At 34.3% G+C, this 280803-nt stretch overlaps 16 protein-coding genes, 17 long non-coding RNA genes and 1 pseudogene across 45 annotated transcripts; 31 read left to right on the top strand and 3 right to left on the bottom strand.

Moving 5' to 3' along the window:
* Positions 1-265: 265 nt before the first annotated feature.
* On the top strand, positions 266-970 carry LOC124450460. Its single transcript, XM_047001157.1, has 2 exons — positions 266-526; positions 634-970. The coding sequence occupies exons 1-2, from the start codon at positions 305-307 to the stop codon at positions 868-870; spliced, it is 459 nt and encodes a 152-aa protein (XP_046857113.1). The 5' UTR covers positions 266-304; the 3' UTR covers positions 871-970.
* Positions 971-3824: 2854 nt separating this feature from the next.
* Positions 3825-7507, top strand: LOC124450495. Of its 2 annotated transcripts, XR_006950011.1 has the most exons (4): positions 3825-4113; positions 5147-5202; positions 6725-6989; positions 7473-7507. It is a non-coding gene; the product is annotated as an uncharacterized LOC124450495 (long non-coding RNA). The 2 variants fall into 2 exon arrangements; XR_006950012.1 differs by lacking the exon at positions 5147-5202.
* A 2302-nt stretch (positions 7508-9809) lies between these two features.
* Positions 9810-15542, top strand: LOC124452157. The gene is made up of 11 exons (XM_047002743.1): positions 9810-10038; positions 10244-10522; positions 11421-11717; positions 12437-12726; positions 13031-13169; positions 13394-13708; positions 13935-14225; positions 14294-14369; positions 14640-14919; positions 14999-15062; positions 15424-15542. The coding sequence occupies exons 1-11, from the start codon at positions 9810-9812 to the stop codon at positions 15540-15542; spliced, it is 2379 nt and encodes a 792-aa protein (XP_046858699.1).
* Positions 15543-19587: 4045 nt separating this feature from the next.
* LOC124452159 lies at positions 19588-21972 on the top strand. The gene is made up of 4 exons (XM_047002744.1): positions 19588-19636; positions 20283-20431; positions 20637-20942; positions 21662-21972. The coding sequence occupies exons 3-4, from the start codon at positions 20696-20698 to the stop codon at positions 21970-21972; spliced, it is 558 nt and encodes a 185-aa protein (XP_046858700.1). The 5' UTR covers positions 19588-19636; positions 20283-20431; positions 20637-20695.
* Positions 21973-24125: 2153 nt separating this feature from the next.
* LOC124450490 lies at positions 24126-32647 on the top strand. Its single transcript, XR_006950005.1, has 3 exons — positions 24126-24355; positions 24487-24606; positions 32398-32647. It is a non-coding gene; the product is annotated as an uncharacterized LOC124450490 (long non-coding RNA).
* A 5357-nt stretch (positions 32648-38004) lies between these two features.
* LOC124450496 lies at positions 38005-39212 on the top strand. The gene is made up of 3 exons (XR_006950013.1): positions 38005-38055; positions 38571-38731; positions 38982-39212. It is a non-coding gene; the product is annotated as an uncharacterized LOC124450496 (long non-coding RNA).
* A 993-nt stretch (positions 39213-40205) lies between these two features.
* On the top strand, positions 40206-92709 carry LOC124452160 (receptor-type tyrosine-protein phosphatase F-like). The gene is made up of 12 exons (XM_047002745.1): positions 40206-40209; positions 40359-40673; positions 41892-42023; positions 42086-42181; positions 42278-42353; positions 42817-43108; positions 43184-43250; positions 90143-90257; positions 90842-91035; positions 91447-91550; positions 92038-92125; positions 92639-92709. Exons 1-12 carry the CDS (start codon positions 40206-40208, stop codon positions 92707-92709), a joined length of 1554 nt encoding a protein of 517 aa, XP_046858701.1.
* Positions 54937-55686, top strand: LOC124450497. Its single transcript, XR_006950014.1, has 2 exons — positions 54937-55091; positions 55520-55686. It is a non-coding gene; the product is annotated as an uncharacterized LOC124450497 (long non-coding RNA).
* LOC124450447 (Down syndrome cell adhesion molecule-like protein 1 homolog) lies at positions 70077-78955 on the top strand. Of its 2 annotated transcripts, none has more exons than XM_047001137.1 (7): positions 70077-70345; positions 71056-71345; positions 71645-71783; positions 72006-72320; positions 72547-72837; positions 77919-78201; positions 78741-78955. In XM_047001137.1, the coding sequence occupies exons 1-6, from the start codon at positions 70216-70218 to the stop codon at positions 78023-78025; spliced, it is 1272 nt and encodes a 423-aa protein (XP_046857093.1). In that variant the 5' UTR covers positions 70077-70215; the 3' UTR covers positions 78026-78201; positions 78741-78955. The 2 variants fall into 2 exon arrangements, with proteins under 2 accessions (XP_046857093.1, XP_046857094.1); XM_047001138.1 differs by having other exon boundaries at positions 77919-78157; positions 78811-78955.
* A 381-nt stretch (positions 92710-93090) lies between the features above and the next one.
* LOC124452161 (receptor-type tyrosine-protein phosphatase U-like) lies at positions 93091-94906 on the top strand. Its single transcript, XM_047002746.1, has 5 exons — positions 93091-93112; positions 93215-93309; positions 93378-93494; positions 94273-94421; positions 94771-94906. Exons 1-5 carry the CDS (start codon positions 93091-93093, stop codon positions 94904-94906), a joined length of 519 nt encoding a protein of 172 aa, XP_046858702.1.
* Positions 94907-95113: 207 nt separating this feature from the next.
* Positions 95114-99562, top strand: LOC124450450 (receptor-type tyrosine-protein phosphatase epsilon-like). Its single transcript, XM_047001142.1, has 7 exons — positions 95114-95246; positions 95549-95648; positions 96022-96156; positions 96564-96692; positions 97790-97947; positions 98301-98437; positions 98984-99562. The coding sequence occupies exons 1-6, from the start codon at positions 95119-95121 to the stop codon at positions 98410-98412; spliced, it is 762 nt and encodes a 253-aa protein (XP_046857098.1). The 5' UTR covers positions 95114-95118; the 3' UTR covers positions 98413-98437; positions 98984-99562.
* A 12714-nt stretch (positions 99563-112276) lies between these two features.
* Positions 112277-125333, top strand: LOC124450446. The gene is made up of 6 exons (XM_047001136.1): positions 112277-112691; positions 120870-121352; positions 122593-122898; positions 123016-123306; positions 123372-123447; positions 125212-125333. The coding sequence occupies exons 1-6, from the start codon at positions 112619-112621 to the stop codon at positions 125285-125287; spliced, it is 1305 nt and encodes a 434-aa protein (XP_046857092.1). The 5' UTR covers positions 112277-112618; the 3' UTR covers positions 125288-125333.
* LOC124450502 lies at positions 113098-114021 on the top strand. Its single transcript, XR_006950018.1, has 2 exons — positions 113098-113671; positions 113810-114021. It is a non-coding gene; the product is annotated as an uncharacterized LOC124450502 (long non-coding RNA).
* Positions 114039-115491, bottom strand: LOC124450449. Of its 3 annotated transcripts, XM_047001140.1 has the most exons (3): positions 114853-115491; positions 114639-114729; positions 114039-114557 (listed from the first exon to the last, which is right to left on the bottom strand). In XM_047001140.1, the coding sequence occupies exons 1-3, from the start codon at positions 115452-115454 to the stop codon at positions 114279-114281; spliced, it is 972 nt and encodes a 323-aa protein (XP_046857096.1). In that variant the 5' UTR covers positions 115455-115491; the 3' UTR covers positions 114039-114278. The 3 variants fall into 3 exon arrangements, with proteins under 3 accessions (XP_046857096.1, XP_046857097.1, XP_046857095.1); XM_047001141.1 differs by lacking the exon at positions 114639-114729 and having other exon boundaries at positions 114039-114393; XM_047001139.1 differs by having other exon boundaries at positions 114039-114729.
* Positions 125334-125350: 17 nt separating the features above from the next.
* On the top strand, positions 125351-127164 carry LOC124450461. 2 transcript variants are annotated; one of them, XR_006949983.1, is made up of 3 exons: positions 125351-125503; positions 125593-125647; positions 126168-127164. XR_006949983.1 is itself a non-coding variant. In XM_047001158.1 (3 exons), coding segments are annotated over exons 1-3 (426 nt in total). In that variant the 5' UTR covers positions 125351-125515; the 3' UTR covers positions 126530-127164. The 2 variants fall into 2 exon arrangements, 1 of the variants encoding a protein (XP_046857114.1); XM_047001158.1 differs by having other exon boundaries at positions 125351-125517; positions 125586-125647.
* A 405-nt stretch (positions 127165-127569) lies between these two features.
* LOC124450498 lies at positions 127570-129480 on the bottom strand. Its single transcript, XR_006950015.1, has 2 exons — positions 128707-129480; positions 127570-127792 (listed from the first exon to the last, which is right to left on the bottom strand). It is a non-coding gene; the product is annotated as an uncharacterized LOC124450498 (long non-coding RNA).
* Positions 128280-128717, top strand: LOC124450494. Its single transcript, XR_006950010.1, has 2 exons — positions 128280-128322; positions 128391-128717. It is a non-coding gene; the product is annotated as an uncharacterized LOC124450494 (long non-coding RNA).
* A 435-nt stretch (positions 129481-129915) lies between the features above and the next one.
* On the top strand, positions 129916-135285 carry LOC124450455 (protein eva-1 homolog C-like). 3 transcript variants are annotated; one of them, XM_047001151.1, is made up of 5 exons: positions 129916-130160; positions 132653-133129; positions 133210-133618; positions 134753-135055; positions 135215-135285. In XM_047001151.1, the coding sequence occupies exons 3-5, from the start codon at positions 133576-133578 to the stop codon at positions 135283-135285; spliced, it is 417 nt and encodes a 138-aa protein (XP_046857107.1). In that variant the 5' UTR covers positions 129916-130160; positions 132653-133129; positions 133210-133575. The 3 variants fall into 3 exon arrangements, with proteins under 3 accessions (XP_046857107.1, XP_046857106.1, XP_046857105.1); XM_047001150.1 differs by having other exon boundaries at positions 132653-133618; XM_047001149.1 differs by lacking the exon at positions 133210-133618.
* A 34-nt stretch (positions 135286-135319) lies between these two features.
* LOC124450442 (receptor-type tyrosine-protein phosphatase F-like) lies at positions 135320-198644 on the top strand. 5 transcript variants are annotated; one of them, XR_006949978.1, is made up of 23 exons: positions 135320-135500; positions 137177-137466; positions 138728-138866; positions 139224-139538; positions 139778-140071; positions 140139-140214; positions 140460-140757; positions 140837-140900; positions 142152-142242; positions 142812-143023; positions 143595-143698; positions 143996-144083; positions 144308-144375; positions 145250-145283; positions 146261-146358; positions 146717-146833; positions 147332-147480; positions 148558-148699; positions 149674-149820; positions 150371-150470; positions 150725-150800; positions 150971-151105; positions 151273-151319. XR_006949978.1 is itself a non-coding variant. In XM_047001117.1 (23 exons), exons 1-23 carry the CDS (start codon positions 135398-135400, stop codon positions 198613-198615), a joined length of 3159 nt encoding a protein of 1052 aa, XP_046857073.1. In that variant the 5' UTR covers positions 135320-135397; the 3' UTR covers positions 198616-198644. The 5 variants fall into 5 exon arrangements, 3 of the variants coding, with proteins under 3 accessions (XP_046857073.1, XP_046857070.1, XP_046857071.1); XM_047001117.1 differs by lacking the exons at positions 150371-150470; positions 150725-150800; positions 150971-151105; positions 151273-151319 and adding exons at positions 197697-197796; positions 198051-198127; positions 198296-198430; positions 198598-198644; XM_047001114.1 differs by lacking the exons at positions 150371-150470; positions 150725-150800; positions 150971-151105; positions 151273-151319 and adding exons at positions 197697-197796; positions 198051-198127; positions 198296-198644.
* LOC124450503 lies at positions 154301-176702 on the bottom strand. Its single transcript, XR_006950019.1, has 3 exons — positions 176691-176702; positions 170793-170795; positions 154301-154387 (listed from the first exon to the last, which is right to left on the bottom strand). It is a non-coding gene; the product is annotated as an uncharacterized LOC124450503 (long non-coding RNA).
* LOC124450448 lies at positions 155759-163648 on the top strand (annotated as a pseudogene).
* LOC124450472 lies at positions 179612-180700 on the top strand. Its single transcript, XR_006949986.1, has 3 exons — positions 179612-179750; positions 179830-179893; positions 180255-180700. It is a non-coding gene; the product is annotated as an uncharacterized LOC124450472 (long non-coding RNA).
* Positions 189502-190915, top strand: LOC124450481. 2 transcript variants are annotated; one of them, XR_006949997.1, is made up of 3 exons: positions 189525-189588; positions 190101-190155; positions 190877-190915. It is a non-coding gene; the product is annotated as an uncharacterized LOC124450481 (long non-coding RNA). The 2 variants fall into 2 exon arrangements; XR_006949996.1 differs by lacking the exon at positions 190877-190915 and having other exon boundaries at positions 189502-189588; positions 190101-190159.
* LOC124450473 lies at positions 191590-194275 on the top strand. The gene is made up of 4 exons (XR_006949987.1): positions 191590-191654; positions 192509-192542; positions 193736-193833; positions 194178-194275. It is a non-coding gene; the product is annotated as an uncharacterized LOC124450473 (long non-coding RNA).
* A 110-nt stretch (positions 198645-198754) lies between the features above and the next one.
* LOC124452162 (receptor-type tyrosine-protein phosphatase epsilon-like) lies at positions 198755-200392 on the top strand. The gene is made up of 4 exons (XM_047002748.1): positions 198755-198766; positions 199105-199262; positions 199416-199551; positions 200315-200392. The coding sequence occupies exons 1-4, from the start codon at positions 198755-198757 to the stop codon at positions 200390-200392; spliced, it is 384 nt and encodes a 127-aa protein (XP_046858704.1).
* An 812-nt stretch (positions 200393-201204) lies between these two features.
* Positions 201205-201644, top strand: LOC124450499. Its single transcript, XR_006950016.1, has 3 exons — positions 201205-201251; positions 201332-201385; positions 201579-201644. It is a non-coding gene; the product is annotated as an uncharacterized LOC124450499 (long non-coding RNA).
* A 5-nt stretch (positions 201645-201649) lies between these two features.
* LOC124450491 lies at positions 201650-206990 on the top strand. Its single transcript, XR_006950006.1, has 3 exons — positions 201650-201737; positions 201976-202047; positions 206807-206990. It is a non-coding gene; the product is annotated as an uncharacterized LOC124450491 (long non-coding RNA).
* Positions 206991-209857: 2867 nt separating this feature from the next.
* On the top strand, positions 209858-213157 carry LOC124450489. The gene is made up of 4 exons (XR_006950004.1): positions 209858-210060; positions 210333-210356; positions 210546-210830; positions 212822-213157. It is a non-coding gene; the product is annotated as an uncharacterized LOC124450489 (long non-coding RNA).
* A 19119-nt stretch (positions 213158-232276) lies between these two features.
* Positions 232277-234876, top strand: LOC124452163. Its single transcript, XM_047002749.1, has 5 exons — positions 232277-232290; positions 233581-233792; positions 234117-234220; positions 234520-234607; positions 234831-234876. Exons 1-4 carry the CDS (start codon positions 232277-232279, stop codon positions 234580-234582), a joined length of 393 nt encoding a protein of 130 aa, XP_046858705.1. The 3' UTR covers positions 234583-234607; positions 234831-234876.
* Positions 234877-237951: 3075 nt separating this feature from the next.
* LOC124450467 (cold shock domain-containing protein E1-like) lies at positions 237952-241298 on the top strand. Its single transcript, XM_047001163.1, has 4 exons — positions 237952-237984; positions 238835-238945; positions 240263-240359; positions 241204-241298. The coding sequence occupies exons 1-4, from the start codon at positions 237964-237966 to the stop codon at positions 241278-241280; spliced, it is 306 nt and encodes a 101-aa protein (XP_046857119.1). The 5' UTR covers positions 237952-237963; the 3' UTR covers positions 241281-241298.
* Positions 241299-241915: 617 nt separating this feature from the next.
* Positions 241916-244630, top strand: LOC124450479. The gene is made up of 5 exons (XR_006949994.1): positions 241916-241926; positions 242601-242699; positions 243012-243138; positions 244211-244297; positions 244390-244630. It is a non-coding gene; the product is annotated as an uncharacterized LOC124450479 (long non-coding RNA).
* Positions 244631-251043: 6413 nt separating this feature from the next.
* LOC124450475 lies at positions 251044-252888 on the top strand. Its single transcript, XR_006949990.1, has 5 exons — positions 251044-251145; positions 251300-251435; positions 252185-252282; positions 252526-252597; positions 252802-252888. It is a non-coding gene; the product is annotated as an uncharacterized LOC124450475 (long non-coding RNA).
* A 4864-nt stretch (positions 252889-257752) lies between these two features.
* On the top strand, positions 257753-265147 carry LOC124450492. The gene is made up of 4 exons (XR_006950007.1): positions 257753-258019; positions 262734-263143; positions 263341-263646; positions 265113-265147. It is a non-coding gene; the product is annotated as an uncharacterized LOC124450492 (long non-coding RNA).
* On the top strand, positions 265148-267353 carry LOC124452164. Its single transcript, XM_047002750.1, has 5 exons — positions 265148-265403; positions 265613-265688; positions 266061-266355; positions 266448-266532; positions 266812-267353. The coding sequence occupies exons 1-5, from the start codon at positions 265148-265150 to the stop codon at positions 267129-267131; spliced, it is 1032 nt and encodes a 343-aa protein (XP_046858706.1). The 3' UTR covers positions 267132-267353.
* Positions 267354-280803: the final 13450 nt, after the last annotated feature.

The raw sequence follows: 280803 nt of genomic DNA on the forward strand, positions 1-280803 counted from the left end.
TGTTCCATCTACCATTGAACCATCCACCCAGAAGATCGCTTTATCCACTAGTCATTCCTTTGCCATAAATGACAATGTCAGCAATTCTTCAGCGTCAATTGAAGAAGCTCATTTGTCAACAGGCACACCGTCACCTACAACATCCAGTACACCTCGACATACCATAGCATCTCAAAAGAGTGATCAACCTTCACCAAGCTTTGTACTTGTGGAAGAAAGGAAACTGAACAAGAACTGGATAAAAGATTTTAAGCTTCCTATTTCTGTATGTTAAATAGTATACCTCGTAATAGGTCACATTCTGATGTTAAAATTTATCTTTTGTATTTTACAGTTTTCTCCAACAGTGCATGAAGCACTGCAAGCAGGAAAACTTAATGGAAACCTTAGGGATGAGTTTACTAGGGACATTTGTTCTTCTATTAAAGCTCATACAATGTTTCCATCCAGAGAAGAAAAACAAAGAGTGGCGTCCATGATTGTAGAAAAATATACTTTTCTTGTCGATTCACTTGGAGCTGGTACAGTAAGTCATATTCATATTATTTAATGCATAAGATAATCTTTAGAAGAAATCCTATAGCTTTTCTCGCTATCTCTTATAATGTACAGCATGAACTTTCTTCGTTATAGGGGTCATGGTTGAAAGCAATCACTAATCGATTCAAAAACATGCGTAGAAAGAAGACAAATTCAACAACAAGATCTGTCTGTGTGTCTCAAACTACACAAAAGCAGCCAGAAGCAAATATGAAAAGACGTAAGCTGTATGATGTTTATGATATGGATAATGGTGAGACTGCAGAAACGTGCGAAGAACATAAAAAAAGCCATGGTAACCGAGATGACGAAAACAAACAAAAGATATAGACTAATTAAAGAGCTCATGGAGTTGACCTACCCCTACCGGCGCCAACAATTTATAAATGAACCAAAAGTGTTGAATGAGCTACTGACTGAGTATCCAGCTCTTCAGCTTGTTTCAGAGGTAAGAATAAATATTTTTTGAACAGAACTATTGCATAGAACTATCCTCAAAATCATGGGGGCAGCTAATTTTACCAGTTGTAGTTGACATCTTTGCAGTAAACTGATAAAGTAAATAATAGTATGGCGCCTTATGGCTACAGATTTTTTGTCCATTGAAACATATTTGCAGGAATGTAGGATTTCGCTGCCATATAACGGTCACGATTCCCCAAGCACTAAAGAAATCATAGCTAAAAGTCCGTCGGCAACAACAATTTTAGAAGCATCAATCTGCTTACCATACGCCATATTGACATAAATCGCATCACACACTCGCATAAATTGACTTTGATTTATTACATTCATGCATACACTTTAGTTGTCCTTTACTTACGATTTTGGATGTGAATTTCTGCTGATAAAGCTCAAGACAATGTTGGCTTTCTTTTGAACATCAATGACTGAAATTAAATGAAGATATGATCTTATACGTCCGGCCACCCCTCTTATCAGTCGAGACCATTCCAGACTGTCCACTGATCTGGCCATTGACCAGTGAAATAAGCGTTTTTGGCGTTCATAGTCTCCTTTATCCGTCGAACCAGTCAAGCAACCCCGCTTATCAGTCGGTTATTCCAGGTCAATTGAAATTCAATTGATCTGGTTACCAACAAGATATTCATTAGATTAGTCATTGGTTTTCAATAATAAACAAAGCTGGATTTTTATCACGAAGTAAATGCGATAATAAAGTAAGAATAATTAATGACTTTTTAATTAATATGAATAGGTAATTTTTGAATTCATACATCAGTCGCGCGACGATTTGACATACTCTAGATCCGCCCCAGGGAACAATATCATTTTTTGTCATTTAGCACTTGAAGTCATTAACCTGTTTTGCCGTGTTCACAAACTTTAGATGCATTAATTTTGCCTCGGCGCTTTGTTTAAACAGAGTAAAATATAATAAACTTATCTTCTATAACATTGCTTCGTCAACCAATGTATGTATCTCAATTTTCTCTGTTTCCAAAATTTCTAACACATTTAAAGTATTATTGTTGATTCGTAAAGGGTAGGATTTGAGGTAAAACAAAATTCTATAAAATGTTAAATAATTGTGGCAGTCGGCATAAGTGCATGTTTATATATTCTCAATACACGCTACTCCACACTTGAGGAAACAGCTTTGTCCAGCACTTACAAGTAAAACTTTGCGAAAACCACAACTCTATTGTTTACCATACTTGTACGAATCTTCATTTTCTCTGTTTGTTTAAGGTGTATTTCTGCAGTTGCCTTATTGTGTGCGGTTTTCAAACAAAGACGTGAAGACAATAAAAGAACAAAAGGTAAGATGTAATAAATTTCGTTGGCTACAATTGATGGTAAAACGAATGTTTGTTTATCCTCGTTGCTTTGTTATCATTTAATATACAGCAAATTTTTTCTTTGACCGAGTTTAGCAATTTGCCCGGCTTGCCCTCTAAGTATTGTGGTTTCAAAGGCTAAAGACATCAACGTTTTCATAGAGCAGAATTGACAATGATTAAGCCGTGGATAAAATGAAGATGAAGCTTAAGCAAATTTTACATGACGAAATCAAAATTTGAAAACAATAAAAGGTGCATGGGCTGCATGTTTACATCACGGCCGCCATTTTGGTAGTCAAATACAAAAAAAAATTTTATCAAAGCCATTGTTTGCACAGGCCGATAACGCAGGTCAATTTTTTTCATAATTCCGTGGAAATTGTTTGCAATCCAGGAATAGGCGTATTGTTTCATTATTGATGAGGGTATTTAGTCTAAACGTCCCTATTGACTGTACTGATGGTGAATATTTAGTCTAAACGTCCCTAACGAATATTATGATGAGGAAATTGGTCAGTAAACGTCCCTGTGATAACAAGAGGCCACCATATTATTGCATTAGTTAAATGCTGTTAATGACTTAATATTGACAATGACCATATACAGTCTCTCAGATCTATAACAATTCAAACCGGCGTTTCATTACAGTAATTTTACAAATAAATGGAAACAAATTTCTGAAAGCAAATAACAAGAGGTTTGAAAACAAAAGGAAAACAGAAGTGAATGCCACTTTTCCAAAACAGCGACGACAAAAAAGTAAAGAAAGCTGTCTCAGTTTAAATAATGGTTTATAATAAGCCTTTTCTTAACTTTGCTTACCCGCTCTCCAGCCTGCGCGGTCTGTACATAAACAAATATCTAATCCGATATTTCTCTTTAAAGATTTCGCGATTGCTTAGTAAGGGACTTATTATATAACTAACTTTAATACGGTTTTTCAAAATTTATGTGTTTCTACATGCTTTTCCTTCCACCTGTTCACATCAAAACGTAGACTTAAGAACAAAACTTTACAGCTAATTAACATAGCTAAGTTACAAAGAAAATTGTGAAAATTGCGTAAATGGAAATGATCCTTGCTTGTTGTAGTATACTTTGATAATATCACACAAAGTGGCTGTCCAATGCATCAATTAGAAGTTTGTCATATACTAATATATAATGAATATCGAAATGTTAAATTATTGTTCTTAATTCTTTACCGCTAAACCCAATCACTTAAACATTCTTCATTCATATGTCAGTATTCTTGCATGCACTATTTTTTTACCCTTTTTTCAATGTATTTATGCAGCTGTCTTATTATCTCACTGGTTTGAACAGACACTACTAAACAATAAAAAAAAGCTGGTTTCATGTTGTAAATTTTACTGTATAGTTCGGTTCGACACAAATTGGTGTATTTGGGGTTACAATTTTTTACCAATGACTGTTAGCTAAAATTAAATGAAGTGTTGCCAAAGTTGTTAATTAAGAACTTAAAATACGCTATGGGAACAATATCATTTTTTGTCATTTAGCACTTGAAGCCATTAACCTGTTTTGCCGTGTTCACACACTTTAGATGCATTAATTTTACTTCGGTGCTTCGTATAAACAGAGGTAATTCTTTAAACTATCGAAAACTTTATGTTCTATAACATTGCTTCGTCAACCAATTTATGTATCTTAATTTTTCTCTGTTTTTTTTTAAGGCGTATTTCTGCAGTTGCCTAATTGTGTACGTTTTTCAAACAAAGACGTGAAGAAAATAAAAGAGCAAAAGGTAAGATTTAATAAATTTTGTTGGCTACAGTTGATGGTAAAACGAATGTTTGTTTATCCTCGTTGCTTTGTTAGCACTTAATATACAGCAAATTTTTTCTTTGACCGAGTTTAGCAGTTTACATGATGCCGGCTTGCCCTCTAAGTATTGTGGTTTCAAAGGCTAAAGACATCAACTATTAAACGTTTTCATAGAGCAGAATTGACAATGATTAAGCCGTGGATAAAATGAAGATGAAGCTTAAGCAAATTTTACATGACGAAATCAAAATTTGAAAACAATAAAAGGTGCATGGGCTGCATGTTTACATCACAGCCGCCATGTTGGTAGTCGAATACAAAAAATTGTTTTATCAAAGCCATTGTTTGCACAGGCCGATAAGGGCGGGTCAATTTTTTTTATAATTCCGTGGAAATTATTTGCAATCCAGGAATAGGCGTATTGTTTTATTGTTGCTGAGGAATATTTAGTCTAAACGTCCCTAATGAATATTATGATGAGGAAATTGGTCAGTAAACGTCCCTGTGATAGCAAGAGGCCATCATGTTATTACATAGTTAAATGCTGTTAATGACTTAATGTTGACAATGACCATATATAGTCTCTCGGATCTATAACAATTTAAATACAATGATTCTTGCTCGTTGTATTATATTTTGATAATATCCCACAAAGTGGCTGTCTTGAGGTCAAGAGCATTATGAGTTCAAGAGCATTAGGGAAAACTTCAGCAAACGTCTATGTGATAACAAAAGATCACGAGGCAACCATGTTATTACATATGCTGTTAATGACATAATGTGGGCAATGACCATATACAGTCTCTGATTAATAACAATTCATATCGGCGGTCGATTACATGTAATTTTACAAATAAACGTAAAAAAATTTCGAAAAGCAAACAGCAAAAGTTTTGAAAACAAAAGGAAAACAGAAGTTAATGCCAACTTTTACAAAACAGCGAGGACAAAAAAGTAAAGAAAACTTCGTTTCAGTTTAAATAATCTGTATAATACACCTTTGTTTGTTTAAGGTGTATTTCTTCAGTCGATTTATTGTGTCCGTTTTTCAATTAGTAAAAGAACAAAGGTAAGATGTCATGTAGTTCATAGTAAAATGGAAGTTTCTTTATCTTCGATGCTCTGTTAACATTTATTACTGCAAAATTTTTCTTTGACTTAGTTTGGCAAATAAGTGTTAGTACAAACACCGCACAACTTCCGCCCCTTAATGTTTAGATTCTTATAGTAAATAGAGCGATTTTTTCATTTACCACAATACCTCCATGCTTGACGTAGGATTGGGGACAGGTTTCACATTAATATTTTGATTCGTATTTTTATATAATATCGCATTATTCGCTCAAATCTCTCAACTATATCAAAAACAAACCCTATTCCACTGTTCTGTAAATGTCTTCGTTCTTCAGCGTAACCTGCGAAAAATTAAAAAGAAATCTGCTTGAGATTTTCAATTCTTATGGAGTATTCATTGTCAGTTAGTACTCCACGAATAACTGCAAACAAAAGAGTAACGACAAGCTTGGAAAAATGTAAAAAGTTGCAAAATATTTCCAAGATTTTCTGTGATATTTCTGTAAGTTTTTATAAAAGAATTTGAGTAATCTCGAGATAACGCTGAAACCCAAAACTACTTAGCTGCCCTTAATATCGACGTTGGTTTATTTTGCAAGCTCTTCCTCCCCAATAGAAAAAAAGCTACGCGGTGCATGCAATGTAAATATCTAACACCCTTTCAACATTATTTTTTGGTCATTATCTTTTGAAATTTTTAATTTATTTAGTTAATTTTTCAACTGCAACTTTTTGAATTTGTCAACTGAGCAATTTAGCTGTTTTATACCTGCTAATGTGTTGAATTTGATGAATTAAAAATTAGAATAAAAATTCAATACGGGTATATCTATAGAGACAATACAGGTATAGCTATACAGCTATAGAGGCTAGGTTACAAGAAATTGTAAAGTACTTTATGATTTCATAGGTTTTTTGCATGTATCATGACATAACAGGAAATTGCAATGAAATAGCTAATGGGAAGCTCTGCATGCACAACTGTTATTTTCATAATCAGATAAAGAATTTTAACATCGTTTGGGTTTTTAATCCATTGTATTTAAAATAAATGATTTGCTTTGATTTTAATTTGATCTCGCTTTCTTCGCTTCCTTAGCGCTATCCACTAAAATGCATTTTTTCATCGTTCAATAAATCTCTTGAAACACAAAAAGTTGAAATTTATATTGAACCGAGTAAGAAGAATAAAGCATAAATTAAAAGATAACCAATTTTCGTTGTTTTAAAAAAATTATAACCACGTACATATATAATAGCTACAGTGGCTACCATTAAGAGAGCCATCATGCGGCCATATGAGACTAACTCGATCTATATCTGAACAGTTTTTCTCGCTACACAATGTTGCTGGAATGAATTTTTTAGTTAATGCTCATATATTGCTCAAAAATACGTTTTGATCGTGATCTGCTAGCATCACAGATGTAATTGTGACGTAGTCATTGTCAATCTAAATATATATTTAAAGTCTTCTGTGATAACGTACATACATCCAACAATCAATTATAATTTAGAGCCATACTATATATCCTTGGATCTATTCAATGATGAGTTTAATGATATGGTGGTTATTGTGGCTGTTATTTGGTCAAAGATTCACAATGAAAATGGGTTGGAATGAAGAGCTTGAGTTTTGTGAACAAGAATGGAAGAAATTTGTGGCGGACAAAATTGAAATCGATTCGAAATGCGACAATGCTCGTACACGTTGTTGTGTTGAGGAGAAGAAATATCTTCTGGAGCGATTTAAAATGTTTAGTGAAATATGTCCACTAGAAGGTAAAGTAAACAACAGTTTAGTTTAGAGTAAGTACAGAACATCAACTGGCCATGTACTTGGCAAACGATCACAACACTTATAGTACTGAGGTACTGTTTAATTTAAATAACGGTAATTTAAAACCGTATTCTTAGAAATGGCATTAAAGTAGGGTACCTAAAGAAACAGTTTGAACCCGTAAGGAACCTGCTAAAGTACTCAACTGATTTGGATACACTAGCTTCACAGCATTGACGCAGCATAATCTCTCGTTCATTGTTCCTCTGTCTAGTTACAAAAGCCAAGTAGTATGACAGTAGAGTCAAAAATAGTAATATATGCAGTTATATGATAAAGTCTGTATAGTTATTGTCTATTTGGGTTTAAGGAAGACTTTCGATTCAATGTGAATAGTTTGTAACATTTTGTGGCCAAATGAGTGTCACTTTCTACTTGTTCTTTTTGTCTGGAGAACCAGTTAAAGATAACTTAATTGTTTTTAGGGACATGTGGATGCAGCCCGGTTATTTTGAACTATACATACGTCGATTATCGTTTTTATCGTAATTTTCCATTCGAAAAATTGAAAGAACCTGAAAACTTCACATGTTCACATAAGTACATAAATGAAATAATAAAAAAAGAGACTGGTGAACCTAGTTACCTTCATATCGGACAAATCAAAGTCCCTTATAAGTATATTCTATACGGTGGAAAAAATCACACCTGTTATGTTGTCATCAACGTGAACGAAAAAAGACAAGGTACATACAAGGCCAGTTGATTTTAGTTTCTCCTGTGTCAGTTTGATTTATTGTGCATTATTGGGATTATAGTGCTTCATATTCAACTTTGGTCAAATCCATACGACACTTTGACCTATATTTAATTCATCATATACATAAACTCTTATGTGAAATTTCTTTGCAATTGCAAAAGTATTAGAATACACTCCCGGAACAGCCGAACATGTTTAATTCGTAATGCATTTATTATAATGTAAACCTGTAAAAGAGTAAAAGCTCAATTCAAAAGCGTATCTTGGTTATTTTTGCGTTTATTGATTTTATTCAGTAACGATTACGTTGGAAGATTTTGATTGTTTGTTGAGGGGTGTGAGGGTTAGGGTTAAGATATTCATATATTGATCTGTGCTAGTTGAGCTTTATTATTATAATACAACGGTGATACAATCTCTATTGTGATTGTCTAAAAGCCTTCAAATAATTGTCAATACACTATCACCTTGAAAAACATTGAAAATTACCTGTAGGTGACGAATTTTCTTTATGAGACAACTGTATATACATGAAATATTTTGGTAGAATCTTCATCGAGACTTTCAAGTGTTTTACTCTGCTCAAATTGTCGAGAATAAAGACAAAAAAAACCCCGAAGTGTTAAACTGTCTGTCAAGAGATTTTTCATCGCGTATTTACAGGAAATAGACGAAAGCGAACCGCAAAAATTTTTTAATCAGACTGCAGTCAGCGCTATCCCACTCAGCTTTGGTTTGGTAGATATCCAATTGTCCTTGGTCTGAATATTGTTTAATATCATGCTCAACTTAATCCAAAATTTGTTAAATATTTTCACAGAATGTTTACATATCACTTCAATTGAAATAAACTTCCTTTTACATTAACCCTCTGTATAATATCCCTGTACATATTTGTATGCATCTCTCCTCTGCATGTATAAACCTGTACAAACCCGTAAAAAAGCCTCACGATTTTGTGTAAGCCCTGGGCATGATATTTATTTAAAGTGTTTGGAATTTTAAATTGTGCAGTTCTGGTATTCTTATTATCAAGAGCACTAATTCACAGCACAACTTAAATGAACTCCACCAGAAAAGAGTGTACAACTTACAGAGTTCACAATTCAGTTTTACATTGAATTATATAATCTTTGTCTTCAAGTTTGTATTATACTAATCTAAGTCATCAACTTTTTCTGGGCACAAATTTGTATAAGTGTTTAGATAAACTTCCTTTTCATCAAAAACGAAAGTCATGGGAGTTTATACAGTTGAAAAATCAGGTTCAGCCAACAATCTTAAAATATTTCAAAAGAAACAGATTCCATAGTTGGCCCGATAAATCACTAAAATTGCGTAAACAAACCATAACTCTCCCTTTTCCATCGTAACAGACCGTGCGCCGTGAAATTTTTGTTAATTGATTTTTTACATTTTTTAACTTGTTTGTAAATTTTTCTGTCTCCATGACATTGAACTAAAATATATGGAACGCTACATCATCAAACAAATAATTGAAGCCATATCTTACGCTACACACGCGAGATTTTACCCCAGACACGCGTGTTTAGTGTTTCGAGATTCTCTCGCGGAGTAATAATTGATTGACTACACACTCGTGTCTGGGGTAAAATCAAGGCTTAAAATTTAATAGGTTTTGTATTACAGGTAGCGTTCCGTGTATTTTAGTACAATGCTGCATGCTTAATGCCTTAAATTGTTTCATACGCCATTATTCTTAAAATGACCCTAAACAGCAATTGGCTTATTTAATTCTTTAGGAAAGTTGAGTTTCAAGATGGCTTTTTTTTGGAGTGTTGTTTCCTATATTGATAGAATTCAGTATACTAAATTCTTTTTGATAAATTCCTATTATTTTTATTTGAATATTTTGTAGAGTGTGGTATTTTCAATCATTTTTATCATGTATGATTGTCCTTTTTCAGATATAAATGGATTTTTCATCAAACATGTTCAGTCAGGAAAGTGTGTTAATGAATACTTAGGACGTTCATTCGAGCTTTCATGGAATTGTTTGGACGTGGGGTCTAATTTTAAATTTTTACAATCTGGCTCAATCATGAACCTGAATACAAAAAAATGTCCTGGGAGACGAGGCAACGGAATTCGTTTGATGTTACCTAATGGAAATTTTAATGGAGGATGCGGAGCCATCAATGCCATAACCCAAAATTTTTGGGGTGGTCTATTCTTTTCACGCTATAATAAATGTATAGTAGTTCGAGAAGTTCATTCCGACGTGAGACTGGCCAATTGTAAAAATGAAGAAAATCAGCGATTCAATTTCGGCAAGTGAGAATATTCATCCAGTTAGCGTATATATAATTAAACTCTAATTAAAAGCCACTGCAACGCAGCAGATATAGGAATGGCGCCAGTTAAGTCACTGCTATCACAAACTTCATTTTTATCAAATCAACTTCTACTTTACAGGAATTCACAAATAAGCTTGTATAGATTGGAATTTACTTATTTTTTGTGTGTCTTCTATAGGATCAGTGACATGTGCTGGACAAAATATAACAAACGTCAGATGTCCTAATGATCAATATATGGGGATAAAATTTGCAGAATATCGTGGATTGCAAAAAGGAAGCATTTGTGGCTCCAGTTATGACCACAATTGTAGTGTCGATGTGACATGTGACCTTAAAAATTACTGTGATGGTGAAAGAAAATGTACTATAACTGTTGATGACAATCACTTTCCTTCAAGAATTTGTCCTGGTTTGGAGAAATATCTTTACTTTGAATATCAATGTAACTACACAAGTATGCCATACAGAAAAATTTGCAATCGTAAGTATTATACAGGCACATTATATTTTGCTTATGATATAAGTGCTTCGGGACAAGTTTTGACCTTAATGCACAATGTTATGGTGTTATTTTTATACTATGTACGCTATCAATTGTGTACGCTATCAATGTACGCTAGTGTTTTTATATATTGTGACATTTAAATTTGTGTTCCCAATTATTTGTTAAGTTTAAAGGTTTGAGCAAGTTTGTCTTTTTAGTTTGTTAATGCAAATATTGTTCATAGAAACATCATTTATTGCAGTCAATTTGATTTATCAAATCTATTTTTTTTAAGTCTTTTGGCGATTCTATGCAAGCCAAATGTGACATTTACAATTGCATTTGTATTCATACTTTCATGAATTCACACTACAGAATTTTCATATATACTGCATACATATGCAATTCATATGAATTGGGAAGCTAAACGCAGTGCTCACCTGTAAAAAAACGGTATTTGTTCTGGTTTCATTAATGATTCACATGATCACTTAGACACATTTTGTTGCGATTCGTGTTTACAACACAAAAGTAAAGTTCTCAGTTCAACTTATTTGCCTTTAGTTCATTGTCAACTTAAAAATTAAAATCAAAACAGTGCTTTCCAACTTTAAGTGTAAATCTATAAGATACTGTGTCCATCAGAATGTGGAAAATATTTCTGGTTAAGTGCTTTCAAACCATAATTTTTTTTAAGTTATTGTCACCTTCTGTGTTCTTCTGATATTCAAACTCCGTGTATATATTTTATTCCCGAACGGGATTTGTCATATTTATGTTAATAGAACCATTTCTGAAAACACAGATTTTACTTTAAGATATGCGTTAAGATCATAATTAAACGAAAAACTAATTTTCATTTGTGTAGTTATGGATGTACTCCTGTCTAAGTCGAATCTTCCAAACGAAGGTGTCGTGAATGTTATTACCAAGCTTAGAAACTTCACCATTTGCAACAAAGGTCTTTTGCACAAAATAAAGACGATTATCTGTAAACAACTTGGTTATCCTATCGCAGCATCTGTGGAAGGCTCAATGTCACTATCATCTTTGATGCATCAATCGTTTATACCTGGAAATGTCAAATGTGATGCTCGAGTGAATGATTTATCCCAATGTGCTATCACTCAAAATAATGATTGCTCTCAATATTCGTACGTTACATGTAAGCATTCTCGTTCAATTTTTTGAATGTGTTAACGTATTGCAGGACACATTTTTATGACGTTAGAAAAAGTTTTGAGCGAAGAATTTAAGGAATGAATGTGTTACTTTTGTGTTCTAAACTTACATCTGTCTTTTGTCAAGCATCATGACTTACCTCTATCATCAAGACTTACATTTGTCATAGTGGTGTCACTGCATTTTACGCTGACTTGAAGAATTTAACAATTCTTATTATAAAAGTATCCAAAGAACTATAGAATCACAAAATATAAACAATTGCTACTCTTAAATAGTAAATAATTAAAACAGGATTGCTGCGAATACAGAGGATTAAATTATTTTTACTCTTGCTAGTTCATTTCGTGCTTTAAAAATTGTCCAATTGTCATTGCTCTGCACGATGATTGACGTTCACTCTTTAATGGAATGTAAATCGCTACGGTATTGTTGTTATTAGACACGATACTTACGGTTCCTTGTCATAGCTGGCTTGTTTCCAACTGGAATTTAACCTTATTTAATGAAAGCATTCAAAATCAGTCGTAATCCTCCAATACTTCTTGTGCTCTTTCTCTTTCCCTTTCTTCAGAAAACAATTTTTAATTTTTTCTATATTTGGTGAATGGAGAACAATATGGGATTGCATCATTGCTCTCTATCAAATCAAACCAATTCGAATGTTGTAGTGCATTTAAACAAAATCCTTTTCTATTTAAGGTCACGTTTGTGATAATCCTCTATTAAAAAACGGAGAAAAATTCCCAGATTCTTGGTTTACTGCCTTCCCAAAGAGTCGTAGTGCTTCTAAAGCAAGAATATCCAGTGGCAGTTCATGGTGTTCTCCTGATGCAGATGGCAATCATTATCTTCAACTGAATTTCCCGAGTCTATATACAGTTAACGTTATTGCAACCTTTGGAGACAGTTCAAGTTCAAGCTTTATAACTGAATATCACTTGCTAACAACCATGGATAGTGTCAACTGGAAGTCTAAAAAATCCCAGGAGGTAGCGGTAGAATTTCACTCCAATTTTTATATTGTAAATTTAATAAGGGAATGAACTCATAAATCAATTAAATTTTAAATTTGCTGTTTGTATCGATCTTTGTATAGAAGTTGTTTTTCTTGGTTATAGCATTCCTGCAAAGGACTCTTGAAATTCATTGTCTAGCTTAAATTTCAGCTATGTGGATATGAAGAGATGTTCATATGATGGATAAACTACTATCCTCTGGACTGCGCTAACTAAGCCAGCTTTTCTTAAAGGTTGTTCTTTAAAAAAAAGCAAATCTTTTTTTGTTTTATTCAAGATTTATCAAGGAAACAAAAATGGTTACAATGATGTCGCTATGAAAAAGTTCTCTGGTGGCATTAAATCGAAGGGTTTACGAATCATTCCAGTGAAGTTCGTTAGTAAACCGTGTTTACGAATTGAAGTTTGTGGTGGAGGTAAGAAGTGAAAAAATGCAAGGTTTAGTTTTCTCTCTAAAGACTTAATTACTCAATATATAAACTTGTTTCCTCTGAGAAATAATTATATGCGTCTCAATCGACAAATCTGAACAAATAATTTGCATTAAACTTGTAGTGTTACTAACTTTCTCTGTTAAAATAGCTTTATTTAAAAAAGACAATTTCAACAGTTATTTAAACACATTTCTTTTATCATACAGACTTGCTCCCAGACAAACCAACGCATCTTACTGCAGCCAAAGTCTCATCAAGATACTTCAAGATATCATGGAAAGATCCCAGAAACACTGGTGTGAAACTTGGCACAAATCTCCCGAACTTTCTAACTAAAGTGCGATTAATAGTGCTGAAGGATACTGTTGTTGTATTTGAGAAAACTTGGAAGGCGACTCTACTCAAACCTTACAAAGTGGAGAATCTTGTCCCTTATACAACGTATGTAGTAAATGTAACCGTTGGCAACTCTGAAGGCTTTGGTAGATCAACTACAGCTAGTTTTAGAACTGTTGAGGATGGTGAGTTAATGTTATTTTTAGTGCATTCATTACAGCTGTGATTACATCAAAGATAAATACGAAAGAAGCGACCTTTATCGTAGACGAATCTTGAAATCTTGGATATACTGTGTTTTAATTAAGTTAGCAATGATGGTGTACAGTGGTTATGACTTCTTTTTAAGTGTTTTTATAATTACTGTTTTACATAAAATTTTTAACAGTTTTTTTTCCTATTTTTGTTTAGTTCCCGAAGGTCCACCTTTAAATATTAAATTTGTTGCCATCAGCAGCACATCGTTATCAGTCACGTGGGAGCCACCAGATGTAGACAAAAGAAACGGAAAGATAGTCAGTTACACTGTTTCTATGACACAATTGGAAAATGAAACTTGTTCAATGAACTATACCACCAAGGAACAGCGTTTGGACATAAATAATGTTAAACAAGAGACAAAATTTTATGTTCGTGTTTTAGCTTCTACAATAGTGGGATCTGGAATTTACAGCAATGGTACATGGGTATTTACAAATGGATGTAAGTTGTCTATAGTTTATGTACACGTTTTATTAAGATGATAAATTTATTCAAGTTTATTTATTTAGTGGCACCTCAACTGTCCACCAAGCAGATTGGAAATACGTTTACTTACTTGTTGCAAAATCCAAATTTGGAATACCGGTAACTATGTATTTTACTAGAGCAAATTATTGTAAAAAAACTTATAGGAACTTAAAAGTATTTTTTGAGTTTTTCGGACTCATGGCTAAGTATGAGACAGTTGGTTTCATGTGACATCCAAGGTAGTCTAAATATCTCTTTGGGAAAAGGTTTGATGACTCGTCGCTTTTCTCTGGCAGTGCGGACACATGCATAACATATATTTTAACGATTAACAAAAGCAGAGGTTATATATGTACTTTTAAAAAAATTTTTGCCTTCAATTTGCAGATATTTCTATGTAGTCGTGATGAAAAATGATACAGAAGATAGTCGATTGCCTTCTAACTTTAAAAACACAGACTTGGTGACTTATTTTAAGGCCATATCTTCCGCACAACCAATGCCGTATATTGCTGCTGTAGTTTCTCGCAGAGACTTTAAGCCTGATTTTACACTTGGTGATGGTGAAAACACAACACGGCGTTCCATTGGTGAAAATTATTATAATGGCCCGCTGAAGCTTGGCACTAACTACAAAATATTTCAGCGCATTTTCATTAATGATCAGGTGCGATATTTTTTATACGTTTTCATCAGCATTGCATGATAAAATTTTTATTCAAATATAAATGTTCACTTCGTTTCAGGGTGATTATTATTCTACTGACTGGAGTCCAGTGGCAGCAATTGTCCAAAAGCAGGAGTCTTCAGGTTTGTGTTTGCTTTCAATAGCTTAAGGGAAGTGTATCGATGTCTAAAGTGTAATGATTCAAGATCTTTGCAAATTTCAGTATAGTGAAATGCCTGAAAATTTAAACGATTAATACAGATTTTGTTTGATGATACAGCCGATTTAATTCCAACAAATAACTGCCTTAGTGATTTTGTGTACCTCTTCTCTAATTTCTTTGCGTTCCAAACCTAATTTATACCATAAATATATCATGAATGGTTAACAGGTGTGAATACATGGGGCGTGAGAGCGGTTACACTCTCAGCTTTCGAAAAATGATCGCTGAAAGACAACATTTGTTGGTAATGTTATGATTTGTCATTCGTTTTTATCTTGTAGACGGTGGAAACATTGGAGCTATTGCTGGTACAGTTGTAGCTGCTGTTTTGCTCATTATTCTTGTCATATTGGTCATTCTTTTTGTTAGGATCAATTCAAACTCTGCTACCGTGGTGTGAACTGCGTATTGCAGTCATTCGACTGCTACTAAAATTTCTCAAAAATTGGGGAAGTTCAATTTTTTCTCGAAATTATTAGACGTTTTCTGAAATTTAGCGTACTATAAAAAAATATAATTAAACATAAGATTTTATTTCCTTTTTAACTATAATAGTGAACGAGAGTGAATGATTCTGAACAGTATTTGAAAACAATTTGGAACATAACATCAAATTTTTAGGTTAAGGATATAGTCAATATTTGATATAGGATAATAGTACAGCTATTATCTAATACATTTTATCTAAACACATTAAATAAGAAATAAAGTAAAATTACAAATAAACTGTGGCGAAGCAAGCTCAGTAATTTTTTTTTCTTGGGGGAAGAGACTTTTCAAACATTCAAATATTTTGGAATCAGTGAAGTATGTATGATTATGTGCGCACTGTCATCTCTTTAATTTGCCCGACATAGAAAACAGGGAGTTTTAGTGGATGGAGTTTACTCTGTTATCAACTGTATTAGTCTTAGTAAAATTTTGCTGTTATTGTCTTTTCCTGTTTTCGCTTATTATCCTCATTATAATATTCATTATAAAATCATCCAAAATTATCGAATTAATTGAATTTTCTGATGATTTGATTGCAAGAGTCCTAGGAGCATTGTGTTTGTCTGTAGACTAGAGATCAACGAAAAAGAACAAATGGGTTTGAAGCAACGACACACGACTTTACAAAACAAGAAAAATGCATATGATCGCCAAACACATCCTTCTCTCGTATAGTTTGTCGTTAACCCCTCTCTTCGTTTTGAACACTTGCCGGAACTTCCACCGAAAAACTGATCTCGGTAGTCGGTACCAAACTTCCGTAACATTAAATGCGTTTAAAATTTACATTTGCGTTTAAATATATGCTTGTATTACGGAAAATATCAATTTGTTACAAATACAGAAATACAGAATATCATTCAGAGACTCTAGACTCTAGATATGAAAAACATAGCCAATAACGAGTGTCTCCGATTTATTAGTTTTCATTAGTTGGAACACACACCAATGATTATGATGTATGAGCTTTCACTTCCTAAGAATATGAGCAGACGACCATCAAGTGAAACAGTTTCTTTTCGCCATGTAATATCAAGTAGTCTATTGATACCTGCAAATAATCACGTGTTATTTATAGTTGGGCTGCTTTTTTTGTCCACCTCCTGTTTACTTCATGTTTATTACGTTTGTTTTGTCATTCATTTTTATACTATAGGCGGTGGAAATAATGGAGCTTTTACTGGTGAAGTTGTAGCTCCTGGTTGGTTTCAATTTTTGTCGTATTGGCTTTTCGTTTGAATCAATCTAAACTCTTGTACTCGAACGTGCAGTAAAATGCGTATTGATGTTATTCGACAACTACTGACAACATTTAATGAGAGTGAATTCTTGACTTGCAATTCAGCCATGTTTGTAGTATGATAGAAAAGAATATTTTATCAGTGTTATTGTTGGCACCAGCCGACGTGGACGAGCAGCATTGTTTGGTAAATCTCAAGAGAATGGTTGCAAGTCCGGAATAGTTCTGAGTTTAAATTTAATATTGAATTAATTACTTCATCAAAGTAAACACAATGTCGCGACTGCTCACTTTTATGTCTCAATCTATAGGTTAGTTTAACAACCGTTTGCTTTGTTCATCAAAATTATTTAAGAATGATTGTAATTTGTATAGATGTTATAATGAGCTTAGCTTTTAGAAAGGAAAATCACAACTCAACTTCTTGCTACAATATGTTTACTCAATCTGTCCCATTGGTTATTACCAATGGGTATCACAATATTAGACTCCTGTGTAGGCACTGGATGTAAGATTTGGCATTGGGAAAGAGGTTTGTATTTTGGAATCATCAGAATATTCTAATCTACTATGAGAAAACTCAAGTACACGGTAGCTCTTACCAAGTGTCTGTTTAGTTAGCTAAAGTAGCTGATATAATAACTCAAATTTTCTACCTATCAAATCGTTCCATATGTATCGTACCATATCGTGCAAGATGTACAAATCATAAAGTGCAATTGCCAAACTGGTTTCAATTTTTGGCTTATGCTTTCATTCCAGTTATTTAAATATTGAGTTCACTGGTTAAATGATGTCATGCAATATGGCGGATCGTAAGAATTTGGTTGTCTTGTGGTTACGGACGAAATTTTGTCATCAAAAAGGTATTGAATTCCTTTTCAATATTAATTGTCAGTTCTTAAATATTTCATTACATTTTTTTTCACTTTGTACTCTGTTTGCGTTAAGTTGACCTTTTGAAATCGACAATAATTAGTCACCATGTTTTGAGACGAAGCCGAATAACAAAGACTCAGCAGACAGCAAAATATTCTCCATGCCTGTATTTGTGTGCTATTCGTATTCTTCCTTTTGTTTTTTGCTTTTGCGGAATCAAATTAAATTGGAATTATACGTTGTACTTTCTCCAAATTACAATTATATGAATAAATTCAAAAACCAAGAATCACAGGCAATTTGATATGTAGATCAAAGAGTTTTTCGTATGATCTGTGGTTTTATATTTGATGTCTTTAAGAAGTGAATCTTAGAATTGAATTTCAGATATCAAAATTATGAGTCGACTTTATCTGATATAATCAATGTAAAAAGTTTTAATATATTTTTGTCTGGTAATTAGTGTCCTTTAAAAAGTGATCTGATGTTGAAACTTAAGTCATTATGTGTTCAAGTTTTTGTGTAGAGTGATTTTTTGTATAGTTACAATGGTTGTATAGCTGTATATTAAAATTAAAATCACAAGTAATCCAGTTCAGTGTCTTCATTCCATACTATTTACTTTTATAAATGTGTGAGGATAGTATTTTTAGCAACTGGTCTTTTAATACTTCTTTGTTATGCTTTTACACCATTTGCTCATCATTAAAGAAGATTGAACTTTCAATTACAGGCTTCGACATACCTGCAATAAAACAATAAAATATTCATTATCTTTATAGAAAAACCAGAAACACATGTCTACAATCAATAGGTTTCTATAAGAGAAAAGTCAGAATCATTCGGATAAAAAGAAATTTTCATAAACATATGTAAATCTCTGCTTTTGCTAAATCTCTGCTTTTGTAAATCTCTGCTTTTGCTTCTGCTTATGCTTCTGCTTATGCTTCTGCTTCTGCTTTTGCATATGTAAATCTCTGCTTTTGCTTCTGCTTTTGCTCTCTTTCATACAAAGTTCATATGTATATGTTTATTCAATAGCGTAGCCAGGTCGAATTTACTCTCGCTATGCAAATATTTTTCGCATTTAATAAATACGACGAGTTTTTTTACAATAAATGTGTTTCAACATCTCATGATGGCATCCTCAGTATAATAAGAATATTATGTATATGCATGATAATTTTATATAAGAGTAATGTAATGCAGTTATACAATTATCATTAGATTGTAAATATTACAATGAAATACTGGTTGGAACTAATTTATGAGTGTATTTACAGGCTGAATATAGTGTTAAAACGAAAAACGTGAACGTTGAGATTAGGATTAGTTTTTAATGTGAAATGCTTCTTTAAAAAACTCGTCGTATTTATTAAATGGGCAATATAAAAGTGTTTTACGCAGTTGCGGCAAATATTTTGTGTTTACTGACCGTAAGAACAATGGATTTCTAAAGAATGTCTTTATGATGAAATGATTTGTTACATTTATTCGTAATGTATTATGCGTAATGTATTATTAAGTAATCTATTGATATCTTTAGGTAACCATGTATTGTTTATAGTTGGGTTACTTTTTTTGTTCACCACTTGTATACTTAATGTTTTATGTTCTTCTTCGTCATTCATTTTTATCTTATAGACGGTGAAAATGCTGGAGCTACTATTGGTGCAATGTTGGATGGTGTTTTTTTGGTTATTATTCTTTTTGTTAGGATCAATTCAAACTGCCACACGAGCGTGCAGTGAAATGCGTATTGGACTTATACGTCGACTACTGACAACATTTGACGAGAGTGAATAGTTCTGAATTCAAATTTGAATTTAGTTTAATCATAAGCTCAAAGCAAAAATTCTACGGCGGTTGCTCGCTTTCAATAGGTTGGTGAAATGACCGTTTGGTTTGTTCATAAAACTTATTTCAGATAAACTTCCTTTTCATCAAAAACGAAAGACATGGGAATTTATACAGTTTAAGCTTCAAAGAATGAGTTGGGAGTGTTGAAAAACCAGGCTTAGCCCCCAATGTTGAAAAATATAAAATAAATAGATTCCGAACAAAATAGCCATCTTGAAATACTATATTTGAATTTAAACATGAAACGTAAGATATAAAATAAGGCCAATGAAGTCTTTCAAATAAAGACAGCAATAAACACTCGTTTTTGTCTGTTGTTGTAATTCAAATATTGAATTTCAAGATGACTTTTTATGGAATTTTTTGTATATTGATAGAATTCAGTATGCTGAATTATTTTGAATGAAGTCCTATTTTTTTAATTTATATCGATGTCCTTTGTTTGGATACGAATGGATTTTTCATCAAACATATTCAGTCAGGGAAATGTGTTTATGACAGAGGTTTATATCGTACTTCTATTCTGAGGTTTACAGAGAATTTTTTTCACTCGGGAGCTCGATTTAAATTTCTATAATCTGGTTCAATCTTGAATCTAGACTTTTTTGGCTGTCTTGAAAAAGACGAAGACAAGCATAAATTATTGCGGATTTATCCAACCTTTGTTAGACCATGCAGAGCCATCAATGCCATAACCCAAACATTTTGGGGTGGTCTACTCTATTCACGCTATAATAAATGTATAGCAGCTTCAGGAGATCGATACTACGTGGAACTGGCCAATTGTAATGACGAAGAAGATGAACGATTTAATTTAGGCAAGTTAGAATTTTTATCTAGTTAGCATGTACATAATTAAACTATGATCAAAAGCCACTGCAAGGCTTTAGCTATAGATATGGCGCCAGTGAGGTCAGTGCTACCAGAAACTTCATTTTTATAAAATTCAACTTTTATTTAACAGCAATTAAAAGATAAGCTTGTATAGACTTGAATTTACGTATATTTGTGTGTCTTTAATAGGCTCGGTAACATGTGCTGGAAAAAATATATCGGACGTTAGTTGTTCTTATAATCAATATATGGTGATAAAAGTTGCGGAATATTGTGGATTAAGAAAAGGAAGCATTTGTGGTTCAAGTTTTGATTACAATTGCAGTGTCGATGTAACATGTGACCTTAAAAATTACCGTGATGGTGAAAGAAATTGTAATATAACTGTTGATGATAATCATTTCCCTTCAAATATTTGTCCTGGTTTGGATAAATATCTTTACTTTGAATATCAATGTAACGACACAAGTATGCCACACAGAGAAATTTGCAATCGTAAGTGTTATATAGGCAGATTTTTTTGCTTATGATTCACGTGCCTCGGCTCATGTGACATTTAAACTTATGTTCTTAATATTTCAATTAAATTTAAATGTCTGCTCAATTTTGCGTTGTTAGTTTGTTAATACAAATTTTGTTCATAGACATACATCTCTTATTGCACTCTTTTTGATTTATTTAATCTATTTCATTTTAAAAATATTAGTATCATCTTAAGTAAGCCAAAAATGGCATTTAAAATTGGATTTATATTTTTATATTCATTAATTCTTACTACAGAATTTTTCATAAATACAGCATGCACATACAAAGATATAATTTTTAACATAAAAAGCCAAACGCAGAACTCACCTGTAATAAATTGTATTTGTTTTGCTTTCATTAATGATTCACATAATCACTTGGACACAATTTTTTATGATTCGTGTTTACAACCCAAAGGTAGAGTTGAACTTATCTGCATGTACTCAATGTAATGTGTCCATTATTGATATAGAAATTGAAATCAAAATAATGCTTATCAAATTAAATATATTTCTCTAAAATATAGTTGACAGGAAATTGTAAAACATTTCTGATTTAGTGTTTTGTAGTACATTATATTAAATTTATATAATTTGCATTAAAAAACAGGGACTAAGAATACTGTGTTCATATTGAGAAATACACTAATTTTCATTTTATTTAAAAATAATTAATTTCTATTTGTGTAGTTCATGATGTACGCCTGTCTCCGAACAAAGGTATCGTAGATGTTATTACCAAGTTTAGAAACTTAACGATCTGCAAAAATGGAATTTTGCATAAAGAAAAGACAATTGTCTGTAAGCACTTTGGTTATACTACCGCAACATCTGTGGAAGGCTCGATGCCACTATCATCTTTGATGTATCCATCATTTAAACCTGGAAATATAAATTGCAAAGTTCAAGTGAATGATTTATCTCAATGCACCATCACTCAAAATAATGGTTGTTCTCAATACTCGTACATAACATGTAAGCAATCTTATTCATTCTTTTAAACATTTTAAGACATTTTAGGACACATAAATATAATGATGAAAAAACAGTAGAACTAAATGATTTTAAACAACAACATATTACCTTTATCTTTAAAAACGACTTATATCTATCATCATGACTTATCTTTATCATCATGAATTACTTCTATGATCATAACTCCGATACCGAGCCTAATCCGGAAGTAGTCGATACTGCGTGGTATCGAAAAAGGACTTCGATTACTTTTAAAATTTCATTATTATGTAAGTTTGTCTTCCTTTTCATTATTGATTTTCACAAACATTTTGTTTTTTTTCTGTTTTATTATTTTAATATTTTATTCACTTTTACTTATTAATACACTTCGAGATCTCGCCTTCAGAATAATAACATGTAACCATTTCGTCGTATTGTTAAAGTATATAAGGCCGCACTTTAGCAATTCTATTATAAGATTTTTATCAAGCCACTCAGTTGTTTATTTTTTGAAATTGGAGAAAGTAATCGCTTTAGTAATCGATACCTCGATACTTTTAAGAAAAAGTAATCGGTATCGTATCAAATCGATAATAGAGGTATCGCCCATCACCAGTAAAATCCTGTTGGTGTTGATGTTGACTTACGTTTTGACAACGTTGACTGTAAAGATGACTACCGCTAAGGTTGTCGAAACGTAAGTTAAATTCAACACCAACAGTCCTTCTCAGGACTCTACTAACGTAGACAATTTACATGTGCAAACATGTAGACTGTCCAGGTTGTTAGGAAACCTGATGAGAGTAAAAAATTCTGGTTAGGATTTAAAAACAATTTTTAACATAACATAAAATTCTTAGGTTTAGCAGTGACGTAGCGAGCCACCAAGTTTGGTCGTTCTATGTAAATTTTTTTGTGTTCACTTACTGTAAAAACAACAGATTTCTAAAGAAAGGAATAATGTTAATGATGAAGAATTTACATAGCACGACCAAATTTGAGGGCTGACTACGAATTTTGTCAACATTTTAAATAGTACAACATCAGTAATATTTTATATTTGAATATATTAAATTGAGTACTAAGAACAAAAGTAATAAACAAAAAGCAAATCGAAATTAAACCCGAGTTCGAAACAAACAATCCATGGCGGCCGTTGCTTCAAATTTCCCGCTTCTGAACGATAGTGTAAAAAATAAAACACTTCAAAGGACATTTCACAACAAAAATCCAAATTTTTAAATAAAAGGGAGATTTGATAACTACATGTCAGTATATTCCGTCTAAAGATGATATGAGATGACTTAAGGGGAAATACATGCTGTAACATATTCACACAGATTTCTTTTACCTCACAAGGAACTTTTGTCTTTTCCAACACTTCAATATACAAGTATTCCAGTTTACATCACAGTTTGGGAAATCCAGGATTATGGCAACCACAATTAAGCGAATCATGGTTGGATAAAACGGACCTTCAAACACTCGAAGATGTAAACGAGCATTACTCAAGCTTTGCTTCTTTTTCATGATTTGAATATTCGTTCTAAAGTGTCGTATGAAATGTTCGACTACCAAATTAACCGTCAAAACCAATCCATTCACGCTGACTTTATTTGTCTACCCGTTGCTCTGTTTTATAGTTAACCATTTATTTTTGGAAGTCGTAAAGAAAACACAAATTTCTTTAAAAAACGTTATTTCGTTTCTCCCGTAATGGTTAGTTTTTAGATTTTATTTATTGGGTTCGCATTGCTCTAGATAAAGACACTTTGAATTTTCGAGAAATACTTGCTGTAATAAGTTTCCTGTTTATCTTTAGAAAATATCAAATATTTGACCAATGTAAACAACTGAATGCAACAGGTTTGTTAAACAGGTCTATTGGATTCAGTCGTGACAAAAAATGACATCGTTATCATAAAATTCATTTTTTTGCTGTCTAGTTTATGCAGAGTAAAAATGTTGATGTAGAAAGCATGAAGTGGACGGGCTGACATAAATAGTAGATTTTTGTTCGTATTCGTATTTTGTTTGCATTCTATCGAGTGATATCACTCTATATGGATTATTTTAGGACTCAAGAATCTATATCATGACAGATTATTAAAACCTGATAATAAAATGTACAACGAGTGAAATAGTAATAAATGTTAATAATTAATAATACATATATGCTTATAACTTTTTAGGGACATCAATTAAAGTTGGATGATACGCGTAATCAACTACGCGTCACATAAAATTATGGCGCCCACCCGAAAAATAATCACGGTTTGGCAGAAATTTTAACTGAAGTGGAAGGTTTAAAAAGAACTGCTGAAGTCATATGAGCTGTCATTGTTGTGTGCAGGTCATGTATATGGAGTGCGCGTTCATTTAACGTCTCACATAATCGCACGGATATTGGAGCTCTCCTTTCTTCATGTACGTAGGAGGGGAGGGTGGGAACTGTGCAACAAACTTTAATCCTTATACTTTGATAGTCAATTTTAATTGAAACTGACGTATTCTTAATTCGATCTATGTTATTATGATGGAATTTATTTTTATTTCAGTGGTGTTTATATTTGATATCTCTAATCTTGCTGATCACGTCAATCTGTCCAAATGGTTTATGTATTTCTGTGCATATTTCTGTGTGTGTTTCTGTGCATATTTGCGTCTCTGGATCAGAGGTAAGTAATCTCGTTTATAGCAAAAGTATAAGCAACAATTTTTCTGCATGTTAGCAAGAATATGACTCTTTTCAATCACACGATTTTCCAAAATGTTGTACATAAAGATTGAAATTGTTAGTCTACGTATGTGAACTACATACAATCTTTCATCAATGAGATCTCCAATTCAGCAACCCGTTTTTCAAACTTTGTCAATTCGTTCAGATGCAACAAAATACATTGAAATATCGCAAGCTTAACTTCCGGTAAAACAGCGCACTTTGATTGGTTCAGAAACATTTTACCCTGTTCTTAACTTTTTCATAATTTGAATAGTAGTATGTATATTTTCAAATAAACGTAAACAAACTTCATGAAGCAAACAGCAAAACTCAAAAAAAAAAAACAAAACAAAAACCATGTACGAATGTTAGTCGAAGAAAGAACACTTGTAAAGTGAGTTTTATTATCTGGACGACACAATTTCAAACGATTTATTTTTTATGATGGTAGAGAGAGTCGTGCTGCAGCGTAAATCAAACTTAGGTGGTAAATTTGATAGTCAAAAACTTAAAATACGCTTTATATGGGAACAATATAATTTTTCGTCATTGAGCAATTAAAGTCATTAACCTGTTTTGCCGTGTTTGCCCACTTTAGATGCGTTATTTGTGCTTCGTTGCTTCGTATAAACAAAGGAATTTCTTTAAAATATCAAAAACTTTATCTTCTATAACATTGCTTCGTCAACCAATCCACGGCATCCAAATTTCCTAACACATTTAAATTATTATTGTTGATTCCTAAAGGATAGGAATTGACGCAAAACAAATTCTATAAAATGTTGAATAACTGGGAAGATGGTTGAGTGTTTGTATATACTCAATATGGCACTGCACATTTGAGGAAGCCGACAGCCTTGGCCAGCAGTTGAAGTAAAACCTTGCGAAAGCCACAACTCTTTTGTTCGTCTGACTTGTATGTATCTTAATTTTTCTCTGTTTGTTTAAGGTGTATTTCTGCAGCCGCCTTATTGTGTCAGTTTTTCAATTAATAAAAGAACAAAAGTAAGATGTGATGTAGTTCATAGTAAAACGAAAGGTTTCTTTGTCGTCGATGCTATGTTAATATTTAATACTGCATATTATTTCTTCGACTGAGTTTGGCAGATAAGTGTTAATACAAACACCGCACAACTTCCGCCAACAACGATTTGATTCTTATAGTAAATGGAGAGATTTTTTCATTTACTACAATACCTCCATGCTTGATGTAGGATTTGGGACAGGTTATTACATTCATATTATGATTCATATATTATCATATTTTTCGCTCAAATCTCTCAACTAGATCAAAAACAAATCCTATTCCAGTGTTCTGTAAATAATTTTGTCCTTCAGTAGCACCTGCGAAACATTAAAAATAAATCCGTTTGAGATTTTCAATTCTTATGGAGTATTCATTGTCATCAAGTACTCTACCATTAACTGCAAACAAAGGAGTAACGCCAAGCTTTAAAAATGTAAAAATTTGCAAAGTATTTCCACGATTTTCTGTAATATACCTGTATATTTTTATAAAAGAATTTAAGCAATCTGAAGATAACGTTGAAACCCAAAACTACTTAAATGCTCTTAATATCGATGTTCATTTATTTCATGAGCTCTTCCTCATCTAACACCCTTTTCAACATTATTTTTTTGGTCATTATCTTTTAAAATTTTTAATTTATTGAGTTAATTTTTCAACTGTTAATTTTTAATTTGTAACCTGCGCAATTTAACTGTTTTATAGCTGCTAATGTGTTTAATTCGATGAATTAAAAATTCGAATGAAAATCCAATACGGGTATAGCTATAGAGACAACATGAGTATAGCTATACAGCTATAGAGGCTGCGTTACAAGAAATTGTAAAGTACTTTATTATTTCATAGGTTTTTTACATGTATCATGACACAACGGGAAATTGAAATGAAATAGCTAATGGGAAGTTCTGCGTGCACAAATGTTATTTTTATATTCAGTTAAAGAATTTTAACATCGTCCTGGGTTTTTAATCTATTTATCTAAAATAAATGATTTGCTTTGACTTTAATTTGATCTCGCTTTCTTCGCTTCCTTAGCGCTATCCACAAAAAGCATTTTTTCATCTTTCAATAAATCTCTTAAAACACAAGTTGAAATTTAGAGTGAACCGAGTAAGAAGAATAGAGCATAAATTGAAAGAAAACCAAGTTTCATTATTTTAAAAAAACTAAAATCACGCATATATATAACAGCTACAGTCGCTACCTTCAATGATCGTTGAAATATATACTCACAAATTTTTCTACGGAATAAACAAGATGTCTTCGCCTTCGATATGTATATTTTACTGAAGTATGATTGACATGTTTTTTTTCTATTGTGCATTTATAACTATTACTGTAATCTTTCTTTCACTCCCAGGGTTAACATAATAAAATGCGGTCAAAAACAAAACAAAAAACAAAACTATGTTTAGCTAAGAATGTACAGTTATTTAGAACTTGTTTGTATTCTGCAATCTTCGCAACTGTCCTGTTATTCCCGCGCTGCGTTGTAGTCGATCAGTTGGACGAAGCACTTGTTCTTCTTCGCCGTACTTATCGCTCTCTACTCTTTCGTTACTGTCTTCTTCCTGATGAACCTCCATTGGAATAAGTTGCCTGATAGAACGTCGCAACAAGTGTGAATGACTAGAATCTCCACGAAGGACTCTGACTTGTGCAGCTCGTGTAATTCCATCGTCACCTTGTAACAGTTGTTCAACTTTCGCCACCTTCCAAAAGATACGTTTTGTTTGATCGTTGCGAATAATGACGATATCTGCAACTGCTATTTCGGGATTTTGATTACCTCTTGATTTTGAAGTGTATTGCTCTCGTAAGGCTAAAAGACACTCGTTTCTCCATTGAAGAGTAAAACGTTGCAGCAAATTTTTGTGATGTTTCGCCTTTCTCGTCAAAGATTGATAGATGCTCTGAATTTCAAAGTGCTCACTGTTTGGCATGGTCGTTATTCGTCTTCCATACACAAGTGCGACGGGCTTAGCGGAAGAGATACAGCTTCTTCATCGTCGTACACGTAGGTTAGGGTCGTGCATTTATTACGCCCTCGATTTCAACCACAATAGTATGGAACTCGTCGTAGGTTAGATTGGTTCTACCAACTACCTTTCGCAACGTACGTTTCTCGCTTCGAATCAAACGTTCCCAGAAGCCTCCCCACCAAGGGACCTTTTCGACGATAAATTGCCATGTAATCTGATGGTTTGCAAGATAGCATAACACTTCCTCAGAACGACATAACTTGCGAATTTCTAAGCATGCAGCTCGAAAAGTCTTAGCATTATCGGATATAAGAACAGCTGGCAGTGCTCGTCGACTAGTGTATCTGCGGAACGCGCGGAGAAAGGCTGGAACGATTAAGGAAGTAGTGAGCTCCAGATGAATGGCTCTAGTAGAGGCACACGTAAACAATACAATATACACCTTTGTTGGATTATCCGACAAATTATTCCTTTCGCAACTCTCTCGTACGAACAACGGTCCTGCAAAGTCCAAACTTACGTTTGTGAAAGGGGGATCATCCGACACTCTGCTAACAGGAAGATCTGGAGGAAGCGTTCCCCTATAAGGAAGATCTTCGGCTTTACGACAAACGACACATATCCTGACGATTTTCTTTACTGCTTCTCGACCACGGATTATCCAAAAATGCTCTCTAATGGTTGTTAGTGTATCACGAATCCCGCTGTGCTTCACATTGTGGTGAGCATCGCAAATTAATAACTCCACAAATCTTGATTCCTTTGGAAGAAATGCTGGATTTTGCTCTCCAGATTCAGCGATGAATTCTTCAGTCTCCCATGGCACCGCATCACGTGATCACCGTCGAGAAATTGCCCAAATTGCTTAACGTAAATAGGTATTGAAGAATTCGCATTCTTTGACAGAAGGAATAATATTTGTTTTTCAAAGGATAGTTGTTGAATAGACCTTATCCATAGCAGCTGCGCCTTCCTTATTTCGTCTGAGCTTAATTCTTCCGAGGTTGTGAGTTTGTTGTTTGCTCGCACCGTGGCATCATCTTTAACATGTTGATGAATCTCATTACATAAGCAGTTATTCGAAGAAGTTTCTTCATAGAGCTATAACGAGTAATGTAGAATGCTTTGTTAAGATCTGGCATGGCTCGTTGTTCGATTTCATTCGAAACTAGTGATCTCACGACATTCGGATTCTCTTCCACAATTTCCCTCAGAACTTCGTCACTTTGTGAGAGGTCGCCAACTGGACGTTTTGGCCACTCTTCTTCGCCCCTTGCCAAGAATTTGGGTCCATTGAACCATAAGGAAGAATTCGAAAGTAGTTGCCCAGAAATACCTCGTGAGGGTAAATCTGCAGGATTAAGTGATCCAGGATAAAAGTTCCAAGATTCCGTCAATGAAATACTTCGAGTCTTGTTCACTCGATGCTGCCCGAATGGTTTCCATGCTCGATCGTTTCGTATCTAGTGAAGTGCTGTCATCGAGTGAACCCAATAAAAAACTTCCAGACTCCACTTGAGTGCCTTTAACAAAGAATCTACTAACTTCGCTAGTACAGTCGCTGCCACCAGCTCTAATCGGGGAATCGTTTGCTTTTTCACTGGTGCGACCTTTGTCTTTGAAGCGATTAATTTCACGTCGATGGTACCATTCTCATAGACTGTTCCTACATAGACAACAGCACCAATTGCACTTTCAGATGCATCACTGAATCCATGAACTTGTGTAGTAAAGTATTTCGGTTGGGGTGGATAATAGCACCTCGGTACACGAACATCATTTAGAAACCTTTACTCTGACAATAAAACGTTTCACTGTTCACGTAGATTGCCATGCAGTTCACAGTCCTACCCCAGTATATCCAAGCACATGATTTGAAACAGAATCTTCAGCCTTATCGTAAAAGGAGACAAGAATCCAAGGGGATCGAAGATATTAGATGACCATTTCAACAACGATCGCTTTGTGACAGGTAACGAATTGGCGTACTCGATTATTTCAGTCAATTTGAATAGAAATGTGTCTTCCATCGTATCCCACACCATTTCTAGTACTTTGACTTGAGTGGGTTCCGTGAGCAGTTACTCTTTTGCAATTGTCGACTTTGTAAAGGACTGATCATCTTGTGTAACGCTTGACTTGTCACTAATCAAGCTCAAATTCTTGTTACCTTCTAACACTTCGACAGACTTCACTTTGTTACTGGAATTCGAGTTCCATTTTTTGCAAGTTGAATCCACCCTTGGCCAACAACTGCTTTGTTCCCTTGTATATTTGCAAAGCGGTTTCATCGGTTTCTGCACCGGACACAAAATCATCGATATACAGAGAATTTTTCAAGTGTTCAACAGTTTCTGGCTCCTGTTTCTCGTGTGTCTTCAAATGATGGTTGATAGTAGCTCCAAGAATTGCTGTCGAAGGTCGTAGACCAAAAACCAATCGACAAAACCTTAGCTTTAATACTTCTGAATGAGGATCCCTAGCATCCCTTAGCCACAAAAAACGAAGCATGTCTCTATCTTCTTTGTCAATTCCAATCATTAAGAATGCTTCCTCAATGTCAGCAACTAGCCCAATCTTGTTTTGTCGAAATTTGACGAGCAAATCAAAGAATTGTGGAATGAGGTTCCACCCGGTCAGTAAGCAATCGTTTAGTGAAAAGTTACGCAAGTTCGTCGTAGCAGATCCATCATATACAACGCGTAGCTTTGTAGTAACCTTATCCTTTCGTATAACACAATGATGTGGAAGATAGTGAATTTTACCACGATCCTTATCAGATGCCGGAACCTATTCGACTATTCCTGCTGCCAATTGTTCAGTAATACCATTATTATATTCTTCAAGATTTGGTGGATCCTTTAGCAGTTTTCTATGCAATGATCTCAATCCATTATGAAAGAGTTCGTAATCATCATCAATTTGCACATGATCATTCTTCCACGGCAGACCAACTTCGTAGCGTGTTCCAGTGAATCGAATATTACGCACAAAATCTTGTTCCTCGGGTGAGTTTGCTGAGTCAAAGGAGTCAATGCCAACGCTCTCAGTTTCCCCAAAACGCTTCATTGATATTGTTAACTCATCCCTATCGGTTACGACAGTAGAATTATCAAGGTAGTCGGCTGCTAAAATGAGGCTGTTCAGAGTATGTCCGTCTGATTTTTGTGATGACCATCCAGACAAAAGCCATCCCAATTTGCTGCTCATCGCTGTTTGACCATTTTTCCTCGTACGACATCACCTGTGACTACGTCCAATAATGATCAGCTCCTATCAAGATGTCGATTGAATCACAGCTACCATTGTTATCGGAAGAATCAAAGTCTGCAAGTTCTAAACCATGGAGATGTGGATATTCGTCTATATTTATCCTTGTAGGAAGTGGTGCCCATATTGTTGGAAATGCGATTGCTTTAATCTCTATTGCCTCACCTCCACTCTTGCTTGCAATGCACCTTGAACACTTCGCAGCTTTCTTGTTTACTCTTTCTTTGGCCAAAGGTATTTAATTGAAGTGTCTCCTACCAATTTAATTTAACCTTAACCGATGATCTTTCGAAATATATACTCACAAATCTTTGGACGGAATAAACAAGATGTCTTCGCCTTCGATATGTATATTTTACTGAAGTATGATTGACATGTTTTTCTTTTCTAATGTGGATTTATAATTATTAGTCTAATCTTTCTTACACTACCATTGAGAGAGCCAACATACAGCCATATGAGACTAACTCAATCAATTTCTGAACAGTTTTTCTAGCTACACAATTTTACTGAAATGAGTTTTTTAGATAATGCTCATATATTGCTCAAAATACGTTTTGATCGTGATCTGCTTGCGTCATAGATGTAATTGTGACGTAGTCATTGTCGATCTAAATATAAATTTAAAGTCTTCTGTGATAACATATGTACATCCAACAATCAATTATAATTTAGAACATTACTGTACAGAGCTTAACATACTTCAAGGATTTGACTGGACTTCGTCAAGTCTTTTGACATAACGGAAAATTGAAATGAAAGAATGGAAAACAGTGCACGATTGTTATTTTAAGACTCAGAGTGAGAATTATTATTACTGTAATATAGTCTAATGTCCCTAATCCATTATATCTAAAATAAATGATATTCATTTAATTTATCATGATATGTAGTAATATTTTATATTTTGCTTTAATGTAGAATATTTGATTATTTTTTAATGTATTGCTGAACAGTAAGAATGATAAAGCATTAATTGAATGATAACCAAGGTTCATTATTTAAAAAAATATTACCACGTTACCTTATAATAGCTACAGTGACTTTGAAAGAGCAACAATATCATTGACAGAGCCATCCATTAGCGGATCCAGCGTTACTTAAAATAAATTATAGCTGCTAAATTTTAATTTCACAGTTTTTTGAGAAAAATGCTATTAGATTCAAAATTCTAAAGAATATAATTTTAGGAACGGACTTGTCTATACTGAAGGTGCTTATAGAAATGTAAATATATTCCAAATTGTGCTGTGTAATTAATTTTGACTTACCCTACATCCGCCACTGGAGCCATCTGATACACACTTTCGCTAGACTGGATTTTTTAGATAATGTACATATGCTGCCCAAAAACATGTTTTTATCGCTGTCTGCTTGCATTACAGATGTAATTGTAATGTAGTCATTGTCGATCTAAATATAAATTCATTGTTTTCTGTAATACATTCAGTAATCGATTACAATTTAGATCTTTACTGTTTATCCTTGGATCTAAGCAATGATGAGTTTAATGATATTGTGGTTATTGTGGCTGTCATTTGGTCAAGGATTCACAATGAAAATGGGTTGGAATGAAGAACTTGAGTTTTGTGAGGAAGAATGGAAAAAATTTTTTGCGGACAAAATTGGAATCGATTTGAAATGCAACAATACTCGTACACGTTGTTGTGTCGAAGAGAAGAAATATCTTTTGGAGCGATTTAAAATGTTTAGTGAAATATGCCCACTTGAAGGTAAAATAACAACAGTTTTTCCATAAAGAACATTAACTTATGTACTTAGCAAACATGGACTTAGCAAATAATCACAACACTTATATTACAGAGGTACTGCTTCATTTAAAAAACGGTAATTGGCACCGTGTTCTTTGAAAGTGCATCAAAGTGAGGTATAATCCCCTGAAAATGTTAAAGTACTTAACTGATTTTCTTACACTAGCCTTACAGCATGAACGAAGCATAATCTCTCGCTCATTGTTGATATGTTTAGTTACAACAACAAAACAATATGACAGTACAGCCAAAATACATGCAGTTATATAATATCGTCTGTAGTTATTGTCTATTGAGTTTTACGGATGACTGTCGATTTAATGCGAATTGTTAACAATATTTTGTTGCGAAACGAGGCTCATTTTCTACTTGTTCTTTTTCTTTGGACAAAAGTTAAAGACAACTTAATTTTATTTAGGGACATGTGGATGCATTCCGATTGTTATGAACGTTACCACCATGGAACGACGATATTTTAATTATTATAATTCCGTAAATTGGAAAGAACCAGAAAGCTTCACATGTTCACATGAGTACATAAATGAAACAATAGAAAAGTCATATCTTAAACCTTCTGCTAGCTTTGGAATCGGACAACACAAAATCCCTTACAAGTATATTTTATACGGTGGAAAAAATCACACTTGTTATGTTGTCATCAACGCGAACGAAAGACAACGTTATCAAGGTACATGCAAGAGCAGTTCATTATAGTTTCTTCTGTGTCAGTTTAATTTATAGTGCATAATTGTGATTATAGTGTTTCGTATTTAACTTTGGTCAAATCCATACGGCACTTTGACCTTTATTTAATTCATCTTCTCATGGAAATTTTTTTTGCCATTGCAAAACTAATTGAATACACTCCCGGAACAGCCGAACATGTTTAATTCGTCATACATTTATTATAATAGATAGATAATTTTATTTTAACACGCTTACCATTGTCAACATACAAGTTGATTTCCACATGGGGCGTGTGCAAAAATGAAAATTACAATAGAATAGTAAACTACTTACATTTACGATACACAAGACACTAAATTGTATATTGAATGAAGTATAGCTAGGTTAGAAAGCTATTTACAATTAGTTGAGTACATATTTGTTTTGGGAAAGTGGGAAGCGATTTTTCTTTGAAAGGTCGCTAGAGAACTAATTTCTTTAAGTTCATTTGGCAATGAGTTCCAGACTTGAGGCTTTTTTTCATGCTATTGGTTCGTGGCTGAGGTAAGCATAGTGTTTTTTTAAAACCACGAAGTTGATAATCTGTTGATTCGCTTTTGAAACTAAATAAACTAGTAAGTGACTTTGGACCCGTGTTGTTAAGGAATTTGAACATGAGCTTTGCTTTACTTTTTTGCCTTTGAATATCAAGAGACTCCCAATCTAAAGCTCTCAAAGCAATTTCGTGATCAACAACATTACTCATGTTTGCGATGATTCTAGCAGCTCGATTTTGAAGTTTTTGTTAAATTTTTTTCCGGGGGGTGAAGTAAAACATGTCACTTACGTGATTTGCATACTGTGTAATGCTATTGATATTTTTTAAGTATGTACATGAAGAATTCATTGTGAGCATAGATATGTATAATAAAGCCAAAGTAATCAGGTGCCCATATTGTTATCACCCAATTACTAGGTCCCTTTTGAGGAACGAAAACAAACTTTAATTTAGGAGAGAGCTTTAATAACGACGTATTTCTGTTATTTTTTGGAACTTAAAGCCATGTGTAATGCATAAAATATGCTGAAAATATTTTTAACTTGGATAGAAGCGGTAGATTTTTGTCTTTCACGCTTATAAAGTCTATGATTTTTGCATTTTACTTACATTTTACTTAAGCTCATTTTATACACAAAACACGTTTTTGAAAATGCTGTTAGTTAAAAACTTCTAAAGAATATTTAAGACCAAAATTCTCGCAATAGGATGTGGTTAAAGTATTTTAAAATGGAAATATATTTTAGTGATGCATTCTGACCTACCCTAGATCCGCTACCTGTCCTCCGTCCATCTAGGATCGGAAGCTCCAGAAATTTTTTTGTAAGGGGGACTCAAAAATGTCACTTGCATTTTGTACGTACTGTGTAATGCTGCTGAAATTTTTGAAGTTATGTGCACAAAGAATTCATTTTGGGCGTTGGCGTCAATTCTGCGATAATTGGTATTCATATATTCTGTTATGCCAGGTTGATTTCTTTTGAAAGTGAAATTGTTTTGAAGAGAAATTACCCAGGCATAGCAAAATATATGAATATGGTCCCCCCTATTAACACAAGATTGACGCCAACGTCTCCCACAGATGTTGCGGAGACGACTCACCCCTTGTTTCCTCCTTGGTGCCCACACTATGTATAGGATATACCTGATGTCTATTTGTTGTTACTTGTTTGTACATGTCATTAGACAAAATAAAACGTCTATCTTCATATTTATGGAATGTCATAATTAATCAACGAATCCTGGCACGTACAAAAATGTTTGGTAATTTCTGTCTTATATACATCCAAGTGCATATAGCACTTTAATTTACATGCGTAAGATATTTATTTATTGACCGTTATTCTGGAATATTGTCAGAAGTAATTCACTTCGCTTTAAGAAGTCTCTATTTTCAAAAGTTAATCTCACATTTTTCATATATTGTACTGCATAAAGTATTGTCTTAAGTGACATATTGTCTCATTTTCATTTCTATCTTTTGATTTGGATTTGCGTACAAGGGCACTTCTATGTTTGTATAAATGTTGTAAAATGTCGCGTTTGGGTTAGTATTGCAGGCATGAAAGGTTCTATAACCTTTAAAATCTACAACTTTTGTATTGTATAGGCTCAGTGACGTGCTTTGGTGAAAAAATAACAAACGTTAGCTGTCCTAACAATCAATACATGGTCATAAAAAAGGCAAAATATCGTGGATTGAATGAAGGAAATGTTTGTGGCTCAAGTTACAATTACAGTTGTAGCTTCGATGTTACATGCCATTTAAAAAGACGCTGTGATGGTCAACGGGTGTGTAATATAAGTGTCGATGATAATCTCTTCCCTTCCAATATTTGTGTTGGCCTGAACAAGTATCTTTACTTTGAATATCAATGTAACGACACCATGACGTCATTGGATGATATCTGCTACGGTAAATACATTATGCGTAATCATGCGTGGACAGATGAAATGACACGCAAAAAATTAAAGCCTTGTTTTTTCTTTCTAGATACGACTGGATTTTTCTTGAAACATGTCGAAACTGGAAAGTGTATTTATGATACAGAAAAAATACAGTCATCACTAGGTGCAAGAACTCTTCGATTTTTGGAACTTTCCCACAACTGTCTTCATCCTTCATCTCAGTTTAAATTCTTAGATAACAGCGCCATATTGAAGTTGAACGTACCAGGTTGTCTTCAAGGAGTTAATAAATGGGTAAATGGTCATCGTCTTGATATGTTGTATATCCACACTGATACGCACAACATTAATGACGTTGCTTGTGTCAACAACAATGCTGTAAAACAAACCTCTTGGGGAGGTCTAAAAATACGGTACTACATAGCTGGAAAATCAATTTCGATGTTTAAGACCTTGGACTTCTAAAGAACTACAAGACAAAAAAGGAGTTGATCCTTATTTGAAAATGGCTAATTGTAAGTCTGCACCAAAAAAGCAATTTCATTTCGGTAAGGGTTATTTTGTTGTTAATTCATATTTCGGTCCACCAAAATTGAAAACTCATCAAAATATTTTAAATGATCACAAGTTATTCAAAAACATGGTAAGTCAGCTACGGAAAACATGAGAAATCAGCTCAGCACACAAGAAACACTCATATTGGTATTCAAAGAGAAGGAACTTCATTAAATAAAAATAATTTTTATTGGTACATCAACATGTCGACTATGATGTCAGGTGGCAATGTTCTATAGACTTGTTTTTTCTTGTGATTTAATTAATACAATAGAAGAATCCGATCTTCTATAGTCTTTCTAATGCAATTCCGATTTCGGTGTTTTGTATTTTTACTTGAAATCGCTGTGGGAATTTAGGGAGCTAGTGGCTTTCGCACAAACGTCCGTTATTTTCTCATTTTCTGCGCGTCAGTATCAATACGCTTACAGTGATAAACTTTAAAAAAACAAAAATTTTACATACGCAAGTGTTACTTATCTTTGTTGATTGAATTTCTCGAACATTTGTAGTTTTTTTCATTAATCAACAGCTTTTAGAAATAATGTCCCACGGTTATTTAAAATAGAATTTATTTTTCTTGCAGGTTCAATAGCGTGTTTTCGACAAAAGATGACGGACGTCAGTTGTCCCAAACGTCAATACATGACCATCAAAAGTGCATCATACCGCGGATTGACTGGAAGTAATATTTGTGGGTCAAGTTATGGCTACAGTTGTAGTGTCGATGTCACGTGTCATCTGAAGAGACACTGTGATGGCAAACGAGAGTGTATTGTCATTGTTAATGAAAATCTCTTTCCTTTAAACATTTGTCCTGGTTTGAATAAGTATCTTTATGTTGAATATCAATGCAGCACCACATCGTTTGTTGAAATTTGTTACCGTAAGTTTACTTACATTAATTTTCATTTTCAATTTGTTAAAAATTTGATGTTGATGAATACTTTAATTAATTTTATTATACAGTAATTTCTAGCTAAATTATGTTAGAATAAATCCTGTATTTCAGAAACAGCTTTCTCAAATACAATTTAATTCCAAAGCCAGCATCAGAGAATATATATAATATATTAATCCTAACATGGTTTAATATGCACATGAAAAACATGTGACTTGGACGACATTTGAACTCGCACCTTCGGGATACTAGTCCGCCGCTCTACCTGTTGAGCTACCAAGCCCACAGGGTGTGGAGACGAGTCGAATCTCTTTAAACTGCGTATGGAAAACAGCGTTCATTTGTTTGCAAAATTGAAAAAGATTGTCGTTACGCATAATCCTGTTTCTCCCTTCTCAAAAACATTGAAAAGACAACGTTTATAAAAGTGTTTGTTCTCTAATTTCTTTAGTTGAAACGGCATACCTGTCAAATTCCATTTTCCCAAGCCAAGGAGTTGTAAATGTTATCACGAAGTATGATGGTAACTTTGCAATCTGTAAAGACGGTTCCTTAGATAAAGTAAAACACGGTATTTGCAGTATGTAAGCTAGTAAAACACGGTATTTGGTTACCCTGCAGCTAACTCTATCAAAATATGGACATCAAGCAAAGGCGATCAAATTTTTTTATCTGGAAAGTTATCTTGTAACAACCAAGCAAAAAATCTTTCTCAATGCGTTGTCACAACGAAAGAGAAATGTTCCCATCATTCATTATTAAAATGTAAGTATCGACTTACTTTTATCATCATGACTTACATCTATCATCATGACTTACATCTATCATCAAGACTTACATCTATCATCAAGACTTACCTCTATCATCATGACTTACCTCTATCATCATGACTTACCTCTATCATCATGACTTACATCTATCATCATGACTTACATCTATCATCATGACTTACATCTATCATCAAGACTTACCTCTATCATCATGACTTACATCTATCATCATGACTTACATCTATCATCATGACTTACATCTATCATCATGACTTACATCTATCATCATGACTTACATCTATCATCATGACTTACCTCTATCATCATGACTTACCTCTATCATCAGGACTTACATCTATCATCATGACTTACCTCTATCATCATGACTTACCTCTATCATCAAGACTTACCTCTATCATCAAGACTTACATCTATCATCATGATTTAACTCTTTCATCATTACTTACGTGTATCATCATGGCTTATCTCTATGTGAATTTTTTTTCATAGGTCATATCTGTGCCAGGCCGTTGTTAAACGACACAAAAAAATTCCCTGACTCATTGTTTTCCGCTTCAAAGGCAATAAATTTGCACAATGCCGCCAATGCAAGAATATCCAGTGGCAGATCGTGGTGTGCTCCTACTGCTGATGGAAATCACTATCTTCAAGTAAGCTTTGAAAAACTTTATGCTAATAACTCCGTTGCAATTTTTGGAGACACAACAACCTTAATTTGGGTGACAAAATATCACATTAACACCACTTCTGATTTAATAAACTGGGAGTCAGTATCTAATCAGAATTCACAAAAAGTAAAGTGGAGTTAGAGTATTTTTGAAACTGAATTTTGCAATGTTATGATAAAATTTTTCACATGCTAGTGCGACTGCTGAATTGTAGGATTTAACGGTTTTTCAGGTTTTCAAAGGAAACAAAAACGCTTACAAAGAAGCTGCTATATCAAACATCAAAGGAGGTACAAGGACGAGAGCTTTACGACTTACTCCAGTGACCTACAACAATCGACCCTGCATAAGGGTAGAACTTTGTGGCGGAGTTAAGAACTTTATTAAAATTGAGAACAGTGGCGTGGCCCGGGAAAGGAACTGAAGGAGCTTGTCTTCCCCCAGTTATTTTGATGAACAATTTTGTAATTGAAGGATGAAATGAAATAGATTTCGAACAGCAATAAAAAGATTTGCTTCCTGTTAACAGGTACATAGCAAAGTATAGTAAACAGCAATCGTCAAGCATTGTTATTTGTAAGATGGACTTGAATACACTTGCTAACACATCTAACAAAATGCTGCCATTCTAAAAACGTGTGGCTTTTAGATTGTTATAAATCCTGCCTGTGAGAAATAGCGTTTTAGGCAACATAAAGTCAAACATTTCTTTAAGGGAGCATGCCTCTGAACCCCCATTGAAGTCTCACACATCTGACGTTTTCATTGGCCCTCCTAGTCTGAACAACCTGGCGGCGCCACTGATTAAGAACTATATTATACTGCAAAGCTAGTAGTGTAAGCTAAATTCTTTTGATCATCCACCAACAAATACAACTAAAATTATCCTTTAATTTTGAACTTTCTCCCATATTGTAAAGTTTTCATCTGCAAGTTATGATTCGTAACGTTTTAGAGCTTTTAAGCCGTTTTGGACTCTTGCAAAGTATTTTTTCCCCAATTTCTTTGCTTTTGATTAAACCAAAGTGCCGGCGCGTTAGAAATTTTTTTTTTAATTTCCTCCATCCTCCCATGTACTTCTTAGATATTTGTGAATGTTTATGTGTTTATTTGTTTATGAATATGTGTTTATTGCAAAAATTGAAAGTTACATAATTGTTCACAAAAGCAGAGGTGAAACCAGAACGTTCGTTTAGATCATGTTAACTCTCTTTTAAGATTCTACCTTTCTTTTAAGATTAGTACTGAAATAAATAATGGAATGGATTGTTAAAATCTTGAGAATGATAATTTTCATTGCAGCAGAACGTTATATAGTAAAATCATTGTTTACGCTTTATTTACATTTAATTAGTGCACTTGAAAAGCAAATATAAAAGGGTGTATCAAAAAAGAAGACCTTTTGAAATTAACGAATTGTAATAATTTCAATGCCTATCACGTAAATTGCAATACCATGGGTACATTCAAACAGCAAAACATGCACAAGTATGCACCAGTATGATTTGCATAGTCCTTAGGCACTGAAATCTTACAATAGGTTAATTTTAAAGATCTTCTTTTGTTATACATCCTGTATATCAAAATAGATCTTTCTTTCTTGTTGTAGAATTGCTTCCGAGCAGCCCAACAGGTCTCAATATCACTTACAGTGTGTCAAGATACGTTATAATATCGTGGATGGATCCCCAAAACATTGCAGTGACTCCCGGCGCAGATGTTGTAAATCCTTTGACAAAGTTTAGGTTCATATTGAGAAATCAAAGGAAGGTCATTTTAAACAAAACTGAGCCATCTAACGTTGCTAAGCCTTACATGTTGAGCAATGTTATTCCTAACACAATGTACACAGTAGTTGTATCTGCTGGAAATTCTGAAGGTTTTGGAGATGCAGCGAATGTTTCTTTTAAGACAAAAGAAGATGGTAAGATTATATTTCATCCTATTTTATTCTTCGTTTTTATGTGTGTGCATCATTTCAAACATAGCTAGGAGAGAAAGAAATCGTATGCTACTTAAATCTTAAATATAAAGTCGTTTTTACTCGTTAAAATTTCATTGTGTAAGTGAACGTGGAATATTTTCCCCGATTATTATTTGTGGATTCTGGCCATGACTAACTCGACGAAGCAAACTGCCCCATTCCATTTCTTATAATTCATAAGTTATAAAAAGAATGAAAACGTTCGTAGAAGGCAAGCCACGTATTGATATAGGTAATTACTCTAACGTGTCTTTGTATTTATTATTACCACCACGAGCAGCGAGCTACCAAACGACAAATCTTCCTTCTAACCATCATATGTTTTATGGCTATCAATGCCATTCCAATTTTCAAAGATGGCTGTTAGCTCTTAATTGGCTAGGATTATTTTCTGACATTTTCTTTCTTCTTCTTCAAAATGCTCGATAGGAAGTAAAATACTCTCGATAACAGTGTCTCTATAACAAATATTCTTCTTGTTGGGATCAGGTTGAAAATTTTTACCTGAAAAAAACATATCTGCTCAGTGCTTCAATGACCAGACACTTTGCTCGCAATACCTATCGTAACCAGTCCATGTGTTTGGAGTTACTTTTTTCTCTTGACATCTTTCAACTCTTGTTCTTCAGTATTTGATCATGATATGGGAATAATTATCGCTATTCTGGTCTTTTATAAGTTTTATCATATCTACCTTCCTCACTTTATTTGAAGTTTCCATGGCAGCACGCAGACGTTTCTTCTATTTCATTGCGATAACACGGTGTATCCTGTAGAACGCCTTCTGTGCTTCTTTCGAGTTTCGGTTCTTTTCCCTCTTACATTCTAACTTGTTTTACTCTGTCAGAATGTTTTCATTTACAAAACAAAACGACGCAGTAAAACAATGTATTTCACTTGTCGGACGTATGTGTAACTATTTGCACATATAGAAAATTTTTGACTTACAATTTAAATTTGTTCTTAAAACATGGAATGGTGAGAAAACCATGATGATCATCAAAATATCAGATACGACCTTACACGTTTACAGTACTGTATTTACCGTAAAACTGAAATGAACTTACTTCAGTTGTCAAAATAAACGTTTGACTCAATGTTTTTTCTTGAATACGACTATATAACATGATGCGAAATTTTAACTGTCTTTTTACTTAGTTCCTGAAGGGCCTCCTCTAAATATAACAATCTCTGTCATCAGTAGTTCATCGTTATCAGTCACGTGGAAACCACCTGATAAAAGCAAGAGAAACGGGAAAATTGTCAATTACACTGTTTGTATACCACCTAGTAAGAGCTTCAAATTTTCAGAAACCTTTACTACCGAATATCAAAGCTTTATCATAAATGAGTTGAAACCAGCGACGACGTACTATGTGTGGGTTTTGGCAAGTACAAAATTGGTTTTGGAAATTACAGTGAAAAGCAAATGGCCATAACAAATGGACGTACGTTTTCATTTAGAAATCTTCTCTTGCTTTGTGTAACTGTTACTACTTAATGGAGGGAGGTTGTGCACTTTAAAATAGGTTTTGTATTTTTAGTGCCTCCGACAGGGACGTTCAACCCGTCGGAAAAAACTTTGACATTTTCTTTAGAAATTCCTACGGTTAAATATGAGTAAGTTATAGTACGTAAGTTCTTAGATCATTTATTTTGAGCCTATAAACACTAGGTTCATCACATTTACTTACTTAATGGAAATAACACAAGAAGCAGTCAGATTTTATAACTCTTTGATGCATAAATATTTAAACTTAAAGGCTTATAATTGTACATGGTTAATCTTGACTCTCAGAAAAGACGAATAACGAAAATACCTGCTGCTAGGGATATTTTATTTTTTCTTATTCTGCAACCTGGATCGAGGGTGCAATATATAGCAATTCCTGGTTGTCCTCAGTACTTAGCCATATTAATCTTGGCTATTAGGATAGTCAGTCAACTTTGTTCATGATCTTTTTTTTAATTTAAAAAATAAATTTTAAACTCAAATGCTATCGTTGTTTGAACCATTGATCTTTTTGGTGTCTTTTTTTGCAATACGCTTCCCATGGAAAATATGTATATTTTTTTATTTCAGGTACTTATTCGTAATTGCCATGCAAGGTGACAGACATAATCTTCCATCGCCTTTTACATTAAATGTTGAAGACTTAGAAACATATTCGACTCCTTCACCACCAAACCTTTACGTTGCTGCGGTACTTAAGCCAAGTGGTGGTGGTATTTTCGTGTTTATACTTGGTGATGGCTCAAATTCAAGTATTTCGGGATTAGGAGGTCGTCGTTCTCCCGAAAGAGTTTATTATAACGCTCCTCTAAAACCCAATACTACTTATCGAATTTTCCAGCGTGTGGTGATAAATGATCAGGTAATTGCTTAAATTTTTTTTTAATAACTTCTTTTTGGGTTTTTTTTTATCAAAATTTAATGCACTTCTTATCAGGGTGATTTTTATTCCACTGAATGGAGTCCTTCAGCAAGAACTGCTTCAGAGCTACTTCCGCTTCCAGGTGAGTTTAAGAGTATGGCTTTATTAATAGTCGAAGCATAACTTTAAACGAAATCGCGGAGAAAAATTGCCAAATGGACAGTGGAAATTTTTTTTCAATTTTTTCCAATAAAATAACTGTTTTTATATAAATGAATTCGCTGGATTCAGAAGCATTCTTTCTATGATGTGCAAATTTGAAGTTCGATATGGAAAAATCTGAACACTGCTTATTTTCAATCGTGTGGTGATAGTGCATGCAATATTGAAAGGCATGTGTCTTTCTCTGTTTTTCTCTCTTAGGCGATAGTAAAGATGATGATAACAATGATAACAACGTAACTGCAATTGCTGCAGCTTCTGCAGCTGCTTTTGTTTTCACTATCGTCTTTGTGGTGCTAATAACTCTTTGGAGAAGGTAGGAGGAGTTTAAAATGAACAGTAAAGTCGACTGACAGCATTAGTGTGAGAGGTGAATGTTTGACACTTTCACATGCAATTTTTCACTTCTTGCAATTGATCTTACGTGTTTATATAACTAGCTTAGAAACACTGCAAATGCTTTTTTTATCTTACATATCAGACTCTTCTTCACAATTGCGCATCATATATTGTCCCATCTTTCTCAGAGTAACAAGAGAAATTATCAAATACAATTGAGCATTAAATATGTTTGCAAGATTTTACCAAACTTCCTTTTAAGGATTTAGAAACCTGCTGAATATATGCACAAACAAATGACAACTCTTAGTTTTGCACTATTTGACAATGTCTGAGGATATTGTTTTGGTTGTAATAAAGAGAACGCATGAAGCATTTTCTGTTTTAAAAAATGGCAAGCACTGTTTTGTAAGATAAAAAGGAGCATGATACGCTTAAGAAAATTTTGTACTAAGAAGTACAAGCAGGCCAAACTTTGCGTACAAAGAAGGACGAACAATCAACTCGTGGGTACTCTACTACTACTGTCTTCTGCTAATGATTGTATATTTTTCTAGAAGACGTGCTATTGTTCAAGAGCCTAAATCGCATTTGCAATCAGAACATGAGGATAGGAATGGACAAGAGCTGTCCGTTAGAAACGACGCGTTCATCGTTAATGACATTGCGGATCCTGTTGTACGACCAAATGAAGAAAATATTTATGTAAACAAGTCAATTTCCGAAAAACAAATGTATGGAAACAAAGAAAGTAAGTAATTTTGAAAAATATCGTTTTTTCTATAACGTTGGTAGTTTTTCTTGATTACATTGCTTATTATATGAGACATGTATTATTGAAACGCTCGGTCAGTCGACAAAAAGTAGAAGTTTTTTCCATGTATGTAGTTGATGACAATAATAATGTGGTTTGATTTGAATTTAATTGGAGTTCCAGGTAGCTCTGTGTAATAAATCTGATTTCAAGATAATTATATTTACAACATTGCCTACTATGAAAATGATTGACAATACGCTTGCCGTAACGTTATGCATGAAAAGCAAAACATCTTGATGATAAAGCTATCTTGACATAGTAAATTGTTGTTTGTTAGTACATAGCCATTGTGTGCTATGTCCTTTATCTGACAATATTTTTCACATTGTTATTTTTCAGCTATCGAGACCCGTAATCGGTTACCAATTCCACTCGCAAATTTTACTGAGCACGTAAAAAAACTGAGAACAAAAAACATGGAGGAATTGAGGCTCGAATTTGAGGTAATGTGTTTTATGTGTTCTCTTCTACAGATTTGAAATCCTTAGCGGACTAAAAATTCAGTCAAATTTCTCATAGTATATATGCTATTATGAGTAGTTTAGCATCTTCGGCTCAATCTAACATTAAAAATAAGCAAAAAATTCACGAAGGTTGGAAGCTGGAACGAGGTGATAAAAATGAAATTTGTTGTCATGAAATGAAAGTTTGAGTCTTGGCTTGCAAAGTGCGGAGATTTTAAAAAGTACGTCCGCCGCACTGATAGGTAAACTTAGGTGGTTTTCTTTTTAACTCGTGCACGGCTGTTTCATGCACAACCGAAAACAATTATATACGAGATTAGATTGTGTATTCATACCTATGCTTGAACATTAGATCCTTACTTGTTAAACTACGCAAACCAAATGTATGAGGATTCCCGTTTCAGTAGCTATGAGTTTAACACACTTGTTCAGTTTTGTATTTGCTTACTATTAAAATTTGCAGGACTTACCAAATGGTCAGAAATGCAACTGGGTTATTGCCAAAAAAAACCTATGAATTCTGCCAAAAAATCGATATGGTAACGCAGTCACGTGTAAGATTATATTGACTCGAAAACCATACAATACTGACAAAGTTGTTGTGGAAACACTGTCATGTGTCAGATTATTGACACAGAGTCCTTACAATACCCACAATAATGCTTTTAAAACACCATCACATGCAAAAATGTTTGGCCTAGATACCTTTCAAAATTAGGAAAGACAGCTAGCCGGCTATGTAAATTTCAGATCGTCATCATTATATTTATTTCTTTAGAATTTTGTTGTTTTCGAATTAAAGATGAACGTAAAAAATTTTACACAGCCGGACTAAATAATCGTGCTGGCTCACCCCTCCTTACAATCACTAAATGCAGTGGAATGATAGAGATTTTTCCGTGGAAAAATTTTAATGCTAACAAAACCTGATGGGGAAACAAAATCCCAATTTACGTTGCAAACCACTGAACATAATGATATCAATGAGAAAGTGATATGTGTGAATGTAATTGTTATGTAAAAGAAAGGAAAATGTCAAAAACGAAAATTGTGTGTTCGAAACGTTATTTTGTCTCTTCTAGTCGACCATTCTCGTGTGATACTCTCTGGTGATGAAAAATCTGACTTTATCAACGCTTCTTTTGTCGACGTAAGTTTCATTGAAAACAGTTTTTTGCTCGCAACATCGTCGACAGTTTACGTTAAAGATTCGCTCTTTTTTTCAATTTATACATCCTTGAACATGTTTTTGGATGTAGAGTGTCCAGTTTAGTAGAGTCCTGAGAACGACTTTTGTTGTTGATGTTGATTCGTTGACTATGAAGATGACTACCTCTAAGGTTGTCGAAACGTCATTCAACATCAACAATAACAGTCCTTTTCAGGACTCCACTAACCTAGAAGATCTGCATCCACAAACAGGTTACGATACTCCTGGGTTCAAACCATTTACTTTATAAATCCTTTATTAACTTTGTAGGGGAAATGTGAGAAGTACTACATTGCGACCCAAGGTATTTTATTAGTTTAAAATTTAATCAATATGTTGCCGTCGACGAATTTTCAACGTGTTTGGATTGATGGCGCGTGATACAACTCCCAGGGGCGGATCTAGAGTATGTCAAATCCGTCGCGCGACTGATGTTTGAAATTCAAAAATTACCTATTCATATTAATTAAAAAATCACTAATTATTCTTTATTATCGCATTTACTTCGTGATAAAAATCCAGCTTTATTTATTATTGAAAACTAATGACTAATCCAATGAATATCTCGTTGGTAACCAGATCAGTTGAATTTTAATTGACCTGGAATAACCGACTGATAAGCGGGGTGGCATGACTGGTTCGACGGATAAAGGAGTCAATGAACGCCAAAAACGCTTATTTTATTGGTCAATAGACAGATCAGTGGACAGTCTGGAATGGTCTGGACCGATAAGAGGGTGGCCGGACGTATAAGGAGTCCAATTGCTATCTTACAATTGGTTCATTTGAATTTTTGTTTTATTGTGATTGGTTTGACGGATTTCGACTGATAGCCAACTGAACAAACATAGTCAAGCTCACTGTCTGAATTGAATGTTTGTCGTTTCATAGTAATTTTTATAAGCATGATAGAAACTAAACTACAATCAGACGGATTTATGGAAATCTTTTACAAATTAATATATTGACATGAATGCTGCTGTCCAAACTGTGAATTTTTGAAGAGGGTGAAAATTTATGGATAAATTGCAAATGTTTTAGAAATTGTTCGCATTGTGTCATTTAGCAATACATCTAACTTATTGACGTGTTTAGAGCGAGACCAAATAGGAGAACAATATTCTGCAACACTGTATGATAGGGCAAGAGATGATGTCCTAAGTACCGTTGGAGTGGCGCCCCACGATGTTCCTGCCAGTTTGTTAATTATGCCATTTCGTTTTCACAGTTTTGTGGCAGTGTTTTCAATGTGCTGTTTGTATGTTAGCGGGCGATCAAAAGTCACACCCAGGTATTTTGGAGATGAGTCATATGATAATTTGGAGTTGCCTACACGTAATGCAAGTTGTAGATTTGCCTTGTAATTGTCCAAGTAGAAGAGGGTGCTTACAGTTTTTGTTGTGTTCATCTTTAGGTACCACTTGTTGAAAAATATTTTTAGTTTTGTTGTGTCATGTCTGAGGGCTTCTTTAATTTGTTTAATATCTCTAGATTGGTGTGATAGTACGAAGTCATTAGCGTAGCCAAGTTTGAGATAGGTGGTCTGTGGTAAGTCACTGATATAGATGTTGAACAAAGTTGATGCTAGAACTGAACCTTGGAGAACACCGTTTTTATAGTTCTCTTTTGCTTAATTTGTCACCCAGACATACATGATAAATTCTTGATCCAGACATTTTATTCAAAGCTTTAGTGTTTTCTTACAAGGGATACATTTGGCTAACTTATACATCAAACCGTTGTGCCATACCGTGTCGTAAGCCGCAGATAGATCAATAAATACAGCTCCAGTTTTCTGTTTTCTTTCATATCCCATTTCGATGTATGTCGTTAAGGCCAGAACTTGTTCATTATTCTCTCTAGAAGTTTAAAACAACAACACAACAGAGAAATTGGGCGATAACTTGATGGATCGTTTGAGGGTTTTCCAGGTTTGAAGATGGCAAGTATTTTAGCTTCTCTCCAAGTCAGTGCGTATTCTGATTTGTCAATAACATCCGAGAGAGATAATGCAAGCCAGTTGATCGTCTTGGGGCCTCAATCATTGATCATGTCTTGAAAGATACCGTCTATTCCGGCTGCCTTGCCATCTTTCATTTGTTTAATTGCAGTGTCAACTTCTTGCTTACTAACTGGCATTGATGAAAAGCTGTTATCCGGGCTTGATTTGTATAAGCGTTGGTATTCATGTCTTATTTCTTTTTCGAATTTATGGATTGGTTTATGGGTGCTACGTTGTTTTATTTGTTTTGCGATATCTTCAACAATAATCGGGGCCTCTTGTGTTGTTTGCGGGCGTTTATCTGGGTCAAATTTTTTCAAGAGGTTCCATGCCTTTCTGCTTGAGTGGCAGAAGACCGTGTTTTCTACTGTTTCCTGCTATTTCTTGCAACGTCTTTTTTGTAGAGATTTTAGGAGTTCTTCAGCTATGCTTTGGTTCTGTGTTTCTTCATATCTTTTAAGAAGAGTTTGACTTTCTTCTGTCCAGCAAGGGATGTAAGTAGATCGCTGGCAATCTATCTCTTGGAATAAATTTTCTTGCACTACGTAGAATGCGTTTGCTGAAGCGGGGGATATTTTCCTGTACGGGTTGTATTCTTGGGCATGTTCTCTCTATGGACTTAGTGAAATCACTCCAATTTGCTTTTTGGAAATTCCATCTAGGTTTAGGGAGAGATGGTGTGATGGAAATATTTAGACCTATTTTGATTAGAAGAGGTCTCTGTTGGCTTTTGGGGAATAAACCGAGGACTTGACGAGAGGCATAGAGTGGTATGTCATCGTTATCCTTGAATACGAATGTTAGGTCAGTAGAGCATTTTTTTGCCATCTTGCAGAGAAGAAATTGCCCTTTTCTCGCGGATCAAACAATAAATGCATATTATTTTGTGATGTCCATTTGGTGATGTCTTCACCAGCTGTATTGTTCGTTCTGTAACCCCAGTCTGAATGATGACTGTTGAAATACCTGTGATAACAGTAAGGTGACTGATGTGTGGTAGAGGTGGTGATGGCCTGTTCTCATTCGGTGTTTTATAGATGTTAATTAGAGTAGTTCCGCCATGGTGGACAATAGTACGATGGTCATAATTTTCAGTTAGAGTAGATTGTATCACTGAGGTTAATTGAGGATGTTTTAAAAAAACCATTGTGCCATATTTTTCATAGAAGATGGCGTCAACAAGCGAGTAATTTGTGATGGTGTATCTCGATGATGGACTATTCTTTACAACATGGGTCTCTTGTAGAAAGAGAATATCGACTTTGTTGTCATGAAGAAGTTTTGATAAGTACTCACATTTGGCCATAGACAATCCTTCGACATTTAAGGAGAGTAAGTTCACTGTTGGGCTAATGTTGAGATGGGAGCCAGCTGGCTTAATAAGCGGACCTTTTTATCCTGGGCGACGTCCAAGCCAGTATGGTTTTCTGTATTTCGACTGTTCATGAGTTTGGAGGTGTGGTTCAGAGAGTTCGATATCGAATTTTGGAGACCGGGTTTGGATCATTCTTAGTTTTCCTTCAGTGAAGTACTTAAGCCCCTGCACGACGGCAACGTGATGATCCAGGCGCAGGGAATGCTACTAGTGTTTGCTATATAGCACACCTTGCATATACTTACAGAAGTTAATAGTCTAGTTAAATGCTTAATAAACATTTATGGCATTAAGCTATCCTTAACTGCAAATTTTCACTATGATAATTTTGCTTAATCTTTGGAAGAAAAAAATTTTGAGTTTTTTCTCAAAAGGTGAATTTGCTGGCACTGATGTGGAGATGGGTATGGATAAAGGGTTGCAATAAACTTGCATGGTTTAAAGTCTGAGCATTTCTATATCTATGAACTGTCACTAGTACCAAATTTCTAACTTAAATCATTACATAGAGGTTTGAATGGTGGTCTCTAGGGGGGTCTATGCCCGACAACTTGGTAGAAATTTTTAAAGACTATATCTGTTTTTGAATAGCATTATTCTAAAATAAATTTTACGTTCCTAGACATGCTAATGAGCCATATATTTTGCATGATAATGAGCCTAAATATTTGGCATAACATTCAACTATTGTTCACTTCAGTTTTTTTTTGGAAAAAAAACGTAAGCAAAATTTGTTGTTTTTACGCAAAAATGATGCCCACAAAATATATTTTGTATTGCTCTAATACGCTGAAAATGGCATTTTCAAGGCTCTGAAATTCTAAATTTCTCAGGGAGAATGCCTCAGACCCCCCCTGGTACGGAGCGCCTCCGACGTTTTATGACTGATGTTTGAAAAATCCTAGATCCGCCCCTGATCTGATGTTGAAACTTAAGTCATTATGTGTTCCAGTCTTTGTGTAGAGTGATTTTTTGTGTAATTACAATGGTTGTATAGCTGTATATAAAAATTAAAGTCACAAGTAATCCAGTTCAGTGTCTTCATTCTATAAAATTTACTTTTATAAATGTGTGAGGGTAGTATTTTGTGCAATTGATCTCTCGATACTTCTTTGTTATGCTTTTACACCATTTGCTCATCATTAAAGAAGATGGAACATTCAATTACAGGCTCTGACTTAACTGCAATAAAACAATAAAATATTCATTATCGTAAAGGAAAAATTTGAAACACATGTCTACAATCAATAGCGTTTCCACAAGAGAAAAGTCAGAATCATTCGGATAAAAAGAAATTTGTATAAACATATGTAAATCTCTGCTTTAGATAATTTATTGCAAATAAATCACCACACTTCTCTTTCATACAAAGTTCATATGTATATGTTTATTCAGTAGCGTAGCCAGCCCGACTTTACTCTCGCTATGCAAATATTTTTCGCATTTAATAAATACGACGCGTTTTTTTAAAATAAATGTGTTTCAACATCTCATAATGGCATCTACAGTATAATAAGAATATTATGTATATGCATGATAATTTTATATAAGAGTAATATGATGCAGTGATACAATTATCAGTAGATTATAAATATTAAAATGAAATACTGGTTGGAACTAATTTATGAGTGTATTTACAGGCTGAATATAGTGTTAAAACGAAAAACGTGAACGTTGAGATTACAATTAATTTTGTTAATGTGAAATGCTTCTTTTAAAAAAACTCGTCGTGTTTATTAAATGCGCTATATGAATAGTGCTTTTACGAAGTTGCAGCAAATATTTTTGTGTTTGACCGTAAGAACAATAGATTTCTAAAGAAATACTTCTAGTGTATCAACTTTTAACTAGACAAATAATAATTTAATTTGTGATTACCAAATTTGTTATTGGTATTCGTTCAAAATTTACATAGCGGTGTAAACCTGCATGCTGGCTACGCTACTGCGTTTATTTAAATGTTTCCTTTATCTTAATTAATGTTCCTTCCTTATATTGCCAATTATTTTGCAGAAGAAATAAGTGGATTTCTGCTCTTGATTGTTCCTTCGTGTTTTTATGATTAAACAATTTGTTACATTTATTTATTTTTTGCTTCTTAGGATATTAAAAAAGTCGTTTGGACCATGATTCATGACATATCATAGCCGGTTCATGATGTTCCTAAAGATGTTCACAGTATGGTGGAAATCTTATCTGAAGTTGAAGATTCACAGATCTGCTGATGTAAATGGACCTGTCGTTGTTATGTGCAGGTAAACACGTGTCACTGAAATATTAGCAGTTGATTAACCCCGTCGCTCTCGTGGTTATAATTCGGCGGCTTAAGATCTGAGTGAAGTTCTCTACAAGAATTTTGCAACAAACACAAAAATATTTATTTTTTTAATCCAGTGACGAAGCAGGTCACTGTGGTACCTATATTGCTATCTCAAATCTTGTGGACCGAGTCAAAACTGTCCAAGCGATTATTGCGTTCCAATGCGTCAAGCTGATCCAGAATAGACGCCGCAGCTCGTTGAAACAGCGGTAAGCTTGTCTTTATTACTCTCTTAAAGCCCCAACTAGACAAACACCAAGCGTTATTTTCATTAATGGACTATGCAGCCTCTACAACATAGACCATAAAAAATTTTGTTGTTATTGACTTTGACACATTTATGATTAGGGTCGGGTGATTTATTGAACGATGCATTGCAGCTGCGTTCCGTTTACCGCAAATGTTCACTAGCCTCACGTGTGCATATGTCATCAATTCTTTGTTTTAGAATATCTTTTTCAAATCTTTGAAAGTTTTTTACAAATCTTTAAAACCTTTAGAATGTTTTACAAACTTTTCTTTTACCTTTGAAAATGTTTGTTTTACTCGAATCTACGAGATGGTTACTCATCAAAAACGGGTTTCCTTAACGCGTATTTGACCAAATAACACGTCGTTTCCTCGACAACACCTTTAACTCAAAACCTCCCGTCATGACTGCTCACAAAAAATCCATCTACTTCCGTCTTTTTTTCACAGGTATGCACTCTCTTCAAATACACATATAAATAAATCGCCTTAGTGCTGATGCTTTTCTGCATGTACTAATTAAATTTGTTTTCCACCTTTCTTAACGTATATTTTCTTTCTTCCCCTTTTAGGAAAAAACTCAAACCTCAGAAATTGGATGTTGTGTATTCATTAAAGTGTTATAGCTGTACGTATTGTATGTGGGTAAAATCACACGTCATTTACACATCGAATTTTCGTAGCATAGGAGAATGTCTCCATTTGAAGGTATCCAAACGTCACGCCTTGCGTTATGGAGCATTTTTGCGAACATAAACATATCTGGAGATATCCCCAACATGGACGACTTTGAAAGTATTTCCTCTTCTCACGATTCATACAAACTCTCCCTTAATGAGAGCCTCATAATCAATAGCTACAAGTTTTTCCTTGTCGAAAGTATAGTAAAAGTACAATAGAGCAAATCCATTGATTTTTTTGTGCTACGTATATCTCATTGCGCATATGATTACTACATTGGCATCTAGTAAAATGCTTTTTTTTAGTAATAGGAGTTCCGAACTGGCTAACGGCAGCCTGTTATCTAATTATATGTACAGCAGCCAGTTTCTAAGCAAAGTGGACCTTCGGTATGTTTCCTTTACTATGACTTAACATCTGTCCAAGGCAGTTCTATTCAACTTTTTTAATTTCACTATATTTTGCTTCCTAACTTCGTAATTTATATAATCTATTTGATACCGTCTCCTTTTGTATTCTAACATCTTATATAAATATGATTGTTTCTCATAACAACCTATTAAGGATGCAATGCTACCCGAACTTCCGATTCGTTAAATAAAGCCCTATAATGCAGCGGGTGTTGAGTTTCGTTTTATGTTTTTGTACATGTTTCTGTGCACCTGTTCACTTTAGAGTGGGTCACTTCAAAAGTTAATTAACATAATTTACAAACTATAGAAATTACCAGCCGAATGAATGAACTTAAAGTTTGTCTTACACCAAATTAAAAGTGATATGTCATAATAATGGACATAACAAGGTGATACAGTTAAAGCAGACAAAACAGAACATTGTGACTTTTGCGACCATTTTATTTTTAATTCTTTAAAAGACAATGCTGAGCTCAATTGCTTATTGCTTCAACTACCAAAACTGTTAAGTCGAGGCATTATTTTTCTCGCCATTTCTCGTTGTATTTGTGCTGCTGTCTTGTTGTATCCATGGTCTAAATAAACACTTGTATACAGTAAACGAACATCTGGTAATATGACGTAAATTTTTGTTGTTTTGACGAAAATTGGTATAATTTTTAAAGAAAATTTTGCTCATGACTGCATGCCAGCATAAACTGTTTTCTTGTATGTGTTAGTGTTATTTTAATTGTTTTGAGTTAATGACGTAATTTGTCAGTGCAAATTTTTCAATTACTTCAAGAATTTATTACACAAGTCAAGTGTACAATTTTCTATGCATCTCTCCTCTAGACATATAAACAACTCTGGTATTCTTTTCATCGAGATCATTATTTTCATAGACATAAGGCCTGTGAGGGCACAGGGGGGATGAGCCCCCAAAGCTTAGCCATTCGGGCGTTTAGGCTTAGCACAATTTTCGTTCGGGCAATTAATAAAAGGCTTAACAACGTTAATTGAATCAAGTTACATAGAATTTTCATTACAGGATTTTGAGTAGTTAAAAGCATCTTTTAGGTATTTAGCATCTTTTAACACAAACTATCATTTTCATTTATTTGTTTACATGTCTTTCCATGCTATAGAACTACTAAAAGTTTAATAATTTATTTGTATATTTGTTATTGTCTCTGATCTTTGAGAAATCATTGACATTTTTAAGAATCGGATAACCAAAGGTCATATTTTTTCTGAATTTCCTACATTCATGAGTATAAATGGCCACACTAACAAATCCGACTAGGAAACACGATTGAATACTTTATACATGCTTTGCTTGATTATAAGTTAAGCTACCAAATCTTACTTGTGCCAAAACAGCTGTATTCTAAGAAGATTTCATATTGCTCATGTACGCCGACTGGAAAGTTTGTAAACTGCGCACGTGAGATCAAATCTGAGTTTCGTTTATACTTGTTTTTGCGCGCCTGAAAAGCGAATATCGTAATGTATTACGCGTAATGTATTATTAAGTAATCTATTGATATCTTTAGGTAACCATGTATTGTTTATAGTTGGGTTACTTTTTTTGTTCACCACTTGTATACTTAATGTTTTTATGTTCTTCTTCGTCATTCATTTTTATCTTATAGGCTGTGGAAATTTGGAGCTACTATTGGTGCAATTGTGGCTGGTGTTTTGGTCATTACTCTTGTCGTGTTGGTCATTCTTTTTTTGTTAGAATCAATTCAAACTCTGCTACACGAGCGTGCAGTGAAATGCGTATTGGAGTTATACGTCGACTACTGACAACATTTGACGAGAGAATATAGTTCTGAATTCAAATTTAGATTTAGTTTAATCACAAGCTCAAAGCAAACATTCTACTGCGGTTGCTCGCTTTCAATAGGTTAGTGTAATGACCGTTTGGTTTTTTCATAAAACTTATTTCAGATAAACTTCCTTTTCATCAAAAACGAAAGACATGGGAATTTATACAGTTTAAGCTTCACAGATGAGTTGGCAGTTTTGAAAAACCAGGCTCAGTCCTCAATGTTGAAAAATATAAAAATAAATAGATTCCAAACAAAATGGCCATCTTGAAATTCTATATTTGAATTAAAACATAACACGTAAGATATAAAATAAGCCCAATGAAGTCTTTCAAATAAAGTCAGCAATAAACACTCGTTTTTTTGTCTGTTGTTATAATTCAAATATTGAATTTCAAGATGGCTTTTTTAATGGAATCTTTTCTTATATCGATAGAATTCAGTACGCTTAATTATTTTAAATGAAATCCCAGTTTTTTAAATTTATATTGATGTCCTTTTTTAGAAACGAATGGACTTTTCATCAAACATATTCAGTCAGGAAAATGTTTTTATGATAATGGTCATGATCCTGGATTTTTTACTAATTTGAGGTTTAAAGAGAATTGTTTTCACTCGGGAGCTCAATTTAAATTTGTACAATCTGGTTCAATATTAAATCTAAACAAACCAGGTTGTCTTGAAGAAAACAAAGACAAGCAGAAGTTATTTCGGACTCATCCAAACTTCTTTAGACCATCAATGCTATGACCCAAACCTTTTGGGGGTTTAATCTATTCACGCTATAATAAAAGTATAGCAGCTCTAAGAGGTCTTTTGACGTGAGGACTGGGCAATTGTAAAGATGAAGAAGACGAACGATTTTATTTTACCAAGTTTGAATTTTCATCCAGTTAGCATGTATATAATTAAACTATGATCAGAAGCCACTGCAAGGCCATGGCTATAGATATGGTGCCAGTGAGATCAGTGCCACCAGAAACTTCATTTTTTTAAATTCAACTTTTATTTTACAGGTAATTCAAGATAAGCTTGTATAGATTTGAATTTGCTTATTTTTTTGTTTGTCTTCTATACGCTTACACTGTTATTTTTGGGGTGTTGAACTAGCACTTTCTCTAGTGCTAAACTGACACCCTATCGGTGGTGTTAAATAAAAGTGTTATTATAACACCAATATTGTTGTTGATTTAACAACATATGACCTTAAACATATTGTAGCGTGTTAAATTTACACCTCAACACTTTAACACCCAATTAATGGTGCTGAACTAGCACCTTCTTCTGCCACAAAAGTGCTAAAGTAACACTGTTTTTTGGTGTTAAGTGGTTGGTGTTAAATTAACGCCATTAGCAAGAGTTACAATAATTTATAAAGGGCGGTATTTCTGCATCCACTCTCCTTGTAAAATCATGGGTGTCAAAATAACACTCATTTTAACTGTTTTTTTAACTTATTTTTATACTTATATCAAACTGCAGCTGTTTTCGTTCTGACACGGATAACTGAACAGTTGACTTATGCGTTCATTTAAACAGTTTAACAACTTCGTAAAAAAATAGCGGCAATACATATGTTATATTAACCAGAGGTGGATTAAGCATGGATTTTATAGGGGGAACCTTGGCTTTGTGAGTTCATTAAAACTTAAAAGTAACTCTTCTTCCTGTTCAGGGTCTGTATTATCAATCTCATGATTTTGATTAGCATCGTCGTTTCCCCTATCAGTATTCAACTCTGCGCTGTCCCTCGTATTGCGCACGATGTTATGTTTTCGAATAAGGTGATTTCTCAATGAGAAAATTTCTTAAACGTCCTGGCAGAGCCATCGATGCCACAAACAACATGAAAATTTGGCTCATCACGATGAACACGGCCAATATGTGTTATTAGTAATTGAAGAGAATCTGAAACGAATTCTAGGCAAATATTACATCGATATAGACGCTACATGACATAATTCACTTCAAGAATACAATTCACTTCTGAAGAGAGTGCCTGCTCAACTCTGTTGCCATATATGGTGTGAAATGTGATATTAGCAACTATATGCAAAAACGCGGTAACATGCTTATAGCCAACTGTCACTGTCACACTGATTATATTTCATTTCATGATTTTCATCGTGATTTCACCTGTTTGTGCAGCGTTGTCAAATTATATTTTATTGTGAACTAAACGTAAAAGTCAATATTACCAGGCTTAAAGAGCCATTGGATTTAAGTTATTTGCTTTCGACGATCTCCCTTCTTTTAAAAAGGTAAATACAAAGCTTTCTTGAATATATTTTCTTATGAAATTTCTTGTGACACATACTTCTCCTCGTGCTTATATTTCATGTAGAAATTTTTGTATTTGTGTTTTACAAATTTTTATACGTTTAAGGTCGGATGGATTCCACGTTGCTTGATAATCTTAAGAAGGCAGGGGTAAAGGAAAATGTAATTTTTATTCTTGAAGATGAAGAGGTATGTGTATAAAATTAAATTTAGCACGAGTGCATGAATTTTTGCGTGTTGACGTTGTGACTAGACGACTTTTTGTTGCTTTTGTTAACACTGCTTGGTAAATATGGACTCCATACCGAAAAAACAATACTTGAATTTAGTGGGCAAAATTATTGAGGGAAATAAAGTGTAAAGATAAAAAATGACTAAGTAATCTAAGACGTCAAGCATTATGAGTGAAAGTTCAACTGCTGTGGTTCCAAACTACATTAGACTATGAAGTAAAAATACCATATCATTATTATTGCAGCATGCTAAGTAGATGTTCGAATAAATTACTTCATTTTTTTTACTCCGGTCCGCGGAATCCTGGCAAATGCAGCCAATAAATTAAGCTGTTTTAGTAATTTAAAAAAGATATTTTGAAAACGTTTTTAACAATGGATTTGAATGATAGTTTGAAACTCGGAAAGCGAGTTTTACTATGCCGACGAGCTTGGAAATATCGTGGAAAATGTTAGCGAAAATATAGCAGAAAACGTAAACATGGATGAAAGGGACGAAAGTTTTACGCATGAAATTCAAGATTACATTATGGCACAACTGCCATAACCATTTGACAAAAAATAAATACGTTATTTACCGTTTATATTTCGGTCCGAATAGAAAAATAGTTCTTCTCGAAATAAAAAACGGCCTTTGGCCTCTGGCCGTTTGGGACCTCTGGAAAACATTTTTACATTTATTTCACGCGCGTTCTGATTGGTTAAAGCCCAATCCAAACATCAAATGGCTGTTCTTTTTTCGCTTGAATGGACCTCCTGTACGAGCCTCTCGCTCAGTCATTAACATATATATATATCTTTTTAATTTAATTTTGATTTTTTGTACTCGAATAGTTTGATTCAGCTGGTGTTTTAAACAATACATCTGATGAGCTATTGAAGGCATGTGGCATAAAAGGAGGGCAAGTTATACGAATCAAAAATGCATTGGCAACGATTAACTTGGACAATTTTTCTACCATTAAGAAATGTTCCATCTACCATTGAACCATCCACCCAGAAGATCGCTTTATCCACTAGTCATTCCTTTGCCATAAATGACAATGTCAGCAATTCTTCAGCGTCAATTGAAGAAGCTCATTTGTCAACAGGCACACCGTCACCTACAACATCCAGTACACCTCGACATACCATAGCATCTCAAAAGAGTGATCAACCTTCACCAAGCTTTGTACTTGTGGAAGAAAGGAAACTGAACAAGAACTGGATAAAAGATTTTAAGCTTCCTATTTCTGTATGTTAAATAGTATACCTCGTAATAGGTCACATTCTGATGTTAAAATTTATCTTTTGTATTTTACAGTTTTCTCCAACAGTGCATGAAGCACTGCAAGCAGGAAAACTTAATGGAAACCTTAGGGATGAGTTTACTAGGGACATTTGTTCTTCTATTAAAGCTCATACAATGTTTCCATCCAGAGAAGAAAACAAAGAGTGGCGTCCATGATTGTAGAAAAATATACTTTTCTTGTCGATTCACTTGGAGCTGGTACAGTAAGTCATATTCATATTATTTAATGCATAAGATAATCTTTAGAAGAAATCCTATAGCTTTTCTCGCTATCTCTTATAATGTACAGCATGAACTTTCTTCGTTATAGGGGTCATGGTTGAAAGCAATCACTAATCGATTCAAAAACATGCGTAGAAAGAAGACAAATTCAACAACAAGATCTGTCTGTGTGTCTCAAACTACACAAAAGCAGCCAGAAGCAAATATGAAAAGACGTAAGCTGTATGATGTTTATGATATGGATAATGGTGAGACTGCAGAAACGTGCGAAGAACATAAAAAAGCCATGGTAACCGAGATGACGAAAACAAACAAAAGATATAGACTAATTAAAGAGCTCATGGAGTTGACCTACCCCTACCGGCGCCAACAATTTATAAATGAACCAAAAGTGTTGAATGAGCTACTGACTGAGTATCCAGCTCTTCAGCTTGTTTCAGAGGTAAGAATAAATATTTTTTGAACAGAACTATTGCATAGAACTATCCTCAAAATCATGGGGGGCAGCTAATTTTACCAGTTGTAGTTGACATCTTTTGCAGTAAACTGATAAAGTAAATAATAGTATGGCGCCTTATGGCTACAGATTTTTTGTCCATTGAAACATATTTGCAGGAATGTAGGATTTCGCTGCCATATAACGGTCACGATTCCCCAAGCACTAAAGAAATCATAGCTAAAAGTCCGTCGGCAACAACAATTTTAGAAGCATCAATCTGCTTACCATACGCCATATTGACATAAATCGCATCACACACTCGCATAAATTGACTTTGATTTATTACATTCATGCATACACTTTAGTTGTCCTTTACTTACGATTTTGGATGTGAATTTCTGCTGATAAAGCTCAAGACAATGTTGGCTTTCTTTTGAACATCAATGACTGAAATTAAATGAAGATATGATCTTATACGTCCGGCCACCCCTCTTATCAGTCGAGACCATTCCAGACTGTCCACTGATCTGGCCATTGACCAGTGAAATAAGCGTTTTGGCGTTCATAGTCTCCTTTATCCGTCGAACCAGTCAAGCCACCCCGCTTATCAGTCGGTTATTCCAGGTCAATTGAAATTCAATTGATCTGGTTACCAACAAGATATTCATTAGATTAGTCATTGGTTTTCAATAATAAACAAAGCTGGATTTTATCACGAAGTAAATGCGATAATAAAGTAAGAATAATTAATGACTTTTAATTAATATGAATAGGTAATTTTGAATTCATACATCAGTCGACGGATTTGACATACTCTAGATCCGCCCAGGGAACAATATCATTTTTGTCATTTAGCATTTTAACCTGTTTTGCCGTGTTCACAAACTTTAGATGCATTAATAGGTAATTTTTGAATTCATACATCAGTCGCGCGACGGATTTGACATACTCTAGATCCGCCCCAGGGAACAATATCATTTTTTGTCATTTAGCACTTGAAGTCATTAACCTGTTTTGCCGTGTTCACAAACTTTAGATGCATTAATTTTGCCTCGGCGCTTTGTTTAAACAGAGTAAATTATAATAAACTTATCTTCTATAACATTGCTTCGTCAACCAATGTATGTATCTCAATTTTTCTCTGTTTCCAAAATTTCTAACAAATTTAAAGTATTATTGTTGATTCGTAAAGGGTAGGATTTGAGGTAAAACAAAATTCTATAAAATGTTAAATAATTGTGGCAGTCGGCATAAGTGCATGTTTATATATTCTCAATACACGCTACTCCACACTTGAGGAAACAGCTTTGTCCAGCACTTACAAGTAAAACTTTGCGAAAACCACAACTCTATTGTTTACCATACTTGTACGAATCTTCATTTTCTCTGTTTGTTTAAGGTGTATTTCTGCAGTTGCCTTATTGTGTGCGGTTTTCAAACAAAGACGTGAAGACAATAAAAGAACAAAAGGTAAGATGTAATAAATTTCGTTGGCTACAATTGATGGTAAAACGAATGTTTGTTTATCCTCGTTGCTTTGTTATCATTTAATATACAGCAAATTTTTTCTTTGACCGAATTTAGCAATTTGCCCGGCTTGCCCTCTAAGTATTGTGGTTTCAAAGGCTAAAGACATCAACTATTAAACGTTTTCATAGAGCAGAATTGACAATGATTAAGCCGTGGATAAAATGAAGATGAAGCTTAAGCAAATTTTACATGACGAAATCAAAATTTGAAAACAATAAAAGGTGCATGGGCTGCATGTTTACATGTGCATGCTGCATGTTTGTTGGTAGTCAAATACAAAAAAAATATTTTATCAAAGCCATTGTTTGCACTGGCCGATAACGCAGGTCAATTTTTTTCATAATTCCGTGGAAATTGTTTGCAATCCAGGAATAGGCGTATTGTTTCATTATTGATGAGGGTATTTAGTCTAAACGTCCCTATTGACTGTACTGATGATGAATATTTAGTCTAAACGTCCCTAATGAATATTATGATGAGGAAATAGGTCAGTAAACGTCCCTGTGATAACAAGAGGCCACCATATTATTGCATTAGTTAAATGCTGTTAATGACTTAATGTTGACAATGACCATATACAGTCTCTCAGATCTATAACAATTCAAACCGGCGTTTCATTACAGTAATTTTACAAATAAATGGAAACAAATTTCTGAAAGCAAATAACAAGAGGTTTGAAAACAAAAGGAAAACAGAAGTGAATGCCACTTTTCCAAAACAGCGACGACAAAAAAGTAAAGAAAGCTGTCTCAGTTTAAATAATGGTTTATAATAAGCCTTTTCTTAACTTTGCTTACCCTCTCCAGCCTGCGCGGTCTGTACATAAACAAATATCTAATCCGATATTTCTCTTTAAAGATTTCGCGATTGCTTAGTAAGGGACTTATTATACAACTAACTTTAAAACGGTTTTTCAAAATTTATGTGTTTCTACATGCTTTTCCTTCCACCTGTTCACATCAAAACGTAGACTTAAGAACAAAACTTTACAGCTAATTGACATAGCTAAGTTACGAAGAAAATTGTGAAAATTGCGTAAATGGAAATGATCCTTGCTTGTTGTAGTATACTTTGATAATATCCCACAAAGTGGCTGTCCAATGCATCAATTAGAAGTTTGTCATATACTAATATATAATGAATATCGAAATGTTAAATTATTGTTCTTAATTCTTTACCGCTGAACCCAATCACTTAAACATTCTTCATTCATATGTCATTATTCTTGCATGCACTATTTTTTTACCCTTTTTTCAATGTATTTGTGCAGCTGTCTTATTATCTCACTGGTTTGAACAGACACTACTAAACAATAAAAAGCTGGTTTCATGTTGTAAATTTTACTGTATAGTTCGGTTCGACACAAATTGGTGTATTTGGGGTTACAATTTTTTACCAATGACTGTTAGCTAAAATTAAATGAAGTGTTGCCAAAGTTGTTAATTAAGAACTTAAAATACGCTATGGGAACAATATCATTTTTTGTCATTTAGCACTTGAAGCCATTAACCTGTTTTGCCGTGTTCACACACTTTAGATGCATTAATTTTACTTCGGTGCTTCGTATAAACAGAGGTAATTCTTTAAACTATCGAAAACTTTATGTTCTATAACATTGCTTCGTAAACCAAGTTATGTATCTTAATTTTTCTCTTTTTTTTTTAAGGCGTATTTCTGCAGTTGCCTTATTGTGTACGTTTTTCAAACAAAGACGTGAAGAAAATAAAAGAGCAAAAGGTATGATGTAATAAATTTCGTTGGCTACAGTTGATGGTAAAACGAATGTTTCTTTATCCTCGTTGCTTTGTTAGCATTTAATATACAGCAAATTTTTTCTTTGACCGAGTTTAGCAGTTTACATGATGCCAGCTTGCCCTCGAAGTATTGTGGTTTCAAAGGCTGAAGACATCAACTATTAAACGTTTTCATAGAACAAAACTGACAATGATTAAGCCGTGGATAAAATGAAGACAAAGCTTAAGCAAATTTTACATTACGAAATCAAAATTTGAAAACAATAAAAGGTGCATGGGCTGCATGTTTACATCACGGCCGCCATGTTGGTAGTCGAATACAAAAAATTGTTTTATCAAAGCCATTGTTTGCACAGGCCGATAAGGGCGGGTCAATTTTTTTTATAATTCCGTGGAAATTGTTTGCAATCCAGGAATAGGCGTATTGTTTTATTGTTGCTGAGGAATATTTAGTCTAAACGTCCCTAATGAATATTATGATGAGGAAATACGTCAGTAAACGTCCCTGTGATAGCAAGAGGCCATCATGTTATTACATAGTTAAATGCTGTTAATGACTTAATGTTGACAATAACCATAAATAGTCTCTCAGATCTATAACAATTTAAATACAATGATTCTTGCTCGTTGTATTATATTTTGATAATATCCCACAAAGTGGCTGTCTTGAGGTCAAGAGCATTATGAATTCAAGAGCATTAGGGAAAACTTCAGCAAACGTCTATGTGATAACAAAAGATCACGAGGCAACCATGTTATTACATATGCTGTTAATGACATAATGTGGGCAATGACCATATACAGTCTCTGATTAATAACAATTCATATCGGCGGTCGATTACATGTAATTTTACAAATAAACGTAAAAAAATTTCGAAAAGCAAACAGCAAAAGTTTTGAAAACAAAAGGAAAACAGGAGTTAATGCCAACTTTTACAAAACAGCGAGGACAAAAAAGTAAAGAAAACTTCGTTTCAGTTTAAATAATCTGTATAATACACCTTTGTTTGTTTAAGGTGTATTTCTTCAGTCGATTTATTGTGTCCGTTTTTCAATTAGTAAAAGAACAAAGGTAAGATGTCATGTAGTTCATAGTAAAATGGAAGTTTCTTTATCTTCGATGTTCTGTTAACATTTATTACTGCAAATTTTTTCTTTGACTTAGTTTGGCAAATAAGTGTTAGTACAAACACCGCACAACTTCCGCCCCTTAATGTTTAGATTCTTATAGTAAATGGAGAGATTTTTTCATTTACCACAACACCTCCATGCTTGACGTAGGATTGGGGACAGGTTTCACATTAATATCTTGATTCGTATTTTTATATAATATCGCATTATTCGCTCAAATCTCTCAACTATATCAAAAACAAACCCTATTCCACTGTTCTGTAAATGTCTTCGTTCTTCAGCGTAACCTGCGAAAAATTAAAAAGAAATCCGCTTGAGATTTTCAATTCTTATGGAGTATTCATTGTCAGTTAGTACTTCACGAATAACTGCAAACAAAGAAGTAACGACAAGCTTGGAAAAATGTAAAAAGTTGCAAAATATTTCCAAGATTTTCTGTGATATTTCTTTAAGTTTTTATAAAAGAATTTGAGTAATCTCAAGATAACGCTGAAACCCAAAACTACTTAGCTGCCCTTAATATCGACGTTGGTTTATTTTGCAAGCTCTTCCTCCCCAATAGAAAAAAAGCTACGCGGTGCATGCAATGTAAATATCTAACACCCTTTCAACATTATTTTTTGGTCATTATCTTTTGAAATTTTTAATTTATTTAGTTAATTTTTCAACTGCAACTTTTTGAATTTGTCAACTGAGCAATTTAGCTGTTTTATACCTGCTAATGTGTTGAATTCGATGAATTAAAAATTAGAATGAAAATTCAATACGGATATATCTATAGAGACAATACAGGTATAGCTATACAGCTATAGAGGCTAGGTTACAAGAAATTGTAAAGTACTTTATGATTTCATAGGTTTTTTGCATGTATCATGACATAACAGGAAATTGCAATGAAATAGCTAATGGGAAGCTCAGCATGCACAATTGTTATTTTCATATTCAGATAAAGAATTTTAACATCGTCTTGGGTTTTTAATCCATTGTATTTAAAATAAATGATTTGCTTTGATTTTAATTTGATCTCGCTTTCTTCGCTTCCTTAGCGCTATCCACTAAAATGCATTTTTTCATCGTTCAATAAATCTCTTGAAACACAAAAAGTTGAAATTTATATTGAACCGAGTAAGAAGAATAAAGCATAAATTAAAAGATAACCAATTTTCGTTGTTTTAAAAAAATTATAACCACGTACATATATAATAGCTACAGTGGCTACCATTGAGAGCCATCATGCGGCCATATGAGACTAACTCGATCTATATCTGAACAGTTTTTCTCGCTACACAATGTTGCTGGAATGAATTTTTAGTTAATGCTCATATATTGCTCAAAATACGTTTTGATCGTGATCTGCTTGCATCACAGATGTAATTGTGACGTAGTCATTGTCAATCTAAATATATATTTAAAGTCTTCTGTGATAACGTACATACATCCAACAATCAATTATAATTTAGAGCTTTACTGTATATCCTTGGATCTATTCAATGATGAGTTTGATGATATGGTGGTTATTGTGGCTGTTATTTGGTCAAAGATTCACAATGAAAATGGGTTGGAATGAAGAGCTTGAGTTTTGTGAACAAGAATGGAAGAAATTTGTGGCGGACAAAATTGAAATCGATTCGAAATGCGACAATGCTCGTACACGTTGCTGTGTTGAGGAGAAGAAATATCTTCTGGAGCGATTTAAAATGTTTAGTGAAATATGTCCACTAGAAGGTAAAGTAAACAACAGTTTAGTTTAGAGTAAGTACAGAACATCAACTGGCCATGTACTTGGCAAACAATCACAACACTTATATTACTGAGGTACTGTTTAATTTAAATAACGGTAATTTAAAACCGTATTCTTAGAAATGGCATTAAAGTAGGGTACCTAAAGAAACAGTTTGAACCCGTAAGGTACCTGCTAAAGTACTCAACTGATTTGGATACACTAGCTTCACAGCATAGACGCAGCATAATCTCTCGTTCATTATTCCTCTGTCTAGTTACAAAAGCCAAGTAATATGACAGTAGAGTCAAAAATAGTAATATATGCAGTTATATGATAAAGTCTGTATAGTTATTGTCTATTTGGGTTTAAGGAAGACTTTCGATTCAATGTGAATAGTTTGTAACATTTTGTGGCCAAATCAGTGTCACTTTCTACTTGTTCTTTTTGTCTGGAGAACCAGTTAAAGATAACTTAATTTTTTTTAGGGACATGTAGATGCAGCCCGGTTATTTTGAACTATACATACGTCGATTATCGTTTTTATCGTAATTTTCCATTCGAAAAATTGAAAGAACCAGAAAACTTCACATGTTCACATAAGTACATAAATGAAATAATAAAAAAAGAGACTGGTGAACCTAGTTACCTTCATATCGGACAAATCAAAGTCCCTTATAAGTATATTCTATACGGTGGAAAAAATCACACCTGTTATGTTGTCATCAACGTGAACGAAAAAAGACAAGGTACATACAAGGCCAGTTGATTTTAGTTTCTCCCTTGTCAGTTTGATTTATTGTGCATTATTGGGATTATAGTGCTTCATATTCAACTTTGGTCAAATCCATACGACACTTTGACCTATATTTAATTCATCATATACATAAACTCTTATGTGAAATTTCTTTGCAATTGCAAAAGTATTAGAATACACTCCCGGAACAGCCGAACATGTTTAATTCGTAATGCATTTATTATAATGTAAACCTGTAAAAGAGTAAAAGCTCAATTCAAGAGCGTGTCTTGGTTATTTTTGCGTTTATTGATTTTATTCAGTAACGATTACGTTGGAAGATTTTGATTGTTTGATAAGGGGTGTGAGGATTAGGGTTAAGATATTCATATATTGATCTGTGCTAGTTGAGCTTTATTATTATAATACAACGGTGATACAATCTCTATTGTGATTGTCTAAAAGCCTTCAAATAATTGTCAATACACTATCACCTTGAAAAACATTGAAAATTACCTGTAGGTGACGAATTTTCTTTATGAGACAACTGTATATACATGAAATATTTTGGTTAAATCTTCATCAAGACTTTCAAGTGTTTTACTCTGCTCAAATTGTCGAGAATAAAGACAAAAAAAAACCCGAAATGTTAAACTGTCTGTCCAGAGATTTTTCATCGCGTATTTACAGGAAATAGACGAAAGCGAACCGCAAAAATTTTTTAATCAGACTGCAGTCAGCGCTATCCCACTCAGCTTTGGTTTGGTAGATATCCAATTGTCCTTGGTCTGAATATTGTTTAATATCATGCTCAACTTAATCCAAAATTTGTTAAATATTTTTCACGGGAGAATGTTTACATATCACTTCAATTGAAATAAACTTCCTTTTACATTAACCCTCTGTATAATATCCCTGTACATATTTGTATGCATCTCTCCTCTGCATGTATAAACCTGTACAAACCCGTAAAAAAGCCTCACGATTTTGTGTAAGCCCTGGGCATGATATTTATTTAAAGTGTTTGGAATTTTAAATTGTGCAGTTCTGGTATTCTTATTATCAAGAGCACTAATTCACAGCACAACTTAAATGAACTCCACCAGAAAAGAGTGTACAACTTACAGAGTTCACAATTCAGTTTTACATTGAATTATATAATCTTTGTCTTCAAGTTTGTATAATACTAATCTCAGTCATCAACTTTTTCTGGGCACAAATTTGTATAAGTGTTTAGATAAACTTCCTTTTCATCAAAAACGAAAGTCATGGGAGTTTATACAGTTGAAAAATCAGGTTCAGCCAACAATCTTAAAATATTTCAAAAGAAACAGATTCCATAGTTGGCCCGATAAATCACTAAAATTGCGTAAACAAACCATAACTCTCCCTTTTCCATCGTAACAGACCATGCGCCGTGAAATTTTTGTTAATTGATTTTTTACATTTTTTAACTTGTTTGTAAATTTTTCAGTCTCCATGCCGTTGAACTAAAATATATGGAACGCTACATCAAGCAAATAATTGAAGCCATATCTTACGCTACACACGCGAGATTTTACCCCGACACCCGTGTTTAGTGTTTCGAGATTCTCTCGCGGAGTAATGATTGATTGACTACACACTCGTGTCTGGGGTAAAATCAAGGCTTAAAATTTATTAGGGTTTTGTATTACAGGTAGCGTTCCATGTATTTTAGTACAATGCTGCATGCTTAATGCCTTAAATTGTTTCATACGCCATTATTCTTAAAATGACCCTAAACAGCAATTGGCTTATTTAATTCTTTAGGAAAGTTGAGTTTCAAGATGGCTTTTTTTTGGAGTGTTGTTTCCTATATTGATAGAATTCAGTATACTAAATTATTCATTATTTTTGATAAATTCCTATTATTTTTATTTGAATATTTTGTAGAGTGTGGTATTTTCAATCATTTTTATCATGTATGATTGTCCTTTTTCAGATATAAATGGATTTTTCATCAAACATGCTCAGTCAGGAAAGTGTGTTAATGAATACTTAGGACGTTCATTTGAGCTTTCATGGAATTGTTTGGACACGGGGTCTAATTTTAAATTTTTACAATCTGGCTCAATCATGAACCTGAATACAAAAAAATGTCCTGGGAGACGAGGCAACGGAATTCGTTTGATGTTACCTAATGGAAATTTTAATGGAGGATGCGGAGCCATCAATGCCATAACCCAAACTTTTTGGGGTGGTCTATTCTTTTCACGCTATAATAAATGTATAGTAGTTCGAGAAGTTCATTCCGACGTGAGACTGGCCAATTGTAAAAATGAAGAAAATCAGCGATTCAATTTCGGCAAGTGAGAATATTCATCCAGTTAGCGTATATATAATTAAACTCTAATTAAAAGCCACTGCAACGCAGCAGATATAGGAATGGCGCCAGTTAAGTCACTGCTATCACAAACTTCATTTTTATAAAATCAACTTTTACTTTACAGGAATTAACAAATAAGCTTGTATAGATTGGAATTTACTTATTTTTTGTGTGTCTTCTATAGGATCAGTGACATGTGCTGGACAAAATATAACAAACGTCAGATGTCCTAATGATCAATATATGGGATAAAATTTGCAGAATATCGTGGATTGCGAAAAGGAAGCATTTGTGGCTCCAGTTATGACCACAATTGTAGTGTCGATGTGACATGTGACCTTAAAACTTACTGTGATGGTGAAAGAAAATGTAGTATAACTGTTGATGACAATCACTTTCCTTCAAAATTTGTCCTGGTTTGGAGAAATATCTTTACTTTGAATATCAATGTAACTACACAAGTATGCCATACAGAAAAATTTGCAATCGTAAGTATAATATAGGCACATTATATTTTGCTTATGATATAAGTGCTTTGGGACAAGTTTTGACCTTAATGCACAATGTTACGGTGTTTATTTTTATACTATGTACGCTATCAATGTACGCTAGTGTCTTTATATATTGTGACATTTAAATTTGTGTTCCCAAATATTTGTTAAGTTTAAAGGTTTGAGCAAGTTTGTCTTTTTAGTTTGTTAAAGCAAATATTGTTCATAGAAACATCATTTATTGCAGTCAATTTGATTTATCAAATCTATTTTTTTTTTTTTTTAAATCTTTTGGCGATTCTATGTAAGCCAAATGTGACATTTACAATTGCATTTGTATTCATACTTTCATGAATTCACACTACAGAATTTTCATATATACTGCATACATATGCAATTCATATGAATTGGGAAGCTAAACGCAGTGCTCACCGTTAAAAAAACGGTATTTGTTCTGGTTTCATTAATGATTCACATAGTCACTTAGACACATTTTGTTGTGATTCGTGTTTACAACACAAAAGTAAAGTTCTCAGTTCAACTTATTTGCCTGTAGTTCATTGTCAACTTAAAAATTAAAATCAAAACAGTGCTTTCCAACTTTAAGTGTAAATCTATAAGATACTGTGTCCATCAGAATGTGGAAAATATTTCTGGTTAAGTGCTTTCAAACTATAATTTTTTTTAAATTATTGTCAACTTCTGTGTTCTTCTGATATTCAAACTCCGTGTATATATTTTATTCCCGAACGGGATTTGTCATATTTATGTTAATAAAACCATTTCTGAAAACACAGATTTTACTTTAAGATATGCGTTAAGATCATAATTAAACGAAAAACTAATTTTCATTTGTGTAGTTATGGATGTACTCCTGTCTAAGTCGAATCTTCCAAACGAAGGTGTCGTGAATGTTATTACCAAGCTTAGAAACTTCACCATTTGCAACAAAGGTCTTTTGCACAAAATAAAGACGATTATCTGTAAACAACTTGGTTATCCTATCGCAGCATCTGTGGAAGGCTCAATGTCACTATCATCTTTGATGCATCAATCGTTTATACCTGGAAATGTCAAATGTGATGCTCGAGTGAATGATTTATCCCAATGTGCTATCACTCAAAATAATGATTGCTCTCAATACTCGTACGTTACATGTAAGCATTCTCATTCAATTTTTTGAATGTATTAAAGCCTTGCAGGACACATTTGTATGACGTTAGAAAAAGTTTTGAGCGAAGAATGTAAGGAATGAATGTGTTACTTTTGTGTTCTCAACTTATATCTGTCTTTTGTTAAGCATCATGACTTACCTCTATCATCAAGACTTACGTCTGCCATCGTGGTGTCACTGTATTTTATGCTAACTTGGAGAATTTCACAATTCTTCTTTTACAAAAGTATCAAACAAACTATAGAATCACAAAATATAAACCATTGCTACTCTTAAATAATGAATAATTCAAACAGGATTGCTGTGAATACTGAGGATTAAATTATTTTTACTCTTGCTAGTTCATTTCGTGCTTTAAATGTCTATTGTCAATGCTCTGCACAATGATTGACGTTTACTCCTTAATGGATTTAAATCGCTACGGTATTGTTGTTATTTGACAAGATAAGTACGGTTTCTTGTCATAGCTGCTTGATTCCAGCTGGAATTAAACCTTATTTAATAAAAGCATAAAAAATCAGTCGTATTCCTCCAAAACTTCTTGTGCTCTTTCTCCCTTTCTTCAGAAAACAATTTTTAATTTTTCTATATTTGGTGAATGGAGAACAATATGGGATTGCATTATTGCTCTCTATCAAATCAAACCAATTTGAATATTGTAGTGCATTTAAACAAAATCCTTTTCTATTTAAGGTCACGTTTGTGATAATCCTCTATTAAAAAACGGAGAAAAATTCCCAGATTCTTGGTTTACTGCCTTCCCAAAGAGTCGTAGTGCTTCTAAAGCAAGAATATCCAGTGGCAGTTCATGGTGTTCTCCTGATGCAGATGGCAATCATTATCTTCAACTGAATTTCCCGAGTCTATATACAGTTAACGTTATTGCAACCTTTGGAGACAGTTCAAGTTCAAGCTTTATAACTGAATATCACTTGCTAACAACCATGGATAGTGTCAACTGGAAGTCTAAAAAATCCCAGGAGGTAGCGGTAGAATTTCACTCAAATTTTCATATTGTAAATTTAATAAGGAATGAACTCATAAATCAATTAAATTTTAAATTTGCTGTTTGTATCGATCTTTGTATAGAAGTTGTTTCTCTTGGTTATAGCATTCCTGCAAAGGACTCTTGAAATTCATTGTCTAGCTTAAATTTCAGCTATGTGGATATGAAGAGATGTTCATATGATGGATAAACTACTATCCTCTGGACTGCGCTAACTAAGCCAGCTTTTCTTATAGGTTGTTCTTTTAAAAAGCAAATCTTTTTGTTTTATTCAAGATTTATCAAGGAAACAAAAATGGTTACAATGATGTCGCTATGAAAAAGTTCTCTGGTGGCATTAAATCCAAGGGTTTACGAATCATTCCAGTGAAGTTCGTTGGTAAACCGTGTTTACGAATTGAAGTTTGTGGTGGAGGTAAGAAGTGAAAAAATGCAAGGTTTAGTTTTCTCTCTAAAGACTTAATTACTCAATATATAAACTTGTTTCCTCTGAGAAATAATTATATGCGTCTCAATCGACAAATCTGAACAAATAATTTGCATTAATGCTGTAGTGTTACTAACTTTCTCTGTTAAAATAGCTTTATTTAAAAGACAATTTCAACAGTTATTTAAACACATTTCTTTTATCATACAGACTTGCTCCCAGACAAACCAACACATCTTACTGCAGCCAAAATCTCATCAAGATACTTCAAGATATCATGGAAAGATCCCAGAAACACTGGTGTGAAACTTGGCACAAATCTCCCGAACTTTCTAACTAAAGTGCGATTAATAGTGCTGAAGGATACTGTTGTAATATTTGAGAAAACTTGGAAGGCGACTCTACTCAAACCTTACAAAGTGGAGAATCTTGTCCCTTATACAACGTATGTAGTAAATGTAACCGTTGGCAACTCTGAAGGCTTTGGTAGATCAACTACAGCTAGTTTTAGAACTGTTGAGGATGGTGAGTTAATGTTATTTTTAGTGCATTCATTACAGCTGTGATTACATCAAAGATAAATACGAAAGAAGCGACCTTTATCGTGGACGAATCTTGAAATCTTGGATATACTGTGTTTTAATTAAGTTAGCAATGATGGTGTACAGTGGTTATGACTTCTTTTTAAGTGTTTTTATAATTACAGTTTTACATAAAATTTTTAAAAGTTTTTTTTTTCTATTTTTTTTAGTTCCCGAAGGTCCACCTTTAAATATTAAATTTGTTGCCATCAGCAGCACATCGTTATCAGTCACGTGGGAGCCACCAGATGTAGACAAAAGAAACGGAAAGATAGTCAGTTACACTGTTTCTATGACACAATTGGAAAATGAAACGTGTTCAATGAACTATACCACCAAGGAACAGCGTTTGGACATAAATAATGTTAAACAAGAGACAAAATATTATGTTCGTGTTTTAGCTTCTACAACAGTGGGATCTGGAATTTACAGCAATGGTACATGGGTATTTACAAATGGATGTAAGTTGTCTATAGTTTATGTACACGTTTCATTAAGATGATAAATTTATTCAAGTTTATTTATTTAGTGGCACCTCAACTGTCCACCAAGCAGATTGGAAATACGTTGACTTATTTGTTGCAAAATCCAAATTTGGAATACCGGTAACTATGTATTTTACTAGAGCAAATTATTGTAAAAAAACTTATAGGAACTTAAAAGTATTTTTTGAGTTTTTCGGACTCATGGCTAAGTATGAGACAGTTGGTTTCATGTGACATCCAAGGTAGTCTAAATATCTCTCTGGGAAAAGGTTTGATGACTCGTCGCTTTTCTCTGGCAGTGCGGACACATGCATAACATATATTTTAACGATTAACAAAAGCAGAGGTTATATATGTACTTTCAAAAAAATATTTTTGCCTTCAATTTGCAGATATTTCTATGTAGTCGCGATGAAAAATGATACAGAAGATAGTCGATTGCCTTCTAACTTTAAAAACACAGACTTGGTGACTTATTTTAAGGCCATATCTTCCGCACAACCAATGCCGTATATTGCTGCTGTAGTTTCTCGCAGAGACTTTAAGCCTGATTTTACACTTGGTGATGGTGAAAACACAACACGGCGTTCCATTGGTGAAAATTATTATAATGGCCCGCTGAAGCTTGGCACTAACTACAAAATATTTCAGCGCATTTTCATTAATGATCAGGTGCGATATTTTTTATACGTTTTCATCAGCATTGCATGATGCAATTTTATTCAAATATAAATGTTCACTTCGTTTCAGGGTGATTATTATTCTACTGACTGGAGTCCAGTGGCAGCAATTGTCCAAAAGCAGGAGTCTTCAGGTTTGTGTTTGCTTTCAATAGCTTAAGGGAAGTGTATCGATGTCTAAAGTGTAATGATTCAAGATCTTTGCAAATTTCAGTATAGTGAAATGCCTGAAAATTTTAAACGATTAATACAGATTTTGTTTGATGATACAACCGATTTAATTCCAACAAATAACTGCCTTAGTGATTTTGTGTAAATTAGGTTTGCGTTCCAAACCTAATTTATACCATAAATATATCATGAATGGTTAACAGGTATGAATACATGGGGCGTGAGAGCGGTTACACTCTCAGCTTTCGAAAAATGATCGCTGAAAGACAAAATTTGTTGGTAATGTTATGATTTGTCATTCGTTTTATCTTGTAGACGGTGGAAACATTGGAGCTATTGCTGGTACAGTTGTAGCTGCTGTTTTGCTCATTATTCTTGTCATATTGGTCATTCTTTTTGTTAGGATCAATTCAAACTCTGCTACCGTGCAGTAAACTTCGTATTGAAGTCATTCGACTGCTACTAAAATTTCTCAAAAATTGGGGAAGTTCAATTTTTTCTCGAAATTATTAGACGTTTTCTGAAATTTAGCGTACTATAAAAAAATATAATTAAACATAAGATTTTATTTCCTTTTTAACTATAATAGTGAACGAGAGTGAATGTTTCTGAACAGTATTTGAAAGCAATTTAGAACATAACATCAACTTTTTAGACTAAGGATGTAGTCAATATTTGATATAGGATAATAGCTGTAATACATTTCATCTAAACACATTAAATAAGAAATAAATTAAAATTACAAATAAACTGTGGCGAAGCAAGCTCAGTAATTTTTTTCTTGGGGAAGAGACTTTTCAAACATTCAAATATTTTGGAATCAGTGAGGTATGTATGATTATGTGCGCACTGTCATCTCTTTAATTTGCCCGACATAGAAAACAGGGAGTTTTAGTGGATGGAGTTTACTCTGTTATCAACTATATTAGTCTTAGTAAAATGTTGCTGTTATTGTCTTTTCCTGTTTTCGCTTATTATCCCCATTATAATATTCATTATAAAATCATCCAAAATTATCGAATTAATTGAATTTTCTGATGATTTGATTGCAAGAGTGCTAGGAGCATTGTGTTTGTCTGTAGACTAGAGATCAACGAAAAAGAACAAATGGGTTTGAAGCAACGACACAAGACTTTACAAAACAAGAAAAATGCATATGATCGCCAAACACATCCTTCTCTCGTATAGTTTGTCGTTAACCCCTCTCTTTGTTTTGAACACTTGCCGGAACTTCCACCGAAAAACTGATCTCGGTAGTCGGCACCAAACTTCCGTAACATTAAATGCGTTTAAAATTTACATTTGCGTTTAAATATATGCTTGTATTACGGAAAATATCAATTTGTTACAAATACAGAAATACAGAATATCATTCAGAGACTCTAGACTCTACATATGAAAAACATAGCCAATCCTATCACGAGTGTCTCCGATTCATTAGTTTTCATTAGTTGGAACACACACCAACGATTATGATGTATGAGCTTTCACTTCCTAAGAATATGAGCAGACGACCATCAATTGAAACAGTTTCTTTTCGCCATGTAATATCAAGTAGTCTATTGATACCTTCAAATAATCACGTGTTATTTATAGTTGGGCTGCTTTTTTTGTCCACCTCCTGTTTACTTCATGTTTATTACGTTTGTTTTATCATTCATTTTTATACTATAGGCGGTGGAAATAATGGAGCTTTTACTGGTGAAGTTGTAGCTCCTGGTTGGTTTCAATTTTGTCGTATTGGCTTTTCGTTTGAATCAATCTAAACTCTTGTACTCGAACGTGCAGTAAAATGCGTATTGATGTTATTCGACAACTACTGACAACATTTAATGAGAGTGAATTCTTGACTTGCAATTCAGCCATGTTGGTAGTATGATAGAAAAGAATATTTTATCAGTGTTATTGTTGGCACCAGCCGACGTGGACGAGCAGCATTGTTTGGTAAATCTCAAGAGAATGGTTGCAAGTCAGGAATAGTTCTGAGTTTAAAATTAATATTGAATTAATTACTTCATCAAAGTAAACACAATGTCGCGACTGCTCACTTTTATGTCTCAATCTATAGGTTAGTTTAACCACCGTTTGCTTTGTTCATCAAAATTATTTAAGAATGATTGTAATTTGTATAGATGTTATAATGAGCTTAGCTTTTAGAAAGGAAAATCACAACTCAACCTCTTGCTACAATATGTTTACTCAATCAGTCCCATTGGTTATTACCAATGGGTATCACAATATTAGACTCCTGTGTAGGCACTGGATGTAAGATTTGGCATTGGGAAAGAGGTTTGTATTTTGGAATCATCAGAATATTCTAATCTACTATGAGAAAACTCAAGTACACGGTAGCTCTTACTAAGTGTCTGTTTAGTTAGCTAAAGTAGCTGATATAATAACTCAAATTTTCTACCTATCAAATCGTTTCATATGTATCGTACCATATCGTGCAAGATGTACAAATCATAAAGCGCAATTGCCAAACTGGTTTCAATTTTTGGCTTATGCTTTCATTCCAGTTATTTAAATATTGAGTTCACTGGTTAAATGATGTCATGCAATATGGCGGATCGTAATAATTTGGTTGTCTTGTGGTTACGGACGAAATTTTGTCATCAAAAAGGTATTGAATTCCTTTTCAATATTAATTGTCAGTTCTTAAATATTTCATTACATTTTTTTTCACTTTGTACTCTGTTTGCGTTAAGTTGACCTTTTGAAATCGACAATAATTAGTCACCATGTTTTGAGACGAAGCCGAATAACAAAGACTCAGCAGACGGCAAAATATTCTCCTTGCCTGTATTTGTGTGCTATTCGTATTCTTCCTTTTGTTTTTTTGCTTTTGCGGAATCAAATTAAATTGGAATTATACGTTGTACTTTCTCCAAATTACAATTATATGAATAAATTCAAAAACCAAGAATCACAGGCAATTTGATATGTAGATCAAAGAGTTTTTCGTATGATCTGTGGTTTTATATTTGATGTCTTTAAGAAGTGAATCTTAGAATTGAATTTCAGATATCAAAATTATGAGTCAACTTTATCTGATATAATCAATGTAAAAAGTTTTAATATATTTTTGTCTGGTAATTAGTGTCCTTTAAAAAAGTGATCTGATGTTGAAACTTAAGTCATTATGTGTTCAAGTTTTTGTGTAGAGTGATTTTTTGAATAGTTACAATGGTTGTATAGCTGTATATAAAAATTAAAGTCACAAGTAATCCAGTTCAGTGTCTTCATTCCATACTATTTACTTTTATAAATGTGTTAGGATAGTATTTTTAGCAACTGGTCTTTTAATACTTCTTTGTTATGCTTTTACACCATTTGCTCATCATTAAAGAAGATTGAACTTTTAATTACAGGCTTCGACATACCTGCAATAAAACAATAAAATATTCATTATCTTTATAGAAAAATCAGAAACACATGTCTACAATCAATAGGTATCTATAAGAGAAAAGTCAGAATCATTCGGATAAAAAGAAATTTGTATAAACATATGTAAATCTCTGCTTTTGCTAATTTGTTGCAAATAAACCACGACATTTCCCTTTCATACAAAGCTCATATGTATATGTTTATTCAGTAGCGTAGCTAGGTCGAATTTACTCTCGCTATGCAAATATTTTTCGCATTTAATAAATACGACGAGTTTTTTTACAATAAATGTGTTTCAACATCTCATGATGGCATCCTCAGTATAATAAGAATATTATGTATATGCATGATAATTTTATATAAGAGTAATGTAATGCAGTTATACAATTATCATTAGATTGTAAATATTACAATGAAATACTGGTTGGAACTAATTTATGAGTGTATTTACAGGCTGAATATAGTGTTAAAACGAAAAACGTGAACGTTGAGATTAGGATTAGTTTTTTTAATGTGAAATGCTTCTTTTAAAAAAACTCGTCGTATTTATTAAATGGGCAATATAAAAAGTGTTTTTACGCAGTTGCGGCAAATATTTTGTGTTTACTGACCGTAAGAACAATGGATTTCTAAAGAATGTCTTTATGATGAAATGATTTGTTACATTTATTCGTAATGTATTATGCGTAATGTATTATTAAGTAATCTATTGATATCTTTAGGTAACCATGTATTGTTTATAGTTGGGTTACTTTTTTTGTTCACCACTTGTATACTTAATGTTTTATGTTCTTCTTCGTCATTCATTTTATCTTATAGACGGTGAAAATGCTGGAGCTACTATTGGTGCAATGTTGGATGGTGTTTTTTTGGTTATTATTCTTTTTGTTAGGATCAATTCAAACTGCCACACGAGCGTGCAGTGAAATGCGTATTGGACTTATACGTCGACTACTGACAACATTTGACGAGAGTGAATAGTTCTGAATTCAAATTTGAATTTAGTTTAATCATAAGCTCAAAGCAAAAATTCTACGGCGGTTGCTCGCTTTCAATAGGTTGGTGAAATGACCGTTTGGTTTGTTCATAAAACTTATTTCAGGTAAACTTCCTTTTCATCAAAAACGAAAGACATGGGAATTTATACAGTTTAAGCTTCAAAGAATGAGTTGGGAGTGTTGAAAAAGCAGGCTTAGCCCCCAATGTTGAAAAATATAAAAATAAATAGATTCCGAACAAAATAGCCATCTTGAAATACTATATTTGAATTTAAACATGAAACGTAAGATATAAAATAAGGCCAATGAAGTCTTTCAAATAAAGACAGCAATAAACACTCGTTTTTTTGTCTGTTGTTGTAATTCAAATATTGAATTTCAAGATGACTTTTTTTATGGAATTTTTTTTGTATATTGATAGAATTCAGTATGCTGAATTATTTTGAATGAAGTCCTATTTTTTTAATTTATATCGATGTCCTTTGTTTGGATACGAATGGATTTTTCATCAAACATATTCAGTCAGGGAAATGTGTTTATGACAGAGGTTTATATCGTACTTCTATTCTGAGGTTTACAGAGAATTTTTTTCACTCGGGAGCTCGATTTAAATTTCTATAATCTGGTTCAATCTTGAATCTAGACTTTTTTGGCTGTCTTGAAAAAGACGAAGACAAGCATAAATTATTGCGGATTTATCCAACCTTTGTTAGACCATGCAGAGCCATCAATGCCATAACCCAAACATTTTGGGGTGGTCTACTCTATTCACGCTATAATAAATGTATAGCAGCTTCAGGAGATCGATACTACGTGGAACTGGCCAATTGTAATGACGAAGAAGATGAACGATTTAATTTAGGCAAGTTAGAATTTTTATCTAGTTAGCATGTACATAATTAAACTATGATCAAAGCCACTGCAAGGCTTTAGCTATAGATATGGCGCCAGTGAGGTCAGTGCTACCAGAAACTTCATTTTATAAAATTCAACTTTTATTTAACAGCAATTAAAAGATAAGCTTGTATAGACTTGAATTTACGTATATTTGTGTGTCTTTAATAGGCTCGGTAACATGTGCTGGAAAAAATATATCGGACGTTAGTTGTTCTTATAATCAATATATGGTGATAAAAGTTGCGGAATATTGTGGATTAAGAAAAGGAAGCATTTGTGGTTCAAGTTTTGATTACAATTGCAGTGTCGATGTAACATGTGACCTTAAAAATTACCGTGATGGTGAAAGAAATTGTAATATAACTGTTGATGATAATCATTTCCCTTCAAATATTTGTCCTGGTTTGGATAAATATCTTTACTTTGAATATCAATGTAACGACACAAGTATGCCACACAGAGAAATTTGCAATCGTAAGTGTTATATAGGCAGATTTTTTTGCTTATGATTCACGTGCCTCGGCTCATGTGACATTTAAACTTATGTTCTTAATATTTCAATTAAATTTAAATGTCTGCTCAATTTTGCGTTGTTAGTTTGTTAATACAAATTTTGTTCATAGACATACATCTCTTATTGCACTCTTTTTGATTTATTTAATCTATTTCATTTTAAAAATATTAGTATCATCTTAAGTAAGCCAAAATGGCATTTAAAATTGGATTTATATTTTTATATTCATTAATTCTTACTACAGAATTTTTCATAAATACAGCATGCACATACAAAGATATAATTTTTAACATAAAAAGCCAAACGCAGAACTCACCTGTAATAAATTGTATTTGTTTTGCTTTCATTAATGATTCACATAATCACTTGGACACAATTTTTTATGATTCGTGTTTACAACCCAAAGGTAGAGTTGAACTTATCTGCATGTACTCAATGTAATGTGTCCATTATTGATATAGAAATTGAAATCAAAATAATGCTTATCAAATTAAATATATTTCTCTAAAATATAGTTGACAGGAAATTGTAAAACATTTCTGATTTAGTGTTTTGTAGTACATTATATTAAATTTATATAATTTGCATTAAAAAACAGGGACTAAGAATACTGTGTTCATATTGAGAAATACACTAATTTTCATTTTATTTAAAAATAATTAATTTCTATTTGTGTAGTTCATGATGTACGCCTGTCTCCGAACAAAGGTATCGTAGATGTTATTACCAAGTTTAGAAACTTAACGATCTGCAAAAATGGAATTTTGCATAAAGAAAAGACAATTGTCTGTAAGCACTTTGGTTATACTACCGCAACATCTGTGGAAGGCTCGATGCCACTATCATCTTTGATGTATCCATCATTTAAACCTGGAAATATAAATTGCAAAGTTCAAGTGAATGATTTATCTCAATGCACCATCACTCAAAATAATGGTTGTTCTTAATACTCGTACATAACATGTAAGCAATCTTATTCATTCTTTTAAACATTTTAAGACATTTTAGGACACATAAATATAATGATGAAAAAACAGTAGAACTAAATGATTTTAAACAACAACATATTACCTTTATCTTTAAAAACGACTTATATCTATCATCATGACTTATCTTTATCATCATGAATTACTTCTATGATCATAACTCCGATACCGAGCCTAATCCGGAAGTAGTCGATACTGCGTGGTATCGAAAAAGGACTTCGATTACTTTTAAAATTTCATTATTATGTAAGTTTGTCTTCCTTTTCATTATTAATTTTCACAAACATTTTGTTTTTTTTCTGTTTTATTATTTTAATATTTTATTCACTTTTACTTATTAATACACTTCGAGATCTCGCCTTCAGAATAATAACATGTAACCATTTCGTCGTATTGTTAAAGTATATAAGGCCGCACTTTAGCAATTCTATTATAAGATTTTTATCAAGCCACTCAGTTGTTTATTTTTGAAATTGGAGAAAGTAATCGCTTTAGTAATCGATACCTCGATACTTTTAAGAAAAAGTAATCGGTATCGTATCAAATCGATAATAGAGGTATCGCCCATCACCAGTAAAATCCTGTTGGTGTTGATGTTGACTTACGTTTTGACAACGTTGACTGTAAAGATGACTACCGCTAAGGTTGTCGAAACGTAAGTTAAATTCAACACCAACAGTCCTTCTCAGGACTCTACTAACGTAGACAATTTACATGTGCAAACATGTAGACTGTCCAGGTTGTTAGGAAACCTGATGAGAGTAAAAAATTCTGGTTAGGATTTAAAAACAATTTTTAACATAACATAAAATTCTTAGGTTTAGCAGTGACGTAGCGAGCCACCAAGTTTGGTCGTTCTATGTAAATTTTTGTGTTCACTTACTGTAAAACAACAGATTTCTAAAGAAAGGAATAATGTTAATGATGAAGAATTTACATAGGACGACCAAATTTGAGGGCTGACTACGAATTTTGTCAATATTTTAAATAGTACAACATCAGTAATATTTTATATTTGAATATATTAAATTGAGTACTAAGAACAAAAGTAATAAACAAAAAGCAAATCAAAATTAAACCCGAGTTCGAAACAAACAATCCATGGCGGCCGTTGCTTCAAATTTCCCGCCTCTGAACGATAGTGTAAAAAATAAAACACTTCAAAGGACATTTCACAACAAAAATCCAAATTTTTAAATAAAAGGGAGATTTGATAACTACATGTCAGTATTTTCCGTCTAAAGATGATATTTGATGACTTAAGGGGGAAATACATGCTGTAACATATTCACACAGATTTCTTTTTACCTCACAAGGAACTTTTGTCTTTACCAACACTTCAATATACAAGTATTCCAGTTTACATCACAGTTTGGGAAATCCAGGATTATGGCAACCACAATTAAGCGAATCATAGTTGGATAAAACGGACCTTCAAACACTCGAAGATGTAAACGAGCATTACTCAAGCTTTGCTTCTTTTTCATGATTTGAATATTCGTTCTAAAGTGTCGTATGAAATGTTCGACTACCAAATTACCCGTCAAAAACCAATCCATTCACGCTGACTTTATTTGTCTACCCGTTGCTCTGTTTTATAGTTAACCATTTATTTTTGGAAGTCGTAAAGAAAACACAAATTTCTTTAAAAAACGTTATTTCGTTTCTCCCGTAATGGTTAGTTTTTAGATTTTATTTATTGGGTTCGCATTGCTCTAGATAAAGACACTTTGAATTTTCGAGAAATACTTGCTGTAATAAGTTTCCTGTTTATCTTTAGAAAATATCAAATATTTGACCAATGTAAACAACTGAATGCAACAGGTTTGTTAAACAGGTCTATTGGATTCAGTCGTGACAAAATGACATCGTTATCATAAAATTCATTTTTTTGCTGTCTAGTTTATGCAGAGTAAAAATGTTGATGTAGAAAGCATGAAGTGGACGGGCTGACATAAATAGTAGATTTTTGTTCGTATTCGTATTTTGTTTGCATTCTATCGAGTGATATCACTCTATATGGATTATTTTAGGACTCAAGAATCTATATCATGACAGATTATTAAAACCTGATAATAAAATGTACAACGAGTGAAATAGTAATAAATGTTAATAATTAATAATACATATATGCTTATAACTTTTTAGGGACATCAATTAAAGTTGGATGATACGCGTAATCAACTACGCGTCACATAAAATTATGGCGCCCACCCGAAAAATAATCACGGTTTGGCAGAAATTTTAACTGAAGTGGAAGGTTTAAAAAGAACTGCTGAAGTCATATGAGCTGTCATTGTTGTGTGCAGGTCATGTATATGGAGTGCGCGTTCATTTAACGTCTCACATAATCGCACGGATATTGGAGCTCTCCTTTCTTCATGTACGTAGGAGGGGAGGGTGGGAACTGTGCAACAAACTTTAATCCTTATACTTTGATAGTCAATTTTAATTGAAACTGACGTATTCTTAATTCGATCTATGTTATTATGATGGAATTTATTTTTTATTTCAGTGGTGTTTATATTTGATATCTCTAATCTTGCTGATCACGTCAATCTGTCCAAATGGTTTATGTATTTCTGTGCATATTTCTGTGTGTGTTTCTGTGCATATTTGCGTCTCTGGATCAGAGGTAAGTAATCTCGTTTATAGCAAAAGTATAAGCAACAATTTTTCTGCATGTTAGCAAGAATATGACTCTTTTCAATCACACGATTTTCCAAAATGTTGTACATAAAGATTGAAATTGTTAGTCTACGTATGTGAACTACATACAATCTTTCATCAATGAGATCTCAATTCAGCAACCCGTTTTTCAAACTTTGTCAATTCGTTCAGATGCAACAAAATACATTGAAATATCGCAAGCTTAACTTCCGGTAAAACAGCGCACTTTGATTGGTTCAGAAACATTTTACCCTGTTCTTAACTTTTTCATAATTTGAATAGTAGTATGTATATTTTCAAATAAACGTAAACAAACTTCATGAAGCAAACAGCAAAACTCAAAAAAAAAACAAAACAAAAACCATGTACGAATGTTAGTCGAAGAAAGAACACTTGTAAAGTGAGTTTTATTATCTGGACGACACAATTTCAAACGATTTATTTTTTATGATGGTAGAGAGAGTCGTGCTGCAGCGTAAATCAAACTTAGGTGGTAAATTTGATAGTCAAAAACTTAAAATACGCTTTATATGGGAACAATATAATTTTTCGTCATTGAGCAATTAAAGTCATTAACCTGTTTTGCCGTGTTTGCCCACTTTAGATGCGTTATTTGTGCTTCGTTGCTTCGTATAAACAAAGGAATTTCTTTAAAATATCAAAAACTTTATCTTCTATAACATTGCTTCGTCAACCAATCCACGGCATCCAAATTTCCTAACACATTTAAATTATTATTGTTGATTCCTAAAGGATAGGAATTGACGCAAAACAAATTCTATAAAATGTTGAATAACTGGGAAGATGGTTGAGTGTTTGTATATACTCAATATGGCACTGCACATTTGAGGAAGCCGACAGCCTTGGCCAGCAGTTGAAGTAAAACCTTGCGAAAGCCACAACTCTTTTGTTCGTCTGACTTGTATGTATCTTAATTTTTCTCTGTTTGTTTAAGGTGTATTTCTGCAGCCGCCTTATTGTGTCAGTTTTTCAATTAATAAAAGAACAAAAGTAAGATGTGATGTAGTTCATAGTAAAACGAAAGGTTTCTTTGTCGTCGATGCTATGTTAATATTTAATACTGCATATTATTTCTTCGACTGAGTTTGGCAGATAAGTGTTAATACAAACACCGCACAACTTCCGCCAACAACGATTTGATTCTTATAGTAAATGGAGAGATTTTTTCATTTACTACAATACCTCCATGCTTGATGTAGGATTTGGGACAGGTTATTACATTCATATTATGATTCATATATTATCATATTTTTCGCTCAAATCTCTCAACTAGATCAAAAACAAATCCTATTCCAGTGTTCTGTAAATAATTTTGTCCTTCAGTAGCACCTGCGAAACATTAAAAATAAATCCGTTTGAGATTTTCAATTCTTATGGAGTATTCATTGTCATCAAGTACTCTACCATTAACTGCAAACAAAGGAGTAACGCCAAGCTTTAAAATGTAAAATTTGCAAAGTATTTCCACGATTTTCTGTAATATACCTGTATATTTTATAAAAGAATTTAAGCAATCTGAAGATAACGTTGAAACCCAAAACTACTTAAATGCTCTTAATATCGATGTTCATTTATTTCATGAGCTCTTCCTCATCTAACACCCTTTTCAACATTATTTTTTTGGTCATTATCTTTTAAAATTTTTAATTTATTGAGTTAATTTTTCAACTGTTAATTTTTAATTTGTAACCTGCGCAATTTAACTGTTTTATAGCTGCTAATGTGTTTAATTCGATGAATTAAAAATTCGAATGAAAATCCAATACGGGTATAGCTATAGAGACAACATGAGTATAGCTATACAGCTATAGAGGCTGCGTTACAAGAAATTGTAAAGTACTTTATTATTTCATAGGTTTTTACATGTATCATGACACAACGGAAATTGAAATGAAATAGCTAATGGGAAGTTCTGCGTGCACAAATGTTATTTTTATATTCAGTTAAAGAATTTTAACATCGTCCTGGGTTTTTAATCTATTTATCTAAAATAAATGATTTGCTTTGACTTTAATTTGATCTCGCTTTCTTCGCTTCCTTAGCGCTATCCACAAAAAGCATTTTTTTCATCTTTCAATAAATCTCTTAAAACACAAGTTGAAATTTAGAGTGAACCGAGTAAGAAGAATAGAGCATAAATTGAAAGAAAACCAAGTTTCATTATTTTAAAAAAACTAAAATCACGCATATATATAACAGCTACAGTCGCTACCTTCAATGATCGTTGAAATATATACTCACAAATTTTTCTACGGAATAAACAAGATGTCTTCGCCTTCGATATGTATATTTTACTGAAGTATGATTGACATGTTTTTTTTCTATTGTGCATTTATAACTATTACTGTAATCTTTCTTTCACTCCCAGGGTTAACATAATAAAATGCGGTCAAAAACAAAACAAAAAAACAAAACTATGTTTAGCTAAGAATGTACAGTTATTTAGAACTTGTTTGTATTCTGCAATCTTCGCAACTGTCCTGTTATTCCCGCGCTGCGTTGTAGTCGATCAGTTGGACGAAGCACTTGTTCTTCTTCGCCGTACTTATCGCTCTCTACTCTTTCGTTACTGTCTTCTTCCTGATGAACCTCCATTGGAATAAGTTGCCTGATAGAACGTCGCAACAAGTGTGAATGACTAGAATCTCCACGAAGGACTCTGACTTGTGCAGCTCGTGTAATTCCATCGTCACCTTGTAACAGTTGTTCAACTTTCGCCACCTTCAAAAGATACGTTTTGTTTGATCGTTGCGAATAATGACGATATCTGCAACTGCTATTTCGGGATTTTGATTACCTCTTGATTTTGAAGTGTATTGCTCTCGTAAGGCTAAAAGACACTCGTTTCTCCATTGAAGAGTAAAACGTTGCAGCAAATTTTTGTGATGTTTCGCCTTTCTCGTCAAAGATTGATAGATGCTCTGAATTTCAAAGTGCTCACTGTTTGGCATGGTCGTTATTCGTCTTCCATACACAAGTGCGACGGGCTTAGCGGAAGAGATACAGCTTCTTCATCGTCGTACACGTAGGTTAGGGGTCGTGCATTTATTACGCCCTCGATTTCAACCACAATAGTATGGAACTCGTCGTAGGTTAGATTGGTTCTACCAACTACCTTTCGCAACGTACGTTTCTCGCTTCGAATCAAACGTTCCCAGAAGCCTCCCCACCAAGGGACCTTTTCGACGATAAATTGCCATGTAATCTGATGGTTTGCAAGATAGCATAACACTTCCTCAGAACGACATAACTTGCGAATTTCTAAGCATGCAGCTCGAAAAGTCTTAGCATTATCGGATATAAGAACAGCTGGCAGTGCTCGTCGACTAGTGTATCTGCGGAACGCGCGGAGAAAGGCTGGAACGATTAAGGAAGTAGTGAGCTCCAGATGAATGGCTCTAGTAGAGGCACACAATACAATATACACCTTTGTTGGATTATCCGACAAATTATTCCTTTCGCAACTCTCTCGTACGAACAACGGTCCTGCAAAGTCCAAACTTACGTTTGTGAAAGGGGGATCATCCGACACTCTGCTAACAGGAAGATCTGGAGGAAGCGTTCCCCTATAAGGAAGATCTTCGGCTTTACGACAAACGACACATATCCTGACGATTTTCTTTACTGCTTCTCGACCACGGATTATCCAAAAATGCTCTCTAATGGTTGTTAGTGTATCACGAATCCCGCTGTGCTTCACATTGTGGTGAGCATCGCAAATTAATAACTCCACAAATCTTGATTCCTTTGGAAGAAATGCTGGATTTTTGCTCTCCAGATTCAGCGATGAATTCTTCAGTCTCCCATGGCACCGCATCACGTGATCACCGTCGAGAAATTGCCCAAATTGCTTAACGTAAATAGGTATTGAAGAATTCGCATTCTTTGACAGAAGGAATAATATTTGTTTTTCAAAGGATAGTTGTTGAATAGACCTTATCCATAGCAGCTGCGCCTTCCTTATTTCGTCTGAGCTTAATTCTTCCGAGGTTGTGAGTTTGTTGTTTGCTCGCACCGTGGCATCATCTTTAACATGTTGATGAATCTCATTACATAAGCAGTTATTCGAAGAAGTTTCTTCATAGAGCTATAACGAGTAATGTAGAATGCTTTGTTAAGATCTGGCATGGCTCGTTGTTCGATTTCATTCGAAACTAGTGATCTCACGACATTCGGATTCTCTTCCACAATTTCCCTCAGAACTTCGTCACTTTGTGAGGGTCGCCAACTGGACGTTTGGCCACTCTTCTTCGCCCTTGCCAAGAATTTGGGTCCATTGAACCATAAGGAAGAATTCGAAAGTAGTTGCCCAGAAATACCTCGTGAGGGTAAATCTGCAGGATTAAGTGATCCAGGATAAAAGTTCCAAGATTCCGTCAATGAAATACTTCGAGTCTTGTTCACTCGATGCTGAATGGTTTCCATGCTCGATCGTTTCGTATCTAGTGAAGTGCTGTCATCGAGTGAACCCAATAAAAAACTTCCAGACTCCACTTGAGTGCCTTTAACAAAGAATCTACTAACTTCGCTAGTACAGTCGCTGCCACCAGCTCTAATCGGGGAATCGTTTGCTTTTCACTGGTGCGACCTTTGTCTTTGAAGCGATTAATTTCCGTCGATGGTACCATTCTCATAGACTGTTCCTACATGACAACAGCACCAATTGCACTTTCAGATGCATCACTGAATCCATGAACTTGTGTAGTAAAGTATTTCGGTTGGGGTGGATAATAGCACCTCGGTACACGAACATCATTTAGAAACCTTTACTCTGACAATAAAACGTTTCACTGTTCACGTAGATTGCCATGCAGTTCACAGTCCTACCCAGTATATCCAAGCACATGATTTGAAACAGAATCTTCAGCCTTATCGTAAAGGAGACAAGAATCAAAGGGATCGAAGATATTAGATGACCATTTCAACAACGATCGCTTTGTGACAGGTAACGAATTGGCGTACTCGATTATTTCAGTCAATTTGAATAGAGTGTCTTCCATCGTATCCCACACCATTTCTAGTACTTTGACTTGAGTGGGTTCCGTGAGCAGTTACTCTTTTGCAATTGTCGACTTTGTAAAGGACTGATCATCTTGTGTAACGCTTGACTTGTCACTAATCAAGCTCAAATTCTTGTTACCTTCTAACACTTCGACAGACTTCACTTTGTTACTGGAATTCGAGTTCCATTTTTGCAAGTTGAATCCACCCTTGGCCAACAACTGCTTTGTTCCCTTGTATATTTTTGTACGTTTGATTAAATGTTTTTTCTTGAATACAACTATACAGCATGATGCGACACTTTGACTGTCTTTTTATTTAGTTCCTGAAGGGCCTCCTCTAAATATAACAATCTCTGTCATCATCTCTTTTATCAGTCACGTGGGAGCCACCTGATAAAAGCAAGAGAAACGGGAGAATTGTCAATTACACTGTTTGTATAACACCTAGTGAGAGCTTTAAATGTTCAGAAACCTTCACTACCAAATACCAAAGCTTTTTGATAAATGAGTTGAAACCAGCGACGACGTACTATGTGTGGGTTTTGGCAAGTACAAAAATTGGTTTTGGAAATTACAGTGAAAAGCAAATGGCCATAACAAACGGACGTACGTTTTCATTTAGAAATCTTCTCATGCTTTGTTTAACTGTTACTAATTAATGTAGGGAGGTTGTGCACTTTAAAATAGGTTTTGTATTTTTGTGCCTCCGAAAGCAACGTTCAACTCGTCAGAAAAAACTTTGACAATTTCTTTAGAAATTCCTACGGTTAAATATGAGTAAGTTATAGTACGTAAGTTCTTAGATCATTTATTTTGAGCCTATAAACACTAGGTTCAGCACATTTGCTTACTTGATGGAAATAACACAAAAAGCAGTCAGATTTTATAACTCTTTGATTCATAAATATTTAAACTTAAAGGCTTATAATTGTGCATGGTTAATCATGACTCTTAGAAAAGACGAATAACGAAAATACCTGCTGCTAGGGATATTTTATTTTTTCTTATTCTGCAATCTGGATCGAGGGTGCAATATATAGCAATTCCTGGTTGGCCTCACTACTTAGCCATATTAATCTTGGCTATTAGGATAGTCAGTCAACTTTGTTCATGATCTTTTTTTAAATTTAAAAAATAAATTTTAAACTCAAATGCTATCGTTGTTTTGAACCATTGATCTTTTTGGTGTCTTTTTGCAATACGCTTCCCATGGAAAATATGTTTATTTTTTTATTACAGGTACTTATTCGTAATTGCCATGCAAGGTGACAGACAGAATCTTCCATCGCCTTTTACATTAAATGTTGAAGACTTAGAAACATATTCGACTCCTTCACCACCAAACCTTTACGTTGCTGCGGTACTTAAGCCAAGTGGTGATGGTATTTTCGTGTTTATACTTGGTGATGGCTCATATTCAAGTATTTCGGGAACACGAGGTCGTCGTTCTCCCGAAAGAGTTTATTATAACGCTCCTCTAAAACCCAATACTACTTATCGAATTTTTCAGCGTGTGGTGATAAATGATCATGTAATTGCTTAAATTTTTTTTAATGACTTCTTTTTGGGTTTTTTTTTATCAAAATTTAATGCACTTCTTATCAGGGAGATTATTATTCTACTGAATGGAGTCCTTCAGCAAGAACTGCTTCAGAGCTACTTCCGCTTCCAGGTGAGTTTAAGAGTACGGCTTTATTAACAGTCGAAGCATAACTTAACGAAATCGCGGAGAAAGATTGCCAAATGGACAGTGGAAATTTTTTTTCTTTTTTTTCCAATAAAATAACTGTTTTTATATAAATGAATTTGATGGATTCAGAAGCATTCTTTCTACGATGTGCAAATTTGAAGTTCGATAAGGAAAAATCTGAACACTGCTTCTTTTCAATCGTGTGGTGATATTGCATGCAATATTGAAGGGCATGTGTCTTTCTCTCTGTTTTTTCTCTCTTAGGCGATAGTAAAGATGATGATAACAATGATAACAACGTAACTGCAATTGCTGCAGCTTCTGCAGCTGCTGTTGTTTTCGCTATCGTCTTTGTGGTCCTAATAATTCTTTGGAGAAGGTAGGAGGAGTTTAAAATGAACAGTAAAGTCGACCGACAGCATTAGTGTGAGAGGTGAATGTTTGACATTTTCACATGCAACTTTTCACTTCTTGCAATTAATCTTACGTGTTTATATAACTAGCTTAGAAACACTGCAAATGCTTTTTTATCTTAAATATCAGACTCTTCTTCACAATTGCGCATCATGTATTGTCCCATCTTTCTCAGAGTTAACAAGAGAAATTATCAAATACAATTGAACATTAAATATGTTTGCAAGATTTTACCAAACTTCGTTATAAGGAATTTAGAAACATGCTGAATATATGCACAAACAAATGACAACTCTTAGTTTTTTACACTATTTGACAATGTCTGAGGATATTGTTTTGGTTGTAATTAAAGAGAACGTATGAAGCATTTTCTGTTTTAAAAAATGGCAAGCACTGTTTTGTAAGATAAAAAGGAGCATGATACGCTTAAGAAGATTTTGTACTAAGAAGTACAAGCAGGCCAAACTTTGCGTACAAAAAACGACGAACAATCAACTCGTGGGTACTCTACTACTACTGTCTTCTGCAAATGATGGTATATTTTTCTAGAAGACGTGCTGTTGTTAAAGAGCCTAAATTGCATTTGCAATCAGAACATGAGGATAGGAATGGACAAGAGCTGTCCGTTAGAAACTACGCGTTCATCGTTAATGACAATGCGGATCCTGTTGTACGACCAAATGAAGAAAATATTTATGTAAACAAGTCAATTTCCGAAGAAGAAATGTATGGAAACAAAGAAAGTAAGTAATTTTTGAAAAATATCGTTTTTTCTATAACGTTGGTAGTTTTTCTTGATTACATTGCTTATTATATGAGACATGTTTTATTGAAACGCTCGGTCAGTCGACAAAAAGTATAAGTTTTTTCCATGTATGTAGTTGGTGTCAATAATAATGTGGTTTGATTTGAATTTAATTGGAGTTCCAGGTAGCTCTGTGTAATAAATCTGATTTCAAGATAGTTAATTATATTTACAACATTTCCTACTATGAAAATGATTGACAATACGCTTGCCGTAACGTTATGCATGAAAAGCAAAACAGCTTGATGATAAAGCTATCTTGACATAGTAAATTGTTGTATATTAGTACATAGCCATTGTGTAGCTATGTCCTTTATCTGACAATATTTTTCACATTGTTATTTTTCAGCTATCGAGACCCATAATCGGTTACCAATTCCACTCGTAAATTTTACTGAGCACGTAAAAAAACTGAGAAGAAAAAACATGGAGGAGTTGAGGCTCGAATTTGAGGTAACGTGTTTTATGTGTTCTCTTCTACAGATTTGAAATCCTTAGCGGACTATAAATTCAGTCAAATTTCTCATAGTATATGTGCTATTATGAGTAGTTTAGCATCTTCCGCTCAATCCAACATTAAAAATAAGCAGAAAATTCACGAAGGGTGGAAGCTGGAACGAGGTGATAAAAATGAAATTTGTTGTCATGAAATGAAAGTTTGAGTCTTGGCTTGCAAAGTGCGGAGATTTTAAAAAAGAATACGTCCGCCGCACTGATAGGTAAACTTAGGTGGTTTTCTTTTTAACTCTAACACGGCTGTTTCATGCACAACCGAAAACAATTATATACGAGATTAGATTGTGTATTCATACCTATCCCGGAACATTAGATCATTACTGGGTAAACTACGCAAACCAAATGTATGAGGATTCACGTTTCAGTAGCTATGAGTTTAACACACTTGTTCAGTTTTGTATTTGCTTACTATTAAAATTTGCAGGACTTACCAAATGGTCAGAAATGCAACTGGGTTATTGCCAAAAGTCCTATGAATTCTGCCAAAAATCGATATGGAAACGCAGTCAAGTGTAAGATTATATTGACTCAAAAACCATGCAATACTGACAAAGTTGTTATGGGAACACTGTCATGTGTCAGATTATTGACACAGCTACCTTACAATACCCACAATAATGCTTTTAAAACACCGTCACTTGCAAAAATGTTTGGCCTAGATACCTTTCAAAAGTAGGAAAGACAGCTAGCCCGGCTATGTAAATTTCAGATCATCATCATCATATTTATTTCTTTAGAATTTTATTGTTTTCAAATTAAAGATGAACGTAAAAAATTTTACACAGCCGGACTAAATAATCGTACTGGCTCACCCCTCCTTACATTCACTAAATGCAGTGGCATGATAGAGATTTTTCCGTGGAAAAGTTTTAACACTAGCAAAACCTGATGGCGAAACAAAATCCCAATTTACGTTGCAAACCACTGAACATAATGATATCAATTAAAAAGTGATATGTGGGAGTGTAATTGTTATGTAAAAGAAAGAAAATTGTGTGTTCGAAACGTTATTTTGTCTCTTCTAGACGACCATTCTCGTGTGATACTCTCATGTGATGAAAAATCTGACTATATCAACGCTTCTTTGTCGACGTAAGTTTCATTGAAAAGCAGTTTTTGCTCGCAACATCGTCGACAGTTTACGTTAAAGATTCGCTCTTTTTTCAATTTATACATCCTTGAACATGATTTTGGATGTAGAGTGTCAGTTTAGTAGAGTCCTGAGAACGACTTGTGTTGTTGATGTTGATTCGTTGACTCTGAAGATGACTACCTCTAAGGTTGTCGAAACGTCAGTCAACATCAACAATAACAGTCCTTCTCAGGACTCCACTAAACTGGAAGATCCTAAACATGTTACGATACTCTGGGTTCAAACCATTTACTTTATAAATCCTTTATTAACTTTGTAGGGGAAATGTAGAAGTACTACATTGCGACCCAAGGTATTTTATTAGTTCAAAATTTCATCAATATGATGCCGTCGACGAATTTTCAACGTGATTGGATTGATGGCGCGTGATGCAACTTCCGATGTTTGAGTTGCAGCTTACTTTGTTAATTGAAACCTGCGGAAACACTTTTCTTTTTCTTTTTTGTAGGTCCCAAACCTAAAACTGTGAACGATTTCTGGGATGATTTTGAACAAAAGTGTCCAACAATTGTAATGTTGACGACTTTGAAAGAAATGGGAAAAGTATGAAAATGTTATTTTGGATGGTTTTACATCGGAGATCTTTTATCTTTTGCGCTTTCTTCTTAAAGGTGAAATGTAAAAAATATTGGCCAGATGAATCTAACGTATACGGTGAAATTACAGTGACCATCACTGAGACAAAAACATTCGCTGATTATGTCACTCGCATTATGGTTGTTGAAAAGGTAACTTTTTTGTTTCCAGTCTTTCTTTCTGTTGCTGCTTGTATGTTTATTTTCCCTTGAATAAGATATAAGGCAGACCTGAGCCAATTCTTTTTGCTAAACAAATTGGGTTTTTTTGTTGTTTTTTTAAACCTGACCCAGAATTGTCACATAATCATATAGTTTTTTTTTATGTTCATTTATGTCTGCGTTCATTTTACGAACGAAACAGGTTATTCCATGTATTTGTACATCTTCGAGGCTAGTCAAGCTCTTATCACAACTGTAGCTGTTGTTGGTGTTGACTAAAATGTTAGACATGTTTAGAGGTTGCCATTATCCGAGTGAAGTCTGCCGTATTTAAATACCAACACCAACAATTCCAGACACGACAAATACGACATACCGGATTTAACTTCTCACCTGACTGATAATCACCACCACTAAGCAAATGATGCCGAAATGCCAACATGAACAGAACTATCTCAGAACTGCACATAATGGGGAAGAGATGGGAGGGATAGTTATCAATATATATAACACTTCCATGAGAGGATGTCAAACTTCAATGAAAGGTTGAAGATTTATGTATAGAATGAAAAACGTCAGTGACGCTTCTGAGACGTAAGCGAGGAATCAAAGGCTTCGTGAAAAAGTGTTCATCAATTGTTCATCTCATGTTATCATTTTTTTGTGGGACAATAACAAATATAGCTAAAGTATACATTTTCTTCAGCTTCCTTTTTTTATTTTCAATTTTACCTCGGAAAAGGATGAGCAGTATCATTTACTTTTATAGAACGGCGAACATCATGAAGTCGAGCAGTTTCACTACAAATCATGGCCAGACTATGGAGTACCTCGTTATCCAACACAACTCTTGACATTCAGGAACCATTTCAAGCTATCGCACAAGACGAAATCCGGTCCTGTCGTCGTTCACTGTAGGTTAGTTGTTCTATCGCAACTGCGTTGTTACATTGTTTAGAAATATACCTGAAATACTCATCAATATTTTATGATAGATTCATTTTTAAGAACATTTTTATATGCAATTTTTTCATGGTAAAAGGACCTTCTTTCGAAACTTTTTCGTGACTTCATCCATTGTCATTATTAAAGAATTAGTAAACTGTTAAACAAAATCACATGCTTCCGATCGGGGCATCTCCCAACAAAATGTTTTGCAAATATTATCTTAGTTTTACGCATGATCTACAATAAATGGAATTGTTTGTTAACATATTCTAAGAAGGTAGCTAAACAAACATTAAACTGATCTTGCTTCTCTATTCAGTGCTGGTGTTGGTCGTACTGGAGTATTTATTGCCTTAGATAAGATCCTTGATAATCTTGATGATGAATATGAAACAAACATTGATGTATTTGGTTTTGTGGAAGAAATGAGATCGCGGCGCATAAACATGGTTTAGACAGCGGTAGGTCACTTAAGAACATCTGGACAAACAGCATTGATCGAGTATATTTAGTTTAATTGATTTGTGGGTAAACTGACTCAAATCTTAAAAGCATATTTGAAAGCACATCAGATCAAACTTTTTTCCAAAACAAGGATTCCAGGTTTGCGAGAAATCTTATACATTTATTATTTTCTTATCAACCAAGGATCAATACATGTTCATTCATGACGCCATTATCGATCACATCCAATATGGAGCGAATGAAGTTGATGCTGTTCAAATCAAGATCGAGATTGCACAGCTCTCTAAGAAAAGTAGGAACGGAAAAACTGGATTTGAAGAAAAATTTGAGGTTTGTACTATTTTTTTGTGATGATCATTTCTTATGCTGATGCCCATCTAATGTATGTGAAGACTTAAGTTTCAACTTAAAATCGTTCCCGATAAAAAAAAGTTACATAGGAGTACAGATGAACTCGTACTCAGGTCGTCGTCAGGTCATTAATAAAAAAGGCAAGAAGTATATTAACAAGATTCAACATTACATCACTCCTGATGAAGACACTAGACTAAACTAACTAAAGACTCAAGATTCAACGTTAGACTTCTCTAAATGAAGACAAAAGTTTGAAGGAATTAAATTTTTCTTGACAGCGTTTACAATCAATCACACCAGAACATCCTGAAGAACTTTGTGAAGCAGCACTTTTGGATGAGAACAAGAAGAAAAATCGTTATCCTAAAATATATCCAAGTACGTTATTTATACAAATTGAGATAGATATCTAGTTAGCCACTGACATTTATGCAAAGTGAAGTACCCGCCTTTGTTAATGGGGGGAATAGGTAATGTTTTGTGGCAGGAACACGAATAGGAAACTAATCGTCCTATTCTTCGGCGTGTTGAACACTTAGAAACTTCCGATTACATAAACGCATGTCTTGTTGATGTAAGTTTAGACATTTTCTGAATAATATAATTTGCACGTGATTATTAATTTCTTATGTAATATAAGCATTTCGGGTATTGAACACAATATCTGAAAATGACTACCGTTATACAAAAAGGTCTTAGTTTCCTGGTGATTGCAAAAAAATGCCTAAAGACTTTGTCAATGATTTTTTAGGGTTATCTTGGCAAGAATTACTTCATTGCAACGCAGATGCCTTTGAAGGGAACCATCAACGACTTTTGGAGGATGGTCACTCAATATAAATGTACGACCATCGTTTTGCTGGATCAGCTAACTGATGATAACAAGGTTTGCGACGTTTTCATAAGAGCGGGAACAATTTTTATACTTGATGTAAGCATGGTGGTGTTTAGTGTGGACTTCAAACAAAATCGGTTGAACAGGATGGGGAGAGATGGGATCAAAAGAAACAACTTGCACTCATTTTGCCTCATCTTTGCACTTAACTTTTTGTTGTTTATTTGTTTGTGTTTCGTCGAAATACTCTTTGGCGCAGTCGTAATAACATTGTTCTCATGATTTTTATTTACTCATTTAGTGTAAAATACGTATGGGACAGCGTTATGTTATTTCAATATTATAACCAACATCATAATTTTACAACCAGCATTCCTTTTTATCAATCATGCTTTTAATGTGTATAGTTTTTTGCACACGAATGAAAGGCTTCAGTTATTCACTTATGGTCTTATTAGGAATATCCAATGTTTTGGCCCACGAAGAGAGCAACAAGTCGACCTTATGGAACATGTACTGTTTTGTTTGATTCAGTCGTAAAGAAAGAAGACATTGTCGTCAGAAAGCTCATTGCCTCTCCAACTTTGGTTAGTAGTTTAGTATTCTTATGGTTGCGAAGTATTGGACATATCTTTTTTATCATTGATTTAAAATGAGCTTGCAGGATGATTTTATTGTGTCATAAACTGCAAACCTTCCATGACAATATTTTTACTTCTTATTTGTCGTTCGTCATTGTAATGTATCTGACACCAAAAGCAAAAACCTTATAATCTATCCTGTCATTGCGAGCTTGGGACTTTTCTTGAAAGTTAGCTTTTGGAAGCCGGAAACGTAAGCAATCGGGCTTTATATTACTTTACCATCATTTCCGATGTGACGTCTTGTGATCAACATAACATGTTTCCTTTGCCGCAGTAAAAGTTGCCTTTACCAATGTAAAACTAACTTTTCTAATTCGTTACGAAATGAACTAATATTTATTTTGGCATTGTTATATTTTATCCCATTTGTTGGTCGTGCTGTTTTAAACAAATATTGGGAAACTTTGAGTCGGTTTCTCATTTTGCAGCGTAAGCTTATTATCGTCAAGTGTTTAATAAACGAAGTTTTGTCATCCAGTTTTGTGATTGTTTTTTGGTTATTTGAAAGTATTTACTGACTTCATGAATAGATTTAATGTATATTTTTTGCAATAACATCACTTTGACATCACAGCTTATAATAACCATTATGTAATAAGCATCATAGTTTTGCATTGTGTAACATTTTATTTTCAATCAGCTACAATAGATTGATTAATATAATATTGGAAAGTAGATATTTTTATTTAATGACATGTCGACAAAAACTGCTTTTTTTCTATCTAATTTTGTGTTGTGATGCCACATTGATTTTGCAAGTTGAATTAACTTTAACATCTTTTGAAAGAAGTAAAATAACGAGAAAGTTATTAAGTAGTTTAAATGATTTTTATAGTGCAATCATAAAGCTATGTGGTAAAATTTAATTTCATTATCACTTTAAGCACAAGCTTTTAAATTATTGCATTTTATAAGAATATCTTGACGTATGACTGAAGTTGGTTCCATACATTAATATGTTAAGCTTATAGAAACTCAACATATCATGCGAAACTGCATTAAAGAAGGTTTATAAGAAGCACGAAAAATTTCTTCTGTAGGACATCAAAGAAGGTCATATGGTTCATATAATTCAGTATTTATCATGGCCAAATCATGGCGTACCTAAAGATGTTCGCAGTTTGTTGCATGTCCTTTCAGAAGTCGAAGAAGCCCAAAGATCCGTGGAGGTTAAAGGACCTGTTGTCGTAGTCTGCAGGTATTGCAGTAGAAGTTTGCTACTCAAAGACATGTTTCCTGTAATCAAATTCGTTGCAATGAATGATAATCTTAAAATAGTTTGAGGAATTTGAGTGTGATAATTTTTTTTGCGATTTCCTTTTGTCAACTACTTTTATGTGCGATCAAGCTTTTGAAATATCCCCCCGTCAAAATTAATGGATTGAATGTACTGCATTTAAATTTACTCGGACGTTTTTAAATATTTTTTCTTTTGTTCATTGAACTATTTACGTAGTTTTATGTTATAAATTCACCATTCTTATGTTACCGCGACTACAAGTGAGCCCTTAAAACGTTGACTCAATTTAGAAATATCAATTTTTCAATTAGTGATGGAGCAGGTAGATCAGGTACCTATATCACCATTTCTAATCTTGTGGATGGAGTTAAAATCGTCCAAGTCATCGATTATGTTTCAGTGCATAAAGTTGATCCGAAGTAGACGCCCACAGTTTGTTGATACAGCGGTACGTGGTGTGGACCATCTTTACAATAGTATCACGTAGAATTTCAATAGAGTGTTTGCATGTGACGTCAAAACAGCCATTTTGGGGGAGTACATCAAAGTGCCAAAGCATGAAATTTGCATAATTTCTTTTCACTATGTGCGATTTTCCCCAACATGGCGACTGATGAAAACACTCTATTATGTCACGTTTTTCATGTAATGATCGTTTTTATTCATCAAATGAAATATTTCATTTGTGAAATGTGACTTCCACAAGTGAAAGTGAATCTCATATACAAAGTTTTGGTTTGTTTTGATTTTGCATTGTTATTTCATTGGAACTGTTTGTCATTAATTATATTTGAGTTATTCATACTTACTTAAAGTTATTTACATATGCATTTTATGTTGCATTTTATTTTATATTACATCTTATATTACATACATTAAATTTTATATTAGGTATTATATTTTATATTAGATTTGATTATGTTTACGTAATTTATATGTCATTTTTTGTCTGTGTTTGGATATTTCTAATGATTTCCTCTTGATGTTTATGTAGGAGCAATTCAAATTTTGTTACAGTGCAGTGTCAGGCGTGTTGGAGTCCTTTGACGAGTATTCAAATTTCACAGAATTAGCAACGATTTGAGAACGTTAAACTTTAGTTTACACTCGTAGTTAAATGTCGGTATGTAATATCTATAGCGTTTACTATCGGATCAATGTAAAATACGCTTTAGATATTATAATAGAGGAATCAATTAGATTTCCTCAATGTTGCTTTGTTAACCTAGAGCGAAAACCATTCGTACAAATATGTATTAAGTAGTGATTGTTGCCTATTTAATTTTAAGTATTTTATAAGTTTTTAACTACAACGTATACGACGAGGCTTTATTGTATGCGGTGGAAGATCCACGAAAAAGAAATAATTGTATGTATTTTAAAAACAGCGGTATGATATCGTCTTAACGACAACGACTTCTTTACATTGTATTTATGTGATTATTTTGAACTTTTTTACGACCAACATGAATATTTTTTTTCAATATTTGCCGTCCATCTCAATGAAATATTCTAACTATAGCCTTTAGAAAATAATCATTTGTTCCTATAATAATAATACGTAAAAGAAAGATGGTTTGATTCCATTTAAATTTAATTCTAATCATAGATGAATACATCATTGAATACTTTTCAGTTATCGTCATTTAAAACGCCAATCTTACCCTTTCTTCAACTTCAGTATATTGTTTATTTGTCAGGCACGTAAAATTAATATAGTACCTGCCTGTACCAGGTACTATATCTATCTCAGGACTATACCAACCTGGACGATCTACATTTACAAACATGTAACGATACTCCCGGGTTCAAACCATTTACTTTATAGTACCTGCCTCTTTGGTATGTTTAAGCATGTCACGATTAGAAACATATGTTATTAATGTTGAACTGTAATTTTCAAAACAAACTGAAATGACCATACTGCTTGTCTCAAGAAAAAGGTCATCTTCAAAATCATCCAGCATTAAGAATATGCATGATTAAACTGTAATTTTCCCAAGAAGGTGTTTTTTTGGCAGAGTTTCTTCTCAGGGATTTAAAATGTGCTGAAATATTTACGTATGTATTAAGCCTGGTTCACACGAGTAAAATAAACACGAAGGTCGAGACTTTTTTCCTATTGATCTAGAGGTGTATAAAGGCAAAGACTTTGGGATTTTCTTTAAAGCTTCTTTTTGTTCTTCTTTTGTTCTTCTCTTAGCTTGAAATTTTTCCTATGCTTGCGCTTATGTCGATTATGTCACATGCTTTGTTGATTATCTTTGTTTTATCTTTTGTTTACGCTTGTTCTTGTCCTTAATTCAATTGTGTGAACTAGGCTTTATTGTATTCTATAGTGTTTACGGCTCCTTGGCTCATATAATCTGAATCATTCAAATTTTAGTGTCGGCTGATTGCAGGAGGAAAAATTCTTGATACACTTGAATTAAGCATCTTGTCAAATCATTCAAAAGTACGACGGCCAAACACTATTTGTTGCTGTCGTTTGTCAATAAATTGCTTAGAGCTACGCTTTTACTACGAGTCCTGAAGAATAGAATGAAATGTTGACGAAAGTAGACATTGACTGTCTAAACCATTGGTTACTTGTTTACGCAGAAGGATTATGTGAATAGAATGTAGGCATTTAACTAGAATACATTGCATGCACTTTGAAATTTTACTTTGAGTAAAAGATAAGGTTAATCACAAAGTTTGTGAGACGATATAAGAACGTTAACTGAATTCAAAGTTGTCAAATTTGGTACACGTGCAGTGAACTTATTGCAATCATCAATTATTCCACTTCATTTTGTTTGATTCCCAAGCCATGACCAGTGAAGAAATTGCGCAATAAAGTTGACAATTCACGCCAAAATGATTGTACATTTGAAACTTATTATCTGAATAAAGTGAATGGCTTGATCCCAGAACACAGGCGCAGTTGCTTTCGATAACCTTGACTCTGGAGATAACTAACAATACGAAACAGTAGCGGATCCGGCGCTGATTAAAAAAAATTTTAGGATTAGCTGTTCAATTTCAAATTAAAAAAATGCTTTCAGAAAAACACTGTTAGTTTAGAATTTATAAAGAGCGTAATTTTACCATTGGACTTGTCTCTGAGGAGTTTAGAAATATAAATATATGCCAAAATGTGCTGCAGTAATTTATTTCGACGTAACCTAGATTTGTCACTGCTAAGAAAGTGGAAAATTTAGTCTACGCCAACACCAAAGTCCTTCTCTGGACTGCACTAATCTGAACAATCTACTCATACCATCTTCTAATAGATCTTCGTTTTACACAAACAATATAATAAAATGTTTTCTCGTTTTTTATAGATTGTATATTACTGATGAAAGTCCCTTGGTCTCCTGTGCTATACATCACTTCAATAACTCTCTCAAGTTTCTTACCACTCATGTGTCATGGTGATTCATGACCAAGAATGTTTATATGTAGTTTGGATTCTTCGTGGATGTCCGTTGTTTGTGCATATAATGATGATGGGCCCCATTGTTATATGCGCCCACCTTTAGGTGGTCAGCAGACATTCATAGAAGATAAACTCCACACTAGACATTCTTTGAGTGATGATTTAACTGGGGTATTGAAGTGGTTCTCATTTCTACAAGCAAGTAAATGGAAACTGCCGTCTCGTCATTAGAATCAAGCGCTACAAACAGATTTCTTGAGGGAGTTTCACCCGTTGGTTAAAATTGTGAAGAGCGTTTTTGAGAATAAGCTTTGAACGTTGCTAATATTCTTTATCTACTTCATGCAATAGAAGGTTAGTTCATTGGTTCGTTTTTGAGAATATCTGTTGTAAGCCTGCTCTTTTTATTTCATAGAATAGTTATTTAGGCGTACATACAGAGATTTGTTTTAGTTGTATTTTAAAAATATGAAAAAGGCAAACAGCTCATTTCAAAATTCAACAATTTTCCCCTGCTTATTTTACAATCATTTTATTAATAATTTAGGTCTTTTTTCATTACAATGATGCAACGAAATTATTTTTAAGTATAAATTTATATGCTTCAAAATACGAATGTACACTGTTAAATAGTTTTGCTCAGGATTAACATTGTGTCAAGTGATGACACAATGGAATATTTTCATCTAAAGCAAGAATTTTCTTTTCATTCCACTTTGCATGAGAAACAAATGAAAAACACAAAATACTGTACTGTCGCATATGATTGTTTCACATTCGCAGTGCTCTCGAACTACTATTTTGAATCCATAAACTACAATTGCTGTCCTCTTCGTCCAAAATTTTCTGTATGAGCAAAATAAGCATATGCTAACCACTGAAGATTTCCTTGGTTTTTATCACTCCAGTTTGATATGAAATTTGATATGGCTTAACATGTCCATAGGCGATTTCTTACGTTAATGGTGATGCTATTGTGGTAACTTGATGTATGCTTTGAGCAATAACAACGTAGTCAAAAGTTTTGTAAAGACGCAAGGTTTTGCAAAGGAATATTGGACTGTGAAAAGAAACGTTATCCTACTGACGACGAAGGAATGCAGGAATCAAAATAACCAAGGTTTTTATGGTGCGTAAGTAAGTCTCGCGTTTTGAATGATCTTAAGGAAATACAGATCAGATGTGTGTAAGTTAGAGCAGTTCCTGATGGTTGACAATTTACGCCTGAATTCTAAAAGCTCACACTCACCCTCAAACTAACACAGACAGAGTGGAGCTTCTAAATGACATGATAACTCTAAAGAGGTTATTTTACTCCACCCATTGCTTGATTTGAAATACTTAAGCTAAAATTTTTCTATTGATGGGAAATGAGTTTACCATTGACTAGTGAGATCAAGATTTTCTTGTCACACTCAGTGAGAGTTAGTGAGTGAGCTTTTAGAAAAGTTCCTTAGACCTTAAGTGTAGGAAATAAGTGGCAATTTTCTTTTGCGAGGATTTTTTTTTGAATCCTGAAAAAGAAGGCGGTCACTTGCAAGTGAATAGCTGGCTTTCACTTATATCAGAAAATCTATTTATGGAAAAAATGCTTCGGACACTGCAATTTCAACAATCTTACGTTGCTACTCTTCCTCGAAAGAGCGCTATTTGCATATTAAACAAGCTAAAAACAGCTTTTTTCAAACAACAAGAAAGAGGCACGAAGTCACCCGAGTCTCCTAGGTGATGAAAATCAGGTAATGCATTTTTACTTATTCGTTATTTTAAATGTATTTATTTTGTTGATCTTTGTTCAGTACGATGATATAATCACATTAAATTTTTCATCAAATTTGACAGGAAAAAAACAGTATTCCAAGTTTCCTACTTGAACGACAACGCAAGAGAAGTTCAAAGAAAAGCTTGGAGAGAAGAAAAATTTATTACTAAAGAATGCATAGCGCAAGATTTTTTGACTTATCATGTGGACTGTTCAAACTGCCACTTAAAAATCCATTCAATAAAAATTTCGGCTAGATCTGCTTTTCAGCAAAAAAATCTTGAAATTACTCATAAGTGAAAGCCAGCTATAATAAATAAAAGCCAGCTTCAATAAGGGAGGGCTTCGAAAAAAATGTAATCGATTGGCGTCGAATATATTCTATGATTTCTAATTTAAGGCATGATTATTCTTTATGTGCATGCGCATCTCTAACATGCATGTAATTATTTTGGTATTTTTTATTCATGGAATTCTGTTAGTTTTGTTTTTATTCATCTATGCATGCGTTCTGTTTAAAATTCCTTGCTTATTGTTGACGTTTTCTATCTAAATATGCATGTTTTGTGCTGGTCCTGTTTTTCAATTTTTGTGTTTTCTGAAAATGAATTTTTACGACTCATGTAAAATCATTGATTTTCGAAAGTGTGGGGGGTCATTTCCTCTTGTCCCCAAAGGATTAATGCCTTTGATTCTGCAGTAGATTATAGGAAGTCATGAAAACAGACTAAAAGTGGAAAATTACACAAAATACGTTGCCTCTTAAAATTGGATGAAAATTAATACAAAATTTCGAAATTTTGCGCTTTTGTTGGAGGGTTTTACTGGATCCGCTGGTTTTCCCTCCGTTTCGATTGTTTCGTTTCGTTTCGTTCAAAAAAAAAACAGTGTCCGTACAAGAGGCCAAGCAGAGTCCATTTGCTTGTAGTTTTGCCATTTCTTATCTTTTGTGCTTTAGTTCTGGCCTTCGGGTATATCTCCCGAAACACTGAGTGAAATGCAATGGCTTTAATGCGATGTCGTGTCTCTTCACTTTGAAATTTCAGAAAGCTCTAAATGAAATCTTGTTGCAGAAGGTAAAATGTTCAAAAGCAAACTTTATTGAATTAGCAATCTATGCCTTATTAGAAAAAGTACTAGCAATCCATGCCTTTAACAAGTTTAATAGCGTAACGCTCATTGGCTCCATTGGTATCCGTCTCTCGGAAGCATCAACCGCATATTATGGTAGTTCCGTTTCAGATGTACTGTCGTTTTGTATTTATTTCGCATCTCTGAAAAACGGCGCCTGAGTTTGAACGATAAATAGCAATTAATTTTGTTCTGTCGTCTGTTCTGGTGATGGCTTTGACTGTGGAATTGTACCGTACTACCTAATTCATATAACATCCGATAAATAGTTTGATGTGTCCTGTTTGTTTGATATAAAGCATTTCATTAGCCATAAATTTAAAGCTTTCTTTTCGAAATATTAATTTTAGCTTTTGCATCACAATGTACATCATTGTGACCTTTAGAAAATATCTTTTGCCGTTTTAGCTAATAAGTGCTTTTTTTAATTATATTAGATTTCTTTGTTCTTTAAAAAGCGCACCGCTAAAGCTTTATTGCATGTTGATCGTCAGAACACTCTCAGTCTCTTGTGTCCTTTAAATCACCGTGCACAATGGTGTAGTTACTAAGAAAAACCCCTATTTATTTTGATTAGTTTTAATGCATCTGATTTTGGCTTTCGGATTATTTGGAAACGCATGTTGTAAGATGAAATGACATTGCGTATTATTTGCTGTTTATTATTGGCAGGAAGGTCCTGTACAATCAAAAATGTGAGATGAGGTGTTTCTCGCGAGTAAGTGATATTCATTCTCTACTTGATCAAATAAAAGGCTCTATAAACGGCGTTCACACCATAAATCGCGAGTTATACCAAGCGTGGATATTGAATGTCATAGTTATAGTTGTAGGCAGGTGGAATGCCAATATTTTTGTCACGAGACTTAGGCAAGATTCGGTTAAAACAGCGATGTCCGTAGCTAGAACGTTGTGTGATGGAGGTCAATATTGATATATTCAGTTGTGCCCGACTAAGTTCTGTTGAAAGTGAACTGGCTTTCAAAGAAATAGGTAGCGCACAAAGGAATATACATATAAATATTCATTCTTCTACCTAGCGCTATGCAGACGAGTTTGGACGAAGAACGGCCAGCCAACGTACATCGCAAATGACAAAATTAACCCATCCGGTTCGATATCGTAACGTCACATCTTGAAAAACGTCAGGTCGTCACGTCTTTCTTTCATAAAACAGATGTCTGTTGTATACACGATTCAAAGGGGCTACGAGTAATTCCTTTTTGAAGCAAGGGAATGCACTGTTGCTAGCTTTGCCTATTGCTTTGTAGTTCATAATTTTCTATGATCTCAAAAACAACTAATCATATTAATTTGAATATCTGGACACACCTGCAATAGGCCAATTTACTTCCAAAAGAACTTGGTCGGGCAAAACTGAGTACATGTAACATGAATATAAACCGCAAACGTTGAATGAGTTTTAGTCGCAAAATGTTGTCGGGCAACAAGGTGAAGCACGTATAGTATAAGATGCGTTACGTAGTGTGTATCAACAACAAAGGATTTCTTTATAAAAATCAAACTTGCCTAGTTCTTTCATCTTCCGAATGATTATATTCAACACGGAAGAGCCCACGCCCTTTAAGTACCACTTCATATCGAGAACAATTCATATTGTCTGCATAACTCCTAACTCTAAACACCTACGCCCGTAAGAACACAAATGACCATCCTCTAGGCTCTAGCTGTCACTTAGTACAGTCTAATTGACATTACTTTCCCTCTAATGACCGATTTCTGCACTTTGTCAGGCTGATTTCTGAGAGCGCCTACAAGCGTCGTATATATTTTAGTCGTGTGATGTTGCTGGGCAACAAAACGAAGCACGTAGCACTACACAGGACGTATTATAGAACGTGGGTCACAGTCAAGAATTTCTTTCAGAAATTGCAACTAGCCAAATTCTTTTCATTGACTTCACGATTGTAATCAATACGGAAAATTACACCTACTTTAATATCTGTAAAGATACGAAAACAACCTTATGGAAATTTTCTACCTATATTAGGTACCGCAAATCATTTAAGTGTAAGAGAAATGACTTATTATTTGCTTTGAGAATGTGCTCATTTTTCAGCAATGTTTGTCTAAATTGAGTTGTATTTTATCGACTTTTGCGTTAATCCCTCTCTGCTTAGGATGGAAGTAATGCAATCACACCTTCATGTATGTTAATGTACTCGGTAATGATGGGAAAAGTGGTGACTGCATGCTGTTTTTCTGTTCTACAATCAAAACGGCTATTTATTTCCTCTCCAAATAAAATCATCTAATAAAAAATTACTGTAACCTTGATTAGCAATATGTTGACTCTATATGTGCGGGGTGCAATTTGGCTATAGACGTCCTAATGCTTTGGTCAAATTTGCCTCTCAGGACATCCATTTTTGAACAGATGGATGTCAAAGACTATTGTCCTAACTGTCCCGGTAATGGCTTTAAAAACGTTTATTTTTACTTCTACCCCTATTAATGTAAGACTCAGTGTGATGATTCAGATACGTCCTATTTCATCGAATACAAATCGTTACACATAAATGATCATGAAATTTATTGAGTTCAGGTTTATATCAGGGGCGGATCTAGAGTATGTCAAATCCGTCGCGCGACTGATGTTTGAAACTCAAAAATTACCTATTCATATTAGTTAAAAATCATTAATTATTCTTACTTTATTATCGCATTTACTTCGTGATAAAAATCCAGCTTTATTTATTATTGAAAACTAATGACTAATCCAATGAATATCTCCTTGGTAACCAGATCAGTTGAATTTTAATTGACCTGGAATAACCGACTGATAAGCGGGGTGGCTTGACTGGTTCGACTTATAAAGGAGTCTATGAACGCCAGAAACGCTATTTTATTGGTCAATGGCCAGATCAGTGGACAGTCAATGGCCAGATCAGTGGACAGTCTGGAATAATCTCGACCGATAATAGGGTGGCCGGACCTATAAGGAGTCCACTTGCTATCGTGTAATTGGTTCGTTTAAATTTTTGTCTTACTGTGATTGGTTTGACCTATTTCGACTGATAGCCAACTGAACTAACATAGTCAAGCTCACTGTCTGAATTGAATGTTTGATCGTTTCATAATAATTGTCTAAAGCATGATAGAAACTAAACTACAATCAGATGGAATTTATGGAAATCTTTTACAAATTCATATGTTGACATGAATGCTGCTTTACCAAACTGGGAATTTTTTCAAGAGGGCGAAAAATTTATGGATGAATTGTAAATGCTTGGCAAAGACGATCTCGCGAGCGACATTTCAGTCATTGATGTTCAAAAGCAAGCCAACATTGTTTTGAGTTTTATCAGCAGAAATTTACATCCAAAATCGTAAGTAAAGGACAACTGAAGTTTATGCATGAATGTAATATATCAAAGTCAATTTATGCGAGTGTGTGATGCGATTTATGTTAATATGGCGTATGGTAAGCAGATAGATGCTTCTAAAATTGTTGTTGCCGAAGGACTTTTAGCTATGATTTCTTTAGTGCTTAGGGAATCGTGACCGTATATGGCAGCGAAATCCTACATTCCTGCAAATATATTTCAATGGACAAAAAATCTGTAGCCATAAGGCGCCATACTGTTATTTACTTTATCATAAACAAATGTTTGGGGCTTTTCAGTTTATGATCATTGATCATTCAATCATTGGACAGTTATACTACATATTGTTTAAGATTTGAAAAACTAACATTGATTACATGAGAAGCTGTTTACTATAACCTGTGATTTTGAGTCTTCTGATCCATGAAGCTTTTATTTTGACAATTTGACTGGAATGGTATTAAACCTTAGTATTTCAGATACATGAAATGTTGTCCCATGTCACATATTGTCCCCTTTTCTAACTGAACACCTCATGTAGAGATGTAAAGTTGTGTTAATCTACAGCTCATACCAGATTGTTTGCCATAAATTCAAAGGGCTATTGATGTATGAAAAGCATTTTCTATAAAGTAAAATGTCTTCCTATGTATGCAGATAAACCTTGAAATTTGGCAAAACAGCAAAGTATTTTCATGATCACTAGGTAATTTTTCTGATGATCATTGTAATTTCTAAACTAAATTATTTCAGATTTACATTTAAACGAGCTTTGATCATATGAAATGATATTTATCATAACCAGTAAGCATGACACATGAACCAATTTTAACATTCATGTAATTATATAATTAAAGACATGTTGGTTACATTCTGTTTGTAATTGATAATACAATGCTACTAGTGATTGCTATATAGCACACCTTGAAGAAGATAATAGTCAAGTGAAATGCCTAATAAACATTTATGGCATTCAGCTGTCCTTATCTGCAAATTTTCACTCTGATAATTTTTGCTTAAGCTTTGGCAGAAAAAATTTTGAGTTTTCCTCAAAGGTGAATTTGCTAATACTGATGTGGAGATGGGTAAAGGGTTACAATAAACTTGCATGGTTTGAAGTCTGAGCTTTTCTATATCTATGAACTGTCACTTGTAGTACCAAATTTCTAACTTAACTCATTACATAGAGGTTATCTAGGGGGGTCTATGCCTGACAACTTGGTAGAAATTTTTAAAGGCTATATCTGTTTTTGAATATAGCATTATTGTAAAATAAATTTTACGTTCCTAGACATGCTAATGAGCCATATATTTGGCATAATAATGAGCCTAAATATTTGGCAAAACATTCAAGTATTGTTCACTTCATTTTTTTTTTTGAAAAAAAACGTAACCAAAATGTGTTGTATTTATGCAAAAACGATGCCCACAAAATACATTTTGTAATGCTCTGAAACGCTGAAAATGGCATTTTTAAGGCTCTGAAATTCAAAATTTCTCAGGAGAGATAGCCTCAGACCCCCCCAGGTGCGGAGCGCCTCCGATGTTTTATGACTGATGTTTGAAAAATCCTAGATCCGCCCCTGGTTTATATTACATAGTTTTGTCATCGCCAGTGTCGTGCAACAAGGTAGGATCGTCAGTAATATGTCGATAAGTTTTTTTGCTTTCACGATTGAATTAGTCAGGCATCATAACATTATTATTTGTAGATCGCCATCTCTCTACACGCATTAAAGAACACACACATTCCGACAAAAACTCGCACATTTATAAACACCTTCACACTTCACCACACTGCAAATCAAAATACAGCCATTCATGTTTTCGCATCTTAGACACCGCCAACTCTCCTTTTTCTCTTAAACTAAAAGAAGCGCTCTACATTAAAAAGCTCAAACCAGACCTCAACAAACAAATATACCACATTAATACAATATTTAACCTGTAATATAATATCTAACACTAATTCCGTAATTGGCATAAGCATCCCGAAACATGTTTACGATAAAAAAAAACTCGTCGTTCATTTATTTGGAAATTCTGTTCTCACTGTTAACAATTTATTAACAACAGAATTACAAATGTGAGTTTTGCCTTGCTCAAAGATCGCGCGAAAGTCTTTGCAGATTTGAAAAATATTTTTGAAAAGTTTTACAAAATAAAACACAGTTTACACAGACTTCTATTACAAAAGGCTTATGTCATCACTTGTTATGTTCTTATTTTATGCCGTTTCATGTTATTAATTGTTTTGTTCTTTTTCTTATGTCATTCATGTCTTCATTTGTCTTGTTCTTATTCTTATGTCGTAAATTTTTGAGCATGCGCTATAAACTACGTCATGGCTTCTCTCGGACGCTGCGGACACTGGTGCACACGTTTTGAAAGTTGAAAGTTTTCGACATTCTTAGCGATGTTACGTGAACCAAGGTGCACGTGATTAAAATATACCAATCGCAACGAGTCACTATACTGTGGAAAACAAAATCATGGCAGACAAGTCATATGCTAGTACGCAATCTTTTGAACCAAATCAGGGCATTTGTGGCAACCACCTTCAGTAGAACAAATACAAATAACACATCCAACTCTAATGACGCTAGCAACACCAAATTTATCGTGCCACAACAGCATGATTTCGAAGAAAAGTATGACGATGATCAACTGGACGATATTGTGTGATATTCGCCTTTACTTTTTCCATCTAGATAGATTTGCCTCACCCAAAATCGTTTTCTGTATTTCCTTCTTTCTAATCGCCGTCTTAATAAATTCAGTATCAGCAGTCTTCTTAAAGCTGCTATCTTTGACTGGTTTTTAAATCAGCGCGTGCAAAAAAGTTTAATGGAGATTTGTTTTTGAACGCGAAAGTTTAATGGAGATTTGTTTTTGAACGCGCGAACGAATGATGAGAAGTGCCCGTTCCGTGCGCGCAGGCAAAGCGACCGTAATGGAAATTGGTCTTAAGTCAACTAGTTTGTCAATGACTTAAATTTGTCGAACATTTACGCGCTCATCAATTCATTTGTAGTTGTTGCCTATATTTTGATGTTTGGTCATCAGTTAAAAGAACGCGTAGCTACTGTTTCTTTAATTAGTTACATGTGAGCATCTAAGCTCACATTCAGCGCAAACGGTGAGTTTTTTGCCTTGCGTGGCCAAAAATATCAAACATGCTTGATATGCGAAAAAGGTTGCATTAAAAGATGCTTACTAAACTATGCTTGTATTTGCTCGGGCTGACAGGCTTGTGTAAACCGAGGAGACCTTTGGGAAAAGTCGAGAACAGATCAATTCAAGGCCGAGATTAAAGTTCGAGTTGTGTATAGATTTGCAGTGTATCTTTCATATATTCTGTTTGGATGGTATGTTGTAAAGTTTCTTCTGCCTAAAATTAACAAAATTTATAAAGTACGATATCAAAAAGATTAGGAACATGGTTTCTGAGAACTTGAATAAAGCAGATTAAGCTGAAACGTGCGTGTGACATTGCGGTGGCAAGATGTATTTAATATTGCATAAACAAGGTATTGGTCCATAGCGGAGCTATCAGAGCCCTCTATTCGTAAGAGTTAGGACAAACGGTCTGGGCGAGCGCGGAGCCGCCATTTTGGTTCCTATTTGCAAAGTGAAACTTTAATAATACTATTGGAAATTGGGTTTATATGCAAAGGAAGAAAGCAATTTAAGCTTATTCCATGGTAGTATCAAATATTTTAGGAATAATAACTAGCTCTTTGCGTTTTTTTAACGGTTTGCGGCAGACCTGATTTAATTTCATTGGTTTGAGCTTCGTTTGCGGTTTACTAGATCGTGCTGCAAATTGATCGTGACCCATTGTAAGAAGTATTTTTCACACGTGAACGTGTTTTCTCGGCTTATGTTCCGACTCTGTAACAAGTTTTCAAGATCTTTAATCTTGGTGGCAAGTCTAGAAGAGAAGTAATGTTCTACTTCGAGAAAGTAGAAATTTGTGTAATTCATTACCAAAAATATATTGTACTCAGCTGTTTCAGTGAATATCCTAATTATAATTACTTCATTTTTAAATGATGAACAAAAAATACAAAATACAACCTGGAAAATCATAGCAGTTTCTGTGATTTGGTGTAGTTGTTTGTTTTAGTGTGGAAGTGGCTGAGAATTGAGAGGTTTGTAGATTGACCAATTTCAGAACATAATGAGAAATCATCTTCGATTAAAAAACAAGCTTTGGAGTAAGAAAACTATTGAAACTGCATTGACACGAACTTTGCAATGTTATTTTGCCCAAAAATGGTTCTCTACTTGAGTCAGTTGATTGAACCTTATATCAAAAGCAGTTGAGCACAACAATCACCACACGCAATCAAATTTCGTAAGTTCGACGTAAAAGGCATTTCTTTCATTTTTTTCGTAATCATCGATTCTGGCGATATGTAATAACATTTAGTAGCCTTCAGCAATCAGTTATTACACACTTATCCATAAAAAAACGCAATATTATCTCAAAATACTGTATTACTAGCAGTAATTGCTATATAAATAATAGCTCAAAATTCAAAACTAGGAACCAAAATGGCGGAAATTGATCAGGTGATCAATATTGCCCAACCAACGTAAGCTAAACGGATAACAATAGATGTTCCAACTCTTACAAATAGAGGGCTCTGGTAGCTATACACTTCGTAAATATTGCTCACATCCGCATTTGAGTAAATAACGATATCAAAAAAGAGTAGGAGAGCGGTTTCTGTGAACTTGAATAAAGCAGATTAATGTAACAGCTGAAACGTGCGTGTGACATTGCGTGGGCAAGATATATTTAAAATTGCATAGACAAGGATATTGGTCTTTAGCGTAGCTATACACTTCGTTAATATTGCTCACATCCGCATTTGTGGTAGCTTTCGAATGAAAGGAGGAAGGTATTACACGCTTTCTCATAACATTGTTATTGAAACATTGTGAAAGCTGGAATACAATATGACCTTAATGACCATGAGATTCGATCTGTTAGCAGTACTAGTGGGAAGTATCTTTGCTTGTTTGATACAAGGTTAGTAGAACGTCTTGTTCGTCTCTTCTGATTATACATGTATTTAAATAAGACATTTAACGTAAACGACAACTTTTAAACAGACATTTACATCGATAAGTTTTGCTCACCCAATTTCAAAACATAATGAGAAATCATCTTCGATTAAAAAACAAGCTTTGGAGTAAGAAAACTATTGAAACTGCATTAGCACGAACTTTGCAATGTTATTTTGCCCAAAAATGGTTCACTACTTGAGTCAGTTGATTGAACCTTATATCAAAAGCAGTTGAGCACAACAATCACCATACGCAATCAAATTTCGTAAGTTCGACGTAAAGGCATTTCTTTCATTTTATTCGTAATCATCGATTTTGGCGATATGTAATGTCATTTAGTAGCCTTCAACAATCAGTTATTACACACTTATCCAAAAAAAACGCAATATTATCTCAAAATACTGTATTACTAGCAGTAATTGCTATATAAATACTAGCTCAAAATTCAAAACTAGGAACCAAAATGGCGGAAATTGATCAGGTGATCAATATTGCCCAATCAACGTAAGCTAAACGTATAACAATAGATGTTCCAACTCTTACAAATAGAGGGCTATGGTAGCTATACACTTCGTAAATATTGCTCACATCCGCATTTGAGTAAATAACGATATCAATAAAGAGTAGGAGAGCGGTTTCTGTGTACTTGAATAAAGCAGATTAATGTAACAGCTGAAACGTGCGTGTGACATTGCGTGGGCAAGATACATTAAAATTGCATAGACAAGGATATTGGTCTTTAGCGTAGCTACACACTTCGTTAAAATTGCTCACATCCGCATTTGTGGTAGCTTTCGAATGAAAGGAGGAAGGTATTACACGCTTTCTCATAACATTGTTATTGAAACATTGTGAAAGCTGGAATACAATATGACCTTAATGACCATGAGATTCGATCTGTAGCAGTACTAGTGGGAAGTATCTTTGCTTGTTTGATACAAGGTTAGTAGAACGTCTTGTTCGTCTCTTCTGATTATACATGTTTTAAATAAGATATTTAACGTAAATGACAACTTTTAAACAGACATTTACATCGATAAGTTTTGCTCACCATATTGTATTTTGATATGTTATGTTCAGTGGCGTAGCTAGCGAAAAACATTTGGTCGGGCTGACGAGGCGCCACCATGGTTGGCACCGAGCGAGAAAATTTTCCGAATTTAGACTCCCTTGAACGTCGGAAACGGCTATCTTAGAAAGCAAATGCGTGATATTTATGCAGGAAATAGAACCATTTTGGTTAATTTAAATTGCCGAAGGATCTTATAGTAAAGCAGAGAAATAGTTCAAAAATAGTTGCAGATATGTGATTTATTTTCTCAACACCACATACATAAATAGATACCTATGTACATCTTGTAAAGAAACTTTGACAAAAGAACAGAAAAAGGCTCAGATTTGTCATCAACAACTATTAAAAGTTGTGATGCCGTTCATTGTCGTGCTGAAATGACAATCATCATTGCTTGCATTAAAAAGTTCCCGGAAAAATTCTTACATGCCATGGACGAAAGACATCATCAGCTTGCTATCAGCCATATATGAATACCTATTTGTATAAGAAAGCAAGTCTTCGTGGTTTTTCAATGAACTTCTTTACTACCTCATCATGCAATGTGTTGGCGTCTTCTTTCTCTAACAGTATGTCTTTGTGAATGGAAATCCTGCAAAGAGAACTAAAACGTCCTTGGCTCATAGTATTTCTATGATAATTTTTTACCCTCTTCAAACAAGAAAATGACCTCTCAACTGAAGCACTTGTAATTGACAAAACCCCATTTATCTTTAACAGTGTTACAACTTCTGGAATACTAGATTGAAGATGGAACTGAAAAATATATTTCAATAGTTCATCGCATGAATCATGGTGAAAGTCGTTATCTCTGTAAATAAAACAAAGTTGGCTTACTAGCATTGGTATTTCAAACATATCACCATAAACCTCCTTTAGAAGATTTATCTTTTCTGAGGGCACTTCACCTTTCCACATCTTAAACACCCTAGGGTTAACAAGGTCTAAAAATCTAAAATGCTCCATATCCTGAAATCGCTCAGTCAGCATAGTCACAATTGTTTCAAGAATTTCAAAATACATTTGTTTGTAATTATGCCATTGGTCATACCTGGTTACTGGTGGTCCCACTTTCTCAACAGCCAGGTCGTACACCTGACAATATTCTGTATCATTTCTCAGAGAAGCAACAAAGGCCTTGAATCTCTCAAACCTACTCATTCCATAATGAAAGTCAGCGTCCTTGTCTTGCAAGATAGAATAAAGTATGGATGACTGCTCAAGAATTCTCTGGAAAACATGTACCAAGAAACAAAACAAGAAGCCATTAAGGTAGCCAAGTAAACCAGTAGTCTTACTTAACGTTTCATCATCCCAACCTATTGGATAATCAGTAAGATTTTCAAATATGTCAATCAGTTTCTCATAGTTAGAATGCAAGACATTGATGACATGAGCCCTATAATACCATCTTGTGTCACCAGGACTAGGAAACTCAAGCCTATGGGATGATAGTAAAGCTTTTCTTTTGGAGGAATTGCTAGTAAAGGTGCAGAAAGCACTAATATTAACAAAGAAAATCTTAACAGGTGAAATGGAGGATGCAGCTTGACATAATACTAGATTTAGTCTATGGGCAGCACAGTGAACAAATTGAGCATAAGGATAATCCTGCTGAACTTGAGCTTGAACACCATTGAGATGACCAGACATAACAGATGCACCATCATAAGTCTGTCCAATAAATTTCTCTTTCCATTATTATATTGACAACTTTAACCACTGATGATATAGCAGTTGCAGTCCTATCACAACTAACATCAACAAACCCAAGCTGTCTTTCAATGACACTTTCCCTTTGTCCATTCGAACAATTATACTCAATTGTTCTTTGGTAGAAATATCAGTTGCCTCATCAACCTGTGTACTTAAGAAAGTGCAGCAATCTATTTCCTTTAAGATCTCATCCTCTATTATCTTATCAAGACAATCAATTAAATCATTCTGAATATCAAGAGACTCCAGTAAACCGCCCTCCCCAGCAAGGTGGGTTTCAGCAAGCCTACCATGTAATTGCCTTTCAAAACAGAATCCATCTTGGCAAAACTTTCAAGTAGCTCTCTATAATATCCTCTATTCATGCTGCTACTAGATTCATCATGCCCCTAAATGCAAGCTCTTGCCTAGACAAGTATAAAACAGCTTCTGTTATGGTTTTCAACATTTCCCTGTTTTGCCTTACCTCCTCGTTATGACGCTGAATCTCTTCACGTCTAGCTTGTGACATGAGACAGTCGACACGAGGCTGAAAACCTTAGGTCTTCCAGGTCTTGTAAGCACCCATGTGCGATTTTGCCTTCTCATGCTTCTTACAATCGGATAGGAAATTCTTCATGTTTTTGAATCTCGTCTGCGTCCATGAAGATGACGATCCAGGGCAAAATAAAAAGACAAGGCCAACAGAACAATGCATTCTTTTCTGAGCTACCACAAAGCCAATCTTTCTTCGAGTACCAACTTTCCTGAAAGCTTCTATTGCCTGTAGTCGCTTGTAAATTTGGAATTGGCCGCTGCTTTACGAGTATATTTTGTTCGCCTGATTGTCGAACAGAAATGGTTTCTTTTGTAGTTCACCTATTATATCGATTTCATTAGCCGAAGCCATTGTAATGTAAGTTATCACGATTTCCGAACGTATACTTCGAAAGCTCAAAATCCAAGTCACGCTTTTTGAAAATGAGACCGACTAGATGCAGAGCCCTCTATTAGTAAGAGTTGGGACATCTATTGTTATCCGTTTAGCTTACGTTGATTGGGCAATATTGATCACCTGATCAATTTCCGCCATTTTGGTTCCTAGTTTTGAAATTTCAGGTAGTGTTTATATAGCAATTGTTGCTAGTAATACAGTATTTTGAGATAATATTGCGTTTTTTTATGGATAAGTTTGTAATAACTGATTGTTGACGGCTACTAAATGTCATTACATATCGCAAGAATCGAGGATTACGAAAAAAATGAAAGAAATGCCTTTACGTCGAACTTACGAAATTTGATTGCGTATGGTGATTGTTGTGCTGAACTGCTTTTGATAAAAGGTTCAATTAACTGAATCAAGTAGAGAAACATTTTTGGGCCAAATAACATTGCAAAGTTCGTGCTGATGCAGTTTCAATAGTTTCCTTACTCCAAAGCTTGTTTTTTAATCGAAGATGATTTCTTATTATGTTCTGAAATTGGTCAATCTACAAACCTCTCAATTCTCAGCCACTTCCACACTAAAACAACTACACCAAATCACAGAAACTCTTATGATTTTCCATGTTGTATTTTGTATTTTTAGTTCATAATTAAAAAATGAAGTAATTATAATTAGGATATTCACTTGAAACAGCTGAGTACAATATATTTTTGGTAATGAATTGTACAAATGTACCCTACTTCTGTAGCTCAAAGTAGAACATTACTTCTCTTCTAGACTTGTCGATGATATTTTAATTGTAGGTTTTGGTTTATAAGATGACAGAGGCATATCTCCATAATTTCAGCTATTTGGGCTTTTTAATGTATATTACAACTGTTGGTACCTTTCTCATATATATTAAAATATTGCTGGCTTTCTGATATATATTTAGGTGCTGCTAGCTTTTTGATATATATATTTCACTGGCAATACAAGGCATAGAATTTGAACAAACGGGGCTAAGCCCCCTCCAACACACCCCTGTTTGATCAATAAACACATACAGAAGTTTTGTCATTCCTCAACCAATAAATTTAACTCTTTGCTAAATTAAAGATTGGATCAGACTCATATGCTGTATAAAAGACTACAAACAGTAGCATTTATAGCAAACAGACTGTTCTTCAACAACAGAAATGTTTCATGTTATAGAAATAATATATTCATTTTAAAGAAATGCTTCACCAAATATTTCAGTAGAATCCTTAACAAACTTTATTAGAAATAAACTTTAATAATTTATAAAGTGCTAAAGGCGAAATAACTTCATATAAAGGAATAAAACGTTTAAGGCCAAATGCATCTTGGTCAAATCATTGCATAATCATTCAATAACTAAAAAGTAAAAAAGTCTGTCATTTTCTGCTGAGCAAGAAAATTTTGTGATCTTTCAGAATAAAAATCTCATGCTTGGATTAAATTGGGGCATAAACCACTCACTGCCATTAAATTGTTATAAATCTTGAACACAAATCTTTCCTGACCAAAACTGCATGATTACTATGATTCAAAGTTTCGAACAAAGTCTTGTCCAACTATTTGATAACACTGACGCCAGGATAGCATTGCCGCTTGCCACCAAGCTTAAAGATCTTGAAAACTTGTTACAGAGTCGGAACATAAGCCGAGAAAACACGTTCACGTACGAAAAATACTTCTTACAATGGGTCACGATCAATTTGAAGCACGAACTAGTAAACCGCAAACGAAGCTCAAACCAATGAAATTAAATCAGGTCTGCCGCAAATCGTTAAAAAAACGCAAAGAGCTTGCTATTATTCCTAATATATTTGATACTACCATGGAATAAGCTTAAATTGCCTTCTTCTTTTGCATATAAACCCAATTTCCAATAGTATTATTATAGTTTCACTTTGCAAGTAGGAACCAAAATGGCGGCTCCGCGCTCGCCCCAGACCGTTTGTCCCAACTCTTACTAATAGAGGCTCTGACTAGATGTTGTTAAACGTTTGAGAGTGTTCACAGCTACTCTCAACCAATCAGATTAGAGATATTCCCACTACAGATTTTACTACTTGGTCGGGCTGAATTTTCAGAGCCCGACTAGATGTTGCGAAACAGCGCATTTGAGTTTGCTCGGTTGTTGTCAACCAATCAGACTGCAGATAATTCCACTATAGATTTTACTACTTGGTGGGGGCTGAATTTTCAGAGCCGACTAAACTGCGTAATGCCTGGCACTAGAAATGCACTAGTCATTGTTGCTAAGTAACGCTTAAAAATATGATAATTTTGCTAATAACGACGCAATTTGACAAATATTACACTAATAGACTGTGGATTATTCCAAAAAGAGTCGCAGAATTTAAAATTTCCGCAAATCCAATTTTAAAGAAAACAAATTTTTCATTTATGGGAAAATATTTGGTCGGGCTAGGCCCGACCAGCCAGACCGCTAGCTACGCCACTGTTCCCATAAAAGTTAACTGAGTTGTATGTTAGAAATTATTGTTGGATTGTTTTGCGCAATTATCAGCATGGTGGTCAATTTCAAATGATTTTGAAGTGTTAACAAACGTTTTTAAATAGATTGCTCATTTTCCACCACCCCCCTCCTTTCCTTCACCCGGCATTGTGAAAAAAGAGGAGTCTGGTGTTAAAACCATTTCTCAATTGTAAACGAACAGTAAGCACTCCGTTCTCTTCAAACTTTGCACTTCGCATTTTCATACATGCATGCTGCGTCCGTACGTCAAACTCGATATCGAATTACACCCAATATGAGAGAGTTGAATACTCTGTTCAGGGTGCACCACAACGAAGTACATGATATTTTCGGATAATTCGGTAGTAAGGTCTGGTTGATTGCTGAAATTTTACAAGTGTATTATGTTTACCTCAAAAAAGTAGACTTGCGGTCTCCGCACGACTCATGCATCGATATGTTTGGACTGGATGAATCATAATAAACAATGTATTTCTTGATAAATGCAAAAATCATGTTGTTTGTGCTTATAATCCGAACTGTCGGTTTTGCCGAATTTTTATTATAAGTAAACGTATGCTTTCATGGATATGAGTGATTAAAAGTCCCTCAAACAGAGGGAAGTTTAATAAAAGTCCGTTGGCGCTGTCTGAGGGACTTTTAGCTACTAAATCTCTCATGGCGTAAGGGAACATTTAATCACTAATATTCCTTTAAAACAGTGGTTACTTTGTATCCACATGGTTGCTGAGGGAATAGTCAATGCATTAGACTGTTCAGTTTGACAATAGTTTCATCAAATTTTGAGCTAACTTATTTGAATATTGCAACCAATTAAATTGATGGTGTTTAAAGCGCACACTGTTCATGAATAAAGAAATCCCCATCTAGCTATTTGATTTTGAATTCCGTTTTTTAATTGGTTCGGGGAACCTGTGAATGAATTTGCTTTGCAAATACATATTGTATTTCATTGTTGAAGTTATTGATGGTTTATCACTGACTTTCCCAAGTAAGTGACAAGAAAGTTTCTGACGCGATGGAAAGATGATTTCTGTTAACGCTCAAAGACATAAATTTGAGGCACTAAGGCTTGTAATAACGCAAGTTTGGTGATTTTGAGCAATAGGGCAAAAGATTTTCTCGTGTCTTAATCTGAAAAATTAACAATGTAACAACAGTCGAGCAAGAGGAATTTTGACTTGGTAAACTTGCCCTCGAAGTATTGTGGTTTTAAAGGACTTGCAGAAGACATCAATTTCTGAAATTTTCTACATGACAAAAATAAAATGTGAAAACATGCGTATTTTTTTATTATTGATGAGGGATATTTAGTCTAAACGTCCCTAATGAATATATTGATGAGGGCATTTTGAATTAGCTTTGCATTTGGAGCTTGGTAGCCATTGCGAACATAAATCATTATTCGTTTGGCAAATAATGCAAGAAACTTGACATACCGTGCTTGTATTTAGTCCAGTTCATGACTTATACTAATTATATATCTCTGGACGATGTGAGGAAGGCAGTAAAAGCTCTTGACGAAATGCGAATGACGGTTAGGTTGTCAATTTATCAAATATATATATAATTTCATAAGCATATAAATGGATTATACTTTTGAACTATGATCACCGATCTACCTTATTTTGGTGGTTGATTTTGTAATGTTAGTTATCCTACTGAACTTCCTCAACCACTGCTCATCTGAACCTTTTAGATTTTTTCGTAGTTTTAACGGATGATAATGAAATGAAAACGAAACCTCATTTTCAAAAGAAAGTTGCAGGCTATACTTTGTACCCTATATCACTTGATCTAATTGAATACTCCTACCAATCTTACTTAATCACAATATTTGACTGACTATTTCGTTCGTTTGATTTTCTAACGAGCATTTTATTTTTTATCATATTGATATTTACGAGGATTTTTCTAGGTGCGACTGGATTTTTCATAAAACATGTTGATACAGGAAAGTGTATTTATGACGTTGGAAAAATTATGTTAACATATCAACATGGAAGTCAACTTTCTAGAGAAAGAAGCCAGCGTTTTGTGGAAATTTCAGACAATTGTTTTGATCAAGCATCTCAGTTGAACTTTCGAGACACTGGCGCAATATTGAAAATAAATATACCAGGTTGCCTTCAAGCCGTGGACAGATGGGTAAATATTGAGGGTACTCTTCATTTGTTAGTTATTCACTCTGATAAGCAAAACATTATTGGCGATCTTTGTTCTGACAACAACGCTGTAACCCAAACCTCTTGGGGAGGATTAACACTTAAGTTTTGGAGAACAAACCAATTGCTATGTTTAGTACCTGCTACATCTAATGAATTTAAAAACAAGTATGGAGTTGATCCGTATTTGAAAACAACAGATTGTAATGAAGGAACAGAAAAACGATTTCATTTTGGTAAGTTTTTTTATTTAAATTGATATGTAGAAGCATATCATAGTTATGATATTGTGTTTCTGCTTTATGTGTTATTAATACAGAAAGTGAAGTCAGGTGTAATTCATAATTTAAAAATTTTCGTAAAAATAGCTACTGAATGGTCAAATTAATGACATATAGTTCTTAAATGAACTGCTAAAACCAGAACACAAAAGTGAAAGTGATCTCTAAGAATTATGTGTTTTAGCTGACATGTTAGGAATTTCTAAGAGAGGAGGAGTTTCATTTATTCAGGCCTCGTTTACATTATACCGGATTGTATCGTTGCAGGTTGAATATTCTTTGTATTAAAAGGCAGTGAAATTGTTCAACGTCAGAAACACAATCAAATAGACTAAATCTATCAGCTTAATAAGCTTTTACTCCAAACAGTTAACCCTTTAAAGCAAATGAAGATATCGTGATGAGCGAATCCGGTATAGTGTAAACGCAGCATCATTTGATCTGTATATTAAATTTATTTAGTTTAACTTAACTATTTAATTCATCTAATTTAATTTAATTAGTTTAATTATTCTAAATTTATCCATTTTATTAATTTAATATAATTTATCCTTGTTTTGTATTTCATCTACTAATTTAGAGATGACGTTAACTTTTTCTTACCATTATATACATCGTGTTATTTTATATTCTCATTTAGCAAAGCTTGACACGTGATGATTTCAGCTTTAAAAACACTCCTCCTTGAATTGTTTGATTTGTGTTCTGGTTTTAAACAGTTCTTTTAAGAACTATTACGTTAGTATTTTGACCATTCACTGTGAAATTTTTATAGCACGACCAAACGTGCAAGCTGGGTACCATAATAACATGCTAGGAATATTTTTAACTGTGATAGAAGCGGTGGATTTTTGTTTTTCACGTTAGCTCTAATTAGAGAGTCATCGTGTATTACAATTAGCCAATACATTACTACGTTCAACCGAGGACATTGTATTTGAAACATTGTTTCACTTGTCGTAGCTTGTATTTCAATGGATATTTGAAACAGCGTTTGAACAACAAGAGTAACTAATACATGGAAATATAAGCTCTAGGTCTAGTTATATTTGATCATGGAAAAGAACATACTTGTTTGAGGACTGTTGCTATGGTATGTATAGTTAGACATGGAAAATGGAGATGGAGAATAATATTTTTCAGCTTTTACGGATTTTACAGATAAACGCGTGCCGATAGTTTTTTTTTACTATAGGGTCAGTGGCATGTACTGGACAAAAGATAGCGAACGCTAGTTGTTCTAAAAATCAATATATGGTAATAAAAGTGGCTGAATATCGTGGATTGAGTAACGGAAGCTCTTGTGGCTCAAGTTATGATTACAGTTGTAGTGTTAATGTCACATGCGACCTTAAAAATTATTGTGATGGTGAAACAGAATGTACGATAACTGTTGATGATAATCATTTTCCTTCTAATATTTGTCCTGGTTTGGAGAAATATCTTTACTTTGAATATCAATGTAACGACACAAGTATGCCATACAGAAAAATTGGTCATCGTAAGTATTATAAAAGCAGATGAAATTTTGCTTTCTAATTTCCTTTCATCGTATGGCAAATATTTTTACACTATGTACATAATCAACTTTGAAAATTTTATTATTATGATTTTGTAGTACCTGATGGTCCTCCTTTGAATGTCACAATCTACGCAATCGGCAATACATCATTGTTTGTCACGTGGAAGCCACCTGATGTAACCAAAAGGAACGGAAAGATAGTCAGTTACACTGTTTGTATTAAACAATGTGGGGGTGACACATGTTCAAAAACCTATACTACTGAGGAACAACATTTGGAAATAAATCATTTAAAACCAGCGACAAAATATTGTGTACGCGTTTTAGCGTCTACGAAAGTGGGTCCTGGAATTTACAGCAAATTGAAGTGGACGTTCTCAAACGGACGTGAGTTATCAAAATAAAATAAGCACTTATAAGGTAATATATTATTTTTTCATCTTTAATTTTAGTTGCACCGGAACAGCCCAGAATTCAGACAGCGTATTCACTGACTTATTTGTTGCGAATCCCCTCAATGAAATATCAGTAAGTACTTTCAAAAAATCTTCTCCCGGCCATAAACAAGAACAGTTACAAGATCCTTTGAGCATTGACGTGGTGTGAACAATTTTCTGTTGTGACGTGTGGCGGAAGGGGGAAGTCTATTTCGACTCAGAATGCGTCCCCGAGATCTAAAACTTTATAAACGAGGTGTTGATTAAGGCCCAAGCCAAAATTTTTTTAATGAAGCAGCTCTAAATTACCATTTCTTTACGGGATGAAGTAGTAAAACTGCAGTATTTCAAAAGCGTTTTTCCAACCTAAAATCAAACTTTAACACCCCATATTCACTTCTGCACCCCATATAAATAGAAGGGTCATTTATAGCCTATGCTGAAAATGCTTTAGAGTTTCAACGTACTTCACTTCAAAAATCACATCATGCGTAGAAACAAGACATTTTCTCGCATGTCAAAAAAAGTGTTCTGTTCTGGTGAATATATGAATTGAGATCTTATTAGAAATTGCTGTTGCTATTCATCACCATCTCATCTTGTAGTAATGTCGATCATTTGGTTTATACTCTTTTACTGTCCCGTGCGTATATATTTTTTTCTATAGCTTTAAGTGCAAAAACTCAGACTCTTTGAAGGCTTTCCTCAAGAACTCTAGGAGTGGTGCTGTATTGCTGGCTTACGTAACCCAGCCTTGTGAAATAGGTTCCGAAAAGCCTGCCACACATTCTTTGCCGGCATATTACGTCTGTTACTGGATTTGAAGATACAGCTATATGCAATAAGAGTTGCGATATACGTCAAACATTTAGGAAACCAATCAGATGTAATTTCTCACCAGGTGGTAGTTTTTTTAACTACCTCAGATCTTTCATAAAGTTAAATCATCAAATATGAACATCTGCTTTTACCTATCACGGTGTGAATAGCCACACATTGAGCAATTTGCTAAACCCTGTTGTTTGTAAATATCTGAGGCTATTGACTGCATTTGTAATAGCATTTTTATTTTATTAAGCTCAGAGTGTTCGCAAACTTGTTCAATCCTATTTTTCAAGTTTCAATTATGGGTTCAGTAACTCATAAAGACAATATTATGTCAAATTGTTGTAGTATGTGATGTTTTACAAAGTTGTGTTTTGTTTCTTTTTCTTACATGATTTTTATCAGACAAAACGTAAAATTAGTTTGTCAACAGCGAAGATACTTGGATACAGAGCATACAAGAATCATTTGAAAGTTTGTCGTCGTTAACTTGTTATAGACTAAATTGTTGCCAAACAAGTTAATGCAAATGCGATTTCAAGCAGAGAATTGGATGTACATTGTTGTGAAAAGAATTCCCTCTGGAAAAACTGTCAAATCAAATTACTACTAAAATACAGCTTTACTGCTAAAGTCAAAGTCATACTTCAAAATTTAATACACGATATATTTAAATGTTACTTCACTCTTGGCATTTACGTCAAAAATTATACTTCTCTGCGAAAGAAGCCCAACATTTTATTTCAGTTTTTTCACTTTAAATGAAAATAAGTCTGTGCATTGCACTTATAAAAATTCCTCATACTTCTCATAGTTTGGCATTCATATTTATACTCTAGTTTGACGTACATAATGGTGACTTGCCAAGCGTTCGCTTTTTAACGAAACATAGCTCCCATTTAATGTTTGTAATTATTACAAAACTTAAAGGTATCATCTGCAGTTTTGGCAAAGATTCGTACAACCAATTGTAATTTTGCGTTTTAAGATAAGCAATATATTATTTGCACATTCTTTTTTTCATTTACAGATATTTTTATGTGGTAGCAATGGAGCATGACAAAAAAGAAAGTCGGTTGCCTTCAGAATTCAAAATGATGACTTAGTGAGTTACTCTGAGGCCATATCATCCGCACAACCAAAGCCTTATATTGCTGCAGTAATTTTCCCATTAGAAAAACACGTCATTGTTCACACTCGGTGATGTTGCAAACACAGTTGTTATAAGAAGACGCCGCTCTGATGGTAGAAAACACCAAAATGGCCCTCTGAAGCCAGGCACTAGTTACAAAATTTTCCAGCGAGTTTTCGTAGATGATCAGGTAAGCAGTGAGATCAATCTTTGTCAAATTTTACGTGCAATGTTATCAGCACTTTTTTTAATTCATTATAAGTATTTACTTCGTTTCAGGTTTCTTTTTATTCTACTGACTGGAGTCCTCCAGCAAAAACACTAGAAAACGCAGGTATAGGGCTTTTTGTTAAACTCACTGTAACGGGCCATTCAATTGTCTATATACCTCTGCTCATGTGACATAAACGATTTTCACAATTACGCAATTCTTGTGGAATACTTATATGGCAACCATTTGTAAAGTAGATCACAGCTGTGTTTTGTGCATTGCTTTGTTTAATGTCTGTCAATTTGTTTTCACTTGTCTTACTTATGTGTCATTCATGTATTTACTTGTCTTGTACTTAATTTTATGTCATTCATGCCTTCAATTCTCTTGTTTTTAGTATTATATCAATTATGTCTTGGGAAGATAACATTGGTTTTGGTCTGAATAATTCTTGAAATCATGCTCTGTCTTGTTATTCTTATGTCATTTGTAATCACTTGTCTTATGTTATTTATTTCTTATTTGTTTTATAAAACTTTAAACTTTGAAATTGACTTTTTATTACGTTCCACTGGTGATAAGTCTTTTTGTCCTAAATTTTTTACTTTAATAACGGCGCCTCTATGTTTTTCCACTGTTTTAGACATCCCAGCCACGACAAAATGGTACATCATTTTGGTTGCCGTCATTTCAGGAATCATTCTCATCATTGTTTTCTGTTCAATTATTCTACTTTATCGTCGACGTTTTGTATTGAACAACAAAAATAAACAAAATGAACAACTTCAGTCCCCTGGAATAGAGAGCACAGACGTAAACAATGGAGCCTATGAAGAAATGAAGTTATCTGACATATCTAAAAGAAACGATAATGAGGCTTTGACAGATCGCGATGACTCAAATTATCAAGAATTAGACGTACCAAAAATGGACAGGGAAGAAAATTATCAGTCTTTAATGGATATGCCTTACGTCAATATCAAAGATAAAACGTATCAAGACTGAAGAAAGTTCACATATGTACCATTTCTCATGTAATGAATGAAAAATAATAAAAGTGAACTTTTATATGGCATGTAACTTATGTTAAGTGTCAAAGACATGTATCACCAGCTTTAAAATTAGCGAAGGTCTCATGTTTCCACTGTTCTAAAAAGCCTTCTTTTCGCTATGCTAACTGCACAAATTGCTCTCTTTTTTTTAATCTCTTCACTGTTTATAGAAGCGATAGAGTTAATGAACAATCAGCTTTGTCAAACATGAATTAAGAAATGATAATGAGTCATTAACAGTAACTGCTAATGCAAGGTATTAAGAAATGAATACAGAAGATGATTATCAATCTTTAATGGAGGATGATAACGATTTGTCTTATGTAAATGTGAAAAAATTGATGACAATAAATGGTGAAATGCATTAGATAGATACACTATCAACAATGAAATGAGATGAGGAAGGAAAGTGAAATGACAAAGAATGGATTAACATGAGAGAATTTTTTAGTTTATAGTGTATCAAAAACAATGATTTTTGCTAATTCGTTTACGATATTCATTCTATGGTGTGAAGCTCAACAGAATCTGAGGAATTTATTAATTACATATGTAATGAAGATGTATTAAAAGATGCTTTTAAAAGAACAAGAAAAAAACTTTCTAACTAAGGCTTGCTCATACACAAAGCATTAAAAAGGATGGTTGGACCCGGGAGTATCGTTATTCATTAGATGTCTGTTGATATAGATCGTCCAGATTAATAAAGTCATGAGAAGGACTGTTGGTGTTGATTTTGACTGACGTTTAAAACCTTAGCGATGAAGGCGACTACCGCTAAGGTTGTCAAAACGTCAGTCAACATCAACACCAACAGTTCTTCTCATGACTTTCCTTGCCTAGACGATCTACATCTAAAAACACAGCTACGTATACACTTTTCATATGCTGACCGGATTTTTCAATACTTCTACAAAACAATATGTTATTTGCGTATATTAAAATTAGCTAGAGTCTACTATATGCCATATTCAGCAGCGTAGCCTGCTTGACTTTTTTACTTTCGCTTTGTGAATATTTTATTGTTCATTGAACGTGAGAACAATGTAATTTATAGTTTAGTACAATTTATAACATGCATACCTACATAAATTAATATGAGTTCCCCAAATATCAATTCTGTTATAGCCTTGATTTCTAATCGAAGGAAATGAGACCTTTAGCAATTTAGGGGCTCCAGTCGTCTTTACAGAATCCAACACAACAACCCTCTGGCCTAAAAAATTATGACGAAGAAGGTTTTGAAGAAAACAGACATAACTGTATTGAAAGATTTCAGCATTCTAAAGTTTTTTGAATCTTATTACTGCATGAGAACTGTTTTGACTCAGAGCACAGTTTAAATTTGTACAGCCTAGCTCCATAATAAAACCTAATAGACCAGGCTGTCTTGTGGGAGAAGACACAGTAAGAGACTAATCGGGGATATACCAGAACAAAAAGGACCTTGCCACGCCAAACTGTTAATGGTGAACTATTAATTTCACGCTTTAATAAATGTGTAGTACCTCCTGGACTTATAAAACCTCATTCCTACGTGGGAATAGACGATTGTAAACATGAAGATAATCAGCAATTTAATTTTGGTTAGTACGAATTTTTACACAGTTCGCATATATTGTTAAAATACAACTAAACGCCTGTAATTAGCGTTCATGTAAACATATATATGCTTTTTGTTGGTGACATTTATTTATACATTTATTTTATAGTTTACCAGTTGATGTTTGCAAGCTCCCGTGAATGGTATGAAATTGTGTAGTTTTGCAGGTTCACTTAAAGTCACGGTAAACTTTTTCATTTCTTTTTTTCAGGTACCCTTTGAATTTATCTTAAAACATGCGAACTTACATGAAGTACATCATGTCATTGGGTCCATTAGTCACTGTGGATACGGTGGATACCAAATCATTCCAACTAACGTAGAAAAATTTTAAAAGCTTTACTTCCTGTTTTGTAGTTATGAATGTGGAATGCTCTGTAACACGCATTATTCATTTTTATGAATCATTATAATTCAAAAAGAGTCTGAATGTCACAATGTGTTTAATTGCTGAGAAATTCTTTAAAAAGTGCTTAAAAAATAGAGAGAATAAAATACAACTTTATTAATGTTTTTGTGATTTCAACCTTTTTGTCTACTTTTGTGTCCTCCTTTGTGTCTTTCTTTTTTTCTACGATTTGCCAACTTTTTTGTCTCTATTTGTGTCTCTCTTTTTGTCTGCCTTTGTGTCCATCATTTTCTTCATCTGTTTTTCTACCATATTGTCTGCTTTTGTGCGTGCTTTTAAGTATACCTTTATTTGTTTTCTGTTGAACTCTTTATTTACCTTTGTGTCTACTTTTGTGTCTGCCTTTGTGTCTTCCATTTTATCAACCTTTTTCTCCATCAATGTGTCAACATTTATGTTTATCTGTTTGTTCTTCCTTTGTGTCTTTATCATTTTCTCTTTGATCGAGGTGGTTTGTGAATTGCGATCTCATTAATTAATCATCGAGATGAGTACCTCATAATAATAATAATGAATGTCTGTATAATTTCGCACACCCATCATCTTTCCTTTGTTTTTGGAAGTCTTCTCTATGTATTCAGGTTCTTGTAAAACTGGTTGAGCTCATCAATGTTCAGTTGCCGTTCAAAACACGTATCGCTATTTCACAACAATTATCCAACACTTTTCCCAACACTTTTACACACATTTTGAGACAATTGTATTTATTTAGCTGCGCCTTCGATATGTTTAAAATTTTGTTGACATGATCAAGAGCCTCTCAAACAGGCTTTCACAGCTGTAAAATATCTTGTAAGAACATGTTCAAACAATTTGTCAAGCAGACTGAAGCAGTAAACATGAATGGTGGCAGCCTGAAGAACTCAGGCTTCTTAAACTTGCCCCCACTTTCGACACCCTTGTGTTAATATGAAATACGTTGATCAAAAGGATATTCAATTCACACAGACTGATGTTTACTAATTTGAACTAGCAACTGCAAGATGGATTAAGTTTCAAAATGAACACAATCGTCACAAAATGACTACACCCACGTGATTTTCCCTACACTATGCTTGACACTGCTAGAACATAGCACTTGTAGAACACTTCTAAACTGAGTGGATACTCGCTATAAATTATGGTAAAAGTAGAATACGATTTTAAATCTACTTTGTAAAGAGCAATGATATTTACTAATATTCATCTGTACCAATAATATTTAGAGGTTTGTGTTCGCGATACCAACAGTGCGGCCATGGTTATCGTCTCCAATAGCTGCTAATATGGTAATTTATTCTTTTATAGACGTCACACTGATCATTGACCGTTTGACCTCACTTTAAAACATCCGCTTTTACAAGATATATGCATGGCCAGGAAGCTTGTATTTTCATTTTTTTCATGATGACTTCGACATTCTTTACTTCCGCGTATGAGTCAGCGTTCTTGTAAATGCAGAACATCGTCTGACGGCCTATTTTGGTTGATACATGTCCTGAAAGCTGAAATACTACAAGGCCATGAAATTCAAAGGATTCTGGTTCTCGATGCTGGTATATAAGTAATATAACTTCGCTTTTCTCTTACAAGGTAAGAGCTTGCCATTGTTTGCTTTTGAAATCAAGGTATGCCCTTCGGGTTTTTAAATTTCATTGAAAATGAGATGGTTGTTTTTCTTGTATGTCGATAAATTTTCGAAAGACATTTCTTGCTGACCATGTTTTAATCTATAATTATCGAAATTTAATACGATGATGATAAAGAATGATAACATCGCTATGTGTTGATTTAATCTTTTATCGCTTTGTTTGGGTTTTTTGTTTACACTTTCATTACAATTGTGTTTACACAATGTGTGCATGTCTTGTAAGGAAGTCATACCTCCTGCCTTTTTCGTAAAACAAATCAGACACGCGCAGTCTGTGTAGGTATTGTATATTTTATAACTGGGTTTTGTGGGCTGCAATTTGTCGTAGTTAATGTATTCTTCTCAATTATACGACAATTACAATTTTACTGTGAAGTTTTGTATTAGAAAATTCGAAAAATTATTATAAATCTGTATATAAGTTTAAAGATTGGTAATCCAGGCATTACATTGTTTAAAAATAAAAGTTTCTCCGGATTTTATAAATAATTTTATTGAGCTTTGGACTTGGTGCTTCTAGCCTTCATCAGGTCAGCACCGAAGCACCTAGTCGAAAGCTCAATAAAATTATTTATAAAAATCTGGAGAAACTTTTATTTTTAAACAAATCTGTATATGTATAATTTCACAAATCCTTTAGAAATTTAAATTAAGTATCAATAGCTTCATGTATACAAGTTTCACTATGGTTTTTTTTGGCAAAGTTAGAACTTGTTTACAAGATGTGCTATACTAGTCTATGATACCATACTTCTTGTGTGGGTGTATGCATTATAGAAGAAAAATTTGCTCCAGATTATGTCACATCCTTTTGAACTGCTGCATAAATTATACTGCTTCATACAAAATCAGGGGCATCGGAAGGAACATAAAATGGGTGGGCGGGGGGTTGACATTTCAGAAATTATGAGTACCAATGTCTGCAACATGTTGTCAAGTAGTCGCCATTTTTAATTTTAGCAATGCCTGTCGTCTAATCACTAACATAATAAACTAATGAAAAAAAATTGCAAAAGACTCCTACATGATTCTTTAGTGTCCACTCACTGCTCTGTAGATATGTATGTTTTATAGTCAAAATAGACTATTAATAAACATTCTCTTTCATGGTAATTTTGCTATTTCAATACAAAGGGGGGGCACTGCCTCCCTTCTGAGAAAAGTGCAGGGGCTTTACCCCCCTGGTGCCCCTATACAAAATTTAATTCACTTTGTGATTCAATTCACAAATATCTCATTCGAAATGCTATTGCAAAATGAGTTGTATAACTACAGCTTAGTCGCCTCAGTAGTGTATCTTTTGCATATTTTGCTTGTATTTTGGTGAAGTTCCTTCTAGCAAAAAGATTATGAATTTTATAAAAGGTAATTTTAGAACAGAGTTCTTGTCAGGTCAAATAATCAATATTATCTTCACAGACTCATATTGCATAGACAAGTATTATGGTTTATATGACGTAGGCCATATAAGTACCCATTACATCAAAGAATTGCAGAATGAAGGACTCGACAAGTAAACATCTTATCTTGAAAGAAGTCAACCGTTGTGTATAAATATATATAATATATTAATCCTAACACAGTTTTAATAATCGTAAGACGGTTGTGTATAAATATGATTCAAATGTATCTGTACAGATTCCCTGACTTGTAGTGAGTATAATGGGCTGTAGAAAGTGTGGTAAAGGGCTTCAACCCCACCTCCAATAATTAGGATGGAGTGGCTTAGCCCCTACTCCAATGTTCATTGCTACTGAAGAGCTTTTCATTATTTTCCTTGAAATGAGTCACTGTTGAATTAAATTTTTCTAAAGGTCAGAAGGCCACGCCCTGGTTCAACCTTTCAACTTACGTGCTCAACCACCCACCCCCTGAATACAAAGCACATACTTATTTTAGATTTTTTGAATTTATAGTTTTACATGTGCTTTGTTGTTGGCAAAATTTATTTGTTTATCTCTTGTTCATCTATGGCTTATTAAAGCACCTTACAGACGAACAAACTTTCTATGACAAATAGTTGCTATCCCGTGTCTACGGGCAACGAACTTTTTACGTCAAATTTTTAGGTGGCGAATTTTCTTTGATCGTCTGTACGTATCAACATATCAGATTTGGTTGATTTGTCATATTATCTTTGTAGACCTTACAGAGGAAGAAAATCAGTTATATGGCAAATTTTTTACGGCAAATGCATTTATTCAAAAGCTGACACGCTAGCGTTTGAACAAATCCATTTGTCAAAGAAAACTTTGCTACAAAGTCCCATACAGACGGGAAAAAGACGTTTGCCACATATAAATTTGTGAAAAAAAGTTTTCTCGTCCGTAAGCGGCCGTTATTGATATTTGTAAACTATAACTTCTTGAAATAGTAGAATTTTTGAAAAAGTTTTGTTCAGTCATATTCTATGTGGGGACTTCTTTTTTCTCAGGTACTGCTGGATTTTTCTTGAAACATGTTGAAACAGGAAAGTGTATTTATGATACAAAGATAGTACAGTCAAGATATCCACCACCAACTGGGGGAGAAAGGACACTTCACTTCTTGGAGCTTTCCGACAACTGTCTTCATCCAGCATCTCAGTTCAAATTTCTAAATAATGATGCCTTATTGAAGTTGAACGTACCAGGTTGTCTTCAGGGAGTTTATAAGGCAGGAAATAGTTACTATCTTGATATGCTATATATCCACACTGATACACACAACATTAATGACGTTGCTTGTGTCAACAACAATGCTGTAACCCAAACCTCTTGGGGAGGTCTAGCAACGCGGTACGACCGCGCTGGATATCAATTTCGATGTTTAAGACCTCGTACTTCTAAAGAACTAAAAGACATTCAAGGAGTTGATCCTTATTTGAAAATGGCTAGTTGTAAATTTACACCTAAAAAGCAATTTCATTTCGGTAAGGGTTATTTAGTTCTTAATTCATATTTCGGTCCACCAAAATTTAAAACACATGAAAATATTTTAAATATTCACAAGTTATTAAAAAACATGGTAAATCAGCTACGGAAAACATGGTAAATCAGCTCAGCACACAAGAAACGTATTCAAAAAGAAGGAACTTCATTAAATAAAAATAATTTTTATTGGTACACCAACATGTCGGCCATGATGTCAGGTGACAATGTTCTATAGACTTGTTTTTCTTGTGATTTAATTAATACAATAGAAGATTACGATCTTCTATAGTGTTTCTAATGCAGTTTCGATTGACTGGCGAAAACCAGTTTACTACGGGTGCTTTAGCATTACGGTACGAAAGGGCTGGAAATAAATTGCGCTGTTTAAAACCTGCTAAACATAATTCACCGAGAATCCAACAAAGAATTGATCCATACCTTAAGAATGGCGTCTTGTCAAGATGAAAAAAACAAGAAAGTTCATTTTGGTAGGAAATATGTCAAAAATATTTCACTGTTTCTATTTTAAAATTTGAAGTGTTTGTGTACTGTTTATGGATTTAGGTTACTTTAACAGTTTGGACGATTTTAAACACTTTTGCAATATATTTTATAGTTAAAAAAATTCAGCTTTGCGGGTTTTCGGCACTCTTAGTTGGTGATTTTCAGTATTTTTAACGTTTGACCACAGTATGAGAAAACTGACATCAAATCGGGAACTCCATTGTGAAGGTTGCACTATATTTTATATAGGATCGTGTAGAAAACGGCCTATATAAGCAGATTTTTTTTGTAATATATTGTTTTATAATGTATAAGCAAATGAAAACAAAATACGATGTGAAATGACACAAGAAAGCTGTTATAGTGTTTTCTAAACGCGTGTTCCCGATTTGATGGCAGATCGGGACTTTCTTTCTTAGTTTTTTTAGTCACAGCCAAGCAAAAAATAATGAACTTTGAGCGAGAAAAAATCCTGGTACATGAAATTTTTGACAAATAAATTATGTTCCAAAAATGTTCAAAATCATCTGAACTATCTAAAAAGCCCGATATGAAAAACAGGACATTGGCACTTTAAGCTAAGTATGATGCAGCGCTTTATAAAGTTACTGTGATAAAGTGCACAGCTAGTTACCTTCTGACCACTCTTCTGAGAATTTTCGTGTGCCTGCCACTGTCCAATGGCACTGTCTAATTCAATTTGTACCATTATGCCACTGAGTGTAGCTATAAGTCCGTCTGTGTATGAGCCCACTTGCATGCAAGCCCATACACAAGCCCGAAGACCAGGGTCCTAACTAAAACTATTTTATTGTCGACATCAAGACTAGCACTGGGGGTGTGCACCCCAGTGCATGCTAAAGCGACTTATATGGAGTGATGGGTTTTATTATCACAACATTTATGACATGAAAACTACTGTGTAGATAACAACAGTATAATATAGTCCATACATCGCCCCCCATGTGTTTAACGCTCAGTGTATAAGCTCGTGAAAAGGGCTTACTGACTTATATAAGCCCTGTTTTTTTGACCATTTATGACTTGTTAATGTAGTGTTGTAGACATGCAACTATTAAATTAATTAGCATTTTGTACATATTTTGTGTTTTCAATAGGTTCCGTGACTTGCGCTCGACAAAAAATAATGTACGCCAGCTGTCGTAAAGGACAATATATGGTAGTAAAGACTGCAGAATATCGTGGATTGAACCAAGGAAATGTTTGTGGTTCAAGTTACTATTACAACTGTAGTGTTGATGTTACATGTCGTCTAAAAAGACTTTGTGATGGCAAACGAGAATGTAATGTAACTGTCGATGATAACCTTTTCTCTTCAAAAAGTTGTCCTGGTTTGGACAAATATCTTTGCTTTGAATATCAATGTAACTCTACCATGACGTCATTCAATGAAATTTGCAGTAAGTAATGTGGAGATGTAAACGTGCTTTTGATTGATTTGATGAACTGAATATGTAGTTATACTTCAATGTCTGCCGGACTAAGATCACTAAGGAGAATATTCATGTTCATCAACTTGTTATGTTCATCAACTAATTATCTTTTACGATTTTTTATAGTTGAAGATATGCAGTTATCACAGTCGACATTACCCAGCGAAGGTTTTGTGAAACTTTTTTACCAAAGATGATGGGGAATTCGCCGTCTGTAAAAGTTCCTTGGAAAATGTCAAAGATAATGTTTGTCGTTTTCTTGCCTACCCTAAAGCCGATCAAATAAGGGGGCAGACTTCCGGTAGTTCAATGTCTAAAGCTGGAGAAGTAAACTGCAGAGCTACTGTGGCACCTTCATTTCTATGTACGGTTACACCAAGTAGTGGCTGTTCCGAGTATTCAATTTTAAAATGTAAGTTTCGGGAAAAAAATAAAGCTTGATATTTCAATATTTTTTTAGGATAAAATATACTCATTTAATAAAAACGACAAGATTTTTTAAAATAAACATGTTTCAACATCTCATGATGCCATCTTCAGTATAATAAGGAGTATTATGTATGTGATAAATGTATATGAGAGTAATATGATACTGTGATACAATTTATACACTTATGAATAGATTATTATATTACAATGAAATAGTGGTTAGAATTAATGATGAAAGTATTTACAGGCTGAATATAGTGTTAAAACGAAAAACTTGAACGTTTAGATTATGGTTTGTGTTGTTAATGTGAAGGGCTTCTTTGATTTTGAGTGCGAATGCAGTATGTGCAGTGTCGATGATTTTAAAGCAAGAGGGTGAATAGTTAGTTTTGCATGAAGGTGATTTTAAAAGGTGTCGAAAGATATGTGAGTTTTTGTCAGTTGTGGTGTGATCCCTGATTCTGGAGGATAAATGACGGGAAGTTTCGCCAATATATCGGGAATTACATCCCACACAATCGAATTGGTACACCACCATAAATTTAATAGAATCAGGGATATGATCTTGGAATGAGAAGTAGTTTTTGATTTTGAAAGAAGTGAAAATTAGTCGGATTTTAATGTCAGTGCAGAAGCATTTGATGATGTTTGTAAGTCTGTGTTGTGTGAGTCGTGAATGATGTCCGATGTACGGTAGTTTAAAGTAAAGAGTTTTTATGGACTGTTCGATGTTGTTGGTCGTGATTGTTATGTCGGATGTTTTGGTGTTTGCTTTGCAGTTAGTATTAGTTTTTTCATGGAGATATCGTTTGATAGTTTTGTTGATGAAGTGTATTGGCAAAGAGTTGCGTAATAAAATAGATGTGATGTTCTTAAGGTCTTGTAGAAAGTCATTGTCGGTGTTGTTAATTTTGTATGCTCTGTCTACAAGTGTGCGTATTAATTCAGTCTTGTATGAAAGTTGTGTGAAACTGAAGTAGTTCGTCAATAGTCACGTGTAGGTTGGTTTATGATACGTCGACGTTGTATAGGTGTCATGTGATTTTGTTAATGAAATGTCTAGAAAATGTAGTAGGTTTTGTTATTCAGTTTCGAAAGAAAATTTAATGTTCGTTTGTTGTTTGTTGATATAACTAGTTACAGTAGTTACTAGTTACACCAGAATCAAGGAACACACCACAACTGACAAAAACTCACATATCTTTCGACACTTTTTAAAATCACCTTCATGCAAAACTAACTATTCACCCTCTTGCTTTAAAATCATCGACACTGCAGATACTACATTCGCACTCAAAATCAAAGAAGCACTTCACATTAACAAAACTAACCCTAATCTCAACGTTCAAGTTTTTCGTTTTAACACTATATTCAGCCTGTAAATACTTTCATCATTAAGTCTAACCATTATTTCATTGTAATATAATAATCTATTCATAAGTGTATAAATTGTGTCTCAGTATGGCATCACGAGATGTTGAAACATGTTTATTTTGATGAAGAGTCATTTTGACTCTGAAGATGACTACCGCTAAGGAAACGCCACTCAACAACAACAACTTTCTCAGGACTATACCAACCTGGACGATCTACATTACAAACATGTAACGATACTCCCGGGTTCAAACCATCTACTCAATAAATATTTTGTCGCCTCAGGTCATGTTTGTGATGATCCGCTCTTACAAAACACACAGAAGTTCCCGGACTCTTTGTTTGCTGCCTCGACCCAGGACCATAGTGCAAAAGCTGCAAGAATATCCAGTGGCAGTTCGTGGTGTGCTCCTGCTGCTGATGGCAATCATTATCTTCAACTGAATTTCCCAAGTCTTTATAGAGTTAACGCTATCGCAATCTTTGGAGACAGTTCAAGTTTAAGCTTTATAACTGAATATCATTTGCTTACAAACATTGACGGTGTTAATTGGAACTCTGAAAAATACCAAAAGGTAACAAAAAACTTTTCTAATTATATTTTGTTGAACCATACCAGTATTCTATAGCAAATGCTTTAATTTTACTGGCTAGTCTAGTCAAAAATAGTAAATATAGTAAAGCGATAGATAGTAAATTGCGAAAAACATAGCTGCCTACATTGCCATCTCGCGTTTTACTTAGGCTTCTGACAATAAAGGTGATTGTTTATTTCAGAAAGCAATTCTAGAGAGGACTAAAGTTTCCACTCGATACAACATCGAGATTTTGTAGCGTAAAAATTAACAAAATTTAATTGAAATAAATAAACGTGCATTCAGGAAGAGTCGTTTACTTTTCAATGCGAACATTGAAAACTACAGCAAACGCAATAAAACTTTAAAAAATTAAGGAAAACTATTACAACCTTTTTCTTTATGAATACTAGTATGAAGTAAGTGGTTTTAACTCGGGAGTATTTCGATGTAGATCGTCCAGGTTAGTAGAGTCAAGAGAAGGACTGTTGGTTTTGATGTTGACTGACGTTATGACGTCCTTAGCGGTAGTTATCTTCGATTTACTTTTATTCTTTTTTATAAGAATTCTGCTGTCTCCAAATTTCGTTTTGGTAACTTTACTAATTAATCATCGGCTGAAACAATATTGTAACTTTAACAATCAGTTTGTGGTTATATGAACTAACAGATTCTTTCCTCGCGATTTATCTTCAAGTTTAAATTGCAGTTTGTGGCTTTGAAAAGATATTCAGAAGATCCATAAGCCACTATTAAACAAACCCGACTTTTCTCTAACTTTCTAAATTATTTTCATATGTCATTATTTTCTGAAAGAATTTTTTATGCAGTGCGGTGTTTGAAATTAAATTTAGATATAATTTTCGCACTTTGTTGGACAATTAAGCAATTGTCTCATGAACATGAAAAATTCAGGTGACGCAACGGGATTCGAACCCATGATCTCTGCGGTGCCGGTGCAGTGCTCTGACCAACTGAGCTATGAAGTCACACAGTGGTGAGCAGGTCAATTTTGTTGGGCTCATGTTTTCTCGTGAAAGGAATGTCATATGAAGAATGTTTTATGCAGTCTAACAAACATGTTTCACTGTGTCACTTCATAGCTCAGTTGGTCAGAGCACTGCACCGGCACCGCTGAGGTTATGAGTTCGAATCCCGTTGAGTCACCTGAATTTTTCAGGTTCATGAGACAATTGCTTAAATTGTCCAACAAAGTGCGAAGATCATATCTAAATTTATTCATTATTTTCTCTTGTTTCAGATTATACAACGAAATTGGAATGGTTACAATGATGTAGCTATAGATAAATTCTCTCGTGGCATTAAAGCCAAAAGTTTACGAATAGTTCCGGCGAAGTCTATTGGTAAACCGTGTTTACGAATTGAAGTTTGTGGGGGAGGTAAGAAGTGAAAAGATGTCTGGTTTGCTTTGCTCTGTAAAGGAGGTATTAATATACTATATATAAACTTGCTCTTAAAATTAACTAAACACGTGGAATTTTCTTATTTGGGGCATTCTATGCATGTCTAATGGAAACAACGAATAAAGAAGGCAAATCTTAACATTGCGATCTCAGACTTCAGTGTTGCACTACATGTTTCGTTTTTCCACAATTTCCGAACTTTTTACTAAGTATAATGGTGTTCCACTTTTTTGAAATCAATGAAATTCCGACGAAATATTCTATTTTATCGCATGATTTTATCCATCTCAAAATGCAATGATACCAAGTTTACCGTTTTGCCATATCTTGCAGACATGCTACCACACAAACCGACACATCTTACTGTGACTGAAGTTGCATCAAGATACCTCAAGATAACCTGGAAAGATCCCGAAATCACTGGTATGAAACTTGGCACAAGTATCTTGAATCCTCTGACCAAAGTTCGATTAATAGTGCTGAAGGATACTGTCGTTATTTTTAAAAAAACTTTGGAAGCAACTCTAATTAAACCTTACAAATTAGAGAATCTCATTCCTTACACAACGTATGTAATAAATGTAACCGCTGGCAACTCTGAAGGTTTTGGTGGATCAAGCACAGCTAGTTTTATCACTGCTGAAGATGGTGAGTTCATATTATTTTTTTGTGCATTAATATCGGTTTTGTTTGCATTGATGGTTTTATTGTCGTGGACGAATTTTGAGAGCTCAAGTCGTTTGCTGGTAGACTTATGTGTCAATCATGTTTATCTTTTGTGTTTTATTTAAGTTAGTAATGACAGTACACTTGTTGGGATTTTTTTTTAAAGTGTTTTTACTGTTTTACATAAATCTTTGAAAAATATGTTTTTCATTTTTGTTCAGTTCCCGAAGGTCCATCTTTAAATGTTAACATTTTCGCCATCAGCAGTTTATCGTTATCAGTCACGTGGAAGCCACCAGATGTAACCAAAAGAAACGGAAAGATAGTCAGTTACACTGTTTGTATTACGCAATTAGAGAATGAAACGTGTTCAAAGAACTATACCACCAAGGAACAGCATTTTGAAATGATTAATAATGTGAAGCCAGAGACAAAATATTATGTTCGCGTTTCAGCGTCTACGATAGTGGGATCTGGAATTTACAGCAATAGTACATGGGCATTTTCAAATGGATGTAAGTTGCTTATCGTTAAAGTAAATGTTCGATTAGGATGATAAATTTATTCTACTTTCATATTTAGTGGCACCTAAACTGCCCATTACGCAGATTGGAAATTCATTGACTTATTTGTTGCAAAATCCAACTTTGGAATATCGGTTTGTAGCTACCTCAGGGTCAATTTTTACATGCTATAATTAACAAAGAACTATTTTTTTGAGTTTTTTTTAGCTCTTTGCTCAAGTACATATAGGACAATAGTTTTAATGAGAGGATTGGGGAGGTGTAAACAGCTGCTCAGTTTTTTTCGGGCAGTGCTGAGATGTACAACATGTATTTGAACAATTGACGAAAGCAGAGGGTATGCGTGTATTTTTAAAAATGTTTTGCCTTCAATTTGCAGATATTTCTTCGTAGTCGTGATGGAATATGGCGAAGAAGAGAATCGTTTGACTTCTAACTTCAAAAATACAGACTTAGTGACTTTTTCTGAGGCCATTGCCGCCACGCAACCAACGCCGTATATTGCCGCCGTAATGTCTCGCGGAACTTTTAAGTCTGAGTTCACACTTGGTGTTAGCGGAAACATAAGTCTTGCAAGGACAAGAAGACGGCGTTCTAATGGTAAAATTTATTATAATGGGCCGCTGAAGCCCGGCACTAACTACAGAATATTTCAACGCGTTTTCTTAAACGATCAGGTGCGATATTTTCAATACCTTTTTACCCGCATTGATAACAACATTTTTTATTCAGATATGAATGTTCACTTTGCTTCAGGGGGATTATTATTCTACGGACTGGAGTCCAGTGGTAGCAACTGCCCAAAAGCGGAAGTCATCAGGTTGGTGTTTGCTATCAATAGCTTATGTGAAATTTATGGATGTCTGAAGTGTAATGTTTCAAGATCGTTGCAAAGTTCGCTTTTACCAAGTGTCTGAAAATTCTTCATAATGGATAGTGATCTTGTTTGATGATGCAGCAAAAATTCAACAAGTAACTGACGCAAGGATTTTGTACATCTGTATTCCAATTGCATTGCGTTTAAAAATAAACTACCCTACATAAGATATGGATGGTTAAGCCAGTTACTGCATCAATTCATACTTTTTTGAAAGTTTCCAGGTCATTTGTATGAAATTTCAAGCTTTTTGGAGAAGGAGAAGGAATTTATGACAGACATATGTAATGTGTTAGAAATTGCCTGTTCTGTTTATAATCAATAGCATGTACACGCATTGTGCAAAAAACTGCAGGATGTGCAAAAAGTGCCCACCCTCACCCCCACCCATTGAAAAGCATCGTTTAAGACTTTTAACTTGTCAAATTTGAGACATGTGTAGAAATGGAAAAGATTAAAAGTAAAAATTAAAAAACTAAGATGTCAAGGATATATAACAGTAACTTTGACGAAGCAATTAAAAAAAATAATGTTGCGCGCATGTTTTTGGTATAGAACAACATGTCATGTTTTTTGACTGCCTTCGTTGGTCATTCATTTAATCCATTTTGCAGCATTTAAAAAGCTCGACATCATTTGTTGTTTTCACTTTTTTTATCGAACGATTTACTTCTGCTTGTAAATTCTCCATAATGTTTAAAAGTGGCAAATGGTTTGGACTTTGGCCGTTGCATCACATGTATCTAGTTAGTTGTAAGATATTTTAATACAACTCCACTTGCGCGTTTGTAATCATTGTGATGTTGGAACACACGCAAATGAATATAATGTACTGCAATATCAAGTTATCCATTCATACCTTTAGGTAGCTATGTTTTCTTTATAGTTGGGATCAGAGCCCTGTATTTGTAAGAGTTTGGGACATGTATTGCTCTCTGCATTTTGCATTATGATAAAGGTGATTGGGTAGAAGGGGTCACATGGGCATCTTGCCGCCATTTTTGTTCCAAAACCGCAAATTATAACCATTTCTTACTTAGGAGATAAATTATGAAAAAATGTTTACAATGATTTTATGATGCGTTACAATAGTGCCAATCAAAGCGATGTAGAATAGAAACATTTTTGTTCACCCCTTGTACACTTAATGTTTTTTTTGCGTTCTGTTTTTTATCATTCATTTTCATCTTATAGGCGGCGGAAATTCTGGAGCTATTGCAGGTGCAGTTGTGGCTGCTATTTTCGTCATTATTCTTGTCGTATTGGTCATTCTGTTTGTGAGAAGGTATGATTATTACTTTGGGATTTTTTAACGTGCCAGTTTTGCAACATTAAATAACTACGTACCAGTTTTCCAACATTAAATAATTACGTACCAGTTTTCCAACATCAAGTAGCTACGTACCAGTTTTCCAACATTAAGTAACTACGTATCAGTTTTCCAACATTGAATAATTACGTACCAGTTTTCCAACATTAAGTAACTACGTACCAGTTTTCCAACATTAAATAACTACGTACCAGTTTTCCAACATTAAATAATTACGTACCAGTTTTCCAACATTAAGTAACTACGTACCAGTTTTCCAACATTGAATAATTACGTACCAGTTTTCCAACATTAAATAATTACGTACCAGTTTTCCAACATTGAATAATTACGTACCAGTTTTCCAACATTAAATAATTACGTACCAGTTTTCCAACATTAAATAATTACGTACCAGTTTTCCATCATTAAATAATTACCTACCAGTTTTCCAACATTAAATAATTACGTACCAGTTTTCCATCTTCCAGAATTGAAATTCGGCTTCTGTTTGGTATCAACACCTTTTAAATTTCCCCTCTTAGACGGCGTAAGGGAAGGAAACGTTCTGGGTCCGTTAAAAAATCAAATGTAGAAAAGGTCAGACATCACGGACCATCTGTAATGAATCAAGTATTTGTTGGAAGCCATAACATTGAAAATATCAACACCCCTGATAACATCAATAGCCCGATGAACAGTCAGGATGAATCAGTTCTTGTCCTGAATGAAGAGAAAGTTTACGAGAACAATGCTGGTAATCTTTATAAAATCGATTGGCAACATCAGTTTGTGTGTTGTGTATTTTAACACGTTTTTGTGGCTGTTCGTGATGACAAGTTTTTTGTCTGCAATAGCTTAGAGCTTTACCCCGTGTTACTTAGTTTCGTGTGTGTTAGTTAATTTCATGTGTCAATTTCCACACGTGTTACTTAGTTTAATGCGTGTTAATTTCATGTGTGTTAATATTTTCATGTATTTTACTTAGTTTAATGCGTGTGAATTTCATGTGTGTTAATATTTTCATGTATGTTACTTACAGTTTTATGTCCGTTGCTTAGATTCATGTGTGTTTTTAGTTTCATGTGTGTTTTTAGTTCCATGTGTGTGACTAAGCTATTTTCATGTGTGTTTCTTTGTTTCCTTTGTGTTAACTTAGTTTCACATCCTTAACGTCTTATAAAAGCAAAATTATTTACATTTGTTACTGAAATGGAGTAAACCCTCTTCATTGCGCTTGTAAACTTTTCAAATGACGTTCTTTGTTTAAAGATAATTACATACTTATTTTCTCACCTGTTGATGTTTTCCTTTCTGTACTCTTTAAGCTATTACCGCCAAGGATCGTCAACCAATTCCCATAGCAATGTTTGAGAGACACGTGAGGAAACTGAAGCATAACAACATGAAGGAACTAAAGTTAGAGTTCGAGGTAATGTTGCACCAGCTATCATTGAGTTAAGCGCATGCGCATTTAATTGAAAGGTTTTACTTAGGTTTTCGTTGTAAGAAACGCGAGCTTATCATTAAAAGCTCGTAGTAATTGTACAAACTATCTACTTACGTATATAAAAAGTACGTAAAACTGCAAGTTGCTATCACAAAATATCAGGAAATTTTCCGTTGTCACAGTTAATCGTGTGTCCAATTAAACTACCCAAAATTTTACACGTTTTTTTGGCCCTGTCACACATTTGGTGTAACACTTAAATGATTTTGATTTTTACAGGATTTACCAAATGGTCAAATGTCCAATTGGGATGTCGCGAAGAAACCTCACAATACTTCAAAAAACCGATATGGAAACGCTGTCACATGTAAGATTATTAGCCAAGAAACTTTGAATATTCCGAAACTTGTGTGGAAGCACAGTCATTTATAAGATTATGAACGAAAAAACTATACCATAATGACGATAACTGATTGAAATGCAGTCAGATGTAAGATTATTGACTAGTAAATCTTACTACTAATAAAAACGGAGCAATATTGATTATTAGTCTAAGAACCATGCAATACTAACGAAGGCCGTTTCATTTAGACGACCATTCTCGTGTGATACTCTCCGGAGATGAAAAGACTGACTATATTAATGCTTCATTTGTCGACGTAAGTGTTCTACAAAGCTTTAGTTCATTAATTTAACCATATACAGGGTGTCCCCCGAAAAACGGAACCCACACAAACTAATTTTATATGTGCCGAAGTTACTATGCACAATACTATCACTATAGCATTCACATGGTGTTGGATGAACTTGACAGTTCTGCACCTCTGGGATTTTACGGTGTTTGTACACAGTATTACAAGCGGGTACAAACACGTACTTTCATCTCAATTTATAACCCACAATCTTTGTAAAATCAAAGCGACATTAACAATGTTAAAACGGCCACAAAAACGTAATCGTATTTTCCGTGATTTGCATTGGACATTGACAGACTAGCGTGTAAACAAATTAACCAGGCGGAACAAACAGCTGTTGCAGACTAAATTATTTTGTGCAGATTTCATTTTAATACATACATAATTATTTGTGTGGGCTCCGTTGTTTTCGCACATCTTGTATGTTGATTGTCGTTCGAATAATGTCAGTGAATGGTTGCTTACTGATATAGGGGCTGATTATATGAGCCCGGGTTTAGACGGGATTCAGTCAAGCAATAAATGATTTTGGCAAATGGAAAAGATTCAATACTCTTCATCAGATAAATCTTCTCTGGCAATTTCACAATATTCTGGTTTGATAACTACACAAAACATTTAAAATTACACAACCAATTTGGTTTAATTTGAGAACCACAACAGGAATGACTTCTGGTGCTTAATCAAACAGTTGTAATTTTTACGCTTGAAGTTTCTACTCCTTTCAATACCTCAAAATCATTTCACGCCTCGCTGAAACTCGGCTAGCCGGGATCATGTAAACAGCCCCATACACTCCATGCAATTGTTTTTTAACGTTTCTACGTTTGTATTTCAGGGCAAAACTGACAATTATTACATCGCGACTCAAGGTATGTAAAAAGGTACTATCGCACGTGCCTTTTCTAGTTCTAAAGGATGTTTTGAATACGAAATGGTTGTTTATTCGATAATTTCAATGTGTACCACATTAGTGTCAAAAGATATACAGTTACTTAACATTGCGTTGTTGTTAGAGATTATTTATAAGTAAAACTATGTTAGTGAGCTTACTTAGTTATCAAATGTATAAGTAAAACCATGTTAGTGAGCTTACTAAGTTATCAAATGTACACAAAAGCCAAGGGAGTTTGAGTAAAACTTGCATTGTAATACTATGATTGCCAAAATGCTTTAGCCAGTGTTTCACATACTGTCAAGTACTGTGTAAATTAAATGTTTTTGTGTTTTTGGGAATACTATGTTGTGATTTTTATTATTTCATGCCAACATTCGGGTTTGTCTATAATACCACAGAATGTGGGATGTACAGAAGGGTCACTCGTATCGGAGCCTTAGATGTTTTTGTCCTCGCGCATGTTGTGCCGTGCATATCGGCAGCCATTATTCCAGCAAGATATTTAGGGCTTTTCACTTGTTCCCAACCACTAAAATGACCGAACGTCAATTCTTCTATTGAAATATTTTCGATTTCATTGTGAAGAAATGACGTCATGTAAGTGCAGCGGTTGGAAAAAAAGTGAAAAACCGTAAGTACCTTGCTGGAATGATGGCGGCCGTAAGGATGCGGTGCACACCTGAGTGGCTCTTCTGTATAATTTTTATTCTGAGCTAATACTACCAGTACATGCGACTTGTAAGGTCGTATTAATTGTAATACAACATTTAAATTTGAATAGTGAATTCTAATTAGGTAAATACGTACATTATTAATTCGTTAAACGAGAACGAAAGAACTTGAGGCGACCATGCATCATACTTTTTTCGATTTTTATCAAACTGAATTGACTTACATTTTATCGTTCATATGCTATGACGAAATTCCTTCTCTTTGCTCTCCTTCTTTCAGGACCCAAACCCAAAACAGTCAACGACTTTTGGAGGATGATATTCGAACACAAGTGTCCAACTATTGTGATGTTGACGACATTAAAAGAAATGGGAAAGGTTTGAACAGTGTGGCCATACATATGCTTTTTTTCATTAGGTTTGTTCTGACGAGTTTAGACTTTTCCACCTGCTTTATTTAGCTTAAAAGTTTAGAACAGGGGGTTGTTTAAACTCATCCGTCCGAATCTGGATAAAAACTTGCATACATGGTTACAATTGGTTGGACCATTGTGTCGACATTAATTATTTAATTTACATCTTTAAAAGCGCCAACAGTTAGAGAATCAAACTGGCAAATAAAAACTACCGTTTTAGAGAACTTTTATTTAATGGAATAAATATTTTCGTGTCATTTTGAATCGTGATAACGAATTAAATTATTCAAATTGTACATACATCATGCTTTTCCTCTCAGGTGAAATGTGAAAAGTATTGGCCAGATGAATCCAAGATATACGGTACGATCCAGGTGACCATCACCAAGACAAAAGCTTTTGCTGACTACGTCTTGAGGTCTGCAGTAGTGAGCAAGGTAAGTCAGTCTTAAAGCAAACCTCCAGGAGGCTGCAGGTGTAAGAGGGAATTTTGGTAGGTCGTTTTTCTATATTATTGATTTACCTGTGCATGCACTAATTAATCAGAAATTTACAAAGACGTATTTCTTTATTCTACTGAAAGACTGCGAGATAAATCGTTATGAAAGAATTTTCCTCTATTTTTAACGGTTACCTTCATTTTGCCGTTGTCCACGTTATCTTTTACCTTGTTCTGCAACAGAAGTATGGTGTGTCGACCTCATTGCTGACAGACCCATATGTAATAAGCTTGGAGTGAACCCTTAGGAATGTATCAATCACAATCTGTGCCGTACTTTGTCCAAAAATCTATTCTTTGTTTTCACTTTGAAATTATTGTGAAGAGAATAATGTCGTCGGTCGTTCCACCCGACGAAGGGACAAAATGGACGCTGATGTTTTTTTATCTTTTACCTTTAAGTGTCAGTACCTAATGTTTGTTGTTATTGTCACAGGATGGTGAGCATCACAAAGTCCAGCAGTTTCATTACATTTCATGGCCGGACTATGGTGTGCCTCGTCATCCAACACAACTATTGACATTCAGGAAGCATTTCAAATCTTATCATAAGACAAAAGCCGGTTTTGCCGTCATCCATTGTAGGTTAGTGACAACATGTGCCAAAACTAGACGTTAAATGGGAGGGAGGGTAAATATTCATATATTCAGCTCTGTCCTGCTGATTTCTTCCGAAATTAAAATCGCTAACAAACAAAATCAGTGGGTCAGTGCTAAATATGAATATTCAGCCCCCTCAATTAACGTTCTAGTTTCGGCCCTGCATGTGTAGTAAATCCTAAAATAATCCTCCATCGTAGGTTAGTGATGACATGTGTAGTTTAAAGTACTAGCTTTTCTCCTCGCTGCAATAGTTTTTACTATGTTGCCAACAAGAATGAATGCAAGACGATTTTGTACCTGGGGATGCTCATGTTTGAATTGAATTTTGTTGCTGTTTACGGTTGTCTATTTGTCTTTGCCTTTTTTGTCAGGAATTTTATATACTTGACAACAAGTTTAGGATTTAGTTGAGGGAGGACGGTTTGAAATGGTGCAAACCTCTTCTCTCTCTGCACTATTTTAGTATATTGAAATGCATGCATTAAAAGCTTGCACTAATGACATGGATGAACATAGTTTTATTGTTTACGTATTTGCTGACGTGTGAAGTCATAGTAAGCTACTATTGATAGTACACGAGATCTATTTGTCTGGGAAGTTCAGTGTCATAGCAGTTCAGTGGTAGTTCAGTGTCGTAGCAGAAGTGGAAGTTCAGTGTCGTAGCAGAAGTGGAAGCTCAGTGTCGTAGCAGTTCAGTGGTAGTTCAGTGTCGTAGCAGTTCAGTGGAAGTTTAGTGTCGTAGCAGAAGTGGAAGTTCAATGTCGTAGCAGAAGTGGAAGCTCAGTGTCGTAGCAGTTCAGTGTAAGTTCAGTGTCGTAGCAGTTCAGTGAAAGTTCAGTGGAAGTTCAGTGTCGTAGCAGTTCAGTGGAAGTTCAGTGTTGTAGCAGAAGTGGAAATTGCCAAAACTGCCCACTTGATGTGCTTCACCCAGTTTTATAAACACTTGATTTTTGTGTGGGGACACGACCTCGTTTTAGTGGATGGATAATGCATATTTAGGTCATACAGGTTGTATGTTGTTAATATTAGTAAATTTTTCCGTTTGCTTTCTTCCTATAGCGCTGGTGTTGGTCGTACTGGAGTATTTATTGCCATAGATAAAATCCTCGATGATCTTGACGATGATTATGAGACAAATATTGATGTATTTGGCTTTGTAAAAGAGATGAGATCGCGGCGAATAAACATGGTTCAGACAGCGGTATGTCAATAAATGTGTAATAGGGACATCTCTACACATACAGTACTTTAGTGGGTAACATTGCGTGGGGGGTGGGGCGAGAGTGCTTATGTATAAAGGTGCTGCAGACAGCATGTCCTAATTGTCCATAATAGTGACATCTCTACTTGGGATGTATTCAAGAGGGTGTTTTTCCATAGGAGAGCAGTGGCAAAACCACAGGAGAGCATGTTTATTTATCCTACTTTGCCAAATTAAGTTGCTCTAAAATTTATTATTTTTAGAGATAATAATTTGCATGTATGAATATTATCTTCCCCTCCCTTCTCTCCTCACACACATAATTATCGAGGTGATGCAATGATTTTGAACGTGATCCTAGCTCTTTATGTCTATCTACTGAGTCAAGGTGAGGCAAGGACGCCATCTTAAAAGGTGGCAAAAAGCAAAACTCAAAATTAAAGATAAGTTAAAAAAAAGTTTAAAAACCCAATCCTATCAAAAAATTTAAAAATTGAATCCAGACCAGCAACTCTCCAACTGTATATCAACTCTCGAAATGCAGATTTTAATCGTCAGTAGCGTAAGTTTTCCAACTTTCAAGATGGCGGCTTGCCTTTCTCGTAAATATAGAATTTTTGCGAAGTCACATATCTAGTAGATTTGGTTCTATGTCATTGAGCTGTAGACGCCATTTTAAGGAAAGGGTGCTTTATTGTGATTGAAGAGTTAAAAGATATGCGCTTTAGTTTCCATGTCAATCTTGTAGGTATAATTTATTTCACGTAGAATTAACTTCCTCAAATTTACTGGTGCTGTGATCACTATCCTTATTTGCAAATCTTTTTGACACAAAGATAATGAAGTTCTTAAGATGGCATCTGTATTTTGAGAAACATCAATTTTTCACACGTTACTTTGTTTGTTTTTAACTATTGCTAGTACCTCATAGTTTATCATTTTGAGTAGAAAGCCATATGTTCTAACCAATCTAGGATCAGTACATGTTTATTTATGACGCCATTATGGATCATATCCAATGTGGAGTGAATGAAATTGAGGCTATGCAAATCAAGGCCGAGATCGAACATCTATCAAAAAAGCTTGGGAATGGAAGAACTGGATTTGAAGAAATATTTGAGGTAAATAAAATGGCGATGCATAGTTTAAGATTGTACATTAGGTTGTTACCTTGCATTATTTTACACTGCTGCATTTTTTTCGGACTTCTTGTTTCAAAATCACATTCCCTCTAATAAGGACGTTGGACTGGAGTTTATAAGTTTCTGAAGGAGTCAAGTTCAACTTAAATCACTCATGATGAAGACCCTTGACTTAAGTATGAATTAAGGACTTAAATTTTAGCATTAGATCACTCCTTATGAAGACACTACACCGGAGTATATAAAGACTCGAGTTTCAACATCAAATCACTCGTAATGAAGACACTAGACTGTAATATGTAATATAAGAACTCAAGTTTGATCTTCACATCACTCCTGATGAAGACACTAGACTGGAGTACATAAAAACTCACACTTCAACATCAGATCATTCCTAATGAAAACACTAGACTGGAGTATATAAGTACTCTGCTTTTGGCGCTGGGTTATTTTTTTGAGGAAGACGCTAGACTTTTGTATTTTGAGGAGTTATGCTTCATCATTTCAAAGTTGATGATTTTCTTAACAGCGTTTACAATCGGTCACAACAGAACTACCTGAAGAAGTTTGTGAAGCTGCACTTTTGAATGACAACAAGAAAAAAAATCGCAATCCTAAAATATATCCAAGTATGTTAATACTTACATAAAACGTCTGACAGAGACAAAGTTAAACTTTTACTTGTAGTCCGTATTGTATCTTCCTTGTTTTGTATCTTGTCGCTTAAAATGTATACGTCCACTTAAGGAACGGCGGTGGATTCATAAAATTGATGAAGAGGTGGCTTCTTTTAATAATATCCTTCCCCCCTTTTCCCCTAATTATCGATCTTTGATTGTCACTGTACCGTCAGCCAGTCCGTGATAGTTTGTTTTCTTTTTAGGTGAATCTAATCGTCCACCCTTAGCCACCTGGATCAAATCGAGAATTCCGACTACATTAACGCGTGTTTTGTTGACGTAAGTAGCTTTACGGAACATCTGAGTGAATATTTTACAGTTTATTATTGTTCCTGGGATATTTTAAAGCCAGTAAGCGAAACTACGACCACACTGCAGAAAACTATATTCGTATGGTGTTTAACCTATAAAAACTGATATCTTTATGAACATGTCGTGCGTTGATTTAGGGTTACCTTGGCAAGAATTATTTTATTGCCACCCAGACACCTTTAAAAGAAACCATTAACGACTTTTGGAGGATGGTTTGTCAATATAAGTCTTGCACCATCGTTATGCTGAATCAACTCAACGAAAACAACCAGGTCTGTGATGAATCGAAAGAAAGGAATTTTGCATTGATTATATTGTGATTCATTAGGGTCGTAGCTTTCTCGATGTACTCTCTCTAAATTTAATTTTTTTTGGATGACTTGATTTGCTTTGGTATTTATCAGCAATATCCAATGTTTTGGCCTATGCAACGAGCCAGAGCTCAATCGTTTGGTAAAAGTACCGTCTTGTTGGATTCAGTTGTAACAAAAGATGACATTACCGTGAGAAAGTTTATTGTTTCGCCTACGATGGTGAGTTTTTGAGTCAGCATTAAGTTGACAAGAATTTATTTTGGGTTGATTCTTTTAGTTAAAATGGTGTTACATGTATGCATAAGACATAAGTAGCTACATGATGATTGACTGTTTAAGCTTGTATTTCTGATAGAAAACAATATGGACTAGAGTATCTAAAGACCACACTAGTTTAAAAATAACATCACTCGTCGAGAAGACACCAGACTGGATTATTTAATGACACAGGTTTCAACATGAAATCACTACTAACGAAGGCATTAGAATGGAGTATATAAGAACTGAAGTTTTAACATCAGATCATTCTTGATTAAGACACTTGACTGGAGTGTAATAACTTTTAACATTTCCGATATTTTAAGACTAAATTATTTATTACATTTCCTATTGTTTGTTTCTTAGGACATTAAAAATGGTCGTATGGTCCGCATGATTCACTACGTATCCTGGCCGGATCATGACGTTCCTAAAGATGTTCACAGTATGGTGGAAATTTTATCTGAAGTTGAAGATTCACAAAGAGCTGCTGATGTAAAGGGACCTGTCATTGTTGTGTGCAGGTAAACACGTGTCACTGGAATATTAGCAATTGATTAGTCCGGTTTTTTTGCTCTGTTTCGTTAAAATTCAGCGGTTTAAGTTCTGTGTGAAGATCTCTACAAGAAATTTGCTACAAACTCAAAAGTACCTATAATTTTATTTTTTCGCATCCAGTGATGGAGCAGGTCGATCTGGAACCTATATTGCTATCTCAAATCTTGTCGACCGAGTCAAAATTGTCCAAGCGATGGATGCGTTCCAATGTATCAAGCTGATCCGGAATAGACGCCCGCAGTTCGTCGAAACGGCGGTAAGCTTGTCTTTCTAATTCTCATGAAGCCCCAATTGCACCAGCACCGAGCGCTATTCTCATTTATGAACTATGCAGCCTCTACTAAATAGACCATAAAAAATTCGTTGTTTTGACTTTATATAAATCAACACTTTGACACATTTACGATCATCATATGTTGTATGGATATTGTCGGATTTCAACTTTAGAGTTCGTGCTTGTATGCGAACTTTGCTCTCAGTATCATAGCCTAACTGCATGTTTGGTCCTGCTATGTAGGTCGTGCTTTGTAAATCATAAGCATTATTTCTTTCTTTAGAAATCTGTTGTGTAATAGTTAGTCAACATAATCTAGATATCAATACAAATTTGCCTGATGGCTACGCTAATGGCTGCTCGGCTGTTTTCGCTTCTGATTTTAGTTTGCTTTTTGAGAGTGGAAGCTTTTAGTTTGATAATAAATTTATGCCTGGATGGATAGGTGCTGACCTCCCTCCTGATATTTATTTTACTGAAGGTCTTTATATATGAGTTTTAATAGTTTTATCACTGCCGGCGTCACTGTCTGATAACCGTTAACGTGAACAATAATTTCTAAACAGAATGTTTCTGGAAACTTACACATTGAATTTTGTTTAGCTCGACCAACCTTGGTAATGTACTTAGTTTTTTGATTATTTCTATAACATTTTTACTCTTTAGGATCAATTCAAACTCTGCTACCGTGCAGTGAACTGTGTATTGGAGTTGTTCGACGACTACTCAAATTTCTCGGAAATAGGTGGAAGTTGAATTTTTATACTGTACAAATTTCTGGAAAATTTTTTAAATGGTTGCTGGAATGTTACATGTTCTGCAATTTTGTCTTCCATGAAAGAATAGAAATCAATTTAAAAAACATTTAAATATTTACTTTAGTTTTAACGAGGAGAGTCCAAGTCAAGTATCGTTATATGTTTGTAGATGTAGATCGTCCATGTTGGTAAATTCCTGAAAAAGACTGTTTGTGTTGATGTTGACTGACGTTTCGACAACGTTGACTCTAAAGATGACTACCGCTAAGGATGTCGAAACGTAAGTTAAAATCAACAACAGTCCTTCTCAGGACTCTACTAACCTGGACAATATACATGTGTAAACATCTAGATTGTCTAGGTTGTTAGGAAACCTGATGAGAGTGAATAATTCTGATTAGGATTTAAAAACAATTTGGAACATAACATAAAATTATTAAGTTTAGCAGTGACGTAGCAAGTTTGGTCGTGTTATATAAATTTTTTTGTGTTCACTTACTGTAAAAACAATAGATTTCTAAAGAAATGAATAATGATAATGATCTAAAATATACATAGCACGACCAAATTTGAGGGCTGACTACGAATTTTGTCAATATTTTAAATAGTACAGTATCAGTAATATTTTTCAATTGAATATATTAAATTGAGTACTAAGAACAAAAGTAATAAACAAAAGCAAATCGAAATTAATCGCGAGTTCGAAACAAACAATCCATGGCGGCCGTTGCCTCAAATTTCCGCCTCTGAACGATAGTGTAAAAAGTAAAACACTTCAAAGGACATTTCACAACAAAAATCCAAATTTTGAATTAAAAGGGAGATTTCATAACTACATGTCAGTATTTTCCGTCTAAAGATGATATGGGATGACTTAAGGGGGGAATACATGCTGTAACATATTCACACAGATTTTTTTTTTAATCTCACAAGGAACTTTTGTCTTTTCCAACACTTCAATCTACAAGTATTCCAGTTTACAACACAGTTTGGGGAATCCAGGATTATGGCAATAACAACTAAGTGAATCATAGTTGGATAAAACGGATCTTCAAACACTCGAAGATGTAAACGAGCAGTGCTCAAGCTTTTCTTCTTTTTCATGATTTGAATATTCTTTCTAAAGTGTCGTATGAAATGTTTGACTACGAAAATTACCCGTTAAAAACCAATCCATCCATGCTGATTGTATTTGTCCACCCGTTACTCGGTTTTATAATTAACCATTTATTTTTGGAAGTCGTAAAGAAAACACAAATTTCTTTGAAAAATGATATTTCGGTTCTCTTATAATGGTTAGTGTTTAGATTTTATTTATTGGGATTCGCATTGCTCCAGATATAGACACTTTGAATTATCGAGAAATACCTGCTGTAATAAGTTTTCTGTTATCTTTTGGAAATATCCAATATTTGAGTAATGTAAACAACCAAAAGCAACAGGTTTGTTAAACAGGTTTATTGGATTCAGTCGTGACAGAAAATTACATCGTTATCATGAAATTCATTGTTTTTGTGTCTAGTTTATGCAGATTAAAAACGTTGATTTAGGAAGCATGAAGTGGACTGGCTGACGAGTACAGTAGATTTTTGTTCGTATTACTTCGTATTTTGTTTGTATTCTATTGAGTGATATCACTCTATATGGATTATTTAAGGACTCAAGATTCTATATCAGACAGATAATAAAAACCTGATAATAAAATGTACAACGAGTGAAATAGTAATAAATATTAATAATTTAATAATACATTTATGTTTATAATTTTTAAAGGACATCAATTAAAGTCGGACGATGCGCGTAATCAACTACGCGTCACAGAAATTTATGGCGCCCACCCGAAAAATAATCACGGTTTGGCAGAAATTTTACCTGAAGTGGAAGGTTTAAAAAGAACTGCTGAAGTAAAATGAGCTGTCATTGTTGTCAGTGGCGTAGCTAGCGAAAAACATTTGGTCGGGCTCACGAGGCGCCACCATGGTTGGCGCCGAGCGAGAAAATTTTCCGAGTTTAGACTCCCTAGAACGTCGGAAACGGCTATCTTAGAAAGCAAATGCGTGATATTTATGCAGGAAATAGAACCATTTTGGTTATTTTAAATTGCCGAAGGATCTTATAGTAAAGCAGAGAAACAGTTCAAAAATAGTTGCAGTTGCAGATATGTGATTTATTATCTCAACACCACATACATAAATAGATACCTATGTACATCTTGTAAAGAAACTTTGACAAAAGAACCGAAAAAGGCTCAGATTTGTCATCAACAACTATCAAAAGTTGTGTTGAAATTGTCGTGCTGAAATGACAATCATCATTGACTGCATTAAAAAGTTCCCGGAAAAATTCTCACATGCCATGGACGTAAGACATCATCAGCTTGCTATCAGCCATATACGAATACCTATTTGTATAAGAAAGCAAGTCTTCGTGGTTTTTCAGTGAACTTCTTTACTACCTCATCATGTGTTGGCGTCTTCTTTCTCTGACAGTATGTCTTTGTGAATGAAAATCCTGCAAAGAGAACTAAAACGTCCTTGGCTCATAGTATTTCTAAGATAATTTTTTACCCTCTTCAAACAAGAAAATGACCTCTTAACTGAAGCACTTGTAATTGACAAAACCCCATTTATCTTTAACAGTTTTACAACTTCTGGAATACTAGATTGATAATGGAACTGAAAAATATATTTCAATAATTCATATCATGAATCACAGTGAAAGTCTTTATCTCTGTAAATAAAACAAAGTTGGCTAATTAGCATTGGTATGTCAAACATATCACCATAAACCTCCTTTAGAAGATTAATCTTTTCTGAGGGCACTTCACCTATCCACATCTTAAACACCCTAGGGTTAACAAGGTCAAAAATCTAAAACACTCCATATCCTGAAATCGCTCAGTCAGCATAGTCACAATTGTGTCAAGAATTTCAAAATACATTTGTTTTTAATTATGCCGTTGGTCATACCTGGTTACCGGTGGTCCCACTTTCTCAACAGCCAGGTCGTACACCTGACAATATTCTGTATCATTTCTCAGAGAAGCAACAAAGGCCTTGAATCTCTCAAACCTACTCATTCCATAATGAAAGTCAGTGTCCTTGTCTTGCAAGATAGAATAAAGTATGGATGACTGCTCAAGAATTCTCTGGAAAACATGTACCAAGAAACAAAACAAGAAGCCATTAAGGTAGCCAAGTAAACCAGTAACCTTACTTAACGTTTCATCATCCCAACCTATTGGATTATCAGTAAGATTTTCAAATATGTCTATCAGTTTCTCACAGTTAGAATGCAAGACATTGATGACATGAGCCCTATAATACCATCTTGTGTCACCAGGACTAGGAAACTAAAGCCTATGGGATGATAGTAAAGCTTTTCTTTTGGGGGGAATTGCTAGTAAAGGTGCAGAAAGCACTAATATTAACAAAGAAAATCTTAACAGGTGAGATGGAGGATGCAGCTTGACATAATACTAGATTTAGTCTATGGGCAGCACAGTGAACAACATGAGCATAAGGATAATCCTGCTGAACTTGAGCTTGAACACCATTGAGATGACCAGACATAACAGATGCACCATCATAAGTCTGTCCAATAAATTTCTCTTTCACATTATTATATTGACTTAACTTAACTTAACTGATGATATAGCAGTTGCAGTCCTATCACAACTAACATCAACAAACCCAAGCTGTCTTTCAATGACACTTTCCCTTTGTCCATTCGAACAATTACACTCAATTGTTCTTTGGTAGAAACATCAGTTGCCTCATCAACCTGTATAGTTAAGAAAGTGCAGAAATATATTTCCTTTAAAATCTCATCCTCTATTATCTTATCAAGACAATCAATCAAATCATTCTGAATATCAGGAGAGACTCCAGTAAAGCCCTCCCCAGAAGGTGGGTTTCAGCAAGCCTTCCATGTAATCGCCTTTCAAAACAGAATCCATCTTGGCAAAACTTTCAAGTAGCTCTCTATAATTTCCTCTATTCATGCTGCTACTAGATTCATCATGCCCCCTAAATGCAAGCTCTTGCCTAGACAAGTATAAAACAGCTTCTGTTATGGTTTTCAACATTTCCCTGTCTTGCCTTACCTCCTCGTTATGACGCTGAATCTCTTCACGTCCAGTTTGTGACATGAGACAGTCGATACGAGGCTGAAAACCGTAGGTCTTCCAGGTCTTGTAGGCTCCCATGTGCGATTTTGCCTTCTCATGCTTCTTACAATCGGATAAGAAATTCTTCATGTTTTTGAATCCCATCTGCGTCCATGAAGATGACGATCCAGGGCAAAATAAAAGACAAGGCCAACAGAAAAATGCATTCTTTTCTGAGCTACCACAAAGCCAATCTTTCTTCGAGTACCAACTTTCCTGAAAGCTTCTATTGCCTGTAGTCGCTTGTAAATTTGGAATTGGCCGCTGCTTTACGAGTATATTTCGCTCGCCTGATTGTCGAATAGAAAAGGGTTTCTTTTATAGTTCACTTATTATATCGATTTCATTAGCCGAAGCCATTGTAATGTAAGTTATCACGATTTCCGAACGTATATTTCGAAAGCTCAAAATTCCAGTCACGCTTTTGAAAATGAGCCCGAGTAGATGTTGTTAAACGTTTGAGTGTGGTTCACAGCTACTCTCAACCAATCAGATTACAGATATTCCCACTATAGATTTTATTACTTGGTCGGGCTGAATTTTCAGAGCCCGACTAGATGTTGCGAAATAGCGCATTTGAGTTTGCTCAGTTGCTGTCAACCAATCAGATTGCAGGTAATCCCACTATAGATTTTATTGTTTGGTCGGGCTGAATTTTCAGAGCCCGACTAAACTGCGTAATACCTGGCACTAGAAATGCACTAGTCATTGTTGCTAAGTAACGTTTAAAAATATGATAATTTTGCTAATAACGACGCAATTTGACAAATATTACACTAATAGACTGTGGATTATTCCAAAAAGAGTCGCAGAATTTAAAATTTTCGCAAATCCAATTTTAACGAAAACAAATTTTTCATTTTTGGGAAAATATTTGGTCGGGCTGGGCCCGACCAGCCAGACCGCTAGCTACGCCACTGATTGTTGTGAGCAGGTCATGTATGTATATGGAGTGCGCGTTCACTTAACGTCTCACATTATCGCACGGATATTGAAGCTCTCCTTTCTTCATTTACGTGGGAGGGGAGGGTGGGAACTGTGCAACAAACTTTAATCCTTATATTTTGAAAGTCAATTTTAATTGAAACTGGCGTATTCTTAATTCGATGTATGTTATTATGAAGGAAATCATTTTTTATTTCAGTGGTGGTTATTTGATATCTCTAATCTTGCAGATCGCGTTGATCTGTCCAAATGGTTTATGTATTTCAATGCAACTAAATGCTGTGTTGCTCTCTGGATCAGAGGTAAGTAAGCTCGTTTATAGCAAAAGTATAAGCGACAATTTTTCTGCATGCAAGCAAGAATATGACTCTTTACAATCACACGATTTTCCAAAATGTTGTAGATAAAGATTGAAATTGTTAGTCTACGTATGTAAACTACATACAATCTTTCATCAATGAGATCTCCAATTCAGCAACCCGTTTTTCAAACTTTGTCAGTTCTTTCAGATGCAACAAATCACATTAAAATATCGCAAGCGTAACTTCCGGTGAAACAGCGCACTTTTATTGGTTCAGAAACATTTTTCCATGTTCTTTACCCTTTCATAATGGACCAGTAGTCCATTACATGTATATTTTAAATAAACGTAAACAAACTTTGTGAAGCAAAAGGCAAAACGAAAAAAAAAAACAAAACAAAAACCATATACGAATGTGAGTCAAAGAAAGAACACTTGTAAATGGAGTTTTATTTTCTTGACGACACAATTTCAAACGATTTATTTTTTAAGATAGCAGAGAGAGTCGTGCTTGGCGTAAATCAAATTTGGGTGATAAAAATTAATGCCCAACAAAAGGCTTTAAATTGAGCCAAAAGTATAACAGTTTCAAAAATGGTATTTATTGTAGCGTTTTGTTTTTACCTCAGACATCTTTAGACAGTAACGTATATTATTGCATTCTTAATAGGATATGCTACTTATACGTAAATAATCATATTTACATAAGCTGTTAGAATATATCTAACAGCTTATGTAAATATGATTATTTAGCTCGATTACGTAGGGTGCGATAATGGTTACCTCTGTTTCCCAAATGCTTCAAAAATCTTGTGTCTAAATGACGTTTGCTTTGACACACATACGATGCGTTGCAGCTGCCACACTTGAATAAATACACAAATGTAAAACTCACCCCTTCCATTAGCCGCAAACCTATACCCTCACTGACCTCTTCACTAACTTCCACAGCTTCATTACACTTAGTTACAAACGTTCACTAGCTTTATGTGTATTTCATCAAATCTCTCTCGAAAATTTTTCCACATAGAACTCTAATTTACAAAAAAAAGTCTCGCAAAAAGCTGTTTTCTTTCCCGCATATATGACCAAATGACACGTCGCTTTCTCATTAACGCCTTTGATCCGAAACCTCAAGTCATAATTGTGCACCTGTTCGCTTCGTAATGGAGATATAAAGTCAACTTTTTAAAAATAGTTCGCATATTTTAGAAGTGTATAAATTACCAGCCAAATGGGTGAACATAAAGTTTGTCTTACATCAAAGTAAAGTGATGTCGAAATAAAGGACAACAAAAAGTGATACGGTTTTAACTTTGATAGCAGACAATACTATATAGAACACTTTTAACTTCAAGATCAGTAAATTTCAAAACCATTTTATTTTCAATTCTTTAAAATACAATGCTGGACTCAATTGTGTATCGCTTCAATTACCAAAACGGCCAAGGCGAAGCATTATTTTTCTCGTCATTTCTTGTTGTATTTGTGACGTGCGGCTGTCTTTGTGTCTATGGTGCAAACAAACACTTGAAGACAATAAACAAACAGCTTGTAATATGTCGTAAATTTTTGTTGTGTTGCCTAAAATTTGAATATTGGTGACAGAAAATTTTCCTCGTGACTACATGCCAGCATTATTTTATTCTAAGGGTTGGTGTTATTTTAATTGTTTTTCATGTACAATTAATCATTTTATCATTGCAAGTTTTTTAACTACTTCAATAATTTATTACACAAGTCAAGAAGCCTTTAAGTTCACAATTTTATCACATTATGATGCCTTAAAGTGGTTATATCACGAATTTTAGCCCCCCTTTTTTATTAGCTAAATCTAAAGACCTTGTTTCAGTGATTTTCAATCTGCAATCATAATTGAAATTGGATTGGTGAAAGTGATTTTACGGACGTTCAAAGTCACGATTTTCAGCATTTTTTTTTGCGAACTTTTTGATCGGTATGCGAATGAGTTGTGACGTAGATAGTTGAACACATATATCAACATGGCGTATTCTACTAGTAATCTTAATAAGAAACGCGGAGGAAAACGCTGTGTTGCTGGCGGACCTAATCAAATTAGTTGCGCCAATGATTCAAAAACAGAAGGAATGTCGATGCATCTGTTTCCTAAAAAAGAAACAGAGCCGCAAAGACATAGAAAATGGGTAAATTTTGTGCGTAAACATAGACCGGGTTTTGAGGCTTCCTCTACCTCGTGTCTGTGTTCTGCGCATTTGAAGATTCTTGTTTTGACCTTAATTTGAGCGTGCAAGTCAAGCTCAAAAGAAGGTTGAAGAAAGATGCTATCCCAACCATTGACGTGGCTGGGATTCCTGAACCATTACAGGACGAAATAACCGATCGAAAGCGCAGACAAGTAAGTTAACGCTTGTTTATGTTAATTTTTCTTTTGTCATATGTAAATTCGATATATGTTTTGTAGATTATTCCACATACTCTCCATAAGCCATCGCTGAAGGAAACATGTTCTCTCGATGAGGAAGTACCATCTACTAGTGATGGAGCTGAGCATGTTGAAGTATGCACTGGGGAAGCAAACGATTCGCCATTTGAAGAAGAACTACATGCAGTTGGTGAAGATATTTGTGAATCCCAGTCTCCATGTAAATCGTGCCATCGTCTTAAGAAAAAACTTACATCTTTACAAAAGACTTTAAGCTGGTATAAAAAGACAAAAGCATCTTTGAAGAAAAAGGCCCAGAAGTTGCAAAATGAATATCGACGCGAAATCAGGGAAAATCGTAATACATCCGTGGTTACCAGCATTGATATAGACGATGAAATGCAGGGGAGTGCTGATAAGCTTTTCGAAGAAGAATCATACATGGACTACTCCTCTTTCGAAGAGTCTAGTCAGAGTGAAGATTTAGATGAAGATACCACAAGTAATACAGTCAGGTATTTTATCTTATAAAGAATTAGATCTCTGTTGTATTTCATAATAATGAATTTTCTTAATCGTGTTACAGAATTGATGAAGGAGCAAGCTCGCATGAACAACCTATGTTCATGGTATTTTACATCTCATTGGTTGAGTTGTTTGAAAAATTTTGCTTTAACTGCAAGGCTGAAAATCCAAAAGTACACATTAAAAATATCGGTTCGATGGCCATTGTAGAGCAAAATTGTGGTAAATGTGTTGAAAAGAACTTTATGTGGAGAAGCCAACCTATGGTTTTGGGAAGATATCCAGCTGGAAACGTTATGACTAGTTTTGGTATATTGATGTCTGGTGTCAGTATAAGTCAAGCCATGCTGATGTTCAAGCACATGAATCTCTCAGCAAATAGTGTGTCCACTTATCATGTGCATCAACGCACCTTCTTGTTTCCAGCTATTCTGAAGCATTGGGAAAGCTATCAGTTGAAGTTAATTGAAGATGTGAAAAATAGTGATGCGGATTTCCAGACATGGTCAGGAGATGGACGCTTTGATTGTATGGGGCACAGTGCGAAATATGGAGTCTACACTATTTGGAGCAACACAACATCAAAGCTGGTTCATTTTGAATTGCTTCAGATATTATCGAATGATGAAAATCATTGTTTGTAGTGTTTTTACTTTCAATGATGGAAGCATTTTATTTTCAAACAGGCCAATGAAGTTGGTAGCAGTAATGCCATGGAACTGGAGGGAGCAAAAAGATCTTTTCAGTTTCTTGAGAAATCTGGGCTTACCATGGATGTTTTCATCAGTGACAGGCACAAAGGGATTGCAAAGTAGATCCGAAACGAAAAAAAAGAAGCAAAGCACTTTAATGATATCTGGCATGTAAATAAAAGTATTGCTAAACAACTTAAGATGGCAGGCAAAGAGAAAGGGTGTGAAATAATCAATGAATAGTTGGGTGGTATTCGCCGACATTTGTATTGGAGTGCTCAAACTACTATACTTGGCTTTGGAGAGCTTATCATTGCTAAATGGAAATCTACTGTGAGACACATGGCTAACAAGCATGATAACCACCCTGATGCATTATTCCCATCGTGTGCTCATGGTCAGATCCCAGAGCGGAAATGGATACCAATAGGTAACTTAAAATACTCAGCTAATGTGGAAATAGAATAGTACAAGGTTGTATGTCATACTATAGTCGCAACTCTACACATGAAACACAATTTCACAACCTTTTAGGAACTATTGCATATGATAAGATATGCTCTATCCTACTCAAGCCAAGCATTTTGAAAGACATCGGCAAACTTTCACCAGATGGCCAGACTAGTTGTCTTGAAGGCTTTCATTCCACCTTGAACCATTGGCATCCAAAAATGACTCATTTTTCATGGCTTGGAACATTTTGCAGGTCAGCATTTTAATGCCTTGAAATATATTTTCTCATCTGCTGCGGTATTTTTTTTATTTTCTTAATTTTTTCTTGATATACATGTTATTGCCATACTTCATTTCAATGAAAATGTTCATCGTGAGTCGAAAAAATCAAAGGATGGACAAGTGGTGTATAACATAAATTTCCCTAAGTATAAGTTGGGTGAGGAAGTAGTGCGGGAAGTGTCTGTGAAGCCATCTTATGGTATGCTAATTTTTAGAATGTTTTGTAGAATATGAGAATTGAAGCATCAGTAAGAAATTATTTTTCATATCAATTTGTAGAATATGTTGAACAAGTAAAGAATGTTCTTTTCATGTCTAATAAACAAGAACTTTCAACTATAATGGAAAGATATAGAGGAAAAGCACCCGAACCTTTGTGCAGCCAGTTTCCCACCAAACGATCCAAGGCTGAGGCAATAAAAAAATATGTTGCAAGGAACAAGCATGTCAGTCATGCACTTTATCCGTGCTGTAAGTATGGGATAATGGTATTGTTTACAATTATTTTAGGATGTAATGATCTGCATTTTTTCCTTAGTGGAACAGCAAAGACAGCAGTTACAAGACCTAACAGATGATGCAGATCAAATATTAAATAGCGCTGGGAATAAAAGTACTCGCAAATGTACTAAATGCAAAGCTCCAATGAAAGGACATCCTCGAGGTCAATGCTCCACTGAAAAAGAATAAATTGAAATTGGTAGATGATAGGGCAGTGGTCAGACATTGCTTGGAGCCTGTCTGGAATGGAGAAGTAAGGCACCTCCTTCCCACCACCAGCCTGAGGGTTCACCTTAGGCAAGTGATAGTACCCTCTAGCCTCCCTATCTGGGCACTGATATACACACCTTTCCTGATGATTACAGTATTAATATAACATTGAATGGTATGTATACTTGTCAGATTGAAGATGACTATCTAACTCGATTGTGCAACTAATTAATTTTCATGAATAATTTTTTTTATTGTAGTTTAATGCTCAACATGCCCTTTGCGGATGCAGTGCACTCAAGTGTGAAGACCTTGTAAGATAAGTTCATGTGGCTTGCTATTTTCCATTTTTACATTTATGCTATGATTTAATGCCATATAATTTTTCTTTTTTTTTTCCCAGACTGACATTGAAGAAAAGATTTTCTTTACCATATAATGCATCCATGTATCTCCTATTTGGTTTTCATCTAGGCATATTTCCTGACCATTCTAAACTCAGCAAAGAAGGCCAACAGTCTCTACAGTGCACAAGTTAAAAGACTATTCCATCATCGCCCCTCTGATGGTATGTAACCTTTTGTGTTACCACTTGGATATGCTTTCCGAATAAAGTGGTAAACACAAGCAGGTAAAGGCCGAGTATTCTCCCATCCCATAGACCCACAAAACCATCGCATCAACCATCTGTATGCCACAGCTCTCAAGTACCTGAAGTAAATAAAAAGGTTGGACTAATTATTGTTGATGAAACAATGTTGATGATAACATTCTTTCTCATACAATTTACAATCTTACATATTTAATGATTGTGATGCTTGGCGGCGATAAGCACGTCCATTCCTATCTCTCAATAGTGGCCCGACGTTTTCAAGGACAGCCTCATGAACTAAAGGCCCAAATTTGGCATGCTGTGTTATGCATGATATTTTCTCAATGCTGCCATCGAATGTCATTTTCTGCAAAGCTGGTCCAATTTCCTTACAGCATCTGTACTCTAATGCGCCTTCTAACAAATCGGTATGACAGCATTGACAATTACACCTGAAACGTGGGAGCATTCTGGTTTATAAAGTAACTTTATGTATATTACAAACAGGAGAAAACAACAACTTACCATTCACCAAGTGGAATTACGCCATCACTTCGTTGTTCTAATGTCGCAGGGAGAATTCCATCGGGATCATCTGGAGTATGCACTTCATCACCATCTCCTGCTAGCGGTTCATCGTCATATGCGAAGTCGTTTAAATGCTCGACATAACCCACGGATTCCGAGCTCGAATCAGATACGCATTCAGACATCGAATTCGAATTATCTCAGCACTGATTTGAGGCCATACTTTCCGGACAACTTGTTTTTTGATATTTTATTGAAAATACTGTCATTATTTGTTTTTAAGACAAGAAAAACGACAACAAAATCACCTTCTATAATATAATATTATATTGACGGAAACAGACGTGTTCAACTATTTACGTCACAAGTATCAATATGGCGTCGTAAAAAATTCGCAAATAGTACCCGACTTTGGAGGCAAAATTAAGCAACTTATATTTATCTGTTTAAGTCCAGCGACATGTCATAGCTCTTCAAATAATCCAAATTTTCAATTAAGCTCATAAAAAAGGGGGGCTAAAATTCGTGATATAACCACTTTAAAAATTACTGTGATGGTGAAAGGGAATGTAATATAACTGTTGATGATAATCATTTTCCTTCGAATATTTGTCCTGGTTTGGAGAAATATCTTTACTTTGAATATCAATGTAACGACACAAGTATGCCATACAGAAAAATTGGTCATCGTAAGTATTATAAAAGCAGATCAAATTTTGCTTTCTAATTTCCTTTCATCGTATGGCAAATATTTTTACACTATTTACATACTCAATTAAGCTCATAAAAAAGGGGGGCTAAAATTCGTGATATAACCACTTTAATAATATCAATTCTTCATTGTAAGAGGAATGAATGTAGTATTGGTAAAATTCATAGTTAAAAACTTAAAATATATGCATGAACGATATAATTTTTCATTTTGAGCACATCAATCTGTTTTAGCGTGTTTACCCACTTAATATTGTTATGCATTAGTATTATTTACCTAAAATAAACATATTTCTCTAAATTTTTGAAAATTTTATCTTCTAACAAGGTTTGTTAATCAAATCTCATCATCCTAATTTCCTATCATACGTATAAAGCAAGGATGTTACTCTACATTCGTACACAATTTGTTGTATTTAGGGCCTGAAATTTTGCTAATGATTGTCGGCAATATTGAATTTACTGTTGGTGAAGTTGATAGTCAAAAACGTAAAATACGTTATGGGAGCAATGTAATTTTTCGTCATTGAGCACTTGAAGTCATTAACTTGTTTTGCCGTGTTTGTTCACTTTAGATGCATTATTTGTGCTTCGTTGCTTCGTAGCTATAAACAGAGGTAATTCTACAAAATATCAAAAACTTTATCTTCTATAACATTGCTTCGTCAACCAACCACATCATCCAAATTTCCTAACACATTTAAAGTATTATTGTTGATTCGTAAAGAATAGGATTTGACGCAAATCAAATTCTATAAAATGTTGAATAACTGGGGCAGATGGCATGAGTGTTTGTATATACTCAATATGGCACTGTACATTTAAGGAAGCCGACAGCCTTGGTCAGCAGTTGCAAGTAAAACCTTGCGAAAGCCACAACTCTTTTGTTCGTCTGACTTGAACGTATCTTAATTTTTCTCTGCATGTGTAAGGTGTTTTTCTGCAGTCGCCATATTGTGTCCGTTTTTCAATTAATAAAAGAATAAAGGTAAGATAGTAAAACGGAGCTTTCTTTATCGTCGATGTCATGTTAACATTTAGTAATGTAAATTTTTTCTTCCACTGAGTTTCATTTACCACAATACCTCCATGCTTGATGTAGAATTCGAGACAGCTTATTACATTCATAATTTGAGTCATATATATTATTATATTTTTGCTCAAATCTCTAAACTAAATCAAAAACAAACCCTATTTCACTGTTCTGCAAATAATTTTGTTCTTCAGTGGAACTTGCAAAAAATAGAAAAGAAATCCGCTTGAGATTTTCGATTCTTATGAAGTATTCATTGTCAGTTAGTACTCCACGAATAACTGCAAACAAAGGAGTAACAACAATATTGAAAAAATGGAAAAAATTGCAAAATATTTCCATGATTTTCTGTGATATTTCTGTAAGTTTTTATAAAAGAATTTGAGCAATCTCAAGATAACGCTGAAAGCCAAAACTACTTAGCTGCCCTTAATATCGACGTTCATTTATATCGCGAGCACTTCCTCCCAATAGAAATAAAGCTCCGCTGTGTATGTAAAGTACATATCTAACACTAGTTTCATCATTATTTTTGGTCATTATTGTTTGAAATTTTTAATTTATTTAGTTAATTTTTCAACTGTAACTTTATGAATTTGTCAACTAAGTAATTTGGCTGTTTTATAGGTCCTAATGTGTTTAATTCGATGAAGTATAAAATTCGAATGAAAATGCAATACGGGTATAGCTAAAGAGACAATACGGGTATAGCTATACAGCTATAGAGGCGGCGTTACAAGAAATTGTAAAGTACTTTATGATTTCAAAGGTTAGGCCCAATTCAAACGTCGCATTTTACATGCGCCGAATCAAATGCGAGAATTATGTGCATGTAAAATGCGACGTTTGAATCAATTAAATTCGACGGATTTTAATTTAATGCGACTTTAGTCGCATATTCGACTGAGTTAGTCGAATATTCGACGGAAATTCGATGTTGATTCAAACGTCGCATTTTACATGAGCCGAATTTAATGCATAATTTATTTTAAGATATTTCTAAGCAAAAATCAATTATTTCCATGCTAAATGCCATGTGCAAAGTTGTAAAAACATGGCGGCGGCGAGTGATGGTAATGGCCCTTGTATTTCGTGCACAAGTTTAACAAAATACACTTGTTTAAAGTGCAAAAAATTTATATGTACAAGGAAAGTTTCCTCGAGATACACGAAATGTTTTTTTGAATCAGAATAAATACTCCAAACTTTCTTCCACCAGCCGGAATTTCTATCTTGTCTTCGACATGATCGATAAGGAGGGCTACGTATGAAGGCATTTTTTTGACCAATTAACGGTAGAAAAACATGGGAAATTTGCAGAAGTTGCCGTCTCGTTTCTAATAGTTTATTTACTGTAACATGCATCAATATTCGTCTTTTCCTATTAACACGAATCATGTTTGCAATGCATAAACTCAACATTTTCCTGTTCGCCATTTTAGGAAATTAGTACAAGAAAATGAATAAACTATGAAAAAGTGGAAGCATAACTATAATAAATGCGACTATTAAATTCGACGTCTGAATCAAACTACGCATAAAACTATTTTAGTCGACTAAAACTCAGATTTGATTCGGCGCATGTAAAATGCGACGTTTGAACCGGGCCTTATTTACGTGTATGATGAGGTAACGGGAAATTGAAATGAAATTACTAATGGGAAGCTCTGCATGCACAATTGTTTTCATATTCAGAGAAAGAATTTTAACATCGTCCGAGGTTCTTAATCTATTGTATCTAAAATAAATGATCTGCATTAAATTTAATTTGATCTCGCTTTCTTCGTTTCCTTAGCGCTATTCACTAAAAAGCATTTTTTATCGTTCAATAAATCTCTTGAAACACAAAAAGTTGAAATTTAGATTCAACTGAGTAAAAAGAATAAAGCATAAATTGAAAGATAACCAAGTTTCATATTTTAAAAAAATTATAACCACGTACATATATAATAGCTGCCATGGCTACCATTGAGAGAGCCATCATGCAGCCATATGAGACTAACTCGATCTATTTCTGAACAGTTTCTCTCGCTGCACAATTTTGCTAAAAAGAATTTTTTAGATAATGTTAGTATATTGCTCAAAAATATGTTTGATCGTGATCTGCTTGCATCAAAGATGTAATTGTGACGTAGTCATTGTCGGTCTAAATATAAATTTAAAGTCTTCTGTGATAACGTACATACATCCAACAATCAATTATAATTTAGAACTTTACTGTATATCCTTGGATCTATGCAATGATGAGTTTAATGATATGGTGGTTATTGTGGCTGTCATTTTGTAAAGGAATCACAATGAAAATGGGTTGGAATGAAGAGCTTGATTTCTGTGAGGAAGAATGGAAGAAATTTGTGGCGGATAAAATTGAAATCGATTCGAAATGCAACAATACTCGTACACGTTGTTGTGCTGAGGAGAAGAATTATCTTTTGGAACGATTTAAAATGTTTAGTGAAATATGTCCACTTGAAGGTAAAGTAAACAACAGTTCAGTTTGCAGTAAGTACAGAACATCAACTGGCCATGTACTTGGCAAACAATCACAGCACTTATATTACTGAGGTACTGTTTAATTTAAATAACGCTAATTAAAACCGTGTTCTTAGAAAGTGCATTAAAGTAAGGTACATAAAATAAATGGTTTAAACCCGTAAGGTACATGTTAAAGTACTCAACTCATTTGGATACACTAGCTTCAGAGCATTGACGCAGCATAATCTCTCGTTCATTATTATTCTGTCTAGTTACAAAAGCAAAAAAAGTATGACAGTAGAGTCAAAAATAGTAATTTTCTCAGTTATATTATATAGTCTGTATATTTATTGTCTATTTGGGTTTAACAAAGACTTTCGATTCAATAAGGATAGTTTGTAACATTTTGTGGCCAAATGAATCTCACTTTCTACTTGTTCTTTTTCTCTGGACAACTAGTTAAAGATAACTTATTTTTTTTAGGGACATGCGGATGCAGCTCGATTATATTGAACGTTACTGCTACGTTACTCAATTTTGGTTATTTTGGATACGCAGAATGGAAAGAACCAGAAGACTTCACATGTTCACATAAGTACATAAATGAAACAATAGAAAAGTTATATCTTAAACCTTTTGGTGGCTTTGGACTCGGACAACACAAAATCCCTTACAAGTATGTTTTATACGGTGGAAAAAATCACACTTGTTATGTTGTCATCAACGTGAACGAAGAAAGACAAGGTACATACAAGGCAGTTCATTTTAGTTTCTCCTGTGTCAGTTTAATTTATTGTGCACCATTTTGATTATAGTGCTTCATATTCAACTTTGGTCAAATCCATACGGCACTTTGACCTATATTTATTTCATAATGTACATATACTTTTATGTAAAATTTCTTTGCAATTGCAAAACTAATAGAATACATTCCCGGAATAGCCAAACATGTTTAATTCGTCATACATTTATGATAATGTAAACCTGTTTAAGGGCAAAAGCTCAATTCAAGGGTGTGTATTGGTTATATTTTTGCGTTTATTGATTTTATTCAGTAACGATCATATTGGAAGGTTTTTGTTGTTTGCTAAGGGGTGTGAGGGTTAGGGTTAAGGTGTTCATATATTGATCTATGCTTGTTAAGCTTTATTATTATAATACAATGGTGATGCAATCTCGATTGTCATTGGCTAAGAGCCTTCAAATAATTGTCAATATATTATCACCTTGAAAAACATTGAAAATTATCTGTAGGTGACGTAATTTTCTTTATGAGACAACTGTAAATAGAAGAAATATTTTGGTGGAATTATCTTCGAGATTTTCAAGTGTTTTACTCTGCTCAAATTATCGAGAATAAAGACGAAAAAAACACCAAAAGAGTTAAACTGTCAGTCCAGTGAGTTTTCATCGCGTATTTACTTGAAAAAGAAAAAAGCGAAGCGCAAAAATTTTTTCATCAAACTGCAGTCAGTGCTATCCCCCTCAGCTTTGTTTCAGTAGATATCCAATTGACCTCGGTCTGAATATTGTTTAACATCATGCTCAACTTCATCCAAAAATTGTTAAATATTTTTCACAGGAGAATGTTTACATTTCACTTCAGTAGAAATAAAGTTCATTTCTTATTAACCCTCTGTACAATATCTCTGTACATATTTGTATGCATCTCTTCTCTGCATGTATAAACCTGTATAAACCAGTAAAAAAGCCTCACGATTTTGTCTACGCCCTGGGCATGATATTTATTTAAAGTGTTTGGAATTTTAAACTGTGCAACTCTGGTACTTTTGTTATCAAGAGCACTATTTCACAGCACAACCTAAATGAACTCAACCAAAAAGAGTGTACAGCTTACAGAGTTCATAATTCAGTTTTACATTGAATTAGTTATTCCTTTTCTTCATGTTTGTATAATACTGACCTAAATCATCATTTTTTACTCGGCACAAATTTGTATTTAGTGTTCAGATAAACTTCCTTTTCATCAAAAACGAAAGACATGGGAGTTTATTCAGTTTAAGCTTCACAGATTAGTTAGCAAATTTGAAAAACCAGCTTCCAGCCAACAATCTTAAAAAACTGCAAAAGAAACAGATTCCATAGATGGCCCGATAAATCACTAAAAATGCGTAAACAAACCATAACTCTCCTTTTTCCATCGTAACAGACCGTGCGCCGTAAAATTTGTATTAATTAATTTTTTACACTTTTCAACTTGTTTGTAAAAGTTTTCTGTCTCCATGCCATTGAACTAAAATAAGTGGAACGCTACCTCAGGCCAATAATTGAGGCCATATCCTACGCCACACACTCGAGATTTTATCCAAGACACGCGCGTTTAATGTTTCGAGATCCTTTCGCGGAGTAATAAGGGATTGACTACACACTCGTGTCTGGGAAAAGTCTCGCGTGTCTGTGGTAAAATCACGGCTTTAAAAATAGCGTTCCATGTATTTTAGTTCAATGCTCCATGCTGAAAGCCTTAAATTGTTTTATACGCCATTATTTGTAAAATGACTCTCAACAGCAATTCAATGGTTTATTTAATTCTTTAGAAAGGTTGAATTATAAGATGGCTTTTTTTTGTAGTGTTTTTTCCTATATTGATAGAATTCAGTATGCTAAATTATTTTTGGTAAAGTCCTATTATTTATATATACATATTTTGTAGAGTGTGATATTTTCAATCATTTCTATCAAGTATCATTGTCCTTTTATAGATATGAGTGGATTTTTCATCAAACATGTTCAGTCAGGAATGTGTGTTCAATATATTACAGCACACATCCCTAGAGTCCTTTCATTACAGTTTACAGGGAATTGTTTTGGTGCGAAAAAAAAATTTAAATTTTTACCATCTGGCTCAATCTTGAAGCAGACTACAACAAGTTGTCTTGTGGGAGTAAGAAACGGAAGTCGTTTGATGTTACCTAATGAAAACTTTAATGGAGGATGCGGAGCCATCAATGCCATAACCCAAACATTTTGGGGTGGTCTATTCTATTCGCACTATTATAAATGTATAGTAAATCCAGGAAGTTGGTTCGGGGTGTTTCTGGCCAATTGTAAAAATGAAGAAAATCAGCGATTCAATTTTGGCAAGTGAGAATATTCATCCAGTTAACGTATATATACTTAAACTCTGATTAAAAGCCACTGCAAGGCCACAGATATAGGAATGGTGCCAGTGAAGTCACTGCCATCACACACTTCATTTTTATCAAATCAGATTTCATTTTACAGGAATTTAAAGATAAGCTTGTATAAATTTGTATTTACTTTTTTTTTGTGTGTCTTCTATAGGATCAGTAACATGTGCTGGGAAAAGTATATCGGACGTTAGTTGTTCTAATAATCAATATATGGTGATAAAAATTGCAGAATATCGTGGATTGCGAAAAGGAAGAATTTGTGGCTCCAGTTATGACCACAGTTGTAGTGTCGATGTAACATGTGACCTTAAAAATTACTGTGATGGTGAAAGAAAATGTAATATAACTGTTGATGATAATCATTTTCCTTCAAATATTTGTCCTGGTTTGGAGAAATATCTTTACTTTGAATATCAATGTAACTACACAAGTATGCCATACAGAAAAATTTGCAATCGTAAGTATTATACAAGCAGATTATATTTTGCTTATGATATAATTGTTTCGGGACAAGTTTTGACCTTAATGCGCAATGGTATTGTGCTCATTTTTATACTATGTACGTTATCAATTTAGAAAAGTATAAACAAATTTGAATTTTCGTCGGGTGTCTTTACCAGGCGTGCTTTGTTTATGCAGTTTTATCTCGTATGATTTAATTTAATGGCGAATTGTAAAAATTTGGATAGTGTTGTGGTTACGGACGAAATTTTGTCCTCAAAAAGGTATTGATTTCCTTTTCAATATAAATTGTCAGTTCTTAAATATTTCATTACATTTTTGTTCACTTTTGCTCAAATTATCGAGAATAAAGACGTAAAAACACCGAAAGTGTTAAACTGTCTGTCCAGAGACTTTTCATCGCGTATTTACAGGAAAAAGACGAAAGCGAACCGCAAAAATTTTGCAATCAGACTGCAGTCAGCGCTATACCCCTCGGCTTAGCTTTGGTAGATATCCAATTGACCTCAGTCTGAATATTGTTTAATATAATGCTCAACTTAATCCAAAATTTGTTAAATATTTATCACAGGAGAATGTTTACATATCACTTCAGTAGAAATAAATTTCCTTGTATATTAACTCTGTGTATAACATCCCTGTACATATTTCTATGCATCTCTCCCTGCACGCATAAACCTGTATAAACCTGTAAAAAAAGCCTCACGATTTTGTATAAGCCCTGGGAATGATATTTATTTGAAGTGTTTGGAATTTTAAATTGTGCAACTCTGGTATTCTTATTATCAAGAGCACTACTTCACAGCACAACTTAAATGAACTAAACCAAAAGAGAGTGTACAGCTTACAGAGTTCATAATTTAGTTTTACATTGAATTATATATTCCTTGTCTTCAAATTTGTATAATACTGACCTAAATCATCAACTTTTTCTAGGCACAAATTTGTATTCAGTATTCAGATAAACGTCCTTTTCATAAAAAACAAAAGACATGGGAGTTTATACAGTTTAATCTTCACAGATGAGTTGGCAAAGTTGAAAAACCAGCTTTCAGCCAACAATCTTAAAAAAATTAAAAAGAAAAAGATTCCATAGGTGGCCCAATAAGTCACTAAAATTGTTTAAACAAACGATAACTCTCCCCCTTCCATTGTAACAGATCGTGCGCCGTAAAATTTGTATTGATTCATTTTTTACACTTTTCAACTTGTTTGTAAAATTTTTCTGTCTCCATGCCATTGAACTAAAATACATGGAACGCTACCTCGGGCAAATAATTGAAGCCATTTCTTACGCCACACACGCGAGATTTTACCCAAGACGCGCGCGTTTAATGTTTCAAACTCTTTCGCGAAGTAATAAGTGATTGACTACACTCTCGTGTCTGGGAAAAGTCTCGGGTGTCTAGGGAAAAATCACGGCTTTAAAAATTATTAGGGTTTATATTACAGGTAGCGCTCCATGTATTTTAGTTCAATGCTCCATGCTGAAAGCCTAAAATTATTTTATACGCCATTATTTTTAAAATGACCCTCAACAGCAATTTGTTTATTGAATTCTTTAGAAAAGTTGAATTACAAGATGTCTTTTTTTGGAGTGTTTTTTCCTATATTGATAGAATTCAGTATGCTAAATTATTTTTGATAAAGTCCTATTATTTTATATACATACATTTTATAGAGTGTGATGTTTTCAATCATTTTTATCATATATCATTGTCCTTTTTCAGATATGGGTGGATTTTTTATCAAAAATGTTCAGTCAAGAAAATGTGTTTATGAATATTCTGGACATTTACTCGGGTTTACATGGAAGTGTTTTCACATAAAAGCTAATTTTAGATTTTTACAATCAGGCTCAATCATGAACATGCATACAAAAGATTGTCTTTCGAGTGGAGGCAACCGAATTTCTTTGCTGCGCTCTTATCTAAATTTAAATGGAGAATGCCGAGCCATCAATAATATAACCCAAACATTTTGGGGTGGTCTATTCCTTTTGCGCTCTAATAAATGTATAATAGCTTCAGAAGGATCTGGCTTCTTGGGACATGTCAGTTGTAAAAATGAAGAAGATCAGCGATTCAATTTTGGTAAGTGAGAATATTCACCCAGTTAGTTTATATTTACTTAAACTCTGATTAAAAGCCACTGCAAGGCCACAGATATAGGAATAGCGCCAGTAAAGTCACTGCCATCACACACTTCATTTTAATCAAATAAACTTTTATTTTACAAGAATTCACAAATAAGCTTGTATAAATTGGAATGTACTTATTTTTGTGTGTCTTCTATAGGATCAGTGACATGTGCTGGAAAAAATATATCCGACGTTAGTTGTTCTAATAATCAATATATGGTGATAAAAGTTGCAGAATATCGTGGACTGCGAAAAGGAAGCATTTGTGGCTTCAGTAATAACCAAAGTTGGAGTGTCGATGTAACATGTGACCTTAAAAATTACTGTGATGGTGAAAGAAAATGTAATATAACTGTTGACGATAATCATTTTCCTTCAAATATTTGTCCTGGTTTGGAGAAATATCTTTACTTTGAATATCAATGTAACTACACAAGTATGCCATACAGAAAAATTTGCAATCGTAAGTATTATACAAGCAGATTATATTTTGCTTATGATATAATTGTTTCGGGACAAGTTTTGACCTTAATGCGCAAAGGTATGGTGTTCATTTTTATAATATGTACGTTATCAATTTAGAAAAATTGAAACAAATTTGAATTTTCGTCTGGTATCTTCACCAAGCGTGGTCTGTTTATGCAGTTTTATCTCGTATGGTTTAATTTAGTGTCTTTAAATAATATGACATTTAAACTTGTGTCCTCAATATTTTGCTTCAGTTTAAAGGTTTGGTCAATTTTGTGTTTTTAGTTTGTTAATGCAAACTTTGTTCATGGAAACATCACTTATTCCAGTCACTTTGATTTACCAAATCTATTTCATTTTTAAAATATTTTGGTCATTCTATGTAGGCCAAAAGTGACATTTACAATTGGATTTTTATTCGTATTTTCATGAATTCCCACTACAGAATTTTCATATATACTGCATATATATACAAAGACATATTCATTACAATTCATATGAATTGGGAAACTAAACGCAGCGCTCACCTGTAAAAAACCAGTATTTGTTCTGGTTTCATTAATGATTCACAAACTCACTTGGACATATTTTGATGTGATTCGTGTTTACAACACAAAAGTAAAGTTCTCTGTTCAACTTATTTGTCTGCAGTTCATTGTCGACTTAAAAATTAAAATAAAAACAGTGCATACCAACTTTAACTCTAAATCTATAAGATACTGTGTCCATCGGAATGTGTGAAACATTTCTGGTTAAGTGCTTTCTGACTATAATTTTTTTTAAGTTATTTTCACCTTCTGTGTTTTTCTGATATTCTAACTCCGTGTATATACTTTATTCATTGACGGGATTTGACATATTTATGTTCATAAAACCATTTTTAAAAACACAGATTTCATTTTAAGATATGCGCCATGATCATTTTAAAGGAAAAAGTATTTTTGATTTGTGTAGTTATGGATGTACGCCTGTCTCACTCGAATCTTCCCAGTGAAGGTGTCGTGAATGTTATTACCAAGTTTCGAAACTTCACCATATGCAACAACAGTCTTTTGCATAAAATGAATACCATTATCTGTAAGCAACTTGGTTATCCTACCGCAGCATCTGTGAAAGGCTCAATGTCAATATCATCTTTCATACACCAATCTTTTATACCTGGAATTGTCAAATGTGATGCTCGAGTGAATGATCTATCTCAATGTGTTATCACTCAAAATAATGATTGCTCTCAATACTCGTACGTTACATGTAAGGATTCTTGTTCAATTTTTTGAATGTGTTAACGTATTGTAGGACACATTTGTATGACGTTAGAAAAAGTATTGAGCGAAGAATTTAAGGAATGAATGTGTTACTTTTGTGTTCGCAACTTACATCTGTCTTTGTTAAGCATCATGACTTACTCCTATCATCAAGACTTACGTCTGTCATCGTGGTGTCACTGTATTTTACGCTAGCTTAGAGAATTTCACAATTATTCTTTTACAAATATATCAAAATATAAACGATTGCTACTCACGGATAATGATTAATTCAGACAGGGTTGCTGCGAATAGTGAGGATTAAATTAATTTTATTCTTGCTAGTTCATTTCGTGCTTCAAAAAACGTCCAATTGCCATTGCTCTGCACGATGATTGACGTTCACTCTTTAATAGAATTTATATCGCTACCGTATTGCTGCTATTTGACAAGATACTTACGGTTTCTTGTCATAGCTAGCTTGATTCCAACTGGAATTTAACCTTAATAAAAGCATGCAAAATCAGTTGTATTCCTCAAGTACTTCTTGTGCTCTCTCTCTCTCTCTCTCTCTCTTTCTCTTTCTTCAGACAACAATTTTTAATTTTTGCAATGTTTTGTGAATGGAGAAAAACATGGGATTGCATCATTGCTCTCTATCAAATCAAACCAGTTCTAATGTTGTAATGAATTTCAACAAAATCCCTTTTCTATTTAAGGTCATGTTTGCGATAATCCTCTATTAAAAAACGCAGAAATATTCCATGATTCTTGGTTTACTGCCTTCCCAAAGAGTCGTAATGCTTCTAAAGCAAGAATATCCAGTGGTAGTTCATGGTGTGCTCCTGCTGCAGATGGCAGTTATTATCTTCAACTGAATTTCCCGAGTCTTTATACAGTTAACGTTATCGCTATCTTTGGTGACAGTTCAAGTTCAAGCTTTGTAACTAAATTTCACTTGCAGACAAACATTGATGGTGTGAACTGGAAATCTGAAAAAACCCAGAAGGTAACGGTAGAATTATCGAATTTGTATACTATAAATTTAATGAAAAATTTAAAAAAGGAATGAATTTATAAACTAAGTAAACTTTTAAATTGCTATTTATATACAAGCTTGTGTGCAGATGTTGATTCAGTGGTGTAGCCGGCACGCAAAATTGCTGGTTCTATGTAAATTTCAGATCATTATCATTATTCATTTCTTTAGAGATCCATAGTTTTTACAGTAAGTGAGCTCTGAAAAATTTACATATAGCACGACCAAATTTGTGGGCTAGCTACATCACTGTGTTGATTATCTTAGTTACTCCAGCACTACGGAAGAATCTTGAATTTGATTATAAAGTTTAAATTGTAGCGATGTCCATGATTTGAAGAGATACATAGACAATGCATAAACTACTCTCCTCTGGACAACGTTAAACAAACCTGGCTTTTCTCTAACCTTGCTCTGCAAATTCACGTAAATCAATTTTTTTTGTTTTATTCCAGATTTATCTAGGAAACAAAAATGGTTACAATGATGCGGCTATAGAAAAGTTTTCTGGTGGCCTTAAATCAAAAGCTTTGCGAATCTTTCCATTGAAATTTGTTGGTGCACCGTGTATACGAATTGAAATTTGTGGTGGAGGTAAGAGGTGAAAAAATTTACCAGATTTACTTTGTACTGTAAGCACTTTAATTACTCAGTATATAAAGGTTTTTTCTCTGAGATTTAATTAAATAAGTGTTAGTTGACAAGAGTGAACAATTTTCCATGAAGGCTGAAGTGTTAAGTTTTTTTCTGTAATGAAATAAACTTATTGAAACAAGCCTTTTCAACATGCAGTTAAGTTTAACACGTGTTATTGAAGAAAAAGCAGAAAGACTGATTTCATTTAAGGGCTACACATGATTCAATTTGTAGATTTTTCTTTTATCGTGCAGACTTACTCCCAGACAAACCAACAGATCTCATTGCAACCAAATCTGCATCGACGTACCTCGAGATATCATGGAAACATCCCAAAAACACTGGTGTGAAACTTGGTACAAATATCTCGAATCCTCTTACAAGATATCTATTGATTTTGCTGAAGGATACTATGATTGTTTTCAATAAAACTTTGGAGGTAACTGACAAAAAACCGTACAACATTACGAATATTGTTCCTTACGCAACATATACAGTTAATGTAACCGCTGGCAATTCTGAAGGCTTTGGTAGATCAACTACAGCTACTTTTAGAATAGCTGAAGATGGTGAGTTCATATCAGTTTTTGTGTATACATATCGTCTGTTATTGCATTGATGATTTTATTTTGTCCTGGACGACTTTCGAAAGCTCAAATCTTTTCTGGTCGACATTTATTTCAATCATGTTTTTCTAATAATGTATTATACTTAAGTTAACAATGACAGTGTACACTTGTTAGGACTTCTTTCTAAAGTGTTTTTAATGTTTTACATAAATCTTTAAAACATATGTTTTTATTTTTGTTTAGTTCCCGGAGGTCCACCTTTAAATGTTCAAATTGTCGCCCTAAGCAGTTCATCGTTATCAGTTACGTGGGAGCCACCAGACAAGAACAAAACAAATGGAAAGATAGTCAGTTACACTATTTGTATTACACATTTGGAGAATGAAACCTGTTCAATAAAGTATATGATCGAGGAACAGCGTTTGGTCATAAATAATGTGAAACCAGGGACAAAATATTATGTTCGTGTTTTAGCTTCTACAATAGTGGGATCTGGATGTTACAGCAATGGTAAATGGGTATTTACAAATAGATGTAAGTTGTCTATGGTTTATGCACAGGTTTGTTTAAGCTGATAAATTTATTCAAGTTTATTTTTTTAGTGGCACCTGAACTGTCCACCAAGCAGATTGGAAATAAATTGACTTATTTGTTACAAAATCCATATTTGGAATACCGGTAACTATGTATTTTACTAGAGCAAATTATTGTAAAAAAACGTAAAGGAACTTAAAAGTATTTTTTGAGTTTTTCGTATTCATGGCTAAGTATAAGACAGTTTCATGTGGGATTGAGGTAGTCTAAATATCTCTCTGGGAAAAGCTTTTATGACTCGTCGCTTTTCTTTGGCATTGCGGATGCATGCATAACACATATTTTAACGATTAACAAAAGCAGAGGTTATGCATGCATTTTAAAAAATGTTTTGCCTTATATTTGCAGATATTTCTATGTAGTCGCGATGAAAAATATCACAGAAGAGAGTCGACTGCCTTCCAACTTTAAAAACACAGACTTAGTGACTTATTCTAAGGCCATATTTTCCTCACAACCAATGCCGTATATTGCTGCTGTAGTCTCTCGCATAGACTTTAAGCCTGATTTTACACTTGGTGATGGTGAAAACACAACACGGCGTTCCAATGGTGAAAATTATTTTAATGGCCCGCTAAAACCTGGCACTAGCTACAAAATATTTCAGCGCGTTTTCATAAATGATCAGGTGCGACCATTTATTTACGTTTTCATCAGCATTGATTGCTGCAATTTTTATTGAATTATAAATGTTCACTTCGTTTCAGGGTGATTATTATTCCACTGACTGGAGTCCAGTGGCAGCAACTCTCCAAAAGCACAAGTCTTCAGGTTTGTGTTTGCTTTCAATAGCATAAGGAAGTTTATCGATGTCTAAAGTGCAATGATTCAAGATCTTTGCAAATTTCAGTATAGTGAAATGCCTGAAAATTTTTAACGATGAATATACATATTGTTTGATGATACAGCCGAATTAATTCCAATAAATAACTGCCTTATTGATTTTGTATACCTCTTCTCTAATTTCATTGCGTTGCAAACCTAACTTATACCATAAATAAATCATGAATAGTTAACAGGGATGAATACATGAGGTGTGAGAGCGGTTACAGCCTCAGCTTTACAAAAATGATGGCTGAAGGACAAAATTTGTTGGTAATGTTATGATTTGTCATACAATTTTATCTTGTAGACGGTGGAAACATTGGAGCTATTGCTGGTGCAGTTGTAGCTGCTGTTTTGGTCATTATTCTTGTCATATTGGTCATTCTTTTTGTTAGGATCTATTCAAATTCTGCTACAGTGCAGTGAACTGCGTATTGTAGTCATTCGACGGATACTAAAAGTTCTCAAAAATTTCGGAAGTTGAATTTTTTCGCAAAATTATTTGACGTTTTCTGAAATTTAGCCTACTATAAAAGAATATAATTAAACATAAAATTTTTATTTCCTTTTTAACTATAAGAGTGAACGAGAGTGAATGATTCTGAACAGTATTTGAAAACAATTTTGAACATAACATCAAATTTTTAGGCTAAGGATGTAGTCAATATTTAAAATAGGATTATAGTGGTAATACTTTTTATCTAAGTACATTAAATAAGAAATAAAGTTAAATTACAAACAAACAGTGGCGTAGCATGCTCAGTAATTTATTTAAATAAGTTGGGGGGAACGGGATTTTCATTCATTCATAATTTTGGAGTCAATGGAATATATATGTATATGTACACACTGTCATCTCATTAATTTACCTGACGTAAGAAACAGGGAGTTTTAGTGGATGGAGTTTACTTTGTTACCAACTATGTTAGAGTTAGTATAATGTTGCTGTTCTTGTCCTTTCGTGTCTTTGCTTATTATCCCCATTATAATATTCATTTTAAACTCATCCAAAGTTATCGAGTTAATTGAATTTTCTGATAATTTGATTGCTAGAGTGCTAGGAGCATTGTGTTTGGCTGTAGACTAGAGATCAACGAAAAAAAAAGAATGGGTTTGAAGCTACCAGACAAGATTTTACAAAAAAAGAAAAATGCATATGATCGCCCAACACGTCCTTCTCTCCTATAGTTTTTTGTCAACCCCTCTCCTTGTTTTTCAACACTGGCCGGAACACTCACCGAAAGACTGATCTAGGTAGTCGGTACTAAACTTCCACAAAATTAAACGCGGTTAAAATTTATATTTGTGTTCGAATTATGAGTAAAATATCAACTTGTTACAAATACAGAAGTACAGAATATCATTCAGAGACTCTCGACTCTAGATATGAAAACTATAGCCAACCCTATCACGAGTTTCTCCGATTCATTCAGTTAGTTGGAACACACACCAACGATTATGATGTATGAGCTTTCACTTCATAAGAATATGAGCAGACGAGCCCCAAGAAAAACAGTTTCTTCCCGTCATGTAATATCAAGTAGTCTATTGATATTTTCAAGTAATCACTTGTTATTTATAGTTCAGTTGCTTTTTTTGTCCGTCTCCTGCTCACATAATGTTTATTAAGCTCATCTTTGTCATTCATTTTTATTCTATAAACGGTAGAAATTATGGTGCTTTTACTGGTGAAGTTGTAGCTCCTGGTTGCTTTCTATTCTTGTCGTATTCGCTGTTCGTTAGGATAAATTTAAACTCTTGTACTCGAACGTGCAGTAAAATGCGTATTGAAGCTATTGGACATCTACTGACAACATTTAATGAGAGTGAATTCTTCACTTGCAATTCAGCCATGTTGGCGGTTTGATAGAAATGAATATTTTATTAGTGTTATTGTTGGCACTAGCCGACGTAGGCGAGCAACATTGTTTGGTAAATCTCAAGAAAATGGTTGCAAGTCAGGAATAGTTCTGAATTGAAATTTAAATTATCAAATGCACAAATCAAACACTCTGCGGCGACTGCTCACTTTCATGTCTTAATCTATTGGTTCGTTTAACAACCGTTTGCTTTGTTCATCAAAATTAGTTAAGAATGATTGTAATTTGTATAGAAGTAATAAAGAACTTACCTTTTAGAAAAGAAAATTACAACTCAACTTCATGTTACAATATGTTTACTCATTCTGTCCTCTTGGTTATTAGCAATGGTTATCACAATGTAAGCCTCCTGGGTATACGTAGGCACTGGATGTACGATTTGGCATTGTGGAAGAGGATTTGTTTTGGAATCATCAGAATGTTCTAACCCCTATGAGAAAACTCAAGTACTACGGTAGTTCTTACCAAGTGTCTGTTTAGTTAGCTAAAGTAGCTGATATAATAACTCAAATTTTCTACCCCACAAATCTTTCGATAATATTCCTCGTAATATAGTCGTTCCTCACATGAATTTACCTAACGTGAGAAACAAGGAGTTTTAGTGGATGGAGTTGATTTTGTTGTGTTAATAAGATGGTGCTGTTCTTGTCCTTTCCTGTATTGCTTCTTATCGTCATGATAATAATCATTTTAAACATTTAAAATATCGAGTTAGTTAAATTTCCTTAATGATTTGACTGCAAATGCTAGTTAACGTTGTGCTTCGGCTTAGATTGGTGATTAACGGAAAAGAAGACATGGCTTAGAAGCAATGACACAAAATTTTACAAAATGTACAAATCATGAAGCGCAATTGCCTAACTGGTTTCAATTTGTCCCTAATGCTTTCATTCCAGTTATTTAAATATTGAGTTCACTGGTTAAATGATGTCATGCAATATGGCGGATCGTAAGAATTTGGATAGTCTTGTGGTTACGGACGAAATTTTGTCATCAAAAAGGTATCGAATTCCTTTTCAATATTAATTGTCAGTTCTTAAATATTTCATTACATTTTTTTTTCACTTTGTACATCGTTGGCGTTCGGTTGTTCTTTTGAAATTGACAATCATTAGTCACCATGTTTTGAGACAAAGCCGAATAACAAAGACTCAGCAGACGGCAAAATATTCTCCTTGCCTGTATTTGTGTGTTATTCGTATTCTTCCTTTTGTTTTTTGCTAATGCGGCATCGAATTAAATGAGAATTATACGTTGTAGTTTCTCCAAATTACAATTATAGGAATAAATTCAAAAATCAAGAATCACAGGCAATTTGATATGTAGATCAAAGAGTTTTTCCTATAATCTGTGGTTTTATATTTGATGTCTTCAAGAAGTGAATCATAGAATTGAATTTTAGATATCAAAATTGTGAGTCGCCTTATCTGATATGATTAATGTAAAAAGTTTTTATATTTTTGTCTGATGATTAGTGTCCTTTAAAAAGTGATCTGATGTTAAAACTTAAGTCATTATGTGTTCAAGTCTTTGTGTAGAGTGATTTTTTGTTTAATTACAATGGTTGTATAGCTGTATATAAAAATTAAAGTCAAAGTAATCCAGTTAAGTATCTTCATTCCACACTATTTACTTTTATTAATGTGTGAAGATAGTATATTTAGCAACTGGTCTTTTGATACTTCTTTGTTATGCTTTTACACCATTTGTTCATCATTAAAGAAAATTCAACATTCAATTACAGGCTTCGACATACCTTCAATAAAACAATAAAATATTCATTATCTTAAAGGAAAAATCAGAAACACGTGTTTACAATCAATACGTTTCTCTAGGAGAAAAGTCAGAATCATTCGGATAAAAAAAGATTTGTATAAACGTATGTAAATCTCTGCTTTAGATAATTGGTTGCAAATAAATCACTACATTTCTCTTTCATACAAAGTTCATATGTATGTGTTTATTCAGTAGCGAAGCCAGCCCGACTTTACTCTCGCTATGCAAATATTTTTCGCATTTAATAAATACGACGACTTTTTTTTTAAATAAATGTGTTTCAACATCTCATGATGTCATCTTCAGTATAAAAAGAATATTATGTATATGCATGATAATTTTATATTAGAGTAATATAATGCAGTGATACAATTATCAGTAGATTATAGATATCAAAATGAAATACTGGTTGGAACTAATTTATGAGTGTATTTACAGGCTGAATATAGTGTTAAAACGAAAAACGTGAACGTTGGGATTACGATTAGTTTTGTTAATGTGAAATGCTTCTTTTAAAAAAACTCGTCGTATTTATTAAATGCGCAATATCAACAGTGGGTTTACGCAGTTGCGGCAAATATTTTTGTGTTTATTGACCGTAAGAACAATAGATGTCTAAAGAATAACTTCTAGCGTAATAACTTTTACTTAGACAAATAGTTTAGAGTCATTTTGACTCGGAAGATGACTACCGCTAAAGTTGTCGAAAAGTCAGTCAACAACAACAAAAACAGTCCTTCTCAGGACTATACCAACCTGGACGATCTACATTCACAAACATGTAACGATACTCCCGTGTTTAAACCATTTATTTTACCGCGTGGTATCGAAAAAAGACTTCGATTACTTTTAAAATTTTATTATTATGTAAGTTTGTCTTCCTTTTCATTATTGGTTTTGACAAACATGGTTTTTTTTTCTAGAGTATTAACTTTTAATTAGACAAATTAAAAGTTTATTTGTGATTACTAAGTTTATCATTGGTAATCCTTCAAAATTTACAAAGCGGAGTAAACCTGCAGACTGGTTACGCTACTGTGATTATTTAAAAGTTTGCTTTATCTTAATTAATGTTCCTTCCTTATATTATTAATTGTTTTGCAAAATAAATAAGTGGATTTCTGCTCTTGATTGTTCCTTCGTGTCTTTATGATTAAATAATTTGCTACATTTATTTATTTTTTGCTTCTTAGGATATTGAAAAAGGTCGTATGGTCAGTGATTCATGACATATCGTGGCCGGCTCATAATGTTCCTAAAGATGTTCACAGTATGGTGGAAATTTTATCTGAAGTTGAATATTCACAAAGAGCTGCTGATGTAAATGGAGTGTGCACTTTGACACGTGTCACTGGAATATTAGCAATTGATTAACCCTGTCGCTCTCGTGGTTATAATTCAGTGGTTTAAGGTCTGAGTGAAGATCTCTACAAGAAATTTGCTACAAACACAAAAATATTTATTTTTTTAATCCAGTGACGGAGCAGGTCACTCTGGTACCTATATTGCTATCTCAAATCTTGTCGACCGCGTCAAAATTGTCCAAGCGATGGATGCGTTCCAATGTATCAAGCTGATCCGAAATAGAGGCCCGCAGTTCGTCAAAACGGCGGTAAGCTTGTCTTTCTAATTCTCACGAAGTCCCAATTGCACCAACACAAAGCGCTATTCTCATTTATGGTGAATATATATATATATATATATATATTCACCATATATTCAATATATATATATATTTGACTTTATATATATCAACACTTTGACACATTTACGATCATTATATGTTGTATGGATATTGCCCGAATTTCAACTTTATAATTCGTGCTTGTATACGAAATTTTCTCCGACCTACTGAGGTGTCCCCTCCCCCTCATAAAAAATAGGTTTCATCCAGAGCCACTGTCTAATGGCTGTTTGTCAAACATCAAAAATAATTTCCAAACAGAATGTTTCTGGAAACTTACACATTGAATTTTATTTAGTTCGACCAACCATGGTGATGTACTTAGTTTTTTGATTATTTCTATAACATTTTTATCATTTAGGATCAATTCAAACTCTGCTACCGTGCAGTAAACTGCGTATTGGAGTTGTTCGACGACTACTCAAATTTCTTGGAAATTGGTGGAAGTTGAAATTTTATACTGTACAAATTTCTGGAAATTTTTTTAGATGGTTGCTAGAATGTTACATGTTCTGCAATTTTGTCTTCCATGAAAGAATAGAATTCAACATAAAAACATTCAAATATTTACTTTTATTTTGACAAGGAGAGTCTAGGTTAAGTATCGTTATATGTTTGTAGATGTAGATCGTCCAGGTTGGTGAAATCTAGTGATGGGCGATTACCGATTACTTGGTATCGATACCGCCCGATACCGAACCTAATCCGGAAGAAGTCGATACTGCGTGGTATCGAAAAAGGATTTCGATTACTTTTCAAATTTCATTATCATGTAAGTTTGTCTTCCTTTTCATTATTGGTTTTGACAAACATGTTGTTTTTTTTCTGTTTTATTATTTTAATATTTTATTCACTTTTACTTATTAATACACTTCGAGATCTCGCCTTCAGAATAATAACATGTAACCAATTTTTTTATTCGAATTCATACATCTTCTGAAAATTTATCGTTACTCCTAATATTGTTATGACAGTTTGTAATTTAAGACAAGAAAAATAAAAATTTCGTCGTATTGTTAAGGTATATAAGGCCACACTTTAGCAATTCTGTTATCAGATTTTTATCAAGCGACTCAGACGTTTATTTTCGAAATTGGAGAAAGTAATCGCTTTAGTAATCGATACCTCGATACTTTTAAGAAAAAATAATCGATATTGTATCGAATCGATACTAGCGGTATCGCCCATCACTAGTAAAATCCTGAGAAAGACTGTTGGTGTTGATGTTGACTGACGTTTCGACAACGTTGACTCTAAAGATGACTACCGCTAAGGTTGTCGAAACGTAAGTTAAATTCAACACCAACAGTTCTTCTCAGGGCTCTACTAACCTGGACAATTTACATGTGTAAACATGTAGAGTCAAGGTTGTTAGGAAACCTGATGACCATTTATTTTTAGAAGTCGTAAAGAAAACACAAATTTCTTTACAAAACGATCTTTCGTTTCTCCTATAATGGTTAGTGTTTAGATTTTATTTATTGGGATTTGCATTGCTCCAGATATAACACTATGAATTTTCGAGAAATACTTGCAGTAATAAGTTTTCTGTTTATCTTTTGGAAATATCCAATATTTGACCAATGTAAAAAACCAAAAGCAACAGGTTTGTTAAACAGGTTTATTGGATTCAGTCGTGACAGAAAATTACATCGTTATCATGAAATTCATTGTTTTTCTGTCTAGTTTATGCAGATTATAAACGTTGATGTAGGAAGCATGAAGTAGACTGGCTGACATGTACAGTAGATTTTTGTTCGTATTACTTCGTATTTTGTTTGTATTCTATCGAGTGATATCACTCTATATGGATTATTTAAGAACTCAAGATTCTATATCATGACAGATTATAAAAACCTGATGATAAAATGTACATTGAGTGAAATAGTAATAAATGTTAAAAATTAATAATACATATATGTTTATAATTTTTAAAGGACATCAATTAAAGTCGGACGATACGCGTAATCAACTACGCGTCACAGAAAATTATGGCGCCCACCCGAAAAATAATCAATTCCATAATCAATAGTGTTTTTACGCAGTTGCAGCAAATATTTTTGTAAAATAAATGATTTGAACTCGGGAGTATCGTTACATGTTTGTAAATGTACATCGTCCAGGTTAGTATAGTCCTAAGAGGGACTGTTTTTGTTGTTGTTGACTGACGTTTCGACAACCTTAGCGGTAGTCATTTTCAGAGATGAAGACTCTGAAGATGACTACCGCTAAAGTTGTCCAAACGTCAGTCAACAACAACAAAAGCAGTCCTTCTCAGGACTATACTAACCTGGACGATCTACATTTACAAACAAATATTTTTGTGTTTACTGACCGTAAGAACAATAGATTTCTAAAGAATGTCTTTGTGATTAAATGATTTGTTACATTTATTTATTTTTTGCTTCTTAGTACATTAAAAAATGTCGTATGGTCCGTGATTCATGTCATAACGTCGCCGGTTCATGATGGACACAGATGTTCACAGTATGGTGGACATTTTATCTAAAGTTGAAGATTCACAAAGAGCTGCTGATGTAAATGTCCTGTCATTGTTATGTACAGGTAAAACGCGTGTGTCTCAAATATTAGCAATTGATCAACCCCGTCGCTCTCGTGGTTATAATTCGGCTGTTTAAGGTCTAAGTGAAGTTCTCTACAAGAAATTTGCTACAAGCACAAAAAGATTATTTTTTTAATCCAGTGATTGAGCAGGTCGCTGTGGTACCTATATTGCTATCTCAAATCTTGTGCACCGAGTCAAAACTGTCCAAGCGATTAATGCGTTCCAATGCGTCAAGCTGATCCAGAATAGACGCCGCAGTTCGTTGAAACAGCGGTAAGCTTGTCTTTATTATTCTCTGAAGCCCCAAATACACCAACACCAAGATTTATTTTCATTAATGGACTATGCAGCCTCTAGAAAATAGACCATAAAAAATTTTCTTTTTATTCACTTCATGTTTGAAAAGGTATTGTGATGTTTACCAACGCTTTGACACATTTATGATTAGGGTTGGGTGATTTATTGAACGATGCATTGCAGCTGGGTTCCGTTTCCGCAAACGTTCACTAACCTCACGTGAGCATATTTCATCAAATCTTTGTTTTCCAAAATCTTTTTCAAACCTCTGAAATATTTTTAACAAATCTTAAAAACCTTGAAAATGTTTTACAAACTTTTCTTTTCCCTTTGAAAATGTCTGTTTTACTCAAATCTACGAGATACTTACTCATTAAAAACATTTCCTTACCGCATATTCGACCAATGAGAGAATGAAAGGAATTTATGACAGACATATGTAATGTGTTAGAAATTGCATGTTCTGTTTATAATCAATAACATGTACACGCAATGTGCAAAGAACTGCAGTATATGCAAAAAGTGCCCAACCTCATTCCCACCCTCATCCCCACCCTCATCCCCACCCCCACCCATTGAAAAGGAGCGTTTAAGACTTTTAACTTGTCAAATTTGAGACATGTGTAGAAATGAAAAAGATTGAAATTAGAAATTAACAAACTAAGATGTCAAGGATATATAACAATAACTTTGACGAAGCAATTAAAGAAAATAATGTTGCGCGCATGTTTTTGGTATAGAACAACATGTCATGTTTTTGACTGGCTTCGTTGGTCATTCATTTAATCCATTTTGCAGCATTTAAAAGGCTGGACATCATTTGTTGTTTTCAGTTAATTTTTATCGAACGATTTACTTCTGCATGTAAGTTCTCCATAATGTTTAAAAGTGGAAAATGGTTTGGAATTTGGACGTTGCATCACATGTACCTAGTTAGTTGTAAGATATTTTAATACAACTCCACTTGCGCGTTTGTGATCATTGTGATGTTGGAACACACGCAAATGAATATAATGTACTTTAATATCAAGTTATCTATTCATACCTTTAGGTAGCCATGTTTTCTTTATAGTTGGCATCGGAGCCCTGTATTTGTAAGAGTTGTGCTGTTCTCTGCATTTTGCATTATGATAAAGGTGATTGGATAGAATGGGTCACATGGGCATCTTGCCGCCATTTTTGTTCCAAAAGCGCAAATTATAACCATTTCTTACTTACGAGATAAATTATGAAAAAATGTTTACAACGATTTTATGATGCATTAAAATAGAATTATTTTTGTTCACCCCTTGTACACTTAATGTTTTTTTTGCGTTCTGTTTTTTATCATTCATTTTCATCTTATAGACGGCGGAAATCCTGGAGCTATTGCTGGTGCAGTTGTGGCTGCTATTTTGGTCATTATTCTTGTCGTATTGGTCATTCTGTTTGTGAGAAGGTATGATTATTACTTTGGGATTTTTTAACGTGCCAGTTTTCCAACATTAAGTAACTACGTATTAGTTTTCCATCATTAAATAATTACATACCAGTTTTCCAACATTAAATAATTACATACCAGTTTTCCATCATTAAATAATTACGTACCAGTTTTCCATCATTAAATAACTACGTACCAGTTTTCCAACATTACATAATTACGTACCAGTTTTTCATCATTAAATAATTACGTACCAGTTTTCCATCATTAAATAATTGCGTACCAGTTTTCCAACATTAAATAATTACGTACCTGTTTTCCAAAATTAAACAATTACGTACCTGTTTTCCAACATTAAATAATTACGTACATGTTTTCCATCATAAAATAATTACGTACCAGTTTTCCAACATTAAATAATTACGTACCAGTTTTCCATCATTAAATATTTACGTACCAGTTTTCCATCTTCCAGAATTAAAATCCAGCTTCTGTTTGGTATCAACACCTTTTAAATTTCCCCCTCTTAGACGGCGTAATGGAAGGAAACGTTCTGGGTCCGTTAAAAAATCAAATGTAGAAAAGGTCAGACATAACGGACCATCTGTAATGAATCAAGTATTTGTTGGAAGCCATAACATTGGAAATATCAACACCCCTGATAACATCAATAGCCCGATGAACAGTCAGGATAAATCAGTTCGTGTCCTGAATGATGAGAAAGTTTATGAGAGCAATGCTGGTAATCTTTATAAATTCGATTCCCAAAATCTGTTTGTGTGTTGTGTATTTTAACATGTTTTTGTGGCTGTTCGTGATAACAAGTTTTTTGTCTGCAATAGCTTAGAGCTTTACTCTGTGTTACTTAGTTTCGTGTGTGTTAGTTAATTTCATGTGTCAATTTTCATGCGTGTAACTTAGTTCAATGCGTGTTAATTTCATGTGTATTAATTTTTTCATGTATTTTACTTTGTTTAATGCGTGTTAATTTCGTGTGTGTTAATATTTTCATGTATGTTACTTAGTTCAATGCGTGTGAATTTCATGTGTTTTAATATTTTCATGTATATTACTTATAGTTTTATGTGCGTTGCTTAGTTTCATGTGTGTTTCTTTGTTTCCTTTGTGTTAACTTAGTTTCACACTCTTAACGTCTGATACAAGCAAAATTATTTACATTTGTTACTGAAATAGAGTAAACCCTCTTCATTGCGCTTGTAAACTTTTCAAATGACGTTCTTGCTTTAAAGATAATTACATACTTATTTTCTCTCCTGTTGATGTTTTCCTTTCTGTACCCTTTAAGCTATTACCGCCAAGGATCGTCAACCAATTCCCATAGCAATTTTCGAGAGACACGGTAGGAAACTGAAGCATAACAACATGAAGGATCTAAAGTTAGAGTTCGAGGTAATGTTGCACCAGCTATCATTGAGTTAAGCGCATGCGCATTTAATTGAAAGGTTTTACTTAGGTTTTCGTTGTAAGAGACGCGAGCTTATCATTAAAAGTTCGTAATAATTATACAAACGATCTACTTACGTATATAAAAAGTACGTAAAACTGCAAGTTATCACAAAATATCAGGAAATTTTCCGTTGTCACAGTTAATCGTCTGTTAAATCAAACTACCCAAACTTTCACACGTTTTTTTGACACTGTCACACATTTGGTGTAACACTTAAATGATTTTGAAATTTTACAGGATTTACCAAATGGTCAAATGTCCAATTGGGATGTCGCGAAGAAACCTCACAATACTACAAAAAGCGATATGGAAACGCTGTCACATGTAAGATTATTAGCCAAAAAACTTTGAGTATTCCGAAACTTGTGTGGAAGCACAGTCATGTGAAAGATTATGGACGAAAAAACTATAGCATAATGACAAAAACTGTTTGAATTACAGTCAGATGTAAGATTATTGACTAATAAATCTTGCTACTAATAAAAACGGAGCAATATTGATTATTAGTATAAGAACCATGCAATACTAACGAAGGCCGTTTCATTTAGACGACCAGTCTCGTGTGATACTCTCCGGAGATGAAAAAACTGACTATATTAATGCCTCATTTGTCGACGTAAGTGTTCTACAAAGCTTTAGTTCATTAATTTAACCATATACAGGGTGTCCCCCGAAAAACGGAACCCACACAAACTAATTTTATATGTGCCGAAGTTACTATGCACAATACTATCACTATAGCATTCACAGATGTTGGATGAACTTGACAGTTCTGCACCTCTGGGATTTCACGGTGTTTGTACACAGTATTACTGAAGCAAAGCAAGGTAAAGTACGTACTATCATACACGTACTTTCATCTCAATTTATAACGCAAAATCTTTGTAAAATCAAAGCGACAACTAACAAGGTTAAAACGGCTACAACAACGTAATCGTATTTTCCGTGATTAGCATTAAACATTAACAGACTAGCGTGTAAACAAATCAACCAGGCGGAAAAATAGCTGTTGCAGACTAAATTATTTTGTGCAGATTTCATTTTAATACATACATAATTATTTGTGTGGGCTCCGTTGTTTTGGCACATCCTGTATGTTGATTGTCGTTCGAATAATGTCAGTGAATGGTTGCTTACTGATATAGGGGCTGATTACATGAGCCCGGGTGTAGACGGGATTCAGTCAAGCGATAAATGATTTTGGCTAATGGAAACGATTCAATACTTATCAGATAAATCTTCTCTGGCAATTTCACAATATTCTGGTTTGATCCAATTTGGCCTAATTTGAGAATTACAACAGGAATGACTTGTGGCGCTTAAACAAACAGTTGTAATTTTTACGCTTGAAGTTTCGACTCCTTTCAATACCTCGAAATCATTTCACGCCTCACTGAAACTCGGCTCGCCGGGAACAGCCCCAAAGACTCCATGCAATTGTTGTTGAACGTTTCTACGTTTGTATTTCAGGGCAAAACTGACAATTATTACATCGCGACCCAAGGTATGTAAAAAGGTACTATCGCACGTGCCTTTTCTAGTTCTAAAAGATGTTTTGAATACGTAATGATTGTTTATTCGATAATTTCAATGTGTACCACATTAGTGTCAAAAGATATGCAGTTACTTATTATTGCGTTGTTGTTAGAGGTTATTTATAAGTAAAACCATGTTAGTGAGCTTACTTAGTTATCAAATGTATAAGTAAAACCATGTTAGTGAGCTTACTTAGTTATCAAATGTATAAGTAAAACCATGTTTGTGAGCTTACTTAGTTATCAAATGTATAAGTAAAACCATGTTAGTGAGCTTACTTAGTTATCAAATGTATAAGTAAAACCATGTTAGTGAGCTTACTTAGTTATCAAATGTATAAGTAAAACCATGTTGGTGAGCTTACTTAGTTATCAAATGTATAAATAAAACCATGTTAGTGACCTTACTTAGTTATCAAATGTACACAAAAGCCAAGGGAGGTTGAGTAAAACTTAGATTGTAATACTATGTTTGCCAAAATGCTTTAGTCAGTGTTTCACATACTTTCAAGTATTGTGTAAATTAAATGTTTTTGTGTTTTCGGGAATACTATGTGGTGATCTTTATTATTTCAAAGCAACATTCGGGATTGTCTGTAATACCAGAGAATGTGGAATCTACGAAAGGGTCCCTCGTATCGGAGTCTTTGATATTTTTGTCCTCGCCCATGTTGTGTCGCGCGTATCGGCGCCATTATTCCACCAAGATATTTAGGGCTTTTCACTTGTTCCCAACCACTAAAATGACCGAACGTCATTTCTTCTAATGAAATATTTTCGATTTCATTGTGAAGAAATGACGTCATGTAATTGCACCGGTTGGAAAAAAGTGAAAAATCGTAAGTATCTTGCTGGAATGATGGCGGCCGTAAGGATGCGGTGCACACCTGAGTGGCTCTTCTGTATAATTTTTATTCTGAGCTAATACTACCAGTACATGCGACTTGTAAGGTCGTATTAATTGTAATACAACCTTAAAATTTGAATAGTGAATTCTAATTAGGTAAATACGTACATTACTAAATCGTTGAACGAGAACGAAAGAACTTGAGGCGACCATGCATCATTATCCTTTTTTTGATTTATATCAAACTAAATTGACTTACATTTTATCGTCTATATGCTATAACGAAATCCCTTCTCTTTGTTCTCCTTCTTTCAGGACCCAAACCCAAAACAGTCAACGACTTTTGGAGGATGATATTCGAACACAAGTGTCCAACTATTGTGATGTTGACGACATTAAAAGAAATGGGAAAGGTTTGAACAGTGTGGCCATACATATGCTTTTTTTCATTAGGTTTGGTCAACGAGTTTAGGCTCTTTCACCTGCTTTATTTAGCTTAAAAGTTGTTTAAACTCATCCGTCCGAATCTGGTTAAAAACTTGCATACGTCGTTACACTTGGTGGGACCATTGTCTCGACATAAATTATTTAATTTACATACCATAAAAGCGCCAACAGTTAGAGAATCAAACTGGCAAATAATAACTACCGTTTTAGAGAACCTTTATTTAATAGAATATATATTTTCGTGTCATTTTGAATTATGATAACGAATTAAATGATTCAAATTGTACATACATCGTGCTTTTCCTCTCAGGTGAAATGTGAAAAGTATTGGCCAGATGAATCCAAGATATACGGTACGATCCAGGTGACCATCACCAAGACAAAAGCTTTTGCTGATTACGTCATGAGGTCTGCAGTAGTGAGCAAGGTAAGTCAGTCTAAGAGCAAACCTCCATGAGGCTGCAAGTGTAAGAGGGAATTTTGGTAGGTCGTTTTTCTATATTATTGATTTACCCTTGCATGCACTAATTGATCAGAAATTTACAAAGACGTCTTTCTTGATACTACTGAAAGACTGCAAAATAAATCCTTATGAAAGAATTTTCCTATATTTTTAACGGTTACCTTCATTTTGCTGTTGTCCACGTCATCTTTTACCTTGTTCTGCAACAGAAGTATGGTATGTCGACCTCATTGCTGACAGACCCATATGTAATAAGCTTGGAGTGAACCCTTAGGAATGTATCAATCACAATGTGTGCCGTTCTTTGTCAAAAAATCTATTCTTTGTTTTCACTTTGAAATTATTGTGAAAGGAATAATGTCGTCAGTCGTTCCACGCGACGAGGGGACAAAATGGACGCTGATGTTTTTTTTATCTTTTACCTTTATGTTTTAGTACCTAATGTTTGTTGTTATTGTCATAGGATGGTTAGCATCACAAAGTCCAGCATTTTTATTACATTTCATGGCCGGACTATGGCGTGCCTCGTCATCCAACACAACTATTGACATTCAGGAAGCATTTCAAATCTTATCACAAGACAAAAGCCGGTTTTCCCGTCATCCATTGCAGGTTAGTGATAACATGTGCCAAAACTAGACGTTAATTGAGAGGGGGGGGTGAATATTCATATATTCGGCTTTTTCCTGCTGATTTCTTCTGAAATTAAAATCGCTAACAAACAAAACCAGTCGGGCAGTGCTAAATATGAATATTCAGCCCCCCCCCCAATTAACGTTCTAGTTCGGCCCTGCATGTGTAGTAAATCTTAAAATAATTCTCCATTGTAGCTTAGTGATGAGATGTGTGGTAAATCTTAATAATCCTCCATCGTACATTAGTGATAACATGTGTAGTTATTCTTAATATAATCCTCCATTGTGGGATAGTGATAACATGTGTAGTTTAAAGTACTAGCCTATCTCCTCGCTGCATTAGTTTTGACTATAATGCCAACAAGAATGAATGCAAGACGACTTTGTACCTGGGGATGCTCATGTTTGAATTGAATTTTGTTGCTGTTTACGGTTGTCTATTTGTCTTTGCCTTTTTTGTCAGGAATTTTATATGCTTGGCAACCAGTGTAGGATTTAGTTGAGGGAGGACGGTTTGAAATGGTGCAAACGTCTTCTCTCTCTGGACTATTTATAGTATATTGAAATCCATGCATTAAAAGCTTGCACTAATAACATGCATGAACATAGTTTTATTGTTTACGTATTTGCTGACGTGTGAAGTCATAGTAAGCTACTATTGATAGTACACGAGATTTATTTGTCTGGGAAGTTCAATGTCGTAGCAGTTCAGTGGTAGTTCAGTGTTGTAGCAGAAGTGAAAATTGTCAAAATTGCCCACTTGGTGTGCTTCACCCAATTTTATAAACACTTGATTTTTGTGTGGGTACACGAGCTCGTTTTAGTGGATGGATAATGCATATTTTAGGTCATTGAAACGTTACAGGTTGTATGTCTTTAATACTAGTAAATTTTTCCGTTTGCTTTCTTTCTATAGCGCTGGTGTTGGTCGTACGGGAGTATTTATTGCCATAGATAAAATCCTCAATGATCTTGACGATGATTATGAAACGAATATTGATGTATTTGGCTTTGTAAAAGAGATGAGATCGCGACGAATAAACATGGTGCAGACAGCGGTAGGTCAATTAAAGTATAATAGGGACATCTCTAAACATACAGTACTTCAGTAGGTATCAATGTTGGGGGGGGGTGTTGGGCGAAAGTGCTTATGTATAAAGGTGCTGTAGACAGCATGTCCTAATTGTCCATAGCAGTGACATCTCTACTTGGGCTGTATTCAAGGAGTGTTTTTCCATGGGAGAGCAGTGGCAAAACCAAAGAAGAGCATGTTTATTTATCCTATTTAGCCAAATTAAGTTGCTGTAAAATTTATTATTTTTAGACATAATAATTTGCATGTATGAATATTATCTTCCCCTCCCCTCTCTCCACACACACACACAATTATCGAGGTGATGCAATGATTTTGAACGCGATCCTAGCTCTTTATGTCTATCAACTGTGTCAAGGTGAGGCAAGGATGCCATCTTAAAAGGTGGCAAAAACCAAAACTCAAAATGAAAGATAAGTTAAAAGAAGGCTTAAAATCTCAATCCTATCAAAAAATTTAAAATTTGAACCCAGACTAGCAACTTTCAACTGTATATCAACTCTCGAAATGCAGATTTTAATCTTGAATAGCGTAGGTTTTCCAGCTTTCAAGATGGCGGCTTGCCTTTCTCGTAAATATAGAATTTTTGCGGAGTCACGTGTCTAGTAGATTTGGTTCTCTGTCATTGAGCTGTAGACGCCATTAGAGAAAGTGTGCATTGTTGTGATTGAAGAGTTAAAAGATATGCGCTCTAGTTTCCATCTCAATCTTGTAGGTATAATTTGTTTCACATAGAATCAACTACCTCAAATTTACTGGTGGTGTGATCACTGTCCTTATTTGCAAATCTTTTTGACACAAAGATAATGAAGTTCTTAAGATGGCATCTTTATTTTGAGAAACATCAATTTTTCGCACGTTACTTTGTTTGTTTTTAACTATTGCTAGTACCTCATAGTTTATCATTTTGAGTAGAAAGCCATATGTTCTAACCAATCTAGGATCAGTACACGTTTATTTATGACGCTATTATGGAGCATATCCAATGTGGAGTGAATGAAATTGAGGCTATGCAAATCAAGGCCAAGATCGTACATCTATCAAAACAGCTTGGGAATGGGAGAACTGGATTTGAAGAAATATTTGAAGTAAATAAAATGGCGATGCATAGTTTAAGATTGTACAATAGATTGTTACCTTGCATTATTTTACACTGCTGTATTTTGTTCGGAATTCTTGTTTCAAAATCACATTCCCTCTAATAAGGACGTTGGAGTGGAGTTTATAAGTTTGTCAAGGAGTCAAGTTCAACTTAAATCACTCATGATGAAGACCCTTGACTTAAGTAAGAAATAAGGACTTAAATTTTATCATTAGATCACTCCTTATGAAGAAACTACACCGGAGTATATAAAGACTCGAGTTTCGACATCAGATCACTCGTAATGAAGAAACTAGACTGTAGTATGTAATATAAGAATTCAAGTTTGATCTTCAGATCACTCCTGATGAAGACTGTAGACTGGAGTACATAAAAACTCACGCTTCAACATCAGATCATTCCTAATGAAAACACCAGACTGGAGTATATAAGTACTCTGCTTTAGGCGCTGGGTTATTTTTTTGAGGAAGACGCTAGACTTTTGTATTTTGAGGAGTTATGCTTCATCATTTCAAAGTTGATGATTTTCTTAACAGCGTTTACAATCAGTTACAACAGAACTACCTGAAGAAGTTTGTGAAGCTGCACTTTTGAATGACAACAAGAAAAAAAATCGCAATCCTAAAATATATCCAAGTATGTTAATATTTACATAAAACGTCTGAAGGAGACAAAGTTAAACTTTCACTTGTACTCCGTATTGCATCTTCGTTGTTTTGTATCTTGTCGCTTAAAATGTACACGTCCACTTAAGGAACGGCGGTGGATTCATAAAATTGATGAAGAGGTTGCTTCTTTTAATAATATCCTTCCCCCTTTTTCCCCTAATTATCGATCTTTGATTATCACTGTACCGTCAGCCAGTCCATGATAGTTTGTTTTCTTTTAAGGTGAATCTAATCGTCCACCCCTTAGCCACCTGGATCAAATAGAGAATTCCGACTACATTAACGCGTGTTTTGTTGACGTAAGTAGCTTTACGGAACATCTGAGTGAATATTTTTACAGAATTTATTATTGTTCCTGGGATATTTTAAAGCCAGTAAGCGAAACTGCACGACCACACTGCAGAAAACTATATTCGTATGGTGTTTAACCTATAAAATCTTTATGAACATGTCGTGCGTTGATTTAGGGTTACCTTGGCAAGAATTATTTTATTGCCACCCAGACACCTTTAAAAGAAACCATTAACGACTTTTGGAGGACGGTTTGTCAATATAAGTCTTGCACCATCGTTATGCTGAATCAACTCAACGAAAACAACCAGGTCTGTGATGAATCGAAAGAAAAGGAATTTTGCATTGATTATATTGTGATTCATTAGGGTTGTAGCTTTCTCGATATACTGTCTCTAAATTTAATTTTTTTTGGATGACTTGATTTGCTTTGGTATTTATCAGAATATCCAATGTTTTGGCCTACGCAACGAGCCAGAGCTCAATCGTTTGGTAAAAGTACCGTCTTGTTGGATTCAGTTGTAACAAAAGATGACATTACCGTGAGAAAGTTTATTGTTTCGCCTAAGATGGTGAGTTTTTGAGTCAGCATTAAGTTGACAAGATTTTATTTTGGGTTGATTCTTTTAGTTAAAATGGTGTTACATGTATGCATAAGACATAAGTAGCTACATGATGATTGACTGTTTAAGTTTGTATTTCTGATAGAAAACAATATGGACTAGAGTATCTAAAGACCACACTAGTTTAAAAATAACATCACTCGTCGAGAAGACACCAGACTGGATTATTTAATGACAAAGGTTTCAACATGAAATCACTACTGACGAAGACACTAGAATGGAGTATATGAGAACTGAAGTTTTAACTTCGGATCATTCTTGATTAAGGCACTTGACTGGAGTGTGATAAGGACGCAACTTTTAACATTTCCGATATTTTAAGACTAAATTATTTATTACATTTCCTATTTTTTGTTTGTTAGGACATTAAAAATGGTCGTATGGTCCGCATGATTCATTACGTATCGTGGCCGGATCATGACGCTCCTAAAGATGTTCACAGTATGGTGGAAATTTTATCTGAAGTTGAAGATTCACAGAGAGCTGCTGATGTAAAGGGACCTGTCATTGTTGTGTGCAGGTAAACACGTGTCACTGGAATATTAGCAATTGATTAGCCCCGTTTCTTTGCTCTGTTTGGTTAAACTTAAGCGGTTGAACGTCTGTGTGGAGATCTCTACAAGAAATTTGCTCCAAACTCAAAAGTGCCTATAATATTATTTTTTGCATCCAGTGATGGAGCAGGTCGACCTGGAACCTATATTGCTATCTCAAATCTTGTCGACCGAGTCAAAATTGTCCAAGCGATGGATGCGTTCCAATGTATTAAGCTGATCCGGAATAGACGCCCGCAGTTCGTCGAAACAGCGGTAAGCTTGTCTTTCTAATTCTCATGAAGCCCCAATTGCACCAACACAGATCGCTATTCTCATTTAGGAACTATGCAGCCTCAACTAAATAGACCATAAAAAAATGATTTGACTTTATATATATCAACACTTCGACACATTAACGATCATTATATGTTGTATGGTTATTGCCGAATTTCAACTTTATAATTCGTGCTTGTATGCGAACTTTGCTCTGAGTATCGTAGCCTAACTGCATGTTTGGTCTTGCTATGTAGGTCGTGCTATGTAAATCATCAGCCATATTTATTTCTTTAGAAATCTGTTGTGTAATAGTTAGTCAACATTATTTACATATCAATACAAATTTGCCTGCTGGCTTCGCCAATGGCTGCTCGGCTGTTTTCGTTGCTGATTTTGTTTGTTTTTTGAGAGTAGAAGTTTTAAGTTTGATAATAAACTTACGCCTGGATGGATAGACGCCGACCTCCCCTCTGATATATATTTTACTGAAGGTCTTTATATAGGAGTTTTGATAATTTTAGTGAAATAAAACATTGCGTAATTTATGTAAATAACATATTCCAGGTGTAAATTCCATATCCCCCCCCTTTAAAAAAAGAATTCTGCCGGCGCCACTGTCTGTTGCCCGTTTGTCAAACGTCAACAACAGTTTCGAAACAGAATGTTTCTGGAAACTTACACATTGAATTTTGTTTAGCTCGACTAACCTTGGTGATGTACTTAGCTTTTTGATTATTTCTATAACATTTTTATTATTTAGGATCAATTCAAACTCTGCTACCGTGCAGTGAACTGCGTATTGGAGTTGTCGACGACTACTCAGATTTCTCGGAAATAGGTGGAAATTGAATTTTTATACTGTACAAATTTCTGGAAAATTTTTTTAGATGTTTGCTGGAATGTTACATGTTCTTCAATTTTGTCTTCCATGAAAGAATAGAATTCAACATAAAAAACTTTTAAATATTCACTTTAGATTTAACAAGGAGAGTCCAGGTTAAGTATCGTTACATGTTTGTAGATGTAGATCGTCCAGGTTGGTAAAATCCTGAAAAAGACTGTTGGTGTTGATGTTGACTGAGATTTTGACATCGTTGACTCTAACGATTACTGCCGCTAAGGTTGTCGAAACGTAAGATAAAATCAACACCAACAGTCCTTCTCAGGACTCTACTAAACTGGACAATCTACATGTGTAAACATGTAGATTCCAGGTTGTTCGGAAACCTGGTGAGAGTAATTAATTCTGATTAGGATTTAAAAGCGATTTGGAACAGAACATAGCAGTGACGTAGCCAGCCCGCAAGTTTGGTCGTTCTATGTAAATTTTTCAGTGTTCACTTACTGTAAAAACTGTAGATTTCTAAAGAAATGAATAATGATAATGATCTAAAATTTACATAGCACGACCAAATTTGAGGGCTGACTACGAATTTTGTCAATATTTTAAATAGTACAACATCAGTAATTTTTTTTTATTTGAATATATTAAATTGAGTACTAAGATCAAAAGTTGTAAACAAAAAGCAAATTTAATCGAAGTTAATCACGAGTTCGAAACAAACAATCCATGTCGGCCGTTGCCTTATAGCGGCCGTTGCCGTTGAATTTTCGAGAAATACTTGCTGTAATAAGTTTTCTGTTTATCTTTAGAAAATATTCACTATTTGACCAATGTAAACAACCAAAAGCGACAGGTTTGGCAAACAGGTTTATTGGATTCAGTCGTGACAAAAAATGACATCGTTATCATAAAATTCATTTTTTTGCTGTCTAGTTTATGCAGATTAAAAACGTTGATGTAGAAAGCATGAAGTGGACAGGCTGACATGTATAGTAGATTTTTGTTCGTATTCGTATTTTGTTTGTATTCTATCGAGTGATATCACTCTATATAGATTATTTAAGGACTCAAGATTCTATATCATGACAGATTATAAAAACTTGATGATAAAATGTACAACGAGTGAAACAGTAATAAATGTTAATAATTAAAAATACATTTATGTTTATAATTTTTAAAGGACATGAATTAAAGGTGGATGAGACGCGTAATCAACTACGCGCCACAGAAAAATATAGCCCCCACCGAAAAATAATCACGGTTTGGCAGAAATTTTACCTGAAGTGGAAGGTTTAAAAAGAACTGCTGAAGTCAAATGAGCTGTCATTGTTGTGTGCAGGTCATGTATATGGAGTGCGTTTAGTTAACGTCTCACATAATCGCACGGATATTGAAGCTTTCCTTTCTTCGTATACGTGGGAGGGGAGGGTGGGAACTATGCAACAAACTTTAATCCTTATGTTTTGAAAGTCAATTTTCATTGAAACTAAACGTATTCTTAATTGCATCTATGTTATTATGATGGAAATTATTTTTTATTTCAGTGGTGGTTCTATTTGATATCTCTAGTCTTGCAGATTTCGTTAATCTGTCCAAATGGTTGATGTATTTCAGTGCATCCAATTGCTGCGTTGTTCTCTGGATCAGCGGTAAGTAATCTCGTTTATAGCAAAAGTATAAGCGACAATTTTTCTGCATGCAATTAAGAATATGACTCTTTACAATCACACGATTTTCCAAAATGTTGTAGATAAAGATTGAAATTGTTAGTCTACGTATGTAAACTACATAAAATCTTTCATTAATGAGATCTCCAATTCAGCAACCCGTTTTTCAAGCTTTGTCAATTCTTTGAAATGTAACAAAACACATTGAAATATAGCAAGCGTAACTTCCGGTTAAACAGCGCACTTTGATTGGTTCAGAAATATTTTTCCCTGTTCTTTACTTTTTCATAATGGACCAGTAGTCCATTACAGGTATATTTTCAAGTAAACTTAAACAAAGTTTGTAAAGCAAATAGCAAAACGCAAAAAAAAACAAAACAAAAACCATATAAGAATGTGAAGAAAGAGCACTTGTAAAGTGAGTTTTATTATCTGGACGAAATAATTTCAAACGATTTATTTTTTTAGGATAGTAGCGAGAGGCGTGTGCAGCGTAAATCAAATTTGGGTGATAAAAATTAATGCCCAACATAAGGCTTTAAATTGAGCCAAAAGTATAGCATATTCAAAAATGAAATTTATTGTAACGTTTAGTCCTTACTTAAGACATCTTCAGACAGTAATGTATATTATTGCATTCTTAAAGGGGTTATAGCACGAATTTTAGCCCCCCTTTTTTATTAGCTAAATTGAAAGACCTTATTTCAGTGATTTTAAATCTGCAATTATAATTGAAATTGGATTGGTGAAAGTGATTTTATGGACGTTCAAAGTCATGATTTTCAGCATTTTTTTTGCGAACTTTTTGATCGGTATGCTAATGAGTTGTGACGTAGATAGTTGAACACATATATCAACATGGCGTATTCTACTAGTAATCTTAATAAGAAACGCGGAGGAAAACGCTGTGTTGCTGGCGGACCTAATCAAATTAGTTGCGCCAATGATTCAAAAACAGAAGGAATGTCGATGCATCTGTTTCCTAATAAAGAAACAGAGCCGCGAAGACATAGAAAATGGGTAAATTTTGTGCGTAAACATAGACCGGGTTTTGAGGCTTCCTCTACCTCGTGTCTGTGTTCTGCGCATTTGAAGATTCTTGTTTTGACCTTAATTTGAGCGTGCAAGTCAAGCTCAAAAGAAGGTTGAAGAAAGATGCTATCCCAACCATTGACGTGGCTGGGATTCCTGAACCATTACAGGACGAAATAACCGATCGAAAGCGCAGACAAGTAAGTTTACGCTTGTTTATGTTAATTTTTCTTTTGTCATATGTAAATTCGATATATGTTTTGTAGATTATTCGACATACTCTCCATAAGCCATCGCTGATGGAAACATGTTCTCTCGATGAGGAAGTACCATCTACTAGTGATGGAGCTGAGCATGTTGAAGTATGCACTGGGGAAGCAAACGATTCGCCATTTGAAGAAGAACTACATGCAGTTGGTGAAGATATTTGTGAATCCCGGTCTCCAATGTGGTCAGACATTGCTTGGAGCCTGTCTGGAATGGAGAAGTAAGGCACCTCCTTCCCACCACCAGCCTGAGGGTTCACCTTAGGCAAGTGATAGTACCCTCTAGCCTCCCTATCTGGGCACTGATATACACACCTTTCCTGATGATTACAGTATTAATATAACATTGAATGGTATGTATACTTGTCAGATTGAAGATGACTATCTCACTCGATTGTGCAACTAATTAATTTGCATGAATAATTTTTTTTATTGTAGTTTAGTGCTCAACATGCCCTTTGTGGATGCAGTGCACTCAAGTGTGAAGACCTTATAAGATAAGTTCATGTGGCTTGCTATTTTCCAATTTTACATTTATGCTATGATTTAATTCCATATAATTTTTCTTTTTTTTTCCCAGACTGACATTGAAGAAAAGATTTTCTTTACCGTATAGTGCATCCATGTATCTCCTATTTGGTTTTCATCTAGGCATATTTCCTGACCATTGTAAACTCAGCAAAGAAGGCCAACAGTCTCTACAGTGCACAAGTTAAAAGACCTTTCCATCATCGCCCCTCTGATGGTATGTAACCTTTTGTGTTACCACTTGGATATGCTTTCCGAATAAAGTGGTAAACACAAGCAGGTAAAGGCCGAGTATTCTCCCATCCCATAGACCCACAAAACCATCGCATCAACCATCTGTATGCCACAGCTCTCAAGTACCTGAAGTAAATAAAAAGGTTGGACTAATTATTGTTGATGAAACAATGTTGATGATAACATTCTTTCTCAAACAATTTACAATCTTACATATTTAATGATTGTGATGCTTGGCGGCGATAAGCACGTCCATTCCTATCTCTCAATAGTGGCCCGACGTTTTCAAGGACAGCCTCATGAACTAAAGGCCCAAATTTGGCATGCTGTGTTATGCATGATATTTTCTCAATGCTGCCATCGAATGTCATTTTCTGCAAAGCTGGTCCTATTTCCTTACAGCATCTGTACTCTAATGCGCCTTCTAACAAATCGGTATGACAGCATTGACAATTACACCTGAAACGTGGGAGCATTGTGGTTTATAAAGTAACTTTATGTATATTACAAACAGGAGAAAACAACAACTTACTATTCACCGAGTGGAATTACGCCATCACTTCGTTGTTCTAAGGTCGCAGGGAGAATTCCATCGGGATCATCTGGAGTATGCACTTCATCACCATCTCCTGCGAGCGGTTCATCGTCATATGCGAAGTCGTTTAAATGCTCGACATAACCCACGGATTCCGAGCTCGAATCAGATACGCATTCAGACATCGAATTCGAATTATCTGAGCACTGATTTGAAGCCATACTTTCCGGACAACTTGTTTTTTAATATTTTTTTGAAAATACTGTCATTATTTGTTTTTAACACAAGAAAAACGACAACAAAATCACCTCCTATAATATAATATTATATTGACGGAAACAGACGTGTTCAACTATCTACGTCACAAGTATCAATATGGCGTCGTAAAAAATTCGCAAAAAGTACCCGACTTTGGAGGCAAAATTAAGGAACTTATATTTATCTGTTTAAGTCCAGCGACATGTCATAGTTCTTCAAATAATCCAAATTTTCAATTAAGCTAATAAAAAAGGGGGGCTAAAATTCGTGATATAACCCCTTTAATAGGATATGTTACTTATATGTAAATAATCTTATTTACATAAGGTGTTAGAATACAAAAGGAGACAGCGTAAAATACATTACATAAATTACAAAATTAGGAAGCACTATAAATTGCAATTAAAAGGGATAGGGTGGAATAGAACTCTCTAGGACGTTAGGTGAAGGCTTGTGATTAGGATTTTCCCATGAATGGAGAGTTTGTATGGATCGTGAGAAGAGAAAATTATTTTAAAGTCGTCAATATGGTGGTGTTTCCACATGTGTTTTTGTGAGCAAAATTGCTCGATTACGTAGGGCGCGATATTGGTTACCTGTGAGGAGAGATATTCCAAAATGCTTTAAAAATCTTGTGTCTAAATGACGTTTGCTCTGACACAAATAGGATGCGTTGCAGCTGCCACACTTGAATAAATACACAAATGTAAAACTCACCCCTTCCATTAGCCGCAAACCTATACCCTCACTGACCTCTTCATTAACATCCACAGCTTCATTACACTTAGTTACAAACGTTCACTAGCTTTATGTGTATTACATCAAATCTCTTCCGAAAATTTTTCCACATAGAACTCTAATTTACAAAAAAAAAAGTTACTCGCCAAAAGCGGTTTTCCTTCCCGCACATATGACCAAATGACACGTCGTTTTCTCATCAACACCTATGACCCAAACTTCCCGTCATGACTGTGCACCTGTTCACTTCAGAATGGCGACATAAAGTCAACTTTTTAAAAATAATTAGCATATTTTAAAAAGTGTATAAATTACCAGCGAAATGGGTGAACATAAAGCTTGTCTTACACCAAAGTAAAGTGATGTCGAAATAAGGGACAACAAAAGGTGATACGGTTTTAAATTTGATAGCAGACAATACTATATAGAACACTTTTAACTTCAAGATCAGTAAATTTCAAAACTATTTTATTTTTAATTCTTTAAAATACAATGCTGGACTCAATTGTGTATTGCTTCAATTACCAAAACTGCTAAGGCGAAGCATTATTTTTCTCGTCATTTCTCGTTATATTTGTGACGTGCGGCTGTCTTTGTGTCCATGGTGCAAACAAACACTTGAAGACAATAAACAAACAGCTTGTAATATGTCGTAAATTTTTGTTGTTTTGCCTAAAATTCGAATATTTGTGACAGAAAATTTTGCTCGTGACGACATGCCAGTATTATTTTATTCTAAGGATTGGTGTTATTTTAATTGTTTTTCATGTACAATTAGTCATTTTATCATTGCAAGTTTTTTAACTACTTCAATAATTTATTACACAAGTCAAGAAGCCTTGAATTGCACAATTTTATCACATTATGATGCCTTAATAATACCAATGGAAAGTATTCTTCATTGTAAGAGAAATGAATGTTGTATTGGTAAAATTCATAGTTAAAAACTTAAGATATATGCATGAACGATATAATTTTTCGTTTTTGAGCACATCAATCTGTTTTGGCGTGTTTACCCACTTAATATTGTTATGCATTAGTATTATTTACTTTGTATGAACATATTTCTCTAAATTGTTGAAAATTTTATCTTCTAACAAGGTTTGTTAATCAAATCACAGCGTCCTAATTTCCTATCTTTTGTATAAAGCAAGGATGTTACTCTACATTCGTAAAGGATACGATTTGACACGTAAAAACTCGTTGAACAGTTGGGGAAGATGGCATGAGTGTTAATAAATACTCGATACAACTCTGCACACTGGAGGAAACAGCTTTGGTTAACAGTTTCGAAAAAAACTTTGCGAAGGCCATGACTCTTGTTCGTCTTTAAGTTGAGCCAAAAGTATAGCAGTTTCAAAAATGAAATTTATTGTAACGTTTTGTCCTTACTTAAGAAATCTTCAGACAGTAATGTATATTATTGCATTCTTAATAGGATATGTTACTTATATGTAAATAATCTTATTTACATAAAGGGGCTAGAATACAAAAGAAGACAGTGTCGAAAACATTACATAAATTACAAAGTTAGTAAGCACAATAAATTGCAATTAAATGGGTAGCGTGGAATAGAACTCTCTAGGACTTTAGGTGAAGGCTTGTGATTAGAATGTTCTCACGAATAGAGAGTTTGTATGGATCGCAAGAAGAGAAAATTATTTTACAGTCATCAAGGTTGGGGGTGTTTCCACATGTGTTTATGTGAGAAAAATTGCTCGATTACGTAGGGCAGGATATTAGTTATCTGTGAGCGTTGCAGCTGCCACACTTAAATAAATACACAAAATGAAAATTCACCCCTTCCGTTTACAGCAAACCTATACTCTCAGTGACCTCTTTGCTAACTTCCACAGCTTCATTCCACTTAGTTACAAACGTTCCCTAGCTTCCTGTGTATTTCATCAAATCTCTCTCGAAAATTTTTCCACATAGAACTCTAATTTACAAAAAAAGTTGCTCATAAAAAGCGGTTTTCCTTCCTGCATACATGACCGAATGACACGTCGCTTTCTCATCAACACATCAATTCTAATAGAAAACACTCCCAGAAAACCCAAACATGTTTAATTCCTCATACATTTATTATAATGTAAACCTGTAAAAGAGTAAAAGCTCAATTCAAGAGCGTGTCTTGGTTGTTTTCGGCTTTATTGATTTTATTCAAAAACGATCACGTTGGAAGATTTTGGTTGGTTGTTAAGAGGTGTGAGGGTTAGGGTTAAGGTGTTCATATATTGATCTATGCTAGTTAAGCTTTGTTATTATAACAGCAAATAGTAAATTTTACTGTATAATTCGGTCCGACACAATTTGTTGTGGCTGGGACGTAAAATTTTGCTAATGACTGTTAGCAAAATTGAATTTACTGTTGGTAAATTTGATAGTCAAAAACTTAAAATACGTTATCGGAGCAATATATTTTTTCGTCATTGAGCACTTGAAGTCATTAACCTGTTTTGCTGTGTTTGCCCACATTAGATGCATTATTTGTGTTTCGTTGCTTCGTAGCTATAAACAGAGGTAGTTCTCTAAAATATCAAAACTTTATCTTCTATAACATTGCTTTGTCAACCAACCACAGCATCCAAATTTCCAAACATTTAAAGTATTATTCTTGATTTGTAAAGGATAGGATTTGACGCAAAATAAATTCTATAAAATGTTGAATAACTGGGGCAGATGGCATGAGTGTTTGTATATACTCAATACGGTACTGCACACTCGAGGAAACAGCCTTGGCCAGCAGTTGCAAGTAAAACCTTGCGAAAGCCACAACTCTGTTGTTCGTCTGACTTGTATGTATCTTAAATTGTCTCTGTTTGTTTAAGGTGTATTTCTTCAGTTGCCTTATTGCGTCAGTTTTTCAATTAATAAAAGAAAAAAGGTAAGATTTGATGTAGTTGATAGTAAAATGGAAGTTTCTATATCTTCGATACTATGTTAACATTTATAACTGCAAATTTTTCTTCGACTGAATTTGGCAAATAAGTGTTAATACAAACACCGCACAACTTCTGCCCCCCCAATTATTTGATTCTTATAGTAAATGGAAAGATTTTTTCAATTACCACAATACCTTCATGCTTGATGTAATATTTGGGATAGGTTATCACATTAATATTTTGATTCATATATTTATATATTATCTTATTTTGCGCTCAATTCTCTCAACTACATTTAAGCAATCTCAAGATAACAATGAAACCAAAAATTACTTAGCTGCCCGTAATATCGACGTTCGTTTCTTTCGCGAGCTCTTCCTCCCCATTAGAAAAAAAGCTCCGCGGTGCATGTAATGTAAATATACCTAACACTAGTTTCAACATTATTGCTTGGCCATTATCTTTTGAAATTTTTAATTTATTTAGTTAATTTTTCAACTGTAACTTTTTGAGATAGTCAACTGAGCAATTGAGCTGTTTTATAGCTGCTAATGTGTTTAATTGGATGAATCAAAAATTCGAACGAAAATCCAATACGGGTATAGCTATACAGCTATAGAGGCTGCGTTACAAAAAGTTGTAAAGTATTTATAATTTCGTAGGTATTTTACATGTATAATACATAACGGGAAATTGAAATGAAATAGCTAATTGGAAGCTCTGCATGCACAACTGTTATTTTCATATTCAGAGAAAGAATTTTAAAATCGTCCGGGGTTCTTAATCTATAGTATCTAAAATAAATGATCTGCATTGATTTTAATTTGATCTCGCTTTCTTCGTTTCCTTAGTGCTCTCCTCTAAAAAGCATTTTTTTCATCGTTTAATAAATCTCTTGGAACAAAAGAAGTTGAAATTTAGATTCAACCGAGTAAAAAGAAAAAAGCATAAATTGAAGAATAAGCAAGTTTTACTATTTTAAAAAAATTATAACCACGTACATATATATTAGCTACCATGGCTACCATTGAGAGAGCCAACATGCAGCCATATGAGACTAACTCGATCTATTTCTGAACAGTTTCTCTCGCTGCACAATTTTGCTGAAATGAATTTTTTAGATAATTTTCATATATTGCTCAAAAATACGTTTTGATCGTGATCTGCTTGCATAACAGATGTAATTGTGACGTAGTCATTGTCGATCTAAATATAAATTTAAAGTCTTCTGTGATAACGTCAATTATAATTTAGAGCTTTACTGTATATCCTTGGATCTATGAAATGATGAGTTTAATGATATGGTGGTTATTATGGCTGTTATTTGGACAAGGATTCACAATGAACATGGGTTGGAATGAAGAGCTTGAGTTTTGTGAGGAAGAATGGAAGAAATTCGTGGCGGACAATATTGAAATCGATTCGAAATGCAATAACACTCATACACGTTGTTGTGTTGAGGAGAAGAAATATCTTTTGGAGCGATTTAAAATGTTTAATGAAATATGTCCACTTGAAGGTAAAGTAAACAACAGTTTAGTTTACAGTAAGTACAGAACATCAACTGGATGTGTACTTGGCAAACAATCACAACACTTATATTACTGAGGTACTGTTTAATTTAAATAACACTATTTGAAACCGTGTTCTTAGAAAGTGCATTAAACTAAGTTACATAAAGTAAATGGTTTGAATCCGTAAGGTGCATGTTAAAGTACTCAACTAATTTGGATACTCTAGTTTCACAGCAATGACGCAGCATAATATCTCGTTCATTGTTTCTTTGTCTAGTTACAAAAGCAAAGTAATATGACGGTAAAGTCAAAAAAATATATATATATGCAGTTATATGATATAGTCTGTATAGTTATTGTCTATTTGGGTTTAACGAAGACTTTCGATTTAATGTGAATAGTTTGTAACATTTTGTGGCCAAATGAGTGTCACTTTCCACTTGTTCTTTTTCTCTGGACAACCAGTTAAAGATATTTTAATTTTTGTTAGGGACATGTGGATGCAGCCCGATTATTTTGAACTTTACTTTTAAGTTATTCTCCGATGATCGTTATTATCGTTATTATGGTTATTTTCCATCCGCAAAATGGAATGAACCAGAAAACTTCACGTGTTCACATAAGTACATAAATGAAAAAATAAAAAAGACATATCCTAAACCTTCTGGTAGATTTGGAATCGGACAACACAAAATCCCTTACAAGTATGCTTTATACGGTGGAAAAAATCACACCTGTTTTGTTGTCATTAACGTGAACAAAAGATATGATCAAGGTACATACAAAGTTCATTTTAGTTTCTCATGTGTCAGTTTAATTTATAGTGCACCATTGTGATTATAGTGCTTCATATTGAATTTCGGTCAAATCCATACGACACTTTGACCTATATTTAATTCATTATGTACATATATTCTTATGTGAAATTTCTTTGCAATTGCAAAACTAATAGAATACACGGCCGGAACAACCAAACATGTTTAATTCGTCATACATATATTATAATGTAAACCTGTAAAAGGGCAAAAGCTCAACTCAAGAGCGTGTCTTGGTTATTTTTGCGATTATTGATTTTATTTAGTAACGATCACGTTGAAAGATTTTGGTTGTTTGCTAAGGGGTGTGAGGGTTAGGGTTAAGGTGTTCATATATTGATCTATGCTAGTTGAGCTTTATTATTATAATACAACGCTGATGCAATGTCGATTCTGATTGGCTAAGAGCCTTCAGATATTTGTCAATATACTCTCACCTTGAAAAACATTGAAAATTACCTGTAGGTGACGTAATTTTTTTATGAGTTAACTGTAATTAGAACAAATATTTTAGTGGAATCTTCGTCGAGATTTTCAAGTGCTTTACTCTGCTCAAATTATCGATAATAAAGACGTAAAAACACCAAAGTATTAAACTGTCAGTCCACAGAGTTTTCATTGCGTATTTACATGAAAAAGACGAAAGCAAACCGCAAAAATTTTTCAATCAGACTGCAGTCAGCGCTATACCCCTTAGCTTAGCTTCGGTAGATATCCAATTGACCTCGGTCTGAATATTGTTTAATACCATGCTCAACTTAATCCAAAATTTGTTAATATATTTATCACAAGAGAATGTTTACATATCACTTCAGTAGAAATAAATTTCCTTGTATATCAAGTCTGTGTATAATATCTCTGTACATATTTGTATGCATCTCTCCTCTGCATGCATAAACCTGTATAAACCCGTAAAAAAGCCTTCCGTTTTTTTATAAGCCCTGGGCATGATATTTATTCAAATTGTTTGGGATTTTAAATTGTGCAGCTCTGGTATTCTTATTATCAAGATCACTATTTTACAGCACAACGTAAATGAACTCCACCAAAAAAGAGTGTACAGCTTACAGAGTTCACAATTCAGTTTTACATTGAATTACATATTCCTTGTCTTCATGTTTGCACAATACTGACCTAAATCATCAACTGTTCCTGGGGCACAAATTTGTATTCAGTGTTCAGATAAACTTCTTTTTCATCAAAAACGAAAGACATGGAGTTTATACAGTTTAAGCTTCACAGATGAGTTGACAAAGTTAAAAAACCAGCTTTCAGCCAACAATCCTAAAAAAATTTCAAAAGAAACACATTCCATAGGTGGCCCAATAAAACACTAAATTTCGTGAACAAACCAAAACTCTCCCTTTTTCATCGTAACTGACCGTGCGCCGTAAAATTTGTATTGATGAATTTTTCACACTTTTCAAATTGCTTGTAAAATTTTTCAGTCTCCATGCCTTTGAACTAAAATACATGAAACACTACCTCAAGCAAATAATTGAAGCCATATCTTAAGCCACACACGCGAGATTTTACCCAAGACACGCGCGTTAATTTTTCGAGATTCTCTCGCGGAGTAATAATTGATTGACTACACACTCGTGTCTGGGGTAAAGTCTTGCGTGTCTGGGGTGAAATTTCGGCTTTAAAAATTATTAGGGTTTTGTGTTACAGGTAGCGTTCCATGCATTTTAGCTCAATGCTCCATGCTGGATGCCTTAAATTGTTGCATACGCCAATATTTTTAAAATGACTCTCAACAGCAATTGACTTATTTAAATCTTTAGAAAGGTTGAATTTCAAGATGGCATTTTTTGGAGTGTGTTTTGCTATATTGATAGAATTCAGTATGCTAAATTATTTTTGATAAAGTCCTATTATTTTTATGTAAATATTTTGTAGAGTGTGATTTTTTCAATCATTTTTATCATGTATCATTGTCCTTTTTCAGATACGAATGGATTTTTCATCAAACATGTCCAGTCAGGATTGTGTTCTTATGGATTTTTAGGACATTCACATAACGAGTCATGGAGTTGTTTTGACGTGAGAGCTTATCTTAAAATTTTACTATCTGGCTCAATCATGGAGGTGTATGGATTAAGTTGTCTTGTGAGACATGGCAACAGAATTGCTTTGAGGTTACCTTATGGAAATTTTAATGTAGTATGCGGAGCCATCAATGCCATAACCCAAACGATTTGGGGTGGTCTATTATTTTCACACTATAATAAATGTATAGCAGGAACTGGCGTCTTGAAACTTGTCAGTTGTAAAAATGAAGAAGATCAGCGATTCAATTTCGGCAAGTGAAAATATTCGTCCAGTTAGTTTATATACACCTAAACTCTAATTAAAAGTGACTGCAAGGCCGCAGATATAGGAATTACGCCAGTTAAGTCACTGCCATCACACAGTTCATTTTTATCAAATCAACTTTTATTTTACAGGAATTCACAAATAAGCTTGTATACATTGGAATTTACTTATTTTTTGTTTGTCTTCTATAGGATCAGTAACATGTGCTGGACAAAATATAACATACGTCAAATGTCCTAATGATCAATATATGGTGATAAAAATTGCAGAATATCGTGGAATTCGAAAAGGAAGCATTTGTGGCTCCAGTTATGACCACAATTGTAGTGTCGATGTGACATGTGACCTTAAAAATTACTGTGATGGTGAAAGGGAATGTAATATAACTGTTGATGATAATCACTTTCCTTCAACTATTTGTCCTGGTTTGGAGAAATATCTTTACTTTGAATATCAATGTAACGACACAAGTATGCCATACAGAGAAATTTGCAATCGTAAGTATTATATGGGCAGATTATATTTTGCTTATGATTTAAGTGCTTCGGGACAAGTTTTGATCTTAATGCGCAATGGTATGGTGTTCATTTTTATACTATGTACAATATCAATTTAGAAAAATTGACACAAACACAAATTTTCGTCGGGTGTCTTCACCAGGCGTGGTTTGTTTATGCAGTTTTATCTCGTATGGTTTAATTTATTGTCTTTATATAATGTAACATTTGAACTTGTGTTCTCAATATTTTGCTTAAGTTTAAAGGTTTGGACAATTTTGTGTTTTTAGTTTGTTAATGCAAATATTGTTCATAGGAACATCACTTATTCCAGTCAATTTGATTTATCAAATAAATTTTTTTTTCAAAGCGTTTGGCAATTCTATGTAGGCCAAAAGTTACATTTACAATTGAATTTGTTTTCATACTTTCATGAATTCACACTACAGAATTTTCATATATACTGCATATATATACAAAGATATATTCACTACAATTCATATGAATTGGGGAGCTAAACGCAGCGCTCACATGTAAAAAAACGGTATTTGTTCTGGTTTCATTAATGATTCACATATTCCCTTAGACACATTTTATTGTGATTCGCGTTTACAACACAAAAGTAAAGTTCTCAGTTCGACTTATTTGCCTGTAGTACATTGTCAAAATTAAACTCAAAACAGTGCTTACCAACCTTAAATGTAAATATATAAGATACTGTGTCCATCAGAATGTCGAAAACATTCCTGGTTAATTCTTTCAAACTATAATTTTTATTAAGTTATTGTCACCTTCTGTGTTCTTCTGATATTCAAACTCCCTGTAGATATGTTCATATATTGTTCAAATATTGTTCTTTGGAAAGGTATATCAATCAAAACATCACGAAAGCAATGTCTCGGTCAATTATTCTTGGCAATGTGTAATAGTTCTATTTACAAGTTGAGATTTTCCTGCAAAGTACAATGAAAGACAAGTTATAAGTCTAAGTGATTAAGTGAATCATTAATAAAGCCAGAACAAACACCGTTTTATTACAGGTGAGCGCTGCGTTTAGCTTCCCAATTCATATGAATTGTGATGAATATAACTTTGTATATATATACAGTATATATAAAAATTCTATGACATATCTATGTTCATAAAACCATTTCTAAAAACACAGATTTCACTTTAAGATATCCGCCATGATCATATTTAAAGGAAAAATAATTTTGATTTGTGTAGTTATGGATGTACGCCTGTCTCACTCGAATCTTCCCAGTGAAGGTTTCGTGAAAGTTATTACGAAGTTTAGAAACTTCACCATTTGCAACAACTGTCTTTTGCACAAAATAAAGGCGATTATTTGTAAAAAACTTGGTTATCCTACCGCAGCATCTGTGGAAGGCTCAATGTCGCTATCATCTTTGTTGCATCAATCGTTTATACCTGGAAATATCAAATGTGATGCTCGAGTGAATGATTTATCTCAATGTGCTATCATTCAAAATGATGATTGCTCTCAATACTCGTACGTTACATGTAAGCATTCTTGTTCAATTTTTTGAATGTGTTAACGTATTGTTGGACACATTTGTATGACGTTAGAAAAAGTTTTGAGCGAAGAGTTTAAGGAATAAATGTGTTACTTTTGTGTTCTCAACTTACATGTGTCTTTTGTTAAGCATCATGACTTACCTCTATCATCAAGACTTACATCTGTCATCGTGGTGTCATTGTATTTTACGCTAACTTGGAGAATTTCACAAATATTCTTTTACAAATATATCAAAATATAAACGATTGCTACTCTTGGATAATGAATAATTCAGACAGGGTTGCTGCGAATACTGGGGATTAAATTAATTTTATTATTTCTAGTTCATTTCGTGCTTCAAAAAATGTCCAATTGTCATTGATCTGCACGATGATTAACGTTCACTCTTTAATGGACTTTATAACGCTACCGTATTGCTGTTATTTGACAAGATACTTACGGTTTCTTGTCATAGCTGGCTTGATTCTAACTGGAATTAAACCTTATTTAATAAAAGCATGCAAAATCAGTTGTATTCCTCAAATACTTCTTGTGCTCTCTCTCTATCTTTCTCTTTCTTCAGACAACAATTTTTAATTTTTGCAATGTTTTGTGAATGGAGAAAAACATGGGATTGCATCATTGCTCTCTATCAAATCAAACCAGTTCTAATGTTGTAATGAATTTCAAGAAAATCCTTTTCTATTTAAGGTCATGTTTGTGATAATCCTCTATTAAAAACGCAGAAATATTCCAGATTCTTGGTTTACTGCCTTCCCAAAGAGTCGTAGTGCTTCTAAAGCAAGAATATCCAGTGGTAGTTCATGGTGTGCTCCTGCTGCAGATGGCAATCATTATCTTCAACTGAATTTCCCGAGTCTTTATACAGTTAACGTTATCGCTATCTTTGGAGACAGTTCAAGTTCAAGCTTTGTAACTAAATATCACTTGCAGACAAACATTGATGGTGTGAACTGGAAATCTGAAAACCCAGAAGGTAACGGTAGAATTATCGAATTTGTATACTATAAATTTAATGAAAAATTTAAAAAAGGAATGAATTTATAAACTAAGTAAACTTTTAAATTGCTATTTATATACAAGCTTGTGTGCAGATGTTGATTCAGTGGTGTAGCCGGCACGCAAAATTGCTGGTTCTATGTAAATTTCAGATCATTATCATTATTCATTTCTTTAGAGATCCATAGTTTTTACAGTAAGTGAGCACTGAAAAATTTACATATAGCACGACCAAATTTGTGGGCTAGCTACATCACTGTGTTAATTGTCTTAGTTACTCCAGCACTACGAAAGAATCTTGAATTTGATTATAAAGTTTAAATTGTAGCTATGTGCATGATTTGAAGAGATACATAGACAATGCATAAACTACTCTCCTCTGGACTGCGTTAAACAAACCTGGCTTTTCTCTAACCTTGCTCTGCAACTACACGAAAATCTGCTTTTTTGTTTTATTCCAGATTAATCTAGGAAACAAAAATAGTTACAATGATGCGGCTATAATCAAGTTTTCTGGTGGCTTTAAATCAAAAGCTTTGCAAATCTTTCCATTGAAATTTGTTGGTGCACCGTGTTTACAATTGAAATTTGTGGTGGAGGTAAGAGGTGAAAAAAATTTACCAGATTTACTTTGCACTGTAAGCACTTAATTACTCAACACATAAAGTTTTTTTCTCTGAGAATTAATTAAATAAGTGTTTGTTGACAAAAGTGAACAATTTTCCATGAAGGCTGAAGTGTTAAAATTTTTTCTCTAATGAAATAAACTTATTAAAACAAGCCTTTTCAAAATGCAGTTAAGTTTAACACGTGTTATTGAAGAAAAAGCAGAAAGACTGATTTCATTTAAGGGCTACACATGATTCAATTTGTAGATTTTTCTTTTATCGTGCAGATTTACTCCCAGACAAACCAACAGATCTCATTGCAACCAAATCTGCATCGACGTACCTCGAGATATCATGGAAACATCCCCAAAAAACTGGTGTAAAACTTGGTACAAATATCTCGAATCCTCTTACAAGATATCTATTAATTTTGCTGAAGGATACTATGATTGTTTTTAATAAAACTTTGGAGGTAACTGACAAAAAACCGTACAACATTACGAATATTGTTCCTTACGCAACGTATACAGTTAATGTAACCGCTGGCAATTCTGAAGGCTTTGGTAGATCAACTACAGCTACTTTTAGAACAGCTGAAGATGGTGAGTTCATATCAGTTTTTGTTTGTACATATCGTCTGTTATTGCATTGATGGTGTTATTGTCGTGGACGACTTTTGAAAGCTCAAATCTTTTCTGGTCGACATTTATTTCAGTCATGCTTTTCTTATACTGTATTAAATTTAAGTTAACGACAGTGTACACTTGTTGGGACTTCTTTCTAATGTGTTTTTAATGTTTTGCATGAATCTTTAAAACATATGTTTTTATTTTTGTTTAGTTCCCGAAGGTCCACCTTTAAATGTTAAAATTGTCGCCTTAAGTAGCTCATCGTTATCAGTTACGTGGGAGCCACCAGATAAGAACAAAACGAATGGAAAGATAGTCAATTACACTGTTTGTATTACACATTTGGAGAATGAAATCTGTTCAATAAAGTATATGATCGAGGAACAGCGTTTGGACATAAATAATTTGAAACCAGGGACGAAATATTATGTTCGTGTTTTAGCTTCTACAATAGTGGGATCTGGATGTTACAGCAATGGTAAATGGATATTTACAAATGGATGTAAGTTGTCTATAGTTTATGCACAGGATTGTTTAAGATGATAAATTTATTCAAGTTTATTTATTTAGTAGCACCTGAACTGTCCACCAAGCAGATTGGAAATACGTTGACTTATTTGTTGCAAAATCCAAATTTGGAATACCGGTAACTATGTATTTTACTGAATTTATTGTCAAGGAGCTTAAAGGAACTTAAAAGTATTTTATGAGTTTTTCGTATTCAAGTCTAAGTATAGGAGAGTTGCTTTCATGTGGGATCAAGGTAGTCTAAATATCTCTCTGGGAAAAGGTTTGATGACTCGTCGCTTTTCTCTGGCCATGCGGATGCATGCATAACATATATTTTAACGATTAACAAAAGCAGAGGTTATGTATGTACTTTTAAAAAATGTTTTTCCTTCAATTTGCAGATATTTCTATGTAGTTGCGATGAAAAAAAGCACAGAAGAGAGTCGACTGCCTTCTAACTTTAAAGACACAGACTTAGTGACTTATTCTAAGGCCATATCTTCCACAAAACCAATGCCGTATATTGCCGCTGTAGTCTCTCGCAGAGACTTTGAGCCTGATTTTACACTTGGTGATGGTGAAAACACAACACGGCGTTCCAATGGTGAAAATTATTATAGTGGCCCGCTAAAGCTTGGCACTAGCTACAAAATATTTCAGCGCGTTTTCATAAATGATCGGGTGCGACCATTTATTTACGTTTTCATCAGCATTGTTTGCTGCAATTTTTATTCAAATATAAATGTTCACTTCTTTTCAGGGTGATTATTATCCCACTGACTGGAGCCCAGTGGCAGCAATTGTCCAAAAGCACAAGTCTTCAGGTTTGTGTTTGCTTTCAATATCATAAGGAAGTTTATCGATGTCTAAAGTGCAATGATTCAAAACCTTTGCAAATTTCAGTAAAGTGAAATACCTGAAAATTTTTAACGATGAATATAGATTTTGTTTGATGATACAGCTGATTTAATTCCAACAAATAACTGCCTTAGTGATTTTGTGTACCTCTTCTCTAATTTCCTTGCGTTCCAAACGTAATTTATACCATAAATATATCAAGAATAGTTAACAGGGATGAATACATGGTGTGTGAGAGCGGTGCAGTTGTAGCTGCTGTTTTGGTCATTATTCTTGTCATATTGGTCATTCTTTTTGTTAGGCTCAATTCAAACTCTGCTACAGTGCAGTGAAATTCGTATTGTAGTCATTCGAAGGCTACTAAAATTTCTCAAAAGTGGGGGAAGTTGAATTTTGATGTAGAGCTTTCACTTCCTAAGAATATGAGCAGACGAACCCCAAGTAAAACAGCTTCTTCTCGTCATGTAATATCAAGTAGTCTATTGATATCTTCAAGTAATCACGTGTTATTTATAGTTCAGTTGCTTTTTTTGTCCGCCTCCTGCTCACTTAATGTTTATTACGTTTATCTTTGTCCTTCATTATATCCTATAAACGGTAGAAATTATGGTGCTTTTACTCGTGAAGATGTAACTCCTGGTTGGTTTCTATTCTTGTCGTATTTGCTGTTCATTAGGATTAATCCAAACTCTTGTACTCGAACGTGCAGTAAAATGCGTGTTGAAGTTATTCGACATCTACTGACAACATTTGATGAGAGTGAATTCTTGACTTGCAATTCAGCCATGTTGGCAGTTTGATAGAAATGAATATTTTATTAGTGTTATTGTTGGCACTAGCCGACGTAGTTCGAGCAACATTGTTTGGTAAATCTCAAGAAAATGGTTGCAAGTCAGGAATAGTTCTGAATTGAAATTATCAAATGCTCAAATCAAACACTCTGCAGCGACTGCTCACTTTCATGTCTTAATCTATAGGTTAGTTTAACAACCGTTCGCTTTGTTCATCAAAATTATTTAAGAATGATTGTAATTTGAATAGAAGAAATAAAGAACTTACCCTTTAGAAAGGAAAATTACAACTCAACTTCATGTTACAATATGTTTACTCAGTCTGTCCTCTTGGTTATTAGCAATGGTTATCACAAAGTAAGCCTCATGGGTATACGTAGGCATTGGATGTACGATTTGGCATTGTGGACGAGGATTGTATTTTGAAATGATCAGAATGTTCTAACCCACTATGACAAAACTCAAGTAGTACGGCAGCTCTTACCAAGTGTCTATTTAGTTAGTTAAAGTAGCTGATATAATAACTCAAATTTTCTACCCCACAAATCTTTCGATAGTATTCCTCGTGATGTAGTCGTTCATCACATGAATTTACCTAACGTGAGAAACAAGGAGTTTTAGTGGATGGAGTTGATTTTGTTAGTGTTAATAAGATGGTGCTGTTCATGTCCTTTCCTGTTTTGCTTCTTATCGTCTTGATAATAATCATATTAAACATTCAAAATATCGAGTTAGTTAAATTTCCTTAATTATTTGACTGCAAATGCTAGTTTACGTTGTGCTTCGGCTTAGATTGGGGATTAACGGAAAAGAAGACATGGCTTAGAAGCAATGACACAAAATTTTACAAGATGTGCAAATTATGAAGCGCAATTGCCTAACTGGTTTCAATTTGAGTCTTATGCTTTCATTCCAGTTATTTAAATATTGAGTGAACTGGTTAAATGATGTCATGCAAGATGGCGGATCGTAAGAATTTGGATAGTCTTGTGGTTACGGACGAAATTTTGTCATCAAAAAGGTATTGAATTCCTTTTCAGTATTAGTTGTCAGTTCTTAAATATTTAATTACATTTTTCACTTTGTACTTCGTTGGCGTTAAGTTGACCTTTTGAAATTGACAATCATTAGTCACCATGTTTTGAGACAAAGCCGAATAACAAAGACTCAGCAGACGGCAAAATATTCTCCTTGCCTGTATTTTTGTGCTATTCGTATTCTTCCTTTTATTTTTTGCTGATGCGGCATCGAATTAAATTGGAATTATACGTTGTAGTTTCTCCAAATAACAATTATACGAATAAATTCAAAAACCAAGAATCACAGGCAATTTGATATGTAGATCAAAAAGTTTTTCGTATGATCTGTGGTTTTATATTTGATGTCTTCAAGAAGTGAATGTTAGAGTTTAATTCCAGATATCAAAGTTGTGAGTCACCTTATCTGATATGATCAATGTAAAAAGTTTTAATATATTTTTGTCTGGTGATTAGTGTCCTTTAAAAAGTGATCTGATATTGAAACTTAAGTCATTATGTGTTCCAGTCTTTGTGTAGAGTGATTTTTTGTATAATTACAATGGTTCTATAGCTGTATATAAAAATTAAAGTCAAAGTAATCCAGTCCAGTGTCTTCATTCCATACTATTCGCTTTTATAAAGGTGTGAAGATAGTATTTTTAGCAACTGATCTTTTGATACTTCTTTGCTGGGCTTTTACACCATTTGCTCATCATTAAAAAAGATTCAACATTCAATTAAAGGCTTCGACATACCTGCAATAAAACAATAAAATATTCATTATCTTAAAGGAAAAATCAGAAACACGTGTCTACAATCAATACGTTTCTATAAGAGAAAAGTCAGAATCATTCGGATAAAAAGAAATTTGTATAAACATATGTAAATCTCTGCTTTACATAATTTGTTGCAAATAAATCACTACACCTCTCTTTCATACAAAGTTCATATGTATATGTTTATTCAGTAGCGTAGCCAGCCCGACTTTACTATCGCTATGCAAATATTTTTCGCATTTAATAAATACGACGAGTTTTTTTAAAATAAACGTGTTTTAACATCACATGATGGCATTTTCACTATAATAAGAATATTATGTATATGCATGATAATTTTATATAAGAGTAATATGATGCAGTGATACAATTATCAGAAGATTATCAATATTAAAATGAAATACTGGTTGGAACTAATTTATGAGTGTATTTACAGACTGAATATAGTGTTAAAACGAAAACGTGAACGTTGAGATTACGATTAGTTTTTTAATGTGAAATGGTTCTTTTAAAAAAACTCGTCGTATTTATTAAATGCACAATATCAATAGTATTTTTACGCAGTTGCAGCAAACATTTTTGTAAAGTAAATGGTTTGAACCCGGGAGTCTCGTTACATGTTTGTAAATGTAGATCGTCCAGGTTTGTATAGTCCTGGGAAGGACTGTTTTTGTTGTTTTTGAAGTCATCTTCATCTCTGAAGATGACTACCACTAAGGTTGTCGAAACGTCAGTCAACAACAACAAAAACAGTCCTTCTCAAATATATACCAACCTGGACGATCTACATTTACAAACAAATATTTTTGTGTTTACTGACTGTAAGAACAATAGATTTCTAAAGAATGTCTTTATGATTAAATAATTTGTTACATTTATTTATTTTTTGCTTCTTAGGATATTAAAAAAGGTCGTATGGTCCGTTATTCATGACATATTTTGGCCGGTTCATGATGTTCCTAAAGATGTTCACATTATGGTGGAAATTTTATCCGAAGTGTAAGATTCACAAAGAGCTGTTGATGTAAATGGACCTGTCATTGTTATGTACAGGTAAAACACTTGTGACTCAAATATTAGCAATTGATTAACCGCTCTCGTGGTTATAATTCGTCGACTTAAGGTCTGAGTTAAGATCTTTACAAGAATTTTGCAACAAACACGAAAATATTTATTTTTTTAATCCAGTGACGGAGCAGGTCACTCTGGTACCTATATTGCTCTCTCACATCTTGTGGACCGAGTCAAAACTGTCAAGCGATTAATGCGTTCCAATGCATCAAGCAGATCCAGAATAGACGCCGCAGTTCGTTTAAACAGCGGTACACATGTCTTTATTACTCTCTTGAAGCCCCAACTGCACCAGCACCCAGCGTTATTTTCATTAATGGACTACGCAGCCAATACAAAATAGACCATAAAAAATTTTGCTGTTATTGACTTCATGTTTGAAAAGGTATTGTGATTTTTACCAACTTTTTGACACATTTATGATAAGGTCGAGTGATTTTTCGATAAATTGATTTATCGAAGCTATTGTCATGCTTGATGACTATCATGATATTGCATTGCCTTGATGTACATTTAGCTTTATAGAACCCGGATGATTCTTTTTATTTCTGGAAAACGTAGCTCAAACATAAATTTACCAAATTAATACGATATAGTAAAGTACAAAAGCTACACTAAATCACTGATATTTATGCATTGATCCGCTAAACAATGAAATTGCATGCTTTGCTTGCGCTGTGGGCCTGCTGCATTTGTGTGATCCGGTAACTGTTATTGAATATTGAGTAACTATCATAAAACTTTAGTTACTTTGTTTTTTTCTGTTTAGTTCATTTTATTGATCAAAAATTAAAAATAATGTGGTGCATTTTGTTATCGTATTTATATCGCGATAGTATCGAATATCGTGATAATTTTCTAAAAAATAATCATGAGCTGATTTTTTGATAATCGCCCAACCCTACTTATGATCATCATATGCTGCATGGAAGTTGCTGAATTTCTACTTTAAATATCGTGCTTGTATTCAAACTCTGCTCTCAGTAACGTATAATACCCTCATATTTGGTTGTGCTTTTTAAATCATCTGCATTGTTTATTTCTTTAGAAATCTGTTGTTTTAATACAGTTAGTAAAAATTATTTACATAGCAAGACAAATTTGCAGGCTATTTATGCTAATTGTGCTCGGTTGTTTTCGTGGCTGCTCGGTCGTTTCCGTTGCAGGGCTTGACATTTGGTTACCTGCAAGGGAAAATATTCCCAAATGCTTTGAAAATCTGGTCTGTAAGGACGTGTGGCTTAACCCACATACGAGGCATTGCACACATCGAATTTTCGGAGCATATAAGAATATCTCCATTTGAAGGTAACCAAACGTCACGTCTTGCGTTATTGAGCATTTTTGCTAACATAAATATCTGGAGATACCAGATATGTTGATCATAATAATGTGGTGCATTTTGTTATCGTATTTTTATCGCGATATTATCGAATATCATGATAATTTCCTAAAAAATAATCATGAGCTGATTTTTTTGATAATTGCCTAACCCTATTTATGATCATCATATGTTGCATGGTAGTTGCTGAATTTCTACTTTAAATATCGTGCTTGTATTCGAACTCTGCTCTCAGTAACGTATAATACCCTCATATTTGGTTGTGCTTTGTAAATCGTCTGCATTGTGTATTTCTTTAGAAATCTGTTGTTTTAATACAGTTAGTAAAAATTATTTACATAGCAAGACAAATTTGCAGGCTGTCTATGCTAATTGGTGTTCGGTTGTTTTTGCGGCTGCTCGGTCGTTTTCGTTGCAGGGCTTGACATTTGGTTACATGCAAGGGAAAGTATTCCCAAATGCTTCGAAAATCTGTTCTGCAAGGACGTGTGTCTTAACTCGAATTTTCGGAGCATATGAGAATATCTCCATTTGAAGGTAACCAAACGTCTCGCCTTGCGTTATCGAGTATTTTTGTTAATATAAACATATCTGGAGATACCACCAACATGGACGATATTGAAGGAATTTCCTCTTCTCACGATTCATACAAGCTCGCCTATAATGAGAGCCTCATAATCAATAGCATAAATGTATGAAGTGTATGCATAAATGTCATATATTAAAGTCAATTTATGCGAGTGTGTGATGCGATTTATGTTAAAATGGCGTATGGTAAGCAGATTGATGCTTCTAAAATTGTTGTTGCCAAAGAACTTTTAGCTATGATTTCTTTAGTGCTTGGGGAATCGTAACCGTTATATGGCCGCTAAATCCTACATTCCTGCAAATATATTTCAATGGACAAAATATCTGTAGCCATAAGGTGCCATACTATTATTCAGTTTATCATAAACCAATGTTTGGGGCTTTTCAGTTTAGGATCATTGATCATTCATTCATTAGACAGTTATACTACATATTGTTTAAGATTTGAGAAAACTAACATTGATTACATGAGAAGCTGTTTACTATAACCTGTGATTTTGAGTCTTCTGATCCATGAAGCTTTTTAATTGGAAAATTTGACTGGAATGGTATTAAACCTGAGTATTTCACGTACATGAAATGTTGTCCCAAGTCACATATTGTCCCCTTTTCTAACTGAACACCTCATGTAGAGATGTAAAGGTGTGTTAATCTACGGCTCATACCAGATTGTTTGCCATAAATTCCAAAGGGCTATTGATGTATGAAAACATTTTCTATGAAGTAAAAATGTGTTCCTATGTATGCAGATAAACCTTGAAATTTGGCAAAACAGTAAAGTACTTTTCACGATGACTAGGTAATTTTTCTGATGATCATTATAATTTCTAAACTAAATTGTTTCAGATTTACATTTAAACGAGCTTTGATCATATGAAAAGATATTTATCATAACCTAAACATATTTATCTAAAAAAGGCTTTTGATACTGTTGACCACAAAATTTTATTAAGAAAACTTGAGTTGTATGGAATTAAACGACAAGCCTACAACCTAATTGAATCCTATCTGTAAAAGCGAACTCAAAGATGCCAAATCAAAAATTTTATTTCATCCCAACAACTCCTCTCCTGTGGAGTTCCCCAGGGCTCTATTCTAGGTCCGTTATTTTTCTTATTATATATAAATGACTTATCTTTATGCTTAGAGCAATGTAAACCAAAAATGTTTGCTGATGATACTAGCATAACTGCTTAAAATAATGATATAGTTGAACTAGAAAAGACAGTAAACTCTGACTTGAATAATCTTGAAAAGTGGTTGATAGCGAACAAACTTAGATTCAATTCAACCAAGACAGAGTATTTGATAATAGGCTCGAAACAAATGATCAAGAATTTTTTTACTTCTAATTTGCATATTGCAATTGGCAATTACGTTATAAATAGAATTTATGAGTACGAAAGTTTGGGTTTAATAATTGACCAACACTTATCTTGGAGGAGTAACACTGATAAAATTTGCAAAAAAGTAGCAGCCGGTATCTCTTCCCTTAGAAAATTAAAGCAATATACAGACAAACAAACACTTATCTCTATTTATAATGCCCTGGTACATCCTTACTTCACATATTGCTGTGAAGTTTGGGGTTTATTGGGGGAAATTCAGTCCAAAAGACTACAAAAACTTAAAAATAGAGCTGCAAAAATTATCATAAGCATGGGCAATGATGTCGATCATTGTAACGCATTACAAGAATTGAAGTGGGAACCTCTTGAAATACTTAGAATAAAAGCTAAACCAAAGCTGATGTTTAAATTACTAAAAAATGCAGGACCAAATTCACTTACTAGATTGTTTATCTATAAAAAAGACATCACTGATTACAATCTACGCAATATTACAAGTTGTCTAAATGTTCCTATGCCTAGTACTAACTCTTTGAAGAAAAGCTTTGCGTATGATGGGGCTTCTGTTTGGAATTCAATTCAAGCAGAAATCAGAAATAGCAAAAGCGTGTCACTTTTTCAAAAGAAAATTGCTGCTTGCATTTTATGATTTAGTTTAACATGTAACTGATGGAATAAACTATCTTGAACAAAAGCACGCCCCTTGTGGAAATCAACCCCAGTTGACAAGGCCAGCGTGTCAAAATAAAGATTTTCATTCATTCATTCATTCATTTCATTCATTTCATTCATTCATTCATTCATAACCATTAAGCATGACACATGAACCAATTTTAACATTCATGTAATTATATAATTAAAAACATGTTGGTTACATTCTATTTGTAATTGATAATACAATGCTACTAGTGATTACTATATAGCACACCTTGCAGAAGATAATAGTCAAGTGAAATGCCTAATAAACATTTATGGCATTAATCTGTCCTTAACTGCAAATTTTCACTCTGATAATTTTTGCTTAATCTTTGGCAGAAAAAAATTTTGAGTTTTTTCTCCAAAGGTGAATTTGCTGGCACTGATGTGGAGATGGGTAAAGGGTTACAATAAACTTGCATGGTTTGAAGTCTGAGCTTTTCTATATCTATGAACTGTCACTTGTAGTACCAAATTTCTTACTTAACTCATTACATAGAGGTTTGAATGGGGGTTTCTAGGGGGGTCTATGCCTGACAACTTGGGAGAAATTTTTAAAGGCTATATCTGTTTTTGAATAGAGTTATTGTAAAATAAATTTTACGTTCCTAGACATGCTAATGAGCCATATATTTGGCATGATAATGAGCCTAAATATTTGGCAAAACATTCAAGTATTGTTCACTTTTTTTTTTGAAGAAAACGTAAGTGTTGTTTTTACGTAAAAACGATGCCCACAAAATACATTTTGTAATGCTCTGAAACGCTGAAAATGGCATTTTTAAGGCTCTGAAATTCAAAATTTCTCATGGGAGAATGCCTCAGACCCCCAGGAGCGGAGCGCCTCCGACGTTTTATGACTGATGTTTGAAAAATCCTAGATCTGCCCCTGAACTCTAGTATTCTTGTCATCAAGATCACTATTAACATGGCCGTAGGGCCTGGGAGGGCACAGGGGGGATGAGCCCCCCCCCAAGCTTAGCTATTCGGGCGCTTAGGCTTAACACCATGTTTCGTTCGGGCAATTAATATAAGTCTAAACAACGTTATATGAATCAAGTTATATAGAAATGATATTACAGATTTTTGGGTAGTTAAAAGCATCTTTTAGGTACTCAGCATTTTTAACACAAATTACCATTTTTATTTATTTGTTTACATATCTTTCCATGCTGTAGAGCTGCTAAAAGTTTACTAATTTATTTTTATATTTGTTATTGTCTCTGATCTTTGTGAAATCATTGACATTTTTAAGCCCGCCGCACACTGGTGAACTTGCCGCGCGTACTTCTTATTCGTGACAAGTGTGATCGACAAAAGTTCCTAGTGTGCGCGGAAGTTTTGAACAACATTTGTTATTCGTGACAGATGAGTCAAATATCGAACGCGTATGATATTTGACTCATCTGTCACGAATTATACAATAAGAAGTACGCGCGGCAAGTTCACCAGTGTGCGGCGGGCTGTATGCTTGTTTTTGCGCGCCTGAAAAGCGAAATTCGCACAATATTTTCGTTAAAGATTCCTCCTTTTTTAAAATTTTGAATGCATACGCGGTCTTCGCAAAAAAATTGTGAACCCAAGATCTCGGATGCGCAATACCAAATTTCCGGTCTGTTGTGTATCATAACTTATGTTTACAACTAAATCTCAAACAAGTCTATCTTTTTTATTCATTTCATTTTCTAAGAGTACACAGCAATCGGGCGAAGAAGTGTTATGTCCTTCCAAACATAAGGAGGCCCGTACGCACATGACAATTTTACAGCACAACTTAAATGACCTCCACCAAAAAAAGTGTACAGCTTACAGAGTTCAAAATTCAGTTTTACATTGAATTATATAATCGTTGTCTTCATGTTTGTATTATACTACCCTCTTGCTTTAAAATCATCGACACTACAGATACTACACTCGCACTCAGAATCAAAGAAGCACTTCACATTAACAAAACTAACCCTAATCTCAACGTCTAAGTTTTCCGTTTTAACACTACATTCAGCCTGTAAATACTTTCATCATTAATTCTAACTAGTATTTCATTGTAATATAATAATCTATTCATAAGTGTATAAATTGTCTCACAGTATCATATTACTCTTATATACTGTATATTCATCATATACATAATACTCCTTATTATACTGAAAATGGCATCATGAGATGTTGAAACATGTTTATTTTAAAAAAACTTGTCGTTTTTATTAAATGCGCATTTTTTTTTTGTGCTTTTACGCAGTTACGATAAAATTTGTGAGATATTTTTAAAGAACTCCACTTGTGTGTTTGAGATCATTCATTGTTATGTTGGAACACACACCAACAATTATAATGTATAAGCTTTTATTTGTAATGATTAATAACAGACTAACCCCCAGGTAAAACAGTTTCCTCACGTCATGTATTATCAAGTAATCTATTTATATCTTTATGTAACCATAAATTGTTTATAGCTGGGCAACTGTTTTTGTTCACCACTTATGAACTTAATGTTTTTACGCTCTTTTTTATCATTCATTTTTATCTTATAGATGGTGGAAATCCTGGAGCTATTGCTGGTGCAGTTGAATCTACTGTTCTGATCATTATTCTTCTCGTAATGGCCATTCCTTTCGTTACGATTAAGTCAAACTCTGCTATCGTACAGTAAAATACGTATTGAAGTTATTCGACAGCTACTGACAGCACTTGATTAGAGTAAATAGTTCTTAATTTAAATTTTAATTAATCACATACTTAAAACACTCTATGGCGACTGCTCACTTCCAATTCTCTATCTATAGGTTGGTTTAATGCATGTTTGTTTTGTTCATCAAACGCGTTTGACATTTGACTCATCTGTCACGAATGAAAAATGTTGTTCAAAACTTCCGCGCACATTAGGAAATTTGGTCGATCGCAATTGTCACAAATATCAAGTACGCGCGGCAAGTTCACCAGTGTGCGGCGGGCTTAAACGCATGCTTTCAGGGATATTAGCGATTAAATGTGTTGCAAGTCGAGGCGAAAAGTCCGGCGCAGCCCGACGGACTTTTAATACATCTCCCGAGGCTTAAGAGAACAAATAATCATTAATATCCCTGAAAGCATGCGTTTACTTTTTAATAACATGGTTGCAGAAGGAATAATCAATGCACGAAATTCTTCCGTTTGACAATAACGAATTCAATTTTGAGCTCACCTATTTGAATATTGACAACCATCGCTTGTGTTTGAAGCGCACATTGTTCATTGTCCCTATGAATATTATGATGAGGGTATTTAGTCTAAACGTCCCTGTTGAATGTACTGATGAGGAATATTTAGTCTAAACGTCCCTAATGAATATTATGATGCGTAAATACGTCAGTAAACGTCCCTGTGATATCAAGAGGCAACAATGTTATTACATAGTTAAATGCTGTTAATGTCTTAATGTTGACAATGACCATACACAGTCTCTCAGATCTATAACACTTCATTCCAGGCTCATTACAGGTAATTTTACAAATAAATGTAAACAAATTTCTTAAAGCAAATAACAAGAGTTTTTTTAAAAAAAGAAAACATAAGTGTATGCCAACATTTTCAAAACAGCAGGGACAAAAAAGTAAAGAAAGCTTTGTCTCAGTTTAAATAATACTTTATAATAAGCCTTTTATTAACTTCGCTTATTCACTCTTAAACCCCGCCGGTCTGTACATAAAAAAATATCTGATCTGATATTTCTCTTTAAAGAGTTCGCGATTGCATATAGTAAGGGCCTTATAATGCAACTAACTTTAATACGGTTTTTTGGAATCGTATCGAAATGACGTTTTTAATTTTTTAATGCTGAACCCAATCGCTTAAACATTATTTATTCATTATTCCTTAAAGCATTATTTTTCTTGCAGTATCTCATTTTAGTTGTACAGCTGTCTTATTGTGTGTCCATGGTTTGAACAAACACTTCTAGGCAATACAAAAATACCTGGTTTAATGTTGAAAATTTTACTGTATATTTAGGTTCGACACAAGTTGTTGTATTTGGGGCCTGAAATTTTGCTATTGATTGTTGGCAAAATTGAATTTACTGTCGGTAAAGTTAAAAACTTGATAATGTTATGGGAACAGTACAATTTTTCGTCATTGAGCACTTGAAGTCATTAACCTCTAAACCGTGTTCATTCACTTTAGATGCATTAATTATGCTTCGTTGCTTCGTAGCTATAAACAGAGGTAATTCTCAAAATTATCAAAAACTTTATCTTCTATGACATTGCTTCGTCAACCAAACCACAGCATCCATATTTCTTAAATCAATTAAAGTATTATTGTTGATTCGTAAAGGGCAGGATTTGACGCAAAAAAATTCTGTAAAATATTAAAGTGCTTATATTACGAATTTTAGCCCCTCTTTTTTATGAGCTTAATTGAAAATTTGTATTATTTGAAGAACTATGACTTGTCGCTGGACTTAAACAGATAAATATAAGTTCCTTAATTTTGCCTCCAAAGTCGGGAACTATTGGCGAATTTTTTACGACGCCATGTTGATACTTGTGACGTAGATAGTTGAACACGTCTGTTTCCGTCAATATAATATTATATTATAGGAGGTGATTTTGTTGTCGTTTTTCTTGTCTTAAAAACAAATAATGACAGTATTTTCAACAAAATATTAAAAAAACAAATTTTCCGAAATCGAACTCGGAATCCGTGGGTTATGTCCAGCATTTAAACGACTTTGCATATGACGATGAACGGCTCGCAGGAGATGGTGATGAAGTGCATACTCCAGATGATCCCGATGGAATTCTCCCTGCGACATTAGAACAACGAAGTGATGGCGTAATTCCACTCGGTGAATGGTAAGTTGTTGTTTTCTCCTTTTTGTATTATACATAAAGTTACTTTATAAACCACAATGCTCCCACGTTTCAGGTGTAATTGTCAATGCTGTCATACCGATTTGTTAGAAGGCGCATTAGAGTACAGATGCTGTAAGGAAATAGGACCAGCTTTGCAGAAAATGACATTCGATGGCAGCATTGAGAAAATATCATGCATAACACAGCATGCCAAATTTGGGCATTTAGCTCATGAGGCTGTCCTTGAAAACGTCGGGCCACTATTGAGAGATAGGAATGGATGTGCTTATCGCCGCCAAGCATCACAATCATTAAATATGTAAGATTGTTAATTGTATGAGAAACAATGTTGATGATAACATCAACATCAACAATAATTAGTCCAACCTTTTTATTTACTTCAGGTACTTGAGAGCTGTGGCATACAGATGGTTAATGCGATGGTTTTGTGGGTCTGTGGGATGGGAGAATACTCGGCCTTTACCTGCTTGTGTTTACCACTTTATTCGGAAAGCATATCCAAGTGGTAACACAAAAGGTTGCATACAATCAGAGGGGCGATTATGGAATAGTCTTTTAACTTTTGCACTGTAGAGACTGTTGACCTTCTTTGCTGAGTTTGGAATGGTCAGGAAATATGCCTAGATGAAAACCAAATAGGAGATACATGGATGCACTATATAAGTTGACATGCAGTTTAATGGTTTGAAACAAGAGTAAACAATAAAAACAAATTGGTGCAACTACTGAGAGGTTAAGCTGAAAGAATTAAATGAAAGAAAATCTTTTCTTCAATGTCAGTCTGGGAAAAAAGACAAAAGAAAAAATATATGGAATTAAATCATAGAATAAATGTAAAAATGGAAAATAGCAAGCCGTTTAAATGGCGGATCGTTTGCTTCCCCAGTGCATACTTCAACATGCTCAGCTCCATCACTAGTAGATGGTACTTCCTCATTGAGAGAGCATGTTTCCTTCAACGATGGCTTATGGAGAGTATGTCGAATAATCTACAAAACTTATATCGAATTTACATATGACAAAAGAAAAATTAACATAAACAAGCGTAAACTTACTTGTCTTCGCTTTCGATCGGTTATTTCGTCCTGTAATGGTTCAGGAATCCCAGCCACGTCAATGGTTGAGATAGCATCTTTCTTCAACCTTCTTTTGAGCTTGACTTGCACGTTCAAATTCTCAAATTAAGGTCAAAACAAGAATCTTCAAAATACGCAGAACACAGACACGAGGTAGAGGAAGCCTCAAAACCCGGTCTATGTTTACGCACAAAATTTACCCATTTTCTATGTCTTCGCGGCTCTGTTTCTTTTTTAGGAAACAGTTGCATCGACGTTCCTTCGGTTTTTGAATCATTGGCGCAACTAATTTGATTAGGTCCGCCAGCAACACAGCGTTTTCCTCCGCGTTTCTTATTAAGATTACTAGTAGAATACGCCATGTTGATATATGTGTTCAACTTTCTACGTCACAAGTCATTAGCATACCTATCAAAAAGTTCGCAAAAAAATGCTGAAAATCGTGACTTTGAACGTCCGTAAAATCCCTTTCACCAATCCAATTTCAATTATAATTGCAGATTTAAAATCACTGAAACAAGGTCTTTCAATTTAGCTAATAAAAAAGGGGGGCTAAAATTCGTAATATGAACACTTTGAATAACTGAGGCAGATGGCATAAGTGCATGTTTATATATTTTCAATACACGCTACTGCACACTGGAGGAAACAGCTTTGGCCAGCAGTTACGAGTAAAACTTTGCAAAAACCACAACTCTATTGTTCGTCATACTCGTACGAATCTTAACTTTTCTCTGTTTGTTTAAGGTGTATTTCGGCAGTTGCCTTATTGTTGGTGTTTTTCTATCAAAGACTTGAAGACAATAAAAGAACAAAACGTAAGATGTAATAAATTTCGTGGGGAGAGGTTATCATATTCATACTTTAATTCATCAATTTATATATTGATAGGTTGCAATCCGTGATCACAAATTTAAATTCTTTAATCCTAACAATAAAAGAACAAAAGGTAAGATGTAATATATTTCATTAATTACAGTTGATGGTAAAAGGAATGTTTGTTTATCCTCGTTGCTTTGCTAGCAGTTAACCTTTTAAAAGCCTGAATAATTACGTACCAGTTTTCCAACATTAAATAATTACGTACCAGTTTTCCATAATTAAATAACTACCTACCAGTTTTCCATCTTCCAGAATTAAAATTCAGCTTCCGTTTGGTATCAACACCTTTTAAATTTCCCCCTCTTAGACGGCGTAATGGAAGGAAACGTTCTGGGTCCGTTAAAAAATCAAATGTAGAAAAGGTCAGACATCACGGACCATCTGTAATAAATCAAGTATTTGTTGGAAGCCATAACATTGGAAATATCAAAACCCCTGATAACATCAATAGCCCGATGAACAGTCAGGATGAATCAGTTCTTGTCCTGATGGATGAGAAAGTTTACGAGAACAATGCTGGTAATCTTTATATAATTAATTGGCAACATCAGTTTGTGTGTTGTGTATTTTAACATGTTTTTGTGGCTGTTCGTGATGACAGGTTTTTTGTCTACAATAGCTTAGAGCTTTACTCCTTGTTACTTAGTTTCGTGTGTGTTAGTTAAATTCATGTGTCAATTTTCACACGTGTTACTTAGTTTAATGCGTGTTAATTTCATGTGTATTAATAGAAGTAAACCCTCTTCATTGTGCTTGTAAACTTTTCAAATGACCTGCTTTTTTAAAGATAATTACATACTTATTTTCTCTCCTATTGATGTTTTCCTTTTTGTACTCTTTAAGCTATTACCGCCAAGGATCGTCAACCAATTCCCATAGCAATGTTCGAGAGACACGTGAGGAAACTGAAGCATAACAACATGAAGGAACTAAAGTTAGAGTTCGAGGTATTGTTGCACCATTTATCTTTGAGTTAAGCGCCTGCGCATTTAATTGAAAGTTTTTACTTAGGTTTTCGTTGTAAGAGACGCGAGCTTATCATTAAAAGCTCGTAATAATTGTACAAACGATCTACTTACGTATATAAAAAGTACGTAAAACTGCAAGTTCTTATCACATAATATAAGAAATTTTTCCGTTGTCACAGTTAATCGTCTGTCCCATCAAACTACCCAAACTTTCACACGTTTTTTTTGACACTGTCACACATTTGGTGTAACACTTAAATGATTTTGATTTTCTACAGGATTTACCAAATGGTCAAATGTCCAATTGGGATGTCGCGAAGAAACCTCACAATACTTCATAAAACCGATATGGAAACGCTGTCACAAGTAAGATTATTAGCCAAGAAACTTTCAATATTCCGAAACTTGGTGGAAGCACAGTCATGTGTAAGATTATGGACGAAAAAACTATACCATAATGACGATAACTGATTGAAATGCAGTCAGATGTAAGATTATTGACTAATAAATCTTACTACTAATAAAAACGGAGCAATATTGATTATTAGTCTAAGAACCATGCAATACTAATGAAGGCCGTTTCATTTAGACAACCATTCTCGTGTGATACTCTCCGGAGATGAAAAAACTGACTATATTAATGCTTCACTTGTCGACGTAAGTGTTCTACAAAGCTTTAGTTCGTTAATTTAGCCATATACAGGGTGTCCCCCGAAAAACAGAATCCACACAAACTAATTTTATGTGTGCCGAAGTTACTATGCACAATACTATCACTATAGCATTCACATGCTGTTGGATGAACTTGACAGTTCTGCACCTCTGGTATCCCATGGAGTTTGTATACAGTATTACTGAAGCAAAGCAAGGAAAAGTACGTACTATCATACACGTACTTTCATATCAATTTATAACGCAAAATCTTTCTAATATCAAAGCGACATTAACAATGTTAAAACGGCCACAAAAACGTAATCGTATTTTCCGTGATTTGCATTGAACATTGAAAGACTAGCGTATAAACAAATCAACCAGGCGGAACAAACAGCTGTTGCAGACTAAAATAATCCTCCATTGTAGGTTAGTGATGACATGTGTAGTAAATCTTAACATAATCCTCCATCGTACATTAGTGATAACATGTGTAGTTATTCTTACTATAATCCTCCATTGTTAGTTAGTTATATCATGTGTAGTAAATCTTAACATAATTCTCCATTGTACATTAGTGATAGCATGTGTAGTTATTCTTAATATAATCCTCCATTGTTGGTTAGTGATAAGATATGTAGTTTAAAGTACTAGCTTTTCTCCTCACTGCAATAGTTTTGACTATGTTGCCAACAAGAATGAATGCAAGACGATTTTGTACCTGGGGATGCTCATGCTTGAATTGAATTTTGTTGCTGTTTACGGTTGTCTATTTGTCTTTGCCTTTTTTTGTCAGGAATTTTATATGCTTGGCAACCAGTGTAGGATACAGTTGAGGGAGGACGGTGTGAAATGGTGCAAACCTCTTCTCTCTCTGGACTATTTATAGTATATTGAAATGCATGCATTAAAAGCTTGCACTAATAACATGCATGCACTTAGTTTTATTGTTTACGTATTTGCTGACGTGTGAATTTATAGTAAGCTACCATTGATAGTACACGAGATCTTTTTGTCTGGGAAGTTCAGTGTCGTAGCAGAAGTGGAATTTCAGTGTCGTAGCAGTTCAGGAGAAGTTCAGTGTCGTAGCAGAAGTGGAAGTTCAGTGTCGTAGCAGTTCAATGGAAGTTCAGTGTCGTAGCAGTTCAGTGGTAGCTCAGTGACGTAGCAGTTCAGTGGAAGTTTAGTGTCGTAGCAGTTCAGTGGTAGTTCAGTGTCGTAGCATTTCAGTGGGAGTTCAGTGTCGTAGAAGAAGTGGAAGCTTAGTGTCGTATCAGTTCAGTGGAAGTTCAGTGTGGTAGCAGTTCAGTGGAACTTCAGTGTCGTAGCAGTTCAGTAGAAGTTCAGTGTTGTAGCAGAAGTGGAAATTGCCAAAATTTCCCACTTGGTGTGCTTCACCCAGTTTATAAACACTTGGTTTTTGTGTGGGGACACGAGCTCGTTTTAGTGGATGGATACTGCATATTTTAGGTCATTGATACGTTACAGGTTGATATCTCGTTAATACTAGTAAATTTTTCCGTTTGCTTTCTTCTTATAGCGCTGGTGTTGGTCGTACTGGAGTATTTATTGTCATAGATAAAATCCTCGATGATCTTGATGATGATTATGAAACAAATATTCATGTATTTGGCTTTGTGAAAGAGATGAGATCGCGGCGAATAAACATGGTGCAAACAGCGGTATGTCAATAAATGTATAATAAGGACATCTTTACACATACAGTACTTCAGTCCTTATGTGTTCCAGTCTTAGTGTAGATTGATCTTTTGTATAATTACAATAGCTATGTTGCTCTATATAAAAATTAAAGCCCTTATCACAAGGAATCCAGTGCAGTGTCTTCATTCCTTACTATTCACTATTGTAAAATATTTTGTGGGATTTGTCTCTTGTTAAGGCTGAAACACACTGGGCAGTCGCTTCAGTCGCGCGTCCAAAGCGAATTGATGCGCACGCGTCAGTCGCTTGAACGCTAGAAACACACATGCAGCGACCATCGCGACATTTACCGTGGCGTCTATTGAACATGGCGGTGATTTTAGTTTGTTACAGACACAGATATCACTTATACTTTTTATTTTGGCCTTTATTATAGCTACTAATATATGAAGACTAACTAATATGTGGAGAAAAGAGAACAAGCCAGTTAAAACACGCCAATATGATCATAGCACATTACGGGTATATCGTGGATAATCCTATTCTGTGCATTTAGGTTGTGCATTAGGGTTCCAGTTTGTAGCTCCTATTGTCCCTATTTGATAAGTCATATAAAAACTGAAAGAATCCAGTGTGAATTCACTATATATTGCCTTCGTTTTCCAAGGTATAATCTACAAATTTCGTATGATGCTTATGACAGGAAATATGATATGCATTTAGGAAGTTAAAATGTATCTATTGGCCAATCAGTGTAAAGCGACTGAAGCGACCAAAGTCAAAAGTTCAACGTGTTGAACTTTCAAAGCGACTAGCTGACGCAACTGCGCTACTAGCTTAGTAACCACGCAAAGCGGTAGTTTTAGACGCGCAACTAAAGCGACTGCCTAGTGTGTTTCAGCCTTTACTCCTTCTACACCATTCGCTCATCATTAAAGAAGATTAAACATTTAATTATGCAATTTTACTTAACAGTAGAACAGTAGAATATTCATTAACTTGAAGGAAGAATCAAGAGCACCAGTAGACAATAGCATTTATTTATACTGCTTAACAATTGGCAATATTTAAGTCGCATTAATGCGCATTTAATTCAAGAAAAGTTTGAATCATTTGGATAAAAAGACATTTAAATAAACAAATGTATATGTTGTGCAACAGATAGTCTGTTGTAATAGGTATAATTTGTTGCACATTGTCTGTTGCAATCGCGACACTGTACTTCTTTTTTCTTACAAAGTAAGTATATACATGTTGTGCTATTGATTGTTGACTGCTGCTCTTGATGATAAATATTCTACAGCACTATTAATAAGTCAAAACATGTAATTGAATGTCCCATGTTATTAGATGATGAGCAAATGATATATTTGAAGAAATGTGTTAAATTACTTTTTGGTGAATCAAACATGGCAACAGACTCATGGAAGGTACTTCCTACTGCTTTTTGTTCATGAAAAATTTTATTTTCATTTCATTTTGCTGTTAATGTTTTCTTACTAATTAGAAACATTTTATGACCTTTTCTTACTAATTAGAAACGTTCTCTAATGTTTTCTTACTAATTAGAAACATTTTATAACCTTTTCTTACTAATAAGAAACATTCTATAATGTTTCTTACTAATTAGAAACATTCTATGACGTTTTCTTACTACTTAGAAACACTCTATAATGTTTTCCTACTAATTAGAAGCATTCTATAATGTTTTCCTACTAATTAGAAACATTCTATAACGTTTTCTTACTACTTGAAAACATTCTATAATGTTTTCTTACTAATTAGAAACACTCTATAATGGTTTTCTACTAATTACAAACATTCTATAATGTTTTCCTACTAATTAGAAACATCCTATAACGTTTTGTTACTATTTGGAAACATTCTATAATGTTTTCTTACTAATTAGAAACATTCTATAATGTTTTCCTACTACTTAGAAACATTATATAATGGTTTCCTACTAATTAGAAACATTCTATAATGTTTGCCTACTAATTAGACACATTCTATAAAAATTTCTTAATAATTAGAAACATTCTATAATGTTTTCTTACTAATTAGAAACACTCTATAATGTTTACCTACTAATTAGAAACATGCTATAATGTTTTTTTACTAGTTAGAAACATCCTATAACGTTTTCTTACTACTTAGAAACATTCTATAATGTTTTCCTACTAATTAGAAACATTCTATAATGTTTTCTTACTAATTAGAAACATTCTATAATGTTTTCTTACTAATTAGAACATTCTATAATGTTTTCTTATCACTTAGAAGCATTCTATGCGAACAAATGGGTCTCAGGGCTATGGTATTGGTGACCATTACCTTTCAAATGGTGTTCATGTAAGACACAGGGAAACAGGTGTCATTGAAAAACTTTGTGTAAGTTATTTTAACAATTCAAAGTCAGTTTAGTATGGAGTTTTTATGATCTGGTCCATGACCCAAATTACTGCAAAAAAATGCTTCTCGACTTTTTTTAAAATTTTTTCATGGATCATTATGTGACATTGACAAATGCAAAAGTTTGCTGCAGATTCTGCTGTATTTACAAAGGTGTTCTTTTGTAGAGTAAGTTCCTTCAAGATAAGAATAAGATGTACAATGAAGAAGTAAAAAATTTATCTATGACCGAAAAACTTGTGTTTTAAAACACGAAAAATATGTCACTTTGTTCATCTAAAAGTGTATTTGCATGATATCTAAAAGTTTGCAAAAATGGTTTCGATTTCAATAGCCTTTGTAGAGGAAGCTGTAACCGTTTTGCACTGTTTGGTGTCTTATTTTTTGTTCTGGTCAATTTGAAAAGCTTTCTATTGAAACTTCCATTCGGACTGTTTGCCCCAGTAATCTATGTTTTAAGATAAATCTAATGATATCAAGTCCCATTATTGGACATTGGCACTTTCATCCAATGTCCAATAATGGGACTTGATATCATTAGATTGTGAAAGTACTTTCAACTGAAACTCACGTGCCCATTTGTGTAATATTAATCTACACCCTGTGTGAGAACATTAAACCACATTTGAATTAATTCAACCACATTTGAAAACATTCATCTACATTTGAATACATACATCTTCCCTTGTGTACATTTAACCACATTTGAATACATTCATGAACATTTGAATACGTTCATCTACTTTTGTGTACATTCAGCCACATTTTAATACATTCATCTACATTTGAATATATTCATCTACTTCTGTGTACATTTAACCACATTTGAATACACTCATGAACATTTGAATACGTTCATCTAATTTTGTGTACATTTAACCACATTTGAAAACATTCATGTACATTTGAATACGTTCATCTACTTTTGTGTACATTCAACCACATTTGAATACATTCATGTACATTTGAATACGTTCATCTACTTTTGTGTACATTCAACCACATATTAATACATTCATGTACATTTGAATACGTTCATCTACTTTTGTGTACATTCAACAACATTTGAATACATTCATCTACATTTGAATACATTCATCTACTTTTGTGTACCTTCAACCACATTTGAATACATTCATCTACATTTGACTGTATTTAACTACATTTGACCGGCAATGAGTGCTTTGACATCAACATGTGTATTAATGACATCTTCCATAATGTTATTGATATATATTCTCTAAGTTCATCCCCTCTAAAAGTACATTCAGTCTTTTTTCTATATTATTTATGCAGCAAAGTTATGGCTTTATTGAGTGTGCTGAACAGGATCTTCGAGTGTTCTTTCATTACAGTCAGTACAAAGGACATTCAAGTGAACTGGAACTTGGTGGTTTGTAAATTTTGTTTATTTTCACCCTTCAATGACTCTTATATTACTTGTTATGTGTGCAACTACACAATTAGTATTAAATTGCTTTTCTGAAACGTTGATATAATATCATTCAAGTAATAGGTTTGTTGCCTTTCTGCTTTTTCATAAGGGGAACAAGCTTTTTTTGTGGGCCTATTGAGTTATTCAGAGCATTTGTTTCATCAGTCATTATTTGAAAAGCATTCTTTGTCAAGTAATTCATTGGGTTTCCTCATATGACTTTTTACTCTCTACCATAATCAGTGGTGGACACTTTATGACATATTGGGAGGGGGAAGCTCATCCTCAAGGCATGAGATTTCTATGGAGATTCCTGGGCATACCTTTGTTAGTATACTTTTAAAATTTGATCTCCACCATCTGAATCCCACCACAGTACATGTTATCAACACGTGGCTTTCACGTGACTTCACGATGTTGTATCAGGGTGTTCTTTGCTATTCTAAGTTGCTCTGCTCTGTCTTTTTAATGTGAATGTGATGGGTACTCTGAAGGACTCTGTCTGCAAAAAAAGTGTGTCCAAAAGTTACTGTTAGTTATAAAACAACTTTTCAAACTCATGTATAGTCTTTGTTTTATTGTGGGGTAAAACGAAGCAGAACTTTTGTTATTTACCTAGTCAGAACAAACCACTGATCATTGACTTGTTAGGGAATTTCACACTGTAATCCTTCACCCATCCGCCCCACCCCGCCTATCCCCTTGTCTCTACTGCTATTGCAAAGGCCACTGCTCTGGGCTATAATCTGAAGTGTAAAAACATTTCGATTGATATTGATAGATTAAATCTTTTTTTGTTTAGACTGTGTGGAGTTTGAAGTGACATCAGATTCTCGTAAGGATAAACCAATTGCATGTCGAGTAGTGAAATGGGAATAAGGCTCTGTTACATTTGAATTAAGTGACCTTGACACCTTGTGTACTTTTTGACGCTTGGCGTGTATGCACGTTCATCCTGGTTTGGTTTAGAAAGTTTTTCGAGAAACTGAGAAATCGCCTTTTGGTGAATCATCCATTTATGTTTCCATTGTAGGAAAAGAGCGAGGAAAGAGTTGCTGGTAAAGTGGAAGTTGAGGCGAGGTTGTTGATAAACAGCTACCCCAAACAGGTGATTTTCATCGTGATCAATTAGCTGGGAAAATGTAATAGTCATTGGCGAAACAAACGCGTTAATTGAGGGATGGGGAGGAGTGGGTGGAAAAAAATTCATCTATGCACGTCTTTTAAACATGTAACACAATTGAACTAAATACAGCAGGACATGCATATGTGGAATATATGGATGTGTGCTCACCCCCTCCCCCCAGTTATCGTGATTGCTACACCACTATTCATTATGCATATTGCTTTAAAATTACTCGTTGTTAATGGTCGTGTATGAATTTTTTGAGTTGCGTATTGCTATTGTTTTATCGTACTTTAAATGTTTGTGATGTCGTTTTCGAAGAAAAGCTCATCATTTTTGTAGCAGTTATTTCGCAATGTCGAGTTCGAATGTGGTCGCGTTAGTTAGGAAGTGAACGGAGTAAGTACTGTTTGAACTTCTTCAATTTTTTATGCATCTTCACGTTGCTAACTTTTATACCTAAGTCATTTTTGGGGTTGAGAGACAAGAATTAATGTAAAATGTAAAAAGTATCAAACTTTTTACTCAACATCTTGTATCGAACATTTATCGATTGGGCCTGCAAATTATTGACATTTTCCTTCTTTTTTTTTGAAACAGGTTTTCGCCATTATTTTCTATTTGGATTTTGATCGTTCCCTCCGCACCATAGAAAGCTTGCTATGCATATTTTGCCGTATTAAATTAATTTTTTAGGCTTTTTTACATGCGTACCTACATAAACATTGATCACCCTCCCCACCCGCACAATTATCGAGGCTATTATAGCGCCACTGTATTCTCGCCTTTGATAAGTTAAAATTATACTGCAATATGGGATTGCATAATACAGGTCTGCGCAGTCGGGGGTGGAGTTTAAAATGAATGTATGATACAGGTTTGCATGGTCAGGGGGGGTGGTGTTTGAAATCATTGCCTAATAAATGTCTGCATGATCAGTGGGTGGAGTTTAAGTTCATTACATAATACAGGTCTGCACGGTCAGGGGGTGGAGTTTAAGATCATTGCATAATACAGGTCTGCACGGTCAGGGGGAGGATCATTATGATTCGAACCGTTGCTATTTTTGTCAGGGAATTGTTTTTTCTTCCATATCATCAAGCTGATGTTTTATCAAAGTCTCACATCTACAAAGGTGATACTGTGTCTTTTTACATCCGGGAAAACAAAAGGTAAATTATATTCTTTGCTATAGCGTCGAAAGCTTGTACTGTTTCTCTAGATTGTATCACGTGCTTCATCGCGTGCATTACATTACGTGGTTAAGCATTGAAAGCACAGTCTTAAGAATATTCTTTCTATTTTGGTGAAGTCTTTCTCCTTATTTCTACGCTTTGATATGCTAACTTACACAGGAAAACGCTTTGGTTAACGCTTATAACATGAATGTTAGTTTATTATTTACACGAACCACGTCCAATTTACGAGCCATGTCCAAATTGTTGTTTGTTTGATGCACTGCTACAGTACATAAACCTCTATAGAAATGGACAATGCTGTGCCGTGGAGTTGTTGCTGCTCGAAGCTTCGCCTCCTGTTTACGTTCAAGGAATTGTCTGCTCGCTCAAGGAATCGTTTGGCTTTATCGACAGAGCTGACAAAGTGAACGAGGTTTGTGATTGGGCCGTTGCAGTTGCTAACTGTAGATCAATATTGATAATTTATTGTTCAATACAAAATGAGTTCTATCAGTTATTTCACTTGTGTATACGATTTGATCATTTGTAATTTATTTTATACACGATGACTTCTGATTGGCATTTGACGTAGGATTGGAAATTTTCGGTCTTCAAACGAGTCACGTGACTCAACTGACGTATTTTTGTGATAGCTGACGACAGCAACAAGTTTATGTTTGGAAATTCGTAAAATTTGTTTGTAAAAACTTGGCCAATTATTACGACGCTACATCTACGTACCCACAAACCTATAACATTAGTAAAGTTTGTTTGTAAAAACTTGGCCAATTATTACGACGCTATATCTCCGTACGCACAAACAGGTAACATTCGTAAAGATTGTTTTCTAAAAACTTGGCCAATTATTACGACGCTACATCTAAGTACGCACAAACATGTAACATTCGTAAAGTTTGTTTGTAAAAACTTGGCCAATTATTACGACGTTACATCTACGTACGCACAAACATGAAACATTCGTAAAATTTGTTTGTAAAAACTTGGCCAATTATTACAACGTTACATCTACGTATGCACAAACATGTAACATTCGTAAGGTTTGTTTGTAAAAACTTGGCCAATTATTACGACGTTACATCTACGTACGCACAAACATGTAACATTCGTAAAATTTGTTTGTAAAAACTTGGTCAATTATTACGACGCTACATCTACGTTCGCACAAACATGTAACATTCGTAAGGTTTGTTTGTAAAAACTTAGCTAATTATTACGACGCTACATCTACGTACGCACAAACATGTAACATTCGTAAAGTCTGTTTGTAAAAACTTGGCCTATTATTACGACGCTACATCTACGTAAGAACAAACATGTAATCAAGGTGAAAATTAAAGACTTGCCTTTTCCTCTTTGTGAAGTCTCGCATTTTACTCAGATAAATCGAGAAAGGTTCACCTAGAAACAAAGAAAATATTTCCGTATATCTTATTGCAATTCGCGCAAAAAGTCTACTGAAGTTTTATACTATATTTTTCTTTTAGATATTTTTCCACTACTGTGAATTTCTTGGAGATATTGGTGATTTGTTGATAGGAGATGATGTCCAGTTTATTGTACAAAATAGATATGTACGTTAGTTATGTATTATGCAGCCATTGCTCAATTTCGGACATTCTCTACCCCCCCCCCGTCTGTACTTATGTCAAGCAGTAACTCACAGGGTAAGGAAGTTGCAGTCTCAGTGTAGCGTCTACCAGAAGGTACAGTGAAGTTTGATGATGTTAGCAAAGACACATTTCAAGGCACCATCGAGAAAGTACATTGTCGGACAAAAAGACAGGAACCGTTAAATGGTGTGATATTGTACAACACAAGCCATGGTAGTTCACAGCTGCCATATTGGGAGAAAGATGTCTTGGGGGAGTTCACCGTCTTGACTGGGGATGTTGTTGGTTTTAAAATTGCTACAGGTAAATATGGTTTGTTGTAACTGTTGGTATTATTTCAACATGTGCAAGATCAATGAGAGATGATTTTGTTGATCTAGGGGAAGAACAGTTTAAGACTGATCGAGATATCTAGTATATATAGATAAAGTTACGATCGATAAAACAGGCGGGAATCGCACTCAAAATATAAATATTAAATTACTAAGTTAGTTTAGTTTAGGTTTCCTTCTTTAGTAACACTGGATCAATAAGAGCTTATGTTTACTGGATCTTTAGGAAGAAGAGTTTAGAACTGGTAGAGATATCTAAATTAAACAAGATTGGTTTAGTTTAGGTTTGTTTTTGTAGTAACACTGGATCAACAAGATATGATCTTAACAGGATCATAAGAAAGAAATGTTTTGGACTGATAGAGATATTTAGTAAATACAAAGTTAATTTAGTTTAGGTTTCCTTTAGTAGTAACACTGGATCAATAAGATATGGTCTTTACTTGATCATGAGAAAAAAAGTTTAGAACTGATAGAGATATTTACTATAAATAAAGTTAGTTTAGTTTAGGCCTTTTTCTGTTGTAACACTGGCTCAAAAAGAGATGATCTTTACAGTAAGAACTGTTCAGAACTGATAGAGATATTTAGTATGAATAAAGTTAGATCAGCTTAAGTTTCCTTCTGAAATGTTAGCCTAACAGGTTGTTAAAATCTAGGCTCTTATATGCGGAGTTTTACTTTACTCCATACTTCAGCCTCATATCGAATCTTAGTTAAAAATAATTTCGTTACTGTAAAGATGGGTTTTCCATCAACATAATTCTTTAAAACTTCAACTAGTCTTCCTTTGCTTAGGCTTTACCATGCTTAGACGTAACATTTTGTTTTAAACTGGTTATTTATCTTCCTTATTGCTGATTGAATGTTTTAGTTTCTTGTTTAACGTGCATGTCTGAACATTTGTAGAAAATACCAAACGTGTTTGTACCTTACAGAATCACCAAGCTTTCAAACTATAGTTTTCCTTTGAGTGTTTCCAGTTGGATATAGGAACATGTCCATACAATGAAAGAAATTAACAAATTTTCCCCATGATATCGGGAATATAAAGCACACTTTCATCTTTTAGCCACTCAGTCAAGCGATACATCTCTTCTTTTCGTGCAGATTGGATTGATTCTTTAAGAAGAGCAACGGAAATTCATCTCATCTAAGAGAAAGAGTAAGGTTTTAATTCTCATTTACATGTGCTAGTGTTTAGACAGCGTCATGAGGAAGCCATTTCTCCAAATTTTGCGGGTAATTGTTGACCTTTATCACTGTGATGGCAAATTTTAATTGCTTGGAGTTATTGTTTGAACTTTTCCCCTCCCAGTATATGAGTACTTTGTCCACCCCCCGTCAAAAACATTAATCTCCCCCCTCAAATTGTATCTCCCTAAAAAGTTATATATGCTCTGGAAGCATTCAAAATTTCACAATGTATCGTTGAAAATAAAGGTTTGTCCAAAGTATTTTACTGTCTTCAATCTCTCATATTTTGTTGGGAGGTCTTTTATTTTTGACAACGCTAACAATATGCTCCATGGGCATTGGCATTGGGCATTTTTATTTTATGAATGTGGATTTTTAATTAGAGTGCACAGAATTTACTTAAATTCGTTTCCTTCTTAAAGATCTATGTAGAAATTGTTCGTGGTGTAATGTGATTAAATACATGATTTTTTATTCCTTGTTAGGATTTGTTTCGGATTTGAAAGACGGCTATGGCCTCATTCAGTGTTGTGATAGGGATACAAGATTATTCTTTCATTTCAGCGAGATGATTGACTACGTGAGTTTTCTTGTAATGGCAATCGTAAGCAAAAAACCTTTCAAATCAACCTCTTCTAACCACGTTAGAACAGCGTTTGCTACGTAAAGCTCGATATGTGCCAGTGAAAGTATGTCAAGATAAATCGATGGAGAAAGTAGCTTTGCTGATGTTAGTTTAAAGTATCGTTAAATGTTTGTAGATGAAGATCGTCCATGTTTAGTGAAGGTCTGAGAAGTTCTGTTGGTGTTGGTGTTGGTGTTGGTGTTGACTGTCAGCCGTATAACCAGAATTTTGACAACCTTCGCTGTAGGCTTCACTCTGTAAATGGCTACCACTAAGGTTGTAGAAACGTCAGTCAACATCAACAACAACAATCCTTCTCAGAATCTCCCGAACGTGGACGATCTACATCTACACACATGCAACGATACTCCTGGGCTCAAATCATTTACTTTAAAGCCTTATCAGTTAGTGCATGATCGTCTTGAAGTTATTGCTTGTCGTGATGCAGTTGCTGTTTTGTTTTCCATAGGAACAAGAAATTAACTTTTCCGTTGAAGTGGAGTTCAGTGTAGTCGAGGTTCGTGAAAAAAGATGCATTTTGAGATTTTTTGTCGACTGACTGATTTCTACAGCTTTAAAACACGTTCACAGAATCACGTGTCCGGAAGGCTGAATGCGATTCTTGTGAGAATCTTACCACCTGGAAACATAACTCTCCAGGTATAGTCACCATAGTGTATCAACCAATCATATAGTCACCCTAGTATATCAACCAATCATATAGTCACCATAGTGTATCAACCTATCATATAATCACCCTAGTGTATCAACCAATTATATAGTCACCCTAGTGTATCAACCAATCATATAGTCACCATAGTGTATCAACCTATCATATAATCACCCTAGTGTATCAACCAATCATATAGTCACCATAGTGTATCAACCAATGATATAATCACCCTAGAGTATCAACCGTATAACCAGAGTATTGACAACCTTCGCTGTAGGCTTCACTATAATTATTTGACGGCTACTTAAATTTTTCAAAAATATAGGAAGTTGAATTTTTTTCGAGAAATTATTAGACGTTTTCTGAAATTATAAAAGAATATAATTAAACATAAATTTTATTACCTTTTTAAGAGTGAATGAGAGAATGATACTGAAAAGTATTTGAAAACAATTTGGAACATAACATCAAATTTTTAGAATAAGGATGTAGTCAATATTTTAAATAGGATAACGGCTGTAATACTTTTTATCTAAATACATTAAATAGAGACTTTTCATACATTCATGTATTTTGGAGTCAGTGAAGTATGTATGAATATGTGCGCATTGTCATCTCATTAATCTACCTGACGTAAGAAACAGGAAGTTTTAGTGGGTGGAGATTACTTTGTTACCAACTATGTTAGTGTTAGTAAAATGTTGCTGTTATTGTCCTTTCCAGTTTTTCCTTATTATCCCCATTATAATATTCATTTTAAACTCATCCAAAATTATCGAATTAATTGAATTTTCTGATGATTTGATTGCAAGAGTGCTAGGAGCATTGTGTTTGGCTGTAGACTAGAGATCAACAAAAAGAAGAAATGGGTTGGAAGCAACGACACAAGATTTTACAAAACAAGGAAAATTCATGTGATCGAAAAACATATCCTCTCCTATAGTTTGTTGTTAACCCCTTTCCTTGTTTTTTCAACACTGGTTAGAAGACCCACCGAAAGATTGATCTAGGTAGTCGGTACCAAACTTTTGTAACATTGAACGCGGTTAAAATTTACATTTTCGTTCGAATTATGATTAATTTACGGAAAATATCAACTTGTTACAAATACAGAAATACAAAACATCATTCAGAGACTCTAGACTCTAGATATGAAAAATATAGCCAACACTATAACGAGTTTCTCCGATTCATTAGTTTTCATTAGTTGGAACTGATCTCCTGATTGGTTTTTATTCTTATCGTATTGGCAGTTCGTTAGGATCAATCTAAACTCTTGTACTCGAACGTGCAGTAGAATGAGTATTGAAGTTGTTCGACGACTACTGACGACATTTGATGAAAGTGAGTTCTTGACTTGCAATTTAGCCATTTGTCGGTCTAATAGAAAAGAATATTTTATCAGTGTAATTATTGGCAGCAGCCGACTTGTCCGAGAAGCATTGCTTGGTAAATCTCAAGAGAATGGTTGCAATTCAAGAATAGTTCTGAATTTAAATATAAATTAAAATTATCAAATGCTCAAAGCAAACACTCTATAGCGACTGTTCTTTTTCATGTCTCAATATATAGGTTAGTTTAACAACCGTTTGCTTGTTCATTAAAATTATTTAAGAATGATTGTAATTTGTATAGAAAAAATAAAGAACTTAGCTTTTAGAAAGGAAAATCACAACTCAACTTCTTGTTAGTTGTTACAATATGTTTATCAATCTGTTCTCTTTGTTATTATCAATGGGTATCACAAAATTAGACTCCTGTGTATACGTAGGCACAGGATGTACAATTTTGCATTGTGGAAGATGGTTTGTATTTTGGAAACATCAGAATATTCTAACCAACTATGAGAAAACTCAAGTACTACTGTAGCTCTTACCAAGTGTCGTGATTTGACTGCAAATGCTAGTTAACATTGTGCTTAGAAATGTCTTAGAATCAATGACACAAGATTTTACAAGATGTACAAATCAGAAGGTGCAATTGCCCAACTGGTTTCAATTTTTGGCTTCAGATTCAACTCCAGTTATTTAAATACTGAGTTCACTGGTTCACTGATGTCATGTAATATGGCGGATCGAAAAAATTTGGATAGTGTTGTGGTTACGGAAGAAATTTTGTCATTAAAAAGGTATTGAATTCACTTTCAATTTTAATTGTCAGTTCTTAAATATATCACCACATTTTTGTTCACTTTGTAGTTGGTTTGCGTTAATTTGACCTTTTGAAATTCAAAATAATTGCTTACCATGTTTTGAGACAAAGCCGATTAACAAAGACTCAGCAGACGGCAAAATATTCTCCTTTCCTGTATTTGTGTGCTACTCGTATTCTTCCTTTTGTTTTTTGCTTTTGCAATATCCAATTAAATTAAAACTATACGCTACAGTTTCTTCAAATAACCCTATTGAATTAAATTAAGAAACAAAGATTGACAAGCAATTTGATGTTCTGATGAAAACGTTTTTCGTTTGATACTTGATGTCTTCAAGAAATGAATCTCAGAATTGAATTTACAAATTGAAAAAGAACTTTAGATGTGCCTCGACTCTATTAAAGATACAAATAAATGTGTGTCTTTTGTCTGATTTATATGGAAATGATAATTGTATGTCTGACTTCGAAATTATGAGTCGCCTTTATCTGATGTGATTCATGTTGAAAGTTTTAACATATTTTTTGTCTGGTGATTAGTGGTTTGTCGTATGATCTGTGGTTTTATATTTGAAGTCTTCAAGAAGTGAATCTTAGAATTGAATTTCAGATATCAAAATTGCGAGTCGCCTTTATCTGATATGATTAATGAAAAAAGTAATAATATATTTTTCTCTGGTGATTAGTGTCATTTAAAAAGTGATCTGATGTTAAAACTCAAGTCATTATGTGTTCCAGTGTTTGTGTAGAGGGATTTTTTGTATAATTCCAATGGTTGTATAGCTTTATATAAAAATTAAAGTGATAAGTAATCCATACTACTCACTTTTCTTTAAGAGAAAAGTCAGAATCATTCGGATAAAAAGAAATTTGTATAAACATATTTAAGTCTCTGCTTTATATAATTTGTTGCAAATAAATCACTACACTTCTCTTTCATGCAAAGTTCATATGTATATGTTTATTCAGTAGCGTAGCCAGCTCGACTTTACTCACGCTACCCAAATATTTTTGCATTTATAAATACGACGAGTTTTTTTTTAAATAAATGTGTTTCAACATCTCATGATGGCATTTTCAGTATAATAAGAACATTATGTATATGCATGATAATTTTATATAAGAGTAATATGATGCAGTGATACAATTATCAGTAGATTATGAATATTAAAATGAAATACTGGTTGGAACCAATTTATGAGTGTATTTACAGGCTGAATATAATGTTAAAACGATAAACGTGAACGTTGAGATCACGATTAATTTTGTTAATGTGAAATGTTTTTTTAAAAAAACCCGTCGTATTTATTAAATGCGCTATATGAATAGTGCTTTTACGAAGTTGCAGCAAATATTTTTGTGTTTACTGACCGTAAGAACAATAGATTTCTAAAAAATACTTCTAGCTTATTAACTTTTAATTAGACAAATTAAAAGTTAATTTGTGATTACTAAATTTATGATCGCTAATCCTTCAAAATTTACAAAGCGGAATAAACCTGCAGACTGCCTACGCTACTGTGTTTATTTAAATGTTTGCTTTATCTTAATTTATGTCCCCTCCTTATATTCCCTATTGTTTTGCAGAATAACTAAGTGGATTTCTGCTCTTGGTTGTTCCTTCGTGTTTTTATGATTAAATGATTTGTTACATTTATTTATTTTTTGCTTCTTAGGATATTAAAAAGGTCGTATTATCCGTGATTCATGACATATCGTGGCCGGTTCATGATGTTCATAAAGATGTTCACAGTATGGTGGAAATTTTATCTGAAGTTGAAGATTCACAAAGAGCTGCTGATGTAAAGGGACCTGTCATTGTTGTGTGCAGGTAAACACGTGTCACTGGAATATTAGCAGTTGATTAGCCTGGTTTCTTTGCTCTGTTTCGTTAAAATTCAGCGGTTTAAGTTCTGTGTGAAGATCTCTACAAGAAATTTGCTACAAACTCAAAAGTAGCTATAATTTTATTTTTTCGCATCCAGTGATGGAGCAGGTCGATCTGGAACCTATATTGCTATCTCAAATCTTGTCGACCGAGTCAAAATTGTCCAAGCAATGGATGCCTTCCAATGTATCAAGCTAATTCGTAATGGACGCCCGTAGTGCGTCGAAACGGCGGTAAGCTTGTCTTTCTAATTCTCATGAAGCCCCAATGGCACCAACACCGAGCGCTATTGTCATTTATGAACTATGCAGCCTCTACTAAATAGACCATCAAAAATTCGTTGTTTTTACTTTATATATATCAACACTTTGACACATTTACAATCATTATATGTTGTATGGATATTGCCAAATTTCAACTTTATAATTCGTGCTTGTATGCGAACTTTGCTCTCATTATCGTAGCCTAACTGCATTTTTGGTCCTGCTATGTATGTCGTGCTATGTAAATCATCAACAATATTTATTTCTTTAGAAATTTGTTGTGTAATAGTTAGTCAACATTATTTACATATCAATTTGCCAGCTGGTTACGCTGATGGCTGCTCGGCTGTTTTTGTTCCTGATTTTCGTTTGCATTTTGAGAGTAGAAGTTTTTAGCTTGATAATAAACTTACGCCTAGATGGATAGGCGCCGAACTCCCCCTAACAATTATTTTACTGAACGTCTTTATATATGAGTTTTGATAGTTTTAGTGAAATAAAACAATGCGTGATTTAAGTAAAGAACGTATTCAAGGTGTCCCACTCCATGAAAAATAGAATTCTGCAGGCGCCACTGTCTGATGGCCGTTTGTCAAACGTCAACATAAATTTCCAAACAGAATGTTTCTGGACACTTACACATTGAATTTTGCTTAGTTCGACTAAACTTGGTGATGTACTTATTTTTTGATTATTTCTATAACATTTTTATCATTTAGGATCAATTCAAACTCTGCTACCATTCAGAAATTTTACCTGAATTGGAAGGTTTAAAAAAAACTGCTGAAGTCAAATGAGCTGTCATTGTTGTGTGGAGGTCATGTATGTATATGGAGTGCGCATTCATTTAACGTCTCATATAATCGCACGGGTATCGAAGCTCTCCTTTCTTCATGTACGTGGGAGGGGAGGGTGGGAACTATGCAACAAACTTTAATCCTTATATTTTGAAAATCAATTTTAATTGAAACTGGCGTATTCTTAATTCGATCTATGTTATTATGATGGAAATGATTTTTTATTTCAGTGGTGGTTCTATTTGATATCTCTAATCTTGCAGATTTCGTTAATCCGTCCAAGTGGTTGATGTATTTTAATGCATCTAATTGCTGCGTTGCTCTCTGGATCAAAGGTAAGTAATCTCGTTTATAGCAAAAGTATAAGCGACAATTTTTTTGCATGCAAGCAAAAATATGACTCTTCAATCACACGATTTTCCAAAATGTTGTACTTAAAGATTGAAATTGTTAGTCTACGTGTGTGAACTACATACAATCTTTCATCAATGAGATCTCCAATTCAGCAACCCGTTTTTCAAACTTGTCAATTCTTTCAGATGCAAAAAATCACATTGAAACATCGCAAGCGTAACTTACGGTGAAACAGCGCACTTTGATTGGTTCAGAAACATTTTTCTCTATTCTTTACTTTTTCATAATGGACCAGTAGTCCATTACATGTATATTTTCAAATAAATGTAAACAAACTTCGTGAAGCAAATAGCAAAACGCAAAAAACAAAAACAAAAACCATATGCGAATGTGAGTCGAAGAAAGAGCACTTGTAAAGTGAGTTTTATTATCTGGACGACACAATTTGAAACGATTTATTTTTTAAGATGGTAGCGAGAGGCGTGCTACAGCGTTAATCAAATTTGGGTGATAAAAATTAATGCCCAACATAAGGCTTTAAGTTGAGCCAAGGTATAGCAGTTTCAAAAATGGAATTTATTGTAACGTTTTGTCTTTACTTAAGACATCTTCAGACAATAATGAGTATTATTGCATTCTTAATAGGATATGCCACTTATACGTAAAGAATCATATTTACATAAGCTGTTAGAATACAAAAGATGACAGTGTCGAATACATTACATAAATTACGAAGTTAGGAAGCACAATAAATTGCAATTAAAAGGGATAGCGTGGAATACAACTCTCTAGGACGTTAGGTGAAGGCTTGTGATTAGAATGTTCTTATGAATAGAGAGTTTGTATGGATCGTGAGAAGAGAAAATTATTTTAAAGTCGTCAATATGGTGGTGTTTCCACATGTGTTTTTGTGAGCAAAATTGCTCGATTACGTAGGGCGCGATATTGGTTACCTTTGAGGAGAGATATTCCCAAATGCTTCAAAAATCTTGTGTCTAAATGACGTTTGTTTTGACACTCATACGATGCGTTGCAGCTGCCATACTTGAATAAATACACAAATGTAAAACTCACCCCTTCCATTAGCCGCAAACCTATACCCTCACTGACCTCTTCACTAACTTCCACAGCTTCATTACACTTAGTTACAAACGTTCACTAGCTTCCTATGTATTTCATCAAATCTCTCTCGAACGTTTTTCCACATAGAACTCTAATTTACAGAAAAAAGTTACTCGCCAAAAGCGATTTTCCTTCCCGCATATATGATCAAATGACACATCGCTTTCTCATCAACACCTTTGACCCAAACTTCCCGTCATAACTGTACACCTGTTCACTTCAGAATGGAGACATAAAGTCAACTTTTTAAAAATAATTAGCATATTTTAAAAAGTGTATAAATTACCAGCCAAATGGGTGAACATAAAGCTTGTCTTACACCAAAGTAAAGTGATGTCGAAATAAGGGACAACAAAAGTTGATACGGTTTTAAATTTGATAGCAGACAATACTATATAGAACACTTTTAACTTCAAGATCAGTAAATTTCAAAACCATTTTATTTTTAATTCTTTAAAATACAATGCTGGACTAAATTCTGTATCGCTTCAATTACCAAAACGGCTAAGGCGAAGCATTATTTTTCTCGTCATTTCTCGTTGTATTTGTGACGTGCGGCTGTCTTTGTGTCCATGGTGCAAAAACAAACACTTGAAGACAATAAACAAACAGCTTTTAATATGTCGTAAATTTTGTTGTTTTGCCTAAAATTTGAATATTTGTGACAAATAGCTGTGAGCGTTGCAGCTCCCACACTTGAAGAAATACACAAATGGAAAATTCATCCCTTCAGTTTACCGCAAACCTATACCCTCACTGACCTCTTTGCTAACTTCCACAGCTTCATTCTACTTAGTTACAAACGTACACCTAGCTTCCTGTGTATTACATCAAATCTCTTTCGAAAACTTTTTCACATAGAACTCTAATTTACAAAAAAGTTACTCGTCAAAAGCGGTTTTCCTTCCCGCATATATGACCAAATGACACGTCGCTTTCTCATCAACACATCAATTATAATAGAATACACTCCCCGAACAATTGAACATGATCAATTCGTCATACATTTATTATAATGTAAACCTGTAAAAGAAAAAAGCTCAATTCAAGAGCGTGTCTATGTTATTTTTGCGTTTATTAATTTTATTCAGTAACGATTACGTTGGAAGATTTTGTTTGTTTGTTAAAGGGTGTGATGGTTCGGGTTAAGGTGTTCATATATTGATCTATGCTAGTTAAACTTTATTATTATAATAGTAAATAGTAAATTTTACTGTAAAGTTCGGTCTGACACAATTTGTTGTATTTAGGGCGTGAAAATTTTGTTAATGACTGTCGGCAAAAGTGAATTTACTGTTGGTGAAGATTATAGTCTAAAACTTAAAATACGTTATGGGAGCAATTTAATTTTTCGTCATTGAGCACTTCAAGTCATTAACCTGTTTTGCCGTGTTTGCCCACTTTAGATGCATTATTTGTGCTTCGTTGCTTCGTAGCTATAAACAGAGGTAATTCTATAAAATATCAAAAACTTTATCTTCTATAACATTGCTTCGTCAACCAACTACAGCATCCAAATTTCCTAACACGTTTAAAGTATTTTTGTTGATTCGTAAAGGATAGGATTTGACGCAAAACAAATTCTATAAAATGTTGAATAACTGGGGAAGATGGAATAAGTGTTTGTAAATACTCAACATGCACCATACATTTAAGGAAGCCGATAGCCTTGGCCAGCAGCTGCAAGTAAAACCTTGCGAAAGTCACAACTCTTTTGTTCGTCTGACTTGAATGTATCTTAATTTTTCACTGCTTGTGTAAGGTGTATTTCTTCAGTCGCCTTATTGTGTCCGTTTTTCAATTAAATAAAGAACAAAGGTAAGATGTGATGTAGTTAATAGTGAAAAGGAAGTTTCTTTATCGTCAATGCTATGTTAACATTTAATACTGCAATTTTTTTCTTTCACTGAGTTTCATTTACCACAATACCTCCATGGTTCATGTAGGATTCGGGACAGGTTATTACATTCATATTTTGATTCATATATATTATTATATTTTTCGCTCAAATCTCTCAACTACATCAAAAACAAACCCTATTTCACTGTTCTTTAAATATATTCGTTCTTCAGCGGAACCTGTGAAAAATCATAAAGAAATCCGCTTGAGATTTTCAATTCTTATGGAGTATTCATTGGCAGTTAGTACTCCACGAATAACTGCAAACAAAGGAGTAACGACAAGCTTGGTAAAATGTAAAAAGCTGCAAACCATTTTCAAGATTTTTTGTGATATTTCTGTAAATTTTTATAATAGAATTTGAGCCATCTCAAGATAACGCTGAAACCCAAAACTACTTAGCTGCCCTTAATATCGACGTTGGTTTATTTCGTATGCTCTTCCTCCCCAATAGAAAAAAAGCTACGCGGTGCATGTAATGTAAATATCTAACACCCTTTCAACATTATTTTTTAGTCATTATCTTTTGAAATTTCTAATTTATTTAGTTAATTTTTCAACTGTAACTTTTTGAATTTGTCAACTGAGCAATTTAGCTGTTTTATAGCTGCTAATATATTGAGTTCGATGAATTAAAAATTCGAATGAAAATCCAATACGGGTATAGCTATAGAGACAATACAGGTATAACTATACAGGTATAGAGGCTGCATTACAAGAAATTGTAAAGTACTTTATGATTTCATACGTTTTTTACATGTATCATGACATAACAGAAAATTGAAATGAAATAGCTAATGGAAAGCTCTGCATGCACAATTGTTAATTTCATATTCAGAAAAAGAGTTTTAACATCGTCTTTAGTTTTTAATCTATTGTATCTAAAATAAATGATTTGCTTTGATTTTAAGTTGATCTCGCTTTCTTCGCTTCCTTAGCGCTATCCACTAAAAAGCATTTTTTTTCATCGTTGAATAAATCTCTTGAAACACAAACAGTTGAAATTTAGATTGAACCGAGTAAGAAGAATAAAGCATAAATTGAAAGATAACCAAGTTTCATTCTTTTAAAAAAATTATAACCATGTACATATATAACAGCTACAGTTGCTTCCAATGCGAGACCATCATGCAACCATATAAGACTAGCTTAATCCATTTCTGAACAGTTTTCTCGCTACACAATTTTGCTGAAATTAATTTTTTAGATAATGTTCATATATTGCTCAAAAATACGTTTTGATCGTGATCTGCTTGCATCACAGATGTAATTGTGACGTAGTCATTGTCGATCTAAATATAAATTTAAAGTCCTCTGTGATAACGTACCTACATCCAATAATCAATTATAATTTATAGCGTTAGTGTATATACTTGGATCTATGCAATGATGAGTTTAATAATATGGTCGTTATTGTGGCTGTTATTTGGTCAAGGATTCACCATGAAAATGGGTTGGAATGAAGAGCTTGAGTTTTGTGAGGAAGAATGGAAGAAATTTGTGGCGGACAAAATTGAAATCGATTCGAAATGCGACAATACTCGTACACGTTGTTGTGTTGAGGAGAAGAAATATCTTTTGGAGCGATTTAAAATTTTTAGTGAAGTATGTCCACTCGAAGGTAAAGTAAACAACAGTTCAGTTTACAGTAAGTACAGAACATCAACTGAAATGTACTTGGAGAACAATCACAACACTTATATTACTGAGGTACTGTTTAATTTAAATAACGCTAATTGAAACCGTGTTCTTAGAAAGTGCATTAAAGTAAGGTACCTAAAGTAAATGGTTTAAACCTGTAAGGTACATGTTAAAGTACTCAACTGATTTGGATACACTAGCTTCACAGCATTAATGCAGCATAATCTCTCGTTTATTGCTCCTCTGTCTAGTTACAAAAGCAAAGTAATATGAGAGTAGAGTCAAAAATAGTAATATATGCAGTTATATGATAAAGTCTTTATAGTTATTGTCTATTTGGGTTTAAGGAAGACTTTCGATTCAATGTGAATAGTTTGTAATATTTTCTGGTCAAATGATTGTCTCTTTCTACTTGTTCCTTTTCTCTGGACAACCACTTAAAGATAACTTAATTTTTGTTAGGTATATGTTGATGCAGCCTGAATATTCTGAACGTTACTAATGGGTCATACGTCTATACTGGTGGGCTAAGCCCCAAATTTTCTTATTTTGCATTCGCAAAATGGAAAGAACCAGAAGACTTCACGTGTTCACATAAGTACATAAATGAAACAGTAGAAAAACTGTATGATGAACCTTCTGATATATTTGGAGTCGGACAACACAAAATCCCTTACAAGTATGTTTTATACGGTGGAAAAAATCACACTTGTTATGTTGTCATCAACGTGAACAAAAAAGGTACGTGCAAGGGTAGTTCATTTTAATTTCTCCTGAGTCAGTTTAGTTTATAGTGCACCATTGTGATTACAGTGCTTCGTGTTCAACTTTAATCAAATCCATACGACACTTTGACCTATATTTAATTCATTATGTACATCTACTCTTATGTGAAATTTCTTTGCACTTGCAAAACTAATAGAATACATGCCCAGAACAGACGAACATGTTTAATTCGTCATAAACTTATTATAATGTAAACCTGTAAAGGGGCAAAAGCTCAATTCAAGAGCGTGTCTTGGTTATTTTGCGTTTATTGATTTTATTCAGTAACGATCACGTTGGAAGATTTTGGTTGTTTTTTAAGGGGTGTGAGGGTTAGGGTTACGGTGTACATATATTGATTTATGCTAGTTAATCTTTGTTATTGTAAAGCCTAGTTCTCATTCATCGCAAAACGTCACTAGTATCGGCGACGTTTATTGCGGATGGTCGGTGATGGCCTCTCGATGGCCTTGTGTTCTCATTCATCGCAAAGCATCGCAAAGCATCGCTCACCATCGGCGATGGTCGGTGATAGCCGATGAGCGCTTTGAGAAAAAAAATGGCTCCTTTCAATCTGAAATTGAATATTATAATTTCTGTGCAGCTTCAATTGTATTTATTGGCTTTGTTAAGGAAAGAGCAAATTTTACTCAGATTAAACAAACCACGAAAGAGAAGCTTTTGGATAAGAGAAATGTTGAAGAAGCGCGAGCAGGAAAGTCAATATCATATTTTGGTTGAAGAGTTAAAATTGCACGATTGAGAGTATTTTTTCAAATTTTTAAGAATGAGTCCAGAGAGGCTAGAGCATCTATTAAATCTTGTTGCCCCCTACAAAAGAAATGCAAAAGCAGAATACCAGTTTCTGCAGGAGAAAGACTTGTCGTTACTTTGCGATATTTAGCTACAGGGATTCCCAACAATCCCAAGCCTTTAATTTCTGATTGGTAAAATTATCAATCCATTTAATTGTGACGTATGCGGAAGAAAAGAGCTCTCAGACTCTTTTGCCAATATTGAAATTTTCATTCCTCCGAGCAACATGTTTGTGATCACGACCAATATATATTTGAGACTTAAGTGGGCATGGTAAAATTTATATTTGATAATAAGTCTCCAACCATCACTATAGTGTTTGATTTTAGAATAATGTTTCGTCTAAAGTGTGTGCGTATATGGCGTTCATTTTCCGCCAAAATTCATGCCTTAATTTTTAGCATTATAGCTCACATTCGCGACATTAAAGTTTTCATTCTCGACATTAAAGTTTTCATTCGCAACATTAAAGTTTTCATTCGCGACATTAAAGTTTGCATTCGCGGCTATAAAGTTTTCATTCGCGACATTATAGTTTTCATTCGCGACATTATAGTTTTCATTCGCGACATTATAGTTTTCATTCGCGGCTATAAAGTTTTCATTCGCGACATTATAGTTTTCATTCGCGACATTAAAGTTTTCATTCTCGACATAATAGTTTTCATTCGCGACATTAAAGTTTTCATTCGCGACATTAAAGTTTGCATTCGCGACATTATAGTTTGCTTTCGCGACATTATAATTTGCTTTCGCGACATTATAGTTTGCTTTCGCGACATTATAGGTTCCATTCACAACATCATAGCTTGCATTCGCGACACTATAGTTTGCAATCGCGACATTATAGTTTGCAATCGCGACATTATAGTTTGCATTCGCGACATTATGGTTTGCAATTGCGACATTATAGTCTGCTTTCGCGACATTAAAGTTTGCATTTGCAACATTAAAGTTTGCATTCGCAACATTAAAGTTTGCATTCGCAACATTAAATTTTGCATTGGCGATATTAAAGTTTGCATTCGCAACATTAAAGTTTGCATTTGCGACATTAAAGTTTGCATTCGCAACATTTGCAACATTAAAGTTTGCATTCGCAACATTAAATTTTGCATTCGCAACATTAAAGTTTGCTTTTGCGACATTATAGTTTACATCTCGACAATAGTTTACATCAATGCTCAAATTTCATTAAAGTTGAATATTGGTGGCTTGTGCAAGGGTGCAAGTTCCGACAAAATTATTTTCAAGGAGATACGTGGAAACACGGATACGGATGAATGGTGGTCAGATAAAGCACATGCAGATAACAGTGAATGTCAAAAGACCAAACATTTATTTGCACCAACCAGAGGCGTAACTAGAACGTTAATTGGGTGGGGTGTATATTCATATATTCAGTTGTGCCCTACTGATTTCTTTTCAAATTCAAATCACTTTCAAAAGAAATCAGTAGGACACAACAGAATATATGAATATGCACCCCCCTTCCCCTCTCAATTAACGTTCTAGTTACGCCTCTGGATCCAACTAAAAAACTGCTTCAAAAAATCTAATGAAAGTGTTAATAATTTGGCGTAAAACATTTAAATAATGTATGCCAATACAAAATCAAGCATATCAATCAAACCATTAAATTCTAATAGAAAGATAAAGGCTAGCGAAAGGTCAGTTTTGTCCTCCTTAATGAATGCATAGGTACAAAATTGTTGTCCTGAAAATTTTGACTGCGGAAGATAAGGTATCTATTATGTTTATTTGAATGGGTTTGAACAAATATACTCGAGTCTTGAAGTGTCAAAATAAAATAAAATCGCTGCCAATATCATAATTCCGCTAATCTTCTCTCAATTACATTGCAGGCTCATTATTGCCTCCGTATTATGCTTATCAACTTCATATTAAATAAAAATGGAGGGGGGACAACAGAAAGTGAAATCTACACAAGATTTGGCTGAAATTTTAGAAATAGTCCAGAACAAGCTAACAAGATTGGACACAATATCTCACCCAGATGAAATTGATTGTTTACTTTCAAGAATAGATATGATCAAAACCAGAGTTATCAGTCTCTGTCTCGATAGCTTATTTTTGGATTGCAAAACACGGCTTATAAATGCCTTAATGAGGTAACTGCGTTTGCATATTCCCCATGTGAAACACGAAGTCGTGGCGACCTATAATCGATGTTAACAAAGAACAAGTTCGCTTTCTTCTTGAGCAAAACTTTAAAGTGGCTGAAATTTAGCCGAAACACAAGAGTCGGAAAACAGACGCTGGAAAGGTAAATTAAATCACTTGGCTTTACTTGCAGACAGGCTAGTTATTTGAAAATATTGCAAGGCTCGTAGCATCTGCTTCAACTCCTTCAACATTAATGACAGAATAGCTTATTCCTAATTGAAATAAAATTGGGAAGAATACTAAATAAATGAAAACGTACAATAAGATCTTCCCCTCACTATCTTGCAGTTATCTTCTTCCCAACAAGTGATTTCATTCTCATTTCCAACGTCCGTTTTCCGACTCCTGTGATTCGGCTAAATTTCAGCCACTTTAAAGTTTTGCTCAAGACGAAAGCTAACTTGTTCTTTGTTAACATCGATTGAAGGTCGCCAGGACTTCATGTTTCACATGGTGAATATGCAAACGCAGTTACCTCATTAAGGCATTTATAAGCCGTGTTTTGCAATTCCAAAAACAACCTATCGAGACACAGACTGATAACTCTGGTTTTGATCATATCTATTCTTGAAAGTAAACAATCAGTTTCATCTGGGATAGATATTGTGTCCAATCTTGTTAGCTTGTTCTGGACTATTTCTAACATTTCAGCCAAATCTTGTGTTGATACATTCACTCTCTGTTGTCCTCTCTCCATTTTTATTTAACATGAAGTTGATAAGTTTTTAATACAATGATGTGAATTTCATGCACCATATGCTCAATAATGCACAGTTCTCAAACTGCTCCTTAGAACACTTAGAATGGTATGTTATCAAGCTTACCTAATAGCTAGCTGCATCATTCCATATAAAACAGAAAAAACTAAGGGTTACTTCAGCATATTGCCAAGTAAAGGCGCTTGTACAACTTCTCTTGCAATTTGCTATCTCTGTTTATATATTGCGATACAAATTCGCATGCGAGGTTGCAAGGTGTGGATTCCCTCGTAATAATAAAGTCAGGCAACAATTGTGATGCAAGAAGTGTTGCATGATATGGAATCTGTTTCTACTTATTGCAACAATTGCCACAGCGCTGCAACGCATTTTTAAGGTGTTATACTGTGTAACGTCCTTGCATGTTTTAGTGCAATGTTTTCTTCATTGGTCAATAAGAACTCGCTATCCGGCTAGTATCTAGGAATATAATTAACTCTACAGCGAAATGTTTGCCATTGCAAAATACAAGAAGTATTGCACAGTGTAGCATCATGAGAAGGCCATCACAACACAAGTTGCGAAACAAGTTACATGGTAGAAAAACGCTTTAAACTGCTCGTATGCTGGAGAGTAGAATTTTTCTTTCTCCAAAAACAGAAATATGTGGAATGCTTGCTACTACAGAGTTCAAAACACAGTTTCTTTTTCATATTCATACCTTGTTTTTGTTTTTGTATAACATTGGCTGACTTCCTATGACTGAGATGAAAATCAGAGAATACTCAATTATTTATGCTTCTGCGGATGAACTTCCTGTTGATCAAAAATACATAAAAGAAACCTGACTTTTGGCATTTAGGCTTCCCTGTCGTGTTGATAGTGTTCAGTATCCTAAATTAATTTTGATGAAGTTTTGTTTTCTTTTCCAGATTTTGTCAAGTAGCATTTGCGAGCTATTTTTATCATTATCAATTTCCTTTTTTCAGGAACAAATGGATTTTTATCAAACATGTTCAATTAGGAAAGTGTATCTATGATACTGGGATGACGCTTTTTAATAGTCCTCCACATTTTGGTTACTATCTGAACCTTACTAAGAACTGTTTTGACCCAACAACTCAGTATCAATTTCATCAATCTGGCTCCATATTAAAACCGAATAGAAGAGGTTGTCTTGTCGGAGGAAGAGCCTTACAAGATTTGTTTTTGATATACGAAAAGAAAGGTGACATTGCTGCTGCATGCAATGACGCAAACGCCTTAACCCAAACTTTTCAAGGTGGAATATTTACTTTCGACTTTAATAAATGTGCAGTACCTCCAGGATATATTAAACGTCATGTCTACATGGGAATAGCCAAATGTAATAATGAAGAAGATCAGTGATTTCATTTTGGTAAGAATTTTTTTTTAATCTAATATAAATGCATTAAATTAAAATCTTATTAAAAACTACCACAAATCTTCAGCTATAGGGATGGCGTCTACATGCAAGGTCAACGTCATCAAAAACTTTATCTTCATCAGATTCAACTTTGTGTTTACAGGATTTTAAAGATAAACGCGTACCGATTGTATTTTTTTTTACTATAGGTTCAGTGGCATGTACTGGACAAAAGATAGCGAATGCTAGTTGTTCTAAAAATCAATATATGGTAGTAAAAGTGGCTGAATATCGTGGATTGAGTATAGGAAGCTCTTGTGGCTCAAGTTATGATTACAATTGTAGTGTTGATATCACATGTGACCTTAAAAATTACTGTGATGGTGAAAGAAAATGTGATGTATTTGTTGATGATAATCATTTTCCTTCAAATATTTGTCCTGGTTTGGAGAAATATCTTTACTTTGAATATCAATGTAACGACACAAGTATGCCACACAGAGAGATTTGCAATTGTAAGTACTATACAAGCAGATTAAATTTTGCTTGGTAATTTATCAGCCTTTGGACAAGTTTTGACCTGAATTTTTCGTCGTATGGTAAATATTCTTACATTGCGTATACCATCAATTTAGAAAATTTTGAAGCATTTTTGTCAGGTTTCTTCGTCAAGAGTAATTTGTCTATTGAATTTTAATATTTGTTTATAGTCCACTTTATAGTGTCTTCATATGATTTGATATTTAAACTTGATTTCTTACTTTTTGAGCTGTGTTTAACTATATCTGGGCATTTTACATTTTTTCGTGCAAACATCTCTTCTCACAGTGTCTTTAATTTTTGAAAGTATTTGTACTAATCTGTGTTTGCCAAACAAAGATATTTACTCTTTCATATAATATTACATATTTTTAAGAATTCATACCACTGAATTGTCGTGCACATATACATACAACGGTATATTTTTGTGAAGAAGCATAACACACCTGATCATTTGGATACACTTCTTTATTATCAGATTTTGCAACACAAAAGTAGAGTTCAACACTACATGCGCTCATTGTTGACATAAAAAGTAAAATCAAAACGAGGCTTACCTAATTAAAATGTAATTCTATAAAACATTGTAGACCAAAAATCATGACGATGGTAAGATTATTTTGATCTTCTAGATTTTTGCTTTCTATTGACTAAACCTGATTCTTACGAAAAATTCCATGGGAAGAGTTGCTATTTTAAAACAAATTAAGAACAAGTAATTTATTGTGTTCTGTATTTGTATCGTCAAAATGTGTCTGTTTTTATAGTCTTAAATAGGTAAACAAAAGTGAGGCCTTTGCACGAACAATGAGTAAAAATACAGACCCATTTATCATCTCATGTGAGGGAAGTTGTATTTATCACATACGCTACCCTAAACTATGTTTAAATCATTTTCAATATCTTCGTTACGCGGCATATTGCTATGGGCAATGTTATTTCTGTATTTTTACTTTACGGCCTCTGGACAGTCATACTCAGAATTTTCTGGTGGGAAAAATTATACTATGTGTTGTGGAACTTCAATTCTTTTTTCTTTTTAAAGTTTTTGCAAATTACCTGCATCCTGGTATGTAATGGGAATATAGTCACAAGAAAGTCTCGTATTTTTAAGTAATATAATATATCACCATCCGCTACGATAGTCTCGAAGATTACACTTAAATATAACACTTTTTCACAAGCCCTACCCGATTTTCTCTTTATCTGACTGTTATCAAGCTTACTTTCCATCACTCTTACACTATTATGATGTTTTACTGTTTCCGACAAAGTTACGTCTATATGATTCTTAAAAAAATTAGTTTCTTTCAGTTTAAAATTGTCATAGTTTTAATTAAATCAGATATGTTTCTTGAGTTGGGGATCATGGGTGCTATGATTTATTGACTCACAGCTTTGTAACAAGCCATATAGTGCATGTATTTTTTTTTGTTTTCAGTTCCCGAAAGTCCTCCATTAAATATATCAATTTCTATGATCAGAAGCTTATCGTTTGTAATCACGTGGGAGCCACCTGATATAAACAAAAGAAACGGAGAAATAGTCGACTACACTGTTTGTATCACAGCCTTGGAGAATTTAAAATGTTTAAGCAATTATACTACAAAAGAGCAAAGTTTGAAAATAGACAGTTTAAAACCAATGACAAAATACTACATTCGTGTTTTGGCCAGTACAAAAGTTGGTCCAGGAAGTTACAGTGAGAGTAAAATGGCAATAACAGATGGATGTACGTTTTTTTAAAAGCCTTCTTTTTCCATGTTCTAGTCACATTTCAAGGACGATAATTGGGGGTGGGTTATATTTATGCACGATCTACCGTATTAAGTTTATTTGAAATTTGAATATGAACCACCTCTCCAATTACTGATCTTTCCCAGTCCCTGTAATTTATTATAAAGTTTGCGTGAATTGATAAACATAATTGTATTTCTGTAGTACCACCGGAAGCACCTTTATGCGCGACGAAAACAACATTGACATTTTCTTTGAAGACTCCTAAACAAAGATATGCGTAAGTAGTTGCATGGAAGTTCTTCTTTGACTTTTTGTATTGAGTTTACGAACAGTTCTTAGAGTAAAATTGCATATATTATAGGAAATTATAAAAAACTTTTTGTCAGCGTTTATCGTCAGACTAATTAGGATTCATCTAAACTTGTTTTATAATGCATTTTTACATCATTTTCATAACCACATCTGTGCCACTCCGTGTTTGATAATTATATAGTATTTGCATTTAGAGCTATGTATGTGCGAACATTAGGTGGTGGTGTGATTAAGCACTTTCGAATGTTTATTTTTTATAGGCTTTGTTGTAATTTAATCTTTCATGTCTGTTTCAGCCAACTTTATCCGGCGAAAATTTAATTGCTCCTGTTTTCAGGTATTTCTTTATAATCGCTACGAAAGGAAACGAAGAAAATTCTTCGCCACCTTTTAAGTATGGCAACTATGATTTGGTAACGTATTCATCTGAATTTTTACAACCAAAACCTTATATAGCTGCTGTGTTTGCTCCCAAATATGATGGTGTGTTTGTGTTTACACCTGGTGATGGCTCAAACACAAGTATTGCAGGAACACGAACACGACGGTCTACAGATGGAGTATATTATAATGGTCCTTTAAAAGCTAATTCTACATATCGAATTTTTCTGCGATTCGTGGTAAATGAACAGGTACATTCTGAAATCTTGCCTTTTATTGATTATCTGCAAAAGCATAGTCAAGTTTATCTTTTTCATAATTGTATCTATTTAATCAATTTTAGGGTCTTTATTGTTCAACTGATTGGAGTTACGCAGCAAGGACTGGTCCTTCAAGATGTGCACATACAACACTACGTTCAACTTCTAGTAAGGCTAACTATGTTTTTATTAAAAATGACTTTGATGGTTGTGGGAGCTTTGTAAAGCAGTCATTCAGAGTGAAAAACAACCTTAACGTTTCTAATATATCTTTAATCAATGAAGACATTAAATTGTAAACATAAATTATCTGATTTTAAAGGGACAATTGTAAATTACTTGTACTTGCTTAAGTTTTTGTTGATGATTTCATTATTTTCATTCATTATTTGAAAAACCTATCGTCAGAAACTTTAAGAAAATTAATAGTCTTTAATGTTTGTTTAGATTCGTTAAAGTGCAACAAAGAAAACGGAAAGTTGTTACCGATTGTCATTGCCCTGGCTATTTGTTTACTAATGTCAATGACCGTTAACATTTATCAGTTGTGTTATCGTCGTAAAAATATATCAAATAAAGATGAAAATCGTGATAATAAAAAGCGACCAACAAATGTTTATGATAGTTCTGATATCCATGACAATAATTATGAACAAGTTGACGGCGACCAATCCTCATACATGTCGTTGAACAACACTGGAAGAAATGAAGACGAACATGTATACTGTCATTTAAATGAAGTTGGCAAGAACGAAAGTATTATGTAATGTATGTTATTCGCAGTTATCGATATTTCTTCAGAGTAATTTTCTGTAGTTTTCATTGATATTTTGATTTCTGTAACCATTGTATGTGTTTTTATTTGGAACATTTCAACTCCTAAAAATAATATACTCAACATTGCACTCATTACTAGGGTAGTACAAATTTAAACAGGCTAAAAACTAATTGATTTCATTTGAAATAAATTTATGTTGATATCTAGACTACTTATTGTCTACATTGTTTACTAAGCTCCTGAAATTACCCATTCGAATGTGGGAGTTACTTTTTTGCAATGCTGCGCTTTGTTTACTTTTCATTCAGATCAATTAAATTTTCTGATAACTAGGGTACTTGAAACTGAAAACTATTGCAAGCTTGTTTTATGATTTCTGCATAATTTCAGTATTATTTTCTCCTCCAGGTTTAGGTATTCATCTTGCATACCTTTATATGATTTAAATCTTAATGTTATTTTACAATTTATGTTTTATTATATATTTACACCTCAGCGAGCTTTTGGTGACGTAGACATACGCCTGTATTTTATAAGCGCTCTCACTCTCATCTTCACTAAGTGTGGTTTCAAAATCACCTCGGCGTATTAATTAGACTAATCGCTTGATTTGAAATATTTCATCAAAAATCTTGCCATTGATTGAGAAATGACTTTGCTTTGATTAGATACAGCGAGAGGTTGAATTAAGTTAGCGTGAGTGTTACTAACGCAGGCTTTTAGAATTCGGGCGAAAGTGAGATGATTTAAAGAATTTCCATTCATTGTTCGATAATGTTTAATGTGAAGTGGGTTTTTGAATGTTACTTATCTCATGAAAGTTTTTATTAAGGCAGATGGATAGCTGCAACTCTTTAAGTGCCAAAAGATCTAAAAAATTTCTAACAAATAGTCAAGTCTGAGGGTGAATGGTTTTCGTTTTACATTGCTGTCGCCAATAATTTAGGTCGTGCAATAGATCGGGACTAGGTAAGTAGGTGGCTTATATTCGCAAAATAAATACAGCTGTCCCGTCAAATTCTCTTCAATGTTTGAAAAAATAATACACAAAGAACTCCAATAAAACTTTTATGATAACATATATAATTTTAGAGTTCACAGGCTAAATGCACATCATCATATATCTAAGCTACTTTCAGGAACGACGAAGATAAAGTGTACGGGTTCTCTTGCAATTTTTCCACTTTTGATCAGTTTTTTAATTGAAATACAAGCACAAGACATAACGACAGATAGATTATCAGAAAAATTTTAAGGTAGAGATATTGAACAGATACGCTAAAGCATAGCAGAAATAGAAAATTGCAGTGTAACCGACATGAGATATCATCATATTAGTGAAGTTTTTAGAAGATTTGTCAGTATATTAAGAAGATAAAGAATACAAACTACGGCAATAACTTTGTCCATAATGGGCAAGCGACAAGAGTGTATAATTCATGAATGCATTTTAAAAATTCTGGTTAACTTGAGTAGACGGTTATCTTTGAGCGTTAATTGGAGGAGAGGGGCACGTATTTATATTTTCATGCTCTGCCGTATTAATTGAGCTCTTAGTTTGTAATCGTCGCCATAGATTTGCCAGGAGGAAAGCGAAATTTTCAATATGAACATAATAGCTGAAAATAAGACTTTTAAAAAAGTCATCACAATAGTAAAATAAAGAAAGATTTATTATTAACGTTTCGTCTTTATTTTAAGACATCTTCAGATTATTTGAGATGAATTATAAACACGAGGTTTTAAATACCAGCATATATTACAGGGTATTAAATTTAACACCCTGTAATATATGTTTACATGATCCCGATCTCAACTGTTTCTTAAGCGCCAGAAGTTATTTCTGTTGTATAATTCTCATATTAGCCCAAATTGGTTGTACTAATTTTAAATTTTTTCAATAGTTGATGAATCAGGATATTGTGAAATTTCTCGAGAAGATTTATCTGATGATGAGCATTGAATCGTTCCATTTGCTAAAATCATATAAGGCCCCGTTTACACTATACCAGATTGCTATCGTAGCAGGTTAAATATTCTTTTTATTAAAAGGCGTTGAAATTGTTTAACGTCAGAAACACAATCAGACTAAATCTATCGGCTTAATCAGCTTTTACTCCGAACAGTTAAACCCTTTAAAGCTAATGAACATGTCATGATGAGCGAATCCGGTATAGAGTAAACGCAGCCCAACACTTCGCTGAATCCCGGCTACCCGGGCTCATGTAATCAGCCTTTTTGAAGGCTTGAGTTTGCAATGTATGTACACTGCATATCTTAAAGTATATGTCTCATGAAAGAAGTATTATTGGAAGAACATTATGGTCAAAGAAGGGCCGTTTGGAAGGGCTACAGGAAAAGCAACCGAGTTTTTACTCTGCAAATTTATTTGCATAATTGTCTTGTAAATATAACAAATGCGTTTATTGTTTTTAAGTGAAATAACCAAAATCTTTATACAACAAGAATGGGTAGTACTAAACTGTAAAGATTGTTGACTATCAACTGCTGGCCATGAACAACAAATACGTACGGCTTGTTGTTAATAGAAGAATATACTTTAATATCTTTATCTAGAAGGCTATCAATATGGCAACTCATTCAAGTGTGCAAAGGTTTGTGCTATAAAACAGAGCACAATTTCAAAAGCAGGTATTAGGCATTTGGGAAAGCTTTGAAATGCAGTTATCTTCTACATAATCTTAATTGGGTAACATTAAAACAAATGACGAACAATTGCCATTATATTAAAGGTTTTTTCCATTCGTTCAACAGGGATTAGTGAGTGGAACTATGGAAATATAACGATTAACAGAACGCGTTTTTGCCGTATTCGTCATTAAGTAATTATCTCTGTTTCTTTCTTTGGTTTCTGGTAGGTTGTTTCCAATGGGGGAATGTTTGGGATCATTTGCATTCTTTTGTTGAGGAGGCGTAAACTTAACTTAATCATTTCACAAATCGATCGATGATGAGAATCATGACTACGTCTACAATTCTTCTTTGACTCGCAATTTTTACTGAGATGCCCGATTCGCCGGCATAATAAACAACGATTGTCTCTCCTCAATATACTCTTGCAATCATTCACATCAGTTACTCTATCACACGATGCCGAAAGGTGTGAAAGTGGCTGTTGATCATTTTACGGAGGATTTCAATCTATTTTTATTTCTTCCGACAGGTAAAATGTGAAAAATATTGGCCAGATGAATCTAATGTATATGGTGAAATTCAAGTGACCGTCACTGAGACAAAAACTTTTGCTGACTACGTCACGCGCATGATGGTTGTTGAAAAGGTAATTTTCTCATTTCCAGTCTCTATTTCTGTTGATGCCCGTATATTTATGTTTCCTTGACGAAGATGCAATGCACACCAGATTCGATCCGTTTCGTCAGAAGAATGTTGTTATGACCAGATGAGTATCATATAGTTATGAACAGACCTAGTCGTGTAATCATTTTTAATGTCATTAATGACTGCGTTTAATTAACAAACGAAAAAAAGTGCACCGATATAAGTTCCTTGTCTGTAGATGTTGAACTTTCAGGTTAGGGCAGTTCTTGAAAGAATTGTTGCTGTTAGTGTTGCCTCAAATTTCGTAGCCCGAAGTCCGATGCGCAGATTCTTCCAACACACCGGGTAGGCTACGGCAGCAGCAGGGTTTGCTCTCCTGTCCTTCCTGGCCTGGCGTTTGGCATCAAGTGGCTCAAGTCGACGGTCCTCGAGGGCCTTGACCCCGTACAGTGTAGACTGCCTTCAGGCAGTACGGTTGGCAGACAGTCCTTCCCAACCATCGACGGGGATGTTGCAGGCGCTCAGGGACTGCTTCAGGGAGTCATGGTAGCGATTGATCTGGCCTCCCTGCTTTCTTGTGCCGCAGGCCAGCTCAGAACAGAAGAGCTGCTTGGGAAGACGGCTGTCTTCCATACGCATCACGTGGCCTGACCATCTCAACTGGGACTGCATGATCAAGGCCTCGATTCCAGGCAGGGCGGCACAGCGAAGGACCTCTTGGTTGGTCACACGGTTCTCCCAGTGGATACCCAGAAGTCTGCGCAAACAGCGGAGATGAAAATGGTCCAGTTTTTTGATGTGGCGGCGATAGCAGGTCCACGTTTCACAGCCGTATAGGAGCGATGTTAGTACCACAGCTCTGTAGACTGCGACTTTCGTTTTCTGCGTGATGCCCCGCTCGTGCCACACTCTTGTCCAAAGGCGTCCAAAGGCGCTGCTAGCCTTTGCCAGTCGGCAGGAAATTTCCATGTCCAGGGTCCCAGACGAAGAGAGGCAACTACCAAGGTAGGTGAAGTCCTCCACATTCTTCAGCTGGGCACCGTCAATATCAATGACTGGTTCTGGCTTGCTAGCACCAGGGGCTGCTTAGTACATGACTTCAGTCTTCTTGATGCTGATTGTCAGACCAAAGGCTTTAGCAGCGGTGGAGAAACAATCTGCCAGGCATTGCAAGTCTTCTTCAGAGTGGGCGCCAAGCGCACAGTCGTCAGCAAAGAGGAAGTCGCGGACCGGGGCTTCACGCACTTTGGTCTTGGCGTTCAGACGACGTAGATCGAAAAAATGTCCATCTGTCCTCTATCTGATCCTGATGCCGGCGCTGGTTTGGGTTAGTGCAGCTGACAGCATCTCGGCGAACAGCAGGCTGAAGAATGTGGGAGCCAGGACGCAGCCCTGCTTCACTACGTTGGTGACAGGGAAGGGCTCGGAGACATCCCCATCCCTCTGTGATTGTCGCAAGCAGGCTTCTCGCCCTTGTTCTTATACAGGTGTATGAATTTGGCGTCTTTGAAGTCTTGAGGCAGCTCTCCCTTCTCTCAAAAGTTTTGAAACAGACTGATCAGCCGGTCAACGATAGCCTCACCTCCCACCTTGTAGATTTCAGGAGGGATTCAGTCTGGCCCTGGAGCTTTACCAGTCTGAAGCTGGCTGTTGACCTTCAGTGTCACCTCTCTCGCTATTATCTCATCTAGGGTGGGAATCACAGGTCGCTGTGGCAGGTCTTGGAGTGTATGCTCGTCAATGGAGGATGGCCTGCTTAGTAGCTGGCTGAAGTGGGCTGTCCAACGCTCAAGGCGTCTTGTCTGTTAGCAGGGTCCCATCAGACGCTCGAAATGGGGTCATGATGCTAGAGGAACGTCCAGAAACTGACTTTAGGCCGCTGAAGAAAAGCTTCGTGGCGTGTTCATCGGCATAGCTCTGGAGTTCTTCTGCTTTTGCCTCCTACCAAGCATCCTTCATCTGTCTGATCTTGACCTGGTTCTCACTTCTCAGCTTCTTGAAGTGTTCGTGCTTAGGCACTGAGGACTTTTCACTCAGCCAGGCTGCATGGGCTGCTCTTTTCCTTGCCAGGAGGTCGAGAATGTCCTGGTTGTTGTCGTCAAACCAGTCTTGAGGCTTTTCTTGGGGTGCCCAAGGACCGTTTCGGCAGTGCTGTAGACTGTGTCTCTGAATATTGCCCACTCTGAGTCAGGACTGCCTTCAGCATGTGCTGCCTGTTGCAGGTTCTGGGAAAGGGCGTCACTGAGAGCTTGTTGAACTTGCGGGCGGTTCAGCTTGTTCACATCAAGCTTTTTCTTCACGCTGCTGGGTTGTTTCTTGAGCTTGTCTACAATCTTGAAAGATGCTTTGCAACGCAGCATAACATGATCTGACCAGCAATCTGCTCCTCTCATTGCTCGGGTTACCAGGATGTCGCTGATGTCGCGGCGTCTCGTGATAACTAAGTCAATCAGGTGCCAATGTTTATAGCGGGGGTGCATCCAGGTGGCTTTGTGGGTCTCTGGCTGTTCGAAGAGCGTGTTAGTGATGGTCAGCTCTTCCTCAGAGCACAGAGTCAGCAGAAGGAGTCCATTGGAGTTCACCTTTCCCATGCCTTGGGACCCATTGCGGATGGCGATGCAGTGTTGTCTCTCCCAACGCGGGCGTTGAAGTCGCCTAACAGGAGTACCTTATCGTCTCCCGGAGTTGCGTGGAGGGTGTCGCTGAGAAGCTGGTAGAAAGCTTCCTTCTCCTCATCAGCATACATCATCGCTGGGGCGTAAGCGCTGATGACTGTCAGGTGGGTGTTGCCAGCCAGCGGGATGCGCAGGGTCATAAGTCTATCGCTGATTCACTTCGGGAGTGTTTCAAGCTTGCTGATAAGAGCTGCACGGATGGCAAAGCCAACGCCAGCCTCTCTAGGCTCGTCCTTCCCCTTGCCACTCGAGTAAAACGTGTATCCAGCACCAACCTCTGTCAGGTCACCTGTTTCCGCAAGTCTGGTCTCGCTCAAGGCAGCGATGTCGATGTTATATCGCGACAGTTCTTGTCCAACAATTGCTGTCATGCGTTCTGGTCTCTTGCTGTTCTTGGTGTCCATCAAAGTTCTTACATTCCATGCCGCAAACTGCATAGTTTTCCGTGCTTTTCTGCCGGAGTTTCGTTTGTTGTTTTGGTTTCGACCACGTGATTGGATGTCCAGCCAGCTGCTGTATGCTGGCAGGGAGTGAAGAGGCAAGCTTTGTTTGGGTCACCTTTTCTAGACCCCTCCCCGAGGGGGGAGCAGTGCTATCCCTAAATAGGGCTGCTCTGTCACCAAGGTTGCTACCGGACTCCGCCTTTGCCTCAGTGGGAGAAGAACGATCGAATATACGCCTTGGCCGCCTGAGTGCAGGTTTGTGGCTAGCAGCTCCCAGCACCATCCTGTGCCTGCCACCGTCACCACTTGACCATCGCCCCAGGGCTTCGTTTCAGTGTATGGGGTGTGGCGTAGTGATTCCTGAGCATGTAGTATGGAAGTCCTGCATTGCCCAAACTTCAAGACTCCCCTCTCGGCCTAGACGATGTAGTCCAAAGGAACACATAGTGCTACAGTTTGGAATCGCTTCGGTTGCAGGAGCTGCTAGAAAGATGACAGGGTATGTCAGCAGACTGCCTTAGGGGCCCCACTCCGCATTTCTGTCAGGTTAACTCCTTAGCCTTTTCTTCTCCCGAAGATGCCCACAAGGCAGTGGGGAAAAAATTGAGTTAGATATCTAGTTAGTCATTGACATTTATGCAAAGTGAAGTACCCGTCTTTGTTAATGTGGGGAATAGGTATTGTTTTGTGGCAGGAACACGAGCTGTCAATTTTTTAAACTTTGCTTCTTTTTTAGCGGAAACTAATCGTCCTATTCTTAGGCGTGTTGAACACTTAAAAACTTCTGATTACATAAACGCATGTCTTGTAGACGTAAGCTCAGACATTTTCTGAATAATATAATTTGCACGTGATTATTAATTTCTTATGTAATATAAGCATTTTGGGTATTGAACACGATAACTGATAATTGGCTACCCAAGGTAGGTCTTCGTTTTCTGGTGATTGCAAAAAAATGCCTTAAGACTTTGTCAATGATTTTTTAGGGTTATCTTGGAAGAATTTCTTCATTGCAACGCAGATGCCTTTGAAGGGAACCATCAACAACTTTTGGAGGATGGTCACTCAATATAAATGTATGACCATCGTTTTGCTGAATCAGCTAACTGATGATAACAAGGTTTGTGTCGTTTTCATGAGAGCGGGAACAATTTTTATACTTGATGTAAGCATAGTAGTGTTAAGTGTGGAATTCAAACAAAATCGGTTGAACAACTTGCACTCATTTTGTCTCATCTTTGTACTTAATTTTTTTGTTAATTTGTTTGTGTTCCATTGAAATACTCTTTTGCGCAGTCGTAATAACATTGTCCATATGATTTTTATTTACTCATTTGGTGTAAAATACGTATGGGACAGCGTTATGCTATTTCAATATTATAACTAACATTATAATTTTACAACCAGCATTCCTTTCTATCAATCATGCTTTTAATGTGTACAGTTTTTTGCACATGAATGAAAGGCTTCAGTTATTCACTTCTGGTCTTATTAGGAATATCCAATGTTTTGGCCCACGAAGAGAGCAACAAGTCGACGTTATGGAACATGTACTGTTTTGTTTGATTCAGTCGTAAAGAAAGAAGACATTGTCGTCAGAAAGCTCATTGCCTCTCCAACTTTGGTTAGTCGTTTAGTATTCTTATACATAATATATTAATCAAAACACGGTTTTTAATATGCACATGAAAAACAACATGTGACTTGGATGAGATTTGAACTCGCACCTTCGGAATACTACTCCGCCGCTCTACCTGTTAAGCTACCAAGCCCACAGGATTGGAGACGAGTCAAATCTCTTTAAAACTGCGTAGACGAGAGATTCTCGCATCCATAAGGGCTTGGGACTTTTCTAGAAAGTTAGCTTATGTTGAAAGCCGGAAACGTAAGCAATCGGGCTTTATATTACGTTTACCATCATTACCGATGTGACGTCTTGTGATCAACATAACCTGTTTCTTTTTGCCGCCATAAAAATTGCCCTATACTAATGTAAAACTATTTCTAATTCATTACGAAATGAACTAATATTTATTTTTGGCTTTGTTATATTTATCCCATTTGTTGGTCGTGCTTTTTTAAACAAATATAGTTTAACGACGCATCCGAAGTAGACGCCCACAGTTTGTTGAGACAGCGGTACGTATGTAGACCATCTTTACAATAGTACACGTGGAATTTCAATAGAGTGTTTGCATGTGACGTCAAAGCAGCCATTTTAGGGGAGTACATCAAAGTGCCGATGCTCGGAGAGCATGAAATTTGCATAATTTTTTTTCACTATGTGCGATTTTCCCCAACATGGTGACTGATGAAACACTCTATTATGACATTCTTTTCATGTAATGAACGTTTTTATTCATCAAAATGAAATATTTCATTTATGAAATGTTAACTTCATATACAAAGTTTTGGTTTGTTTTGATTTTACATTTTGTTATTTCATTGGAACTGTTTGCCATTAATTATATTTGAGTTATTCACATTTATTTAAATTTATTTACATATGCATTTTATGTTACATTTTATTTTAATTACATCTTATATCACATACATTAAATTTTATATTACGTATTATATTTTATATTAGATTTGATTATATTTACGTAATTGATATGTCATTTTTTGTCTGTGTTTGGATACTTCTTATGATTTCCTCTTGATGTTTATGTAGGAGCAATTCAAATTTTGTTACAGTGCAGTGTCAGGCGTGTTGGAGTCCTTTGACAAGTATTCAAATTTCACAGAAATAGCAACGATTTGAGAACGTTTAACTTTAGTTTACACTCGTAGTTAAAAGTCGGTATTTAATATCTATAGTGTTTACTATCGAATCAAAGTAAAATACGCTTTAGAAATTATAAATAGAGGAATCAATTAGATTTCCTCAATATTGCTTTGTTGACCTAGAGCGAAAACCATTCGTACAACTATGTATTAACTACTGATTGTTGCCTATTTAATTCTAAGTATTTTTTAAGTTTTTAACTACAACGTATACGACGAGGCTTTATTGTAAATATATGCCGTGGAAGATCCACGAAAAAGAAATAATTGTATGTATTTTAACAGCGGTATGATATTGTCGTAGCGACAACGACTTATTTGCACTGAATTTACGTGATTATTTTGAATTTTTTTACGACCTACATAAATATTTTTCTTTCAATATTTGCCGTCTCATCTCAATGAAATATTCTATTGCTCGAGACTTTTTTCCATAGCTCTAGAGGTGTATAAAGGCAAAGACTTTGGGATTTTCTTTAAAGCGTCTTTTTGTTCTTCTTTTGTTCTTCTCTTAGCTTGAAATTTTTCCCTATGCTTGCGCTTATGTCGATTATGTCACATGCTTTGTTGATTATCTTTGTTTTATCTTTTGTTTACGCTTGTTGTTGTCCTTAATTCACTCGTGTGAACTAGGCTTTATTGTATTCTATAGTTTTTACGGATCCTTGGCTCAATTAATATGAATCATTCAAATTTTTGTGTCGGCTGATTGCAGGAGGAAAAATTCTTGATACACTTGAATTAAGCATCTTGTCAAATCATTCAAAAGTACGACGGCCAAACACTATTTGTTGCTGTCGCTTGTTAATAATTTGCTTGGAGCTTGAACTTGTTAGGAATATCCAATGTTTTGGCCCACGAAGAGAGCAACAAGTCAACCATATGGAACATGTACTGTTTTGTTTGATTCAGTCGTAAAGAATGAAGACATCGTTGTAAGAAAGTTTATCGCTTCTCCAACGAGAGTGAGTATTATAATAGTTGCGAAGTATTTGGCACTTCAACATCATCATCGTTGTAAAAAGCTTGGTGAAAAGTTTCAATGCGTCATAAAAAATTAATCTCTTACGATATTGACAGCGCCATCTTTTTTTCGCCGCTCTAATGAGTCTCAAGCTCCGAGTTTTTGATCATCGTGCAACTCGATGTATGCACTGCCGAACATAATTATTGCAACAAAAATCACAGCGTAAAGCTTATCATAGTAAGCACAAGCGAGGAATTATCTGCTACTTAAAGTTGGATGTTCATAGCAAGTACACTTTCCTTCATCCAGTACAATCCCTTGAAACGAGCAGTAATAACACAAACGCATAAGTAAACACAAAATCTTACCAAATATCTAGGAAATCAAAGAAGGTCGAATGGTAAGAATGGTTCAGTACTTATCATAGCCTAATCATGGAGTACCTAAAGATAAAAAGAGTTTGGTGAATGTCTTGACAGAAGTCGAAAAGGCACAAAGAGCTGTGGAGGTCAAAGGACCTGTTGTCGTAGTTTGCAGGTAATGCGTTTGCCTCTAGAGTACAGTACTGCTCAGAAGTGTTAGGTTATGCTCTCATGTGATGTGTATATGTGTATCTGGGTAAAGTGTGTGTTAACTTCCTACATGTTTAATTATAGAAATGATTGTAAACGTAATCGATATTATTTGTAACAAGAGCTGAGGAAATAAACTGACCAATCGTAGTTTAGCGTCACGTATGTAAATAGCTGTATCATTATGTTTATCAGTTAGTTGTCGTGTGCTAGTCTTTCTTCTATGTGTGGGAATAAATGTAATAAAACCTCCAGACATCAGTGTGATTATTTATCATGGCCACTGCATCAAACCCAACAAGAAGTAACTTCGAACGTGTCCCTAACGCATTCGAAGAAAATTTTTTAATACGTTCTGAACGCGTTCCTAATTGTTCTAAAAAACTCGGTATAACATGGAAATTTCCGAAATTGAACACTTGTATAGCGAAGATATATGATAAATACTGATCAATGATCGGATGCGGCAAACAACGCGTTTTGATATGCGTTCCATCTTAAGCCGAACGCAATTAGAACGCAACTGGAACGCATTTCGGAACGCATTCCAAACGCGTTTTCGGTAAACTTACTTCTGAGCAGTACTTTAGGCTCACAAAGTTCATATGACAAATTTGCCTTGTCCTTAATGGCTTGAACTTAAACTTTCGAGATCACAGAGTCTAAGTGAAGTGAAATTTGAAGAAATTTACAGATTTTAATGTCGATGTCGAAACAAAAGCAAATTTTTGTCCACCCTTCGTCTCCTTGTAAACCAGGAACAATATATCAATTTCTTCTTGAAGCTACATATCCATTCAAGCATTCGATTTTGTCTTCATACTGCAGAGAGTCGTTGATATTTGTGCTTGAAATAGTTTCAGCAAGTTGATAGTGACATATTCCTCAGAGTTTCTTTTTTATCAGAAAACTACTGAATGTGATAAAGCTTTTGAAACATTGTAATTTCAAAATTTATTGGTGAAGTGAAGAATTAATTCCTGTAAAAGGTCTTTGTAACCAGTAAATTTTTTTCCAGTTTTGTTTTAGTTTGTATTATTTGGTAATTGAATTCTTTACGTGAAACTCTGATCGTTCTATTAATATTTCAACTGCAAGTGAACCTTTTTAGTTTTAGTTTGTATTATTTGGTAATTGAATTCTTTACGTGAAACTTTGATCGTTCTATTAATATTTCAACTGCAAGTGAACCTTCAGTACCTGCAGGTAGATCAGCCACTTATATCACCATTTCAAACCTTGTGGATCGAGTTAAAATCGTCTAAGTCATGGATGTGTTTCAGTGCATAAAACTGATCCGAAGTAGACGCCCACAATTTTTCGAGACAGCGGTAAGTAAAATGAAAGCCAATTTCAAACACAAATTTTTGCATGAAATTGGAATTTTGATTCGACCTAAATGAAGATTTTCAAATGAATTGTTTTATGCATGTAAAATTTATCTTTCTTGAATGAAATTAAAATTTTTAATGTAGATATGAGCTTCGCACTTTGTTGAACAATTTAAGCAATTGTCTCGTGAACCTGAAAAATTCAGGTGGCTCAACGGGATTCGAACCAATGACCCCTGCGGTGCCTGTGCAGTGCTCTGACCATCTGAGCTATGAAGTCACACAGTGGTGAGCAGGTCAATTTTGTTGGGTAGATGTTTTCTCGTGAAAGGAATGTCATACAAAAGAATGTTTCAAACACCGCACTGCATAAAAACATTCTTTAGTAAAATTTTTATTAGCATTTAGGTATTTCGTTTTCTACATGAAAGTAGTCTTTTGTAAGTGTAAGCAAATTTCTGCGAAATGTTACGTGAAATTTTCGGGAGTTTTTGTGGTTCATTTATATTTTTACTTATAGTTTTATCCATTTTGTGAGATTTCTGATCATTTGCTCTTGATGTGTTCTTAAGAGCAATTCAAATTTTGTTACAATGCAGTGTCATGCGTGTTGGAGTCCTTTGACGAGTATTCAAATTTCACAGAAATAGCGAAATCTTGAGACTTTAGTTTACACATGTTATTTAACAAAGGTCAATATATAAAGGATTGGACCAAAGTAAAATACGTTTCATAAATATACTAACGGCACTTTTTATTACTGACCTAAGGTAAACACCATTCATTTAGTTGGCACTTACTAATAATTAATTGTTTTATTCTAACCATTTTTTCCTTATGAAATAATGAAAACAGAACGCGGTGTAGATAATTACATACATGTAATTTGAAAACAACGTTATGACGCCGTCTGACATTGTCGAAATAATTGCACGGATACCGCACTAAGTCAAAAGATATTTTACAAGCGAAAAATTGCCTTGCCATGAGTAAAAACTCGTTCATGAGCAACTTAAAATGGTGCTGTCAATGTTGTTGAAGAAGACGTGCTGAATTAATTTTATGAATATTTATAACAATTGTTTACGTTTAACTTTTTTAGGAGGTTTCCTTTGCATTTATTTTCACAACTGTAACTATTTTTAATTTAGAATATTTGCCTAGCTCTCATTTTATGAGATAGCTAATTCTGTATGTTGTTCTCAAATGTACTAACAAAAAAACTCAAAATTTCTTTTAAATTCAATTTTACTTTATTGTTGTATTAGCTTATAGCTACGTAAGACTGGCTATTTATTTAGTGCATTAGCTATTTAGAAAATGTAAGTTCTTTAAAAAAAGGGTTTTGTGGTCCCAAATAAGGCAGTATAATATCTGCAACAAATCTTACACAAAAACTCGATGCCAGAAGTAGTTCCCAACAACCGAAGAATATTCAACAAATGAGTTTGTTTGTTGGACTTACTATTTATCTTCCAAACCTTTCAACCTACTGCAACCTTTAAATCAGTTGCTTAGGAATGATAAACACTGGAAATGTACCTCAAAATAAAACAAAAATTGCTTGAAACAAAGAAGTTAATTCA

The sequence above is a fragment of the Xenia sp. Carnegie-2017 genome, unplaced genomic scaffold (genome assembly GCF_021976095.1).
Source record: "Xenia sp. Carnegie-2017 unplaced genomic scaffold, XeniaSp_v1 HiC_scaffold_24, whole genome shotgun sequence".
NCBI classification, from domain to species: domain Eukaryota; kingdom Metazoa; phylum Cnidaria; class Anthozoa; order Malacalcyonacea; family Xeniidae; genus Xenia; species Xenia sp. Carnegie-2017.

Excerpts from the sequence above, each read along its gene's own strand:
- LOC124450460 (XM_047001157.1), top strand. The coding sequence starts at position 305 with ATGTTAAAATTTATCTTTTGTATTTTACAGTTTTCTCCAACAGTGCAT. Across the intron at positions 527-633 it reads ATTCACTTGGAGCTGGTACA|GGGTCATGGTTGAAAGCAAT; the intron begins GTAAGTCATATT and ends TCTTCGTTATAG.
- LOC124452157 (XM_047002743.1), top strand. The coding sequence starts at position 9,810 with ATGAACCTGAATACAAAAAAATGTCCTGGGAGACGAGGCAACGGAATT. Across the intron at positions 13,709-13,934 it reads TTTTAGAACTGTTGAGGATG|TTCCCGAAGGTCCACCTTTA; the intron begins GTGAGTTAATGT and ends ATTTTTGTTTAG. Across the intron at positions 14,226-14,293 it reads ATGGGTATTTACAAATGGAT|TGGCACCTCAACTGTCCACC; the intron begins GTAAGTTGTCTA and ends TTATTTATTTAG.
- LOC124452159 (XM_047002744.1), top strand. The coding sequence starts at position 20,696 with ATGGTGATAAAAGTTGCGGAATATTGTGGATTAAGAAAAGGAAGCATT. Across the intron at positions 20,943-21,661 it reads ACACAGAGAAATTTGCAATC|TTCATGATGTACGCCTGTCT; the intron begins GTAAGTGTTATA and ends CTATTTGTGTAG.
- LOC124452160 (XM_047002745.1), top strand. Across the intron at positions 42,024-42,085 it reads CACTGTTTGTATACCACCTA|TTGAAACCAGCGACGACGTA; the intron begins GTAAGAGCTTCA and ends ATCATAAATGAG. Across the intron at positions 43,109-43,183 it reads GTGTGGTGATAAATGATCAG|GGTGATTTTTATTCCACTGA; the intron begins GTAATTGCTTAA and ends ACTTCTTATCAG.
- LOC124450447 (XM_047001137.1), top strand. The coding sequence starts at position 70,216 with ATGTCACTATCATCTTTGATGCATCAATCGTTTATACCTGGAAATGTC. Across the intron at positions 70,346-71,055 it reads TCAATACTCGTACGTTACAT|GTCACGTTTGTGATAATCCT; the intron begins GTAAGCATTCTC and ends TTTCTATTTAAG. Across the intron at positions 72,321-72,546 it reads TTTTAGAACTGTTGAGGATG|TTCCCGAAGGTCCACCTTTA; the intron begins GTGAGTTAATGT and ends TATTTTTTTTAG.
- LOC124452161 (XM_047002746.1), top strand. The coding sequence starts at position 93,091 with ATGCCGTCGACGAATTTTCAAC. Across the intron at positions 93,310-93,377 it reads CTTTGAAAGAAATGGGAAAA|GTGAAATGTAAAAAATATTG; the intron begins GTATGAAAATGT and ends TTCTTCTTAAAG. Across the intron at positions 94,422-94,770 it reads CCTGTCGTCGTTCACTGTAG|TGCTGGTGTTGGTCGTACTG; the intron begins GTTAGTTGTTCT and ends TTCTCTATTCAG.
- LOC124450450 (XM_047001142.1), top strand. The coding sequence starts at position 95,119 with ATGACGCCATTATCGATCACATCCAATATGGAGCGAATGAAGTTGATG. Across the intron at positions 95,649-96,021 it reads TTATCCTAAAATATATCCAA|GGTTATCTTGGCAAGAATTA; the intron begins GTACGTTATTTA and ends ATGATTTTTTAG. Across the intron at positions 96,693-97,789 it reads TCATTGCCTCTCCAACTTTG|GACATCAAAGAAGGTCATAT; the intron begins GTTAGTAGTTTA and ends TTTCTTCTGTAG.
- LOC124450446 (XM_047001136.1), top strand. The coding sequence starts at position 112,619 with ATGACCTTAATGACCATGAGATTCGATCTGTTAGCAGTACTAGTGGGA. Across the intron at positions 121,353-122,592 it reads AGAAAAACGATTTCATTTTG|GGTCAGTGGCATGTACTGGA; the intron begins GTAAGTTTTTTT and ends TTTTTACTATAG. Across the intron at positions 122,899-123,015 it reads ATACAGAAAAATTGGTCATC|TACCTGATGGTCCTCCTTTG; the intron begins GTAAGTATTATA and ends ATGATTTTGTAG.
- LOC124450449 (XM_047001139.1), bottom strand. The coding sequence starts at position 115,454 with ATGTCTGGTCATCTCAATGGTGTTCAAGCTCAAGTTCAGCAGGATTAT. Across the intron at positions 114,730-114,852 it reads GTGGGACCACCAGTAACCAG|GGTGTTTAAGATGTGGAAAG; the intron begins GTATGACCAATG and ends TGTTAACCCTAG.
- LOC124450461 (XM_047001158.1), top strand. Across the intron at positions 125,648-126,167 it reads AAAAACACTAGAAAACGCAG|ACATCCCAGCCACGACAAAA; the intron begins GTATAGGGCTTT and ends CCACTGTTTTAG.
- LOC124450455 (XM_047001149.1), top strand. The coding sequence starts at position 132,898 with ATGCTATATATCCACACTGATACACACAACATTAATGACGTTGCTTGT. Across the intron at positions 133,130-134,752 it reads TAAAAAGCAATTTCATTTCG|GTTCCGTGACTTGCGCTCGA; the intron begins GTAAGGGTTATT and ends TGTTTTCAATAG. Across the intron at positions 135,056-135,214 it reads GTCATTCAATGAAATTTGCA|TTGAAGATATGCAGTTATCA; the intron begins GTAAGTAATGTG and ends GATTTTTTATAG.
- LOC124450442 (XM_047001114.1), top strand. The coding sequence starts at position 135,398 with ATGTCTAAAGCTGGAGAAGTAAACTGCAGAGCTACTGTGGCACCTTCA. Across the intron at positions 140,901-142,151 it reads CCAAAAGCGGAAGTCATCAG|GCGGCGGAAATTCTGGAGCT; the intron begins GTTGGTGTTTGC and ends TTCATCTTATAG. Across the intron at positions 145,284-146,260 it reads TTATTACATCGCGACTCAAG|GACCCAAACCCAAAACAGTC; the intron begins GTATGTAAAAAG and ends TCCTTCTTTCAG.
- LOC124452162 (XM_047002748.1), top strand. Across the intron at positions 199,263-199,415 it reads CCTGTCATTGTTGTGTGCAG|TGATGGAGCAGGTCGACCTG; the intron begins GTAAACACGTGT and ends TTTTGCATCCAG. Across the intron at positions 199,552-200,314 it reads CGCAGTTCGTCGAAACAGCG|GATCAATTCAAACTCTGCTA; the intron begins GTAAGCTTGTCT and ends TTTATTATTTAG.
- LOC124452163 (XM_047002749.1), top strand. Across the intron at positions 233,793-234,116 it reads AGTTTACGAGAACAATGCTG|CTATTACCGCCAAGGATCGT; the intron begins GTAATCTTTATA and ends GTACTCTTTAAG. Across the intron at positions 234,221-234,519 it reads AACTAAAGTTAGAGTTCGAG|GATTTACCAAATGGTCAAAT; the intron begins GTATTGTTGCAC and ends GATTTTCTACAG.
- LOC124450467 (XM_047001163.1), top strand. The coding sequence starts at position 237,964 with ATGGCAACAGACTCATGGAAG. Across the intron at positions 237,985-238,834 it reads TGGCAACAGACTCATGGAAG|AAGCATTCTATGCGAACAAA; the intron begins GTACTTCCTACT and ends CTTATCACTTAG. Across the intron at positions 240,360-241,203 it reads AAGTGAACTGGAACTTGGTG|ACTGTGTGGAGTTTGAAGTG; the intron begins GTTTGTAAATTT and ends TTTTTTGTTTAG.
- LOC124452164 (XM_047002750.1), top strand. The coding sequence starts at position 265,148 with ATGATCAGAAGCTTATCGTTTGTAATCACGTGGGAGCCACCTGATATA. Across the intron at positions 265,404-265,612 it reads AATGGCAATAACAGATGGAT|TACCACCGGAAGCACCTTTA; the intron begins GTACGTTTTTTT and ends GTATTTCTGTAG. Across the intron at positions 265,689-266,060 it reads ACTCCTAAACAAAGATATGC|GTATTTCTTTATAATCGCTA; the intron begins GTAAGTAGTTGC and ends TCCTGTTTTCAG.